At 37.1% G+C, this 212,500-nt stretch overlaps 426 non-coding genes across 426 annotated transcripts; all 426 read left to right on the forward strand.

Annotated features, from left to right (window-relative positions):
* The first annotated feature begins 18,506 nt into the window (after positions 1–18,506).
* On the forward strand, positions 18,507–18,601 carry Trnam-cau (transfer RNA methionine (anticodon CAU)). Its single transcript has 2 exons — positions 18,507–18,543; positions 18,566–18,601. It is a non-coding gene; the product is annotated as a tRNA-Met (tRNA).
* Positions 18,602–18,789: 188 nt separating this feature from the next.
* Positions 18,790–18,884, forward strand: Trnam-cau (transfer RNA methionine (anticodon CAU)). Its single transcript has 2 exons — positions 18,790–18,826; positions 18,849–18,884. It is a non-coding gene; the product is annotated as a tRNA-Met (tRNA).
* Positions 18,885–19,073: 189 nt separating this feature from the next.
* Positions 19,074–19,168, forward strand: Trnam-cau (transfer RNA methionine (anticodon CAU)). Its single transcript has 2 exons — positions 19,074–19,110; positions 19,133–19,168. It is a non-coding gene; the product is annotated as a tRNA-Met (tRNA).
* Positions 19,169–19,356: 188 nt separating this feature from the next.
* Trnam-cau (transfer RNA methionine (anticodon CAU)) lies at positions 19,357–19,451 on the forward strand. Its single transcript has 2 exons — positions 19,357–19,393; positions 19,416–19,451. It is a non-coding gene; the product is annotated as a tRNA-Met (tRNA).
* Positions 19,452–19,640: 189 nt separating this feature from the next.
* Positions 19,641–19,735, forward strand: Trnam-cau (transfer RNA methionine (anticodon CAU)). The gene is made up of 2 exons: positions 19,641–19,677; positions 19,700–19,735. It is a non-coding gene; the product is annotated as a tRNA-Met (tRNA).
* A 188-nt stretch (positions 19,736–19,923) lies between these two features.
* On the forward strand, positions 19,924–20,018 carry Trnam-cau (transfer RNA methionine (anticodon CAU)). Its single transcript has 2 exons — positions 19,924–19,960; positions 19,983–20,018. It is a non-coding gene; the product is annotated as a tRNA-Met (tRNA).
* A 189-nt stretch (positions 20,019–20,207) lies between these two features.
* Trnam-cau (transfer RNA methionine (anticodon CAU)) lies at positions 20,208–20,302 on the forward strand. The gene is made up of 2 exons: positions 20,208–20,244; positions 20,267–20,302. It is a non-coding gene; the product is annotated as a tRNA-Met (tRNA).
* Positions 20,303–20,490: 188 nt separating this feature from the next.
* Trnam-cau (transfer RNA methionine (anticodon CAU)) lies at positions 20,491–20,585 on the forward strand. The gene is made up of 2 exons: positions 20,491–20,527; positions 20,550–20,585. It is a non-coding gene; the product is annotated as a tRNA-Met (tRNA).
* A 187-nt stretch (positions 20,586–20,772) lies between these two features.
* Trnam-cau (transfer RNA methionine (anticodon CAU)) lies at positions 20,773–20,867 on the forward strand. The gene is made up of 2 exons: positions 20,773–20,809; positions 20,832–20,867. It is a non-coding gene; the product is annotated as a tRNA-Met (tRNA).
* Positions 20,868–21,055: 188 nt separating this feature from the next.
* Positions 21,056–21,150, forward strand: Trnam-cau (transfer RNA methionine (anticodon CAU)). The gene is made up of 2 exons: positions 21,056–21,092; positions 21,115–21,150. It is a non-coding gene; the product is annotated as a tRNA-Met (tRNA).
* Positions 21,151–21,339: 189 nt separating this feature from the next.
* On the forward strand, positions 21,340–21,434 carry Trnam-cau (transfer RNA methionine (anticodon CAU)). The gene is made up of 2 exons: positions 21,340–21,376; positions 21,399–21,434. It is a non-coding gene; the product is annotated as a tRNA-Met (tRNA).
* Positions 21,435–21,623: 189 nt separating this feature from the next.
* Positions 21,624–21,718, forward strand: Trnam-cau (transfer RNA methionine (anticodon CAU)). The gene is made up of 2 exons: positions 21,624–21,660; positions 21,683–21,718. It is a non-coding gene; the product is annotated as a tRNA-Met (tRNA).
* A 189-nt stretch (positions 21,719–21,907) lies between these two features.
* Trnam-cau (transfer RNA methionine (anticodon CAU)) lies at positions 21,908–22,002 on the forward strand. Its single transcript has 2 exons — positions 21,908–21,944; positions 21,967–22,002. It is a non-coding gene; the product is annotated as a tRNA-Met (tRNA).
* Positions 22,003–22,191: 189 nt separating this feature from the next.
* On the forward strand, positions 22,192–22,286 carry Trnam-cau (transfer RNA methionine (anticodon CAU)). Its single transcript has 2 exons — positions 22,192–22,228; positions 22,251–22,286. It is a non-coding gene; the product is annotated as a tRNA-Met (tRNA).
* Positions 22,287–22,475: 189 nt separating this feature from the next.
* Positions 22,476–22,570, forward strand: Trnam-cau (transfer RNA methionine (anticodon CAU)). Its single transcript has 2 exons — positions 22,476–22,512; positions 22,535–22,570. It is a non-coding gene; the product is annotated as a tRNA-Met (tRNA).
* Positions 22,571–22,759: 189 nt separating this feature from the next.
* Trnam-cau (transfer RNA methionine (anticodon CAU)) lies at positions 22,760–22,854 on the forward strand. The gene is made up of 2 exons: positions 22,760–22,796; positions 22,819–22,854. It is a non-coding gene; the product is annotated as a tRNA-Met (tRNA).
* A 188-nt stretch (positions 22,855–23,042) lies between these two features.
* Positions 23,043–23,137, forward strand: Trnam-cau (transfer RNA methionine (anticodon CAU)). The gene is made up of 2 exons: positions 23,043–23,079; positions 23,102–23,137. It is a non-coding gene; the product is annotated as a tRNA-Met (tRNA).
* A 187-nt stretch (positions 23,138–23,324) lies between these two features.
* On the forward strand, positions 23,325–23,419 carry Trnam-cau (transfer RNA methionine (anticodon CAU)). The gene is made up of 2 exons: positions 23,325–23,361; positions 23,384–23,419. It is a non-coding gene; the product is annotated as a tRNA-Met (tRNA).
* A 186-nt stretch (positions 23,420–23,605) lies between these two features.
* Trnam-cau (transfer RNA methionine (anticodon CAU)) lies at positions 23,606–23,700 on the forward strand. The gene is made up of 2 exons: positions 23,606–23,642; positions 23,665–23,700. It is a non-coding gene; the product is annotated as a tRNA-Met (tRNA).
* Positions 23,701–23,888: 188 nt separating this feature from the next.
* Trnam-cau (transfer RNA methionine (anticodon CAU)) lies at positions 23,889–23,983 on the forward strand. Its single transcript has 2 exons — positions 23,889–23,925; positions 23,948–23,983. It is a non-coding gene; the product is annotated as a tRNA-Met (tRNA).
* A 188-nt stretch (positions 23,984–24,171) lies between these two features.
* Trnam-cau (transfer RNA methionine (anticodon CAU)) lies at positions 24,172–24,266 on the forward strand. Its single transcript has 2 exons — positions 24,172–24,208; positions 24,231–24,266. It is a non-coding gene; the product is annotated as a tRNA-Met (tRNA).
* A 188-nt stretch (positions 24,267–24,454) lies between these two features.
* On the forward strand, positions 24,455–24,549 carry Trnam-cau (transfer RNA methionine (anticodon CAU)). The gene is made up of 2 exons: positions 24,455–24,491; positions 24,514–24,549. It is a non-coding gene; the product is annotated as a tRNA-Met (tRNA).
* A 186-nt stretch (positions 24,550–24,735) lies between these two features.
* Positions 24,736–24,830, forward strand: Trnar-ccu (transfer RNA arginine (anticodon CCU)). The gene is made up of 2 exons: positions 24,736–24,772; positions 24,795–24,830. It is a non-coding gene; the product is annotated as a tRNA-Arg (tRNA).
* A 471-nt stretch (positions 24,831–25,301) lies between these two features.
* Positions 25,302–25,396, forward strand: Trnam-cau (transfer RNA methionine (anticodon CAU)). Its single transcript has 2 exons — positions 25,302–25,338; positions 25,361–25,396. It is a non-coding gene; the product is annotated as a tRNA-Met (tRNA).
* A 188-nt stretch (positions 25,397–25,584) lies between these two features.
* On the forward strand, positions 25,585–25,679 carry Trnam-cau (transfer RNA methionine (anticodon CAU)). The gene is made up of 2 exons: positions 25,585–25,621; positions 25,644–25,679. It is a non-coding gene; the product is annotated as a tRNA-Met (tRNA).
* A 1,034-nt stretch (positions 25,680–26,713) lies between these two features.
* On the forward strand, positions 26,714–26,808 carry Trnam-cau (transfer RNA methionine (anticodon CAU)). The gene is made up of 2 exons: positions 26,714–26,750; positions 26,773–26,808. It is a non-coding gene; the product is annotated as a tRNA-Met (tRNA).
* Positions 26,809–27,278: 470 nt separating this feature from the next.
* On the forward strand, positions 27,279–27,373 carry Trnam-cau (transfer RNA methionine (anticodon CAU)). Its single transcript has 2 exons — positions 27,279–27,315; positions 27,338–27,373. It is a non-coding gene; the product is annotated as a tRNA-Met (tRNA).
* A 471-nt stretch (positions 27,374–27,844) lies between these two features.
* Trnam-cau (transfer RNA methionine (anticodon CAU)) lies at positions 27,845–27,939 on the forward strand. The gene is made up of 2 exons: positions 27,845–27,881; positions 27,904–27,939. It is a non-coding gene; the product is annotated as a tRNA-Met (tRNA).
* A 188-nt stretch (positions 27,940–28,127) lies between these two features.
* Trnam-cau (transfer RNA methionine (anticodon CAU)) lies at positions 28,128–28,222 on the forward strand. Its single transcript has 2 exons — positions 28,128–28,164; positions 28,187–28,222. It is a non-coding gene; the product is annotated as a tRNA-Met (tRNA).
* A 188-nt stretch (positions 28,223–28,410) lies between these two features.
* Trnam-cau (transfer RNA methionine (anticodon CAU)) lies at positions 28,411–28,505 on the forward strand. The gene is made up of 2 exons: positions 28,411–28,447; positions 28,470–28,505. It is a non-coding gene; the product is annotated as a tRNA-Met (tRNA).
* Positions 28,506–28,693: 188 nt separating this feature from the next.
* On the forward strand, positions 28,694–28,788 carry Trnam-cau (transfer RNA methionine (anticodon CAU)). Its single transcript has 2 exons — positions 28,694–28,730; positions 28,753–28,788. It is a non-coding gene; the product is annotated as a tRNA-Met (tRNA).
* Positions 28,789–28,976: 188 nt separating this feature from the next.
* Trnam-cau (transfer RNA methionine (anticodon CAU)) lies at positions 28,977–29,071 on the forward strand. Its single transcript has 2 exons — positions 28,977–29,013; positions 29,036–29,071. It is a non-coding gene; the product is annotated as a tRNA-Met (tRNA).
* A 188-nt stretch (positions 29,072–29,259) lies between these two features.
* Positions 29,260–29,354, forward strand: Trnam-cau (transfer RNA methionine (anticodon CAU)). The gene is made up of 2 exons: positions 29,260–29,296; positions 29,319–29,354. It is a non-coding gene; the product is annotated as a tRNA-Met (tRNA).
* Positions 29,355–29,542: 188 nt separating this feature from the next.
* Trnam-cau (transfer RNA methionine (anticodon CAU)) lies at positions 29,543–29,637 on the forward strand. Its single transcript has 2 exons — positions 29,543–29,579; positions 29,602–29,637. It is a non-coding gene; the product is annotated as a tRNA-Met (tRNA).
* Positions 29,638–29,825: 188 nt separating this feature from the next.
* Trnam-cau (transfer RNA methionine (anticodon CAU)) lies at positions 29,826–29,920 on the forward strand. The gene is made up of 2 exons: positions 29,826–29,862; positions 29,885–29,920. It is a non-coding gene; the product is annotated as a tRNA-Met (tRNA).
* A 188-nt stretch (positions 29,921–30,108) lies between these two features.
* Trnam-cau (transfer RNA methionine (anticodon CAU)) lies at positions 30,109–30,203 on the forward strand. The gene is made up of 2 exons: positions 30,109–30,145; positions 30,168–30,203. It is a non-coding gene; the product is annotated as a tRNA-Met (tRNA).
* Positions 30,204–30,391: 188 nt separating this feature from the next.
* Positions 30,392–30,486, forward strand: Trnam-cau (transfer RNA methionine (anticodon CAU)). The gene is made up of 2 exons: positions 30,392–30,428; positions 30,451–30,486. It is a non-coding gene; the product is annotated as a tRNA-Met (tRNA).
* Positions 30,487–30,674: 188 nt separating this feature from the next.
* On the forward strand, positions 30,675–30,769 carry Trnam-cau (transfer RNA methionine (anticodon CAU)). Its single transcript has 2 exons — positions 30,675–30,711; positions 30,734–30,769. It is a non-coding gene; the product is annotated as a tRNA-Met (tRNA).
* Positions 30,770–30,957: 188 nt separating this feature from the next.
* Trnam-cau (transfer RNA methionine (anticodon CAU)) lies at positions 30,958–31,052 on the forward strand. The gene is made up of 2 exons: positions 30,958–30,994; positions 31,017–31,052. It is a non-coding gene; the product is annotated as a tRNA-Met (tRNA).
* Positions 31,053–31,240: 188 nt separating this feature from the next.
* On the forward strand, positions 31,241–31,335 carry Trnam-cau (transfer RNA methionine (anticodon CAU)). The gene is made up of 2 exons: positions 31,241–31,277; positions 31,300–31,335. It is a non-coding gene; the product is annotated as a tRNA-Met (tRNA).
* Positions 31,336–31,523: 188 nt separating this feature from the next.
* Positions 31,524–31,618, forward strand: Trnam-cau (transfer RNA methionine (anticodon CAU)). The gene is made up of 2 exons: positions 31,524–31,560; positions 31,583–31,618. It is a non-coding gene; the product is annotated as a tRNA-Met (tRNA).
* A 188-nt stretch (positions 31,619–31,806) lies between these two features.
* Positions 31,807–31,901, forward strand: Trnam-cau (transfer RNA methionine (anticodon CAU)). The gene is made up of 2 exons: positions 31,807–31,843; positions 31,866–31,901. It is a non-coding gene; the product is annotated as a tRNA-Met (tRNA).
* A 188-nt stretch (positions 31,902–32,089) lies between these two features.
* On the forward strand, positions 32,090–32,184 carry Trnam-cau (transfer RNA methionine (anticodon CAU)). Its single transcript has 2 exons — positions 32,090–32,126; positions 32,149–32,184. It is a non-coding gene; the product is annotated as a tRNA-Met (tRNA).
* A 188-nt stretch (positions 32,185–32,372) lies between these two features.
* On the forward strand, positions 32,373–32,467 carry Trnam-cau (transfer RNA methionine (anticodon CAU)). The gene is made up of 2 exons: positions 32,373–32,409; positions 32,432–32,467. It is a non-coding gene; the product is annotated as a tRNA-Met (tRNA).
* A 188-nt stretch (positions 32,468–32,655) lies between these two features.
* Trnam-cau (transfer RNA methionine (anticodon CAU)) lies at positions 32,656–32,750 on the forward strand. The gene is made up of 2 exons: positions 32,656–32,692; positions 32,715–32,750. It is a non-coding gene; the product is annotated as a tRNA-Met (tRNA).
* Positions 32,751–32,938: 188 nt separating this feature from the next.
* Trnam-cau (transfer RNA methionine (anticodon CAU)) lies at positions 32,939–33,033 on the forward strand. The gene is made up of 2 exons: positions 32,939–32,975; positions 32,998–33,033. It is a non-coding gene; the product is annotated as a tRNA-Met (tRNA).
* A 188-nt stretch (positions 33,034–33,221) lies between these two features.
* On the forward strand, positions 33,222–33,316 carry Trnam-cau (transfer RNA methionine (anticodon CAU)). The gene is made up of 2 exons: positions 33,222–33,258; positions 33,281–33,316. It is a non-coding gene; the product is annotated as a tRNA-Met (tRNA).
* A 188-nt stretch (positions 33,317–33,504) lies between these two features.
* On the forward strand, positions 33,505–33,599 carry Trnam-cau (transfer RNA methionine (anticodon CAU)). Its single transcript has 2 exons — positions 33,505–33,541; positions 33,564–33,599. It is a non-coding gene; the product is annotated as a tRNA-Met (tRNA).
* Positions 33,600–33,787: 188 nt separating this feature from the next.
* Positions 33,788–33,882, forward strand: Trnam-cau (transfer RNA methionine (anticodon CAU)). Its single transcript has 2 exons — positions 33,788–33,824; positions 33,847–33,882. It is a non-coding gene; the product is annotated as a tRNA-Met (tRNA).
* A 188-nt stretch (positions 33,883–34,070) lies between these two features.
* Trnam-cau (transfer RNA methionine (anticodon CAU)) lies at positions 34,071–34,165 on the forward strand. The gene is made up of 2 exons: positions 34,071–34,107; positions 34,130–34,165. It is a non-coding gene; the product is annotated as a tRNA-Met (tRNA).
* Positions 34,166–34,353: 188 nt separating this feature from the next.
* Positions 34,354–34,448, forward strand: Trnam-cau (transfer RNA methionine (anticodon CAU)). Its single transcript has 2 exons — positions 34,354–34,390; positions 34,413–34,448. It is a non-coding gene; the product is annotated as a tRNA-Met (tRNA).
* A 188-nt stretch (positions 34,449–34,636) lies between these two features.
* Positions 34,637–34,731, forward strand: Trnam-cau (transfer RNA methionine (anticodon CAU)). The gene is made up of 2 exons: positions 34,637–34,673; positions 34,696–34,731. It is a non-coding gene; the product is annotated as a tRNA-Met (tRNA).
* A 188-nt stretch (positions 34,732–34,919) lies between these two features.
* On the forward strand, positions 34,920–35,014 carry Trnam-cau (transfer RNA methionine (anticodon CAU)). The gene is made up of 2 exons: positions 34,920–34,956; positions 34,979–35,014. It is a non-coding gene; the product is annotated as a tRNA-Met (tRNA).
* A 188-nt stretch (positions 35,015–35,202) lies between these two features.
* Trnam-cau (transfer RNA methionine (anticodon CAU)) lies at positions 35,203–35,297 on the forward strand. Its single transcript has 2 exons — positions 35,203–35,239; positions 35,262–35,297. It is a non-coding gene; the product is annotated as a tRNA-Met (tRNA).
* A 187-nt stretch (positions 35,298–35,484) lies between these two features.
* On the forward strand, positions 35,485–35,579 carry Trnam-cau (transfer RNA methionine (anticodon CAU)). Its single transcript has 2 exons — positions 35,485–35,521; positions 35,544–35,579. It is a non-coding gene; the product is annotated as a tRNA-Met (tRNA).
* Positions 35,580–35,767: 188 nt separating this feature from the next.
* Positions 35,768–35,863, forward strand: Trnam-cau (transfer RNA methionine (anticodon CAU)). The gene is made up of 2 exons: positions 35,768–35,804; positions 35,827–35,863. It is a non-coding gene; the product is annotated as a tRNA-Met (tRNA).
* A 470-nt stretch (positions 35,864–36,333) lies between these two features.
* Positions 36,334–36,428, forward strand: Trnar-ccu (transfer RNA arginine (anticodon CCU)). The gene is made up of 2 exons: positions 36,334–36,370; positions 36,393–36,428. It is a non-coding gene; the product is annotated as a tRNA-Arg (tRNA).
* A 188-nt stretch (positions 36,429–36,616) lies between these two features.
* On the forward strand, positions 36,617–36,711 carry Trnam-cau (transfer RNA methionine (anticodon CAU)). The gene is made up of 2 exons: positions 36,617–36,653; positions 36,676–36,711. It is a non-coding gene; the product is annotated as a tRNA-Met (tRNA).
* A 188-nt stretch (positions 36,712–36,899) lies between these two features.
* Trnam-cau (transfer RNA methionine (anticodon CAU)) lies at positions 36,900–36,994 on the forward strand. The gene is made up of 2 exons: positions 36,900–36,936; positions 36,959–36,994. It is a non-coding gene; the product is annotated as a tRNA-Met (tRNA).
* A 188-nt stretch (positions 36,995–37,182) lies between these two features.
* On the forward strand, positions 37,183–37,277 carry Trnam-cau (transfer RNA methionine (anticodon CAU)). The gene is made up of 2 exons: positions 37,183–37,219; positions 37,242–37,277. It is a non-coding gene; the product is annotated as a tRNA-Met (tRNA).
* Positions 37,278–37,465: 188 nt separating this feature from the next.
* Positions 37,466–37,560, forward strand: Trnam-cau (transfer RNA methionine (anticodon CAU)). Its single transcript has 2 exons — positions 37,466–37,502; positions 37,525–37,560. It is a non-coding gene; the product is annotated as a tRNA-Met (tRNA).
* A 472-nt stretch (positions 37,561–38,032) lies between these two features.
* On the forward strand, positions 38,033–38,127 carry Trnam-cau (transfer RNA methionine (anticodon CAU)). Its single transcript has 2 exons — positions 38,033–38,069; positions 38,092–38,127. It is a non-coding gene; the product is annotated as a tRNA-Met (tRNA).
* A 188-nt stretch (positions 38,128–38,315) lies between these two features.
* On the forward strand, positions 38,316–38,410 carry Trnam-cau (transfer RNA methionine (anticodon CAU)). Its single transcript has 2 exons — positions 38,316–38,352; positions 38,375–38,410. It is a non-coding gene; the product is annotated as a tRNA-Met (tRNA).
* Positions 38,411–38,598: 188 nt separating this feature from the next.
* On the forward strand, positions 38,599–38,693 carry Trnam-cau (transfer RNA methionine (anticodon CAU)). The gene is made up of 2 exons: positions 38,599–38,635; positions 38,658–38,693. It is a non-coding gene; the product is annotated as a tRNA-Met (tRNA).
* A 188-nt stretch (positions 38,694–38,881) lies between these two features.
* Trnam-cau (transfer RNA methionine (anticodon CAU)) lies at positions 38,882–38,976 on the forward strand. Its single transcript has 2 exons — positions 38,882–38,918; positions 38,941–38,976. It is a non-coding gene; the product is annotated as a tRNA-Met (tRNA).
* Positions 38,977–39,164: 188 nt separating this feature from the next.
* On the forward strand, positions 39,165–39,259 carry Trnam-cau (transfer RNA methionine (anticodon CAU)). The gene is made up of 2 exons: positions 39,165–39,201; positions 39,224–39,259. It is a non-coding gene; the product is annotated as a tRNA-Met (tRNA).
* Positions 39,260–39,447: 188 nt separating this feature from the next.
* Trnam-cau (transfer RNA methionine (anticodon CAU)) lies at positions 39,448–39,542 on the forward strand. The gene is made up of 2 exons: positions 39,448–39,484; positions 39,507–39,542. It is a non-coding gene; the product is annotated as a tRNA-Met (tRNA).
* A 188-nt stretch (positions 39,543–39,730) lies between these two features.
* On the forward strand, positions 39,731–39,825 carry Trnam-cau (transfer RNA methionine (anticodon CAU)). The gene is made up of 2 exons: positions 39,731–39,767; positions 39,790–39,825. It is a non-coding gene; the product is annotated as a tRNA-Met (tRNA).
* Positions 39,826–40,013: 188 nt separating this feature from the next.
* Positions 40,014–40,108, forward strand: Trnam-cau (transfer RNA methionine (anticodon CAU)). Its single transcript has 2 exons — positions 40,014–40,050; positions 40,073–40,108. It is a non-coding gene; the product is annotated as a tRNA-Met (tRNA).
* Positions 40,109–40,580: 472 nt separating this feature from the next.
* Trnam-cau (transfer RNA methionine (anticodon CAU)) lies at positions 40,581–40,675 on the forward strand. The gene is made up of 2 exons: positions 40,581–40,617; positions 40,640–40,675. It is a non-coding gene; the product is annotated as a tRNA-Met (tRNA).
* A 188-nt stretch (positions 40,676–40,863) lies between these two features.
* Positions 40,864–40,958, forward strand: Trnam-cau (transfer RNA methionine (anticodon CAU)). Its single transcript has 2 exons — positions 40,864–40,900; positions 40,923–40,958. It is a non-coding gene; the product is annotated as a tRNA-Met (tRNA).
* Positions 40,959–41,146: 188 nt separating this feature from the next.
* On the forward strand, positions 41,147–41,241 carry Trnam-cau (transfer RNA methionine (anticodon CAU)). The gene is made up of 2 exons: positions 41,147–41,183; positions 41,206–41,241. It is a non-coding gene; the product is annotated as a tRNA-Met (tRNA).
* Positions 41,242–41,429: 188 nt separating this feature from the next.
* On the forward strand, positions 41,430–41,524 carry Trnam-cau (transfer RNA methionine (anticodon CAU)). Its single transcript has 2 exons — positions 41,430–41,466; positions 41,489–41,524. It is a non-coding gene; the product is annotated as a tRNA-Met (tRNA).
* A 186-nt stretch (positions 41,525–41,710) lies between these two features.
* Positions 41,711–41,805, forward strand: Trnam-cau (transfer RNA methionine (anticodon CAU)). The gene is made up of 2 exons: positions 41,711–41,747; positions 41,770–41,805. It is a non-coding gene; the product is annotated as a tRNA-Met (tRNA).
* Positions 41,806–41,993: 188 nt separating this feature from the next.
* Positions 41,994–42,088, forward strand: Trnam-cau (transfer RNA methionine (anticodon CAU)). The gene is made up of 2 exons: positions 41,994–42,030; positions 42,053–42,088. It is a non-coding gene; the product is annotated as a tRNA-Met (tRNA).
* Positions 42,089–42,276: 188 nt separating this feature from the next.
* Positions 42,277–42,371, forward strand: Trnam-cau (transfer RNA methionine (anticodon CAU)). The gene is made up of 2 exons: positions 42,277–42,313; positions 42,336–42,371. It is a non-coding gene; the product is annotated as a tRNA-Met (tRNA).
* Positions 42,372–42,559: 188 nt separating this feature from the next.
* Positions 42,560–42,654, forward strand: Trnam-cau (transfer RNA methionine (anticodon CAU)). Its single transcript has 2 exons — positions 42,560–42,596; positions 42,619–42,654. It is a non-coding gene; the product is annotated as a tRNA-Met (tRNA).
* Positions 42,655–43,406: 752 nt separating this feature from the next.
* On the forward strand, positions 43,407–43,501 carry Trnar-ccu (transfer RNA arginine (anticodon CCU)). Its single transcript has 2 exons — positions 43,407–43,443; positions 43,466–43,501. It is a non-coding gene; the product is annotated as a tRNA-Arg (tRNA).
* A 1,037-nt stretch (positions 43,502–44,538) lies between these two features.
* On the forward strand, positions 44,539–44,633 carry Trnar-ccu (transfer RNA arginine (anticodon CCU)). Its single transcript has 2 exons — positions 44,539–44,575; positions 44,598–44,633. It is a non-coding gene; the product is annotated as a tRNA-Arg (tRNA).
* Positions 44,634–44,821: 188 nt separating this feature from the next.
* Trnam-cau (transfer RNA methionine (anticodon CAU)) lies at positions 44,822–44,916 on the forward strand. Its single transcript has 2 exons — positions 44,822–44,858; positions 44,881–44,916. It is a non-coding gene; the product is annotated as a tRNA-Met (tRNA).
* Positions 44,917–45,104: 188 nt separating this feature from the next.
* On the forward strand, positions 45,105–45,199 carry Trnam-cau (transfer RNA methionine (anticodon CAU)). The gene is made up of 2 exons: positions 45,105–45,141; positions 45,164–45,199. It is a non-coding gene; the product is annotated as a tRNA-Met (tRNA).
* A 188-nt stretch (positions 45,200–45,387) lies between these two features.
* On the forward strand, positions 45,388–45,482 carry Trnam-cau (transfer RNA methionine (anticodon CAU)). Its single transcript has 2 exons — positions 45,388–45,424; positions 45,447–45,482. It is a non-coding gene; the product is annotated as a tRNA-Met (tRNA).
* Positions 45,483–45,670: 188 nt separating this feature from the next.
* On the forward strand, positions 45,671–45,765 carry Trnam-cau (transfer RNA methionine (anticodon CAU)). Its single transcript has 2 exons — positions 45,671–45,707; positions 45,730–45,765. It is a non-coding gene; the product is annotated as a tRNA-Met (tRNA).
* A 472-nt stretch (positions 45,766–46,237) lies between these two features.
* Trnam-cau (transfer RNA methionine (anticodon CAU)) lies at positions 46,238–46,332 on the forward strand. Its single transcript has 2 exons — positions 46,238–46,274; positions 46,297–46,332. It is a non-coding gene; the product is annotated as a tRNA-Met (tRNA).
* Positions 46,333–46,520: 188 nt separating this feature from the next.
* Positions 46,521–46,615, forward strand: Trnam-cau (transfer RNA methionine (anticodon CAU)). The gene is made up of 2 exons: positions 46,521–46,557; positions 46,580–46,615. It is a non-coding gene; the product is annotated as a tRNA-Met (tRNA).
* A 472-nt stretch (positions 46,616–47,087) lies between these two features.
* Positions 47,088–47,182, forward strand: Trnam-cau (transfer RNA methionine (anticodon CAU)). Its single transcript has 2 exons — positions 47,088–47,124; positions 47,147–47,182. It is a non-coding gene; the product is annotated as a tRNA-Met (tRNA).
* Positions 47,183–47,370: 188 nt separating this feature from the next.
* On the forward strand, positions 47,371–47,465 carry Trnam-cau (transfer RNA methionine (anticodon CAU)). Its single transcript has 2 exons — positions 47,371–47,407; positions 47,430–47,465. It is a non-coding gene; the product is annotated as a tRNA-Met (tRNA).
* Positions 47,466–47,653: 188 nt separating this feature from the next.
* Positions 47,654–47,748, forward strand: Trnam-cau (transfer RNA methionine (anticodon CAU)). The gene is made up of 2 exons: positions 47,654–47,690; positions 47,713–47,748. It is a non-coding gene; the product is annotated as a tRNA-Met (tRNA).
* A 188-nt stretch (positions 47,749–47,936) lies between these two features.
* Positions 47,937–48,031, forward strand: Trnam-cau (transfer RNA methionine (anticodon CAU)). The gene is made up of 2 exons: positions 47,937–47,973; positions 47,996–48,031. It is a non-coding gene; the product is annotated as a tRNA-Met (tRNA).
* A 188-nt stretch (positions 48,032–48,219) lies between these two features.
* Trnam-cau (transfer RNA methionine (anticodon CAU)) lies at positions 48,220–48,314 on the forward strand. Its single transcript has 2 exons — positions 48,220–48,256; positions 48,279–48,314. It is a non-coding gene; the product is annotated as a tRNA-Met (tRNA).
* A 188-nt stretch (positions 48,315–48,502) lies between these two features.
* On the forward strand, positions 48,503–48,597 carry Trnam-cau (transfer RNA methionine (anticodon CAU)). Its single transcript has 2 exons — positions 48,503–48,539; positions 48,562–48,597. It is a non-coding gene; the product is annotated as a tRNA-Met (tRNA).
* Positions 48,598–48,783: 186 nt separating this feature from the next.
* Positions 48,784–48,878, forward strand: Trnam-cau (transfer RNA methionine (anticodon CAU)). The gene is made up of 2 exons: positions 48,784–48,820; positions 48,843–48,878. It is a non-coding gene; the product is annotated as a tRNA-Met (tRNA).
* A 188-nt stretch (positions 48,879–49,066) lies between these two features.
* Trnam-cau (transfer RNA methionine (anticodon CAU)) lies at positions 49,067–49,161 on the forward strand. Its single transcript has 2 exons — positions 49,067–49,103; positions 49,126–49,161. It is a non-coding gene; the product is annotated as a tRNA-Met (tRNA).
* Positions 49,162–49,349: 188 nt separating this feature from the next.
* Trnam-cau (transfer RNA methionine (anticodon CAU)) lies at positions 49,350–49,444 on the forward strand. The gene is made up of 2 exons: positions 49,350–49,386; positions 49,409–49,444. It is a non-coding gene; the product is annotated as a tRNA-Met (tRNA).
* Positions 49,445–49,630: 186 nt separating this feature from the next.
* Trnam-cau (transfer RNA methionine (anticodon CAU)) lies at positions 49,631–49,725 on the forward strand. The gene is made up of 2 exons: positions 49,631–49,667; positions 49,690–49,725. It is a non-coding gene; the product is annotated as a tRNA-Met (tRNA).
* A 188-nt stretch (positions 49,726–49,913) lies between these two features.
* Positions 49,914–50,008, forward strand: Trnam-cau (transfer RNA methionine (anticodon CAU)). Its single transcript has 2 exons — positions 49,914–49,950; positions 49,973–50,008. It is a non-coding gene; the product is annotated as a tRNA-Met (tRNA).
* Positions 50,009–50,196: 188 nt separating this feature from the next.
* On the forward strand, positions 50,197–50,291 carry Trnam-cau (transfer RNA methionine (anticodon CAU)). Its single transcript has 2 exons — positions 50,197–50,233; positions 50,256–50,291. It is a non-coding gene; the product is annotated as a tRNA-Met (tRNA).
* Positions 50,292–50,479: 188 nt separating this feature from the next.
* Trnam-cau (transfer RNA methionine (anticodon CAU)) lies at positions 50,480–50,574 on the forward strand. Its single transcript has 2 exons — positions 50,480–50,516; positions 50,539–50,574. It is a non-coding gene; the product is annotated as a tRNA-Met (tRNA).
* Positions 50,575–50,762: 188 nt separating this feature from the next.
* Trnam-cau (transfer RNA methionine (anticodon CAU)) lies at positions 50,763–50,857 on the forward strand. Its single transcript has 2 exons — positions 50,763–50,799; positions 50,822–50,857. It is a non-coding gene; the product is annotated as a tRNA-Met (tRNA).
* Positions 50,858–51,045: 188 nt separating this feature from the next.
* Positions 51,046–51,140, forward strand: Trnam-cau (transfer RNA methionine (anticodon CAU)). Its single transcript has 2 exons — positions 51,046–51,082; positions 51,105–51,140. It is a non-coding gene; the product is annotated as a tRNA-Met (tRNA).
* Positions 51,141–51,328: 188 nt separating this feature from the next.
* On the forward strand, positions 51,329–51,423 carry Trnam-cau (transfer RNA methionine (anticodon CAU)). The gene is made up of 2 exons: positions 51,329–51,365; positions 51,388–51,423. It is a non-coding gene; the product is annotated as a tRNA-Met (tRNA).
* Positions 51,424–51,611: 188 nt separating this feature from the next.
* On the forward strand, positions 51,612–51,706 carry Trnam-cau (transfer RNA methionine (anticodon CAU)). Its single transcript has 2 exons — positions 51,612–51,648; positions 51,671–51,706. It is a non-coding gene; the product is annotated as a tRNA-Met (tRNA).
* Positions 51,707–51,894: 188 nt separating this feature from the next.
* Trnam-cau (transfer RNA methionine (anticodon CAU)) lies at positions 51,895–51,989 on the forward strand. The gene is made up of 2 exons: positions 51,895–51,931; positions 51,954–51,989. It is a non-coding gene; the product is annotated as a tRNA-Met (tRNA).
* Positions 51,990–52,177: 188 nt separating this feature from the next.
* On the forward strand, positions 52,178–52,272 carry Trnam-cau (transfer RNA methionine (anticodon CAU)). The gene is made up of 2 exons: positions 52,178–52,214; positions 52,237–52,272. It is a non-coding gene; the product is annotated as a tRNA-Met (tRNA).
* Positions 52,273–52,460: 188 nt separating this feature from the next.
* Positions 52,461–52,555, forward strand: Trnam-cau (transfer RNA methionine (anticodon CAU)). Its single transcript has 2 exons — positions 52,461–52,497; positions 52,520–52,555. It is a non-coding gene; the product is annotated as a tRNA-Met (tRNA).
* Positions 52,556–52,743: 188 nt separating this feature from the next.
* Trnam-cau (transfer RNA methionine (anticodon CAU)) lies at positions 52,744–52,838 on the forward strand. Its single transcript has 2 exons — positions 52,744–52,780; positions 52,803–52,838. It is a non-coding gene; the product is annotated as a tRNA-Met (tRNA).
* Positions 52,839–53,027: 189 nt separating this feature from the next.
* Trnam-cau (transfer RNA methionine (anticodon CAU)) lies at positions 53,028–53,122 on the forward strand. Its single transcript has 2 exons — positions 53,028–53,064; positions 53,087–53,122. It is a non-coding gene; the product is annotated as a tRNA-Met (tRNA).
* A 188-nt stretch (positions 53,123–53,310) lies between these two features.
* On the forward strand, positions 53,311–53,405 carry Trnam-cau (transfer RNA methionine (anticodon CAU)). The gene is made up of 2 exons: positions 53,311–53,347; positions 53,370–53,405. It is a non-coding gene; the product is annotated as a tRNA-Met (tRNA).
* A 186-nt stretch (positions 53,406–53,591) lies between these two features.
* On the forward strand, positions 53,592–53,686 carry Trnam-cau (transfer RNA methionine (anticodon CAU)). Its single transcript has 2 exons — positions 53,592–53,628; positions 53,651–53,686. It is a non-coding gene; the product is annotated as a tRNA-Met (tRNA).
* A 188-nt stretch (positions 53,687–53,874) lies between these two features.
* On the forward strand, positions 53,875–53,969 carry Trnam-cau (transfer RNA methionine (anticodon CAU)). The gene is made up of 2 exons: positions 53,875–53,911; positions 53,934–53,969. It is a non-coding gene; the product is annotated as a tRNA-Met (tRNA).
* Positions 53,970–54,157: 188 nt separating this feature from the next.
* On the forward strand, positions 54,158–54,252 carry Trnam-cau (transfer RNA methionine (anticodon CAU)). The gene is made up of 2 exons: positions 54,158–54,194; positions 54,217–54,252. It is a non-coding gene; the product is annotated as a tRNA-Met (tRNA).
* Positions 54,253–54,440: 188 nt separating this feature from the next.
* Trnam-cau (transfer RNA methionine (anticodon CAU)) lies at positions 54,441–54,535 on the forward strand. Its single transcript has 2 exons — positions 54,441–54,477; positions 54,500–54,535. It is a non-coding gene; the product is annotated as a tRNA-Met (tRNA).
* Positions 54,536–54,721: 186 nt separating this feature from the next.
* On the forward strand, positions 54,722–54,816 carry Trnam-cau (transfer RNA methionine (anticodon CAU)). The gene is made up of 2 exons: positions 54,722–54,758; positions 54,781–54,816. It is a non-coding gene; the product is annotated as a tRNA-Met (tRNA).
* Positions 54,817–55,004: 188 nt separating this feature from the next.
* Trnam-cau (transfer RNA methionine (anticodon CAU)) lies at positions 55,005–55,099 on the forward strand. Its single transcript has 2 exons — positions 55,005–55,041; positions 55,064–55,099. It is a non-coding gene; the product is annotated as a tRNA-Met (tRNA).
* A 188-nt stretch (positions 55,100–55,287) lies between these two features.
* On the forward strand, positions 55,288–55,382 carry Trnam-cau (transfer RNA methionine (anticodon CAU)). The gene is made up of 2 exons: positions 55,288–55,324; positions 55,347–55,382. It is a non-coding gene; the product is annotated as a tRNA-Met (tRNA).
* Positions 55,383–55,571: 189 nt separating this feature from the next.
* Trnam-cau (transfer RNA methionine (anticodon CAU)) lies at positions 55,572–55,666 on the forward strand. Its single transcript has 2 exons — positions 55,572–55,608; positions 55,631–55,666. It is a non-coding gene; the product is annotated as a tRNA-Met (tRNA).
* A 188-nt stretch (positions 55,667–55,854) lies between these two features.
* On the forward strand, positions 55,855–55,949 carry Trnam-cau (transfer RNA methionine (anticodon CAU)). Its single transcript has 2 exons — positions 55,855–55,891; positions 55,914–55,949. It is a non-coding gene; the product is annotated as a tRNA-Met (tRNA).
* A 188-nt stretch (positions 55,950–56,137) lies between these two features.
* On the forward strand, positions 56,138–56,232 carry Trnam-cau (transfer RNA methionine (anticodon CAU)). The gene is made up of 2 exons: positions 56,138–56,174; positions 56,197–56,232. It is a non-coding gene; the product is annotated as a tRNA-Met (tRNA).
* A 188-nt stretch (positions 56,233–56,420) lies between these two features.
* Positions 56,421–56,515, forward strand: Trnam-cau (transfer RNA methionine (anticodon CAU)). The gene is made up of 2 exons: positions 56,421–56,457; positions 56,480–56,515. It is a non-coding gene; the product is annotated as a tRNA-Met (tRNA).
* Positions 56,516–56,704: 189 nt separating this feature from the next.
* Trnam-cau (transfer RNA methionine (anticodon CAU)) lies at positions 56,705–56,799 on the forward strand. The gene is made up of 2 exons: positions 56,705–56,741; positions 56,764–56,799. It is a non-coding gene; the product is annotated as a tRNA-Met (tRNA).
* Positions 56,800–56,988: 189 nt separating this feature from the next.
* On the forward strand, positions 56,989–57,083 carry Trnam-cau (transfer RNA methionine (anticodon CAU)). The gene is made up of 2 exons: positions 56,989–57,025; positions 57,048–57,083. It is a non-coding gene; the product is annotated as a tRNA-Met (tRNA).
* A 188-nt stretch (positions 57,084–57,271) lies between these two features.
* On the forward strand, positions 57,272–57,366 carry Trnam-cau (transfer RNA methionine (anticodon CAU)). Its single transcript has 2 exons — positions 57,272–57,308; positions 57,331–57,366. It is a non-coding gene; the product is annotated as a tRNA-Met (tRNA).
* Positions 57,367–57,552: 186 nt separating this feature from the next.
* Positions 57,553–57,647, forward strand: Trnam-cau (transfer RNA methionine (anticodon CAU)). The gene is made up of 2 exons: positions 57,553–57,589; positions 57,612–57,647. It is a non-coding gene; the product is annotated as a tRNA-Met (tRNA).
* A 188-nt stretch (positions 57,648–57,835) lies between these two features.
* Trnam-cau (transfer RNA methionine (anticodon CAU)) lies at positions 57,836–57,930 on the forward strand. Its single transcript has 2 exons — positions 57,836–57,872; positions 57,895–57,930. It is a non-coding gene; the product is annotated as a tRNA-Met (tRNA).
* A 188-nt stretch (positions 57,931–58,118) lies between these two features.
* On the forward strand, positions 58,119–58,213 carry Trnam-cau (transfer RNA methionine (anticodon CAU)). The gene is made up of 2 exons: positions 58,119–58,155; positions 58,178–58,213. It is a non-coding gene; the product is annotated as a tRNA-Met (tRNA).
* Positions 58,214–58,401: 188 nt separating this feature from the next.
* On the forward strand, positions 58,402–58,496 carry Trnam-cau (transfer RNA methionine (anticodon CAU)). Its single transcript has 2 exons — positions 58,402–58,438; positions 58,461–58,496. It is a non-coding gene; the product is annotated as a tRNA-Met (tRNA).
* A 186-nt stretch (positions 58,497–58,682) lies between these two features.
* Trnam-cau (transfer RNA methionine (anticodon CAU)) lies at positions 58,683–58,777 on the forward strand. The gene is made up of 2 exons: positions 58,683–58,719; positions 58,742–58,777. It is a non-coding gene; the product is annotated as a tRNA-Met (tRNA).
* A 469-nt stretch (positions 58,778–59,246) lies between these two features.
* On the forward strand, positions 59,247–59,341 carry Trnam-cau (transfer RNA methionine (anticodon CAU)). Its single transcript has 2 exons — positions 59,247–59,283; positions 59,306–59,341. It is a non-coding gene; the product is annotated as a tRNA-Met (tRNA).
* Positions 59,342–59,529: 188 nt separating this feature from the next.
* Trnam-cau (transfer RNA methionine (anticodon CAU)) lies at positions 59,530–59,624 on the forward strand. The gene is made up of 2 exons: positions 59,530–59,566; positions 59,589–59,624. It is a non-coding gene; the product is annotated as a tRNA-Met (tRNA).
* Positions 59,625–59,812: 188 nt separating this feature from the next.
* On the forward strand, positions 59,813–59,907 carry Trnam-cau (transfer RNA methionine (anticodon CAU)). The gene is made up of 2 exons: positions 59,813–59,849; positions 59,872–59,907. It is a non-coding gene; the product is annotated as a tRNA-Met (tRNA).
* Positions 59,908–60,095: 188 nt separating this feature from the next.
* On the forward strand, positions 60,096–60,190 carry Trnam-cau (transfer RNA methionine (anticodon CAU)). Its single transcript has 2 exons — positions 60,096–60,132; positions 60,155–60,190. It is a non-coding gene; the product is annotated as a tRNA-Met (tRNA).
* Positions 60,191–60,378: 188 nt separating this feature from the next.
* On the forward strand, positions 60,379–60,473 carry Trnam-cau (transfer RNA methionine (anticodon CAU)). Its single transcript has 2 exons — positions 60,379–60,415; positions 60,438–60,473. It is a non-coding gene; the product is annotated as a tRNA-Met (tRNA).
* A 186-nt stretch (positions 60,474–60,659) lies between these two features.
* On the forward strand, positions 60,660–60,754 carry Trnam-cau (transfer RNA methionine (anticodon CAU)). The gene is made up of 2 exons: positions 60,660–60,696; positions 60,719–60,754. It is a non-coding gene; the product is annotated as a tRNA-Met (tRNA).
* Positions 60,755–60,940: 186 nt separating this feature from the next.
* On the forward strand, positions 60,941–61,035 carry Trnam-cau (transfer RNA methionine (anticodon CAU)). Its single transcript has 2 exons — positions 60,941–60,977; positions 61,000–61,035. It is a non-coding gene; the product is annotated as a tRNA-Met (tRNA).
* Positions 61,036–61,223: 188 nt separating this feature from the next.
* On the forward strand, positions 61,224–61,318 carry Trnam-cau (transfer RNA methionine (anticodon CAU)). Its single transcript has 2 exons — positions 61,224–61,260; positions 61,283–61,318. It is a non-coding gene; the product is annotated as a tRNA-Met (tRNA).
* Positions 61,319–61,506: 188 nt separating this feature from the next.
* Trnam-cau (transfer RNA methionine (anticodon CAU)) lies at positions 61,507–61,601 on the forward strand. Its single transcript has 2 exons — positions 61,507–61,543; positions 61,566–61,601. It is a non-coding gene; the product is annotated as a tRNA-Met (tRNA).
* Positions 61,602–62,072: 471 nt separating this feature from the next.
* On the forward strand, positions 62,073–62,167 carry Trnam-cau (transfer RNA methionine (anticodon CAU)). Its single transcript has 2 exons — positions 62,073–62,109; positions 62,132–62,167. It is a non-coding gene; the product is annotated as a tRNA-Met (tRNA).
* Positions 62,168–62,919: 752 nt separating this feature from the next.
* Trnam-cau (transfer RNA methionine (anticodon CAU)) lies at positions 62,920–63,014 on the forward strand. The gene is made up of 2 exons: positions 62,920–62,956; positions 62,979–63,014. It is a non-coding gene; the product is annotated as a tRNA-Met (tRNA).
* A 472-nt stretch (positions 63,015–63,486) lies between these two features.
* Trnam-cau (transfer RNA methionine (anticodon CAU)) lies at positions 63,487–63,581 on the forward strand. Its single transcript has 2 exons — positions 63,487–63,523; positions 63,546–63,581. It is a non-coding gene; the product is annotated as a tRNA-Met (tRNA).
* Positions 63,582–63,769: 188 nt separating this feature from the next.
* Positions 63,770–63,864, forward strand: Trnam-cau (transfer RNA methionine (anticodon CAU)). The gene is made up of 2 exons: positions 63,770–63,806; positions 63,829–63,864. It is a non-coding gene; the product is annotated as a tRNA-Met (tRNA).
* A 188-nt stretch (positions 63,865–64,052) lies between these two features.
* On the forward strand, positions 64,053–64,147 carry Trnam-cau (transfer RNA methionine (anticodon CAU)). Its single transcript has 2 exons — positions 64,053–64,089; positions 64,112–64,147. It is a non-coding gene; the product is annotated as a tRNA-Met (tRNA).
* Positions 64,148–64,333: 186 nt separating this feature from the next.
* Positions 64,334–64,428, forward strand: Trnam-cau (transfer RNA methionine (anticodon CAU)). Its single transcript has 2 exons — positions 64,334–64,370; positions 64,393–64,428. It is a non-coding gene; the product is annotated as a tRNA-Met (tRNA).
* A 188-nt stretch (positions 64,429–64,616) lies between these two features.
* Positions 64,617–64,711, forward strand: Trnam-cau (transfer RNA methionine (anticodon CAU)). Its single transcript has 2 exons — positions 64,617–64,653; positions 64,676–64,711. It is a non-coding gene; the product is annotated as a tRNA-Met (tRNA).
* Positions 64,712–64,897: 186 nt separating this feature from the next.
* On the forward strand, positions 64,898–64,992 carry Trnam-cau (transfer RNA methionine (anticodon CAU)). The gene is made up of 2 exons: positions 64,898–64,934; positions 64,957–64,992. It is a non-coding gene; the product is annotated as a tRNA-Met (tRNA).
* A 186-nt stretch (positions 64,993–65,178) lies between these two features.
* Positions 65,179–65,273, forward strand: Trnam-cau (transfer RNA methionine (anticodon CAU)). The gene is made up of 2 exons: positions 65,179–65,215; positions 65,238–65,273. It is a non-coding gene; the product is annotated as a tRNA-Met (tRNA).
* A 188-nt stretch (positions 65,274–65,461) lies between these two features.
* Trnam-cau (transfer RNA methionine (anticodon CAU)) lies at positions 65,462–65,556 on the forward strand. The gene is made up of 2 exons: positions 65,462–65,498; positions 65,521–65,556. It is a non-coding gene; the product is annotated as a tRNA-Met (tRNA).
* A 188-nt stretch (positions 65,557–65,744) lies between these two features.
* Trnam-cau (transfer RNA methionine (anticodon CAU)) lies at positions 65,745–65,839 on the forward strand. Its single transcript has 2 exons — positions 65,745–65,781; positions 65,804–65,839. It is a non-coding gene; the product is annotated as a tRNA-Met (tRNA).
* A 188-nt stretch (positions 65,840–66,027) lies between these two features.
* Trnam-cau (transfer RNA methionine (anticodon CAU)) lies at positions 66,028–66,122 on the forward strand. The gene is made up of 2 exons: positions 66,028–66,064; positions 66,087–66,122. It is a non-coding gene; the product is annotated as a tRNA-Met (tRNA).
* A 188-nt stretch (positions 66,123–66,310) lies between these two features.
* On the forward strand, positions 66,311–66,405 carry Trnam-cau (transfer RNA methionine (anticodon CAU)). The gene is made up of 2 exons: positions 66,311–66,347; positions 66,370–66,405. It is a non-coding gene; the product is annotated as a tRNA-Met (tRNA).
* Positions 66,406–66,593: 188 nt separating this feature from the next.
* Positions 66,594–66,688, forward strand: Trnam-cau (transfer RNA methionine (anticodon CAU)). The gene is made up of 2 exons: positions 66,594–66,630; positions 66,653–66,688. It is a non-coding gene; the product is annotated as a tRNA-Met (tRNA).
* Positions 66,689–66,876: 188 nt separating this feature from the next.
* Trnam-cau (transfer RNA methionine (anticodon CAU)) lies at positions 66,877–66,971 on the forward strand. Its single transcript has 2 exons — positions 66,877–66,913; positions 66,936–66,971. It is a non-coding gene; the product is annotated as a tRNA-Met (tRNA).
* A 188-nt stretch (positions 66,972–67,159) lies between these two features.
* Trnam-cau (transfer RNA methionine (anticodon CAU)) lies at positions 67,160–67,254 on the forward strand. The gene is made up of 2 exons: positions 67,160–67,196; positions 67,219–67,254. It is a non-coding gene; the product is annotated as a tRNA-Met (tRNA).
* A 188-nt stretch (positions 67,255–67,442) lies between these two features.
* Trnam-cau (transfer RNA methionine (anticodon CAU)) lies at positions 67,443–67,537 on the forward strand. The gene is made up of 2 exons: positions 67,443–67,479; positions 67,502–67,537. It is a non-coding gene; the product is annotated as a tRNA-Met (tRNA).
* Positions 67,538–67,725: 188 nt separating this feature from the next.
* Positions 67,726–67,820, forward strand: Trnam-cau (transfer RNA methionine (anticodon CAU)). Its single transcript has 2 exons — positions 67,726–67,762; positions 67,785–67,820. It is a non-coding gene; the product is annotated as a tRNA-Met (tRNA).
* Positions 67,821–68,008: 188 nt separating this feature from the next.
* Positions 68,009–68,103, forward strand: Trnam-cau (transfer RNA methionine (anticodon CAU)). Its single transcript has 2 exons — positions 68,009–68,045; positions 68,068–68,103. It is a non-coding gene; the product is annotated as a tRNA-Met (tRNA).
* Positions 68,104–68,292: 189 nt separating this feature from the next.
* Positions 68,293–68,387, forward strand: Trnam-cau (transfer RNA methionine (anticodon CAU)). Its single transcript has 2 exons — positions 68,293–68,329; positions 68,352–68,387. It is a non-coding gene; the product is annotated as a tRNA-Met (tRNA).
* Positions 68,388–68,858: 471 nt separating this feature from the next.
* Trnam-cau (transfer RNA methionine (anticodon CAU)) lies at positions 68,859–68,953 on the forward strand. Its single transcript has 2 exons — positions 68,859–68,895; positions 68,918–68,953. It is a non-coding gene; the product is annotated as a tRNA-Met (tRNA).
* A 188-nt stretch (positions 68,954–69,141) lies between these two features.
* On the forward strand, positions 69,142–69,236 carry Trnam-cau (transfer RNA methionine (anticodon CAU)). The gene is made up of 2 exons: positions 69,142–69,178; positions 69,201–69,236. It is a non-coding gene; the product is annotated as a tRNA-Met (tRNA).
* Positions 69,237–69,424: 188 nt separating this feature from the next.
* On the forward strand, positions 69,425–69,519 carry Trnam-cau (transfer RNA methionine (anticodon CAU)). Its single transcript has 2 exons — positions 69,425–69,461; positions 69,484–69,519. It is a non-coding gene; the product is annotated as a tRNA-Met (tRNA).
* Positions 69,520–69,990: 471 nt separating this feature from the next.
* Trnam-cau (transfer RNA methionine (anticodon CAU)) lies at positions 69,991–70,085 on the forward strand. Its single transcript has 2 exons — positions 69,991–70,027; positions 70,050–70,085. It is a non-coding gene; the product is annotated as a tRNA-Met (tRNA).
* Positions 70,086–70,273: 188 nt separating this feature from the next.
* Positions 70,274–70,368, forward strand: Trnam-cau (transfer RNA methionine (anticodon CAU)). The gene is made up of 2 exons: positions 70,274–70,310; positions 70,333–70,368. It is a non-coding gene; the product is annotated as a tRNA-Met (tRNA).
* A 188-nt stretch (positions 70,369–70,556) lies between these two features.
* Positions 70,557–70,651, forward strand: Trnam-cau (transfer RNA methionine (anticodon CAU)). Its single transcript has 2 exons — positions 70,557–70,593; positions 70,616–70,651. It is a non-coding gene; the product is annotated as a tRNA-Met (tRNA).
* Positions 70,652–70,839: 188 nt separating this feature from the next.
* Positions 70,840–70,934, forward strand: Trnam-cau (transfer RNA methionine (anticodon CAU)). The gene is made up of 2 exons: positions 70,840–70,876; positions 70,899–70,934. It is a non-coding gene; the product is annotated as a tRNA-Met (tRNA).
* A 188-nt stretch (positions 70,935–71,122) lies between these two features.
* Positions 71,123–71,217, forward strand: Trnam-cau (transfer RNA methionine (anticodon CAU)). The gene is made up of 2 exons: positions 71,123–71,159; positions 71,182–71,217. It is a non-coding gene; the product is annotated as a tRNA-Met (tRNA).
* Positions 71,218–71,405: 188 nt separating this feature from the next.
* Positions 71,406–71,500, forward strand: Trnam-cau (transfer RNA methionine (anticodon CAU)). Its single transcript has 2 exons — positions 71,406–71,442; positions 71,465–71,500. It is a non-coding gene; the product is annotated as a tRNA-Met (tRNA).
* Positions 71,501–71,688: 188 nt separating this feature from the next.
* Positions 71,689–71,783, forward strand: Trnam-cau (transfer RNA methionine (anticodon CAU)). The gene is made up of 2 exons: positions 71,689–71,725; positions 71,748–71,783. It is a non-coding gene; the product is annotated as a tRNA-Met (tRNA).
* A 188-nt stretch (positions 71,784–71,971) lies between these two features.
* Trnam-cau (transfer RNA methionine (anticodon CAU)) lies at positions 71,972–72,066 on the forward strand. The gene is made up of 2 exons: positions 71,972–72,008; positions 72,031–72,066. It is a non-coding gene; the product is annotated as a tRNA-Met (tRNA).
* A 188-nt stretch (positions 72,067–72,254) lies between these two features.
* Positions 72,255–72,349, forward strand: Trnam-cau (transfer RNA methionine (anticodon CAU)). The gene is made up of 2 exons: positions 72,255–72,291; positions 72,314–72,349. It is a non-coding gene; the product is annotated as a tRNA-Met (tRNA).
* A 188-nt stretch (positions 72,350–72,537) lies between these two features.
* On the forward strand, positions 72,538–72,632 carry Trnam-cau (transfer RNA methionine (anticodon CAU)). The gene is made up of 2 exons: positions 72,538–72,574; positions 72,597–72,632. It is a non-coding gene; the product is annotated as a tRNA-Met (tRNA).
* A 188-nt stretch (positions 72,633–72,820) lies between these two features.
* On the forward strand, positions 72,821–72,915 carry Trnam-cau (transfer RNA methionine (anticodon CAU)). Its single transcript has 2 exons — positions 72,821–72,857; positions 72,880–72,915. It is a non-coding gene; the product is annotated as a tRNA-Met (tRNA).
* Positions 72,916–73,103: 188 nt separating this feature from the next.
* Trnam-cau (transfer RNA methionine (anticodon CAU)) lies at positions 73,104–73,198 on the forward strand. Its single transcript has 2 exons — positions 73,104–73,140; positions 73,163–73,198. It is a non-coding gene; the product is annotated as a tRNA-Met (tRNA).
* Positions 73,199–73,386: 188 nt separating this feature from the next.
* Trnam-cau (transfer RNA methionine (anticodon CAU)) lies at positions 73,387–73,481 on the forward strand. Its single transcript has 2 exons — positions 73,387–73,423; positions 73,446–73,481. It is a non-coding gene; the product is annotated as a tRNA-Met (tRNA).
* Positions 73,482–73,952: 471 nt separating this feature from the next.
* On the forward strand, positions 73,953–74,047 carry Trnam-cau (transfer RNA methionine (anticodon CAU)). The gene is made up of 2 exons: positions 73,953–73,989; positions 74,012–74,047. It is a non-coding gene; the product is annotated as a tRNA-Met (tRNA).
* Positions 74,048–74,235: 188 nt separating this feature from the next.
* On the forward strand, positions 74,236–74,330 carry Trnam-cau (transfer RNA methionine (anticodon CAU)). The gene is made up of 2 exons: positions 74,236–74,272; positions 74,295–74,330. It is a non-coding gene; the product is annotated as a tRNA-Met (tRNA).
* Positions 74,331–74,518: 188 nt separating this feature from the next.
* On the forward strand, positions 74,519–74,613 carry Trnam-cau (transfer RNA methionine (anticodon CAU)). Its single transcript has 2 exons — positions 74,519–74,555; positions 74,578–74,613. It is a non-coding gene; the product is annotated as a tRNA-Met (tRNA).
* Positions 74,614–75,084: 471 nt separating this feature from the next.
* Trnam-cau (transfer RNA methionine (anticodon CAU)) lies at positions 75,085–75,179 on the forward strand. The gene is made up of 2 exons: positions 75,085–75,121; positions 75,144–75,179. It is a non-coding gene; the product is annotated as a tRNA-Met (tRNA).
* Positions 75,180–75,367: 188 nt separating this feature from the next.
* On the forward strand, positions 75,368–75,462 carry Trnam-cau (transfer RNA methionine (anticodon CAU)). The gene is made up of 2 exons: positions 75,368–75,404; positions 75,427–75,462. It is a non-coding gene; the product is annotated as a tRNA-Met (tRNA).
* Positions 75,463–75,650: 188 nt separating this feature from the next.
* Trnam-cau (transfer RNA methionine (anticodon CAU)) lies at positions 75,651–75,745 on the forward strand. Its single transcript has 2 exons — positions 75,651–75,687; positions 75,710–75,745. It is a non-coding gene; the product is annotated as a tRNA-Met (tRNA).
* A 471-nt stretch (positions 75,746–76,216) lies between these two features.
* Positions 76,217–76,311, forward strand: Trnam-cau (transfer RNA methionine (anticodon CAU)). The gene is made up of 2 exons: positions 76,217–76,253; positions 76,276–76,311. It is a non-coding gene; the product is annotated as a tRNA-Met (tRNA).
* A 188-nt stretch (positions 76,312–76,499) lies between these two features.
* Positions 76,500–76,594, forward strand: Trnam-cau (transfer RNA methionine (anticodon CAU)). The gene is made up of 2 exons: positions 76,500–76,536; positions 76,559–76,594. It is a non-coding gene; the product is annotated as a tRNA-Met (tRNA).
* A 188-nt stretch (positions 76,595–76,782) lies between these two features.
* On the forward strand, positions 76,783–76,877 carry Trnam-cau (transfer RNA methionine (anticodon CAU)). Its single transcript has 2 exons — positions 76,783–76,819; positions 76,842–76,877. It is a non-coding gene; the product is annotated as a tRNA-Met (tRNA).
* A 188-nt stretch (positions 76,878–77,065) lies between these two features.
* Positions 77,066–77,160, forward strand: Trnam-cau (transfer RNA methionine (anticodon CAU)). The gene is made up of 2 exons: positions 77,066–77,102; positions 77,125–77,160. It is a non-coding gene; the product is annotated as a tRNA-Met (tRNA).
* Positions 77,161–77,631: 471 nt separating this feature from the next.
* On the forward strand, positions 77,632–77,726 carry Trnam-cau (transfer RNA methionine (anticodon CAU)). Its single transcript has 2 exons — positions 77,632–77,668; positions 77,691–77,726. It is a non-coding gene; the product is annotated as a tRNA-Met (tRNA).
* Positions 77,727–77,914: 188 nt separating this feature from the next.
* Positions 77,915–78,009, forward strand: Trnam-cau (transfer RNA methionine (anticodon CAU)). Its single transcript has 2 exons — positions 77,915–77,951; positions 77,974–78,009. It is a non-coding gene; the product is annotated as a tRNA-Met (tRNA).
* A 188-nt stretch (positions 78,010–78,197) lies between these two features.
* On the forward strand, positions 78,198–78,292 carry Trnam-cau (transfer RNA methionine (anticodon CAU)). Its single transcript has 2 exons — positions 78,198–78,234; positions 78,257–78,292. It is a non-coding gene; the product is annotated as a tRNA-Met (tRNA).
* A 471-nt stretch (positions 78,293–78,763) lies between these two features.
* Trnam-cau (transfer RNA methionine (anticodon CAU)) lies at positions 78,764–78,858 on the forward strand. The gene is made up of 2 exons: positions 78,764–78,800; positions 78,823–78,858. It is a non-coding gene; the product is annotated as a tRNA-Met (tRNA).
* Positions 78,859–79,046: 188 nt separating this feature from the next.
* Positions 79,047–79,141, forward strand: Trnam-cau (transfer RNA methionine (anticodon CAU)). Its single transcript has 2 exons — positions 79,047–79,083; positions 79,106–79,141. It is a non-coding gene; the product is annotated as a tRNA-Met (tRNA).
* A 188-nt stretch (positions 79,142–79,329) lies between these two features.
* Trnam-cau (transfer RNA methionine (anticodon CAU)) lies at positions 79,330–79,424 on the forward strand. Its single transcript has 2 exons — positions 79,330–79,366; positions 79,389–79,424. It is a non-coding gene; the product is annotated as a tRNA-Met (tRNA).
* Positions 79,425–79,612: 188 nt separating this feature from the next.
* On the forward strand, positions 79,613–79,707 carry Trnam-cau (transfer RNA methionine (anticodon CAU)). The gene is made up of 2 exons: positions 79,613–79,649; positions 79,672–79,707. It is a non-coding gene; the product is annotated as a tRNA-Met (tRNA).
* A 188-nt stretch (positions 79,708–79,895) lies between these two features.
* On the forward strand, positions 79,896–79,990 carry Trnam-cau (transfer RNA methionine (anticodon CAU)). The gene is made up of 2 exons: positions 79,896–79,932; positions 79,955–79,990. It is a non-coding gene; the product is annotated as a tRNA-Met (tRNA).
* Positions 79,991–80,178: 188 nt separating this feature from the next.
* Trnam-cau (transfer RNA methionine (anticodon CAU)) lies at positions 80,179–80,273 on the forward strand. Its single transcript has 2 exons — positions 80,179–80,215; positions 80,238–80,273. It is a non-coding gene; the product is annotated as a tRNA-Met (tRNA).
* Positions 80,274–80,744: 471 nt separating this feature from the next.
* Positions 80,745–80,839, forward strand: Trnam-cau (transfer RNA methionine (anticodon CAU)). The gene is made up of 2 exons: positions 80,745–80,781; positions 80,804–80,839. It is a non-coding gene; the product is annotated as a tRNA-Met (tRNA).
* A 471-nt stretch (positions 80,840–81,310) lies between these two features.
* Trnam-cau (transfer RNA methionine (anticodon CAU)) lies at positions 81,311–81,405 on the forward strand. Its single transcript has 2 exons — positions 81,311–81,347; positions 81,370–81,405. It is a non-coding gene; the product is annotated as a tRNA-Met (tRNA).
* A 188-nt stretch (positions 81,406–81,593) lies between these two features.
* Positions 81,594–81,688, forward strand: Trnam-cau (transfer RNA methionine (anticodon CAU)). The gene is made up of 2 exons: positions 81,594–81,630; positions 81,653–81,688. It is a non-coding gene; the product is annotated as a tRNA-Met (tRNA).
* A 188-nt stretch (positions 81,689–81,876) lies between these two features.
* On the forward strand, positions 81,877–81,971 carry Trnam-cau (transfer RNA methionine (anticodon CAU)). Its single transcript has 2 exons — positions 81,877–81,913; positions 81,936–81,971. It is a non-coding gene; the product is annotated as a tRNA-Met (tRNA).
* A 752-nt stretch (positions 81,972–82,723) lies between these two features.
* On the forward strand, positions 82,724–82,818 carry Trnam-cau (transfer RNA methionine (anticodon CAU)). The gene is made up of 2 exons: positions 82,724–82,760; positions 82,783–82,818. It is a non-coding gene; the product is annotated as a tRNA-Met (tRNA).
* Positions 82,819–83,007: 189 nt separating this feature from the next.
* On the forward strand, positions 83,008–83,102 carry Trnam-cau (transfer RNA methionine (anticodon CAU)). Its single transcript has 2 exons — positions 83,008–83,044; positions 83,067–83,102. It is a non-coding gene; the product is annotated as a tRNA-Met (tRNA).
* A 188-nt stretch (positions 83,103–83,290) lies between these two features.
* Trnam-cau (transfer RNA methionine (anticodon CAU)) lies at positions 83,291–83,385 on the forward strand. The gene is made up of 2 exons: positions 83,291–83,327; positions 83,350–83,385. It is a non-coding gene; the product is annotated as a tRNA-Met (tRNA).
* Positions 83,386–83,573: 188 nt separating this feature from the next.
* Positions 83,574–83,668, forward strand: Trnam-cau (transfer RNA methionine (anticodon CAU)). The gene is made up of 2 exons: positions 83,574–83,610; positions 83,633–83,668. It is a non-coding gene; the product is annotated as a tRNA-Met (tRNA).
* Positions 83,669–84,139: 471 nt separating this feature from the next.
* Trnam-cau (transfer RNA methionine (anticodon CAU)) lies at positions 84,140–84,234 on the forward strand. The gene is made up of 2 exons: positions 84,140–84,176; positions 84,199–84,234. It is a non-coding gene; the product is annotated as a tRNA-Met (tRNA).
* Positions 84,235–84,422: 188 nt separating this feature from the next.
* On the forward strand, positions 84,423–84,517 carry Trnam-cau (transfer RNA methionine (anticodon CAU)). The gene is made up of 2 exons: positions 84,423–84,459; positions 84,482–84,517. It is a non-coding gene; the product is annotated as a tRNA-Met (tRNA).
* Positions 84,518–84,705: 188 nt separating this feature from the next.
* On the forward strand, positions 84,706–84,800 carry Trnam-cau (transfer RNA methionine (anticodon CAU)). The gene is made up of 2 exons: positions 84,706–84,742; positions 84,765–84,800. It is a non-coding gene; the product is annotated as a tRNA-Met (tRNA).
* A 188-nt stretch (positions 84,801–84,988) lies between these two features.
* Positions 84,989–85,083, forward strand: Trnam-cau (transfer RNA methionine (anticodon CAU)). The gene is made up of 2 exons: positions 84,989–85,025; positions 85,048–85,083. It is a non-coding gene; the product is annotated as a tRNA-Met (tRNA).
* Positions 85,084–85,271: 188 nt separating this feature from the next.
* Positions 85,272–85,366, forward strand: Trnam-cau (transfer RNA methionine (anticodon CAU)). The gene is made up of 2 exons: positions 85,272–85,308; positions 85,331–85,366. It is a non-coding gene; the product is annotated as a tRNA-Met (tRNA).
* Positions 85,367–85,555: 189 nt separating this feature from the next.
* Trnat-cgu (transfer RNA threonine (anticodon CGU)) lies at positions 85,556–85,650 on the forward strand. The gene is made up of 2 exons: positions 85,556–85,592; positions 85,615–85,650. It is a non-coding gene; the product is annotated as a tRNA-Thr (tRNA).
* Positions 85,651–85,836: 186 nt separating this feature from the next.
* Trnam-cau (transfer RNA methionine (anticodon CAU)) lies at positions 85,837–85,931 on the forward strand. The gene is made up of 2 exons: positions 85,837–85,873; positions 85,896–85,931. It is a non-coding gene; the product is annotated as a tRNA-Met (tRNA).
* Positions 85,932–86,119: 188 nt separating this feature from the next.
* Positions 86,120–86,214, forward strand: Trnam-cau (transfer RNA methionine (anticodon CAU)). Its single transcript has 2 exons — positions 86,120–86,156; positions 86,179–86,214. It is a non-coding gene; the product is annotated as a tRNA-Met (tRNA).
* Positions 86,215–86,683: 469 nt separating this feature from the next.
* Positions 86,684–86,778, forward strand: Trnam-cau (transfer RNA methionine (anticodon CAU)). Its single transcript has 2 exons — positions 86,684–86,720; positions 86,743–86,778. It is a non-coding gene; the product is annotated as a tRNA-Met (tRNA).
* Positions 86,779–87,252: 474 nt separating this feature from the next.
* Trnam-cau (transfer RNA methionine (anticodon CAU)) lies at positions 87,253–87,347 on the forward strand. The gene is made up of 2 exons: positions 87,253–87,289; positions 87,312–87,347. It is a non-coding gene; the product is annotated as a tRNA-Met (tRNA).
* A 186-nt stretch (positions 87,348–87,533) lies between these two features.
* Trnam-cau (transfer RNA methionine (anticodon CAU)) lies at positions 87,534–87,628 on the forward strand. Its single transcript has 2 exons — positions 87,534–87,570; positions 87,593–87,628. It is a non-coding gene; the product is annotated as a tRNA-Met (tRNA).
* Positions 87,629–87,814: 186 nt separating this feature from the next.
* Positions 87,815–87,909, forward strand: Trnam-cau (transfer RNA methionine (anticodon CAU)). Its single transcript has 2 exons — positions 87,815–87,851; positions 87,874–87,909. It is a non-coding gene; the product is annotated as a tRNA-Met (tRNA).
* Positions 87,910–88,386: 477 nt separating this feature from the next.
* Positions 88,387–88,481, forward strand: Trnam-cau (transfer RNA methionine (anticodon CAU)). Its single transcript has 2 exons — positions 88,387–88,423; positions 88,446–88,481. It is a non-coding gene; the product is annotated as a tRNA-Met (tRNA).
* Positions 88,482–88,669: 188 nt separating this feature from the next.
* Positions 88,670–88,764, forward strand: Trnam-cau (transfer RNA methionine (anticodon CAU)). The gene is made up of 2 exons: positions 88,670–88,706; positions 88,729–88,764. It is a non-coding gene; the product is annotated as a tRNA-Met (tRNA).
* Positions 88,765–88,950: 186 nt separating this feature from the next.
* On the forward strand, positions 88,951–89,045 carry Trnam-cau (transfer RNA methionine (anticodon CAU)). The gene is made up of 2 exons: positions 88,951–88,987; positions 89,010–89,045. It is a non-coding gene; the product is annotated as a tRNA-Met (tRNA).
* A 188-nt stretch (positions 89,046–89,233) lies between these two features.
* On the forward strand, positions 89,234–89,328 carry Trnam-cau (transfer RNA methionine (anticodon CAU)). The gene is made up of 2 exons: positions 89,234–89,270; positions 89,293–89,328. It is a non-coding gene; the product is annotated as a tRNA-Met (tRNA).
* A 188-nt stretch (positions 89,329–89,516) lies between these two features.
* Positions 89,517–89,611, forward strand: Trnam-cau (transfer RNA methionine (anticodon CAU)). Its single transcript has 2 exons — positions 89,517–89,553; positions 89,576–89,611. It is a non-coding gene; the product is annotated as a tRNA-Met (tRNA).
* A 186-nt stretch (positions 89,612–89,797) lies between these two features.
* Positions 89,798–89,892, forward strand: Trnam-cau (transfer RNA methionine (anticodon CAU)). The gene is made up of 2 exons: positions 89,798–89,834; positions 89,857–89,892. It is a non-coding gene; the product is annotated as a tRNA-Met (tRNA).
* A 186-nt stretch (positions 89,893–90,078) lies between these two features.
* Positions 90,079–90,173, forward strand: Trnam-cau (transfer RNA methionine (anticodon CAU)). The gene is made up of 2 exons: positions 90,079–90,115; positions 90,138–90,173. It is a non-coding gene; the product is annotated as a tRNA-Met (tRNA).
* Positions 90,174–90,362: 189 nt separating this feature from the next.
* On the forward strand, positions 90,363–90,457 carry Trnam-cau (transfer RNA methionine (anticodon CAU)). Its single transcript has 2 exons — positions 90,363–90,399; positions 90,422–90,457. It is a non-coding gene; the product is annotated as a tRNA-Met (tRNA).
* Positions 90,458–90,645: 188 nt separating this feature from the next.
* Trnam-cau (transfer RNA methionine (anticodon CAU)) lies at positions 90,646–90,740 on the forward strand. The gene is made up of 2 exons: positions 90,646–90,682; positions 90,705–90,740. It is a non-coding gene; the product is annotated as a tRNA-Met (tRNA).
* A 188-nt stretch (positions 90,741–90,928) lies between these two features.
* On the forward strand, positions 90,929–91,023 carry Trnam-cau (transfer RNA methionine (anticodon CAU)). Its single transcript has 2 exons — positions 90,929–90,965; positions 90,988–91,023. It is a non-coding gene; the product is annotated as a tRNA-Met (tRNA).
* A 189-nt stretch (positions 91,024–91,212) lies between these two features.
* Positions 91,213–91,307, forward strand: Trnam-cau (transfer RNA methionine (anticodon CAU)). The gene is made up of 2 exons: positions 91,213–91,249; positions 91,272–91,307. It is a non-coding gene; the product is annotated as a tRNA-Met (tRNA).
* Positions 91,308–91,493: 186 nt separating this feature from the next.
* On the forward strand, positions 91,494–91,588 carry Trnam-cau (transfer RNA methionine (anticodon CAU)). The gene is made up of 2 exons: positions 91,494–91,530; positions 91,553–91,588. It is a non-coding gene; the product is annotated as a tRNA-Met (tRNA).
* Positions 91,589–91,776: 188 nt separating this feature from the next.
* On the forward strand, positions 91,777–91,871 carry Trnam-cau (transfer RNA methionine (anticodon CAU)). The gene is made up of 2 exons: positions 91,777–91,813; positions 91,836–91,871. It is a non-coding gene; the product is annotated as a tRNA-Met (tRNA).
* Positions 91,872–92,059: 188 nt separating this feature from the next.
* Positions 92,060–92,154, forward strand: Trnam-cau (transfer RNA methionine (anticodon CAU)). Its single transcript has 2 exons — positions 92,060–92,096; positions 92,119–92,154. It is a non-coding gene; the product is annotated as a tRNA-Met (tRNA).
* Positions 92,155–92,342: 188 nt separating this feature from the next.
* Trnam-cau (transfer RNA methionine (anticodon CAU)) lies at positions 92,343–92,437 on the forward strand. Its single transcript has 2 exons — positions 92,343–92,379; positions 92,402–92,437. It is a non-coding gene; the product is annotated as a tRNA-Met (tRNA).
* Positions 92,438–92,626: 189 nt separating this feature from the next.
* Trnam-cau (transfer RNA methionine (anticodon CAU)) lies at positions 92,627–92,721 on the forward strand. The gene is made up of 2 exons: positions 92,627–92,663; positions 92,686–92,721. It is a non-coding gene; the product is annotated as a tRNA-Met (tRNA).
* Positions 92,722–92,909: 188 nt separating this feature from the next.
* Positions 92,910–93,004, forward strand: Trnam-cau (transfer RNA methionine (anticodon CAU)). Its single transcript has 2 exons — positions 92,910–92,946; positions 92,969–93,004. It is a non-coding gene; the product is annotated as a tRNA-Met (tRNA).
* Positions 93,005–93,192: 188 nt separating this feature from the next.
* On the forward strand, positions 93,193–93,287 carry Trnam-cau (transfer RNA methionine (anticodon CAU)). The gene is made up of 2 exons: positions 93,193–93,229; positions 93,252–93,287. It is a non-coding gene; the product is annotated as a tRNA-Met (tRNA).
* Positions 93,288–93,475: 188 nt separating this feature from the next.
* Positions 93,476–93,570, forward strand: Trnam-cau (transfer RNA methionine (anticodon CAU)). Its single transcript has 2 exons — positions 93,476–93,512; positions 93,535–93,570. It is a non-coding gene; the product is annotated as a tRNA-Met (tRNA).
* A 188-nt stretch (positions 93,571–93,758) lies between these two features.
* On the forward strand, positions 93,759–93,853 carry Trnam-cau (transfer RNA methionine (anticodon CAU)). The gene is made up of 2 exons: positions 93,759–93,795; positions 93,818–93,853. It is a non-coding gene; the product is annotated as a tRNA-Met (tRNA).
* Positions 93,854–94,041: 188 nt separating this feature from the next.
* Positions 94,042–94,136, forward strand: Trnam-cau (transfer RNA methionine (anticodon CAU)). Its single transcript has 2 exons — positions 94,042–94,078; positions 94,101–94,136. It is a non-coding gene; the product is annotated as a tRNA-Met (tRNA).
* Positions 94,137–94,324: 188 nt separating this feature from the next.
* Trnam-cau (transfer RNA methionine (anticodon CAU)) lies at positions 94,325–94,419 on the forward strand. The gene is made up of 2 exons: positions 94,325–94,361; positions 94,384–94,419. It is a non-coding gene; the product is annotated as a tRNA-Met (tRNA).
* Positions 94,420–94,607: 188 nt separating this feature from the next.
* On the forward strand, positions 94,608–94,702 carry Trnam-cau (transfer RNA methionine (anticodon CAU)). The gene is made up of 2 exons: positions 94,608–94,644; positions 94,667–94,702. It is a non-coding gene; the product is annotated as a tRNA-Met (tRNA).
* Positions 94,703–94,890: 188 nt separating this feature from the next.
* On the forward strand, positions 94,891–94,985 carry Trnam-cau (transfer RNA methionine (anticodon CAU)). The gene is made up of 2 exons: positions 94,891–94,927; positions 94,950–94,985. It is a non-coding gene; the product is annotated as a tRNA-Met (tRNA).
* Positions 94,986–95,173: 188 nt separating this feature from the next.
* Positions 95,174–95,268, forward strand: Trnam-cau (transfer RNA methionine (anticodon CAU)). Its single transcript has 2 exons — positions 95,174–95,210; positions 95,233–95,268. It is a non-coding gene; the product is annotated as a tRNA-Met (tRNA).
* A 188-nt stretch (positions 95,269–95,456) lies between these two features.
* Positions 95,457–95,551, forward strand: Trnam-cau (transfer RNA methionine (anticodon CAU)). Its single transcript has 2 exons — positions 95,457–95,493; positions 95,516–95,551. It is a non-coding gene; the product is annotated as a tRNA-Met (tRNA).
* Positions 95,552–95,739: 188 nt separating this feature from the next.
* On the forward strand, positions 95,740–95,834 carry Trnam-cau (transfer RNA methionine (anticodon CAU)). Its single transcript has 2 exons — positions 95,740–95,776; positions 95,799–95,834. It is a non-coding gene; the product is annotated as a tRNA-Met (tRNA).
* Positions 95,835–96,022: 188 nt separating this feature from the next.
* Trnam-cau (transfer RNA methionine (anticodon CAU)) lies at positions 96,023–96,117 on the forward strand. The gene is made up of 2 exons: positions 96,023–96,059; positions 96,082–96,117. It is a non-coding gene; the product is annotated as a tRNA-Met (tRNA).
* A 188-nt stretch (positions 96,118–96,305) lies between these two features.
* Positions 96,306–96,400, forward strand: Trnam-cau (transfer RNA methionine (anticodon CAU)). Its single transcript has 2 exons — positions 96,306–96,342; positions 96,365–96,400. It is a non-coding gene; the product is annotated as a tRNA-Met (tRNA).
* A 188-nt stretch (positions 96,401–96,588) lies between these two features.
* Trnam-cau (transfer RNA methionine (anticodon CAU)) lies at positions 96,589–96,683 on the forward strand. The gene is made up of 2 exons: positions 96,589–96,625; positions 96,648–96,683. It is a non-coding gene; the product is annotated as a tRNA-Met (tRNA).
* Positions 96,684–96,871: 188 nt separating this feature from the next.
* Trnam-cau (transfer RNA methionine (anticodon CAU)) lies at positions 96,872–96,966 on the forward strand. Its single transcript has 2 exons — positions 96,872–96,908; positions 96,931–96,966. It is a non-coding gene; the product is annotated as a tRNA-Met (tRNA).
* Positions 96,967–97,154: 188 nt separating this feature from the next.
* Trnam-cau (transfer RNA methionine (anticodon CAU)) lies at positions 97,155–97,249 on the forward strand. Its single transcript has 2 exons — positions 97,155–97,191; positions 97,214–97,249. It is a non-coding gene; the product is annotated as a tRNA-Met (tRNA).
* A 188-nt stretch (positions 97,250–97,437) lies between these two features.
* On the forward strand, positions 97,438–97,532 carry Trnam-cau (transfer RNA methionine (anticodon CAU)). The gene is made up of 2 exons: positions 97,438–97,474; positions 97,497–97,532. It is a non-coding gene; the product is annotated as a tRNA-Met (tRNA).
* Positions 97,533–98,000: 468 nt separating this feature from the next.
* Trnam-cau (transfer RNA methionine (anticodon CAU)) lies at positions 98,001–98,095 on the forward strand. Its single transcript has 2 exons — positions 98,001–98,037; positions 98,060–98,095. It is a non-coding gene; the product is annotated as a tRNA-Met (tRNA).
* Positions 98,096–98,284: 189 nt separating this feature from the next.
* Trnam-cau (transfer RNA methionine (anticodon CAU)) lies at positions 98,285–98,379 on the forward strand. Its single transcript has 2 exons — positions 98,285–98,321; positions 98,344–98,379. It is a non-coding gene; the product is annotated as a tRNA-Met (tRNA).
* Positions 98,380–98,567: 188 nt separating this feature from the next.
* Trnam-cau (transfer RNA methionine (anticodon CAU)) lies at positions 98,568–98,662 on the forward strand. The gene is made up of 2 exons: positions 98,568–98,604; positions 98,627–98,662. It is a non-coding gene; the product is annotated as a tRNA-Met (tRNA).
* A 188-nt stretch (positions 98,663–98,850) lies between these two features.
* Positions 98,851–98,945, forward strand: Trnam-cau (transfer RNA methionine (anticodon CAU)). The gene is made up of 2 exons: positions 98,851–98,887; positions 98,910–98,945. It is a non-coding gene; the product is annotated as a tRNA-Met (tRNA).
* A 186-nt stretch (positions 98,946–99,131) lies between these two features.
* Trnam-cau (transfer RNA methionine (anticodon CAU)) lies at positions 99,132–99,226 on the forward strand. Its single transcript has 2 exons — positions 99,132–99,168; positions 99,191–99,226. It is a non-coding gene; the product is annotated as a tRNA-Met (tRNA).
* A 188-nt stretch (positions 99,227–99,414) lies between these two features.
* On the forward strand, positions 99,415–99,509 carry Trnam-cau (transfer RNA methionine (anticodon CAU)). Its single transcript has 2 exons — positions 99,415–99,451; positions 99,474–99,509. It is a non-coding gene; the product is annotated as a tRNA-Met (tRNA).
* Positions 99,510–99,697: 188 nt separating this feature from the next.
* On the forward strand, positions 99,698–99,792 carry Trnam-cau (transfer RNA methionine (anticodon CAU)). Its single transcript has 2 exons — positions 99,698–99,734; positions 99,757–99,792. It is a non-coding gene; the product is annotated as a tRNA-Met (tRNA).
* Positions 99,793–99,980: 188 nt separating this feature from the next.
* On the forward strand, positions 99,981–100,075 carry Trnam-cau (transfer RNA methionine (anticodon CAU)). The gene is made up of 2 exons: positions 99,981–100,017; positions 100,040–100,075. It is a non-coding gene; the product is annotated as a tRNA-Met (tRNA).
* Positions 100,076–100,263: 188 nt separating this feature from the next.
* Positions 100,264–100,358, forward strand: Trnam-cau (transfer RNA methionine (anticodon CAU)). The gene is made up of 2 exons: positions 100,264–100,300; positions 100,323–100,358. It is a non-coding gene; the product is annotated as a tRNA-Met (tRNA).
* A 188-nt stretch (positions 100,359–100,546) lies between these two features.
* On the forward strand, positions 100,547–100,641 carry Trnam-cau (transfer RNA methionine (anticodon CAU)). Its single transcript has 2 exons — positions 100,547–100,583; positions 100,606–100,641. It is a non-coding gene; the product is annotated as a tRNA-Met (tRNA).
* A 186-nt stretch (positions 100,642–100,827) lies between these two features.
* On the forward strand, positions 100,828–100,922 carry Trnam-cau (transfer RNA methionine (anticodon CAU)). Its single transcript has 2 exons — positions 100,828–100,864; positions 100,887–100,922. It is a non-coding gene; the product is annotated as a tRNA-Met (tRNA).
* A 188-nt stretch (positions 100,923–101,110) lies between these two features.
* Trnam-cau (transfer RNA methionine (anticodon CAU)) lies at positions 101,111–101,205 on the forward strand. The gene is made up of 2 exons: positions 101,111–101,147; positions 101,170–101,205. It is a non-coding gene; the product is annotated as a tRNA-Met (tRNA).
* A 188-nt stretch (positions 101,206–101,393) lies between these two features.
* Positions 101,394–101,488, forward strand: Trnam-cau (transfer RNA methionine (anticodon CAU)). Its single transcript has 2 exons — positions 101,394–101,430; positions 101,453–101,488. It is a non-coding gene; the product is annotated as a tRNA-Met (tRNA).
* Positions 101,489–102,241: 753 nt separating this feature from the next.
* Trnam-cau (transfer RNA methionine (anticodon CAU)) lies at positions 102,242–102,336 on the forward strand. Its single transcript has 2 exons — positions 102,242–102,278; positions 102,301–102,336. It is a non-coding gene; the product is annotated as a tRNA-Met (tRNA).
* Positions 102,337–103,091: 755 nt separating this feature from the next.
* Trnam-cau (transfer RNA methionine (anticodon CAU)) lies at positions 103,092–103,186 on the forward strand. The gene is made up of 2 exons: positions 103,092–103,128; positions 103,151–103,186. It is a non-coding gene; the product is annotated as a tRNA-Met (tRNA).
* Positions 103,187–103,374: 188 nt separating this feature from the next.
* On the forward strand, positions 103,375–103,469 carry Trnam-cau (transfer RNA methionine (anticodon CAU)). Its single transcript has 2 exons — positions 103,375–103,411; positions 103,434–103,469. It is a non-coding gene; the product is annotated as a tRNA-Met (tRNA).
* Positions 103,470–103,657: 188 nt separating this feature from the next.
* Trnam-cau (transfer RNA methionine (anticodon CAU)) lies at positions 103,658–103,752 on the forward strand. The gene is made up of 2 exons: positions 103,658–103,694; positions 103,717–103,752. It is a non-coding gene; the product is annotated as a tRNA-Met (tRNA).
* A 188-nt stretch (positions 103,753–103,940) lies between these two features.
* Trnam-cau (transfer RNA methionine (anticodon CAU)) lies at positions 103,941–104,035 on the forward strand. The gene is made up of 2 exons: positions 103,941–103,977; positions 104,000–104,035. It is a non-coding gene; the product is annotated as a tRNA-Met (tRNA).
* A 471-nt stretch (positions 104,036–104,506) lies between these two features.
* On the forward strand, positions 104,507–104,601 carry Trnam-cau (transfer RNA methionine (anticodon CAU)). Its single transcript has 2 exons — positions 104,507–104,543; positions 104,566–104,601. It is a non-coding gene; the product is annotated as a tRNA-Met (tRNA).
* A 754-nt stretch (positions 104,602–105,355) lies between these two features.
* Trnam-cau (transfer RNA methionine (anticodon CAU)) lies at positions 105,356–105,450 on the forward strand. Its single transcript has 2 exons — positions 105,356–105,392; positions 105,415–105,450. It is a non-coding gene; the product is annotated as a tRNA-Met (tRNA).
* A 474-nt stretch (positions 105,451–105,924) lies between these two features.
* Positions 105,925–106,019, forward strand: Trnam-cau (transfer RNA methionine (anticodon CAU)). Its single transcript has 2 exons — positions 105,925–105,961; positions 105,984–106,019. It is a non-coding gene; the product is annotated as a tRNA-Met (tRNA).
* Positions 106,020–106,207: 188 nt separating this feature from the next.
* On the forward strand, positions 106,208–106,302 carry Trnam-cau (transfer RNA methionine (anticodon CAU)). Its single transcript has 2 exons — positions 106,208–106,244; positions 106,267–106,302. It is a non-coding gene; the product is annotated as a tRNA-Met (tRNA).
* A 188-nt stretch (positions 106,303–106,490) lies between these two features.
* On the forward strand, positions 106,491–106,585 carry Trnam-cau (transfer RNA methionine (anticodon CAU)). The gene is made up of 2 exons: positions 106,491–106,527; positions 106,550–106,585. It is a non-coding gene; the product is annotated as a tRNA-Met (tRNA).
* A 471-nt stretch (positions 106,586–107,056) lies between these two features.
* Trnam-cau (transfer RNA methionine (anticodon CAU)) lies at positions 107,057–107,151 on the forward strand. The gene is made up of 2 exons: positions 107,057–107,093; positions 107,116–107,151. It is a non-coding gene; the product is annotated as a tRNA-Met (tRNA).
* A 474-nt stretch (positions 107,152–107,625) lies between these two features.
* Positions 107,626–107,720, forward strand: Trnam-cau (transfer RNA methionine (anticodon CAU)). Its single transcript has 2 exons — positions 107,626–107,662; positions 107,685–107,720. It is a non-coding gene; the product is annotated as a tRNA-Met (tRNA).
* A 188-nt stretch (positions 107,721–107,908) lies between these two features.
* Trnam-cau (transfer RNA methionine (anticodon CAU)) lies at positions 107,909–108,003 on the forward strand. The gene is made up of 2 exons: positions 107,909–107,945; positions 107,968–108,003. It is a non-coding gene; the product is annotated as a tRNA-Met (tRNA).
* Positions 108,004–108,191: 188 nt separating this feature from the next.
* On the forward strand, positions 108,192–108,286 carry Trnam-cau (transfer RNA methionine (anticodon CAU)). The gene is made up of 2 exons: positions 108,192–108,228; positions 108,251–108,286. It is a non-coding gene; the product is annotated as a tRNA-Met (tRNA).
* A 188-nt stretch (positions 108,287–108,474) lies between these two features.
* Positions 108,475–108,569, forward strand: Trnam-cau (transfer RNA methionine (anticodon CAU)). The gene is made up of 2 exons: positions 108,475–108,511; positions 108,534–108,569. It is a non-coding gene; the product is annotated as a tRNA-Met (tRNA).
* Positions 108,570–108,757: 188 nt separating this feature from the next.
* Positions 108,758–108,852, forward strand: Trnam-cau (transfer RNA methionine (anticodon CAU)). The gene is made up of 2 exons: positions 108,758–108,794; positions 108,817–108,852. It is a non-coding gene; the product is annotated as a tRNA-Met (tRNA).
* A 188-nt stretch (positions 108,853–109,040) lies between these two features.
* Positions 109,041–109,135, forward strand: Trnam-cau (transfer RNA methionine (anticodon CAU)). The gene is made up of 2 exons: positions 109,041–109,077; positions 109,100–109,135. It is a non-coding gene; the product is annotated as a tRNA-Met (tRNA).
* A 188-nt stretch (positions 109,136–109,323) lies between these two features.
* On the forward strand, positions 109,324–109,418 carry Trnam-cau (transfer RNA methionine (anticodon CAU)). The gene is made up of 2 exons: positions 109,324–109,360; positions 109,383–109,418. It is a non-coding gene; the product is annotated as a tRNA-Met (tRNA).
* A 188-nt stretch (positions 109,419–109,606) lies between these two features.
* Trnam-cau (transfer RNA methionine (anticodon CAU)) lies at positions 109,607–109,701 on the forward strand. Its single transcript has 2 exons — positions 109,607–109,643; positions 109,666–109,701. It is a non-coding gene; the product is annotated as a tRNA-Met (tRNA).
* A 188-nt stretch (positions 109,702–109,889) lies between these two features.
* On the forward strand, positions 109,890–109,984 carry Trnam-cau (transfer RNA methionine (anticodon CAU)). Its single transcript has 2 exons — positions 109,890–109,926; positions 109,949–109,984. It is a non-coding gene; the product is annotated as a tRNA-Met (tRNA).
* A 472-nt stretch (positions 109,985–110,456) lies between these two features.
* Trnam-cau (transfer RNA methionine (anticodon CAU)) lies at positions 110,457–110,551 on the forward strand. The gene is made up of 2 exons: positions 110,457–110,493; positions 110,516–110,551. It is a non-coding gene; the product is annotated as a tRNA-Met (tRNA).
* Positions 110,552–110,740: 189 nt separating this feature from the next.
* Trnam-cau (transfer RNA methionine (anticodon CAU)) lies at positions 110,741–110,835 on the forward strand. Its single transcript has 2 exons — positions 110,741–110,777; positions 110,800–110,835. It is a non-coding gene; the product is annotated as a tRNA-Met (tRNA).
* Positions 110,836–111,023: 188 nt separating this feature from the next.
* Positions 111,024–111,118, forward strand: Trnam-cau (transfer RNA methionine (anticodon CAU)). Its single transcript has 2 exons — positions 111,024–111,060; positions 111,083–111,118. It is a non-coding gene; the product is annotated as a tRNA-Met (tRNA).
* Positions 111,119–111,306: 188 nt separating this feature from the next.
* On the forward strand, positions 111,307–111,401 carry Trnam-cau (transfer RNA methionine (anticodon CAU)). Its single transcript has 2 exons — positions 111,307–111,343; positions 111,366–111,401. It is a non-coding gene; the product is annotated as a tRNA-Met (tRNA).
* Positions 111,402–111,589: 188 nt separating this feature from the next.
* Trnam-cau (transfer RNA methionine (anticodon CAU)) lies at positions 111,590–111,684 on the forward strand. Its single transcript has 2 exons — positions 111,590–111,626; positions 111,649–111,684. It is a non-coding gene; the product is annotated as a tRNA-Met (tRNA).
* Positions 111,685–111,872: 188 nt separating this feature from the next.
* Trnam-cau (transfer RNA methionine (anticodon CAU)) lies at positions 111,873–111,967 on the forward strand. The gene is made up of 2 exons: positions 111,873–111,909; positions 111,932–111,967. It is a non-coding gene; the product is annotated as a tRNA-Met (tRNA).
* A 188-nt stretch (positions 111,968–112,155) lies between these two features.
* Trnam-cau (transfer RNA methionine (anticodon CAU)) lies at positions 112,156–112,250 on the forward strand. Its single transcript has 2 exons — positions 112,156–112,192; positions 112,215–112,250. It is a non-coding gene; the product is annotated as a tRNA-Met (tRNA).
* Positions 112,251–113,002: 752 nt separating this feature from the next.
* On the forward strand, positions 113,003–113,097 carry Trnam-cau (transfer RNA methionine (anticodon CAU)). The gene is made up of 2 exons: positions 113,003–113,039; positions 113,062–113,097. It is a non-coding gene; the product is annotated as a tRNA-Met (tRNA).
* A 188-nt stretch (positions 113,098–113,285) lies between these two features.
* Positions 113,286–113,380, forward strand: Trnam-cau (transfer RNA methionine (anticodon CAU)). The gene is made up of 2 exons: positions 113,286–113,322; positions 113,345–113,380. It is a non-coding gene; the product is annotated as a tRNA-Met (tRNA).
* A 754-nt stretch (positions 113,381–114,134) lies between these two features.
* Trnam-cau (transfer RNA methionine (anticodon CAU)) lies at positions 114,135–114,229 on the forward strand. The gene is made up of 2 exons: positions 114,135–114,171; positions 114,194–114,229. It is a non-coding gene; the product is annotated as a tRNA-Met (tRNA).
* A 470-nt stretch (positions 114,230–114,699) lies between these two features.
* Positions 114,700–114,794, forward strand: Trnam-cau (transfer RNA methionine (anticodon CAU)). The gene is made up of 2 exons: positions 114,700–114,736; positions 114,759–114,794. It is a non-coding gene; the product is annotated as a tRNA-Met (tRNA).
* Positions 114,795–114,981: 187 nt separating this feature from the next.
* On the forward strand, positions 114,982–115,076 carry Trnam-cau (transfer RNA methionine (anticodon CAU)). The gene is made up of 2 exons: positions 114,982–115,018; positions 115,041–115,076. It is a non-coding gene; the product is annotated as a tRNA-Met (tRNA).
* A 186-nt stretch (positions 115,077–115,262) lies between these two features.
* Trnam-cau (transfer RNA methionine (anticodon CAU)) lies at positions 115,263–115,357 on the forward strand. The gene is made up of 2 exons: positions 115,263–115,299; positions 115,322–115,357. It is a non-coding gene; the product is annotated as a tRNA-Met (tRNA).
* A 187-nt stretch (positions 115,358–115,544) lies between these two features.
* On the forward strand, positions 115,545–115,639 carry Trnam-cau (transfer RNA methionine (anticodon CAU)). The gene is made up of 2 exons: positions 115,545–115,581; positions 115,604–115,639. It is a non-coding gene; the product is annotated as a tRNA-Met (tRNA).
* Positions 115,640–115,826: 187 nt separating this feature from the next.
* On the forward strand, positions 115,827–115,921 carry Trnam-cau (transfer RNA methionine (anticodon CAU)). Its single transcript has 2 exons — positions 115,827–115,863; positions 115,886–115,921. It is a non-coding gene; the product is annotated as a tRNA-Met (tRNA).
* Positions 115,922–116,390: 469 nt separating this feature from the next.
* On the forward strand, positions 116,391–116,485 carry Trnam-cau (transfer RNA methionine (anticodon CAU)). The gene is made up of 2 exons: positions 116,391–116,427; positions 116,450–116,485. It is a non-coding gene; the product is annotated as a tRNA-Met (tRNA).
* A 758-nt stretch (positions 116,486–117,243) lies between these two features.
* On the forward strand, positions 117,244–117,338 carry Trnam-cau (transfer RNA methionine (anticodon CAU)). Its single transcript has 2 exons — positions 117,244–117,280; positions 117,303–117,338. It is a non-coding gene; the product is annotated as a tRNA-Met (tRNA).
* A 188-nt stretch (positions 117,339–117,526) lies between these two features.
* On the forward strand, positions 117,527–117,621 carry Trnam-cau (transfer RNA methionine (anticodon CAU)). The gene is made up of 2 exons: positions 117,527–117,563; positions 117,586–117,621. It is a non-coding gene; the product is annotated as a tRNA-Met (tRNA).
* A 188-nt stretch (positions 117,622–117,809) lies between these two features.
* Trnam-cau (transfer RNA methionine (anticodon CAU)) lies at positions 117,810–117,904 on the forward strand. The gene is made up of 2 exons: positions 117,810–117,846; positions 117,869–117,904. It is a non-coding gene; the product is annotated as a tRNA-Met (tRNA).
* A 188-nt stretch (positions 117,905–118,092) lies between these two features.
* On the forward strand, positions 118,093–118,187 carry Trnam-cau (transfer RNA methionine (anticodon CAU)). The gene is made up of 2 exons: positions 118,093–118,129; positions 118,152–118,187. It is a non-coding gene; the product is annotated as a tRNA-Met (tRNA).
* A 188-nt stretch (positions 118,188–118,375) lies between these two features.
* On the forward strand, positions 118,376–118,470 carry Trnam-cau (transfer RNA methionine (anticodon CAU)). The gene is made up of 2 exons: positions 118,376–118,412; positions 118,435–118,470. It is a non-coding gene; the product is annotated as a tRNA-Met (tRNA).
* A 7,836-nt stretch (positions 118,471–126,306) lies between these two features.
* Positions 126,307–126,401, forward strand: Trnam-cau (transfer RNA methionine (anticodon CAU)). Its single transcript has 2 exons — positions 126,307–126,343; positions 126,366–126,401. It is a non-coding gene; the product is annotated as a tRNA-Met (tRNA).
* Positions 126,402–126,588: 187 nt separating this feature from the next.
* Positions 126,589–126,683, forward strand: Trnam-cau (transfer RNA methionine (anticodon CAU)). Its single transcript has 2 exons — positions 126,589–126,625; positions 126,648–126,683. It is a non-coding gene; the product is annotated as a tRNA-Met (tRNA).
* A 473-nt stretch (positions 126,684–127,156) lies between these two features.
* Trnam-cau (transfer RNA methionine (anticodon CAU)) lies at positions 127,157–127,251 on the forward strand. Its single transcript has 2 exons — positions 127,157–127,193; positions 127,216–127,251. It is a non-coding gene; the product is annotated as a tRNA-Met (tRNA).
* A 188-nt stretch (positions 127,252–127,439) lies between these two features.
* Positions 127,440–127,534, forward strand: Trnam-cau (transfer RNA methionine (anticodon CAU)). Its single transcript has 2 exons — positions 127,440–127,476; positions 127,499–127,534. It is a non-coding gene; the product is annotated as a tRNA-Met (tRNA).
* A 188-nt stretch (positions 127,535–127,722) lies between these two features.
* Positions 127,723–127,817, forward strand: Trnam-cau (transfer RNA methionine (anticodon CAU)). The gene is made up of 2 exons: positions 127,723–127,759; positions 127,782–127,817. It is a non-coding gene; the product is annotated as a tRNA-Met (tRNA).
* A 469-nt stretch (positions 127,818–128,286) lies between these two features.
* Trnam-cau (transfer RNA methionine (anticodon CAU)) lies at positions 128,287–128,381 on the forward strand. The gene is made up of 2 exons: positions 128,287–128,323; positions 128,346–128,381. It is a non-coding gene; the product is annotated as a tRNA-Met (tRNA).
* A 756-nt stretch (positions 128,382–129,137) lies between these two features.
* Positions 129,138–129,232, forward strand: Trnam-cau (transfer RNA methionine (anticodon CAU)). The gene is made up of 2 exons: positions 129,138–129,174; positions 129,197–129,232. It is a non-coding gene; the product is annotated as a tRNA-Met (tRNA).
* A 188-nt stretch (positions 129,233–129,420) lies between these two features.
* Trnam-cau (transfer RNA methionine (anticodon CAU)) lies at positions 129,421–129,515 on the forward strand. Its single transcript has 2 exons — positions 129,421–129,457; positions 129,480–129,515. It is a non-coding gene; the product is annotated as a tRNA-Met (tRNA).
* Positions 129,516–129,703: 188 nt separating this feature from the next.
* Trnam-cau (transfer RNA methionine (anticodon CAU)) lies at positions 129,704–129,798 on the forward strand. Its single transcript has 2 exons — positions 129,704–129,740; positions 129,763–129,798. It is a non-coding gene; the product is annotated as a tRNA-Met (tRNA).
* Positions 129,799–129,986: 188 nt separating this feature from the next.
* Trnam-cau (transfer RNA methionine (anticodon CAU)) lies at positions 129,987–130,081 on the forward strand. The gene is made up of 2 exons: positions 129,987–130,023; positions 130,046–130,081. It is a non-coding gene; the product is annotated as a tRNA-Met (tRNA).
* A 188-nt stretch (positions 130,082–130,269) lies between these two features.
* On the forward strand, positions 130,270–130,364 carry Trnam-cau (transfer RNA methionine (anticodon CAU)). Its single transcript has 2 exons — positions 130,270–130,306; positions 130,329–130,364. It is a non-coding gene; the product is annotated as a tRNA-Met (tRNA).
* A 188-nt stretch (positions 130,365–130,552) lies between these two features.
* Trnam-cau (transfer RNA methionine (anticodon CAU)) lies at positions 130,553–130,647 on the forward strand. Its single transcript has 2 exons — positions 130,553–130,589; positions 130,612–130,647. It is a non-coding gene; the product is annotated as a tRNA-Met (tRNA).
* A 471-nt stretch (positions 130,648–131,118) lies between these two features.
* Positions 131,119–131,213, forward strand: Trnam-cau (transfer RNA methionine (anticodon CAU)). The gene is made up of 2 exons: positions 131,119–131,155; positions 131,178–131,213. It is a non-coding gene; the product is annotated as a tRNA-Met (tRNA).
* Positions 131,214–131,684: 471 nt separating this feature from the next.
* Trnam-cau (transfer RNA methionine (anticodon CAU)) lies at positions 131,685–131,779 on the forward strand. Its single transcript has 2 exons — positions 131,685–131,721; positions 131,744–131,779. It is a non-coding gene; the product is annotated as a tRNA-Met (tRNA).
* A 187-nt stretch (positions 131,780–131,966) lies between these two features.
* Trnam-cau (transfer RNA methionine (anticodon CAU)) lies at positions 131,967–132,061 on the forward strand. The gene is made up of 2 exons: positions 131,967–132,003; positions 132,026–132,061. It is a non-coding gene; the product is annotated as a tRNA-Met (tRNA).
* Positions 132,062–132,249: 188 nt separating this feature from the next.
* On the forward strand, positions 132,250–132,344 carry Trnam-cau (transfer RNA methionine (anticodon CAU)). The gene is made up of 2 exons: positions 132,250–132,286; positions 132,309–132,344. It is a non-coding gene; the product is annotated as a tRNA-Met (tRNA).
* Positions 132,345–132,532: 188 nt separating this feature from the next.
* On the forward strand, positions 132,533–132,627 carry Trnam-cau (transfer RNA methionine (anticodon CAU)). The gene is made up of 2 exons: positions 132,533–132,569; positions 132,592–132,627. It is a non-coding gene; the product is annotated as a tRNA-Met (tRNA).
* A 188-nt stretch (positions 132,628–132,815) lies between these two features.
* Positions 132,816–132,910, forward strand: Trnam-cau (transfer RNA methionine (anticodon CAU)). Its single transcript has 2 exons — positions 132,816–132,852; positions 132,875–132,910. It is a non-coding gene; the product is annotated as a tRNA-Met (tRNA).
* Positions 132,911–133,096: 186 nt separating this feature from the next.
* Trnam-cau (transfer RNA methionine (anticodon CAU)) lies at positions 133,097–133,191 on the forward strand. The gene is made up of 2 exons: positions 133,097–133,133; positions 133,156–133,191. It is a non-coding gene; the product is annotated as a tRNA-Met (tRNA).
* A 188-nt stretch (positions 133,192–133,379) lies between these two features.
* On the forward strand, positions 133,380–133,474 carry Trnam-cau (transfer RNA methionine (anticodon CAU)). Its single transcript has 2 exons — positions 133,380–133,416; positions 133,439–133,474. It is a non-coding gene; the product is annotated as a tRNA-Met (tRNA).
* Positions 133,475–133,943: 469 nt separating this feature from the next.
* Positions 133,944–134,038, forward strand: Trnam-cau (transfer RNA methionine (anticodon CAU)). Its single transcript has 2 exons — positions 133,944–133,980; positions 134,003–134,038. It is a non-coding gene; the product is annotated as a tRNA-Met (tRNA).
* A 188-nt stretch (positions 134,039–134,226) lies between these two features.
* On the forward strand, positions 134,227–134,321 carry Trnam-cau (transfer RNA methionine (anticodon CAU)). The gene is made up of 2 exons: positions 134,227–134,263; positions 134,286–134,321. It is a non-coding gene; the product is annotated as a tRNA-Met (tRNA).
* Positions 134,322–134,509: 188 nt separating this feature from the next.
* Trnam-cau (transfer RNA methionine (anticodon CAU)) lies at positions 134,510–134,604 on the forward strand. Its single transcript has 2 exons — positions 134,510–134,546; positions 134,569–134,604. It is a non-coding gene; the product is annotated as a tRNA-Met (tRNA).
* A 188-nt stretch (positions 134,605–134,792) lies between these two features.
* Trnam-cau (transfer RNA methionine (anticodon CAU)) lies at positions 134,793–134,887 on the forward strand. Its single transcript has 2 exons — positions 134,793–134,829; positions 134,852–134,887. It is a non-coding gene; the product is annotated as a tRNA-Met (tRNA).
* Positions 134,888–135,358: 471 nt separating this feature from the next.
* On the forward strand, positions 135,359–135,453 carry Trnam-cau (transfer RNA methionine (anticodon CAU)). Its single transcript has 2 exons — positions 135,359–135,395; positions 135,418–135,453. It is a non-coding gene; the product is annotated as a tRNA-Met (tRNA).
* A 186-nt stretch (positions 135,454–135,639) lies between these two features.
* Positions 135,640–135,734, forward strand: Trnam-cau (transfer RNA methionine (anticodon CAU)). Its single transcript has 2 exons — positions 135,640–135,676; positions 135,699–135,734. It is a non-coding gene; the product is annotated as a tRNA-Met (tRNA).
* Positions 135,735–136,205: 471 nt separating this feature from the next.
* Positions 136,206–136,300, forward strand: Trnam-cau (transfer RNA methionine (anticodon CAU)). The gene is made up of 2 exons: positions 136,206–136,242; positions 136,265–136,300. It is a non-coding gene; the product is annotated as a tRNA-Met (tRNA).
* A 472-nt stretch (positions 136,301–136,772) lies between these two features.
* Positions 136,773–136,867, forward strand: Trnam-cau (transfer RNA methionine (anticodon CAU)). Its single transcript has 2 exons — positions 136,773–136,809; positions 136,832–136,867. It is a non-coding gene; the product is annotated as a tRNA-Met (tRNA).
* Positions 136,868–137,055: 188 nt separating this feature from the next.
* On the forward strand, positions 137,056–137,150 carry Trnam-cau (transfer RNA methionine (anticodon CAU)). The gene is made up of 2 exons: positions 137,056–137,092; positions 137,115–137,150. It is a non-coding gene; the product is annotated as a tRNA-Met (tRNA).
* A 471-nt stretch (positions 137,151–137,621) lies between these two features.
* Trnai-uau (transfer RNA isoleucine (anticodon UAU)) lies at positions 137,622–137,716 on the forward strand. Its single transcript has 2 exons — positions 137,622–137,658; positions 137,681–137,716. It is a non-coding gene; the product is annotated as a tRNA-Ile (tRNA).
* Positions 137,717–137,904: 188 nt separating this feature from the next.
* On the forward strand, positions 137,905–137,999 carry Trnam-cau (transfer RNA methionine (anticodon CAU)). The gene is made up of 2 exons: positions 137,905–137,941; positions 137,964–137,999. It is a non-coding gene; the product is annotated as a tRNA-Met (tRNA).
* Positions 138,000–138,187: 188 nt separating this feature from the next.
* Trnam-cau (transfer RNA methionine (anticodon CAU)) lies at positions 138,188–138,282 on the forward strand. Its single transcript has 2 exons — positions 138,188–138,224; positions 138,247–138,282. It is a non-coding gene; the product is annotated as a tRNA-Met (tRNA).
* A 188-nt stretch (positions 138,283–138,470) lies between these two features.
* Positions 138,471–138,565, forward strand: Trnam-cau (transfer RNA methionine (anticodon CAU)). The gene is made up of 2 exons: positions 138,471–138,507; positions 138,530–138,565. It is a non-coding gene; the product is annotated as a tRNA-Met (tRNA).
* A 189-nt stretch (positions 138,566–138,754) lies between these two features.
* Positions 138,755–138,849, forward strand: Trnam-cau (transfer RNA methionine (anticodon CAU)). Its single transcript has 2 exons — positions 138,755–138,791; positions 138,814–138,849. It is a non-coding gene; the product is annotated as a tRNA-Met (tRNA).
* A 471-nt stretch (positions 138,850–139,320) lies between these two features.
* Positions 139,321–139,415, forward strand: Trnam-cau (transfer RNA methionine (anticodon CAU)). The gene is made up of 2 exons: positions 139,321–139,357; positions 139,380–139,415. It is a non-coding gene; the product is annotated as a tRNA-Met (tRNA).
* A 753-nt stretch (positions 139,416–140,168) lies between these two features.
* Trnam-cau (transfer RNA methionine (anticodon CAU)) lies at positions 140,169–140,263 on the forward strand. Its single transcript has 2 exons — positions 140,169–140,205; positions 140,228–140,263. It is a non-coding gene; the product is annotated as a tRNA-Met (tRNA).
* Positions 140,264–140,737: 474 nt separating this feature from the next.
* Positions 140,738–140,832, forward strand: Trnam-cau (transfer RNA methionine (anticodon CAU)). Its single transcript has 2 exons — positions 140,738–140,774; positions 140,797–140,832. It is a non-coding gene; the product is annotated as a tRNA-Met (tRNA).
* A 188-nt stretch (positions 140,833–141,020) lies between these two features.
* Trnam-cau (transfer RNA methionine (anticodon CAU)) lies at positions 141,021–141,115 on the forward strand. Its single transcript has 2 exons — positions 141,021–141,057; positions 141,080–141,115. It is a non-coding gene; the product is annotated as a tRNA-Met (tRNA).
* Positions 141,116–141,584: 469 nt separating this feature from the next.
* Trnam-cau (transfer RNA methionine (anticodon CAU)) lies at positions 141,585–141,679 on the forward strand. The gene is made up of 2 exons: positions 141,585–141,621; positions 141,644–141,679. It is a non-coding gene; the product is annotated as a tRNA-Met (tRNA).
* Positions 141,680–141,865: 186 nt separating this feature from the next.
* On the forward strand, positions 141,866–141,960 carry Trnam-cau (transfer RNA methionine (anticodon CAU)). The gene is made up of 2 exons: positions 141,866–141,902; positions 141,925–141,960. It is a non-coding gene; the product is annotated as a tRNA-Met (tRNA).
* Positions 141,961–142,437: 477 nt separating this feature from the next.
* Positions 142,438–142,532, forward strand: Trnam-cau (transfer RNA methionine (anticodon CAU)). Its single transcript has 2 exons — positions 142,438–142,474; positions 142,497–142,532. It is a non-coding gene; the product is annotated as a tRNA-Met (tRNA).
* A 188-nt stretch (positions 142,533–142,720) lies between these two features.
* Positions 142,721–142,815, forward strand: Trnam-cau (transfer RNA methionine (anticodon CAU)). The gene is made up of 2 exons: positions 142,721–142,757; positions 142,780–142,815. It is a non-coding gene; the product is annotated as a tRNA-Met (tRNA).
* Positions 142,816–143,003: 188 nt separating this feature from the next.
* Positions 143,004–143,098, forward strand: Trnam-cau (transfer RNA methionine (anticodon CAU)). The gene is made up of 2 exons: positions 143,004–143,040; positions 143,063–143,098. It is a non-coding gene; the product is annotated as a tRNA-Met (tRNA).
* Positions 143,099–143,286: 188 nt separating this feature from the next.
* Positions 143,287–143,381, forward strand: Trnam-cau (transfer RNA methionine (anticodon CAU)). Its single transcript has 2 exons — positions 143,287–143,323; positions 143,346–143,381. It is a non-coding gene; the product is annotated as a tRNA-Met (tRNA).
* A 189-nt stretch (positions 143,382–143,570) lies between these two features.
* On the forward strand, positions 143,571–143,665 carry Trnam-cau (transfer RNA methionine (anticodon CAU)). Its single transcript has 2 exons — positions 143,571–143,607; positions 143,630–143,665. It is a non-coding gene; the product is annotated as a tRNA-Met (tRNA).
* Positions 143,666–144,137: 472 nt separating this feature from the next.
* Positions 144,138–144,232, forward strand: Trnam-cau (transfer RNA methionine (anticodon CAU)). The gene is made up of 2 exons: positions 144,138–144,174; positions 144,197–144,232. It is a non-coding gene; the product is annotated as a tRNA-Met (tRNA).
* Positions 144,233–144,420: 188 nt separating this feature from the next.
* On the forward strand, positions 144,421–144,515 carry Trnam-cau (transfer RNA methionine (anticodon CAU)). The gene is made up of 2 exons: positions 144,421–144,457; positions 144,480–144,515. It is a non-coding gene; the product is annotated as a tRNA-Met (tRNA).
* Positions 144,516–144,703: 188 nt separating this feature from the next.
* Positions 144,704–144,798, forward strand: Trnam-cau (transfer RNA methionine (anticodon CAU)). The gene is made up of 2 exons: positions 144,704–144,740; positions 144,763–144,798. It is a non-coding gene; the product is annotated as a tRNA-Met (tRNA).
* Positions 144,799–144,986: 188 nt separating this feature from the next.
* Positions 144,987–145,081, forward strand: Trnam-cau (transfer RNA methionine (anticodon CAU)). Its single transcript has 2 exons — positions 144,987–145,023; positions 145,046–145,081. It is a non-coding gene; the product is annotated as a tRNA-Met (tRNA).
* A 188-nt stretch (positions 145,082–145,269) lies between these two features.
* Trnam-cau (transfer RNA methionine (anticodon CAU)) lies at positions 145,270–145,364 on the forward strand. The gene is made up of 2 exons: positions 145,270–145,306; positions 145,329–145,364. It is a non-coding gene; the product is annotated as a tRNA-Met (tRNA).
* A 189-nt stretch (positions 145,365–145,553) lies between these two features.
* Trnam-cau (transfer RNA methionine (anticodon CAU)) lies at positions 145,554–145,648 on the forward strand. The gene is made up of 2 exons: positions 145,554–145,590; positions 145,613–145,648. It is a non-coding gene; the product is annotated as a tRNA-Met (tRNA).
* Positions 145,649–145,836: 188 nt separating this feature from the next.
* Trnam-cau (transfer RNA methionine (anticodon CAU)) lies at positions 145,837–145,931 on the forward strand. Its single transcript has 2 exons — positions 145,837–145,873; positions 145,896–145,931. It is a non-coding gene; the product is annotated as a tRNA-Met (tRNA).
* A 469-nt stretch (positions 145,932–146,400) lies between these two features.
* On the forward strand, positions 146,401–146,495 carry Trnam-cau (transfer RNA methionine (anticodon CAU)). The gene is made up of 2 exons: positions 146,401–146,437; positions 146,460–146,495. It is a non-coding gene; the product is annotated as a tRNA-Met (tRNA).
* Positions 146,496–146,684: 189 nt separating this feature from the next.
* Positions 146,685–146,779, forward strand: Trnam-cau (transfer RNA methionine (anticodon CAU)). Its single transcript has 2 exons — positions 146,685–146,721; positions 146,744–146,779. It is a non-coding gene; the product is annotated as a tRNA-Met (tRNA).
* A 188-nt stretch (positions 146,780–146,967) lies between these two features.
* Trnam-cau (transfer RNA methionine (anticodon CAU)) lies at positions 146,968–147,062 on the forward strand. Its single transcript has 2 exons — positions 146,968–147,004; positions 147,027–147,062. It is a non-coding gene; the product is annotated as a tRNA-Met (tRNA).
* A 188-nt stretch (positions 147,063–147,250) lies between these two features.
* Positions 147,251–147,345, forward strand: Trnam-cau (transfer RNA methionine (anticodon CAU)). The gene is made up of 2 exons: positions 147,251–147,287; positions 147,310–147,345. It is a non-coding gene; the product is annotated as a tRNA-Met (tRNA).
* Positions 147,346–147,533: 188 nt separating this feature from the next.
* Positions 147,534–147,628, forward strand: Trnam-cau (transfer RNA methionine (anticodon CAU)). The gene is made up of 2 exons: positions 147,534–147,570; positions 147,593–147,628. It is a non-coding gene; the product is annotated as a tRNA-Met (tRNA).
* A 187-nt stretch (positions 147,629–147,815) lies between these two features.
* Trnam-cau (transfer RNA methionine (anticodon CAU)) lies at positions 147,816–147,910 on the forward strand. Its single transcript has 2 exons — positions 147,816–147,852; positions 147,875–147,910. It is a non-coding gene; the product is annotated as a tRNA-Met (tRNA).
* A 460-nt stretch (positions 147,911–148,370) lies between these two features.
* On the forward strand, positions 148,371–148,465 carry Trnam-cau (transfer RNA methionine (anticodon CAU)). The gene is made up of 2 exons: positions 148,371–148,407; positions 148,430–148,465. It is a non-coding gene; the product is annotated as a tRNA-Met (tRNA).
* Positions 148,466–148,936: 471 nt separating this feature from the next.
* On the forward strand, positions 148,937–149,031 carry Trnam-cau (transfer RNA methionine (anticodon CAU)). Its single transcript has 2 exons — positions 148,937–148,973; positions 148,996–149,031. It is a non-coding gene; the product is annotated as a tRNA-Met (tRNA).
* A 188-nt stretch (positions 149,032–149,219) lies between these two features.
* Positions 149,220–149,314, forward strand: Trnam-cau (transfer RNA methionine (anticodon CAU)). The gene is made up of 2 exons: positions 149,220–149,256; positions 149,279–149,314. It is a non-coding gene; the product is annotated as a tRNA-Met (tRNA).
* Positions 149,315–149,788: 474 nt separating this feature from the next.
* On the forward strand, positions 149,789–149,883 carry Trnam-cau (transfer RNA methionine (anticodon CAU)). The gene is made up of 2 exons: positions 149,789–149,825; positions 149,848–149,883. It is a non-coding gene; the product is annotated as a tRNA-Met (tRNA).
* Positions 149,884–150,071: 188 nt separating this feature from the next.
* Positions 150,072–150,166, forward strand: Trnam-cau (transfer RNA methionine (anticodon CAU)). The gene is made up of 2 exons: positions 150,072–150,108; positions 150,131–150,166. It is a non-coding gene; the product is annotated as a tRNA-Met (tRNA).
* Positions 150,167–150,354: 188 nt separating this feature from the next.
* On the forward strand, positions 150,355–150,449 carry Trnam-cau (transfer RNA methionine (anticodon CAU)). The gene is made up of 2 exons: positions 150,355–150,391; positions 150,414–150,449. It is a non-coding gene; the product is annotated as a tRNA-Met (tRNA).
* Positions 150,450–150,637: 188 nt separating this feature from the next.
* Positions 150,638–150,732, forward strand: Trnam-cau (transfer RNA methionine (anticodon CAU)). Its single transcript has 2 exons — positions 150,638–150,674; positions 150,697–150,732. It is a non-coding gene; the product is annotated as a tRNA-Met (tRNA).
* A 188-nt stretch (positions 150,733–150,920) lies between these two features.
* On the forward strand, positions 150,921–151,015 carry Trnam-cau (transfer RNA methionine (anticodon CAU)). Its single transcript has 2 exons — positions 150,921–150,957; positions 150,980–151,015. It is a non-coding gene; the product is annotated as a tRNA-Met (tRNA).
* A 188-nt stretch (positions 151,016–151,203) lies between these two features.
* Positions 151,204–151,298, forward strand: Trnam-cau (transfer RNA methionine (anticodon CAU)). The gene is made up of 2 exons: positions 151,204–151,240; positions 151,263–151,298. It is a non-coding gene; the product is annotated as a tRNA-Met (tRNA).
* Positions 151,299–151,486: 188 nt separating this feature from the next.
* Trnam-cau (transfer RNA methionine (anticodon CAU)) lies at positions 151,487–151,581 on the forward strand. The gene is made up of 2 exons: positions 151,487–151,523; positions 151,546–151,581. It is a non-coding gene; the product is annotated as a tRNA-Met (tRNA).
* Positions 151,582–151,769: 188 nt separating this feature from the next.
* Positions 151,770–151,864, forward strand: Trnam-cau (transfer RNA methionine (anticodon CAU)). Its single transcript has 2 exons — positions 151,770–151,806; positions 151,829–151,864. It is a non-coding gene; the product is annotated as a tRNA-Met (tRNA).
* Positions 151,865–152,053: 189 nt separating this feature from the next.
* On the forward strand, positions 152,054–152,148 carry Trnam-cau (transfer RNA methionine (anticodon CAU)). Its single transcript has 2 exons — positions 152,054–152,090; positions 152,113–152,148. It is a non-coding gene; the product is annotated as a tRNA-Met (tRNA).
* A 754-nt stretch (positions 152,149–152,902) lies between these two features.
* On the forward strand, positions 152,903–152,997 carry Trnam-cau (transfer RNA methionine (anticodon CAU)). The gene is made up of 2 exons: positions 152,903–152,939; positions 152,962–152,997. It is a non-coding gene; the product is annotated as a tRNA-Met (tRNA).
* Positions 152,998–153,468: 471 nt separating this feature from the next.
* Trnam-cau (transfer RNA methionine (anticodon CAU)) lies at positions 153,469–153,563 on the forward strand. The gene is made up of 2 exons: positions 153,469–153,505; positions 153,528–153,563. It is a non-coding gene; the product is annotated as a tRNA-Met (tRNA).
* Positions 153,564–154,033: 470 nt separating this feature from the next.
* Positions 154,034–154,128, forward strand: Trnam-cau (transfer RNA methionine (anticodon CAU)). Its single transcript has 2 exons — positions 154,034–154,070; positions 154,093–154,128. It is a non-coding gene; the product is annotated as a tRNA-Met (tRNA).
* Positions 154,129–154,317: 189 nt separating this feature from the next.
* On the forward strand, positions 154,318–154,412 carry Trnam-cau (transfer RNA methionine (anticodon CAU)). The gene is made up of 2 exons: positions 154,318–154,354; positions 154,377–154,412. It is a non-coding gene; the product is annotated as a tRNA-Met (tRNA).
* A 188-nt stretch (positions 154,413–154,600) lies between these two features.
* Positions 154,601–154,695, forward strand: Trnam-cau (transfer RNA methionine (anticodon CAU)). The gene is made up of 2 exons: positions 154,601–154,637; positions 154,660–154,695. It is a non-coding gene; the product is annotated as a tRNA-Met (tRNA).
* A 759-nt stretch (positions 154,696–155,454) lies between these two features.
* Positions 155,455–155,549, forward strand: Trnam-cau (transfer RNA methionine (anticodon CAU)). The gene is made up of 2 exons: positions 155,455–155,491; positions 155,514–155,549. It is a non-coding gene; the product is annotated as a tRNA-Met (tRNA).
* Positions 155,550–155,737: 188 nt separating this feature from the next.
* Trnam-cau (transfer RNA methionine (anticodon CAU)) lies at positions 155,738–155,832 on the forward strand. Its single transcript has 2 exons — positions 155,738–155,774; positions 155,797–155,832. It is a non-coding gene; the product is annotated as a tRNA-Met (tRNA).
* Positions 155,833–156,020: 188 nt separating this feature from the next.
* Trnam-cau (transfer RNA methionine (anticodon CAU)) lies at positions 156,021–156,115 on the forward strand. Its single transcript has 2 exons — positions 156,021–156,057; positions 156,080–156,115. It is a non-coding gene; the product is annotated as a tRNA-Met (tRNA).
* A 1,324-nt stretch (positions 156,116–157,439) lies between these two features.
* On the forward strand, positions 157,440–157,534 carry Trnam-cau (transfer RNA methionine (anticodon CAU)). Its single transcript has 2 exons — positions 157,440–157,476; positions 157,499–157,534. It is a non-coding gene; the product is annotated as a tRNA-Met (tRNA).
* A 472-nt stretch (positions 157,535–158,006) lies between these two features.
* Trnam-cau (transfer RNA methionine (anticodon CAU)) lies at positions 158,007–158,101 on the forward strand. The gene is made up of 2 exons: positions 158,007–158,043; positions 158,066–158,101. It is a non-coding gene; the product is annotated as a tRNA-Met (tRNA).
* Positions 158,102–158,289: 188 nt separating this feature from the next.
* Trnam-cau (transfer RNA methionine (anticodon CAU)) lies at positions 158,290–158,384 on the forward strand. Its single transcript has 2 exons — positions 158,290–158,326; positions 158,349–158,384. It is a non-coding gene; the product is annotated as a tRNA-Met (tRNA).
* A 189-nt stretch (positions 158,385–158,573) lies between these two features.
* Trnam-cau (transfer RNA methionine (anticodon CAU)) lies at positions 158,574–158,668 on the forward strand. The gene is made up of 2 exons: positions 158,574–158,610; positions 158,633–158,668. It is a non-coding gene; the product is annotated as a tRNA-Met (tRNA).
* A 188-nt stretch (positions 158,669–158,856) lies between these two features.
* Positions 158,857–158,951, forward strand: Trnam-cau (transfer RNA methionine (anticodon CAU)). Its single transcript has 2 exons — positions 158,857–158,893; positions 158,916–158,951. It is a non-coding gene; the product is annotated as a tRNA-Met (tRNA).
* Positions 158,952–159,707: 756 nt separating this feature from the next.
* Trnam-cau (transfer RNA methionine (anticodon CAU)) lies at positions 159,708–159,802 on the forward strand. The gene is made up of 2 exons: positions 159,708–159,744; positions 159,767–159,802. It is a non-coding gene; the product is annotated as a tRNA-Met (tRNA).
* A 757-nt stretch (positions 159,803–160,559) lies between these two features.
* Positions 160,560–160,654, forward strand: Trnam-cau (transfer RNA methionine (anticodon CAU)). The gene is made up of 2 exons: positions 160,560–160,596; positions 160,619–160,654. It is a non-coding gene; the product is annotated as a tRNA-Met (tRNA).
* A 189-nt stretch (positions 160,655–160,843) lies between these two features.
* Trnam-cau (transfer RNA methionine (anticodon CAU)) lies at positions 160,844–160,938 on the forward strand. The gene is made up of 2 exons: positions 160,844–160,880; positions 160,903–160,938. It is a non-coding gene; the product is annotated as a tRNA-Met (tRNA).
* A 188-nt stretch (positions 160,939–161,126) lies between these two features.
* Positions 161,127–161,221, forward strand: Trnam-cau (transfer RNA methionine (anticodon CAU)). Its single transcript has 2 exons — positions 161,127–161,163; positions 161,186–161,221. It is a non-coding gene; the product is annotated as a tRNA-Met (tRNA).
* A 185-nt stretch (positions 161,222–161,406) lies between these two features.
* Trnam-cau (transfer RNA methionine (anticodon CAU)) lies at positions 161,407–161,501 on the forward strand. The gene is made up of 2 exons: positions 161,407–161,443; positions 161,466–161,501. It is a non-coding gene; the product is annotated as a tRNA-Met (tRNA).
* A 189-nt stretch (positions 161,502–161,690) lies between these two features.
* On the forward strand, positions 161,691–161,785 carry Trnam-cau (transfer RNA methionine (anticodon CAU)). The gene is made up of 2 exons: positions 161,691–161,727; positions 161,750–161,785. It is a non-coding gene; the product is annotated as a tRNA-Met (tRNA).
* Positions 161,786–161,973: 188 nt separating this feature from the next.
* On the forward strand, positions 161,974–162,068 carry Trnam-cau (transfer RNA methionine (anticodon CAU)). Its single transcript has 2 exons — positions 161,974–162,010; positions 162,033–162,068. It is a non-coding gene; the product is annotated as a tRNA-Met (tRNA).
* A 186-nt stretch (positions 162,069–162,254) lies between these two features.
* On the forward strand, positions 162,255–162,349 carry Trnam-cau (transfer RNA methionine (anticodon CAU)). The gene is made up of 2 exons: positions 162,255–162,291; positions 162,314–162,349. It is a non-coding gene; the product is annotated as a tRNA-Met (tRNA).
* A 188-nt stretch (positions 162,350–162,537) lies between these two features.
* On the forward strand, positions 162,538–162,632 carry Trnam-cau (transfer RNA methionine (anticodon CAU)). Its single transcript has 2 exons — positions 162,538–162,574; positions 162,597–162,632. It is a non-coding gene; the product is annotated as a tRNA-Met (tRNA).
* Positions 162,633–163,103: 471 nt separating this feature from the next.
* On the forward strand, positions 163,104–163,198 carry Trnam-cau (transfer RNA methionine (anticodon CAU)). The gene is made up of 2 exons: positions 163,104–163,140; positions 163,163–163,198. It is a non-coding gene; the product is annotated as a tRNA-Met (tRNA).
* A 471-nt stretch (positions 163,199–163,669) lies between these two features.
* On the forward strand, positions 163,670–163,764 carry Trnam-cau (transfer RNA methionine (anticodon CAU)). Its single transcript has 2 exons — positions 163,670–163,706; positions 163,729–163,764. It is a non-coding gene; the product is annotated as a tRNA-Met (tRNA).
* A 471-nt stretch (positions 163,765–164,235) lies between these two features.
* On the forward strand, positions 164,236–164,330 carry Trnat-cgu (transfer RNA threonine (anticodon CGU)). The gene is made up of 2 exons: positions 164,236–164,272; positions 164,295–164,330. It is a non-coding gene; the product is annotated as a tRNA-Thr (tRNA).
* A 188-nt stretch (positions 164,331–164,518) lies between these two features.
* Trnam-cau (transfer RNA methionine (anticodon CAU)) lies at positions 164,519–164,613 on the forward strand. Its single transcript has 2 exons — positions 164,519–164,555; positions 164,578–164,613. It is a non-coding gene; the product is annotated as a tRNA-Met (tRNA).
* Positions 164,614–165,085: 472 nt separating this feature from the next.
* On the forward strand, positions 165,086–165,180 carry Trnam-cau (transfer RNA methionine (anticodon CAU)). Its single transcript has 2 exons — positions 165,086–165,122; positions 165,145–165,180. It is a non-coding gene; the product is annotated as a tRNA-Met (tRNA).
* Positions 165,181–165,650: 470 nt separating this feature from the next.
* On the forward strand, positions 165,651–165,745 carry Trnam-cau (transfer RNA methionine (anticodon CAU)). Its single transcript has 2 exons — positions 165,651–165,687; positions 165,710–165,745. It is a non-coding gene; the product is annotated as a tRNA-Met (tRNA).
* Positions 165,746–165,933: 188 nt separating this feature from the next.
* On the forward strand, positions 165,934–166,028 carry Trnam-cau (transfer RNA methionine (anticodon CAU)). Its single transcript has 2 exons — positions 165,934–165,970; positions 165,993–166,028. It is a non-coding gene; the product is annotated as a tRNA-Met (tRNA).
* Positions 166,029–166,216: 188 nt separating this feature from the next.
* On the forward strand, positions 166,217–166,311 carry Trnam-cau (transfer RNA methionine (anticodon CAU)). The gene is made up of 2 exons: positions 166,217–166,253; positions 166,276–166,311. It is a non-coding gene; the product is annotated as a tRNA-Met (tRNA).
* A 189-nt stretch (positions 166,312–166,500) lies between these two features.
* On the forward strand, positions 166,501–166,595 carry Trnam-cau (transfer RNA methionine (anticodon CAU)). Its single transcript has 2 exons — positions 166,501–166,537; positions 166,560–166,595. It is a non-coding gene; the product is annotated as a tRNA-Met (tRNA).
* A 469-nt stretch (positions 166,596–167,064) lies between these two features.
* On the forward strand, positions 167,065–167,159 carry Trnam-cau (transfer RNA methionine (anticodon CAU)). The gene is made up of 2 exons: positions 167,065–167,101; positions 167,124–167,159. It is a non-coding gene; the product is annotated as a tRNA-Met (tRNA).
* Positions 167,160–167,628: 469 nt separating this feature from the next.
* Positions 167,629–167,723, forward strand: Trnam-cau (transfer RNA methionine (anticodon CAU)). Its single transcript has 2 exons — positions 167,629–167,665; positions 167,688–167,723. It is a non-coding gene; the product is annotated as a tRNA-Met (tRNA).
* Positions 167,724–167,909: 186 nt separating this feature from the next.
* On the forward strand, positions 167,910–168,004 carry Trnam-cau (transfer RNA methionine (anticodon CAU)). The gene is made up of 2 exons: positions 167,910–167,946; positions 167,969–168,004. It is a non-coding gene; the product is annotated as a tRNA-Met (tRNA).
* A 188-nt stretch (positions 168,005–168,192) lies between these two features.
* Trnam-cau (transfer RNA methionine (anticodon CAU)) lies at positions 168,193–168,287 on the forward strand. Its single transcript has 2 exons — positions 168,193–168,229; positions 168,252–168,287. It is a non-coding gene; the product is annotated as a tRNA-Met (tRNA).
* A 188-nt stretch (positions 168,288–168,475) lies between these two features.
* On the forward strand, positions 168,476–168,570 carry Trnam-cau (transfer RNA methionine (anticodon CAU)). The gene is made up of 2 exons: positions 168,476–168,512; positions 168,535–168,570. It is a non-coding gene; the product is annotated as a tRNA-Met (tRNA).
* A 186-nt stretch (positions 168,571–168,756) lies between these two features.
* Positions 168,757–168,851, forward strand: Trnam-cau (transfer RNA methionine (anticodon CAU)). The gene is made up of 2 exons: positions 168,757–168,793; positions 168,816–168,851. It is a non-coding gene; the product is annotated as a tRNA-Met (tRNA).
* Positions 168,852–169,039: 188 nt separating this feature from the next.
* On the forward strand, positions 169,040–169,134 carry Trnam-cau (transfer RNA methionine (anticodon CAU)). The gene is made up of 2 exons: positions 169,040–169,076; positions 169,099–169,134. It is a non-coding gene; the product is annotated as a tRNA-Met (tRNA).
* Positions 169,135–169,322: 188 nt separating this feature from the next.
* On the forward strand, positions 169,323–169,417 carry Trnam-cau (transfer RNA methionine (anticodon CAU)). The gene is made up of 2 exons: positions 169,323–169,359; positions 169,382–169,417. It is a non-coding gene; the product is annotated as a tRNA-Met (tRNA).
* A 471-nt stretch (positions 169,418–169,888) lies between these two features.
* On the forward strand, positions 169,889–169,983 carry Trnam-cau (transfer RNA methionine (anticodon CAU)). Its single transcript has 2 exons — positions 169,889–169,925; positions 169,948–169,983. It is a non-coding gene; the product is annotated as a tRNA-Met (tRNA).
* A 471-nt stretch (positions 169,984–170,454) lies between these two features.
* Trnam-cau (transfer RNA methionine (anticodon CAU)) lies at positions 170,455–170,549 on the forward strand. Its single transcript has 2 exons — positions 170,455–170,491; positions 170,514–170,549. It is a non-coding gene; the product is annotated as a tRNA-Met (tRNA).
* Positions 170,550–171,020: 471 nt separating this feature from the next.
* On the forward strand, positions 171,021–171,115 carry Trnat-cgu (transfer RNA threonine (anticodon CGU)). Its single transcript has 2 exons — positions 171,021–171,057; positions 171,080–171,115. It is a non-coding gene; the product is annotated as a tRNA-Thr (tRNA).
* Positions 171,116–171,303: 188 nt separating this feature from the next.
* Positions 171,304–171,398, forward strand: Trnam-cau (transfer RNA methionine (anticodon CAU)). The gene is made up of 2 exons: positions 171,304–171,340; positions 171,363–171,398. It is a non-coding gene; the product is annotated as a tRNA-Met (tRNA).
* Positions 171,399–171,586: 188 nt separating this feature from the next.
* On the forward strand, positions 171,587–171,681 carry Trnam-cau (transfer RNA methionine (anticodon CAU)). The gene is made up of 2 exons: positions 171,587–171,623; positions 171,646–171,681. It is a non-coding gene; the product is annotated as a tRNA-Met (tRNA).
* Positions 171,682–171,870: 189 nt separating this feature from the next.
* Trnam-cau (transfer RNA methionine (anticodon CAU)) lies at positions 171,871–171,965 on the forward strand. The gene is made up of 2 exons: positions 171,871–171,907; positions 171,930–171,965. It is a non-coding gene; the product is annotated as a tRNA-Met (tRNA).
* A 470-nt stretch (positions 171,966–172,435) lies between these two features.
* Trnam-cau (transfer RNA methionine (anticodon CAU)) lies at positions 172,436–172,530 on the forward strand. The gene is made up of 2 exons: positions 172,436–172,472; positions 172,495–172,530. It is a non-coding gene; the product is annotated as a tRNA-Met (tRNA).
* Positions 172,531–172,718: 188 nt separating this feature from the next.
* Trnam-cau (transfer RNA methionine (anticodon CAU)) lies at positions 172,719–172,813 on the forward strand. Its single transcript has 2 exons — positions 172,719–172,755; positions 172,778–172,813. It is a non-coding gene; the product is annotated as a tRNA-Met (tRNA).
* A 188-nt stretch (positions 172,814–173,001) lies between these two features.
* Positions 173,002–173,096, forward strand: Trnam-cau (transfer RNA methionine (anticodon CAU)). Its single transcript has 2 exons — positions 173,002–173,038; positions 173,061–173,096. It is a non-coding gene; the product is annotated as a tRNA-Met (tRNA).
* A 188-nt stretch (positions 173,097–173,284) lies between these two features.
* On the forward strand, positions 173,285–173,379 carry Trnam-cau (transfer RNA methionine (anticodon CAU)). The gene is made up of 2 exons: positions 173,285–173,321; positions 173,344–173,379. It is a non-coding gene; the product is annotated as a tRNA-Met (tRNA).
* A 188-nt stretch (positions 173,380–173,567) lies between these two features.
* Positions 173,568–173,662, forward strand: Trnam-cau (transfer RNA methionine (anticodon CAU)). The gene is made up of 2 exons: positions 173,568–173,604; positions 173,627–173,662. It is a non-coding gene; the product is annotated as a tRNA-Met (tRNA).
* A 188-nt stretch (positions 173,663–173,850) lies between these two features.
* Trnam-cau (transfer RNA methionine (anticodon CAU)) lies at positions 173,851–173,945 on the forward strand. Its single transcript has 2 exons — positions 173,851–173,887; positions 173,910–173,945. It is a non-coding gene; the product is annotated as a tRNA-Met (tRNA).
* Positions 173,946–174,415: 470 nt separating this feature from the next.
* Trnam-cau (transfer RNA methionine (anticodon CAU)) lies at positions 174,416–174,510 on the forward strand. The gene is made up of 2 exons: positions 174,416–174,452; positions 174,475–174,510. It is a non-coding gene; the product is annotated as a tRNA-Met (tRNA).
* A 188-nt stretch (positions 174,511–174,698) lies between these two features.
* On the forward strand, positions 174,699–174,793 carry Trnam-cau (transfer RNA methionine (anticodon CAU)). Its single transcript has 2 exons — positions 174,699–174,735; positions 174,758–174,793. It is a non-coding gene; the product is annotated as a tRNA-Met (tRNA).
* A 762-nt stretch (positions 174,794–175,555) lies between these two features.
* On the forward strand, positions 175,556–175,650 carry Trnam-cau (transfer RNA methionine (anticodon CAU)). The gene is made up of 2 exons: positions 175,556–175,592; positions 175,615–175,650. It is a non-coding gene; the product is annotated as a tRNA-Met (tRNA).
* Positions 175,651–175,838: 188 nt separating this feature from the next.
* Trnam-cau (transfer RNA methionine (anticodon CAU)) lies at positions 175,839–175,933 on the forward strand. Its single transcript has 2 exons — positions 175,839–175,875; positions 175,898–175,933. It is a non-coding gene; the product is annotated as a tRNA-Met (tRNA).
* Positions 175,934–176,119: 186 nt separating this feature from the next.
* Positions 176,120–176,214, forward strand: Trnam-cau (transfer RNA methionine (anticodon CAU)). The gene is made up of 2 exons: positions 176,120–176,156; positions 176,179–176,214. It is a non-coding gene; the product is annotated as a tRNA-Met (tRNA).
* Positions 176,215–176,402: 188 nt separating this feature from the next.
* On the forward strand, positions 176,403–176,497 carry Trnam-cau (transfer RNA methionine (anticodon CAU)). The gene is made up of 2 exons: positions 176,403–176,439; positions 176,462–176,497. It is a non-coding gene; the product is annotated as a tRNA-Met (tRNA).
* Positions 176,498–176,685: 188 nt separating this feature from the next.
* On the forward strand, positions 176,686–176,780 carry Trnam-cau (transfer RNA methionine (anticodon CAU)). Its single transcript has 2 exons — positions 176,686–176,722; positions 176,745–176,780. It is a non-coding gene; the product is annotated as a tRNA-Met (tRNA).
* The last annotated feature ends 35,720 nt before the right edge of the window (positions 176,781–212,500 follow it).

Here is a 212,500-nt window from a genome sequence, read left to right on the forward strand (position 1 = left end):
CGTTCCATATAAGTTATTAAATTTACCAAATTTTCATTACTAATGATTACTATATTGTCCAATTTCTACTGTACACTCTTTAACTCTTATCCTTGAGTGGCCTCTTGGCCTTGATAATGTGGTGATGCCTATGTAAAAAAAAAAAAAAAATGTACAAAAATAAAAAAATTGTTTCAGTTGTGAAGGACTGATCCTCCACCGAAAGAGAACAAGAAATGGAAGTGCAGCAGCATCTGAAAAACAGATACTACACTTTGATCTTGACCAAAAATGGTCACTGGTGTCTTTTGCTTTTCCCTCTCTTTTCTTGTGTTTCTACTTCTTTTCTTTCTTTTTTCTTTCTTTTTTTTTATCTTACTTGAGTGGAAGTGAGGGGCAGTAGGGGCACGTTGGTACTTGGTCAAATGAGTGCGTAGGGGAGGGTGTGTGTATGTGTGTGTGTTTCCTTGTATTGGTCTGTAGAATGTGTGTTCTATGTCTTCATATTTATAACATAAATTTATTTGCTTCCTATGAAAGCAAATGTGATACAAGGTCGTTTCTAATTTGTGTGTGTGTGGGGGCAGTTCCCCTGAAACAAGGGTAATTGGTAGGCATGTTTGCATTCAATTTTGATTTCTATTTTTTGGATTTTTAGATTTTAGTTAGTTTTTTTTTTATTGTGATTTTCGTTTTAGTCTTAGTCGGTTAGGACATTCATAATATTATGTTTGTTTAAATAAAGAGGCGTATTTATAAATAGACCTAAGGGATTTTCTAATGTTTCTATTTATTTGTCTCCCCATGTGGGTAGGGCCAGACCCAGGATCGGTTTTTAGTGTGGGGAAGATCTCGCTCCCCAGAGGGGAGGAGGCACCTAAAGGGGTACAAGTATAAGAGTAAGGATGAGAATTATCTCAGTCATGAAGGATTTCTCCTCCACTGACTGAGAGTAGGAGGGGGTGGGCGAAGTGTTGGAACAGATACTACACTGTGGTTCTAGGTATTTCTTAGGTTTGTTGGTTACGAGGTAAAGTAAGGTTGGTATTGTTCAATGTGTTATATTAGAGATAGGGGTGTTGTGTCTGTGTGTGGCTGTATATGTGTGTGTGTTTCCTGTAGAATGTGTGTTCTATGTCTTATAGTTTTATAACATTATAAATTTATTTGCTTCCCTATGAAGGCAAATGTGATACACGTATTGTATTAATATATCGTATTGTTAAAAGTCATAAAAATCACGCTCCTTTCCTACTACGGTGGTAATACGAAAAATATAGCAATTACATGTGATTTTATGTTTTTTCTGATCGGCCTTAAAATTAGTCATAAAAATTATTTAATGTACCGAAATGGGATACGTTTACATTACATTTATATGCACAAATGAACCCACATTCTAAATTCTAAAATAACGTTTAAGTGTGCTCACACATAATCGCCTAAAAAAGTAGAATCTAATATGTTTTGAGTATTTTAAATGTAAATGAAAGCTTTTTTAAAAAGTTAACAAACTTCTCAATGTTTGCTCTTCCAAAGTTTTGATAAACTTGTGAGATTTTCATCTATTTTTTCACTTGTGCCAAAATCAAACAAAATATAAAAAAACATGAAATATTTCAAAGGATGTGGTGAGCAGACAAAACCAGCACAAGAAAAAAATTCCAAGCATGTTAAATCTTTGATATTAAAGTGTGAAATCTCTAATAGACGCCATATTGCCATTTATCAAATAGGTGCGAAAAGCTTTTTAAAATCTGTGATATGAATAGGCAAGTGAACTCTAGGATATATTTACTTTGCTGCAATACAAACTAATAAAAGCAAATAAAATTAGGTTTGGAGAGTCTGAGGATTTTCTTGCATCTAAAAAGGTGTCATAAAACCTTAATTATTTCAGAAGAAGCCGATGACAAACGCTCCAATGTACAGCTGGCACCAACGAAATTTAACCCCCCCCTCGCCCAGAGCATTTAAAACGTATTAATAATCATATGAACTGGACAAGGGCTCGTAGACCTTTTAGTGAATAGATGCGAAACAATTACAAAGGCAATAGGTAAGTTATAAATGAGCAATAAATAAAATAAATCAAACTCTGCTAATTAATGTTAAATCTGTAAATGAGATTTATAACTCATTCTCAGTTTTATGTTGTATAAAAGAAACAATTCGTGCTTGTTTCATTTTTTATTTAAAAATTTTAAAGAATCGGTTTGGAATCGGAAATTAGACTATAATTTTTCCGATCCCGATATCCCAAAAAGTTCCGATTTTTCCGATTCCCAATTCCGATTAATCGTCACAGCACTAGTATATATATATTCATATTTACATAAACTACATTTAACATCCCAATGATGCACTCACGATGATACGAGCTTTTTTTTTTTTTTCTTAGATAAGAGAAAAATCCAGGTTGTCCTCGACGGTCGTACATCTAAACAATATGATATAAATGCAGGCGTGCTCCAGGGATCTATCCTTGGACCTCTGCTGTTCCTGATATTCATAAATGACCTCCCCGACAAAATTGCCTCTGAGATGGGTATATATGCTGATGACACCATACTCTATAGCAGGCACGACAGGAAAACAAATGAACATATATCTAAAGTAATGGCAGAAACACTAGAGGATGACCTCCAATCAGTAGTGGAATGGGGACAAAAATGGATGGTCACGTTCAATGCCGCCAAGACAAAACTGGTTTCATTCAATAATTACAAGAAACCTTCTCTACCACCTATAGCAATGGCCAACGACTCTTTATCTGAGAGTACGTCTCTCAAGCTCCTTGGCCTAACGTTCACAGGAAACATGAGTTGGAACAATTACATCGAGGGCATTGCCAGGGCCGCTGCGAGGAAGGTGGGCTCTCTCTACCATGCTAGAAAACTTCTAACACCCGAAAGTATCCTGTATCTCTATAAGGCCACTATTCGCCCATGTATGGAGTATTGCTGTCATATTTGGGCTGGTGCATCGGCTACTAGTCTCTCGCTCCTTGACAGGGTTCAAAAGAGAGTCGCAAATCTGATAGGCCCTAAACTGGCATCTAAGCTTCAGCCTCTGTTCCATCGTCGAAACGTTGCATCCCTCTACCTGTTATAATGGTGAATGCTCTGATGAACTGCAAGCACTTGTGCCCCCACGACGTGAACACCCTCGACAGACCCGACAAGCTGCAAAATCCCACCCCCACACTGTAGAGATCCCTAGATGTAAAAGATCTTTCTACTCCAGTAGTTTCTTCCCCAGAACCGCTAAACTTTGGAATTCCATTCCAGGTCACTGCTTTCCCAACTGTACTGACATGCAGAAGTTCAAGTGCAACGTGAACCAACATCTCGCTGCCCTAATCCCTACACAGTACCCCAGTAGATGTTCCCCTGATAGTAGCCCCCTACACCAAAGTGGCAATGTGCCTTGTTTGGGGTGAAAATATAATTAAAATATATATATATATATATATATATATATATATATTCATATATATATATATTCATATATATATATATTAATATATATATATATTCATATATATATATATTCATATATATATATATTCATATATATATATATATTCATATATATATATATTCATATATATATATATATATATATATTCATATATGTATATATATTCATATATATATATATATATTCATATATATATATATTCATATATATATATATATATTCATATATATATATATATATATTCATATATATATATATATTCATATATATATATATTCATATATATATATATATTCACATATATATATATATTCATATATATATATATTCATATATATATATATATATTCATATATATATATATATATTCATATATATATATATATTCATATATATATATATATTCATATATATATATATATTCATATATATTCATATATATATATTCATATATATATTCATATATATTCATATATATATATATATATATTCATATATATATATATTCATATATATATATATATTCATATATATATATATATTCATATATATATATATATATATTCATGTATATTCATATATATATATTCATATATATATTCATGTATATTCATATATATATATTCATATATATATTCATATATATTCATATATATATTCATATATATTCATATATATATTCATATATATATGAATATATATATATGAATATATATATATGAATATATATATATGAATATATATATATTCATATATATATATTCATATATATATATTCATATATATATATTCATATATATATTCATATATATATATTCATATATATATATATTCATATATATATATTCATATATATATATTCATATATATATATATTCATATATATATATTCATATATATATATTCATATATATATATATTCATATATATATATATATTCATATATATATATTCATATATATATATATATTCATATATATATATATTCATATATATATATATATTCATATATATATATTCATATATATATATATATTCACATATATATATATTCATATATATATATTCATATATATATATATATTCACATATATATATATTCATATATATATTCATATATATATATATTCATATATATATATTCATATATATATATATTCACATATATATATATATATTCATATATATATTCATATATATATATATTCATATATATATATTCATATATATATATTCATATATATATATATTCATATATATATATTCATATATATATATATTCATATATATATATATATATTCATATATATATATTCATATATATATATTCATATATGTATATATTCATATATATATATTCATATATATATTCATATATATATATTCATATATATATATATATTCATATATGTATATATTCATATATGTATATATTCATGTATATATATATTCATATATATATATATATTCATATATATATATATTCATATATATATATATATATTCATATATGTATATATATATTCATATATATATATTCATATATATATATATCCATATATATATATATTCATATATATATATTCATATATATATATATATTCATATATATATATATATTCATATATATATATATATATTCATATATATATATATATTCATATATATATATATTCATATATATATATTCATATATATATATATATTCATATATATATATTCATATATATATATTCATATATATATATTCATATATATATTCATATATATATATATATTCATATATATATATATTCATATATATATATATATTCATATATATATATATATATATTCATATATATATATATATATATTCATATATATATATATATATATTCATATATATATATTCATATATATATATTCATATATATATATATTCATATATGTATATATATATATATATATATATATATATATATATATATATATATATATATTCATATATATACACTCATGAACAAAAAAAAATGGGCCAGGAAAGAAATTTACAATTTATTGCACAAAAAGCTGCATTACACAAAATGCAATTAAATAATAAACGAAAATGAGTAAACAATATAAAGAGCAAGATATTTACTTTAATAAAAACTTAGTATGGAATGGAATTGCCCTTAGATCTTTTTAAAAGATCAATTCTTTTTATCATGCTCTCAACCAACTTGGAGCACTGTGAAGAGGAGATGTTATTCCATTCTCTTTGTACTGCTTCCCATAGTTTTTCTTTGTTGGAAAAAGTATTTCTAACTAATGCACGAGATATTATAGCCCAAATATTTTCCATTGGGTTTAAATCTGGGCTTTGGCCAGGCCAAAACAATCACATCAATTGAATTATCAGTAAGCCACTTCTTTGTGACTTTTGCTGTGTGTGCAGGGGCATTATCATGTTGAAAAATAATGTCATTGTTCATTTCTAATTTCTGGATGCTTGGTAATAGACCTCTTTCTAATATTTGAATGTATTCTTTGGCATTAATTGACGCATGACATCTGATAATTTCCCCAACTCCTGCAGCAGAAAAGGTCCCCCATACCATTATTCCTCCGTTTCCATGTTTTACTGTGGTTTTTATGCAATTCGGTGAAAATCTTTCTCTGGATCTTCGGATTCAACGTTCAGGGGCATCACTGGCAAGGGAAAATCTTGATTCGTCCGACCAGAAAACATTTCTAAACCAATCTGCATCTTTCGTACCATAACATGATGCAAATGTCTTTCTGTCGCTGATGTTCTTCTTAGTTAACAAAGGTTTTTTTGCACATCGTTTTGATGAAAATCCCATTTCCTTCATCCTTCTGGATATTGTCACTCTAGAAAGAGAATTTCCTTTTGCTGTTTCGAATTGTTTGCTATGGTCAACATAAGTTTTTTTGCGAGCCTTCAAAACGGTCATTTTAAGCCTGTGATCGTCCTACATTGTGGATGCTCTGGGGCGACCAGAACCAACTTTCCTGCTCACTGTGCCTTCAATTTCGAACCTTTGCCCAATTCTCTTCACAGCTGAAAGAGATGTTGCCACCTTTTCTTCTTTCAAAATGTCGAAAATCTGCTTGTAAGTCAAATTTGCCTGTCGTAATCCTGCAATTCGGTTTTTAATTTTTTCGTCAAGATGTCGTCTTACTTTTCTTGGACTCATCTTTAATACTAATAACCTGAAAAATACTAAATAACAGCTAATTATTAGCAAACAAGCGAGAAAAATTTTAAAAATTGTTTTCTTTCCAATTTCAATCATGCCCCATTTTTTTTGTTCCAATTTTAATCATGGCCGATTTTTTTTGTTCACGAGTGTATATATTCATATATATATTCATATATATATATATATATATATATATATATATATATATATATATATATATATATATATATTCATATATATATATATATATATATATTCATATATATATATATATATTCATATATATATATATATATATATATTCATATATATATATATATTCATATATATATATATATATATATATTCATATATATATATATATTCATATATATATATTCATATATATATATTCATATATATATATTCATATATATATTCATATATATATATTCATATATATATTCATATATATTCATATATATATATTCATATATATTCATATATATATATATTCATATATATATATATTCATATATATTCATATATATATATATTCATATATATATATTCATATATATATATATATTCATATATATATATTCATATATATATATTCATATATATATATATTCATATATATATATTCATATATATATATATTCATATATATATATTCATATATATATATTCATATATATATATTCATATATATATATTCATATATATATATTCATATATATATATATTCATATATATATATATTCATATATATATATATTCATATATATATATATATTCATATATATATATATTCATAAATATATATTCATATATATATTCACATATATATATATATATTCACATATATATATATTCACATATATATATTCATATATATATATTCATATATATATATTCATATATATATATATATATTCATATATATATTCATATATATATATGAATATATATATTTATGTATTCATGTATATATATATTCATGTATATATATATATTCATGTATATATATATATATATTCATATATATATTCATATATATATATATTCATGTATATATATATATATTCATGTATATATATATTCATGTATATATATATTCATATATATATATATATTCATATATATATATTCATATATATATATTCATATATATATTCATATATATATATATATATATTCATATATATATTCATATATATATATTCATATATATATATATTCATATATATATATTCATATATATATATTCATATATATATATTCATATATATATATATATATTCATATATATATATATTCATATATATATATTCATATATATATATATTCATATATATATATTCATATATATATATATTCATATATATATATATTCATATATATATATATTCATATATATATATATTCATATATATATATATTCATATATTCATATATATATATTCATATATATATATTCATATATATATATATATATATATTCATATATATATATATATATATATTCATATATATATATATATATTCATATATATATATATATATATATATTTTTTACATAGGCATCACCACATTATCAAGGCCAAGAGGCCACTGAAGGATAAGGGTTAAAGAGTGTACAGTAGAAATTGGACAATATAGTAATCATTAGTAATGAAAATTTGGTAAATTTGATAACTTATATGGAACGGCTCATCAAGAACTTATTTACGTTAGACTTGAAGACAACCATATTGTAGTCAGCCGGAAAGCAGGAAAACGGAAGACAATTCCACAGGCGTGCAGTTCTAAGAAAGAAGCTTTGTTCATAGAATCTACGTCTAGGTTTAGACACAGATAAAGAGTGGGGGGAATTATTGATAGTGTTTACAGCTAGACGAGTGTTTCTTGTGAAAGTTTTGCGAGGGGGGACCATAGATTGAAGCTCAGTCGAACACTTTCCATGAAAATAACGATACATCAGAGACAAACTCGCAACATCTCTTCTGTGAGATAGAGGTTGCAAGGAAGAGAAAAGGACATCTCCTACGAGGCTACAAAGTCTATTTTGAACTCTATCAAGGCAGGCCAAGTCCTTTCTAGCAGCTCCTGCCCAGATGTGGCAACAGTATTCCATCCTTGGACGTACCTGGATCTTATATAGATAGAAAATAGCATCAGCAGTGAGATATCTACCGGATCGATAGAAAGATCCCACCATTTTTCCAGCGGCCTTGGCAACAGATTTGATGTACGTGTTCCATTTAAGATCAGGAGTAATGGTCAAGCCAAGAAGCTTGTCAAAACTTGAGGCCTCCTGAAGACGAGAGCCATTCATTTCAGATGTGGATCAGAATGTTGATGATGTAAAGAGAGAAGCTTGGTTTTAGATGCATTAAAAGTAACCAGCCACTCCTTACCCCATTGTACTACGTGCTCAAGATCAGAGGAGAGAGAATTGGAGAGAACTTGGTCGTTTACTGTCTTAGATGTGCTACCATAAATAGTAGTGTCGTCAGCATAAATGTCTACAAATGATGTAAGGATGTAATTTGGAAGATCATTAATGTAGATCAGGAAAAGAGTTGGGCCCAGGATGGACCTCTGAGGGACACCGGCATTAATACTGTGAGCTTCTGATTTTTGCCCCTCAACTACTACTCTTATGAACCTATCAGAAAGAAATGATTTAATAATTGAGAAGACATTTCCAGCAATACCATAGCTAGAGATCTTATGAAGTAAACCTTTATGCCATACCCTATCAAAGGCTTTAGATATGTCAAGAGCAATTGCCCTAGAAAGGTTGCCTCCGTCGAGAGATTTGCTAATCCTATGAGATATAACTGTAAGCACATCTGCTGTAGATCTAGCAGAACGGAAACCGTATTGAGTGTCACTAAGAAGGTTATTTTTGTTGAGATGGTTGATTACTTCTGTATTTAACACAGATTCCAGCAACTTACTCATGACGCACAGGAGACTTATTGGCCTGTACTGAGAGGGGGATGAGCGATCACCTGAATTCTTAAATACATGGCATACTGATGAAATTTTCCAGGGAGATGGGAAACTATTCTCCTTAAGACAACGTTTAAACAGTTTTGTAAGTATGGGCGCTAGTTCAGGTTGAAGTTTTTTGAGTACTATAATTGGAATACCGTCAGGGCCAGTTGCTTTACTGGAATCAAGGTTTTTGATTAGCTTGGCAACATCATGTACAGATATACGTATATCATAGCGTGTTTTCTGATACAGAAGGAAATATTGGGGGTTGGCGGCCTTGATCGCAAAGAGTAGAGTTCTTGACAATGAGTTTGGCTTTGTCTGATGCTGACGAGATTACCTCAGGTCCATTGATAACAGTTGGGATGGAGCACACGCTTCTGTTCAGGATTCTGTTTGCTATTTGCCAAAACTGGTGGGAACCAAGCCGCTGCTCAGCTACTTTGGACTTAACAGATTGAGCCTACAACCATCTTGCGCTCTTTATTACTTTCTTACAATGGTTGCTGGCAGTCCTGAAAGCGGCTTTAGTTTCCATATATCTATTACGTTGGAAACAGTGGAAAAAGTGATTTCTGTGCGCAATGGCAGCAGTACATTCTGGAGAGAACCATGGCTGGCTGTTAGGTTTTTGCTGAAACTTTTCGAGGGTATGAAACGGTCAATACCTACAATTAACCATTCCGTCAGGTCTAATACTATAGAGGACACATCCTTTTTAAACATGGAATGCAGAGGTAGATCAGATATAAATGTACGGAAGCTATCCCAGTCAGCCTTAGTGTATCGATATAATGTACATATTCATATATATATATATTCATATATATATATATATATATATATTATTATATTCATATATATATATATATTCATATATTCATATATATATATATATATTCATATATTCATATATATATATTCATATATTCATATATATATATATATATCCATATATTCATATATATATATTCATATATATATATATATATATTCATATATATATATATATATTCATATATTCATATATATATATATATATATATATTCATATATATATGATATTCATATATATATATATATATTCATATATTCATATATATACATATATATTCATATACATATATATTCATATATATATATATTCATATATATATATATATATATTCATATATATATATATATATTCATATATATATATATATTCATATATTCATATATATATATATTCATACATATATATATATATATTCATATATATATATATATATACACACACATATATATATATATATATATATATATATATATATATATATATATATATACTAGCTGTACCCTGCCATGCGTTGCTGTGGCTCAAATTGGCACAATGGAAAAAGTTCCAAAATGAGAAAAAGCATGTTTCTTATAGGTTTAATTTTCCATTTTGCATGGGTACACAGTTTTTATTGTTCCCTTTTCTTAGCTGATATAGAGATTTTCCGGTTTGGTGATTCTGGAATACGTAACATAAATTGTTCATGTGAAAAAACAGTCAGTGTGTAACTGTAAGGCCCACAATTGTAAAGATTGTTCCCTGTGCTTTGTTGATGGTTATTGCAAATGACAATAAAATTGGAAAGTGCAATTTGCTAAAGTGTAATGATGTATCCGGTGGAATCATAGGAATGCATGGAATGAAGATATATTCATCTGTGAAAGGTCCTGTTAAGATTGTTGTTTCTATGATATTGTTTGTTAATTTTTTTTTACTGCAAGCTATGTGCCATTGCAAAGCTTGGATTGGTTTATATTTCACAACATGATAATTAGTACACCAAATTTCAGTTGCAATACATACGGTGGCATCCCTGGCAAATATAGCTGTTGGATAATTAACCACTTTATCTGCTTTCACAACAGTGTCGATGGATTTGTATTTGACTACCTCACTTGGAATTTTACATTGAATAATAGCATTAAGTTCATGGGCATCTTTGTATTGACCTACAGGGACTGAGGTACACCGCCTGGGTAATACCTAGGAGGTCCACCTTCCCAGGCCTTGCCACCGGGCTTTCCGGTGGGGTAAGTTTATTGCTTGCTGCCTTAGGCGCCCCGACCGGGTAATGCCGACGGGGTTACTCAGGCAATTTTTAAAATTGCAGGAGTGCCCCTCCTTTAGGGGAGCCTGCGGGGTTCCCACTTTCCAGGCCTTGTGCCAAATATTGCCGATGTAGGCGGCAATTAAATAACTACCCCCATTAGAAGTCCAAAACATTTTACACAGCCTCACAAGTGTTGACAACCTTCAACTCCTGTTTTGGAAGATTTTGTTTCCAACTCATGCCTTTTGGTCTGGTGATGTCTCAGAAGATGAACATGGTCCAGGAAAAGTGTCCTGGAACTCTAGGGCTGATCAATGATGTCATTGTCTTTGGAGAAACCCAAGAAGAGCATGAAAAAAACCTTCATAACTTAATGAGAATTGCACAGAAGGAAAGACTTTGTTTCAACCGTGGAAAGTGTGCCATTAATGAGAAACAAATTTATTTTTTTGGTGCAATCTACGACCTGAATGGTATGCACCCTGATCCCAGCAAGATAACAGAAATAAAAATGTTACCTAGTCCATTGAACACTACTGACCTGCAGAGGATGCTGGGAATCAACACATACATGCCACCTTTCATTCCACACCTGTCAGATCTCACAGAACCTTTAAGAAATCTAAAAAAAGAAGTGGCGTACCAGTGACAGAAAATCACCAGAGATCTCTCCAGAAAGTCAAGGATCTCGTTTGCAAAGGTATGCTTCTGTCATACTTTGACCCTTCAAAGCAAACGGTTGTCCGGGTCGATGCATCAAGTAGAGGACTTGGTGCCGCTCTCCTTTAAGAAGGTAAACCCATAGCATTTGCATCCAAATCTTTAACAAAGACTGAGCAACGCTATACCAACATAGAGCAGGAGCTCCTTGCAGTTGTTTTTGGCTGTGAGCGATTCCAAACTTATATCTATGGAAGTGCACTCCAGGTGGAAAGCCTCTCGAAATGATCAACTTAAAAATTTTTGTTGCAGCTCTATCTTGCCTCCAACGCATGCTGTTAAGTTTGCAGGGATATGACATGACAATCGTGTATCGCCCTGGGAAAGATATGACACTGGTGGATGGATTCTCAAGGCTACCAAACAAAAAAGCTAAAGAAGCTATTGGGTTGGACCTGAGGGTAGATTTTGTTCAATTTTCAACCCAAAAACCAAGCAACAAATGAGGATACCCCACTATATGAATTGAGGGAGATTATTTTAAGAGGTTGGCCCAACACACTCAGAGAAGTGGACAAAAAAATCAGACCTTATTGGCCCTATCGGGATGAACTGTCCATCAAAAATGGCATATTATTAAAATCAAAGTGAATAATAATACCCAAATCAATGCAACAAGAGGTATTACAGAAAATACATTATGGACACCAGGGGATGGAGAAATGTAAACTCTGAGCAAAAAGTTGTGTTTTTTTTGGCACAACATTAACAAAGACATAGATAACATGGTACAACAATGTCAGCAGCACCAAAAAGCGCAGAGTGCTGAATCCCTGATGCCCACGAGATTCCGGTGAGGCCATGACAGATAGTGGCCACTGCCTTATTTCCCATTGACGGGCTCAACTTTATGCACATTGTGGACTATTATTCCCAGTTCCCATTTGTGAGATTGCTAAAGGAGTTCTCCAGTCATGAAGTCATCAAACATACAAAGCAAATATTTGGAGAACAAGGAATTCCAGAGAGAGTGATAAGTGACAATGGTCCACACTTCAGCTCTATTTATTTCAAGCAATTCGTAAAAGAATGGGGCTTCACCCAGGTTTTCGCAGTCAAATGGCTTAGCAGAGCGCTGTGTCCAGGCAGTGAAATCGGCATTCAAAAAGGCTGCTTCAAGTGGTCGCTACTTGGACATGGTATTACTATGCGTTCGACTCCTCTAGATCATGCCATTCCATCATCAGTGAAACTCCTATACCAAAGGAAGCTAGCTGGGAACTAGCTACTAAATAACCGATTAACATTCACTACCCATGCGGGAGCGCAAAAATACCTGGTTTAGGACCCAGGCACGGGGGCAAACGCTCTCGGTACTGATGGACCCATAGATCTTCCCAGGTCATCCGTCTAGGAGAAGAAAAAATCTGAAGCTTAACCTAGGGAAGGGAGGTCTATTCAGTCCTGGAAGACAACCTTCCTAGAGCTGATGACTCAAATAAACTGCTTAAGGAGGAGATAGGCTCTGTCTATCGCCCGGCTTTCATACTCCTTCTTTGCCTATTGGCCAGGTGTAGAGGTGCTATCACAGGGACTCGACAGAATGACCTAGTGGTCGACCTTGTTTCCTGACTAGAGCACCGAAGGCCGTTTTCCCCACTTTTCATACGTAATATTATGTTTACTGGCTAGATAAACGTATAAATGTTCTCGTAAAAATAAACTTTATTCATTTTTATTCTATTAGAAAAATATTTTCCCGGTACGACACAAAGAGATTTATCAAAAAAAGTTAGTTTTTTTTTTAGAAGCAAAACATCGACTTGCTGTTGGATTTAAAAAAATTTAAAAAACATGTTTTTTTTCATCTGTAATTTTATGTGTATTCGCTAGATAAAAATGTAATTTTTTTTTTGTAGAAATTAATTTATATGACGCAATGAAATTTGGCGCACTGGCGTACTTTTTGGCTAAGCAAAATGGCGGATTGAAATCTGTCGTGCTGGCGAGCTGGCGTCCCAAAAAAGGATTACCGATTATTTTACGTTAAATTTATATTCGAATATAAACTATATACTAAAATGATTACTTTTCTTTCCGTCAAGATTTTTTTTTAAGTAATATCTCATTTTGGGATGGAGATTTAGCTGAGAGTGTAAATATACAAATTTGTTGTTGTTGTTGCTGTTGTTGTTGTTGTTGTTCTTCTTCTTCTTCTTCTTCTTATTATTATTATTAATATTCTTCTTCTTCTTGTTCTTGTTCTTGTTCTTGTTCTTCTTCTTCTTCTTCTTCTTCTTATTATTATTATCTGTATCTCGGTTTTGTTTTTGTATTTTTTACAGCAAAGCAAATACATTTAATAAACTATCAAATGTTTATAATTGAAATGAAATTAAAACTTCATCCATAGAAGAAATGTACATAATAGTTAACAAAGTCCACGCCCTTCCCATGTTAAAAATGGTATTCTAAATAGTAAAATTATTATTTAGAAATTCGTTCGTAACAATGGAAGGGCGCGTTGTCAATATTTTGTTCTTATATCGTTTTCTCATTTTGCCTACGAATCGTCGACTATTTTCAACTGTTTATGAAAACTTTCAAGTAGCATGTTGCACACTAACGACGAACTGATACAGTCTGACTTTGTTTTAAAATCAAAATGAATCTTTTCTTGTCTTACCATTTTTAATCAATCAAAAGGAAAAAATTTGAGAAAAAAATATAGGCAGAAATTTTCCACCCCCCCCAACAAATCTCTAATTAAATATTAATAAAATATAAAAGAATCGAAATACAGAATCATATCGGAATCGGAAATTTAGAACAGAATCAGTAATTGGATCGGTATCGGGAAATTTTTTTGAATATATATATATATGTATATATATATATATATATATATATATATATATGTATATATATATATATATACCTTTCAAATTCTTTTGAATATATATATATATATATATATATATATATATATATATATATATATATAAGTGAAAGTGTCTGTGTGTATGTACATTTCCCTACGAAATAACTCTGTCAATTTTAAGCTTACAGATTCAAAATTTCATGTACAGAGTACTGAGATTTGGAACAATCGATGTGATTGGTGTTGGGACAGAAATTTATAGATTAAGGGGTTAAGTTCAACGATTTTACCTTTGAGAATTCTACGAAACTCCTCCTACAATTTTGGGTCTAAACACGTGAAATTTTAGATATAGATTCCTTGGACATGGATCTAACTTAATAACTTCATTTGAGCCCTAAACAATAAATTTTAAGGGGTCATAATAGGGGTCAAAGTTAAAAAAATTGACCGTTTATTTTATTTTTTTTTGTTCAGCATACATCTCAAAACACCCGGGCAACGCCGGGCACCCATTGCTAGTATATCTATAAAAGTGAACGTGTCTGTGTGTGTATCTGTGTACATTTCCCTACGCAATAACTCTGTCAATTTTTAGTCTACAGACTCGAAATTTGATATACAGGTTACTGAGATTAGGGACAATCGATGTGATCGGTTTTTGGCCAGAAATTTGGCGATTAAGGGGTCAAAGTTCAACGATTTGACATTTCAGAACTCTACCAAACTTCTCCGACAATTTTGTGTCTACGCACTTGAAATTTTAGATATAGGTTCAGTGGCCATGGATCTAACTTAATAACTTCATTTGAGCCCAAAACAATAAATTTCAAGGGGTCATAATAGGGGTCAAAGTTAAAAAAAAAATTGACCTCTGCGGTCTCTTCCAAATTGCTCAGACAATTTCTGGTCTAAATATTTGAAATTTTACATAAAGGGTATTCAGAGATAGGGCAAGCTTTTACATCAGTTTGGGTCGAAAATTTTTAGTTACCAATATATAAATGTATGTATGTATGTCTATTTGCATGTCTGCCTTAAACTTTTAATAGAGGCGACGGATATTACCAAGATCAGTATTGTTTTAAAGTTCGACCTTTCATACGACAAATATCGAAAAATTGGCTAAAAACGTTAATATCTTCCCCTTTAACTAGGCACTTTTCTACGGGGAGGGGGTACTTTTTTCGCCGATATTTTTGAAAGTTATCCTCTCCTTTAGATTGTCTAACCTTAATTAAAAAAAAAAAAATGTCGCTTCCGGTTTAACGATGGTCGTAACAGCATAAACGTTAGGTTTTACCCCGTCCTTTTCCTCCTTTGCGGTACGGGTTCGAGCCTGCCTTCCTACAACCACTTTTTTTTTTTTGCTTAACATACACATCCAAACACCCGGGCAACGCCGGGCTGAAATGCTAGTATATATATATATATATATATATATATATATATATATATATATATATATATATATATATATATATGATCGGTTGAGAATTATGTGCTTTTGAAAGAAACATTTTCGTTTTTTTTCGAAAGACTTTGTATTCCTACACGTCAACACATAGAAAATAAATACAGAAAAGATATAAACATTTACACATTTTTCGTATTGACTTTTTATTCATACTTATTTATGTAATACACACAGCCACATATATAATTGATATACATATTATATATATATATATATATATATATATATATATATATATTTGTATATACAAATACATATATATATATTTAAATAAGGGAGTAGTCATATACATCTTTCTTTCGTTGGAATTTATTAACCCATTTTATATATATATATATATATATATATATATATATATATATATATATATATATATATATATATATATACACACACACTCACACACACATGTGTTTTCTAAATAATGTTTTAGTTATGTTAACAGCTTAAGTGTGAGGATATACCATTAAAAATGAAAAAGAGGGTGAAGCTGGACGCATTATGTGAAGCGACCGCATCCAAGTCAACATCCTTTTCCCCAAATGACGTCACTTTGACGTCAATGCCAGACGATATCTTTTGAACTCTCACGTCGCTGTTAAGCACGTTACGTCCCTCCACTTTATCTTTCGTATGTAGCATTATTGTATTTTCTCAATTACATTCATTAATTCTTTTCTGGTTTTAGTGCGCGTATTTGACGACTTGTATGACACGCCCACAGGTCAGTCAGTCAGTCGGTTGGTGAGGAGGATGCGCTCATTCATTCAGGAAACAACTTTGTGGTTCTTTGATATAGCATTTTTTTTATTTTTTATTAATGCTTGGGAGTAAAATGGCGAAAAGAAAGTGGACCTTGGCTTTATTATTATTATTATTATTATTATTATTATTATTATTATTGTTGTTGGTGTTGTTGTTGTTGTTGTTGGTGGTGGTGGTGGTGTTGTTGTTGTAACTCGCTTTCTTTATTTTGTCCGTGAGTTCACATATTCAATGAATCTATCCATCAAACATTAATCGTTCGCTAGTTTTTATTTGAAGTAGCATATTTTTACAGCTCTTTGTGCGACGTGGCTACAGGCCTTGGTTAGAGCGATTTCCATGAAAGAAAAAAAAAAAAAAAAAAAAAGAAATACACAAATGAAGTAAAGTGGTCAAACATAATCAATGGCGACTCGAAGATTCCCTTTTCTTTTAACCGACAGGGTAGAAAACGATAAAATAGTCGCCCTAGAAAATAGTTTCCACTTCCGATTGATGAAAATCATTTGTTGTTGTGTTGTGACTACCATCTACGAGTTGGCAAGTTGGGTACAAATCCGACGAGTGATAGGAGCCTTCTATTATGAATGAAAGTGAGGCAATAATGTTCAATGATCGTAGATGAACAACAATGTAAATAAGCCTCTTTACTGATCCCAGTTATGACAATATCCGATTTATTGAGCTGTGCCTCCAAGCCTAAAACAATCAATCAACTGGTCAGCGAGTGCCTCGGTAGGATGGAAGGCAAAGCGACTTAAAAAAAAAAATGTGTCTTAAGCTAACCTATCTGAAGTTCGTGAGTTCGATCCTCACCTGGGGCATCAACTTTCACTTTAAAGCGAAAAGACGATTAGGCAAAAATCCACATCCAACTGAAATTTTATACGTATTTTTTGCATGAGTATACCTTTATATATGTGTGTAGATGAAAAGCGAAGAAACAATTAAGTTTAAAGTGCTTGGCAAAAGAATGCCTTTTCTGGCCGTTGAATGCCTCGGTAGCGCAGTAGGCAGCGCGTCAGTCTCATAATCATGTATCTTAGCCTGAGCTATCTGAAGGTCGTGAGTTCGATCCTCACCTGGGGCATCTACTTTTGCTTTTAAGCGAAAAGACGATTAGGCAAAAATCCACATCCAACTGAAATTTTATACATATTTTTTGCATGAGTGTACCTTTATATATGTGTGTAGATGAAAAGCGAAGAAACAATTAATTGTAAAAGTGCTTGGCAAAAGAATGCCTATGTTTCGTTTTGTGTTTTCTGGCCGTTGAATGCCTCGGTAGCGCAGTAGGCAGCGCGTCAGTCTCATAATCATGTATCTTAGCCTGAGCTATCTGAAGGTCGTGAGTTCGATCCTCACCTGGGGCATCAACTTTTGCTTTTAAGTGAAAAAGCGATTAGGCAAAAATCCACATCCAACTGAAATTTTATACATATTTTTTTGCATGAGTATACCTTTATATATGTGTGTAGATGAAAAGCGAAGAGACAACTAAGTTTAAAAGTGCTTGGCAAAAGAATGCCTATGTATTGTTTTGTGTGTGCTGGCCGTTGAATGCCTCGGTAGCGCAGTAGGCAGCGCGTCAGTCTCATAATCATGTATCTTAGCCTGAGCTATCTGAAGGTCGTGAGTTCGATCCTCACCTGGGGCATCTACTTTTGCTTTTTAGTGAAAAGACGATTAGGCAAAAATCCACATCCAACTGAAATTTTATACATATTTTTTGCATGAGTGTACCTTTATATATGTGTGTAGATGAACAGCGAAGAAACAATTAAGTTTAAAAGTGCTTGGCAAAAGAATGCCTACGTATTGTTTTGTGTGTGCTGGCCGTTGAATGCCTCGGTAGCACAGTAGGCAGCGCGTCAGTTTCATAGTCATGTATCTTAGTCTGAGCTATCTGAAGGTCGTGAGTTCGATCCTCACCTGGGGCATCAACTTTTGCTTTTAAGTGAAAAAGCGATTAGGCAAAAATCCACATCCAACTGAAATTTTATACATATTTTTTTGCATGAGTATACCTTTATATATGTGTGTAGATGAAAAGCGAAGAGACAACTAAGTTTAAAAGTGCTTGGCAAAAGAATGCCTATGTATTGTTTTGTGTGTGCTGGCCGTTGAATGCCTCGGTAGCGCAGTAGGCAGCGCGTCAGTCTCATAATCATGTATCTTAGCCTGAGCTATCTGAAGGTCGTGAGTTCGATCCTCACCTGGGGCATCTACTTTTGCTTTTTAGTGAAAAGACGATTAGGCAAAAATCCACATCCAACTGAAATTTTATACATATTTTTTGCATGAGTGTACCTTTATATATGTGTGTAGATGAACAGCGAAGAAACAATTAAGTTTAAAAGTGCTTGGCAAAAGAATGCCTACGTATTGTTTTGTGTGTGCTGGCCGTTGAATGCCTCGGTAGCACAGTAGGCAGCGCGTCAGTTTCATAGTCATGTATCTTAGCCTGAGCTATCTGAAGGTCGTGAGTTCGATCCTCACCTGGGGCATCAACTTTTGCTTTTAAGTGAAAAAGCGATTAGGCAAAAATCCACATCCAACTGAAATTTTATACATATTTTTTTGCATGAGTATACCTTTATATATGTGTGTAGATGAAAAGCGAAGAGACAACTAAGTTTAAAAGTGCTTGGCAAAAGAATGCCTATGTATTGTTTTGTGTGTGCTGGCCGTTGAATGCCTCGGTAGCGCAGTAGGCAGCGCGTCAGTCTCATAATCATGTATCTTAACCTGAGCTATCTGAAGGTCGTGAGTTCGATCCTCACCTGGGGCATCTACTTTTGCTTTTTAGTGAAAAGACGATTAGGCAAAAATCCACATCCAACTGAAATTTTATACATATTTTTTGCATGAGTGTACCTTTATATATGTGTGTAGATGAACAGCGAAGAAACAATTAAGTTTAAAAGTGCTTGGCAAAAGAATGCCTACGTATTGTTTTGTGTGTGCTGGCCGTTGAATGCCTCGGTAGCACAGTAGGCAGCGCGTCAGTTTCATAGTCATGTATCTTAGTCTGAGCTATCTGAAGGTCGTGAGTTCGATCCTCACCTGGGGCATCTGCTTTTGCTTTTAAGTGAAAAGACGATAAGGCAAAAATCCACATCCAACTGAAATTTTATACATATTTTTTGCATGAGTATACCTTTATATATGTGTGTAGATGAACAGCGAAGAAACAATTAAGTTTAAAGTGCTTGGCAAAAGAATTCCTATGTATTGTTTTGTGTGTGTTGGCCGTTGAATTCCTCGGTAGCGCAGTAGGCAGCGCGTCAGTCTCATAATCATGTATCTTAGCCTGAGCTATCTGAAGGTCGTGAGTTCGATCCTCACCTGGGGCATCTACATTTGGTTTTTATTGAAAAGACGATTAGGCAAAAATCCACATCCAACTGAAATTTTATACATATTTTTTGCATGAGTATACCTTTATATATGTGTGTAGATTAAAAGCGAAGAAACAATTAAGTTTAAAAGTGCTTGGCAAAAGAATGCCTATGTATTGTTTTGTGTGTGCTGGACGTTGAATGCCTCGGTAGCGCAGTAGGCAGCGCGTCAGTCTCATAATAATGTATCTTAGCCTGAGCTATCTGAAGGTCGTGAGTTCGATCCTCACCTGGGGCATCTACTTTTGCTTTTAAGTGAAAAGACGATTAGGCAAAAATCCACATCCAACTGAAATTTTATACATATTTTTTTGCATGAGTATACCTTTATATATGTGTGTAGATGAAAAGCGAAGAAACAATTAAGTTAAAAAGTGCTTGGCAAAAGAATGCCTATGTATTGTTTTGTGTGTGCTGGACGTTGAATGCCTCGGTAGCGCAGTAGGCAGCGCGTCAGTCTCATAATAATGTATCTTAGCCTGAGCTATCTGAAGGTCGTGAGTTCGATCCTCACCTGGGGCATCTACTTTTGCTTTTAAGTGAAAAGACGATTAGGCAAAAATCCACATCCAACTGAAATTTTATACATATTTTTTTGCATGAGTATACCTTTATATATGTGTGTAGATGAAAAGCGAAGAAACAATTAAGTTAAAAAGTGCTTGGCAAAAGAATGCCTATGTATTGTTTTGTGTGTGCTGGACGTTGAATGCCTCGGTAGCGCAGTAGGCAGCGCGTCAGTCTCATAATAATGTATCTTAGCCTGAGCTATCTGAAGGTCGTGAGTTCGATCCTCACCTGGGGCATCTACTTTTGCTTTTAAGTGAAAAGACGATTAGGCAAAAATCCACATCCAACTGAAATTTTATACATATTTTTTTGCATGAGTATACCTTTATATATGTGTGTAGATGAAAAGCGAAGAAACAATTAAGTTAAAAAGTGCTTGGCAAAAGAATGCCTATGTATTGTTTTGTGTGTGCTGGACGTTGAATGCCTCGGTAGCGCAGTAGGCAGCGCGTCAGTCTCATAATAATGTATCTTAGCCTGAGCTATCTGAAGGTCGTGAGTTCGATCCTCACCTGGGGCATCTACTTTTGCTTTTAAGTGAAAAGACGATTAGGCAAAAATCCACATCCAACTGAAATTTTATACATATTTTTTTGCATGAGTATACCTTTATATATGTGTGTAGATGAAAAGCGAAGAAACAATTAAGTTAAAAAGTGCTTGGCAAAAGAATGCCTATGTATTGTTTTGTGTGTGCTGGACGTTGAATGCCTCGGTAGCGCAGTAGGCAGCGCGTCAGTCTCATAATAATGTATCTTAGCCTGAGCTATCTGAAGGTCGTGAGTTCGATCCTCACCTGGGGCATCTACTTTTGCTTTTAAGTGAAAAGACGATTAGGCAAAAATCCACATCCAACTGAAATTTTATACATATTTTTTTGCATGAGTATACCTTTATATATGTGTGTAGATGAAAAGCGAAGAAACAATTAAGTTAAAAAGTGCTTGGCAAAAGAATGCCTATGTATTGTTTTGTGTGTGCTGGACGTTGAATGCCTCGGTAGCGCAGTAGGCAGCGCGTCAGTCTCATAATAATGTATCTTAGCCTGAGCTATCTGAAGGTCGTGAGTTCGATCCTCACCTGGGGCATCTACTTTTGCTTTTAAGTGAAAAGACGATTAGGCAAAAATCCACATCCAACTGAAATTTTATACATATTTTTTTGCATGAGTATACCTTTATATATGTGTGTAGATGAAAAGCGAAGAAACAATTAAGTTAAAAAGTGCTTGGCAAAAGAATGCCTATGTATTGTTTTGTGTGTGCTGGACGTTGAATGCCTCGGTAGCGCAGTAGGCAGCGCGTCAGTCTCATAATAATGTATCTTAGCCTGAGCTATCTGAAGGTCGTGAGTTCGATCCTCACCTGGGGCATCTGCGATTGCTTTTAAGTGAAAAGACGATTAGGCAAAAATCCACATCCAACTGAAATTTTATACATATTTTTTGCATGAGTATACCTTTATATATGTGTGTAGATGAACAGCGAAGAAACAATTAAGTTTAAAAGTGCTTGGCAAAAGAATGCCTATGTATTGTTTTGTGTGTGCTGGCCGTTGAATGCCTCGGTAGCGCAGTAGGCAGCGCGTCAGTCTCATATTCATGTATCTTAGCCTGAGCTATCTGAAGGTCGTGAGTTCGATCCTCACCTGGGGCATCTACTTTTGCATTTAAGCGAACAGACGATTAGGACAAATCCACATCCAACTGAAATTTTATACATATTTTTTGCATGTGTATACCTTTATATATGTGTGTAGATGAACAGCGAAGAAACAATTAAGTTTAAAAGTGCTTGGCAAAAGAATGCCTATGTATTGTTTTGTGTGTGCTGGCCGTTGAATGCCTCGGTAGCGCAGTAGGCAGCGCGTCAGTCTCATAATCATGTATCTTAGCCTGAGCCATCTGAAGGTCGTGAGTTCGATCCTCACCTGGGGCATCTACTTTTGGTTTTTAGTTAAAAGACGGTTAGGCAAAAATCCACATCCAACTGAAATTTTATACATATTTTTTGCATGAGTATACCTTTATATGTGCGTAGATTAAAAGCGAAGAAACAATTAAGTTAAAAAGTTCTTGGCAAAAGAATGCCTATGTATTGTTTTGTGTGTGCTGGCCGTTGAATGCCTCGGTAGCGCAGTAGGCAGCGCGTCAGTCTCATAATCATGTATCTTAGCCTGAGCTATCTGAAGGTCGTGAGTTCGATCCTCACCTGGGGCATCTACTTTTGCTTTTAAGTGAAAAGACGATTAGGCAAAAATCCACATCCAACTGAAATTTTATACATATTTTTTGCATGAGTATACCTTTATATGTGTGTGTAGATGAAAAGCGAAGAAACAATTAAGTTTAAAAGTGCTTGGCAAAAGAATACCTGTGTATTGTTTTGTGTGTGCTGGACGTTGAATGCCTCGGTAGCGCAGTAGGCAGCGCGTCAGTCTCATAATCATGTATCTTAGCCTGAGCTATCTGAAGGTCGTGAGTTCGATCCTCACCTGGAGCATCTACATTTGGTTTTTATTGAAAAGACGATTAGGCAAAAATCCACATCCAACTGAAATTTTATACATATTTTTTGCATGAGTATACCTTTATATATGTGTGTAGATTAAAAGCGAAGAAACAATTAAGTTAAAAAGTGCTTGGCAAAAGAATGCCTATGTATTGTTTTGTGTGTGCTGGCCGTTGAATGCCTCGGTAGCGCAGTAGGTAGCGCGTCAGTCTCATAATCATGTATCTTAGCCTGAGCTATCTTAAGGTCGTGAGTTCGATCCTCACCTGGGGCATCTACATTTGGTTTTTATTGAAAAGACGATTAGGCAAAAATCCACATCCAACTGAAATTTTATACATATTTTTTGCATGAGTATACCTTTATATATGTGTGTAGATTAAAAGCGAAGAAACAATTAAGTTAAAAAGTGCTTGGCAAAAGAATACCTGTGTATTGTTTTGTGTGTGCTGGCCGTTGAATGCCTCGGTAGCGCAGTAGGTAGCGCGTCAGTCTCATAATCATGTATCTTAGCCTGAGCTATCTGAAGGTCGTGAGTTCGATCCTCACCTGGAGCATCTACTTTTGGTTTTTAGTTACAAGACGATTAGGTAAAAATCCACATCCAACTGAAATTTTATACATATTTTTTGCATGAGTATACCTTTATATGTGTGTAGATTAAAAGCGAAGAAACAATTAAGTTAAAAAGTTCTTGGCAAAAGAATGCCTATGTATTGTTTTGTGTGTGCTGGCCGTTGAATGCCTCGGTAGCGCAGTAGGCAGCGCGTCAGTCTCCTAATCATGTATCTTAGCCTGAGCTATCTTAAGGTCGTGAGTTCGATCCTCACCTGGGGCATCTACATTTGGTTTTTATTGAAAAGACGATTAGGCAAAAATCCACATCCAACTGAAATTTTATACATATTTTTTGCATGAGTATACCTTTATATATGTGTGTAGATGAAAAGCGAAGAAACAATTAAGTTTAAAAGTGCTTGGCAAAAGAATGCCTATGTATTGTTTTGTGTGTGCTGGCCGTTGAATGCCTCGGGAGCGCAGTAGGCAGCGCGTCAGTCTCATAATCATGTATCTTAGCCTGAGCTGTCTGAAGGTCGTGAGTTCGATCCTCACCTGGGGCATCTACTTTTGATTTTAAGTTAAAAGATGATAAGGCAAAAATCCACATCCAACTGAAATTTTATACATATTTTTTGAATGAGTATACCTTTATATATGTGTGTAGATGAAAAGCGAAGAAACAATTAAGTTTAAAAGTGCTTGGCAAAAGAATGCCTATGTATTGTTTTGTGTGTGCTGGCCGTTGAATGCCTCGGGAGCGCAGTAGGCAGCGCGTCAGTCTCATAATCATGTATCTTAGCCTGAGCTATCTGAAGGTCGTGAGTTCGATCCTCACCTGGGGCATCTACTTTTGCATTTAAGCGAAAAGACGATTAGGCAAAAATCCACATCCAACTGAAATTTTATACATATTTTTTGCATGTGTATACCTTTATATATGTGTGTAGATGAAAAGCGAAGAAACAATTAAGTTTAAAAGTGCTTGGCAAAAGAATGCCTGTGTATTGTTTTGTGTGTGCTGGCCGTTGAATGCCTCGGTAGCGCAGTAGGCAGCGCGTCAGTCTCATAATCATGTATCTTAGCCTGAGCTATCTGAAGGTCGTGAGTTCGATCCTCACCTGGGGCATCTACTTTTGGTTTTAAGTTACAAGACGATTAGGCAAAAATCCACATCCAACTGAAATTTTATACATATTTTTTGCATGTGTATACCTTTATATATGTGTGTAGATGAAAAGCGAAGAAACAATTAAGTTTAAAAGTGCTTGGCAAAAGAATGCCTATGTATTGTTTTGTGTGTGCTGGCCGTTGAATGCCTCGGTAGCGCAGTAGGCAGCGCGTCAGTTTCATAGTCATGTATCTTAGCCTGAGCTATCTGAAGGTCGTGAGTTCGATCCTCACCTGGGCATCTACTTTTGCATTTAAGCGAAAAGACGATTAGGCAAAAATCCACACCCAACTGAAATGTTATACATATTTTTTGCATGAGTATACCTTTATATATGTGTGTAGATGAAAAGCGAAGAAACAATTAAGTTTAAAAGTGCTTGGCAAAAGAATGCCTATGTATTGTTTTGTGTGTGCCGGCCGTTGAATGCCTCGGTAGCGCAGTAGGCAGCGCGTCAGTCTCATAATCATGTATCTTAGCCTGAGCTATCTGAAGGTCGTGAGTTCGATCCTCACCTGGGCATCTACTTTTGCATTTAAGCGAAAAGACGATTAGGCAAAAATCCACATCCAACTGAAATTTTATACATATTTTTTGCATGAGTATACCTTTATATATGTGTGTAGATGAAAAGCGAAGAAACAATTAAGTTTAAAAGTGCTTGGCAAAAGAATGCCTATGTATTGTTTTGTGTGTGCTGGCCGTTGAATGCCTCGGTAGCGCAGTAGGCAGCGCGTCAGTCTCATAATCATGTATCTTAGCCTGAGCTATCTGAAGGTCGTGAGTTCGATCCTCACCTGGGCATCTACTTTTGCATTTAAGCGAAAAGACGATTAGGCAAAAATCCACATCCAACTGAAATTTTATACATATTTTTTGCATGAGTATACCTTTATATATGTGTGTAGATGAAAAGCGAAGAAACAATTAAGTTTAAAAGTGCTTGGCAAAAGAATGCCTATGTATTGTTTTGTGTGTGCTGGCCGTTGAATGCCTCGGTAGCGCAGTAGGCAGCGCGTCAGTCTCATAATCATGTATCTTAGCCTGAGCTATCTGAAGGTCGTGAGTTCGATCCTCACCTGGGGCATCTACATTTGGTTTTTATTGAAAAGACGATTAGGCAAAAATCCACATCTAACTTAAATTTTATACATATTTTTTGCATGAGTATACCTTTATATATGTGTGTAGATTAAAAGCGAAGAAACAATTAAGTTTAAAAGTCCTTGGCAAAAGAATACCTGTGTATTGTTTTGTGTGTGCTGGCCGTTGAATGCCTGGGTAGCGCAGTAGGCAGCGCGTCAGTCTCATAATCATGTATCTTAGCCTGAGCTATCTGAAGGTCGTGAGTTCGATCCTCACCTGGGCATCTACTTTTGCATTTAAGCGAAAAGACGATTAGGCAAAAATCCACATCCAACTGAAATTTTATACATATTTTTTGCATGAGTATACCTTTATATATGTGTGTAGATTAAAAGCGAAGAAACAATTAAGTTTAAAAGTGCTTGGCAAAAGAATACCTGTGTATTGTTTTGTGTGTGCTGGCCGTTGAATGCCTCGGTAGCGCAGTAGGCAGCGCGTCAGTCTCATAATCATGTATCTTAGCCTGAGCTATCTGAAGGTCGTGAGTTCGATCCTCACCTGGGGCATCTACTTTTGCATTTAAGCGAAAAGACGATTAGGCAAAAATCCACATCCAACTGAAATTTTATACATATTTTTTGCATGTGTATACCTTTATATATGTGTGTAGATGAAAAGCGAAGAAACAATTAAGTTTAAAAGTGCTTGGCAAAAGAATGCCTATGTATTGTTTTGTGTGTGCTGGCCGTTGAATGCCTCGGGAGCGCAGTAGGCAGCGCGTCATTCTCATAATCATGTATCTTAGCCTGAGCTATCTGAAGGTCGTGAGTTCGATCCTCACCTGGGGCATCTACATTTGGTTTTTATTGAAAAGACGATTAGGCAAAAATCCACATCCAACTGAAATTTTATACATATTTTTTGCATGAGTATACCTTTATATATGTGTGTAGATTAAAAGCGAAGAAACAATTAAGTTTAAAAGTGCTTGGCAAAAGAATACCTGTGTATTGTTTTGTGTGTGCTGGCCGTTGAATGCCTCGGTAGCGCAGTAGGCAGCGCGTCAGTCTCATAATCATGTATCTTAGCCTGAGCTATCTGAAGGTCGTGAGTTCGATCCTCACCTGGGGTATCTACTTTTGCATTTAAGCGAAAAGACGATTAGGCAAAAATCCACATCCAACTGAAATTTTATACATATTTTTTGCATGTGTATACCTTTATATATGTGTGTAGATGAAAAGCGAAGAAACAATTAAGTTTAAAAGTGCTTGGCAAAAGAATGCCTATGTATTGTTTTGTGTGTGCTGGCCGTTGAATGCCTCGGTAGCGCAGTAGGCAGCGCGTCAGTCTCATAATCATGTATCTTAGCCTGAGCTATCTGAAGGTCGTGAGTTCGATCCTCACCTGGGGCATCTACTTTTGGTTTTAAGTTACAAGACGATTAGGCAAAAATCCACATCCAACTGAAATTTTATACATATTTTTTGCATGTGTATACCTTTATATATGTGTGTAGATGAAAAGCGAAGAAACAATTAAGTTTAAAAGTGCTTGGCAAAAGAATGCCTATGTATTGTTTTGTGTGTGCTGGCCGTTGAATGCCTCGGTAGCGCAGTAGGCAGCGCGTCAGTCTCATAATCATGTATCTTAGCCTGAGCTATCTGAAGGTCGTGAGTTCGATCCTCACCTGGGGCATCTACTTTTGCTTTTAAGTGAAAAGACGATTAGGCAAAAATCCACATCCAACTGAAATTTTATACATATTTTTTGCATGTGTATACCTTTATATATGTGTGTAGATGAAAAGCGAAGAAACAATTAAGTTTAAAAGTGCTTGGCAAAAGAATGCCTATGTATTGTTTTGTGTGTGCTGACCGTTGAATGCCTCGGTAGCGCAGTAGGCAGCGCGTCAGTCTCATAATCATGTATCTTAGCCTGAGCTATCTGAAGGTCGTGAGTTCGATCCTCACCTGGGGCATCTACTTTTGGTTTTAAGTTACAAGACGATTAGGCAAAAATCCACATCCAACTGAAATTTTATACATATTTTTTGCATGTGTATACCTTTATATATGTGTGTAGATGAAAAGCGAAGAAACAATTAAGTTTAAAAGTGCTTGGCAAAAGAATGCCTATGTATTGTTTTGTGTGTGCTGGCCGTTGAATGCCTCGGTAGCGCAGTAGGCAGCGCGTCAGTCTCATAATCATGTATCTTAGCCTGAGCTATCTGAAGGTCGTGAGTTCGATCCTCACCTGGGGCATCTACTTTTGCTTTTAAGTGAAAAGACGATTAGGCAAAAATCCACATCCAACTGAAATTTTATACATATTTTTTGCATGTGTATACCTTTATATATGTGTGTAGATGAAAAGCGAAGAAACAATTAAGTTTAAAAGTGCTTGGCAAAAGAATGCCTATGTATTGTTTTGTGTGTGCTGGCCGTTGAATGCCTCGGTAGCGCAGTAGGCAGCGCGTCAGTCTCATAATCATGTATCTTAGCCTGAGCTATCTGAAGGTCGTGAGTTCGATCCTCACCTGGGGCATCTACTTTTGCTTTTAAGTGAAAAGACGATTAGGCAAAAATCCACATCCAACTGAAATTTTATACATATTTTTTGCATGTGTATACCTTTATATATGTGTGTAGATGAAAAGCGAAGAAACAATTAAGTTTAAAAGTGCTTGGCAAAAGAATGCCTATGTATTGTTTTGTGTGTGCTGGCCGTTGAATGCCTCGGTAGCGCAGTAGGCAGCGCGTCAGTCTCATAATCATGTATCTTAGCCTGAGCTATCTGAAGGTCGTGAGTTCGATCCTCACCTGGGGCATCTACTTTTGGTTTTAAGTTACAAGACGATTAGGCAAAAATCCACATCCAACTGAAATTTTATACATATTTTTTGCATGTGTATACCTTTATATATGTGTGTAGATGAAAAGCGAAGAAACAATTAAGTTTAAAAGTGCTTGGCAAAAGAATGCCTATGTATTGTTTTGTGTGTGCTGGCCGTTGAATGCCTCGGTAGCGCAGTAGGCAGCGCGTCAGTCTCATAATCATGTATCTTAGCCTGAGCTATCTGAAGGTCGTGAGTTCGATCCTCACCTGGGGCATCTACTTTTGCTTTTAAGTGAAAAGACGATTAGGCAAAAATCCACATCCAACTGAAATTTTATACATATTTTTTGCATGTGTATACCTTTATATATGTGTGTAGATGAAAAGCGAAGAAACAATTAAGTTTAAAAGTGCTTGGCAAAAGAATGCCTATGTATTGTTTTGTGTGTGCTGACCGTTGAATGCCTCGGTAGCGCAGTAGGCAGCGCGTCAGTCTCATAATCATGTATCTTAGCCTGAGCTATCTGAAGGTCGTGAGTTCGATCCTCACCTGGGGCATCTACTTTTGGTTTTAAGTTACAAGACGATTAGGCAAAAATCCACATCCAACTGAAATTTTATACATATTTTTTGCATGTGTATACCTTTATATATGTGTGTAGATGAAAAGCGAAGAAACAATTAAGTTTAAAAGTGCTTGGCAAAAGAATACCTGTGTATTGTTTTGTGTGTGCTGGCCGTTGAATGCCTCGGTAGCGCAGTAGGCAGCGCGTCAGTCTCATAATCATGTATCTTAGCCTGAGCTATCTGAAGGTCGTGAGTTCGATCCTCACCTGGGGCATCTACTTTTGCATTTAAGCGAAAAGACGATTAGGCAAAAATCCACATCCAACTGAAATTTTATACATATTTTTTGCATGTGTATACCTTTATATATGTGTGTAGATGAAAAGCGAAGAAACAATTAAGTTAAAAAGTGCTTGGCAAAAGAATGCCTATGTATTGTTTTGTGTGTGCTGGCCGTTGAATGCCTCGGTAGCGCAGTAGGCAGCGCGTCAGTCTCATAATCATGTATCTTAGCCTGAGCTATCTGAAGGTCGTGAGTTCGATCCTCACCTGGGGCATCTACTTTTGGTTTTAAGTTACAAGACGATTAGGCAAAAATCCACATCCAACTGAAATTTTATACATATTTTTTGCATGTGTATACCTTTATATATGTGTGTAGATGAAAAGCGAAGAAACAATTAAGTTTAAAAGTGCTTGGCAAAAGAATGCCTATGTATTGTTTTGTGTGTGCTGTCCGTTGAATGCCTCGGTAGCGCAGTAGGCAGCGCGTCAGTCTCATAATCATGTATCTTAGCCTGAGCTATCTGAAGGTCGTGAGTTCGATCCTCACCTGGGGCATCTACTTTTGCATTTAAGCGAAAAGACGATTAGGCAAAAATCCACATCCAACTGAAATTTTATACATATTTTTTGCATGTGTATACCTTTATATATGTGTGTAGATGAAAAGCGAAGAAACAATTAAGTTTAAAAGTGCTTGGCAAAAGAATGCCTATGTATTGTTTTGTGTGTGCTGGCCGTTGAATGCCTCGGTAGCGCAGTAGGCAGCGCGTCAGTCTCATAATCATGTATCTTAGCCTGAGCTATCTGAAGGTCGTGAGTTCGATCCTCACCTGGGGCATCTACTTTTGGTTTTAAGTTACAAGACGATTAGGCAAAAATCCACATCCAACTGAAATTTTATACATATTTTTTGCATGTGTATACCTTTATATATGTGTGTAGATGAAAAGCGAAGAAACAATTAAGTTTAAAAGTGCTTGGCAAAAGAATGCCTATGTATTGTTTTGTGTGTGCTGGCCGTTGAATGCCTCGGTAGCGCAGTAGGCAGCGCGTCAGTCTCATAATCATGTATCTTAGCCTGAGCTATCTGAAGGTCGTGAGTTCGATCCTCACCTGGGGCATCTACTTTTGGTTTTAAGTTACAAGACGATTAGGCAAAAATCCACATCCAACTGAAATTTTATACATATTTTTTGCATGTGTATACCTTTATATATGTGTGTAGATGAAAAGCGAAGAAACAATTAAGTTTAAAAGTGCTTGGCAAAAGAATGCCTATGTATTGTTTTGTGTGTGCTGGCCGTTGAATGCCTCGGTAGCGCAGTAGGCAGCGCGTCAGTCTCATAATCATGTATCTTAGCCTGAGCTATCTGAAGGTCGTGAGTTCGATCCTCACCTGGGGCATCTACTTTTGGTTTTAAGTTACAAGACGATTAGGCAAAAATCCACATCCAACTGAAATTTTATACATATTTTTTGCATGTGTATACCTTTATATATGTGTGTAGATGAAAAGCGAAGAAACAATTAAGTTTAAAAGTGCTTGGCAAAAGAATGCCTATGTATTGTTTTGTGTGTGCTGGCCGTTGAATGCCTCGGTAGCGCAGTAGGCAGCGCGTCAGTCTCATAATCATGTATCTTAGCCTGAGCTATCTGAAGGTCGTGAGTTCGATCCTCACCTGGGGCATCTACTTTTGGTTTTAAGTTACAAGACGATTAGGCAAAAATCCACATCCAACTGAAATTTTATACATATTTTTTGCATGTGTATACCTTTATATATGTGTGTAGATGAAAAGCGAAGAAACAATTAAGTTTAAAAGTGCTTGGCAAAAGAATGCCTATGTATTGTTTTGTGTGTGCTGGCCGTTGAATGCCTCGGTAGCGCAGTAGGCAGCGCGTCAGTCTCATAATCATGTATCTTAGCCTGAGCTATCTGAAGGTCGTGAGTTCGATCCTCACCTGGGGCATCTACTTTTGGTTTTAAGTTACAAGACGATTAGGCAAAAATCCACATCCAACTGAAATTTTATACATATTTTTTGCATGTGTATACCTTTATATATGTGTGTAGATGAAAAGCGAAGAAACAATTAAGTTTAAAAGTGCTTGGCAAAAGAATGCCTATGTATTGTTTTGTGTGTGCTGGCCGTTGAATGCCTCGGTAGCGCAGTAGGCAGCGCGTCAGTCTCATAATCATGTATCTTAGCCTGAGCTATCTGAAGGTCGTGAGTTCGATCCTCACCTGGGGCATCTACTTTTGGTTTTAAGTTACAAGACGATTAGGCAAAAATCCACATCCAACTGAAATTTTATACATATTTTTTGCATGTGTATACCTTTATATATGTGTGTAGATGAAAAGCGAAGAAACAATTAAGTTTAAAAGTGCTTGGCAAAAGAATGCCTATGTATTGTTTTGTGTGTGCTGGCCGTTGAATGCCTCGGTAGCGCAGTAGGCAGCGCGTCAGTCTCATAATCATGTATCTTAGCCTGAGCTATCTGAAGGTCGTGAGTTCGATCCTCACCTGGGGCATCTACTTTTGGTTTTAAGTTACAAGACGATTAGGCAAAAATCCACATCCAACTGAAATTTTATACATATTTTTTGCATGTGTATACCTTTATATATGTGTGTAGATGAAAAGCGAAGAAACAATTAAGTTTAAAAGTGCTTGGCAAAAGAATGCCTATGTATTGTTTTGTGTGTGCTGGCCGTTGAATGCCTCGGTAGCGCAGTAGGCAGCGCGTCAGTCTCATAATCATGTATCTTAGCCTGAGCTATCTGAAGGTCGTGAGTTCGATCCTCACCTGGGGCATCTACTTTTGGTTTTAAGTTACAAGACGATTAGGCAAAAATCCACATCCAACTGAAATTTTATACATATTTTTTGCATGTGTATACCTTTATATATGTGTGTAGATGAAAAGCGAAGAAACAATTAAGTTTAAAAGTGCTTGGCAAAAGAATGCCTATGTATTGTTTTGTGTGTGCTGGCCGTTGAATGCCTCGGTAGCGCAGTAGGCAGCGCGTCAGTCTCATAATCATGTATCTTAGCCTGAGCTATCTGAAGGTCGTGAGTTCGATCCTCACCTGGGGCATCTACTTTTGGTTTTAAGTTACAAGACGATTAGGCAAAAATCCACATCCAACTGAAATTTTATACATATTTTTTGCATGTGTATACCTTTATATATGTGTGTAGATGAAAAGCGAAGAAACAATTAAGTTTAAAAGTGCTTGGCAAAAGAATGCCTATGTATTGTTTTGTGTGTGCTGGCCGTTGAATGCCTCGGTAGCGCAGTAGGCAGCGCGTCAGTCTCATAATCATGTATCTTAGCCTGAGCTATCTGAAGGTCGTGAGTTCGATCCTCACCTGGGGCATCTACTTTTGGTTTTAAGTTACAAGACGATTAGGCAAAAATCCACATCCAACTGAAATTTTATACATATTTTTTGCATGTGTATACCTTTATATATGTGTGTAGATGAAAAGCGAAGAAACAATTAAGTTTAAAAGTGCTTGGCAAAAGAATGCCTATGTATTGTTTTGTGTTTTCTGGCCAATGAATGCCTGGGTAGCGCAGTAGGCAGCGCGTCAGTCTCATAATCATGTATCTTAGCATGAGCTATCTGAAGGTCGTGAGTTCGATCCTCACCTGGGGCATCTACATTTGGTTTTTATTGAAAAGACGATTAGGCAAAAATCCACATCCAACTGAAATTTTATACATATTTTTTGCATGAGTATACCTTTATATATGTGTGTAGATTAAAAGCGAAGAAACAATTAAGTTTAAAAGTGCTTGGCAAAAGAATACCTGTGTATTGTTTTGTGTGTGCTGGCCGTTGAATGCCTCGGTAGCGCAGTAGGCAGCGCGTCAGTCTCATAATCATGTATCTTAGCCTGAGCTATCTGAAGGTCGTGAGTTCGATCCTCACCTGGGGCATCTACCTTTGCTTTTAAGTGAAAAGACGATAAGGCAAAAATCCACATCCAACTGAAATTTTATACATATTTTTTGCATGAGTATACCTTTATATATGTGTGTAGATGAAAAGCGAAGAAACAATTAAGTTTAAAAGTGCTTGGCAAAAGAATGCCTATGTATTGTTTTGTGTGTGCTGGCCGTTGAATGCCTCGGTAGCGCAGTAGGCAGCGCGTCAGTCTCATAATCATGTATCTTAGCCTGAGCTATCTGAAGGTCGTGAGTTCGATCCTCACCTGGGGCATCTACTTTTGCTTTTAAGTGAAAAGACGATAAGGCAAAAATCCACATCCAACTGAAATTTTATACATATTTTTTGCATGAGTATACCTTTATATATGTGTGTAGATGAAAAGCGAAGAAACAATTAAGTTTAAAAGTGCTTGGCAAAAGAATGCCTATGTATTGTTTTGTGTGTGCTGGCCGTTGAATGCCTCGGTAGCGCAGTAGGCAGCGCGTCAGTCTCATAATCATGTATCTTAGCCTGAGCTATCTGAAGGTCGTGAGTTCGATCCTCACCTGGGGCATCTACTTTTGCATTTAAGCGAAAAGACGATTAGGCAAAAATCCACATCCAACTGAAATTTTATACATATTTTTTGCATGTGTATACCTTTATATATGTGTGTAGATGAAAAGCGAAGAAACAATTAAGTTTAAAAGTGCTTGGCAAAAGAATGCCTATGTATTGTTTTGTGTGTGCTGGCCGTTGAATGCCTCGGGAGCGCAGTAGGCAGCGCGTCAGTCTCATGATCATGTATCTTAGCCTGAGCTATCTGAAGGTCGTGAGTTCGATCCTCACCTGGGGCATCTACATTTGGTTTTATTGAAAAGACGATTAGGCAAAAATCCACATCCAACTGAAATTTTATACATATTTTTTGCATGAGTATACCTTTATATATGTGTGTAGATTAAAAGCGAAGAAACAATTAAGTTTAAAAGTGCTTGGCAAAAGAATACCTGTGTATTGTTTTGTGTGTGCTGGCCGTTGAATGCCTCGGTAGCGCAGTAGGCAGCGCGTCAGTCTCATAATCATGTATCTTAGCCTGAGCTATCTGAAGGTCGTGAGTTCGATCCTCACCTGGGGCATCTACCTTTGCTTTTAAGTGAAAAGACGATAAGGCAAAAATCCACATCCAACTGAAATTTTATACATATTTTTTGCATGAGTATACCTTTATATATGTGTGTAGATCAAAAGCGAAGAAACAATTAAGTTTAAAAGTGCTTGGCAAAAGAATACCTGTGTATTGTTTTGTGTGTGCTGGCCGTTGAATGCCTCGGTAGCGCAGTAGGTAGCGCGTCAGTCTCATAATCATGTATCTTAGCCTGAGCTATCTGACGGTCGTGAGTTCGATCCTCACCTGGGGACTCTACTTTTGCATTTAAGCGAAAAGACGATTAGGCAAAAATCCACATCCAACTGAAATTTTATACATATTTTTTGCATGAGTATACCTTTATATATGTGTGTAGATCAAAAGCGAAGAAACAATTAAGTTTAAAAGTGCTTGGCAAAAGAATGCCTATGTATTGTTTTGTGTGTGCTGGCCGTTGAATGCCTCGGTAGCGCAGTAGGCATCGCGTCAGTCTCATAATCATGTATCTTAGCCTGAGCTATCTGACGGTCGTGAGTTCGATCCTCACCTGGGGACTCTACTTTTGCATTTAAGCGAAAAGACGATTAGGCAAAAATCCACATCCAACTGAAATTTTATACATATTTTTTGCATGTGTATACCTTTATATATGTGTGTAGATGAAAAGCGAAGAAACAATTAAGTTTAAAAGTGCTTGGCAAAAGAATGCCTATGTATTGTTTTGTGTGTGCTGGCCGTTGAATGCCTCGGTAGCGCAGTAGGCAGCGCGTCAGTCTCCTAATCATGTATCTTAGCCTGAGCTATCTGAAGGTCGTGAGTTCGATCCTCACCTGGGGCATCTACTTTTGGTTTTAAGTTACAAGACGATTAGGCAAAAATCCACATCCAACTGAAATTTTATACATATTTTTTGCATGAGTATACCTTTATATATGTGTGTAGATCAAAAGCGAAGAAACAATTAAGTTTAAAAGTGCTTGGCAAAAGAATACCTGTGTATTGTTTTGTGTGTGCTGGCCGTTGAATGCCTCGGTAGCGCAGTAGGCAGCGCGTCAGTCTCATAATCATGTATCTTAGCCTGAGCTATCTGAAGGTCGTGAGTTCGATCCTCACCTGGGGCATCTACTTTTGCTTTTAAGTGAAAAGACGATAAGGCAAAAATCCACATCCAACTGAAATTTTATACATATTTTTTGCATGAGTATACCTTTATATATGTGTGTAGATGAAAAGCGAAGAAACAATTAAGTTTAAAAGTGCTTGGCAAAAGAATGCCTATGTATTGTTTTGTGTGTGCTGGCCGTTGAATGCCTCGGTAGCGCAGTAGGAAGCGCGTCAGTCTCATAATCATGTATCTTAGCCTGAGCTATCTGAAGGTCGTGAGTTCGATCCTCACCTGGGGCATCTACTTTTGCTTTTAAGTGAAAAGACGATAAGGCAAAAATCCACATCCAACTGAAATTTTATACATATTTTTTGCATGAGTATACCTTTATATATGTGTGTAGATGAAAAGCGAAGAAACAATTAAGTTTAAAAGTGCTTGGCAAAAGAATGCCTATGTATTGTTTTGTGTGTGCTGGCCGTTGAATGCCTCGGTAGCGCAGTAGGAAGCGCGTCAGTCTCATAATCATGTATCTTAGCCTGAGCTATCTGAAGGTCGTGAGTTCGATCCTCACCTGGGGCATCTACTTTTGCTTTTAAGTGAAAAGACGATAAGGCAAAAATCCACATCCAACTGAAATTTTATACATATTTTTTGCATGAGTATACCTTTATATATGTGTGTAGATGAAAAGCGAAGAAACAATTAAGTTTAAAAGTGCTTGGCAAAAGAATGCCTATGTATTGTTTTGTGTGTGCTGGCCGTTGAATGCCTCGGTAGCGCAGTAGGCAGCGCGTCAGTCTCATAATCATGTATCTTAGCCTGAGCTATCTGAAGGTCGTGAGTTCGATCCTCACCTGGGGCATCTACTTTTGCTTTTAAGTGAAAAGACGATAAGGCAAAAATCCACATCCAACTGAAATTTTATACATATTTTTTGCATGAGTATACCTTTATATATGTGTGTAGATGAAAAGCGAAGAAACAATTAAGTTTAAAAGTGCTTGGCAAAAGAATGCCTATGTATTGTTTTGTGTGTGCTGGCCGTTGAATGCCTCGGTAGCGCAGTAGGCAGCGCGTCAGTCTCATAATCATGTATCTTAGCCTGAGCTATCTGAAGGTCGTGAGTTCGATCCTCACCTGCCGCATCTACTTTTGGTTTTAAGTCAAAAGACGTTTACGCAAAAATCCACATCCAACTGAAATTTTATACATATTTTTTTGCATGAGTATACCTTTATATATGTGTGTAGATGAAAAGCGAAGAAACAATTAAGTTTAAAAGTGCTTGGCAAAAGAATGCCTATGTATTGTTTTGTGTGTGCTGGCCGTTGAATGCCTCGGTAGCGCAGTAGGCAGCGCGTCAGTCTCATAATCATGTATCTTAGCCTGAGCTATCTGAAGGTCGTGAGTTCGATCCTCACCTGGGGCATCTACTTTTGCTTTTAAGTGAAAAGACGATAAGGCAAAAATCCACATCCAACTGAAATTTTATACATATTTTTTGCATGAGTATACCTTTATATATGTGTGTAGATGAAAAGCGAAGAAACAATTAAGTTTAAAAGTGCTTGGCAAAAGAATGCCTATGTATTGTTTTGTGTGTGCTGGCCGTTGAATGCCTCGGTAGCGCAGTAGGCAGCGCGTCAGTCTCATAATCATGTATCTTAGCCTGAGCTATCTGAAGGTCGTGAGTTCGATCCTCACCTGGGGCATCTACTTTTGCTTTTAAGTGAAAAGACGATAAGGCAAAAATCCACATCCAACTGAAATTTTATACATATTTTTTGCATGAGTATACCTTTATATATGTGTGTAGATGAAAAGCGAAGAAACAATTAAGTTTAAAAGTGCTTGGCAAAAGAATGCCTATGTATTGTTTTGTGTGTGCTGGCCGTTGAATGCCTCGGTAGCGCAGTAGGCAGCGCGTCAGTCTCATAATCATGTATCTTAGCCTGAGCTATCTGAAGGTCGTGAGTTCGATCCTCACCTGGGGCATCTACTTTTGCTTTTAAGTGAAAAGACGATAAGGCAAAAATCCACATCCAACTGAAATTTTATACATATTTTTTGCATGAGTATACCTTTATATATGTGTGTAGATGAAAAGCGAAGAAACAATTAAGTTTAAAAGTGCTTGGCAAAAGAATGCCTATGTATTGTTTTGTGTGTGCTGGCCGTTGAATGCCTCGGTAGCGCAGTAGGCAGCGCGTCAGTCTCATAATCATGTATCTTAGCCTGAGCTATCTGAAGGTCGTGAGTTCGATCCTCACCTGGGGCATCTACTTTTGCTTTTAAGTGAAAAGACGATAAGGCAAAAATCCACATCCAACTGAAATTTTATACATATTTTTTGCATGAGTATACCTTTATATATGTGTGTAGATGAAAAGCGAAGAAACAATTAAGTTTAAAAGTGCTTGGCAAAAGAATGCCTATGTATTGTTTTGTGTGTGCTGGCCGTTGAATGCCTCGGTAGCGCAGTAGGCAGCGCGTCAGTCTCATAATCATGTATCTTAGCCTGAGCTATCTGAAGGTCGTGAGTTCGATCCTCACCTGGGGCATCTACTTTTGCTTTTAAGTGAAAAGACGATAAGGCAAAAATCCACATCCAACTGAAATTTTATACATATTTTTTGCATGAGTATACCTTTATATATGTGTGTAGATGAAAAGCGAAGAAACAATTAAGTTTAAAAGTGCTTGGCAAAAGAATGCCTATGTATTGTTTTGTGTGTGCTGGCCGTTGAATGCCTCGGTAGCGCAGTAGGCAGCGCGTCAGTCTCATAATCATGTATCTTAGCCTGAGCTATCTGAAGGTCGTGAGTTCGATCCTCACTTGGGGCATCTAATTTTGCTTTTAAGTGAAAATACGATTAGACAAAAATCCACATCCAACTGAAATTTTATACATATTTTTTGCATGAGTATACCTTTATATATGTGTGTAGATGAAAAGCGAAGGAACAATTAAGTTTAAAAGTTCTTGGCAAAAGAATGCCTATGTATTGTTTTGTGTGTGCTGGCCGTTGAATGCCTCGGTAGCGCAGTAGGCAGCGCGTCAGTCTCATAATCATGTATCTTAGCCTGAGCTATCTGAAGGTCGTGAGTTCGATCCTCACCTGGGGCATCTACTTTTGCTTTTAAGTGAAAAGACGATTAGGCAAAAATCCACATCCAACTGAAATTTTATACATATTTTTTGCATGAGTATACCTTTATATATGTGTGTAGATGAAAAGCGAAGAAACAATTAAGTTTAAAAGTGCTTGGCAACAGAATGCCTATGTATTGTTTTGTGTGTGCTGGCCGTTGAATGCCTCGGTAGCGCAGTAGGCAGCGCGTCAGTTTCATAATCATGTATCTTAGTCTGAGCTATCTGACGGTCGTGAGTTCGATCCTCACCTGGGGCATCTACGATTGCTTTTAAGTGATAAGACGATTAGGCAAAAATCCACATCCAACTGAAATTTTATACATATTTTTTGCATGAGTATACCTTTATATATGTGTGTAGATGAAAAGCGAAGAGACAACTAAGTTTAAAAGTGCTTGGCAAAAGAATGCCTATGTATTGTTTTGTGTGTGCTAGCCGTTGAATGCCTCGGTAGTGCAGTAGGCAGCGCGTCAGTCTCATAATCATGTATCTTAGCCTGAGCTATCTGAAGGTCGTGAGTTCGATCCTCACCTGGAGCATCTACTTTTGGTTTTTAGTGAAAAGACGTTTAGGCAAAAATCCACATCGAACTGAAATTTTATACATATTTTTTTGCATGAGTATACCTTTATATATGTGTGTAGATGAAAAGCGTAGAGACAACTAAGTTTAAAAGTGCTTGGCAAAAGAATGCCTATGTATTGTTTTGTGTGTGCTGGCCGTTGAATGCCTCGGTAGCGCAGTAGGCAGCGCGTCAGTCTCATAATCATGTATCTTAGCCTGAGCTATCTGAAGGTCGTGAGTTCGATCCTCACCTGGGGCATCTACTTTTGCATTAAAGCGAAAAGACGATTAGGCAAAAATCCACATCCAACTGAAATTTTATACATATTTTTTGCATGAGTATACCTTTATATATGTGTGTAGATGAAAAGCGAAGAAACAATTAAGTTAAAAAGTGCTTGGCAAAAGAATGCCTATGTATTGTTTTGTGTGGGCTGGACGTTGAATGCCTCGGTAGCGCAGTAGGCAGCGCGTCAGTCTCATAATAATGTATCTTAGCCTGAGCTATCTGAAGGTCGTGAGTGCGATCCTCACCTGGGGCATCTACGATTGCTTTTAAGTGAAGAGACGATAAGGCAAAAATCCACATCCAACTGAAATTGTATACATATTTTTTGCATGAGTATACCTTTATATATGTGTGTAGATGAAAAGCGAAGAAACAATTAAGTTTAAAAGTGCTTGGTAAAAGAATGCCTATGTATTGTTTTGTGTGTGCTGGCCGTTGAATGCCTCGGTAGCGCAGTAGGCAGCGCGTCAGTCTCATAATCATGTATCTTAGCCTGAGCTATCTGAAGGTCGTGAGTTCGATCCTCACCTGGGGCATCTACTTTTGCATTTAAGCGAAAAGACGATTAGGCAAAAATCCACATCCAACTGAAATTTTATACATATTTTTTGCATGTGTATACCTTTATATATGTGTGTAGATGAAAAGCGAAGAAACAATTAAGTTTAAAAGTGCTTGGCAAAAGTATACCTGTGTATTGTTTTGTGTGTGCTGGCCGTTGAATGCCTCGGTAGCGCAGTAGGCAGCGCGTCAGTCTCATAATCATGTATCTTAGCCTGAGCTATCTGAAGGTCGTGAGTTCGATCCTCACCTGGGGCATCTACTTTTGGTTTTTAGTTACAAGACGATTAGGCAAAAATTCACATCCAACTGAAATTTTATACATATTTTTTGCATGAGTATACCTTTATATGTGTGTAGATTAAAAGCGAAGAAACAATTAAGTTTAAAAGTTCTTGGCAAAAGAATGCCTATGTATTGTTTTGTGTGTGCTGGCCGTTGAATGCCTCGGTAGCGCAGTAGGCAGCGCGTCAGTCTCATAATCATGTATCTTAGCCTGAGCTATCTGAAGGTCGTGAGTTCGATCCTCACCTGGGGCATCTACATTTGGTTTTTATTGAAAAGACGATTAGGCAAAAATCCACATCCAACTGAAATTTTATACATATTTTTTGCATGAGTATACCTTTATATATGTGTGTAGATTAAAAGCGAAGAAACAATTAAGTTTAAAAGTGCTTGGCAAAAGAATGCCTATGTATTGTTTTGTGTGTGCTGGCCGTTGAATGCCTCGGTAGCGCAGTAGGCAGCGCGTCAGTCTCATAATCATGTATCTTAGCCTGAGCTATCTGAAGGTCGTGAGTTCGATCCTCACCTGGGGCATCTACTTTTGCATTTAAGCGAAAAGACGATTAGGCAAAAATCCACATCCAACTGAAATTTTATACATATTTTTTGCATGTGTATACCTTTATATATGTGTGTAGATGAAAAGCGAAGAAACAATTAAGTTAAAAAGTGCTTTGCAAAAGAATGCCTATGTATTGTTTTGTGTGTGCTGGACGTTGAATGCCTCGGTAGCGCAGTAGGCAGCGCGTCAGTCTCATAATCATGTATCTTAGCCTGAGCTATCTGAAGGTCGTGAGTTCGATCCTCACCTGGGGCATCTACGATTGCTTTTAAGTGAAAAGACGATTAGGCAAAAATCCACATCCAACTGCAATTTTATACATATTTTTTGCATGAGTATACCTTTATATATGTGTGTAGATTAAAAGCGAAGAAACAATTAAGTTTAAAAGTGCTTGGCAAAAGAATACCTGTGTATTGTTTTGTGTGTGCTGGCCGTTGAATGCCTCGGTAGCGCAGTAGGCAGCGCGTCAGTCTCATAATCATGTATCTTAGCCTGAGCTATCTGAAGGTCGTGAGTTCGATCCTCACCTGGGGCATCTACCTTTGCTTTTAAGTGAAAAGACGATTAGGCAAAAATCCACATCCAACTGAAATTTTATACATATTTTTTGCATGAGTATACCTTTATATGTGTGTAGATTAAAAGCGAAGAAACAATTAAGTTTAAAAGTTCTTGGCAAAAGAATGCCTATGTATTGTTTTGTGTGTGCTGGCCGTTGAATGCCTCGGTAGCGCAGTAGGCAGCACGTCAGTCTCATAATCATGTATCTTAGCCTGAGCTATCTGAAGGTCGTGAGTTCGGTCCTCACCTGGGGCATCTACATTTGGTTTTTATTGAAAAGACGATTAGGCAAAAATCCACATCCAACTGAAATTTTATACATATTTTTTGCATGAGTATACCTTTATATATGTGTGTAGATCAAAAGCGAAGAAACAATTAAGTTTAAAAGTGCTTGGCAAAAGAATACCTGTGTATTGTTTTGTGTGTGCTGGCCGTTGAATGCCTCGGTAGCGCAGTAGGCAGCGCGTCAGTCTCATAATCATGTATCTTAGCCTGAGCTATCTGACGGTCGTGAGTTCGATCCTCACCTGGGGACTCTACTTTTGCATTTAAGCGAAAAGACGATTAGGCAAAAATCCACATCCAACTGAAATTTTATACATATTTTTTGCATGTGTATACCTTTATATATGTGTGTAGATGAAAAGCGAAGAAACAATTGAGTTTAAAAGTGCTTGGCAAAAGAATGCCTATGTATTGTTTTGTGTGTGCTGGCCGTTGAATGCCTCGGTAGCGCAGTAGGCAGCGCGTCAGTCTCCTAATCATGTATCTTAGCCTGAGCTATCTGAAGGTCGTGAGTTCGATCCTCACCTGGGGCATCTACTTTTGGTTTTAAGTTACAAGACGATTAGGCAAAAATCCACATCCAACTGAAATTTTATACATATTTTTTGCATGTGTATACCTTTATATATGTGTGTAGATTAAAAGCGAAGAAACAATCAAGTTTAAAAGTTCTTGGCAAAAGAATGCCTATGTATTGTTTTGTGTGTGCTGGCCGTTGAATGCCTCGGTAGCGCAGTAGGCAGCGCGTCAGTCTCATAATCATGTATCTTAGCCTGAGCTATCTGACGGTCGTGAGTTCGATCCTCACCTGGGGACTCTACTTTTGCATTTAAGCGAAAAGACGATTAGGCAAAAATCCACATCCAACTGAAATTTTATACATATTTTTTGCATGAGTATACCTTTATATATGTGTGTAGATCAAAAGCGAAGAAACAATTAAGTTTAAAAGTGCTTGGCAAAAGAATACCTGTGTATTGTTTTGTGTGTGCTGGCCGTTGAATGCCTCGGTAGCGCAGTAGGCAGCGCGTCAGTCTCATAATCATGTATCTTAGCCTGAGCTATCTGACGGTCGTGAGTTCGATCCTCACCTGGGGACTCTACTTTTGCATTTAAGCGAAAAGACGATTAGGCAAAAATCCACATCCAACTGAAATTTTATACATATTTTTTGCATGAGTATACCTTTATATATGTGTGTAGATCAAAAGCGAAGAAACAATTAAGTTTAAAAGTGCTTGGCAAAAGAATACCTGTGTATTGTTTTGTGTGTGCTGGCCGTTGAATGCCTCGGTAGCGCAGTAGGCAGCGCGTCAGTCTCATAATCATGTATCTTAGCCTGAGCTATCTGACGGTCGTGAGTTCGATCCTCACCTGGGGACTCTACTTTTGCATTTAAGCGAAAAGACGATTAGGCAAAAATCCACATCCAACTGAAATTTTATACATATTTTTTGCATGTGTATACCTTTATATATGTGTGTAGATGAAAAGCGAAGAAACAATTGAGTTTAAAAGTGCTTGGCAAAAGAATGCCTATGTATTGTTTTGTGTGTGCTGGCCGTTGAATGCCTCGGTAGCGCAGTAGGCAGCGCGTCAGTCTCCTAATCATGTATCTTAGCCTGAGCTATCTGAAGGTCGTGAGTTCGATCCTCACCTGGGGCATCTACTTTTGGTTTTAAGTTACAAGACGATTAGGCAAAAATCCACATCCAACTGAAATTTTATACATATTTTTTGCATGTGTATACCTTTATATATGTGTGTAGATTAAAAGCGAAGAAACAATCAAGTTTAAAAGTTCTTGGCAAAAGAATGCCTATGTATTGTTTTGTGTGTGCTGGCCGTTGAATGCCTCGGTAGCGCAGTAGGCAGCGCGTCAGTCTCATAATCATGTATCTTAGCCTGAGCTACCTGAAGGTCGTGAGTTCGATCCTCACCTGGGGCATCTACATTTGGTTTTTATTGAAAAGACGATTAGGCAAAAATCCACATCCAACTGAAATTTTATACATATTTTTTGCATGAGTATACCTTTATATATGTGTGTAGATCAAAAGCGAAGAAACAATTAAGTTTAAAAGTGCTTGGCAAAAGAATACCTGTGTATTGTTTTGTGTGTGCTGGCCGTTGAATGCCTCGGTAGCGCAGTAGGCAGCGCGTCAGTCTCATAATCATGTATCTTAGCCTGAGCTATCTGAAGGTCGTGAGTTCGATCCTCACCTGGGGCATCTACTTTTGCTTTTAAGTTAAAAGACGATAAGGCAAAAATCCACATCCAACTGAAATTTTATACATATTTTTTGCATGAGTATACCTTTATATATGTGTGTAGATGAAAAGCGAAGAAACAATTAAGTTTAAAAGTGCTTGGCAAAAGAATGCCTATGTATTGTTTTGTGTGTGCTGGCCGTTGAATGCCTCGGTAGCGCAGTAGGAAGCGCGTCAGTCTCATAATCATGTATCTTAGCCTGAGCTATCTGAAGGTCGTGAGTTCGATCCTCACCTGGGGCATCTACTTTTGCTTTTAAGTGAAAAGACGATAAGGCAAAAATCCACATCCAACTGAAATTTTATACATATTTTTTGCATGAGTATACCTTTATATATGTGTGTAGATGAAAAGCGAAGAAACAATTAAGTTTAAAAGTGCTTGGCAAAAGAATGCCTATGTATTGTTTTGTGTGTGCTGGCCGTTGAATGCCTCGGTAGCGCAGTAGGCAGCGCGTCAGTCTCATAATCATGTATCTTAGCCTGAGCTATCTGAAGGTCGTGAGTTCGATCCTCACCTGGGGCATCTACTTTTGCTTTTAAGTGAAAAGACGATAAGGCAAAAATCCACATCCAACTGAAATTTTATACATATTTTTTGCATGAGTATACCTTTATATATGTGTGTAGATGAAAAGCGAAGAAACAATTAAGTTTAAAAGTGCTTGGCAAAAGAATGCCTATGTATTGTTTTGTGTGTGCTGGCCGTTGAATGCCTCGGTAGCGCAGTAGGCAGCGCGTCAGTCTCATAATCATGTATCTTAGCCTGAGCTATCTGAAGGTCGTGAGTTCGATCCTCACCTGCCGCATCTACTTTTGGTTTTTAGTCAAAAGACGTTTACGCAAAAATCCACATCCAACTGAAATTTTATACATATTTTTTTGCATGAGTATACCTTTATATATGTGTGTAGATGAAAAGCGTAGAGACAACTAAGTTTAAAAGTGCTTGGCAAAAGAATGCCTATGTATTGTTTTGTGTGTGCTAGCCGTTGAATGCCTCGGTAGCGCAGTAGGCAGCGCGTCAGTCTCATAATCATGTATCTTAGCCTGAGCTATCTGAAGGTCGTGAGTTCGATCCTCACTTGGGGCATCTAATTTTGCTTTTAAGTGAAAATACGATTAGACAAAAATCCACATCCAACTGAAATTTTATACATATTTTTTGCATGAGTATACCTTTATATATGTGTGTAGATGAAAAGCGAAGGAACAATTAAGTTTAAAAGTTCTTGGCAAAAGAATGCCTATGTATTGTTTTGTGTGTGCTGGCCGTTGAATGCCTCGGTAGCGCAGTAGGCAGCGCGTCAGTCTCATAATCATGTATCTTAGCCTGAGCTATCTGAAGGTCGTGAGTTCGATCCTCACCTGGGGCATCTACTTTTGGTTTTAAGTGAAAAGACGATAAGGCAAAAATCCACATCCAACTGAAATTTTATACATATTTTTTGCATGAGTATACCTTTATATATGTGTGTAGATGAAAAGCGAAGAAACAATTAAGTTTAAAAGTGCTTGGCAAAAGAATGCCTATGTATTGTTTTGTGTGTGCTGGCCGTTGAATGCCTCGGTAGCGTAGTAGGCAGCGCGTCAGTCTCATAATCATGTATCTTAGCCTGAGCTATCTGAAGGTCGTGAGTTCGATCCTCACCTGCCGCATCTACTTTTGGTTTTTAGTCAAAAGACGTTTACGCAAAAATCCACATCCAACTGAAATTTTATACATATTTTTTTGCATGAGTATACCTTTATATATGTGTGTAGATGAAAAGCGTAGAGACAACTAAGTTTAAAAGTGCTTGGCAAAAGAATGCCTATGTATTGTTTTGTGTGTGCTGGCCGTTGAATGCCTCGGTAGCGCAGTAGGCAGCGCGTCAGTCTCATAATCATGTATCTTAGCCTGAGCTATCTGAAGGTCGTGAGTTCGATCCTCACTTGGGGCATCTAATTTTGCTTTTAAGTGAAAATACGATTAGACAAAAATCCACATCCAACTGAAATTTTATACATATTTTTTGCATGAGTATACCTTTATATATGTGTGTAGATGAAAAGCGAAGGAACAATTAAGTTTAAAAGTTCTTGGCAAAAGAATGCCTATGTATTGTTTTGTGTGTGCTGGCCGTTGAATGCCTCGGTAGCGCAGTAGGCAGCGCGTCAGTCTCATAATCATGTATCTTAGCCTGAGCTATCTGAAGGTCGTGAGTTCGATCCTCACCTGGGGCATCTACTTTTGCTTTTAAGTGAAAAGACGATTAGGCAAAAATCCACATCCAACTGAAATTTTATACATATTTTTTGCATGAGTATACCTTTATATATGTGTGTAGATGAAAAGCGAAGAAACAATTAAGTTTAAAAGTGCTTGGCAACAGAATGCCTATGTATTGTTTTGTGTGTGCTGGCCGTTGAATGCCTCGGTAGCGCAGTAGGCAGCGCGTCAGTTTCATAATCATGTATCTTAGTCTGAGCTATCTGACGGTCGTGAGTTCGATCCTCACCTGGGGCATCTACGATTGCTTTTAAGTGATAAGACGATTAGGCAAAAATCCACATCCAACTGAAATTTTATACATATTTTTTGCATGAGTATACCTTTATATATGTGTGTAGATGAAAAGCGAAGAGACAACTAAGTTTAAAAGTGCTTGGCAAAAGAATGCCTATGTATTGTTTTGTGTGTGCTGGCCGTTGAATGCCTCGGTAGCGCAGTAGGCAGCGCGTCAGTCTCATAATCATGTATCTTAGCCTGAGCTATCTGAAGGTCGTGAGTTCGATCCTCACCTGGGGCATCTACTTTTGCATTTAAGCGAAAAGACGATTAGGCAAAAATCCACATCCAACTGAAATTTTATACATATTTTTTGCATGTGTATACCTTTATATATGTGTGTAGATGAAAAGCGAAGAAACAATTAAGTTTAAAAGTGCTTGGCAAAAGAATGCCTATGTATTGTTTTGTGTGTGCTGGCCGTTGAATGCCTCGGTAGCGCAGTAGGCAGCGCGTCAGTCTCATAATCATGTATCTTAGCCTGAGCTATCTGAAGGTCGTGAGTTCGATCCTCACCTGGGGCATCTACTTTTGCATTTAAGCGAAAAGACGATTAGGCAAAAATCCACATCCAACTGAAATTTTATACATATTTTTTGCATGTGTATACCTTTATATATGTGTGTAGATGAAAAGCGAAGAAACAATTAAGTTTAAAAGTGCTTGGCAAAAGTATACCTGTGTATTGTTTTGTGTGTGCTGGCCGTTGAATGCCTCGGTAGCGCAGTAGGCAGCGCGTCAGTCTCATAATCATGTATCTTAGCCTGAGCTATCTGAAGGTCGTGAGTTCGATCCTCACCTGGGGCATCTACTTTTGGTTTTTAGTTACAAGACGATTAGGCAAAAATTCACATCCAACTGAAATTTTATACATATTTTTTGCATGAGTATACCTTTATATGTGTGTAGATTAAAAGCGAAGAAACAATTAAGTTAAAATGTTCTTGGCAAAAGAATGCCTATGTATTGTTTTGTGTGTGCTGGCCGTTGAATGCCTCGGTAGCGCAGTAGGCAGCGCGTCAGTCTCATAATCATGTATCTTAGCCTGAGCTATCTGAAGGTCGTGAGTTCGATCCTCACCTGGGGCATCTACATTTGGTTTTTATTGAAAAGACGATTAGGCAAAAATCCACATCCAACTGAAATTTTATACATATTTTTTGCATGAGTATACCTTTATATATGTGTGTAGATTAAAAGCGAAGAAACAATTAAGTTTAAAAGTGCTTGGCAAAAGAATGCCTATGTATTGTTTTGTGTGTGCTGGCCGTTGAATGCCTCGGTAGCGCAGTAGGCAGCGCGTCAGTCTCATAATCATGTATCTTAGCCTGAGCTATCTGAAGGTCGTGAGTTCGATCCTCACCTGGGGCATCTACTTTTGCATTTAAGCGAAAAGACGATTAGGCAAAAATCCACATCCAACTGAAATTTTATACATATTTTTTGCATGTGTATACCTTTATATATGTGTGTAGATGAAAAGCGAAGAAACAATTAAGTTTAAAAGTGCTTGGCAAAAGAATGCCTATGTATTGTTTTGTGTGTGCTGGCCGTTGAATGCCTCGGTAGCGCAGTAGGCAGCGCGTCAGTCTCATAATCATGTATCTTAGCCTGAGCTATCTGAAGGTCGTGAGTTCGATCCTCACCTGGGGCATCTACTTTTGGTTTTTAGTTACAAGACGATTAGGCAAAAATTCACATCCAACTGAAATTTTATACATATTTTTTGCATGAGTATACCTTTATATGTGTGTAGATTAAAAGCGAAGAAACAATTAAGTTAAAATGTTCTTGGCAAAAGAATGCCTATGTATTGTTTTGTGTGTGCTGGCCGTTGAATGCCTCGGTAGCGCAGTAGGCAGCGCGTCAGTCTCATAATCATGTATCTTAGCCTGAGCTATCTGAAGGTCGTGAGTTCGATCCTCACCTGGGGCATCTACATTTGGTTTTTATTGAAAAGACGATTAGGCAAAAATCCACATCCAACTGAAATTTTATACATATTTTTTGCATGAGTATACCTTTATATATGTGTGTAGATTAAAAGCGAAGAAACAATTAAGTTTAAAAGTGCTTGGCAAAAGAATGCCTATGTATTGTTTTGTGTGTGCTGGCCGTTGAATGCCTCGGTAGCGCAGTAGGCAGCGCGTCAGTCTCATAATCATGTATCTTAGCCTGAGCTATCTGAAGGTCGTGAGTTCGATCCTCACCTGGGGCATCTACTTTTGCATTTAAGCGAAAAGACGATTAGGCAAAAATCCACATCCAACTGAAATTTTATACATATTTTTTGCATGTGTATACCTTTATATATGTGTGTAGATGAAAAGCGAAGAAACAATTAAGTTAAAAAGTGCTTTGCAAAAGCATGCCTATGTATTGTTTTGTGTGTGCTGGACGTTGAATGCCTCGGTAGCGCAGTAGGCAGCGCGTCAGTCTCATAATCATGTATCTTAGCCTGAGCTATCTGAAGGTCGTGAGTTCGATCCTCACCTGGGGCATCTACGATTGCTTTTAAGTGAAAAGACGATTAGGCAAAAATCCACATCCAACTGCAATTTTATACATATTTTTTGCATGAGTATACCTTTATATATGTGTGTAGATTAAAAGCGAAGAAACAATTAAGTTTAAAAGTGCTTGGCAAAAGAATACCTGTGTATTGTTTTGTGTGTGCTGGCCGTTGAATGCCTCGGTAGCGCAGTAGGCAGCGCGTCAGTCTCATAATCATGTATCTTAGCCTGAGCTATCTGAAGTTCGTGAGTTCGATCCTCACCTGGGGCATCTACTTTTGGTTTTTAGTTAAAAGACGATTAGGCAAAAATCCACATCCAACTGAAATTTTATACATATTTTTTGCATGAGTATACCTTTATATATGTGTGTAGATTAAAAGCGAAGAAACAATTAAGTTTAAAAGTGCTTGGCAAAAGAATACCTGTGTATTGTTTTGTGTGTGCTGGCCGTTGAATGCCTCGGTAGCGCAGTAGGCAGCGCGTCAGTCTCATAATCATGTATCTTAGCCTGAGCTATCTGAAGGTCGTGAGTTCGATCCTCACCTGGGGCATCTACTTTTGCATTTAAGCGAAAAGACGATTAGGCAAAAATCCACATCCAACTGAAATTTTATACATATTTTTTGCATAGGTATACCTTTATATATGTGTGTAGATTAAAAGCGTAGAAACAATTAAGTTTAAAAGTGCTTGGCAAAAGAATGCCTATGTATTGTTTTGTGTGTGCTGGCCGTTGAATGCCTCGGTAGCGCAGTAGGCAGCGCGTCAGTCTCATAATCATGTATCTTAGCCTGAGCTATCTGAAGGTCGTGAGTTCGATCCTCACCTGGGGCATCAACTTTTGCTTTTAAGTGAAAAGACGATTAGGCAAAAATCCACATCCAACTGAAATTTTATACATATTTTTTGCATGTGTATACCTTTATATATGTGTGTAGATTAAAAGCGAAGAAACAATTAAGTTTAAAAGTGCTTGGCAAAAGATTTCCTATGTATTGTTTTGTGTGTGCTGGCCGTTGAATGCCTCGGTAGCGCAGTAGGCAGCGCGTCAGTCTCATAATCATGTATCTTAGCCTGAGCTATCTGAAGTTCGTGAGTTCGATCCTCACCTGGGGCATCTACTTTTGGTTTTTAGTTAAAAGACGATTAGGCAAAAATCCACATCCAACTGAAATTTTATACATATTTTTTGCATGAGTATACCTTTATATATGTGTGTAGATTAAAAGCGAAGAAACAATTAAGTTTAAAAGTGCTTTGCAAAAGAATACCTGTGTATTGTTTTGTGTGTGCTGGCCGTTGAATGCCTCGGTAGCGCAGTAGGCAGCGCGTCAGTCTCATAATCATGTATCTTAGCCTGAGCTATCTGAAGTTCGTGAGTTCGATCCTCACCTGGGGCATCTACTTTTGGTTTTTAGTTAAAAGACGATTAGGCAAAAATCCACATCCAACTGAAATTTTATACATATTTTTTGCATGAGTATACCTTTATATATGTGTGTAGATTAAAAGCGAAGAAACAATTAAGTTTAAAAGTGCTTTGCAAAAGAATACCTGTGTATTGTTTTGTGTGTGCTGGCCGTTGAATGCCTCGGTAGCGCAGTAGGCAGCGCGTCAGTCTCATAATCATGTATCTTAGCCTGAGCTATCTGAAGTTCGTGAGTTCGATCCTCACCTGGGGCATCTACTTTTGGTTTTTAGTTAAAAGACGATTAGGCAAAAATCCACATCCAACTGAAATTTTATACATATTTTTTGCATGAGTATACCTTTATATATGTGTGTAGATTAAAAGCGAAGAAACAATTAAGTTTAAAAGTGCTTTGCAAAAGAATACCTGTGTATTGTTTTGTGTGTGCTGGCCGTTGAATGCCTCGGTAGCGCAGTAGGCAGCGCGTCAGTCTCATAATCATGTATCTTAGCCTGAGCTATCTGAAGTTCGTGAGTTCGATCCTCACCTGGGGCATCTACTTTTGGTTTTTAGTTAAAAGACGATTAGGCAAAAATCCACATCCAACTGAAATTTTATACATATTTTTTGCATGAGTATACCTTTATATATGTGTGTAGATGAAAAGCGAAGAAACAATTAAGTTTAAAAGTGCTTTGCAAAAGAATACCTGTGTATTGTTTTGTGTGTGCTGGCCGTTGAATGCCTCGGTAGCGCAGTAGGCAGCGCGTCAGTCTCATAATCATGTATCTTAGCCTGAGCTATCTGAAGTTCGTGAGTTCGATCCTCACCTGGGGCATCTACTTTTGGTTTTTAGTTAAAAGACGATTAGGCAAAAATCCACATCCAACTGAAATTTTATACATATTTTTTGCATGAGTATACCTTTATATATGTGTGTAGATTAAAAGCGAAGAAACAATTAAGTTTAAAAGTGCTTTGCAAAAGAATACCTGTGTATTGTTTTGTGTGTGCTGGCCGTTGAATGCCTCGGTAGCGCAGTAGGCAGCGCGTCAGTCTCATAATCATGTATCTTAGCCTGAGCTATCTGAAGGTCGTGAGTTCGATCCTCACCTGGGGCATCTACTTTTGCATTTAAGCGAAAAGACGATTAGGCAAAAATCCACATCCAACTGAAATTTTATACATATTTTTTTGCATGAATATACCTTTATATATGTGTGTAGATGAAAAGCGAAGAAACAATTGAGTTTAAAAGTGCTTGGCAAAAGAATGCCTATGTATTGTTTTGTGTGTGCTGGCCGTTGAATGCCTCGGTAGCGCAGTAGGCAGCGCGTCAGTCTCATAATCATGTATCTTAGCCTGAGCTATCTGAAGGTCGTGAGTTCGATCCTCACCTGGGGCATCTACTTTTGCATTTAAGCGAAAAGACGATTAGGCAAAAATCCACATCCAACTGAAATTTTATACATATTTTTTGCATGTGTATACCTTTATATATGTGTGTAGATGAAAAGCGAAGAAACAATTAAGTTTAAAAGTGCTTGGCAAAAGTATACCTGTGTATTGTTTTGTGTGTGCTGGCCGTTGAATGCCTCGGTAGCGCAGTAGGCAGCGCGTCAGTCTCATAATCATGTATCTTAGCCTGAGCTATCTGAAGGTCGTGAGTTCGATCCTCACCTGGGGCATCTACTTTTGGTTTTTAGTTACAAGACGATTAGGCAAAAATTCACATCCAACTGAAATTTTATACATATTTTTTGCATGAGTATACCTTTATATGTGTGTAGATTAAAAGCGAAGAAACAATTAAGTTAAAATGTTCTTGGCAAAAGAATGCCTATGTATTGTTTTGTGTGTGCTGGCCGTTGAATGCCTCGGTAGCGCAGTAGGCAGCGCGTCAGTCTCATAATCATGTATCTTAGCCTGAGCTATCTGAAGGTCGTGAGTTCGATCCTCACCTGGGGCATCTACATTTGGTTTTTATTGAAAAGACGATTAGGCAAAAATCCACATCCAACTGAAATTTTATACATATTTTTTGCATGAGTATACCTTTATATATGTGTGTAGATTAAAAGCGAAGAAACAATTAAGTTAAAAAGTGCTTGGCAAAAGAATGCCTATGTATTGTTTTGTGTGTGCTGGCCGTTGAATGCCTCGGTAGTGCAGTAGGCAGCGCGTCAGTCTCATAATCATGTATCTTAGCCTGAGCTATCTGAAGGTCGTGAGTTCGATCCTCACCTGGGGCATCTACTTTTGCATTTAAGCGAAAAGACGATTAGGCAAAAATCCACATCCAACTGAAATTTTATACATATTTTTTGCATGTGTATACCTTTATATATGTGTGTAGATGAAAAGCGAAGAAACAATTAAGTTTAAAAGTGCTTGGCAAAAGAATGCCTATGTATTGTTTTGTGTGTGCTGGCCGTTGAATGCCTCGGTAGCGCAGTAGGCAGCGCGTCAGTCTCATAATCATGTATCTTAGCCTGAGCTATCTGAAGGTCGTGAGTTCGATCCTCACCTGGGGCATCTACTTTTGCATTTAAGCGAAAAGACGATTAGGCAAAAATCCACATCCAACTGAAATTTTATACATATTTTTTGCATGTGTATACCTTTATATATGTGTGTAGATGAAAAGCGAAGAAACAATTAAGTTTAAAAGTGCTTGGCAAAAGTATACCTGTGTATTGTTTTGTGTGTGCTGGCCGTTGAATGCCTCGGTAGCGCAGTAGGCAGCGCGTCAGTCTCATAATCATGTATCTTAGCCTGAGCTATCTGAAGGTCGTGAGTTCGATCCTCACCTGGGGCATCTACTTTTGGTTTTTAGTTACAAGACGATTAGGCAAAAATTCACATCCAACTGAAATTTTATACATATTTTTTGCATGAGTATACCTTTATATGTGTGTAGATTAAAAGCGAAGAAACAATTAAGTTAAAATGTTCTTGGCAAAAGAATGCCTATGTATTGTTTTGTGCGTGCTGGCCGTTGAATGCCTCGGTAGCGCAGTAGGCAGCGCGTCAGTCTCATAATCATGTATCTTAGCCTGAGCTATCTGAAGGTCGTGAGTTCGATCCTCACCTGGGGCATCTACATTTGGTTTTTATTGAAAAGACGATTAGGCAAAAATCCACATCCAACTGAAATTTTATACATATTTTTTGCATGAGTATACCTTTATATATGTGTGTAGATTAAAAGCGAAGAAACAATTAAGTTAAAAATTGCTTTGCAAAAGAATGCCTATGTATTGTTTTGTGTGTGCTGGACGTTGAATGCCTCGGTAGCGCAGTAGGCAGCGCGTCAGTCTCATAATCATGTATCTTAGCCTGAGCTATCTGAAGGTCGTGAGTTCGATCCTCACCTGGGGCATCTACGATTGCTTTTAAGTGAAAAGACGATTAGGCAAAAATCCACATCCAACTGCAATTTTATACATATTTTTTGCATGAGTATACCTTTATATATGTGTGTAGATCAAAAGCGAAGAAACAATTAAGTTTAAAAGTGCTTGGCAAAAGAATACCTGTGTATTGTTTTGTGTGTGCTGGCCGTTGAATGCCTCGGTAGCGCAGTAGGCAGCGCGTCAGTCTCATAATCATGTATCTTAGCCTGAGCTATCTGAAGGTCGTGAGTTCGATCCTCACCTGGGGCATCTACTTTTGCATTTAAGCGAAAAGACGATTAGGCAAAAATCCACATCCAACTGAAATTTTATACATATTTTTTTGCATGAGTATACCTTTATATATGTGTGTAGATGAAAAGCGAAGAAACAATTGAGTTTAAAAGTGCTTGGCAAAAGAATGCCTATGTATTGTTTTGTGTGTGCTGGCCGTTGAATGCCTCGGTAGCGCAGTAGGCAGCGCGTCAGTCTCATAATCATGTATCTTAGCCTGAGCTATCTGAAGGTCGTGAGTTCGATCCTCACCTGGGGCATCAACTTTTGCTTTTAAGTGAAAAGACGATTAGGCAAAAATCCACATCCAACTGAAATTTTATACATATTTTTTGCATGTGTATACCTTTATATATGTGTGTAGATTAAAAGCGAAGAAACAATTAAGTTTAAAAGTGCTTGGCAAAAGATTTCCTATGTATTGTTTTGTGTGTGCTGGCCGTTGAATGCCTCGGTAGCGCAGTAGGCAGCGCGTCAGTCTCATAATCATGTATCTTAGCCTGAGCTATCTGAAGGTCGTGAGTTCGATCCTCACCTGGGGCATCTACTTTTGCATTTAAGCGAAAAGACGATTAGGCAAAAATCCACATCCAACTGAAATTTTATACATATTTTTTGCATGAGTATACCTTTATATATGTGTGTAGATGAAAAGCGAAGAAACAATTGAGTTTAAAAGTGCTTGGCAAAAGAATGCCTATGTATTGTTTTGTGTGTGCTGGCCGTTGAATGCCTCGGTAGCGCAGTAGGCAGCGCGTCAGTCTCATAATCATGTATCTTAGCCTGAGCTATCTGAAGGTCGTGAGTTCGATCCTCACCTGGGGCATCAACTTTTGCTTTTAAGTGAAAAGACGATTAGGCAAAAATCCACATCCAACTGAAATTTTATACATATTTTTTGCATGTGTATACCTTTATATATGTGTGTAGATTAAAAGCGAAGAAACAATTAAGTTTAAAAGTGCTTGGCAAAAGATTTCCTATGTATTGTTTTGTGTGTGCTGGCCGTTGAATGCCTCGGTAGCGCAGTAGGCAGCGCGTCAGTCTCATAATCATGTATCTTAGCCTGAGCTATCTGAAGGTCGTGAGTTCGATCCTCACCTGGGGCATCTACTTTTGCATTTAAGCGAAAAGACGATTAGGCAAAAATCCACATCCAACTGAAATTTTATACATATTTTTTTGCATGAGTATACCTTTATATATGTGTGTAGATGAAAAGCGAAGAAACAATTGAGTTTAAAAGTGCTTGGCAAAAGAATGCCTATGTATTGTTTTGTGTGTGCTGGCCGTTGAATGCCTCGGTAGCGCAGTAGGCAGCGCGTCAGTCTCATAATCATGTATCTTAGCCTGAGCTATCTGAAGGTCGTGAGTTCGATCCTCACCTGGGGCATCTACTTTTGCATTTAAGCGAAAAGACGATTAGGCAAAAATCCACATCCAACTGAAATTTTATACATATTTTTTTGCATGAATATACCTTTATATATGTGTGTAGATGAAAAGCGAAGAAACAATTGAGTTTAAAAGTGCTTGGCAAAAGAATGCCTATGTATTGTTTTGTGTGTGCTGGCCGTTGAATGCCTCGGTAGCGCAGTAGGCAGCGCGTCAGTCTCATAATCATGTATCTTAGCCTGAGCTATCTGAAGGTCGTGAGTTCGATCCTCACCTGGGGCATCTACTTTTGCATTTAAGCGAAAAGACGATTAGGCAAAAATCCACATCCAACTGAAATTTTATACATATTTTTTGCATGTGTATACCTTTATATATGTGTGTAGATGAAAAGCGAAGAAACAATTAAGTTTAAAAGTGCTTGGCAAAAGTATACCTGTGTATTGTTTTGTGTGTGCTGGCCGTTGAATGCCTCGGTAGCGCAGTAGGCAGCGCGTCAGTCTCATAATCATGTATCTTAGCCTGAGCTATCTGAAGGTCGTGAGTTCGATCCTCACCTGGGGCATCTACTTTTGGTTTTTAGTTACAAGACGATTAGGCAAAAATTCACATCCAACTGAAATTTTATACATATTTTTTGCATGAGTATACCTTTATATGTGTGTAGATTAAAAGCGAAGAAACAATTAAGTAAAAATGTTCTTGGCAAAAGAATGCCTATGTATTGTTTTGTGTGTGCTGGCCGTTGAATGCCTCGGTAGCGCAGTAGGCAGCGCGTCAGTCTCATAATCATGTATCTTAGCCTGAGCTATCTGAAGGTCGTGAGTTCGATCCTCACCTGGGGCATCTACATTTGGTTTTTATTGAAAAGACGATTAGGCAAAAATCCACATCCAACTGAAATTTTATACATATTTTTTGCATGTGTATACCTTTATATATGTGTGTAGATGAAAAGCGAAGAAACAATTAAGTTTTAAAGTGCTTGGCAAAAGAATGCCTATGTATTGTTTTGTGTGTGCTGGCCGTTGAATGCCTCGGTAGCGCAGTAGGCAGCGCGTCAGTCTCATAATAATGTATCTTAGCCTGAGCTATCTGAAGGTCGTGAGTTCGATCCTCACCTGGGGCATCTACTTTTGCATTTAAGCGAAAAGACGATTAGGCAAAAATCCACATCCAACTGAAATTTTATACATATTTTTTGCATGTGTATACCTTTATATATGTGTGTAGATGAAAAGCGAAGAAACAATTAAGTTTAAAAGTGCTTGGCAAAAGAATGCCTATGTATTGTTTTGTGTGTGCTGGCCGTTGAATGCCTCGGTAGCGCAGTAGGCAGCGCGTCAGTCTCATAATAATGTATCTTAGCCTGAGCTATCTGAAGGTCGTGAGTTCGATCCTCACCTGGGGCATCTACTTTTGCATTTAAGCGAAAAGACGATTAGGCAAAAATCCACATCCAACTGAAATTTTATACATATTTTTTGCATGTGTATACCTTTATATATGTGTGTAGATGAAAAGCGAAGAAACAATTAAGTTTAAAAGTGCTTGGCAAAAGAATACCTGTGTATTGTTTTGTGTGTGCTGGCCGTTGAATGCCTCGGTAGCGCAGTAGGCAGCGCGTCAGTCTCATAATCATGTATCTTAGCCTGAGCTATCTGAAGGTCGTGAGTTCGATCCTCACCTGGGGCATCTACTTTTAGTTTTTAGTTACATGACGATTAGGCAAAAATCCACATCCAACTGAAATTCTATACATTTTTTTTGCATGAGTATACCTTTATATGTGTGTAGATTAAAAGCGAAGAAACAATTAAGTTAAAATGTTCTTGGCAAAAGAATGCCTATGTATTGTTTTGTGTGTGCTGGCCGTTGAATGCCTCGGTAGCGCAGTAGGCAGCGCGTCAGTCTCATAATCATGTATCTTAGCCTGAGCTATCTGAAGGTCGTGAGTTCGATCCTCACCTGGGGCATCTACTTTTGCATTTAAGCGAAAAGACGATTAGGCAAAAATCCACATCCAACTGAAATTTTATACATATTTTTTGCATGTGTATACCTTTATATATGTGTGTAGATGAAAAGCGAAGAAACAATTAAGTTTAAAAGTGCTTGGCAAAAGAATGCCTATGTATTGTTTTGTGTGTGTTAGCCGTTGAATGCCTCGGTAGCGCAGAAGGCAGAGCGTCAGTCTCATAATAATGTATCTTAGCCTGAGCTATCTGAAGGTCGTGAGTTCGATCCTCACCTGGGGCATCTACTTTTGGTTTTTAGTTACAAGACGATTAGGCAAAAATCCACATCCAACTGAAATTTTATACATATTTTTTGCATGAGTATACCTTTATATGTGTGTAGATTAAAAGCGAAGAAACAATTAAGTTAAAATGTTCTTGGCAAAAGAATGGCTATGTATTGTTTTGTGTGTGCTGGCCGTTGAATGCCTCGGTAGCGCAGTAGGCAGCGCGTCAGTCTCATAATCATGTATCTTAGCCTGAGCTATCTGAAGGTCGTGAGTTCGATCCTCACCTGGGGCATCTACATTTGGTTTTTATTGAAAAGACGATTAGGCAAAAATCCACATCCAACTGAAATTTTATACATATTTTTTGCATGAGTATACCTTTATATATGTGTGTAGATGAAAAGCGAAGAAACAATTAAGTTTAAAAGTGCTTGGCAAAAGAATGCCTATGTATTGTTTTGTGTGTGCTGGCCATTGAATGCCTCGGTAGCGCAGTAGGCAGCGCGTCAGTCTCATAATCATGTATCTTAGCCTGAGCTATCTGAGGGTCGTGAGTTCGATCCTCACCTGGGGCATCTACTTTTGCATTTAAGCGAAAAGACGATTAGGCAAAAATCCACATCCAACTGAAATTTTATACATATTTTTTGCATGAGTATACCTTTATATATGTGTGTAGATGAAAAGCGAAGAAACAATTAAGTTTAAAAGTGCTTGGCAAAAGAATGGCTATGTATTGTTTTGTGTGTGCTGGCCGTTGAATGCCTCGGTAGCGCAGTAGGCAGCGCGTCAGTCTCATAATCATGTATCTTAGCCTGAGCTATCTGAGGGTCGTGAGTTCGATCCTCACCTGGGGCATCTACTTTTGCATTTAAGCGAAAAGACGATTAGGCAAAAATCCACATCCAACTGAAATTTTATACATATTTTTTGCATGAGTATACCTTTATATATGTGTGTAGATGAAAAGCGAAGAAACAATTAAGTTTAAAAGTGCTTGGCAAAAGAATGCCTATGTATTGTTTTGTGTGTGCTGGCCGTTGAATGCCTCGGTAGCGCAGTAGGCAGCGCGTCAGTCTCATAATCATGTATCTTAGCCTGAGCTATCTGAAGGTCGTGAGTTCGATCCTCACCTGGGGCATCTACTTTTGCATTTAAGCGAAAAGACGATTAGGCAAAAATCCACATCCAACTGAAATTTTATACATATTTTTTGCATGTGTATACCTTTATATATGTGTGTAGATGAAAAGCGAAGAAACAATTAAGTTTAAAAGTGCTTGCCAAAAGAATGCCTATGTATTGTTTTGTGTGTGCTGGCCGTTGAATGCCTCGGTAGCGCAGTAGGCAGCGCGTCAGTCTCATAATCATGTATCTTAGCCTGAGCTATCTGAAGGTCGTGAGTTCGATCCTCACCTGGGGCATCTACATTTGGTTTTTATTGAAAAGACGATTAGGCAAAAATCCACATCCAACTGAAATTTTATACATATTTTTTGCATGAGTATACCTTTATATATGTGTAGATGAAAAGCGAAGAAACAATTAAGTTTAAAAGTGCTTGGCAAAAGAATGCCTATGTATTGTTTTGTGTGTGCTGGCCATTGAATGCCTCGGTAGCGCAGTAGGCAGCGCGTCAGTCTCATAATCATGTATCTTAGCCTGAGCTATCTGAAGGTCGTGAGTTCGATCCTCACCTGGGGCATCTACTTTTGCATTTAAGCGAAAAGACGATTAGGCAAAAATCCACATCCAACTGAAATTTTATACATATTTTTTGCATGAGTATACCTTTATATATGTGTAGATGAAAAGCGAAGAAACAATTAAGTTTAAAAGTGCTTGGCAAAAGAATGCCTATGTATTGTTTTGTGTGTGCTGGCCATTGAATGCCTCGGTAGCGCAGTAGGCAGCGCGTCAGTCTCATAATCATGTATCTTAGCCTGAGCTATCTGAAGGTCGTGAGTTCGATCCTCACCTGGGGCATCTACTTTTGCATTTAAGCGAAAAGACGATTAGGCAAAAATCCACATCCAACTGAAATTTTATACATATTTTTTGCATGAGTATACCTTTATATATGTGTGTAGATGAAAAGCGAAGAAACAATTAAGTTTAAAAGTGCTTGGCAAAAGAATGCCTATGTATTGTTTTGTGTGTGCTGGCCGTTGAATGCCTCGGTAGCGCAGTAGGCAGCGCGTCAGTCTCATAATCATGTATCTTAGCCTGAGCTATCTGAAGGTCGTGAGTTCGATCCTCACCTGGGGCATCTACTTTTGCATTTAAGCGAAAAGACGATTAGGCAAAAATCCACATCCAACTGAAATTTTATACATATTTTTTGCATGTGTATACCTTTATATATGTGTGTAGATGAAAAGCGAAGAAACAATTAAGTTTAAAAGTGCTTGCCAAAAGAATGCCTATGTATTGTTTTGTGTGTTCTGGCCGTTGAATGCCTCGGTAGCGAAGTAGGCAGCGCGTCAGTCTCATAATCATGTATCTTAGCCTGTGCTATCTGAAGGTCGTGAGTTCGATCCTCACCTGGGGCATCTACTTTTGCTTTTAAGTGAAACGACGATTAGGCAAAAATCCACATCCAACTGAAATTTTATACATATTTTTTGCATGAGTATACCTTTATATGTGTGTGTAGATGAAACGCGAAGAAACAATTAAGTTAAAAAGTGCTTGGCAAAAGAATGCCTATGTATTGTTTTGTGTGTGCTGGACTTTGACTTCCTCGGTAGCGAAGTAGGCAGCGCGTCAGTCTCATAATCATGTATCTTAACCTGAGCTATCTGAAGGTCGTGAGTTCGATCCTCACCTGGGGCATCTACTTTTGCTTTTAAGTGAAAAGACGATTAGGCAAAAATCCACATCCAACTGAAATTTTATACATATTTTTTGCATGTGTATACCTTTATATATGTGTGTAGATTAAAAGCGAAGAAACAATTAAGTTTAAAAGTGCTTGCCAAAAGAATGCCTATGTATTGTTTTGTGTGTGCTGGCCGTTGAATGCCTCGGTAGCGAAGTAGGCAGCGCGTCAGTCTCATAATCATGTATCTTAGCCTGTGCTATCTGAAGGTCGTGAGTTCGATCCTCACCTGGGGCATCTACTTTTGCTTTTAAGTGAAACGACGATTAGGCAAAAATCCACATCCAACTGAAATTTTATACATATTTTTTGCATGAGTATACCTTTATATATGTGTGTAGATGAAAAGCGAAGAAACAATTAAGTTAAAAAGTGCTTGGCAAAAGAATGCCTATGTATTGTTTTGTGTGTGCTGGACTTTGACTTCCTCGGTAGCGAAGTAGGCAGCGCGTCAGTCTCATAATCATGTATCTTAACCTGAGCTATCTGAAGGTCGTGAGTTCGATCCTCACCTGGGGCATCTACTTTTGCTTTTAAGTGAAAAGACGATTAGGCAAAAATCCACATCCAACTGAAATTTTATACATATTTTTTGCATGAGTATACCTTTATATGTGTGTAGATTAAAAGCGAAGAAACAATTAAGTTAAAAAGTTCTTGGCTAAAGAATGCCTATGTATTGTTTTGTGTGTGCTGGCCGTTGAATGTCTCGGGAGCGCAGTAGGCAGCGCGTCAGTCTCATAATCATGTATCTTAGCCTGAGCTATCTGAAGGTCGTGAGTTCGATCCTCACCTTGGGCATCTACATTTGGTTTTTATTGAAAAGACGATTAGGCAAAAATCCACATCCAACTGAAATTTTATACATATTTTTTGCATGAGTATACCTTTATATATGTGTGTAGATTAAAAGCGAAGAAACAATTAAGTTTAAAAGTGCTTGGCAAAAGAATACCTGTGTATTGTTTTGTGTGTGCTGGCCGTTGAATGCCTCGGTAGCGCAGTAGGCAGCGCGTCAGTCTCATAATCATGTATCTTAGCCTGAGCTATCTGAAGGTCGTGAGTTCGATCCTCACCTGGGGCATCTACTTTTGCTTTTAAGTGAAAAGACGATTAGGCAAAAATCCGCATCCAACTGAAATTTTATACATATTTTTTGCATGAGTATACCTTTATATATGTGTGTAGATGAAAAGCGAAGAAACAATTAAGTTAAAAAGTGCTTGGCAAAAGAATGCCTATGTATTGTTTTGTGTGTGCTGGACGTTGAATGCCTCGGTAGCGAAGTAGGCAGCGCGTCAGTCTCATAATCATGTATCTTAGCCTGAGCTATCTGAAGGTCGTTAGTTCGATCCTCACCTGGGGCATCTACTTTTGGTTTTTAGTTAAAAGACGATTAGGCAAAAATCCACATCCAACTGAAATTTTATACATATTTTTTTGCATGAGTATACCTTTATATATGTGTGTAGATGAAAAGCGAAGAGACAACTAAGTTTAAAAGTGCTTGGCAAAAGAATGCCTATGTATTGTTTTGTGTGTGCTAGCCGTTGAAGGCCTCGGTAGCGCAGTAGGCAGCGCGTCAGTCTCATAATCATGTATCTTGACCTGAGCTATCTGAAGGTCGTGAGTTCGATCCTCACCTGGGGCATCTACTTTTGCTTTTAAGTGAAAAGACGATTAGGCAAAAATCCACATCCAACTGAAATTTTATACATATTTTTTGCATGAGTATACCTTTATATATGTGTGTAGATGAAAGGCGAAGAAACAATTAAGTTTAAAAGTGCTTGGCAAAAGAATGCCTATGTATTGTTTTGTGTGTGCTGGCCGTTGAATGCCTCGGTAGCGCAGTAGGAAGCGCGTCAGTCTCATAATCATGTATCTTAGCCTGAGCTATCTGAAGGTCGTGAGTTCGATCCTCACCTGGGGCATCTACTTTTGGTTTTTAGTTAAAAGACGATTAGGCAAAAATCCACATCCAACTGAAATTTTATACATTTTTTTTGCATGAGTATACCTTTATATATGTGTGTAGATGAAAAGCGAAGAAACAATTAAGTTTAAAAGTGCTTGGCAAAAGAATCCCTGTGTATTGTTTTGTGTGTGCTGGCCGTTGAATGCCTCGGTAGCGCAGTAGGCAGCGCGTCAGTCTCATAATCATGTATCTTAGCCTGAGCTATCTGAAGGTCGTGAGTTCGATCCTCACCTGGGGCATCTACTTTTGCATTTAAGCGAAAAGACGATTAGGCAAAAATCCACATCCAACTGAAATTTTATACATATTTTTTGCATGAGTATACCTTTATATGTGTGTAGATTAAAAGCGAAGAAACAATTAAGTTAAAAAGTTCTTGGCAAAAGAATGCCTATGTATTGTTTTGTGTGTGCTGGCCGTTGAATGCCTCGGTAGCGCAGTAGGCAGCGCGTCAGTCTCATAATCATGTATCTTAGCCTGAGCTATCTGAAGGTCGTGAGTTCGATCCTCACCTGGGGCATCTACATTTGGTTTTTATTGAAAAAACGATTAGGCAAAAATCCACATACAACTGAAATTTTATACATATTTTTTGCATGAGTATACCTTTATATATGTGTGTAGATTAAAAGCGAAGAAACAATTAAGTTTAAAAGTGCTTGGCAAAAGAATACCTGTGTATTGTTTTGTGTGTGCTGGCCGTTGAATGCCTCGGTAGCGAAGTAGGCAGCGCGTCAGTCTCATAATCATGTATCTTAGCCTGAGCTATCTGAAGGTCGTGAGTTCGATCCTCACCTGGGGCATCTACGATTGCTTTTAAGCGAAAAGACGATTAGGCAAAAATCCACATCCAACTGAAATTTTATACATATTTTTTGCATGAGTATACCTTTATATGTGTGTAGATTAAAAGCGAAGAAACAATTAAGTTTAAAAGTGCTTGGCAAAAGAATGCCTATGTATTGTTTTGTGTGTGCTGGACGTTGAATGCCTCGGTAGCGAAGTAGGCAGCGCGTCAGTCTCATAATCATGTATCTTAGCCTGAGCTATCTGAAGGTCGTGAGTTCGATCCTCACCTGGGGCATCTACTTTTGGTTTTTAGTGAAAAGACGATTAGGCAAAAATCCACATCCAACTGAAATTTTATACATATTTTTTGCATGAGTATACCTTTATATGTGTGTAGATTAAAAGCGAAGAAACAATTAAGTTTAAAAGTGCTTGGCAAAAGAATGCCTATGTATTGTTTTGTGTGTGCTGGCCGTTGAATGCCTCGGTAGCGCAGTAGGCAGCGCGTCAGTCTCATAATCATGTATCTTAGCCTGAGCTATCTGAAGGTCGTGAGTTCGATCCTCACCTGGGGCATCTACGATTGCTTTTAAGTGAAAAGACGATTAGGCAAAAATCCACATCCAACTGAAATTTTATACATATTTTTTGCATGAGTATACCTTTATATATGTGTGTAGATTAAAAGCGAAGAAAAAATTAAGTTTAAAAGTGCTTGGCAAAAGAATGCCTATGTATTGTTTTGTGTTTTCTGGCTAGCGAATGCCTCGGTAGCGCAGTAGGCAGCGCGTCAGTCTCATAATCATGTATCTTAGCCTGAGCTATCTGAAGGTCGTGAGTTCGATCCTCACCTGGGGCATCTACTTTTGCTTTTAAGTGAAAAGACGATTAGGCAAAAATCCACATCCAACTGAAATTTTATACATATTTTTTGCATGAGTATACCTTTATATATGTGTGTAGATGAAAAGCGAAGAAACAATTAAGTTTAAAAGTGCTTGGCAAAAGAATGCCTATGTATTGTTTTGTGTGTGCTGGCCGTTGAATGCCTCGGTAGCGCAGTAGGCAGCGCGTCAGTCTCATAATCATGTATCTTAGCCTGAGCTATCTGAAGGTCGTGAGTTCGATCCTCACCTGGGGCATCTACTTTTGCATTTAAGCTAAAAGACGATTAGGCAAAAATCCACATCCAACTGAAATTTTATACATATTTTTTGCATGTGTATACCTTTATATATGTGTGTAGATTAAAAGCGAAGAAACAATTAAGTTTAAAAGTGCTTGGCAAAAGAATGCCTATGTATTGTTTTGTGTGTGCTGGCCGTTGAATGCCTCTGTAGCGCAGTAGGCAGCGCGTCAGTCTCATAATCATGTATCTTAGCCTGAGCTATCTGAAGGTCGTGAGTTCGATCCTCACCTGGGGCATCTACATTTGGTTTTTATTGAAAAGACGATTAGGCAAAAATCCACATCCAACTGACATTTTATACATATTTTTTGCATGAGTATACCTTTATATATATGTGTAGATTAAAAGCGAAGAAACAATTAAGTTTAAAAGTGCTTGGCAAAAGAATGCCTATGTATTTTTTTGTGTGTGCTGGCCGTTGAATGCCTCGGTAGCGCAGTAGGCAGCGCGTCAGTCTCATAATCATGTATCTTAGCCTGAGCTATCTGAAGGTCGTGAGTTCGATCCTCACCTGGGGCATCTACATTTGGTTTTTATTGAAAAGACGATTAGGCAAAAATCCACATCCAACTGAAATTTTATACATATTTTTTGCATGAGTATACCTTTATATATATGTGTAGATTAAAAGCGAAGAAACAATTAAGTTTAAAAGTGCTTGGCAAAAGAATGCCTATGTATTTTTTTGTGTGTGCTGGCCGTTGAATGCCTCGGTAGCGCAGTAGGCAGCGCGTCAGTCTCATAATCATGTATCTTAGCCTGAGCTGTCTGAAGGTCGTGAGTTCGATCCTCACCTGGGGCATCTACTTTTGCTTTTAAGTGAAAAGACGATAAGGCAAAAATCCACATCCAACTGAAATTTTATACATATTTTTTGCATGAGTATACCTTTATATATGTGTGTAGATGAAAAGCGAAGAAACAATTAAGTTTAAAAGTGCTTGGCAAAAGAATGCCTATGTATTTTTTTGTGTGTGCTGGCCGTTGAATGCCTCGGTAGCGCAGTAGGCAGCGCGTCAGTCTCATAATCATGTATCTTAGCCTAAGCTATCTGAAGGTCGTGAGTTCGATCCTCACCTGGGGCATCTACTTTTGGTTTTTAGTTAAAAGACGATTGGGCAAAAATCCACATCCAACTGAAATTTTATACATATTTTTTGCATGAGTATACCTTTATATATGTGTGTAGATGAAAAGCGAAGAAACAATTAAGTTAAAAAGTTCTTGGCAAAAGAATGCCTATGTATTGTTTTGTGTGTGCTGGCCGTTGTATGCCTCGGTAGCGCAGTAGGCAGCGCGTCAGTCTCATAATCATGTATCTTAGCCTGAGCTATCTGAAGGTCGTGAGTTCGATCCTCACCTGGGGCATCTACTTTTGCTTTTAAGTGAAAAGACGATAAGGCAAAAATCCACATCCAACTGAAATTTTATACATATTTTTTGCATGAGTATACCTTTATATATGTGTGTAGATGAAAAGCGAAGAAACAATTAAGTTTAAAAGTGCTTGGCAAAAGAATGCCTATGTATTTTTTTGTGTGTGCTGGCCGTTGAATGCCTCGGTAGCGCAGTAGGCAGCGCGTTAGTCTCATAATCATGTATCTTAGCCTGAGCTATCTGAAGGTCGTGAGTTCGATCCTCACCTGGGGCATCTACTTTTGGTTTTTAGTTAAAAGACGATTGGGCAAAAATCCACATCCAACTGAAATTTTATACATATTTTTTGCATGAGTATACCTTTATATATGTGTGTAGATGAAAAGCGAAGAAACAATTAAGTTTAAAAGTGCTTGGCAAAAGAATGCCTATGTATTTTTTTGTGTGTGCTGGCCGTTGAATGCCTCGGTAGCGCAGTAGGCAGCGCGTCAGTCTCATAATCATGTATCTTAGCCTGAGCTATCTGAAGGTCGTGAGTTCGATCCTCACCTGGGGCATCTACTTTTGCTTTTAAGTGAAAAGACGATAAGGCAAAAATCCACATCCAACTGAAATTTTATACATATTTTTTGCATGAGTATACCTTTATATATGTGTGTAGATGAAAAGCGAAGAAACAATTAAGTTTAAAAGTGCTTGGCAAAAGAATGCCTATGTATTTTTTTGTGTGTGCTGGCCGTTGAATGCCTCGGTAGCGCAGTAGGCAGCGCGTTAGTCTCATAATCATGTATCTTAGCCTGAGCTATCTGAAGGTCGTGAGTTCGATCCTCACCTGGGGCATCTACTTTTGCTTTTAAGTGAAAAGACGATAAGGCAAAAATCCACATCCAACTGAAATTTTATACATATTTTTTGCATGAGTATACCTTTATATATGTGTGTAGATGAAAAGCGAAGAAACAATTAAGTTTAAAAGTGCTTGGCAAAAGAATGCCTATGTTTTTTTTTTGTGTGTGCTGGCCGTTGAATGCCTCGGTAGCGCAGTAGGCAGCGCGTCAGTCTCATAATCATGTATCTTAGCCTGAGCTATCTGAAGGTCGTGAGTTCGATCCTCACCTGAAGCATCTACTTTTGGTTTTTAGTTAAAAGACGATTGGGCAAAAATCCACATCCAACTGAAATTTTATACATATTTTTTGCATGAGTATACCTTTATATATGTGTGTAGATGAAAAGCGAAGAAACAATTAAGTTAAAAAGTTCTTGGCAAAAGAACGCCTATGTATTGTTTTGTGTGTGCTGGCCGTTGTATGCCTCGGTAGCGCAGTAGGCAGCGCGTCAGTCTCATAATCATGTATCTTAGCCTGAGCTGTCTGAAGGTCGTGAGTTCGATCCTCACCTGGGACATCTACTTTTGCTTTTAAGTGAAAAGACGATAAGGCAAAAATCCACATCCAACTGAAATTTTATACATATTTTTTGCATGTGTATACCTTTATATATGTGTGTAGATTAAAAGCGAAGAAACAATTAAGTTTAAAAGTGCTTGGCAAAAGAATGCCTATGTATTGTTTTGTGTGTGCTGTCCGTTGAATGCCTCGGTAGCGCAGTAGGCAGCGCGTCAGTCTCATAATCATGTATCTTAGCCTGAGCTATCTGAAAGTCGTGAGTTCGATCCTCACCTGGGGCATCTACATTTGGTTTTTATTGAAAAGACGATTAGGCAAAAATCCACATCCAACTGAAATTTTATACATATTTTTTGCATGAGTATACCTTTATATATGTGTGTAGATGAAAAGCGAAGAAACAATTAAGTTTAAAAGTGCTTGGCAAAAGAATGCCTATGTATTGTTTTGTGTGTGCTGGCCGTTGAATGCCTCGGTAGCGCAGTAGGCAGCGCGTCAGTCTCATAATCATGTATCTTAGCCTGAGCTATCTGAAGGTCGTGAGTTCGATCCTCACCTGGGGCATCTACTTTTGCTTTTAAGTGAAAAGACGATAAGGCAAAAATCTACATCCAACTGAAATTTTATACATATTTTTTGCATGAGTATACCTTTATATATGTGTGTAGATGAAAAGCGAAGAAACAATTAAGTTTAAAAGTGCTTGGCAAAAGAATGCCTATGTTTTTTTTTGTGTGTGCTGACCGTTGAATGCCTCGGTAGCGCAGTAGGCAGCGCGTCAGTCTCATAATCATGTATCTTAGCCTGAGCTATCTGAAGGTCGTGAGTTCGATCCTCACCTGGGGCATCTACTTTTGCTTTTAAGTGAAAAGACGATAAGGCAAAAATCTACATCCAACTGAAATTTTATACATATTTTTTGCATGTGTATACCTTTATATATGTGTGTAGACGAAAAGCGAAGAAACAATTAAGTTTAAAAGTGCTTGGCAAAAGAATGCCTATGTATTGTTTTGTGTTTTCTGGCCGTTGAGTGCCTGGGTAGCGCAGTAGGCAGCGCGTCAGTCTCATAATCATGTATCTTAGCCTGAGCTATCTTAAGGTCCTGAGTTCGATCCTCACCTGGGGCATCTACTTTTGCATTTAAGCGAAAAGACGATTAGGCAAAAATCCACATCCAACTGAAATTTTATACATATTTTTTGCATGAGTATACCTTTATATATGTGTGTAGATGAAAAGCGAAGAAACAATTAAGTTTAAAAGTGCTTGGCAAAAGAATGCCTATGTATTGTTTTGTGTGTGCTGGCTCTCGAATGCCTCGGTAGCGCAGTAGGCAGCGCGTCAGTCTCATAATCATGTATCTTAGCCTGAGCTATCTGAAGGTCGTGAGTTCGATCCTCACCTGGGGCATCTACTTTTGGTTTTTATTGAAAAAACGATTAGGCAAAAATCCACATCCAACTGAAATTTTATACATATTTTTTGCATGTGTATACCTTTATATATGTGTGTAGATGAAAAGCGAAGAAACAATTAAGTTTAAAAGTGCTTGGCAAAAGAATGCCTATGTATTGTTTTGTGTGTGCTGGCCGTTGAATGCCTCGGTAGCGCAGTAGGATGCGCGTCAGTCTCATAATCATGTATCTTAGCCTGAGCTATCTGAAGGTCCTGAGTTCGATCCTCACCTGGGGCATCTACTTTTGCATTTAAGCGAAAAGACGATTAGGCAAAAATCCACATCCAACTGAAATTTTATACATATTTTTTGCATGAGTATACCTTTATATATGTGTGTAGATGAAAAGCGAAGAAACAATTAAGTTTAAAAGTGCTTGGCAAAAGAATGCCTATGTATTGTTTTGTGTGTGCTGTCCGTTGAATGCCTCGGTAGCGCAGTAGGCAGCGCGTCAGTCTCATAATCATGTATCTTAGCCTGAGCTATCTGAAGGTCGTGAGTTCGATCCTCACCTGGGGCATCTACTTTTGGTTTTTATTGAAAAAACGATTAGGCAAAAATCCACATCCAACTGAAATTTTATACATATTTTTTGCATGTGTATACCTTTATATATGTGTGTAGATGAAAAGCGAAGAAACAATTAAGTTTAAAAGTGCTTGGCAAAAGAATGCCTATGTATTGTTTTGTGTGTGCTGGCCGTTGAATGCCTCGGTAGCGCAGTAGGATGCGCGTCAGTCTCATAATCATGTATCTTAGCCTGAGCTATCTGAAGGTCCTGAGTTCGATCCTCACCTGGGGCATCTACTTTTGCATTTAAGCGAAAAGACGATTAGGCAAAAATCCACATCCAACTGAAATTTTATACATATTTTTTGCATGAGTATACCTTTATATATGTGTGTAGATGAAAAGCGAAGAAACAATTAAGTTTAAAAGTGCTTGGCAAAAGAATGCCTATGTATTGTTTTGTGTGTGCTGTCCGTTGAATGCCTCGGTAGCGCAGTAGGCAGCGCGTCAGTCTCATAATCATGTATCTTAGCCTGAGCTATCTGAAGGTCGTGAGTTCGATCCTCACCTGGGGCATCTACTTTTGGTTTTTATTGAAAAGACGATTAGGCAAAAATCCACATCCAACTGAAATTTTATACATATTTTTTGCATGAGTATACCTTTATATATATGTGTAGATTAAAAGCGAAGAAACAATTAAGTTTAAAAGTGCTTGGCAAAAGAATGCCTATGTATTTTTTTGTGTGTGCTGGCCGTTGAATGCCTCGGTAGCGCAGTAGGCAGCGCGTCAGTCTCATAATCATGTATCTTAGCCTGAGCTGTCTGAAGGTCGTGAGTTCGATCCTCACCTGGGGCATCTACTTTTGCTTTTAAGTGAAAAGACGATAAGGCAAAAATCCACATCCAACTGAAATTTTATACATATTTTTTGCATGAGTATACCTTTATATATGTGTGTAGATGAAAAGCGAAGAAACAATTAAGTTTAAAAGTGCTTGGCAAAAGAATGCCTATGTATTTTTTTGTGTGTGCTGGCCGTTGAATGCCTCGGTAGCGCAGTAGGCAGCGCGTCAGTCTCATAATCATGTATCTTAGCCTAAGCTATCTGAAGGTCGTGAGTTCGATCCTCACCTGGGGCATCTACTTTTGGTTTTTAGTTAAAAGACGATTGGGCAAAAATCCACATCCAACTGAAATTTTATACATATTTTTTGCATGAGTATACCTTTATATATGTGTGTAGATGAAAAGCGAAGAAACAATTAAGTTAAAAAGTTCTTGGCAAAAGAATGCCTATGTATTGTTTTGTGTGTGCTGGCCGTTGTATGCCTCGGTAGCGCAGTAGGCAGCGCGTCAGTCTCATAATCATGTATCTTAGCCTAAGCTATCTGAAGGTCGTGAGTTCGATCCTCACCTGGGGCATCTACTTTTGCTTTTAAGTGAAAAGACGATAAGGCAAAAATCCACATCCAACTGAAATTTTATACATATTTTTTGCATGAGTATACCTTTATATATGTGTGTAGATGAAAAGCGAAGAAACAATTAAGTTAAAAAGTTCTTGGCAAAAGAATGCCTATGTATTGTTTTGTGTGTGCTGGCCGTTGTATGCCTCGGTAGCGCAGTAGGCAGCGCGTCAGTCTCATAATCATGTATCTTAGCCTGAGCTGTCTGAAGGTCGTGAGTTCGATCCTCACCTGGGGCATCTACTTTTGCTTTTAAGTGAAAAGACGATAAGGCAAAAATCCACATCCAACTGAAATTTTATACATATTTTTTGCATGAGTATACCTTTATATATGTGTGTAGATGAAAAGCGAAGAAACAATTAAGTTTAAAAGTGCTTGGCAAAAGAATGCCTATGTATTTTTTTGTGTGTGCTGGCCGTTGAATGCCTCGGTAGCGCAGTAGGCAGCGCGTCAGTCTCATAATCATGTATCTTAGCCTGAGCTATCTGAAGGTCGTGAGTTCGATCCTCACCTGGGGCATCTACTTTTGGTTTTTAGTTAAAAGACGATTGGGCAAAAATCCACATCCAACTGAAATTTTATACATATTTTTTGCATGAGTATACCTTTATATATGTGTGTAGATGAAAAGCGAAGAAACAATTAAGTTAAAAAGTTCTTGGCAAAAGAATGCCTATGTATTGTTTTGTGTGTGCTGGCCGTTGTATGCCTCGGTAGCGCAGTAGGCAGCGCGTCAGTCTCATAATCATGTATCTTAGCCTGAGCTGTCTGAAGGTCGTGAGTTCGATCCTCACCTGGGGCATCTACTTTTGCTTTTAAGTGAAAAGACGATAAGGCAAAAATCCACATCCAACTGAAATTTTATACATATTTTTTGCATGAGTATACCTTTATATATGTGTGTAGATGAAAAGCGAAGAAACAATTAAGTTTAAAAGTGCTTGGCAAAAGAATGCCTATGTATTTTTTTGTGTGTGCTGGCCGTTGAATGCCTCGGTAGCGCAGTAGGCAGCGCGTCAGTCTCATAATCATGTATCTTAGCCTGAGCTATCTGAAGGTCGTGAGTTCGATCCTCACCTGGGGCATCTACTTTTGCTTTTAAGTGAAAAGACGATAAGGCAAAAATCCACATCCAACTGAAATTTTATACATATTTTTTGCATGAGTATACCTTTATATATGTGTGTAGATGAAAAGCGAAGAAACAATTAAGTTTAAAAGTGCTTGGCAAAAGAATGCCTATGTTTTTTTTTGTGTGTGCTGGCCGTTGAATGCCTCGGTAGCGCAGTAGGCAGCGCGTCAGTCTCATAATCATGTATCTTAGCCTGAGCTATCTGAAGGTCGTGAGTTCGATCCTCACCTGAAGCATCTACTTTTGGTTTTTAGTTAAAAGACGATTGGGCAAAAATCCACATCCAACTGAAATTTTATACATATTTTTTGCATGAGTATACCTTTATATATGTGTGTAGATGAAAAGCGAAGAAACAATTAAGTTAAAAAGTTCTTGGCAAAAGAACGCCTATGTATTGTTTTGTGTGTGCTGGCCGTTGTATGCCTCGGTAGCGCAGTAGGCAGCGCGTCAGTCTCATAATCATGTATCTTAGCCTGAGCTGTCTGAAGGTCGTGAGTTCGATCCTCACCTGGGACATCTACTTTTGCTTTTAAGTGAAAAGACGATAAGGCAAAAATCCACATCCAACTGAAATTTTATACATATTTTTTGCATGTGTATACCTTTATATATGTGTGTAGATTAAAAGCGAAGAAACAATTAAGTTTAAAAGTGCTTGGCAAAAGAATGCCTATGTATTGTTTTGTGTGTGCTGTCCGTTGAATGCCTCGGTAGCGCAGTAGGCAGCGCGTCAGTCTCATAATCATGTATCTTAGCCTGAGCTATCTGAAAGTCGTGAGTTCGATCCTCACCTGGGGCATCTACATTTGGTTTTTATTGAAAAGACGATTAGGCAAAAATCCACATCCAACTGAAATTTTATACATATTTTTTGCATGAGTATACCTTTATATATGTGTGTAGATGAAAAGCGAAGAAACAATTAAGTTTAAAAGTGCTTGGCAAAAGAATGCCTATGTATTGTTTTGTGTGTGCTGGCCGTTGAATGCCTCGGTAGCGCAGTAGGCAGCGCGTCAGTCTCATAATCATGTATCTTAGCCTGAGCTATCTGAAGGTCGTGAGTTCGATCCTCACCTGGGGCATCTACTTTTGCTTTTAAGTGAAAAGACGATAAGGCAAAAATCTACATCCAACTGAAATTTTATACATATTTTTTGCATGAGTATACCTTTATATATGTGTGTAGATGAAAAGCGAAGAAACAATTAAGTTTAAAAGTGCTTGGCAAAAGAATGCCTATGTTTTTTTTTGTGTGTGCTGACCGTTGAATGCCTCGGTAGCGCAGTAGGCAGCGCGTCAGTCTCATAATCATGTATCTTAGCCTGAGCTATCTGAAGGTCGTGAGTTCGATCCTCACCTGGGGCATCTACTTTTGCTTTTAAGTGAAAAGACGATAAGGCAAAAATCTACATCCAACTGAAATTTTATACATATTTTTTGCATGAGTATACCTTTATATATGTGTGTAGATGAAAAGCGAAGAAACAATTAAGTTTAAAAGTGCTTGGCAAAAGAATGCCTATGTATTGTTTTGTGTTTTCTGGCCGTTGAGTGCCTGGGTAGCGCAGTAGGCAGCGCGTCAGTCTCATAATCATGTATCTTAGCCTGAGCTATCTTAAGGTCCTGAGTTCGATCCTCACCTGGGGCATCTACTTTTGCATTTAAGCGAAAAGACGATTAGGCAAAAATCCACATCCAACTGAAATTTTATACATATTTTTTGCATGAGTATACCTTTATATATGTGTGTAGATGAAAAGCGAAGAAACAATTAAGTTTAAAAGTGCTTGGCAAAAGAATGCCTATGTATTGTTTTGTGTGTGCTGGCTCTCGAATGCCTCGGTAGCGCAGTAGGCAGCGCGTCAGTCTCATAATCATGTATCTTAGCCTGAGCTATCTGAAGGTCGTGAGTTCGATCCTCACCTGGGGCATCTACTTTTGGTTTTTATTGAAAAAACGATTAGGCAAAAATCCACATCCAACTGAAATTTTATACATATTTTTTGCATGTGTATACCTTTATATATGTGTGTAGATGAAAAGCGAAGAAACAATTAAGTTAAAAAGTTCTTGGCAAAAGAATGCCTATGTATTGTTTTGTGTGTGCTGGCGGTTGAATGCCTCGGTAGCGCAGTAGGCAGCGCGTCAGTCTCATAATCATGTATCTTAGCCTGAGCTATCTGAAGGTCGTTAGTTCGATCCTCACCTGGGGCATCTACTTTTGGTTTTTAGTTAAAAGACGATTAGGCAAAAATCCACATCCAACTGAAATTTTATACATATTTTTTGCATGAGTATACCTTTATATATGTGTGTAGATGAAAAGCGAAGAAACAATTAAGTTAAAAAGTTCTTGGCAAAAGAATGCCTATGTATTGTTTTGTGTGTGCTGGCGGTTGAATGCCTCGGTAGCGCAGTAGGCAGCGCGTCAGTCTCATAATCATGTATCTTAGCCTGAGCTATCTGAAGGTCGTGAGTTCGATCCTCACCTGGGGCATCTACTTTTGCAGTTAAGCGAAAAGACGATTAGGCAAAAATCCACATCCAACTGAAATTTTATACATATTTTTTGCATGAGTATACCTTTATATATGTGTGTAGATTAAAAGCGAAGAAACAATTAAGTTTAAAAGTGCTTGGCAAAAGAATGCCTATGTATTGTTTTGTGTGTGCTGGCCGTTGAATGCCTCGGTAGCGAAGTAAGCAGCGCGTCAGTCTCATAATCATGTATCTTAGCCTGAGCTATCTGAAGGTCGTGAGTTCGATCCTCACCTGGGGCATCTACTTTTGGTTTTTATTGAAAAGACGATTAGGCAAAAATCCACATCCAACTGAAATTTTATACATATTTTTTGCATGTGTATACCTTTATATATGTGTGCAGATGAAAAGCGAAGAAACAATTAAGTGTAAAAGTGCTTGGCAAAAGAATGCCTATGTATTGTTTTGTGTGTGCTGGCCGTTGAATGCCTCGGTAGCGCAGTAGGCAGCGCGTCAGTCTCATAATCATGTATCTTAGCCTGAGCTATCTGAAGGTCCTGAGTTCGATCCTCACCTGGGGCATCTACTTTTGCATTTAAGTGAAAAGACGATAAGGCAAAAATCCACATCCAACTGAAATTTTATACATATTTTTTGCATGAGTATACCTTTATATATGTGTGTAGATGAAAAGCGAAGAAACAATTAAGTGTAAAAGTGCTTGGCAAAAGAATGCCTATGTATTGTTTTGTGTGTGCTGGCCGTTGTATGCCTCGGTAGCGCAGTAGGCAGCGCGTCAGTCTCATAATCATGTATCTTAGCCTGAGCTGTCTGAAGGTCGTGAGTTCGATCCTCACCTGGGGCATCTACTTTTGCTTTTAAGTGAAAAGACGATAAGGCAAAAATCCACATCCAACTGAAATTTTATACATATTTTTTGCATGAGTATACCTTTATATATGTGTGTAGATGAAAAGCGAAGAAACAATTAAGTTTAAAAGTGCTTGGCAAAAGAATGCCTATGTATTTTTTTGTGTGTGCTGGCCGTTGAATGCCTCGGTAGCGCAGTAGGCAGCGCGTCAGTCTCATAATCATGTATCTTAGCCTGAGCTATCTGAAGGTCGTGAGTTCGATCCTCACCTGGGGCATCTACTTTTGCTTTTAAGTGAAAAGACGATAAGGCAAAAATCCACATCCAACTGAAATTTTATACATATTTTTTGCATGAGTATACCTTTATATATGTGTGTAGATGAAAAGCGAAGAAACAATTAAGTTTAAAAGTGCTTGGCAAAAGAATGCCTATGTTTTTTTTTGTGTGTGCTGGCCGTTGAATGCCTCGGTAGCGCAGTAGGCAGCGCGTCAGTCTCATAATCATGTATCTTAGCCTGAGCTATCTGAAGGTCGTGAGTTCGATCCTCACCTGAAGCATCTACTTTTGGTTTTTAGTTAAAAGACGATTGGGCAAAAATCCACATCCAACTGAAATTTTATACATATTTTTTGCATGAGTATACCTTTATATATGTGTGTAGATGAAAAGCGAAGAAACAATTAAGTTAAAAAGTTCTTGGCAAAAGAACGCCTATGTATTGTTTTGTGTGTGCTGGCCGTTGTATGCCTCGGTAGCGCAGTAGGCAGCGCGTCAGTCTCATAATCATGTATCTTAGCCTGAGCTGTCTGAAGGTCGTGAGTTCGATCCTCACCTGGGACATCTACTTTTGCTTTTAAGTGAAAAGACGATAAGGCAAAAATCCACATCCAACTGAAATTTTATACATATTTTTTGCATGTGTATACCTTTATATATGTGTGTAGATTAAAAGCGAAGAAACAATTAAGTTTAAAAGTGCTTGGCAAAAGAATGCCTATGTATTGTTTTGTGTGTGCTGTCCGTTGAATGCCTCGGTAGCGCAGTAGGCAGCGCGTCAGTCTCATAATCATGTATCTTAGCCTGAGCTATCTGAAAGTCGTGAGTTCGATCCTCACCTGGGGCATCTACATTTGGTTTTTATTGAAAAGACGATTAGGCAAAAATCCACATCCAACTGAAATTTTATACATATTTTTTGCATGAGTATACCTTTATATATGTGTGTAGATGAAAAGCGAAGAAACAATTAAGTTTAAAAGTGCTTGGCAAAAGAATGCCTATGTATTGTTTTGTGTGTGCTGGCCGTTGAATGCCTCGGTAGCGCAGTAGGCAGCGCGTCAGTCTCATAATCATGTATCTTAGCCTGAGCTATCTGAAGGTCGTGAGTTCGATCCTCACCTGGGGCATCTACTTTTGCTTTTAAGTGAAAAGACGATAAGGCAAAAATCTACATCCAACTGAAATTTTATACATATTTTTTGCATGAGTATACCTTTATATATGTGTGTAGATGAAAAGCGAAGAAACAATTAAGTTTAAAAGTGCTTGGCAAAAGAATGCCTATGTTTTTTTTTGTGTGTGCTGACCGTTGAATGCCTCGGTAGCGCAGTAGGCAGCGCGTCAGTCTCATAATCATGTATCTTAGCCTGAGCTATCTGAAGGTCGTGAGTTCGATCCTCACCTGGGGCATCTACTTTTGCTTTTAAGTGAAAAGACGATAAGGCAAAAATCTACATCCAACTGAAATTTTATACATATTTTTTGCATGAGTATACCTTTATATATGTGTGTAGATGAAAAGCGAAGAAACAATTAAGTTTAAAAGTGCTTGGCAAAAGAATGCCTATGTATTGTTTTGTGTTTTCTGGCCGTTGAGTGCCTGGGTAGCGCAGTAGGCAGCGCGTCAGTCTCATAATCATGTATCTTAGCCTGAGCTATCTTAAGGTCCTGAGTTCGATCCTCACCTGGGGCATCTACTTTTGCATTTAAGCGAAAAGACGATTAGGCAAAAATCCACATCCAACTGAAATTTTATACATATTTTTTGCATGAGTATACCTTTATATATGTGTGTAGATGAAAAGCGAAGAAACAATTAAGTTTAAAAGTGCTTGGCAAAAGAATGCCTATGTATTGTTTTGTGTGTGCTGGCTCTCGAATGCCTCGGTAGCGCAGTAGGCAGCGCGTCAGTCTCATAATCATGTATCTTAGCCTGAGCTATCTGAAGGTCGTGAGTTCGATCCTCACCTGGGGCATCTACTTTTGGTTTTTATTGAAAAAACGATTAGGCAAAAATCCACATCCAACTGAAATTTTATACATATTTTTTGCATGTGTATACCTTTATATATGTGTGTAGATGAAAAGCGAAGAAACAATTAAGTTTAAAAGTGCTTGGCAAAAGAATGCCTATGTATTGTTTTGTGTGTGCTGGCCGTTGAATGCCTCGGTAGCGCAGTAGGCAGCGCGTCAGTCTCATAATCATGTATCTTAGCCTGAGCTATCTGAAGGTCGTGAGTTCGATCCTCACCTGGGGCATCTACTTTTGCATTTAAGCGAAAAGACGATTAGGCAAAAATCCACATCCAACTGAAATTTTATACATATTTTTTGCATGAGTATACCTTTATATATGTGTGTAGATGAAAAGCGAAGAAACAATTAAGTTTAAAAGTGCTTGGCAAAAGAATGCCTATGTATTGTTTTGTGTGTGCTGTCCGTTGAATGCCTCGGTAGCGCAGTAGGCAGCGCGTCAGTCTCATAATCATGTATCTTAGCCTGAGCTATCTGAAGGTCGTGAGTTCGATCCTCACCTGGGGCATCTACTTTTGGTTTTTATTGAAAAAACGATTAGGCAAAAATCCACATCCAACTGAAATTTTATACATATTTTTTGCATGTGTATACCTTTATATATGTGTGTAGATGAAAAGCGAAGAAACAATTAAGTTTAAAAGTGCTTGGCAAAAGAATGCCTATGTATTGTTTTGTGTGTGCTGGCCGTTGAATGCCTCGGTAGCGCAGTAGGCAGCGCGTCAGTCTCATAATCATGTATCTTAGCCTGAGCTATCTGAAGGTCGTGAGTTCGATCCTCACCTGGGGCATCTACTTTTGCATTTAAGCGAAAAGACGATTAGGCAAAAATCCACATCCAACTGAAATTTTATACATATTTTTTGCATGAGTATACCTTTATATATGTGTGTAGATGAAAAGCGAAGAAACAATTAAGTTTAAAAGTGCTTGGCAAAAGAATGCCTATGTATTGTTTTGTGTGTGCTGTCCGTTGAATGCCTCGGTAGCGCAGTAGGCAGCGCGTCAGTCTCATAATCATGTATCTTAGCCTGAGCTATCTGAAGGTCGTGAGTTCGATCCTCACCTGGGGCATCTACTTTTGGTTTTTATTGAAAAAACGATTAGGCAAAAATCCACATCCAACTGAAATTTTATACATATTTTTTGCATGTGTATACCTTTATATATGTGTGTAGATGAAAAGCGAAGAAACAATTAAGTTTAAAAGTGCTTGGCAAAAGAATGCCTATGTATTGTTTTGTGTGTGCTGGCCGTTGAATGCCTCGGTAGCGCAGTAGGATGCGCGTCAGTCTCATAATCATGTATCTTAGCCTGAGCTATCTGAAGGTCGTGAGTTCGATCCTCACCTGGGGCATCTACTTTTGGTTTTTATTGAAAAGACGATTAGGCAAAAATCCACATCCAACTGAAATTTTATACATATTTTTTGCATGTGTATACCTTTATATATGTGTGTAGATGAAAAGCGAAGAAACAATTAAGTTTAAAAGTGCTTGGCAAAAGAATGCCTATGTATTGTTTTGTGGGTGCTGGCCGTTGAATGCCTCGGTAGCGCAGTAGGATGCGCGTCAGTCTCATAATCATGTATCTTAGCCTGAGCTATCTGAAGGTCGTTAGTTCGATCCTCACCTGGGGCATCTACTTTTGGTTTTTAGTTAAAAGACGATTAGGCAAAAATCCACATCCAACTGAAATTTTATACATATTTTTTGCATGAGTATACCTTTATATATGTGTGTAGATGAAAAGCGAAGAAACAATTAAGTTAAAAAGTTCTTGGCAAAAGAATGCCTATGTATTGTTTTGTGTGTGCTGGCGGTTGAATGCCTCGGTAGCGCAGTAGGCAGCGCGTCAGTCTCATAATCATGTATCTTAGCCTGAGCTATCTGAAGGTCGTGAGTTCGATCCTCACCTGGGGCATCTACTTTTGCAGTTAAGCGAAAAGACGATTAGGCAAAAATCCACATCCAACTGAAATTTTATACATATTTTTTGCATGAGTATACCTTTATATATGTGTGTAGATTAAAAGCGAAGAAACAATTAAGTTTAAAAGTGCTTGGCAAAAGAATGCCTATGTATTGTTTTGTGTGTGCTGGCCGTTGAATGCCTCGGTAGCGAAGTAAGCAGCGCGTCAGTCTCATAATCATGTATCTTAGCCTGAGCTATCTGAAGGTCGTGAGTTCGATCCTCACCTGGGGCATCTACTTTTGGTTTTTATTGAAAAGACGATTAGGCAAAAATCCACATCCAACTGAAATTTTATACATATTTTTTGCATGTGTATACCTTTATATATGTGTGCAGATGAAAAGCGAAGAAACAATTAAGTGTAAAAGTGCTTGGCAAAAGAATGCCTATGTATTGTTTTGTGTGTGCTGGCCGTTGAATGCCTCGGTAGCGCAGTAGGCAGCGCGTCAGTCTCATAATCATGTATCTTAGCCTGAGCTATCTGAAGGTCCTGAGTTCGATCCTCACCTGGGGCATCTACTTTTGCATTTAAGTGAAAAGACGATAAGGCAAAAATCCACATCCAACTGAAATTTTATACATATTTTTTGCATGAGTATACCTTTATATATGTGTGTAGATGAAAAGCGAAGAAACAATTAAGTGTAAAAGTGCTTGGCAAAAGAATGCCTATGTATTGTTTTGTGTGTGCTGGCCGTTGAATGCCTCGGTAGCGCAGTAGGCAGCGCGTCAGTCTCATAATCATGTATCTTAGCCTGAGCTATCTGAAGGTCGTGAGTTCGATCCTCACCTGGGGCATCTACGTTTGCTATTAAGTGAAAAGACGATAAGGCAAAAATCCACATCCAACTGAAATTTTATACATATTTTTTGCATGAGTATACCTTTATATATGTGTGTAGATGAAAAGCGAAGAAACAATTAAGTTTAAAAGTGCTTGGCAAAAGAATGCCTATGTATTGTTTTGTGTGTGCTGGCCGTTGAATGCCTCGGTAGCGCAGTAGGCAGCGCGTCAGTCTCATAATCATGTATCTTAGCCTGAGCTATCTGAAGGTCGTGAGTTCGATCCTCACCTGGGGTATCTACTTTTGGTTTTTAGTTAAAAGACGATTAGGCAAAAATCCACATCCAACTGAAATTTTATACATATTTTTTGCATGAGTATACCTTTATATGTGTGTAGATTAAAAGCGAAGAAACAATTAAGTTTAAAAGTGCTTGGCAAAAGAATGCCTATGTATTGTTTTGTGTGTGTTGGCCGTTGAATGCCACGGGAGCGCAGTAGGCAGCGCGTCAGTCTCATAATCATGTATCTTAGCCTGAGCTATCTGAAGGTCGTGAGTTCGATCCTGACCTGGGGCATCTACATTTGGTTTTTATTGAAAAGACGATTAGGCAAAAATCCACATCCAACTGAAATTTTATACATATTTTTTGCATGAGTATACCTTTATATATGTGTGTAGATGAAAAGCGAAGAAACAATTAAGTTTAAAAGTGCTTGGCAAAAGAATAACTGTATATTGTTTTGTGTGTGCTGGCCGTTGAATACCTCGGTAGCGCAGTAGGCAGCGCGTCAGTCTCATAATAATGTATCTTAGCCTGAGCTATCTGAAGGTCGTGAGGTCGATCCTCACCTGGGGCATCTACTTTTGCTTTTAAGTGAAAAGACGATAAGGCAAAAATCCACATCCAACTGAAATTTTATACATATTTTTTGCATGAGTATACCTTTATATATGTGTGTAGATGAAAAGCGAAGAAACAATTAAGTTTAAAAGTGCTTGGCAAAAGAATGCCTATGTATTGTTTTGTGTGTGCTGGCCTTTGAATGCCTCGGTAGCGCAGTAGGCAGCGCGTCAGTCTCATAATCATGTATCTTAGCCTGAGCTATCTGAAGGTCGTGAGTTCGATCCTCACCTGGGGAATCTACTTTTGGTTTTTAGTGAAAAGACGTTTAGGCAAAAATCCAAATCCAACTGAAATTTTATACATATTTTTTTGCATGAGTATACCTTTATATATGTGTGTAGATTAAAAGCGAAGAAACAATTAAGTTTAAAAGTGCTTTGCAAAAGAATTCCTATGTATTGTTTTGTGTTTTCTGGCCGTTGAATGCCTCGGTAGCGCAGTAGGCAGCGCGTCAGTCTCATAATCATGTATCTTAACCTGAGCTATCTGAAGGTCGTGAGTTCGATCCTCACCTGGGGCATCTACATTTGGTGTTTATTGAAAAGACGATTAGGCAAAAATCCACATCCAACTGAAATGTTATACATATTTTTTGCATGAGTATACCTTTATATATGTGTGTAGATTAAAAGCGAAGAAACAATTAAGTTAAAAAGTTCTTGGCAAAAGAATGCCTATGTATTGTTTTGTGTGTGCTGGCCGTTGAATGCCTCGGTAGCGCCGTAGGCAGCGCGTCAGTCTCATAATCATGTATCTAAGCCTGAGCTATCTGAAGGTCGTGAGTTCGATCCTCACCTGGGGCATCTACATTTGGTTTTTATTGAAAAGACGATTAGGCAAAAATCCACATCCAACTGAAATTTTATACATATTTTTTGCATGAGTGTACCTTTATATATGTGTGTAGATGAAAAGCGAAGAAACAATTAAGTTTAAAAGTGCTTGGCAAAAGAATGCCTATGTATTGTTTTGTGTGTGCTGGCCGTTGAATGCCTCGGTAGCGCAGTAGGCAGCGCGTCAGTCTCATAATCATGTATCTTAGCCTGAGCTATCTGAAGGTCGTGAGTTCGATCCTCACCTGGGGCATCTACATTTGTTTTTTATTGAAAAGACGATTAGGAAAAAATCCACATCCAACTGAAATTTTATACATATTTTTTGCATGAGTATACCTTTATATATGTGTGTAGATTAAAAGCGAAGAAACAATTAAGTTTAAAAGTGCTTGGCAAAAGAATGCCTATGTATTGTTTTGTGTTTTCTGGCCGTTGAATGCCTCGGTAGCGCAGTAGGCAGAGCGTCAGTTTCATAATCATGTATCTTAGTCTGAGCTATCTGAAGGTCGTGAGTTCGATCCTCACCTGGGGCATATGCTTTAGCTTTTAAGTGAACAGACGATTAGGCAAAAATCCACATCCAACTGAAATTTTATACATATTTTTTGCAAGTGTATACCTTTATATATGTGTGTAGATGAAAAGCGAAGAAACAAATTAGTTTAAAAGTGCTTGGCAAAAGAATGCCTATGTATTGTTTTGTGTGCGCTGGCCGTTGAATGCCTCGGTAGCGCAGTAGGCAGCGCGTCAGTCTCATAATCATGTATCTTAGCCTGATCTATCTGAAGGTCGTGAGTTCGATCCTTACCTGGGGCATCTACTTTTGGTTTTTATTGAAAAGACGATTAGGCAAAAATCCACATCCAACTGAAATTTTATACATATTTTTTGCATGAGTATACCTTTATATATGTGTGTAGATTAAAAGCGAAGAAACAATTAAGTTTAAAAGTGCTTGGCAAAAGAATGCCTATGTATTGTTTTGTGTGCGCTGGCCGTTGAATGCCTCGGTAGCGCAGTAGGCAGCGCGTCAGTCTCATAATCATGTATCTTAGCCTGAGCTATCTGAAGGTCGTGAGTTCGATCCTCACCTGGGGCATCTACTTTTGGTTTTTATTGAAAAGACGATTAGGCAAAAATCCACACCCAACTGAAATTTTATACATATTTTTTGCATGTGTATACCTTTATATATGTGTGTAGATGAAAAGCGAAGAAACAATTAAGTTTAAAAGTGCTTGGCAAAAGAATGCCTATGTATTGTTTTGTGTGTGCTGGCCGTTGAATGCCTCGGTAGCGCAGTAAGCAGCGCGTCAGTCTCATAATCATGTATCTTAGCCTGAGCTATCTGAAGGTCGTGAGTTCGATCCTCACCTGGGGCATCTACTTTTGCATTTATGCGAAAAGACGATTAGGCAAAAATCCACATCCAACTGAAATTTTATACATATTTTTTGCATGTGTATACCTTTATATATGTGTGTAGATGAAAAGCGAAGAAACAATTAAGTTTAAAAGTGCTTGGCAAAATAATGCCTATGTATTGTTTTGTGTGTGCTGGCCGTTGAATGCCTCGGTAGCGCAGTAGGCAGCGCGTCAGTCTCATAATCATGTATCTTGGCCTGAGCAATCTGAAGGTCGTGAGTTCGATCCTCACCTGGGGCATCTACTTTTGCAGTTAAGCGAAAAGACGATTAGGCAAAAATCCACACCCAACTGAAATTTTATACATATTTTTTGCATGTGTATACCTTTATATATGTGTGTAGATGAAAAGCGAAGAAACAATTAAGTTTAAAAGTGCTTGGCAAAAGAATGCCTATGTATTGTTTTGTGTGTGCTGGCCGTTGAATGCCTCGGTAGCGCAGTAGGCAGCGCGTCAGTCTCATAATCATGTATCTTGGCCTGAGCAATCTGAAGGTCGTGAGTTCGATCCTCACCTGGGGCATCTACTTTTGCTTTTAAGTGAAAAGACGATTAGGCAAAAATCCACATCCAACTGAAATTTTATACATATTTTTTTGCATGAGTATACCTTTATATATGTGTGTAGATGAAAAGCGAAGAGACAACTAAGTGTAAAAGTGCTTGGCAAAAGAATGCCTATTTATTATTTTGTGTGTGCTGGCCGTTGAATGCCTCGGTAGCGCAGTAGGCAGCGCGTCAGTCTCGTAATCATGTATCTTAACCTGAGCTATCTGAAGGTCGTGAGATCGATCCTCACCTGGGGCATCTACTTTTGCTTTTAAGTGAAAAGACGATTAGGCAAAAATTCACATCCAACTGAAATTTTATACATATTTTTTGCATGAGTATACCTTTATATGTGTGTAGATGAAAAGCGAAGAAACAATTAAGTTTAAAAGTGCTTGGCAAAAGAATGCCGATGTATTGTTTTGTGTGTGCTAGCCGTTGAATGCTTCGGTAGCGCAGTAGGCAGCGCGTCAGTCTCATAACCATGTATTTTAGCCTGAGCTATCTGAAGGTCGTGAGATCGATCCTCACCTGGGGCATCTACTTTTGCTTTTAAGTGAAAAGACGATTAGGCAAAAATTCACATCCAACTGAAATTTTATACATATTTTTTGCATGAGTATACCTTTATATATGTGTGTAGATTAAAAGCGAAGAAACAATTAAGTTTAAAAGTGCTTGGCAAAAGAATGCCTATGTATTGTTTTGTGTGTGCTGGCCGTTGAATGCCTCGGTAGCGCAGTAGGCAGCGCGTCAGTCTCATAATCATGTATCTTAGCCTGAGCTATCTGAAGGTCGTGAGTTCGATCCTCACCTGGGGCATATACTTTTGCTTTCAAGCGAAAAGCGATTAGGCAAAAATCCACATCCAACTGAAATTTTATACATATTTTTTGCATGAGTATACCTTTATATATGTGTGTAGATTAAAAGCGAAGAAACAATTAAGTTTAAAAGTGCTTGGCAAAAGCAGGCTATGTATTGTTTTGTGTGTGCAAGCCGTTGAATGCCTCGGTAGCGCAGTAGGCAGCGCGTCAGTCTCATAATCATGTATCTTAGCCTGAGCTATCTGAAGGTCGTGAGTTCGATCCTCACCTGGATCATCTACTTTTGCTTTTAAGCGAAAAGACGATTAGGCAAATATCCACATCCAACTGAAATTTTATACATATTTTTTGCATGAGTATACCTTTATATATGTGTGTAGATGAAAAGCGAAGAAACAATTAAGTTTAAAAGTGCTTGGCAAAAGAATGCCTATGTATTGTTTTGTGTGTGCTGGCCGTTGAATGCCTCGGTAGCGCAGTAGGCAGAGCGTCAGTCTCATAATCATGTATCTTAGCCTGAGCTATCTGAAGGTCGTGAGTTCGATCCTCACCTGGGGCATCTACTTTTGCATTTAAGCGAAAAGACGATTAGGCAAAAATCCACATCCAACTGAAATTTTATACATATTTTTTGCATGAGTATACCTTTATATGTGTGTAGATTAAAAGCGAAGAAACAATTAAGTTAAAAAGTTCTTGGCAAAAGAATGCCTATGTATTGTTTTGTGTGTGCTGGCCGTTGAATGCCTCGGTAGCGCAGTAGGCAGCGCGTCGCGTCAGTCTGATAATCATGTATCTTAGCCTGAGCTATCTGAAGGTCGTGAGTTCGATCCTGACCTGGGGCATCTACATTTGGTTTTTATTGAAAAGACGATTAGGCAAAAATCCACATCCAACTGAAATTTTATACATATTTTTTGCATGAGTATACCTTTATATATGTGTGTAGATTAAAAGCGAAGAAACAATTAAATTTAAAAGTGCTTGGCAAAAGAATGCCTATGTATTGTTTTGTGTGTGCTAGCCGTTGAATGCCTCGGTAGCGCAGTAGGCAGCGCGTCAGTCTCATAATCATGTATCTTAGCCTGAGCTATCTGAAGGTCGTGAGTTCGATCCTCACCTGGGGCATCAACTTTTGCTTTTAAGCGAAAAGACGATTAGGCAAAAATCCACATCCAACTGAAATTTTATACATATTTTTTGCATGAGTATACCTTTATATGTGTGTAGATTAAAAGCGAAGAAACAATTAAGTTAAAAAGTTCTTGGCAAAAGAATGCCTATGTATTGTTTTGTGTGTGCTGGCCGTTGAATGCCTCGGTAGCGCAGTAGGCAGCGCGTCAGTCTCATAATCATGTATCTTAGCCTGAGATATCTGAAGGTCGTGAGTTCGATCCTCACCTGGGTCATTTACCTTTGCTTTTAAGCGAAAAGACGATTAGGCAAAAATCCACATCCAACTGAAATTTTATACATATTTTTTGCATGAGTATACCTTTATATGTGTGTAGATTAAAAGCGAAGAAACAATTAAGTTAAAAAGTTCTTGGCAAACGAATGCCTATGTATTGTTTTGTGTGTGCTGGCCGTTGAATGCCTCGGTAGCGCAGTAGGCAGCGCGTCAGTCTCATAATCATGTATCTTAACCTGAGCTATCTGAAGGTCGTGAGTTCGATCCTCACCTGGGGCATCTACGATTGCTTTTAAGTGAAAAGACGATTAGGCAAAAATCCACATACAACTGAAATTTTATACATATTTTTTTGCATGAGTATACCTTTATATATGTGTGTAGATGAAAAGCGAAGAGACAACTAAGTTTAAAAGTGCTTGGCAAAAGAATGCCTATGTATTGTTTTGTGTGTGCTGGCCGTTGAATGCCTCGGTAGCGCAGTAGGCAGCGCGTCGCGTCAGTCTGATAATCATGTATCTTAGCCTGAGCTATCTGAAGGTCGTGAGTTCGATCCTGACCTGGGGCATCAACTTTTGCTTTTAAGCGAAAAGACGATTAGGCAAAAATCCACATCCAACTGAAATTTTATACATATTTTTTGCATGAGTATACCTTTATATATGTGTGTAGATGAAAAGCGAAGAAACAATTAAGTGTAAAAGTGCGTGGCAAAAGAATGCCTATGTATTGTTTTGTGTGTGCTGGCCGTTGAATGCCTCGGTAGCGCAGTAGGCAGCGCGTCAGTCTCATATCCATGTATCTTAGCCTGAGCTATCTGAAGGTCGTGAGTTCGATCCTCACCTGGGGCATGAAATTTTGCTTTCAAGCAAAAAGACGATTAGGCAAAAATCTAAATCCAACTGAAATTTTATACATATTTTTTGCATGAGTATACCTTTATATATGTGTGTAGATGAAAAGCGAAGAAACAATTAAGTTTAAAAGTGCTTGGCAAAAGAATGCGTATGTATTGTTTTGTGTGTGCTGGCCGTTGAATGCCTCGGTAGCGCAGTAGGCAGCGCGTCAGTCTCATAATCATGTATCTTAGCCTGAGCTATCTGAAAGTCGTGAGTTCGATCCTCACCTGGGGCATCTACTTTTGCTTTTAAGTGAAAAGACGATTAGGCAAAAATCCACATACAACTGAAATTTTATACATATTTTTTGCATGAGTATACCTTTATATGTGTGTAGATTAAAAGCGAAGAAACAATTAAGTTTAAAAGTGCTTGGCAAAAGAATGCCTATGTATTGTTTTGTGTGTGCTGGCCGTTGAATGCCTCGGTAGCGCAGTAGGCAGCGCGTCAGTCTCATAATCATGTATCTTAGCCTGAGCTATCTGAAGGTCGTGAGTTCGATCCTCACCTGGGGCATCTACTTTTGCTTTTAAGTGAAAAGACGATTAGGCAAAAATCCACATCCAACTGAAATTTTATACATATTTTTTGCATGAGTATACCTTTATATATGTGTGTAGATGAAAAGCGAAGAAACAATTAAGTGTAAAAGTGCGTGGCAAAAGAATGCCTATGTATTGTTTTGTGTGTGCTGGCCGTTGAATGCCTCGGTAGCGCAGTAGGCAGCGCGTCAGTCTCATATCCATGTATCTTAGCCTGAGCTATCTGAAGGTCGTGAGTTCGATCCTCACCTGGGGCATTAACTTTTGCTTTCAAGCAAAAAGACGATTAGGCAAAAATCCAAATCCAACTGAAATTTTATACATATTTTTTGCATGAGTATACCTTTATATATGTGTGTAGATGAAAAGCGAAGAAACAATTAAGTTTAAAAGTGCTTGGCAAAAGAATGCGTATGTATTGTTTTGTGTGTGCTGGCCGTTGAATGCCTCGGTAGCGCAGTAGGTAGCGCGTCAGTCTCATAATCATGTATCTTAGCCTGAGCTATCTGAAAGTCGTGAGTTCGATCCTCACCTGGGGCATCTACTTTTGCTTTTAAGTGAAAAGACGATTAGGCAAAAATCCACATCCAACTGAAATTTTATACATATTTTTTGCATGAGTATACCTTTATATGTGTGTAGATGAAAAGCGAAGAAACAATTAAGTTTAAAAGTGCTTGGCAAAAGAATGCCTATGTATTGTTTTGTGTGTGCTGTCCGTTGAATGCCTCGGTAGCGCAGTAGGCAGCGCGTCAGTCTCATAATCATGTATCTTAGCCTGAGCTATCTGAAGGTCGTGAGTTCGATCCTCACCTGGGGCATCTACTTTTGCTTTTAAGTGAAAAGACGATTAGGCAAAAATCCACATCCAACTGAAATTTTATACATATTTTTTGCATGAGTATACCTTTATATGTGTGTAGATTAAAAGCGAAGAAACAATTAAGTTAAAAAGTTCTTGGCAAACGAATGCCTATGTATTGTTTTGTGTGTGCTGGCCGTTGAATGCCTCGGTAGCGCAGTAGGCAGCGCGTCAGTCTCATAATCATGTATCTTAACCTGAGCTATCTGAAGGTCGTGAGTTCGATCCTCACCTGGGGCATCTACGATTGCTTTTAAGTGAAAAGACGATTAGGCAAAAATCCACATACAACTGAAATTTTATACATATTTTTTTGCATGAGTATACCTTTATATATGTGTGTAGATGAAAAGCGAAGAGACAACTAAGTTTAAAAGTGCTTGGCAAAAGAATGCCTATGTATTGTTTTGTGTGTGCTGGCCGTTGAATGCCTCGGTAGCGCAGTAGGCAGCGCGTCAGTCTCATAATCATGTATCTTAGCCTGAGCTATCTGAAGGTCGTGAGTTCGATCCTCACCTGGGGCATCTACTTTTGGTTTTTAGTGAAAAGACGATTAGGCAAAAATCCACATCCAACTGAAATTTTATACATATTTTTTGCATGAGTATACCTTTATATATGTGTGTAGATGAAAAGCGAAGGGACAACTAAGTTTAAAAGTGCTTGGCAAAAGAAATCCTATGTATTGTTTTGTGTGTGCAAGCCGTTGAATGCCTCGGTAGCGCAGTAGGCAGCGCGTCAGTCTCATAATCATGTATCTTAGCCTGAGCTATCTGAAGGTCGTGAGTTCGATCCTCACCTGGGGCATCTACTTTTGGTTTTTAGTGATCAGACGATTAGGCAAAAATTCAATTCCAACTGACATGTTATACATATTTTTTGCATGAGTATACCTTTATATATGTGTGTAGATGAAAAGCGAAGAAACAATTAAGTTTAAAAGTGCTTGGCAAAAGAATGCCTATGTATTGTTTTGTGTGTGCTAGCCGTTGAATGCCTCGGTAGCGCAGTAGGCAGCGCGTCAGTCTCATATTCATGTATCTTAGCCTGAGCTGTCTGAAGGTCGTGAGTTCGATCCTCACCTGGGGCATCTACTTTTGGTTTTTAGTGAAAAGACGTTTAGGCAAAAATCCACATCCAACTGAAATTTTATACATATTTTTTTGCATGAGTATACCTTTATATATGTGTGTAGATTAAAAGCGAAGAGACAACTAAGTGTAAAAGTGCTTGGCAAAAGAATGCCTATTTATTGTTTTGTGTGTGCTGGCCGTTGAATGCCTCGGTAGCGCAGTAGGCAGCGCGTCAGTCTCATAATCATGTATCTTAACCTGAGCTATCTGAAGGTCGTGAGTTCGATCCTCACCTGGGGCATCTACTTTTGCTTTTAAGTGAAAAGACGATTAGGCAAAAATTCACATCCAACTGAAATTTTATACATATTTTTTGCATGAGTATACCTTTATATGTGTGTAGATGAAAAGCGAAGAAACAATTAAGTTTAAAAGTGCTTGGCAAAAGAATGCCGATGTATTGTTTTGTGTGTGCTAGCCGTTGAATGCCTCGGTAGCGCAGTAGGCAGCGCGTCAGTCTCATAATCATGTATCTTAGCCTGAGCTATCTGAAGGTCGTGAGTTCGATCCTTACCTGGGGCATCTACTTTTGCATGTAAGCGAAAAGATGATTAGGCAAAAATCCACATCCAACTGAAATTTTATACATATTTTTTGCATGTGTATACCTTTATATATGTGTGTAGATGAAAAGCGAAGAAACAATTAAATTTAAAAGTGCTTGGCAAAAGAATGCCTATGTATTGTTTTGTGTGTGCTAGCCGTTGAATGCCTCGGTAGCGCAGTAGGCAGCGCGTCAGTCTCATAATCATGTATCTTAGCCTGAGCTATCTGAAGGTCGTGAGTTCGATCCTCACCTGGGGCATCTACTTTTGGTTTTTAGTGAAAAGACGATTAGGCAAAAATCCACATCCAACTGAAATTTTATACATATTTTTTGCATGTGTATACCTTTATATATGTGTGTAGATTAAAAGCGAAGAAACAATTAAGTTTAAAAGTGCTTGGCAAAAGAATGCCTATGTATTGTTTTGTGTGTGCTGGCCGTTGAATGCCTCGGTAGCGCAGTAGGCAGCGCGTCAGTCTCATAATCATGTATCTTAGCCTGAGCTATCTGAAGGTCGTGAGTTCGATCCTCACCTGGGGCATCTACTTTTGGTTTTTATTGAAAAGACGATTAGGCAAAAATCCACATCCAACTGAAATTTTATACATATTTTTTGCATGAGTATACCTTTATATATGTGTGTAGATTAAAAGCGAAGAAACAATTAAGTTTAAAAGTGCTTGGCAAAAGAATGCCTATGTATTGTTTTGTGTGTGCTGGCCGTTGAATGCCTCGGTAGCGCAGTAGGCAGCGCGTCAGTCTCATAATCATGTATCTTAGCCTGAGCTATCTGAAGGTCGTGAGTTCGATCCTCACCTGGGGCATCTACTTTTGGTTTTTATTGAAAAGACGTTTAGGCAAAAATCCACATGCAACTGAAATTTTATACTTATTTTTTTGCATGAGTATACCTTTATATATGTGTGTAGATTAAAAGCGAAGAGACAACTAAGTTTAAAAGTGCTTGGCAAAAGAATGCCTATGTATTGTTTTGTGTGTGCTGGCCGTTGAATGCCTCGGTAGCGCAGTAGGCAGCGCGTCAGTCTCATAATCATGTATCTTAGCCTGAGCTATCTGAAGGTCGTGAGTTCGATCCTCACCTGGGGCATCTACTTTTGCTTGTAAGTGAAAAGACGATTAGGCAAAAATCCACATCCAACTGAAATTTTATACATATTTTTTGCATGAGTATACCTTTATATATGTGTGTAGATTAAAAGCGAAGAAACAATTAAGTTTAAAAGTTCTTGGCAAACGAATGCCTATGTATTGTTTTGTGTGTGCTGGCCGTTGAATGCCTCGGTAGCGCAGTAGGCAGCGCGTCAGTCTCATAATCATGTATCTTAGCCTGAGCTATCTGAAGGTCGTGAGTTCGATCCTCACCTGGGGCATCTACTTTTGCTTGTAAGTGAAAAGACGATTAGGCAAAAATCCACATCCAACTGAAATTTTATACATATTTTTTGCATGAGTATACCTTTATATATGTGTGTAGATTAAAAGCGAAGAAACAATTAAGTTTAAAAGTTCTTGGCAAACGAATGCCTATGTATTGTTTTGTGTGTGCTGGCCGTTGAATGCCTCGGTAGCGCAGTAGGCAGCGCGTCAGTCTCATAATCATGTATCTTAGCCTGAGCTATCTGAAGGTCGTGAGTTCGATCCTCACCTGGGGCATCTACTTTTGCTTGTAAGTGAAAAGACGATTAGGCAAAAATCCACATCCAACTGAAATTTTATACATATTTTTTGCATGAGTATACCTTTATATATGTGTGTAGATTAAAAGCGAAGAAACAATTAAGTTTAAAAGTTCTTGGCAAACGAATGCCTATGTATTGTTTTGTGTGTGCTGGCCGTTGAATGCCTCGGTAGCGCAGTAGGCAGCGCGTCAGTCTCATAATCATGTATCTTAGCCTGAGCTATCTGAAGGTCGTGAGTTCGATCCTCACCTGGGGCATCTACTTTTGCTTGTAAGTGAAAAGACGATAAGGCAAAAATCCACATCCAACTGAAATTTTATACATATTTTTTGCATGAGTATACCTTTATATATGTGTGTAGATTAAAAGCGAAGAAACAATTAAGTTTAAAAGTTCTTGGCAAACGAATGCCTATGTATTGTTTTGTGTGTGCTGGCCGTTGAATGCCTCGGTAGCGCAGTAGGCAGCGCGTCAGTCTCATAATCATGTATCTTAGCCTGAGCTATCTGAAGGTCGTGAGTTCGATCCTCACCTGGGGCATCTACTTTTGCTTGTAAGTGAAAAGACGATAAGGCAAAAATCCACATCCAACTGAAATTTTATACATATTTTTTGCATGAGTATACCTTTATATATGTGTGTAGATTAAAAGCGAAGAAACAATTAAGTTTAAAAGTTCTTGGCAAACGAATGCCTATGTATTGTTTTGTGTGTGCTGGCCGTTGAATGCCTCGGTAGCGCAGTAGGCAGCGCGTCAGTCTCATAATCATGTATCTTAGCCTGAGCTATCTGAAGGTCGTGAGTTCGATCCTCACCTGGGGCATCTACTTTTGCTTGTAAGTGAAAAGACGATTAGGCAAAAATCCACATCCAACTGAAATTTTATACATATTTTTTGCATGAGTATACCTTTATATATGTGTGTAGATTAAAAGCGAAGAAACAATTAAGTTTAAAAGTTCTTGGCAAACGAATGCCTATGTATTGTTTTGTGTGTGCTGGCCGTTGAATGCCTCGGTAGCGCAGTAGGCAGCGCGTCAGTCTCATAATCATGTATCTTAGCCTGAGCTATCTGAAGGTCGTGAGTTCGATCCTCACCTGGGGCATCTACTTTTGCTTGTAAGTGAAAAGACGATAAGGCAAAAATCCACATCCAACTGAAATTTTATACATATTTTTTGCATGAGTATACCTTTATATATGTGTGTAGATGAAAAGCGAAGAAACAATTAAGTTTAAAAGTTCTTGGCAAACGAATGCCTATGTATTGTTTTGTGTGTGCTGGCCGTTGAATGCCTCGGTAGCGCAGTAGGCAGCGCGTCAGTCTCATAATCATGTATCTTAGCCTGAGCTATCTGAAGGTCGTGAGTTCGATCCTCACCTGGGGCATCTACTTTTGCTTGTAAGTGAAAAGACGATAAGGCAAAAATCCACATCCAACTGAAATTTTATACATATTTTTTGCATGAGTATACCTTTATATATGTGTGTAGATGAAAAGCGAAGAAACAATTAAGTTTAAAAGTTCTTGGCAAACGAATGCCTATGTATTGTTTTGTGTGTGCTGGCCGTTGAATGCCTCGGTAGCGCAGTAGGCAGCGCGTCAGTCTCATAATCATGTATCTTAGCCTGAGCTATCTGAAGGTCGTGAGTTCGATCCTCACCTGGGGCATCTACTTTTGCTTGTAAGTGAAAAGACGATAAGGCAAAAATCCACATCCAACTGAAATTTTATACATATTTTTTGCATGAGTATACCTTTATATATGTGTGTAGATGAAAAGCGAAGAAACAATTAAGTTTAAAAGTTCTTGGCAAACGAATGCCTATGTATTGTTTTGTGTGTGCTGGCCGTTGAATGCCTCGGTAGCGCAGTAGGCAGCGCGTCAGTCTCATAATCATGTATCTTAGCCTGAGCTATCTGAAGGTCGTGAGTTCGATCCTCACCTGGGGCATCTACTTTTGCTTGTAAGTGAAAAGACGATAAGGCAAAAATCCACATCCAACTGAAATTTTATACATATTTTTTGCATGAGTATACCTTTATATATGTGTGTAGATGAAAAGCGAAGAAACAATTAAGTTTAAAAGTTCTTGGCAAACGAATGCCTATGTATTGTTTTGTGTGTGCTGGCCGTTGAATGCCTCGGTAGCGCAGTAGGCAGCGCGTCAGTCTCATAATCATGTATCTTAGCCTGAGCTATCTGAAGGTCGTGAGTTCGATCCTCACCTGGGGCATCTACTTTTGCTTGTAAGTGAAAAGACGATAAGGCAAAAATCCACATCCAACTGAAATTTTATACATATTTTTTGCATGAGTATACCTTTATATATGTGTGTAGATGAAAAGCGAAGAAACAATTAAGTTTAAAAGTTCTTGGCAAACGAATGCCTATGTATTGTTTTGTGTGTGCTGGCCGTTGAATGCCTCGGTAGCGCAGTAGGCAGCGCGTCAGTCTCATAATCATGTATCTTAGCCTGAGCTATCTGAAGGTCGTGAGTTCGATCCTCACCTGGGGCATCTACTTTTGCTTGTAAGTGAAAAGACGATAAGGCAAAAATCCACATCCAACTGAAATTTTATACATATTTTTTGCATGAGTATACCTTTATATATGTGTGTAGATGAAAAGCGAAGAAACAATTAAGTTTAAAAGTTCTTGGCAAACGAATGCCTATGTATTGTTTTGTGTGTGCTGGCCGTTGAATGCCTCGGTAGCGCAGTAGGCAGCGCGTCAGTCTCATAATCATGTATCTTAGCCTGAGCTATCTGAAGGTCGTGAGTTCGATCCTCACCTGGGGCATCTACTTTTGCTTGTAAGTGAAAAGACGATAAGGCAAAAATCCACATCCAACTGAAATTTTATACATATTTTTTGCATGAGTATACCTTTATATATGTGTGTAGATGAAAAGCGAAGAAACAATTAAGTTTAAAAGTTCTTGGCAAACGAATGCCTATGTATTGTTTTGTGTGTGCTGGCCGTTGAATGCCTCGGTAGCGCAGTAGGCAGCGCGTCAGTCTCATAATCATGTATCTTAGCCTGAGCTATCTGAAGGTCGTGAGTTCGATCCTCACCTGGGGCATCTACTTTTGCTTGTAAGTGAAAAGACGATAAGGCAAAAATCCACATCCAACTGAAATTTTATACATATTTTTTGCATGAGTATACCTTTATATATGTGTGTAGATGAAAAGCGAAGAAACAATTAAGTTTAAAAGTTCTTGGCAAACGAATGCCTATGTATTGTTTTGTGTGTGCTGGCCGTTGAATGCCTCGGTAGCGCAGTAGGCAGCGCGTCAGTCTCATAATCATGTATCTTAGCCTGAGCTATCTGAAGGTCGTGAGTTCGATCCTCACCTGGGGCATCTACTTTTGCTTGTAAGTGAAAAGACGATTAGGCAAAAATCCACATACAACTGAAATTTTATACATATTTTTTGCATGAGTATACCTTTATATATGTGTGTAGATTAAAAGCGAAGAAACAATTAAGTTTAAAAGTGCTTGGCAAAAGAATGCCTATGTATTGTTTTGTGTATGCTGGCCGTTGAATGCCTCGGTAGCGCAGTAGGCAGCGCGTCAGTCTCATAATCATGTATCTTAGCCTGAGCTATCTGAAGGTCGTGAGTTCGATCCTCACCTGGGGCATCTACTTTTGCTTGTAAGTGAAAAGACGATTAGGCAAAAATCCACATACAACTGAAATTTTATACATATTTTTTGCATGAGTATACCTTTATATATGTGTGTAGATTAAAAGCGAAGAAACAATTAAGTTTAAAAGTGCTTGGCAAAAGAATGCCTATGTATTGTTTTGTGTGTGCTGGCCGTTGAATGCCTCGGTAGCGCAGTAGGCAGCGCGTCAGTCTCATAATCATGTATCTTAGCCTGAGCTATCTGAAGGTCGTGAGTTCGATCCTCACCTGGGGCATCTACTTTTGCTTGTAAGTGAAAAGACGATTAGGCAAAAATCCACATCCAACTGAAATTTTATACATATTTTTTGCATGAGTATACCTTTATATATGTGTGTAGATTAAAAGCGAAGAAACAATTAAGTTTAAAAGTGCTTGGCAAAAGAATGCCTATGTATTGTTTTGTGTGTGCTGGCCGTTGAATGCCGCGGTAGCGCAGTAGGCAGCGCGTCAGTCTCATAATCATGTATCTTAGCCTGAGCTATCTGAAGGTCGTGAGTTCGATCCTCACCTGGGGCATCTACTTTTGCTTGTAAGTGAAAAGACGATTAGGCAAAAATCCACATACAACTGAAATTTTATACATATTTTTTGCATGAGTATACCTTTATATATGTGTGTAGATGAAAAGCGAAGAAACAATTAAGTTTAAAAGTGCTTGGAAAAAGAATTCCTATGTATTGTTTTGTGTGTGCTGGCCGTTGAATGCCTCGATAGCGCAGTAGGCAGCGCGTCAGTCTCATAATCATGTATCTTAGCCTGAGCTATCTGAAGGTCGTGAGTTCGATCGTCACCTGGGGCATCTACTTTTGCTTTTAAGTGAAAAGACGATAAGGCAAAAATCCACATCCAACTGAAATTTTATACATATTTTTTGCATGAGTATACCTTTATATGTGTGTAGATGAAAAGCGAAGAAACAATTAAGTTAAAAAGTTCTTGGCAAACGAATGCCTATGTATTTTTTGTGTGTGCTGGCCGTTGAATGCCTCGGTAGCGCAGTAGGCAGCGCGTCAGTCTCATAATCATGTATCTTAACCTGAGCTATCTGAAGGTCGTGAGTTCGATCCTCACCTGGGGCATCTACGATTGCTTTTAAGTGAAAAGACGTTTAGGCAAAAATCCACATACAACTGAACTTTTATACATATTTTTTTGCATGAGTATACCTTTATATATGTGTGTAGATGAAAAGCGAAGAGACAACTAAGTTTAAAAGTGCTTGGCAAAAGAATGCCTATGTATTGTTTTGTGTGTGCTGGCCGTTGAATGCCTCGGTAGCGCAGTAGGCAGCGCGTCTGTCTCATAATCATGTATCTTAGCCTGAGCTATCTGAAGGTCGTGAGTTCGATCCTCACCTGGGGCATCTACTTTTGCTTTCAAGCGAAAAGACGATTAGGCAAAAATCCACATCCAACTGAAATTTTATACATATTTTTTGCATGAGTATACCTTTATATATGTGTGTAGATGAAAAGCGAAGAAACAATTAAGTTTAAAAGTGCTTGGCAAAAGAATGCCTATGTATTGTTTTGTGTGTGCTGGCCGTTGAATGCCTCGGTAGCGCAGTAGGCAGCGCGTCAGTCTCATAATCATGTATCTTAGCCTGAGCTATCTGAAGGTCGTGAGTTCGATCCTCACCTGGGGCATCTACTTTTGCTTTTAAGTGAAAAGACGATTAGGCAAAAATCCACATACAACTGAAATTTTATACATATTTTTTGCATGAGTATACCTTTATATATGTGTGTAGATGAAAAGCGAAGGGACAACTAAGTTTAAAAGTGCTTGGCAAAAGAATGCCTATGTATTGTTTTGTGTGTGCAAGCCGTTGAATGCCTCGGTAGCGCAGTAGGCAGCGCGTCAGTCTCATAATCATGTATCTTAGCCTGAGCTATCTGAAGGTCGTGAGTTCGATCCTCACCTGGGGCATCTACTTTTGCTTTTAAGTGAAAAGACGATTAGGCAAAAATTCACATCCAACTGACATGTTATACATATTTTTAGCATGAGTATACCTTTATATATGTGTGTAGATGAAAAGCGAAGAAACAATTAAGTAAAAGTGCTTGGCAAAAGAATGCCGATGTATTGTTTTGTGTGTGCTGGCCGTTGAATGCCTCGGTAGCGCAGTAGGCAGCGCGTCAGTCTCATAATCATGTATCTTAGCCTGAGCTATCTGAAGGTCGTGAGTTCGATCCTTACCTGGGGCATCAACTTTTGCTTTTAAGCGAAAAGACGATTAGGCAAAAATCCACATCCAACTGAAATTTTATACATATTTTTTGCATGAGTATACCTTTATATATGTGTGTAGATGAAAAGCGAAGAAACAATTAAGTTTAAAAGTGCTTGGCAAAAGAATGCCTATGTATTGTTTTGTGTGTGCTGGCCGTTGAATGCCTCGGTAGCGCAGTAGGCAGCGCGTCAGTCTCATAATCATGTATCTTAACCTGAGCTATCTGAAGGTCGTGAGTTCGATCGTCACCTGGGGCATCAACTTTTGCTTTTAAGTGAAAAGACGATTAGGAAAAAATCCACATCCAACTGAAATTTTATACATATTTTTTGCATGAGTATACCTTTATATATGTGTGTAGATGAAAAGCGAAGAAACAATTAAGTTTAAAAGTGCTTGGCAAAAGAATGCCTATGTATTGTTTTGTGTGTGCTGGCCGTTGAATGCCTCGGTAGCGCAGTAGGCAGCGCGTCAGTCTCATAATCATGTATCTTAACCTGAGCTATCTGAAGGTCGTGAGTTCGATCGTCACCTGGGGCATCAACTTTTGCTTTTAAGTGAAAAGACGATTAGGAAAAAATCCACATCCAACTGAAATTTTATACATATTTTTTGCATGAGTATACCTTTATATATGTGTGTAGATGAAAAGCGAAGAAACAATTAAGTTTAAAAGTGCTTGGCAAAAGAATGCCTATGTATTGTTTTGTGTGTGCTGGCCGTTGAATGCCTCGGTAGCGCAGTAGGCAGCGCGTCAGTCTCATAATCATGTATCTTAACCTGAGCTATCTGAAGGTCGTGAGTTCGATCCTCACCTGGGGCATCAACTTTTGCTTTTAAGTGAAAAGACGATTAGGAAAAAATCCACATCCAACTGAAATTTTATACATATTTTTTGCATGAGTATACCTTTATATATGTGTGTAGATGAAAAGCGAAGAAACAATTAAGTTTAAAAGTGCTTGGCAAAAGAATGCCTATGTATTGTTTTGTGTGTATTGGCCGTTGAATGCCTCGGTAGCGCAGTAGGCAGCGCGTCAGTCTCATAATCATGTATCTTAACCTGAGCTATCTGAAGGTCGTGAGTTCGATCGTCACCTGGGGCATCAACTTTTGCTTTTAAGTGAAAAGACGATTAGGAAAAAATCCACATCCAACTGAAATTTTATACATATTTTTTGCATGAGTATACCTTTATATATGTGTGTAGATGAAAAGCGAAGAAACAATTAAGTTTAAAAGTGCTTGGCAAAAGAATGCCTATGTATTGTTTTGTGTGTGCTGGCCGTTGAATGCCTCGGTAGCGCAGTAGGCAGCGCGTCAGTCTCATAATCATGTATCTTAGCCTGAGCTATCTGAAGGTCGTGAGTTCGATCCTCACCTGGGGCATCTACTTTTGCATTTAAGCGAAAAGACGATTAGGCAAAAATCCACATCCAACTGAAATTTTATACATATTTTTTGCATGAGTATACCTTTATATGTGTGATGATTAAAAGCGAAGGAACAATTAAGTTAAAAAGTGCTTGGCAAAAGAATGCCTATGTATTGTTTTGTGTGTGCTGGCCGTTGAATGCCTCGGTAGCGCAGTAGGCAGGGCGTCAGTCTCATAATCATGTATCTTAGCCTGAGCTATCTGAAGGTCGTGAGTTCGATCCTCACCTGGGGCATCTACATATGGTTTTTATTGAAAAGACGATTAGGCAATAATCCACATCCAACTGAAATTTTATACATATTTTTTGCATGAGTATACCTTTATATATGTGTGTAGATTAAAAGCGAAGAAACAATTAAGTTTAAAAGTTCTTGGCAAAAGAATGCCTATGTATTGGTTTGTGTGTGCTGGCCGTTGAATGCCTCGGTAGCGCAGTAGGCAGCGCGTCAGTCTCATAATCATGTATCTTAGCCTGAGCTATCTGAAGGTCGTGAGTTCGATCCTCACCTGGGGCATCTACTTTTGCATTTAAGCGAAAAGACGATTAGGTAAAAATCCACATCCAACTGAAATTTTATACATATTTTTTGCATGTGTATACCTTTATATATGTGTGTAGATGAAAAGCGAAGAAACAATTAAGTTTAAAGGTTCTTAGCAAAAGAATGCCTATGTATTGTTTTGTGTGTGCTAGCCGTTGAATGCCTCGGTAGCGCAGTAGGCAGCGCGTCAGTCTCATAATCATGTATCTTAGCCTGAGCTATCTGAAGGTCGTGAGTTCGATCCTCACCTGGGGCATCTACTTTTGCTTTTAAGCGAAAAGACGATTAGGCAAAAATCAACATCCAACTGAAATTTTATACATATTTTTTGCATGAGTATACCTTTATACATGTGTGTAGATTAAAAGCGAAGAAACAATTAAGTTTAAAAGTGCTTGGCAAAAGAATGCCTATGTATTGTTTTGTGTGTGCTGGCCGTTGAATGCCTCGGCAGCGCAGTAGGCAGCGGCTCAGTGTCATAATCATGTATCTTAGCCTGAGCTATCTCAAGGTCGTGAGTTCGATCCTCACCTGGGGCATTTACATATGGTTTTTATTGAAAAGACGATTAGGCAATAATCCACATCCAACTGAAATTTTATACATATTTTTTGCATGAGTATACCTTTATATATGTGTGTAGATTAAAAGCGAAGAAACAATTAAGTTTAAAATGCTTGGCAAAAGAATGCCTATGTATTGTTTTGTGTGTGCTAGCCGTTGAATGCCTCGGTAGCGCAGTAGGCAGCGCGTCAGTCTCATAATCATGTATCTTAGCCTGAGCTATCTGAAGGTCGTGAGTTCGATCCTCACCTTGGCCACAAAATTTTGCTTTTAAGCGAAAAGACGATTAGGCAAAAATCCACATCCAACTGACATTTTATACATATTTTTTGCATGAGTATACCTTTATATATGTGTGTAGATTAAAAGCGAAGAAACAATTAAGTTTAAAAGTGCTTGGCAAAAGGATGGCTATGTATTGTTTTGTGTGTGCTGGCCGTTGAATGCCTCGGTAGCGCAGTAGGCAGCGCGTCAGTCTCATAGTCATGTATCTTAGCCTGAGCTATCTGAAGGTCGTGAGTTCGATCCTCACCTGGGGCATCTACTTTTGGTTTTTAGTGAAAAGACGTTTAGGCAAAAATCCACATACAACTGAAATTTTATACATATTTTTTTGCATGAGTATACCTTTATATATGTGTGTAGATGAAAAGCGAAGAGACAACTAAGTTTAAAAGTGCTTGGCAAAAGAATGCCTATGTATTGTTTTGTGTGTGCAAGCCGTTGAATGCCTCGGTAGCGCAGTAGGCAGCGCGTCAGTCTCATAATCATGTATCTTAGCCTGAGCTATCTGAAGGTCGTGAGTTCGATCGTCACCTGGGTCATTTACCTTTGCTTTTAAGCGAAAATACGATTAGGCAAAAATCCACATCCAACTGAAATTTTATACATATTTTTTGCATGAGTATACCTTTATATATGTGTGTAGATGAAAAGCGAAGAAACAATTAAGTTTAAAAGTGCTTGGCAAAAGAATGCCTATGTATTGTTTTGTGTGTGCTGGCCGTTGAATGCCTCGATAGCGCAGTAGGCAGCGCGTCAGTCTCATAATCATGTATCTTAGCCTGAGCTTTCTGAAGGTCGTGAGTTCGATCGTTACCTGGGGCATAAACTTTTGCTTTCAAGCGAAAAGACGATTAGGCAAAAATCCACATCCAACTGAAATTTTATACATATTTTTTGCATGAGTATACCTTTATATATGTGTGTAGATGAAAAGCGAAGAAACAATTAAGTTTAAAAGTGCTTGGCAAAAGAATGCCTATGTATTGTTTTGTGTGTGCTGGCCGTTGAATGCCTCGGTAGCGCAGTAGGCAGCGCGTCAGTCTCATAATCATGTATCTTAGCCTGAGCTATCTGAAGGTCGTGAGTTCGATCCTCACCTGGGGCATGTACTTTTGCTTTCAAGCGAAAAGAGGATTAGGCAAAAATCCACATCCAACTGAAATTTTATACATATTTTTTGCATGAGTATACCTTTATATATGTGTGTAGATGAAAAGCGAAGAAACAATTAAGTTTAAAAGTGCTTGGCAAAAGAATGCCTATGTATTGTTTTGTGTGTGCTAGACGTTGAATGCCTCGGTAGCGCAGTAGGCAGCGCGTCAGTCTCATAATCATGTATCTTAGCCTGAGCTATCTGAAGGTCGTGAGTTCGATCCTCACCTGGGGCATATACTTTTGCTTTCAAGCGAAAAGACGATTAGGCAAAAATCCACATCCAACTGAAATTTTATACATATTTTTTGCATGAGTATACCTTTATATATGTGTGTAGATGAAAAGCGAAGAAACAATTAAGTTTAAAAGTGCTTGGCAAAAGAATGCCTATGTATTGTTTTGTGTGTGCTGGCCGTTGAATGCCTCGATAGCGCAGTAGGCAGCGCGTCAGTCTCATAATCATGTATCTTAGCCTGAGCTATCTGAAGGTCGTGAGTTCGATCCTCACCTGGGGCATAAACTTTTGCTTTCAAGCGAAAAGACGATTAGGCAAAAATCCACATCCAACTGAAATTTTATACATATTTTTTGCATGAGTATACCTTTATATATGTGTGTAGATGAAAAGCGAAGAAACAATTAAGTTTAAAAGTGCTTGGCAAAAGAATGCCTATGTATTGTTTTGTGTGTGCTGGCCGTTGAATGCCTCGGTAGCGCAGTAGGCAGCGCGTCAGTCTCATAATCATGTATCTAAGCCTGAGCTATCTGAAGGTCGTGAGTTCGATCCTCACCTGGGGCATGTACTTTTGCTTTCAAGCGAAAAGACGATTAGGCAAAAATCCACATCCAACTGAAATTTTATACATATTTTTTGCATGAGTATACCTTTATATATGTGTGTAGATGAAAAGCGAAGAAACAATTAAGTTTAAAAGTGCTTGGCAAAAGAATGCCTATGTATTGTTTTGTGTGTGCTGGCCGTTGAATGCCTCGGTAGCGCAGTAGGCAGCGCGTCAGTCTCATAATCATGTATCTTAGCCTGAGCTATCTGAAGGTGCTGAGTTCGATCGTCACCTGGGTCATCTACTTTTGCTTTTAAGCGAAAAGACGATTAGGCAAAAATCCACATCCAACTGAAATTTTATACATATTTTTTGCATGAGTATACTTTTATATATGTGTGTAGATGAAAAGCGAAGAAACAATTAAGTTTAAAAGTGCGTGGCAAAAGAATGCCTATGTATTGTTTTGTGTGTGCTGGCCGTTGAATGCCTCGGTAGCGCAGTAGGCAGCGCGTCAGTCTCATAATCATGTATCTAAGCCTGAGCTATCTGAAGGTCGTGAGTTCGATCCTCACCTGGGGCATGTACTTTTGCTTTCAAGCGAAAAGACGATTAGGCAAAAATCCACATCCAACTGAAATTTTATACATATTTTTTGCATGAGTATACCTTTATATATGTGTGTAGATGAAAAGCGAAGAGACAACTAAGTTTAAAAGTGCTTGGCAAAAGAATGCCTATGTATTGTTTTGTGTGTGCTGGCCGTTGAATGCCTCGGTTGCGCAGTAGGCAGTGCGTCAGTCTCATAATCATGTATCTTAACCTGAGCTATCTGAAGGTCGTGAGTTCGATCCTCACCTGGGGGATATACTTTTGCTTTCAAGCGAAAAGACGATTAGGCAAAAATCCACATCCAACTGAAATTTTATACATATTTTTTGCATGAGTATACCTTTATATATGTGTGTAGATGAAAAGCGAAGAAACAATTAAGTTTAAAAGTGCTTGGCAAAAGAATGCCTATGTATTGTTTTGTGTGTGCTGGCCGTTGAATGCCTCGGTAGCGCAGTAGGCAGCGCGTCAGTCTCATAATCATGTATCTTAGCCTGAGCTATCTGAAGGTCGTGAGTTCGATCCTCACCTGGATCATCTACTTTTGCTTTTAAGCGAAAAGACGATTAGGCAAGAATCCACATCCAACTGAAATTTTATACATATTTTTTGCATGAGTATACCTTTATATATGTGTGTAGATGAAAAGCGAAGAAAAAATTAAGTTGAAAAGTGCTTGGCAAAAGAATGCCTATGTATTGTTTTGTGTGTGCTGGCCGTTGAATGCCTCGGTAGCGCAGTAGGCAGAGCGTCAGTCTCATAATCATGTATCTTAGCCTGAGCTATCTGAAGGTCGTGAGTTCGATCCTCACCTGGGGCATCTACTTTTGCATTTAAGCGAAAAGACGATTAGGCAAAAATCCACATCCAACTGAAATTTTATACATATTTTTTGCATGAGTATACCTTTATATGTGTGTAGATTAAAAGCGAAGAAACAATTAAGTTAAAAAGTTCTTGGCAAAAGAATGCCTATGTATTGTTTTGTGTGTGCTGGCCGTTGAATGCCTCGGTAGCGCAGTAGGCAGCGCGTCGCGTCAGTCTCATAATCATGTATCTTAGCCTGAGCTATCTGAAGGTGGTGAGTTCGATCCTGACCTGGGGCATCTACATTTGGTTTTTATTGAAAAGACGATTAGGCAAAAATCCACATCCAACTGAAATTTTATACATATTTTTTGCATGAGTATACCTTTATATATGTGTGTAGATTAAAAGCGAAGAAACAATTAAGTTTAAAAGTGCTTGGCAAAAGAATGCCTATGTATTGTTTTGTGTGTGCTGGCCGTTGGATGCCTCGGTAGCGCAGTAGGCAGCGCGTCAGTCTCATAATCATGTATCTTAGCCTGAGCTATCTGAAGGTCGTGAGTTCGATCCTCACCTGGGGCATCTACTTTTGCTTTTAAGCGAAAAGACGATTAGGCAAAAATCCACATCCAACTGAAATTTTATACATATTTTTTGCATGAGTATACCTTTATATATGTGTGTAGATGAAAAGCGAAGAAACAATTAAGTGTAAAAGTGCGTGGCAAAAGAATGCCTATGTATTGTTTTGTGTGTGGTGGCCGTTGAATGCCTCGGTAGCGCAGTAGGCAGCGCGTCAGTCTCATAATCATGTATCTTAGCCTGAGCTATCTGAAGGTCGTGAGTTCGATCCTCACCTGGGGCATCAACTTTTGCTTTTAAGCGAAAAGACGATTAGGCAAAAATCCACATCCAACTGAAATTTTATACATATTTTTTGCATGAGTATACCTTTATATATGTGTGTAGATGAAAAGCGAAGAAACAATTAAGTGTAAAAGTGCGTGGCAAAAGAATGCCTATGTATTGTTTTGTGTGTGGTGGTCGTTGAATGCCTCGGTAGCGCAGTAGGCAGCGCGTCAGTCTCATAATCATGTATCTTAGCCTGAGCTATTTGAAGGTCGTGAGTTCGATCCTCACCTGGGGCATCAACTTTTGCTTTTAAGCGAAAAGACGATTAGGCAAAAATCCACATCCAACTGAAATTTTATACATATTTTTTGCATGAGTATACCTTTATATATGTGTGTAGATGAAAAGCGAAGAAACAATTAAGTGTAAAAGTGCGTGGCAAAAGAATGCCTATGTATTGTTTTGTGTGTGGTGGCCGTTGAATGCCTCGGTAGCGCAGTAGGCAGCGCGTCAGTCTCATAATCATGTATCTTAGCCTGAGCTATCTGAAGGTCGTGAGTTCGATCCTCACCTGGATCATCTACTTTTGCTTTTAAGCGAAAAGACGATTAGGCAAGAATCCACATCCAACTGAAATTTTATACATATTTTTTGCATGAGTATACCTTTATATATGTGTGTAGATGAAAAGCGAAGAAACAATTAAGTGTAAAAGTGCGTGGCAAAAGAATGCCTATGTATTGTTTTGTGTGTGGTGGCCGTTGAATGCCTCGGTAGCGCAGTAGGCAGCGCGTCAGTCTCATAATCATGTATCTTAGCCTGAGCTATCTGAAGGTCGTGAGTTCGATCCTCACCTGGGGCATCTACTTTTGCATTTAAGCGAAAAGACAATTAGGCAAAAATCCACATCCAACTGAAATTTTATACATATTTTTTGCATGAGTATACCTTTATATGTGTGTAGATTAAAAGCGAAGAAACAATTAAGTTAAAAAGTTCTTGGCAAAAGAATGCCTATGTATTGTTTTGTGTGTGCTGGCCGTTGAATGCCTCGGTAGCGCAGTAGGCAGCGCGTCGCGTCAGTCTCATAATCATGTATCTTAGCCTGAGCTATCTGAAGGTGGTGAGTTCGATCCTGACCTGGGGCATCTACATTTGGTTTTTATTGAAAAGACGATTAGGCAAAAATCCACATCCAACTGAAATTTTATACATATTTTTTGCATGAGTATACCTTTATATATGTGTGTAGATTAAAAGCGAAGAAACAATTAAGTTTAAAAGTGCTTGGCAAAAGAATGCCTATGTATTGTTTTGTGTGTGCTGGCCGTTGAATGCCTCGGTAGCGCAGTAGGCAGCGCGTCAGTCTCATAATCATGTATCTTAGCCTGAGCTATCTGAAGGTCGTGAGTTCGATCCTCACCTGGGGCATCTACTTTTGCTTTTAAGCGAAAAGACGATTAGGCAAAAATCCACATCCAACTGAAATTTTATACATATTTTTTGCATGAGTATACCTTTATATATGTGTGTAGATGAAAAGCGAAGAAACAATTAAGTGTAAAAGTGCGTGGCAAAAGAATGCCTATGTATTGTTTTGTGTGTGGTGGCCGTTGAATGCCTCGGTAGCGCAGTAGGCAGCGCGTCAGTCTCATAATCATGTATCTTAGCCTGAGCTATCTGAAGGTCGTGAGTTCGATCCTCACCTGGGGCATCAACTTTTGCTTTTAAGCGAAAAGACGATTAGGCAAAAATCCACATCCAACTGAAATTTTATACATATTTTTTGCATGAGTATACCTTTATATATGTGTGTAGATGAAAAGCGAAGAAACAATTAAGTGTAAAAGTGCGTGGCAAAAGAATGCCTATGTATTGTTTTGTGTGTGGTGGTCGTTGAATGCCTCGGTAGCGCAGTAGGCAGCGCGTCAGTCTCATAATCATGTATCTTAGCCTGAGCTATCTGAAGGTCGTGAGTTCGATCCTCACCTGGGGCATCAACTTTTGCTTTTAAGCGAAAAGACGATTAGGCAAAAATCCACATCCAACTGAAATTTTATACATATTTTTTGCATGAGTATACCTTTATATATGTGTGTAGATGAAAAGCGAAGAAACAATTAAGTGTAAAAGTGCGTGGCAAAAGAATGCCTATGTATTGTTTTGTGTGTGGTGGCCGTTGAATGCCTCGGTAGCGCAGTAGGCAGCGCGTCAGTCTCATAATCATGTATCTTAGCCTGAGCTATCTGAAGGTCGTGAGTTCGATCCTCACCTGGGGCATCAACTTTTGCTTTTAAGCGAAAAGACGATTAGGCAAAAATCCACATCCAACTGAAATTTTATACATATTTTTTGCATGAGTATACCTTTATATATGTGTGTAGATGAAAAGCGAAGAAACAATTAAGTGTAAAAGTGCGTGGCAAAAGAATGCCTATGTATTGTTTTGTGTGTGGTGGTCGTTGAATGCCTCGGTAGCGCAGTAGGCAGCGCGTCAGTCTCATAATCATGTATCTTAGCCTGAGCTATCTGAAGGTCGTGAGTTCGATCCTCACCTGGGGCATCAACTTTTGCTTTTAAGCGAAAAGACGATTAGGCAAAAATCCACATCCAACTGAAATTTTATACATATTTTTTGCATGAGTATACCTTTATATATGTGTGTAGATGAAAAGCGAAGAAACAATTAAGTGTAAAAGTGCGTGGCAAAAGAATGCCTATGTATTGTTTTGTGTGTGGTGGCCGTTGAATGCCTCGGTAGCGCAGTAGGCAGCGCGTCAGTCTCATAATCATGTATCTTAGCCTGAGCTATCTGAAGGTCGTGAGTTCGATCCTCACCTGGGGCATCAACTTTTGCTTTTAAGCGAAAAGACGATTAGGCAAAAATCCACATCCAACTGAAATTTTATACATATTTTTTGCATGAGTATACCTTTATATATGTGTGTAGATGAAAAGCGAAGAAACAATTAAGTGTAAAAGTGCGTGGCAAAAGAATGCCTATGTATTGTTTTGTGTGTGGTGGCCGTTGAATGCCTCGGTAGCGCAGTAGGCAGCGCGTCAGTCTCATAATCATGTATCTTAGCCTGAGCTATCTGAAGGTCGTGAGTTCGATCCTCACCTGGGGCATCAACTTTTGCTTTTAAGCGAAAAGACGATTAGGCAAAAATCCACATCCAACTGAAATTTTATACATATTTTTTGCATGAGTATACCTTTATATATGTGTGTAGATGAAAAGCGAAGAAACAATTAAGTGTAAAAGTGCGTGGCAAAAGAATGCCTATGTATTGTTTTGTGTGTGGTGGCCGTTGAATGCCTCGGTAGCGCAGTAGGCAGCGCGTCAGTCTCATAATCATGTATCTTAGCCTGAGCTATCTGAAGGTCGTGAGTTCGATCCTCACCTGGGGCATCAACTTTTGCTTTTAAGCGAAAAGACGATTAGGCAAAAATCCACATCCAACTGAAATTTTATACATATTTTTTGCATGAGTATACCTTTATATATGTGTGTAGATGAAAAGCGAAGAAACAATTAAGTGTAAAAGTGCGTGGCAAAAGAATGCCTATGTATTGTTTTGTGTGTGGTGGCCGTTGAATGCCTCGGTAGCGTAGTAGGCAGCGCGTCAGTCTCATAATCATGTATCTTAGCCTGAGCTATCTGAAGGTCGTGAGTTCGATCCTCACCTGGGGCATCTACTTTTTGTTTTTAGTGAAAAGACGTTTAGGCAAAAATCCACATACAACTGAAATTTTATACATATTTTTTTGCATGAGTATACCTTTATATATGTGTGTAGATGAAAAGCGAAGAGACAACTAAGTTTAAAAGTGCTTGGACAAAGAATGCCTATGTATTGTTTTGTGTTTTCTGGCCGGCGAATGCCTCGGTAGCGCAGTAGGCAGCGCGTCAGTCTCATAATCATGTATCTTAGCCTGAGCTATCTGAAGGTCGTGAGTTCGATCGTCACCTGGGTCATTTACCTTTGCTTTTAAGCGAAAAGACGATTAGGCAAAAATCCACATCCAACTGAAATTTTATACATATTTTTTGCATGAGTATACCTTTATATATGTGTGTAGATTAAAAGCGAAGAAACAATTAAGTTAAAAAGTTCTTGGCAAACGAATGCCTATGTATTGTTTTGTGTGTGCTGGCCGTTGAATGCCTCGGTAGCGCAGTAGGCAGCGCGTCAGTCTCATAATCATGTATCTTAACCGTAGCTATCTGAAGGTCGTGAGTTCGATCCTCACCTGGGGCATCTACGATTGCTTTTAAGTGAAAAGACGATTAGGCAAAAATCCACATACAACTGAAATTTTATACATATTTTTTTGCATGAGTATACCTTTATATATGTGTGTAGATTAAAAGCGAAGAGACAATTAAGTGTAAAAGTGCTTGGCAAAAGAATGCCTATGTATTGTTTTGTGTGTGCTGGCCGTTGAATGCCTCGGTAGCGCAGTAGGCAGCGCGTCAGTCTCATAATCATGTATCTTAGCCTGAACTATCTGAAGGTCGTGAGTTCGATCCTCACCTGGGGCATCTACTTTTGGTTTTTAGTGAAAAGACGATTAGGCAAAAATTCAATTCCAACTGACATGTTATACATATTTTTTGCATGAGTATACCTTTATATATGTGTGTAGATGAAAAGCGAAGAAACAATTAAGTTTAAAAGTGCTTGGCAAAAGAATGCCGATGTATTGTTTTGTGTGTGCTATCCGTTGAATGCCTCGGTAGCGCAGTAGGCAGCGCGTCAGTCTCATAATCATGTATCTTAGCCTGAGCTATCTGAAGGTCGTGAGTTCGATCCTCACCTGGGGCATTTACCTTTGCTTTTAAGCGAAAATACGATTAGGCAAAAATCCACATACAACTGAAATTTTATACATATTTTTTGCATGTGTATACCTTTATATATGTGTGTAGATGAAAAGCGAAGAAACAATTAAATTTAAAAGTGCTTGGCAAAAGAATGCCTATGTATTGTTTTGTGTGTGCTGGCTCTCGAATGCCTCGGTAGCGCAGTAGGCAGCGCGTCAGTCTCATAATCATGTATCTTAGCCTGAGCTATCTGAAGGTCGTGAGTTCGATCCTCACCTGGGGCATCTACTTTTGGTTTTTAGTGAAAAGACGATTAGGCAAAAATTCAATTCCAACTGACATGTTATACATATTTTTTGCATGAGTATACCTTTATATATGTGTGTAGATGAAAAGCGAAGAAACAATTAAGTTTAAAAGTGCTTGGCAAAAGAATGCCGATGTATTGTTTTGTGTGTGCTATCCGTTGAATGCCTCGGTAGCGCAGTAGGCAGCGCGTCAGTCTCATAATCATGTATCTTAGCCTGAGCTATCTGAAGGTCGTGAGTTCGATCCTCACCTGGGGCATTTACCTTTGCTTTTAAGCGAAAATACGATTAGGCAAAAATCCACATCCAACTGAAATTTTATACATATTTTTTGCATGAGTATACCTTTATATATGTGTGTAGATTAAAAGCGAAGAAACAATTAAATTTAAAAGTGCTTGGCAAAAGAATGCCTATGTATTGTTTTGTGTGTGCTGGCTCTCGAATGCCTCGGTAGCGCAGTAGGCAGCGCGTCAGTCTCATAATCATGTATCTTAGCCTGAGCTATCTGAAGGTCGTGAGTTCGATCCTCACCTGGGGCATCTACTTTTGGTTTTTAGTGAAAAGACGATAAGGCAAAAATTCACATCCAACTGAAATTTTATACATATTTTTTGCATGAGTATACCTTTATATATGTGTGTAGATGAAAAGCGAAGAAACAATTAAATTTAAAAGTGCTTGGCAAAAGAATGCCTATGTATTGTTTTGTGTGTGCTGGCTCTCGAATGCCTCGGTAGCGCAGTAGGCAGCGCGTCAGTCTCATAATCATGTATCTTAGCCTGAGCTATCTGAAGGTCGTGAGTTCGATCCTCACCTGGGGCATCTACTTTTGGTTTTTAGTGAAAAGACGATAAGGCAAAAATTCACATCCAACTGAAATTTTATACATATTTTTTGCATGAGTATACCTTTATATATGTGTGTAGATTAAAAGCGAAGAAACAATTAAGTTAAAAAGTTCTTGGCAAACGAATGCCTATGTATTGTTTTGTGTGTGCTGGCCGTTGAATGCCTCGGTAGCGAAGTAGGCAGCGCGTCAGTCTAATAATCATGTATCTTACCCTGAGCTATCTGAAGGTCGTGAGTTCGATCCTCACCTGGGCCATCTACTTTTGCTTTCAAGCGAAAAGACGATTAGGAAAAAATCCACATCCAACTGAAATTTTATACATATTTTTTGCATGTGTATACCTTTATATATGTGTGTAGATGAAAAGCGAAGAAACAATTAAGTTTAAAAGTGCTTGGCAAAAGAATGCCTATGTATTGTTTTGTGTGTGCTGGCCGTTGAATGCCTCGGTAGCGCAGTAGGCAGCGCGTCAGTCTAATAATCATGTATCTTAGCCTGAGCTATCTGAAGGTCGTGAGTTCGATCCTCACCTGGGGCATCTACTTCTGCTTTTTAGTGAAAAGACGATTAGGCAAAAATTCACATCCAACTGACATGTTATACATATTTTTAGCATGAGTATACCTTTATATATGTGTGTAGATGAAAAGCGAAGAAACAATTAAGTAAAAGTGCTTTGCAAAAGAATGCCGATGTATTGTTTTGTGTGTGCTAGCCGTTGAATGCCTCGGTAGCGCAGTAGGCAGCGCGTCAGTCTCATAATCATGTATCTTAGCCTGAGCTATCTGAAGGTCGTGAGTTCGATCCTCACCTGGGGCATCTACTTTTGGTTTTTAGTGAAAAGACGATTAGGCAAAAATCCACATCCAACTGAAATTTTATACATATTTTTTGCATGTGTATACCTTTATATATGTGTGTAGATTAAAAGCGAAGAAACAATTAAGTTTAAAAGTGCTTGGCAAAAGAATGCCTATGTATTGTTTTGTGTGTGCTGGCCGTTGAATGCCTCGGTAGCGCAGTAGGCAGCGCGTCAGTCTCATAATCATGTATCTTAGCCTGAGCTATCTGAAGGTCGTGAGTTCGATCCTCACCTGGGGCATCTACTTTTGTTTTTTATTGAAAAGACGATTAGGCAAAAATCCACATCCAACTGAAATTTTATACATATTTTTTGCATGAGTATACCTTTATATATGTGTGTAGATTAAAAGCGAAGAAACAATTAAGTTTAAAAGTGCTTGGCAAAAGAATGCCTATGTATTGTTTTGTGTGTGCTGGCCGTTGAATTCCTCGGTAGCGCAGTAGGCAGCGCGTCAGTCTCATAATCATGTATCTTAGCCTGAGCTATCTGAAGGTCGTGAGTTCGATCCTCACCGGGGGCATAAACTTTTGCTTTCAAGCGAAAAGACGATTAGGCAAAAATCCACATCCAACTGAAATTTTATACATATTTTTTGCATGAGTATACCTTTATATATGTGTGTAGATGAAAAGCGAAGAAACAATTAAGTTAAAAAGTGCTTGGCAAAAGAATGCCTATGTATTGTTTTGTGTGTGCTGGCCGTTGAATTCCTCGGTAGCGCAGTAGGCAGCGCGTCAGTCTCATAATCATGTATCTTAGCCTGAGCTATCTGAAGGTCGTGAGTTCGATCCTCACCGGGGGCATAAACTTTTGCTTTCAAGCGAAAAGACGATTAGGCAAAAATCCACATCCAACTGAAATTTTATACATATTTTTTGCATGAGTATACCTTTATATATGTGTGTAGATGAAAAGCGAAGAAACAATTAAGTTAAAAAGTGCTTGGCAAAAGAATGCCTATGTATTGTTTTGTGTTTTCTGGCCGTTGAATGCCTCGGTAGCGCAGTAGGCAGCGCGTCAGTCTCATAATCATGTATCTTAGCCTGAGCTATCTGAAGGTCGTGAGTTCGATCCTCACCGGGGGCATAAACTTTTGCTTTCAAGCGAAAAGACGATTAGGCAAAAATCCACATCCAACTGAAATTTTATACATATTTTTTGCATGAGTATACCTTTATATATGTGTGTAGATGAAAAGCGAAGAAACAATTAAGTTTAAAAGTGCTTGGCAAAAGAATGCCTATGTATTGTTTTGTGTGTGCTGGCCGTTGAATGCCTCGGTAGCGCAGTAGGCAGCCCGTCAGTCTCATAATCATGTATCTTAGCCTGAGCTATCTGAAGGTCGTGAGTTCGATCCACACCTGGGGCATTTACCTTTGCTTTTAAGCGAAAAGACGATTAGGCAAAAATCCACATCCAACTGAGATTTTATACATATTTTTTGCATCAGTATACTTTTATATATGTGTGTAGATTAAAAGCGAAGAAACAATTAAGTGTAAAAATGCTTGGCAAAAGCAGGCTATGTATTGTTTTGTGTGTGCTGGCCGTTGAATGCCTCGGTAGCGCAGTAGGCAGCGCGTCAGTCTCATAATCATGTATCTTAGCCTGAGCTATCTGAAGGTCGTGAGTTCGATCCTCACCTGGGGCATCTACTTTTGGTTTTAAGTGAAAAGACGATTAGGCAAAAATCCACATCCAACTGAGATTTTATACATATTTTTTGCATCAGTATACTTTTATATATGTGTGTAGATTAAAAGCGAAGAAACAATTAAGTGTAAAAATGCTTGGCAAAAGCAGGCTATGTATTGTTTTGTGTGTGCTGGCCGTTGAATGCCTCGGTAGCGCAGTAGGCAGCGCGTCAGTCTCATAATCATGTATCTTAGCCTGAGCTATCTGAAAGTCGTGAGTTCGATCCTCACCTGGGGCATCTACTTTTGGTTTTAAGTGAAAAGACGATTAGGCAAAAATCCACATCCAACTGAGATTTTATACATATTTTTTGCATCAGTATACTTTTATATATGTGTGTAGATTAAAAGCGAAGAAACAATTAAGTGTAAAAATGCTTGGCAAAAGCAGGCTATGTATTGTTTGTGTGTGCTGGCCGTTGAATGCCTCGGTAGCGCAGTAGGCAGCGCGTCAGTCTCATAATCATGTATCTTAGCCTGAGCTATCTGAAGGTCGTGAGTTCGATCCTCACCTGGGGCATCTACTTTTGGTTTTAAGTGAAAAGACGATTAGGCAAAAATCCACATCCAACTGAGATTTTATACATATTTTTTGCATCAGTATACTTTTATATATGTGTGTAGATTAAAAGCGAAGAAACAATTAAGTGTAAAAATGCTTGGCAAAAGCAGGCTATGTATTGTTTTGTGTGTGCTGGCCGTTGAATGCCTCGGTAGCGCAGTAGGCAGCGCGTCAGTCTCATAATCATGTATCTTAGCCTGAGCTATCTGAAGGTCGTGAGTTCGATCCTCACCTGGGGCATCTACTTTTGGTTTTAAGTGAAAAGACGATTAGGCAAAAATCCACATCCAACTGAGATTTTATACATATTTTTTGCATCAGTATACTTTTATATATGTGTGTAGATGAAAAGCGAAGAAACAATTAAGTGTAAAAATGCTTGGCAAAAGCAGGCTATGTATTGTTTTGTGTGTGCTGGCCGTTGAATGCCTCGGTAGCGCAGTAGGCAGCGCGTCAGTCTCATAATCATGTATCTTAGCCTGAGCTATCTGAAGGTCGTGAGTTCGATCCTCACCTGGGGCATCTACTTTTGGTTTTAAGTGAAAAGACGATTAGGCAAAAATCCACATCCAACTGAGATTTTATACATATTTTTTGCATCAGTATACTTTTATATATGTGTGTAGATTAAAAGCGAAGAAACAATTAAGTGTAAAAATGCTTGGCAAAAGCAGGCTATGTATTGTTTTGTGTGTGCTGGCCGTTGAATGCCTCGGTAGCGCAGTAGGCAGCGCGTCAGTCTCATAATCATGTATCTTAGCCTGAGCTATCTGAAGGTGCTGAGTTCGATCGTCACCTGGGTCATCTACTTTTGCTTTTAAGCGAAAAGACGATTAGGCAAAAATCCACATCCAACTGAGATTTTATACATATTTTTTGCATCAGTATACTTTTATATATGTGTGTAGAGTAAAAGCGAAGAAACAATTAAGTTTAAAAATGCTTGGCAAAAGCAGGCTATGTATTGTTTTGTGTGTGCTGGCCGTTGAATGCCTCGGTAGCGCAGTAGGCAGCGCGTCAGTCTCATAATCATGTATCTTAGCCTGAGCTATCTGAAGGTCGTGAGTTCGATCCTCACCTGGGGCATCTACTTTTGCTTTTAAGCGAAAAGACGATTAGGCAAAAATCCATATCCAACTGAGATTTTATACATATTTTTTGCATCAGTATACTTTTATATATGTGTGTAGAGTAAAAGCGAAGAAACAATTAAGTTTAAAAATGCTTGGCAAAAGCAGGCTATGTATTGTTTTGTGTGTGCTGGCCGTTGAATGCCTCGGTAGCGCAGTAGGCAGCGCGTCAGTCTCATAATCATGTATCTTAGCCTGAGCTATCTGAAAGTCGTGAGTTCGATCCTCACCTGGATCATCTACTTTTGCTTTTAAGCGAAAAGACGATTAGGCAAGAATCCACATCCAACTGAAATTTTATACATATTTTTTGCATGAGTATACCTTTATATATGTGTGTAGATGAAAAGCGAAGAAACAATTAAGTTGAAAAGTGCTTGGCAAAAGAATGCCTATGTATTGTTTTGTGTGTGCTGGCCGTTGAATGCCTCGGTAGCGCAGTAGGCAGCGCGTCGCGTCAGTCTCATAATCATGTATCTTAACCTGAGCTATCTGAAGGTGGTGAGTTCGATCCTGACCTGGGGCATCTACATTTGGTTTTTATTGAAAAGACGATTAGGCAAAAATCCACATCCAACTGAAATTTTATACATATTTTTTGCATGAGTATACCTTTATATATGTGTGTAGATTAAAAGCGAAGAAACAATTAAGTTGAAAAGTGCTTGGCAAAAGAATGCCTATGTATTGTTTTGTGTGTGCTGGCCGTTGAATGCCTCGGTAGCGCAGTAGGCAGCGCGTCAGTCTCATAATCATGTATCTTAGCCTGAGCTATCTGAAGGTCGTGAGTTCGATCCTCACCTGGGGCATCAACTTTTGCTTTTAAGCGAAAAGACGATTAGGCAAAAATCCACATCCAACTGAAATTTTATACATATTTTTTGCATGAGTATACCTTTATATATGTGTGTAGATGAAAAGCGAAGAAACAATTAAATTTAAAAGTGCTTGGCAAAAGAATGCCGATGTATTGTTTTGTGTGTGCTAGCCGTTGAATGCCTCGGTAGCGCAGTAGGCAGCGCGTCAGTCTCATAATCATGTATCTTAGCCTGAGCTATCTGAAGGTCGTGAGTTCGATCCTCACCTGGGTCATCTACTTTTGCTTTTAAGCGAAAAGACGATTAGGCAAAAATCCACATCCAACTGAAATTTTATACATATTTTTTGCATGAGTATACCTTTATATATGTGTGTAGATGAAAAGCGAAGAAACAATTAAGTTTAAAAGTGCTTGGCAAAAGAATGCCTACGTATTGTTTTGTGTGTGCTGGCCGTTGAATGCCTCGGTAGCGCAGTAGGCAGCGCGTCAGTCTCATAATCATGTATCTTAGCTTGAGCTATCTGAAGGTCGTGAGTTCGATCCTCACCTGGGGCATCTACTTTTGCTTTTAAGTGAAAAGACGATTAGGCAAAAATCCACATCCAACTGAAATTTTATACATATTTTTTGCATGAGTATACCTTTATATATGTGTGTAGATTAAAAGCGAAGAAACAATTAAGTTTAAAAGTGCTTGGCAAAAGAATGCCTATGTATTGTTTTGTGTGTGCTGGCCGTTGAATGCCTCGGTAGCGCAGTAGGCAGCGCGTCAGTCTCATAATCATGTATCTTAGCCTGAGCTATCTGAAGGTCGTGAGTTCGATCCTCACCTGGGGCATAAAATTTTGCTTTCAAGCGAAAAGACGATTAGGCAAAAATCCACATCCAACTGAAATTTTATACATATTTTTTGCATGAGTATTCCTTTATATATGTGTGTAGATGAAAAGCGAAGAAACAATTAAGTTTAAAAGTGCTTGGCAAAAGAATGCCTATGTATTGTTTTGTGTGTGCTGGCCGTTGAATGCCTCGGTAGCGCAGTAGGCAGCGCGTCAGTCTCATAATCATGTATCTTAGCCTGAGCTATCTGAAGGTCGTGAGTTCGATCCTCACCTGGGTCATCTACTTTTGCTTTTAAGCGAAAAGACGATTAGGCAAAAATCCACATCCAACTGAAATTTTATACATATTTTTTGCATGAGTATACCTTTATATATGTGTGTAGATTAAAAGCGAAGAAACAATTGTTATGATGTTATGATTTAGATCTCGTTTTGACTTAGGGACGCCGTCATACTGTCTGCCACGTGTCACCGTGACGACCACCACTCAAGTTTCATGATTCCTGACCGCTTTGGGGAGAAATTGACTACGTAGGGATTCACGCTACGATCGCTACCATGGCACCAAAGTCGAGGCACATGATCATGGTTACCTCCACAAAATTACGGGCAAAACGCTTAGATGCCTTACACACCGTAGCGAAAACAACAACCCAAAAGAAACACAGTTTTCTCGACATGGAGGCAATTTCTTCATCACTAACCGTTTGTCTACAACTACGTCCGCGTGCTTGCTATATTTAGCGAAGCCAAGGAAAAGACAGCGGAAGGACCACCAGCCTCGCCATCACCACAACGCTACGGCTGTCGCGACCAATGCTACTACTACTACAACGAAGGTTTCGGCGCGCCTTCTAACAACAACAACTATCGCTATTGACACACGATTATAACCAGCACTGCTGCTACTACCATTACCAACGAAGGCTTCGTCGCGCCTTCTAACAACAACAACTATCGCTATTGACACACGATTATAACCAGCACTGCTGCTACTACCATTACCAACGAAGGCTACGTCGCGCCTTCTATCAACAACAACTATCGCTATTGACACACGATTATAACCAGCACTGCTGCTACTACTATTACAAACGAAGGTTTCGTCGTGCCTTATAACCACAATAACAACAACTAACAACAATCTGCCATCTTCACCCCAAGGACAGCTCGTTATTATTCTGTGTTATTTATTAGAAAATAAATTGTTGAGTTCGTTCAAATCTTAATCCTGTGTTGTCTATTCTTTTTGCTTGTCACCATACGCTTCGTAACATAACAACTGGTGTCAGAAGCGTGCGACAGGTAGAATGGACTACTCAGGGTGCACCCGTAACGAACTTCTCAGTTTTATCAGAGACCAGAAATCGGCACTCCTCCAGCTAAAATCGAGTACATCACGACCAGACGAGGCCCTTATCCTCGAAATAAAAGCGGACCTAGAGATTATGCTCTCCACCCTCAAATCTACCACCTTAAACGACACGCCCAAAGCCGATAATAACGACTACAATCTGATGATCAGATTACAGGCCATACACGATTCGGTAAAGGACATAAAAAAGTTCAACCCCGGGAACGATGTTAACCGCTTCATCACGGATGTAAACAAAACATACATGATACATGTCAAGCCGGAAATCGGTACACACCCTAGTATCGAAAAAGAGTTTGTCAGAATCTGCAAACAGCTTCTGAACGAAGGGATATTCCAGCAAATGACGGACTCCCAACACGACACATCTACCTTCGAGCAACTCAAAGCATACCTCATAACGACCCACGGCAGCCAAATGACAAACTTCCAGCACCTCAGCCGGGCTTGGGATTTGCAGCGTCGAGATGGGGAGAGATTGACAGATTTCGCCGGCCGACTGGAAAACACGATTAGAGAGGCTGCAGTACACATAAAGGCAAAATTTAAGTCGGACCACTCACGGGAAATACCTGCAGATACTGTCTTCTCTCTCATGGGTGCAATGCTAATGAGTGAGAAGGTGAAAGCCTGGACACCGAGCTTATACCCACACATCGTCAAAACAATGGATAAGCATTATACGGCGGGTGGGATAGCTAGTGATGTACAGCGGTACATCGACTGTGGTGTCAAAACGGACGATGAAATCAATGATAGTCCCATCGCGTACTACGCAAACAGGCCACAACGATCTGATCAAAGGACCAGGCGAACTGAACACAATGTGAACAGGCAAACTCTCCGCCCACAGGCAAGGAAAGATACCACAACACTGCGCAACACCAAACCCACTGGCACTCGCGGCCATTTTCAGATGCGCAGGGATGATGAACACAATCAGGATGCTGAGATCTGCCAAAACTACATGAAAGGCTATGCATGCTTCCATGGACGCAACTGTCGGTACCGGCACCCACCTCGTGCCCAGGCATATATCGCAACAGACGACAAGGATATGCCACCGGAAGATACTCTCCCCACTACCATGGCCGAGGATTTTCAATACGGACCAGGCGAGATGTGATGGCTCACCCCGTGGTCCAACAGACTCACCATCACATATTTAACTTTCATCAACACTCGGCGCAGAAGTCACCTTTCGTCAACACACATTTCATGATCGAGGGAGCTACGTTCTCGGACATATCTATGTTGGACTCAGGCTGCTCCACTTGCATTATGCCAGTGTCTCGAATACCTGAAGAGGTCAGACGTCGAATAACGCCATCCAACGTGCATGTGAGAGGCATAAACGGCAGCATCCATATCCTTGGCGAACTTAATTGTGGCATCGCCATCGGCAACCACGATTCACCCAGGTTCGACGGGATCAACATGCTGATAACATCCGCTATATCTCCAATCCTGATCGGCCAAAGCATCCTTGGTCACAGCACACTAGACTCCTACACAATCGACCACCAAAAATCAACGATCGAATTCAGACGCACGCTCGCGTCCACTCCGATAACTCACACGGCAGCAATACTACCAGCTCTTACACAGAAGATACCAGCTGATGATACCACATTTGGAGCCCACACCATCGATCATTCCACTAGACTCACACAGCCCAGCCCCAAGACACTAAATGAAAAACTACACTGGCTACAGAGTAATGTGGGTGTGGCATTGCCCAACCATCCAAACCGCGACGAACTGGAGGCCACAGCAGACTTAATCATCCGCTTCGCCGACATCATGGGTACCGAAAAGGGAGAAAAGGGTACCTTCATCAGACCAGTTCGAATACCAACCAATGGCCAATCCCGCTGTCAGAAGCAACACCCAATCGCCCAGGCTCTCGAGGCTGACGTCGATGCTGAAATCATGCACATGGCCGCCAGAGAGATCATCGAACCATGCAAGGACCCCAAGGGTTTTAATAGCCCTGTATTTGCCGTTCGCAAGAAGAACGGGGCAATCCGGGTAGTTGCCAACTTCAAAGCAACACTCAACAAGGTCCTAGTCGATCTCGACCCCTACCCCATACCTACGATTGACCACCTGTTCCACAGAATCGGCGAAGGAAATAAATATTTTGCATCCCTTGATCTTCGCAGTGGCTATTGGCAGATCGCTATCGACGAGCGTGATCGACACAAAACTGCATTCACATGGAAGGGCAAATGCTACCAATACACACGACTCGCCTTTGGTCTCACATCTGCCGGACAAATCTTCTCCCGCTGCATAGCTGAAGCCTTGGCCACTGTTACATCTCGCACCAACATATCCTCGTACATTGACGACAACCTAGTCCACGCCAAAACATTTGAAGGATACATACTGGCACTGGAGCAACTATTCACCGCCCTACGTAAATTTGGACTAAAATTGAATCCGGATAAATGTACCTTCCTCGCGAACGAAGCAAAATTCCTCGGTCGCATCGTAAATAGCAAGGGTTTCAAGGCCGACCCCGAATACGTCCGCGCCATCATGGAAATGAAGCCTCCAACAACAAAAAAGGAACTGCAAGGCCTCATAGGTCGTTTAGTGTGGATACGGCAATTCCTGGAGACACGGGTACAGGAACAAATCAGGTCGGACACATTTTCCAGCATCATGACCCCCATCCATGAACTGAATAGGGCTGGCAAACCATTTGCATGGACTGAGCAGGCGGACAAGGCCTTTAATAAGATAAAGAAACGACTGTCCTCGCCTCCTGTCATTTCATTCCCTGATTTTGATCAACTCTTCACGCTCACCACTGATGCGAGTGACACCGCATGTGGGGCCATCCTAATGCAAGAAGATGACAGGGGAAAGAAGAAGATCATAGCAGTCGCTTCACACATATTTAACACCACGGAACAAAACTGGTCCACAACTGAACGCGAGGCATACGCAATAAAGTGGGCCATAGCAAAATTCGACTACTTCCTACACAGCCGCCCCTTCGTCATCTTCACCGACCACAGATCACTAACCTATCTGGATCAGCGGGTATTCAACAATGCCAAAATCCGCAGATGGCAGGAAGAGATCGCATGCTATAAATTCGTCCTGGAATTTGTGGAGGGCGAATCCAATGTCTGGGCCGACATGCTCAGCAGAAGTCATGGCCAAAGAAAAAATAACACACCAGCTGACGCCAACCCTGCAGGCAAAACATTCCGAATCCAGGGTTCGGACCTACGTATTTACATCCCATCCTGGTGTATGGACGAAATTGATGGATCAATGCTCATCCCCGAAGCACACACACCTCAGAACACCCGCCACCACAAGAATATTGTGGATGCGTTCTTTGCCTATCACTCTTCATCGACCATCCCCACAAAATACAATTGTGACCATATCAATATCGCTGCTGAGCAATGCACAGACAACACACTGTCGAGAATCATCAAAACCCTCCAGACGAATAACTCCAGCAAAAACTGTAACATCGACCCCGATGACCATCGGGCCCCCATACTCAACAAATACATCCACCAGTTCTACCTGGAGCCCGGCACATCTGTCTTGATGATTAGGGACAACAATCATTCCCCAAAACTGGTCGTACCATACAAACTCCGTCCCAAGTACCTGCATCAGGCCCATGACTGCATCAATCATTCAGGTATCGCCCGCATGCGCGAACATCTATCCGGCTACTGGTGGGAATGCAAGGACCATGACATCAGGACGTATGTCAACTCCTGCGAAACATGTGCCAAGCGGAAGGGTAACTATGGCAAACGTAAGGTCTGGCCCACCGGGCACTGCAAACGTGGAGAAAGACCGTTCGAAATCATCTACATTGATTTCGTCACGATGCCAATTTCAAAGGGGAAACGCTACATCCTAACCATGCTGGACAGTTTCAGTAGACACCTTACGGCTGTGCCGTGTTCCAGAGATCGTGCGATCGATGCTGCCCGTGGAATTTACAGTTTCTTCCTTCGACACCGGGAAATACCACGCATTGTTTCATCCGATCGCGGAACCCACTTCACGGGGGAGGTATACAGGATCTTTTGCCAACTCACATCAATCACGCAGGAATTACATTGTGCCTGGCGACCACAAAGCTCAGGTAACATTGAACGACAGCATCGCACGATGAAAAACGCCATATACATGCTGTGCGAAGATAGAGACTGTGAGTGGACCGACGTCCTCGAATCCGTCATCTCATCAATGAATGCTACCATCAACAGTGCCACTGGAGCGTCACCACACTATATAATCACTGGTCGGCAGCCCAACATTGGTTTGCCAAGATTACCCGACAACAGTATCACAAACCCCAGCCCCACGGCTTACGGCATGCAGGTCAATGCCCTGTTAAGACAAGTTCATCGACACGTCGCGCTGGCCAACAATGAAGCTGACCACGCCCAAGACCCAAATTTAGACAAGGACATGAATAAGGAACCAATACAAGTCGGTGACAAGGTACTAATCCACCGGCCTCAATCAGCTATTGCTCACGCATCTCACCTACCCTGGATCGGTACCTTCGAAGTGGCCAAGACCAACAGCATGGTGATCCAGATAAAAAATGATGATGGCCAGAGTGAATGTCCGCCGATTAATACCACGTCCAAAACATTTGTCCCCCAATCTACCTCCTCTACCCTACCCAACTCGTCAATCTACCGAAGAGACAACGCTTCCACCCAAGGCAGGGGCACACAGAGCGTTGCAGGACCCCATATACGGAGAAACCCCTCGACTACCGTCCGGATACAGATCGGACCTGATTCGGAATCGGTCAACACGAGGCCAGCTTCCTAAACGGTTTAAGGATTTCATCATGGGTTGATTATTCACACATGCAACTATGACCGCACTGGACAATTCAAGCCAAAATGAGATCTGGGGGAGCTGTTCTGATGTTATGATTTAGATCTCGTTTTGACTTGGGGACGCCGTCATACTGTCTGCCACGTGTCACCGTGACGACCACCACTCAAGTTTCATGATTCCTGACCGCTTTGGGGAGAAATTGACTACGTAGGGATTCACGCTACGATCGCTACCATGGCACCAAAGTCGAGGCACATAATCATGGTTACCTCCACAAAATTACGGGCAAAACGCTTAGATGCCTTACACACCGTAGCGAAAACAACAACCCAAAAGAAACACAGTTTTCTCGACATGGAGGCAATTTCTTCATCACTAACCGTTTGTCTACAACTACGTCCGCGTGCTTGCTATATTTAGCGAAGTCAAGGAAAAGACAGCGGAAGGACCACCAGCCTCGCCATCACCACAACGCTACGGCTGTCGCGACCAATGCTACTACTACTACAACGAAGGTTTCGGCGCGCCTTCTAACAACAACAACTATCGCTATTGACACACGATTATAACCAGCACTGCTGCTACTACCATTACCAACGAAGGCTTCGTCGCGCCTTCTAACAACAACAACTATCGCTATTGACACACGATTATAACCAGCACTGCTGCTACTACCATTACCAACGAAGGCTACGTAACGCCTTCTAACAACAACAACTATCGCTATTGACACACGATTATAACCAGCACTGCTGCTACTACCATTACCAACGAAGGCTTCGTCGCGCCTTCTAACAACAACAACTATCGCTATTGACACACGATTATAACCAGCACTGCTGCTACTACCATTACCAACGAAGGCTTCGTCGCGCCTTCTAACAACAACAACTATCGCTATTGACACACGATTATAACCAGCACTGCTGCTACTACCATTACCAACGAAGGCTTCGTCGCGCCTTCTAACAACAACAACTATCGCTATTGACACACGATTATAACCAGCACTGCTTCTACTACCATTACCAACGAAGGCTACGTCGCGCCTTCTAACAACAACAACTATCGCTATTAACACACGATTCACTGCTGCTACTACCATTACCAACGAAGGCTTCGTCGCGCCTTCTAACAACAACAACTATCGCTATTAACACACGATTATAACCAGCACTGCTGCTACTACCATTACCAACGAAGGCTTCGTCGCGCCTTCTAACAACAACAACTGTCGCTATTGACACACAATTATAACCAGCACTGCTGCTACTACCATTACCAACGAAGGCTTCGTCGCGCCTTCTAACAATAACAACTATCGCTATTGACACACGATTATAACCAGCACTGCTGCTACTACCATTACCAACGAAGGCTACGTCGCGCCTTCTAACAACAACAACTATCGCTATTGACACACGATTATAACCAGCACTGCTGCTACTACCATTACCAACGAAGGCTACGTCGCGCCTTCTATCAACAACAACTATCGCTACTGACACACGATTATAACCAGCACTGCTGCTACTACCATTACCAACGAAGGCTTCGTCGCGCCTTCTAACAACAACAACTATCGCTATTGACACACGATTATAACCAGACCAGCACTGCTGCTACTACTATTACAAACGCAGGTTTCGTCGTGCCTTATAACCACAATAACAACAACTAACAACAATCTGCCATCTTCACCCCAAGGACAGCTCGTTATTATTCTGTGTTATTTATTAGAAAATAAATTGTTGAGTTCGTTCAAATCTTAATCCTGTGTTGTCTATTCTTTTTGCTTGTCACCATACGCTTCGTAACATAATACAATTAAGTTTAAAAGTGCTTGGCAAAAGAATGGCTATGTATTGTTTTGTGTGTGCTGGCCGTTGAATGCCTCGGTAGCGCAGTAGGCAGCGCGTCAGTCTCATAATCATGTATCTTAGCCTGATCTATCTGAAGGTCGTGAGTTCGATCCTCACCTGGGGCATCTATTTTGGTTTTTAGTGAAAAGACGATTAGGCAAAAATCCACATCCAACTGACATTTTATACATATTTTTTGCATGAGTATACCTTTATATATGTGTGTAGATGAAAAGCGAAGAAACAATTAAGTTTAAAAGTGCTTGGCAAAAGAATGCCTATGTATTGTTTTGTGTGTGCTGGCCGTTGAATGCCTCGGTAGCGCAGTAGGCAGCGCGTCAGTCTCATAATCATGTATCTTAGCCTGAGCTATCTGAAGGTCGTGAGTTCGATCCTCACCTGGGGCATCTACTTTTGCGTTTAAGTGAAAAGACGATTAGGCGAAAATCCACATCCAACTGAAATTTTATACATATTTTTTTGCATGAGTATACCTTTATAAATGTGTGTAGATGAAAAGCGAAGAAACAATTAAGTTTAAAAAGTGATTGGCAAAAGAATGCCTATGTATTGTTTTGTGTGTGCTGGCCGGCGAATACCTCCGTAGCGCAGTAGGCAGCGCGTCAGTCTCATAATCATGTATCTTAGCCTGAGCAATCTGAAGGTCGTGAGTTCGGTCCTCACCTGGGGCATCTACTTTTGGTTTTTAGTGAAAAGACGATTAGGCAAAAATCCACATCCAACTGACATTTTATACATATTTTTTGCATGAGTATACCTTTATATATGTGTGTAGATGAAAAGCGAAGAAACAATTAAGTTTAAAAGTGCTTGGCAAAAGAATGCCTATGTATTGTTTTGTGTTTTCTGGCCGTTGAATGCCTCGGTAGCGCAGTAGGCAGCGCGTCAGTCTCATAATTATGAATCTTAGCCTGAGCTATCTGAAGGTCGTGAGTTCGATCCTCACCTGGGGCATCTACATTTGGTTTTTATTGAAAAGACGATTAGGCAAAAATCCACATCCAACTGAAATTTTATACATATTTTTTGCATGAGTATACCTTTATATATGTGTGTAGATTAAAAGCGAAGAAACAATTAAGTTTAAAAGTGCTTGGCAAAAGAATGCCTATGTATTGTTTTGTGTTTTCTGGCTAGCGTATGCCTCGGTAGCGCAGTAGGCAGCGCGTCAGTCTCATAATCATGTATCTTAGCCTGAGCTATCTGAAGGTCGTGAGTTCGATCCTCACCTGGGGTATCTACTTTTGCATTTAAGCGAAAAGACGATTAGGCAAAAATCCACATTCAACTGAAATTTTATACATATTTTTTGCATGTGTATACCTTTATATATGTGTGTAGATGAAAAGCTTAGAAACAATTAAGTTTAAAAGTGCTTGGCAAAAGAATTCCTATGTATTGTTTTGTGTGTGCTGGCCGTTGAATGCCTCGGTAGCGCAGTAGGCAGCGCGTCAGTCTCATAATCATGTATCTTAGCCTGAGCTATCTGAAGGTCGTGAGTTCGATCCTCACCTGGGGCATCTGCATTTGGTTTTTATTGAAAAGACGATTAGGCAAAAATCCACATCCAACTGAAATTTTATACATATTTTTTGCATGAGTATACCTTTATATATGTGTGTAGATTAAAAGCGAAGAAACAATTAAGTTTAAAAGTGCTTGGCAAAAGAATGCCTATGTATTGTTTTGTGTGTGCTAGACGTTGAATGCCTCGGTAGCGCAGTAGGCAGCACGTCAGTGTCATAATCATGTTTCTTAGCCTGAGCTATCTGAAGGTCGTGAGTTCGATCCTCACCTGGGGCATAAAATTTTGCTTTACAGGGAAAAGACGATTAGGCAAAAATCCACATCCAACTGAAATTTTATACATATTTTTTGCATGAGTATACCTTTATATGTGTGTAGATTAAAAGCGAAGAAACAATTAAGTTAAAAAGTTCTTGGCAAAAGAATGCCTATGTATTGTTTTGTGTGTGCTGGCCGTTGAATGCCTCGGTAGCGCAGTAGGCAGCGCGTCAGTCTCATAATCATGTATCTTAGCCTGAGCTATCTGAAGGTCGTGAGTTCGATCCTCACCTGGGGCATCTGCATTTGGTTTTTATTGAAAAGACGATTAGGCAAAAATCCACATCCAACTGAAATTTTATACATATTTTTTGCATGAGTATACCTTTATATATGTGTGTAGATTAAAAGCGAAGAAACAATTAAGTTTAAAAGTGCTTGGCAAAAGAATGCCTATGTATTGTTTTGTGTGTGCTAGACGTTGAATGCCTCGGTAGCGCAGTAGGCAGCACGTCAGTGTCATAATCATGTTTCTTAGCCTGAGCTATCTGAAGGTCGTGAGTTCGATCCTCACCTGGGGCATAAAATTTTGCTTTACAGGGAAAAGACGATTAGGCAAAAATCCACATCCAACTGAAATTTTATACATATTTTTTGCATGAGTATACCTTTATATATGTGTGTAGATGAAAAGCGAAGAAACAATTAAGTTTAAAAAGTGATTGGCAAAAGAATGCCTATGTATTGTTTTGTGTGTGCTGGCCGGCGAATACCTCCGTAGCGCAGTAGGCAGCGCGTCAGTCTCATAATCATGTATCTTAGCCTGAGTAATCTGAAGGTCGTGAGTTCGGTCCTCACCTGGGGCATCTACTTTTGGTTTTTAGTGAAAAGACGATTAGGCAAAAATCCACATCCAACTGACATTTTATACATATTTTTTTGCATGAGTATACCTTTATATATGTGTGTAGATGAAAAGCGAAGAAACAATTAAGTTTAAAAGTGCTTGGCAAAAGAATGCCTATGTATTGTTTTGTGTTTTCTGGCCGTTGAATGCCTCGGTAGCGCAGTAGGCAGCGCGTCAGTCTCATAATTATGAATCTTAGCCTGAGCTATCTGAAGGTCGTGAGTTCGATCCTCACCTGGGGCATCTACATTTGGTTTTTATTGAAAAGACGATTAGGCAAAAATCCACATCCAACTGAAATTTTATACATATTTTTTGCATGAGTATACCTTTATATATGTGTGTAGATTAAAAGCGAAGAAAAAATTAAGTTTAAAAGTGCTTGGCAAAAGAATGCCTATGTATTGTTTTGTGTTTTCTGGCTAGCGAATGCCTCGGTAGCGCAGTAGGCAGCGCGTCAGTCTCATAATCATGTATCTTAGCCTGAGCTATCTGAAGGTCGTGAGTTCGATCCTCACCTGGGGCATCTACTTTTGCTTTTAAGTGAAAAGACGATTAGGCAAAAATCCACATCCAACTGAAATTTGATACATATTTTTTGCATGAGTATACCTTTATATATGTGTGTAGATGAAAAGCGAAGAAACAATTAAGTTTAAAAGTGCTTGGCAAAAGAATGCCTATGTATTGTTTTGTGTGTGCTGTCCGTTGAATGCCTCGGTAGCGCAGTAGGCAGCGCGTCAGTCTCATAATCATGTATCTTAGCCTGAGCTATCTGAAGGTCGTGAGTTCGATCCTCACCTGGGGCATCTACTTTTGCATTTAAGCTAAAAGACGATTAGGCAAAAATCCACATCCAACTGAAATTTTATACATATTTTTTGCATGTGTATACCTTTATATATGTGTGTAGATTAAAAGCGAAGAAACAATTAAGTTTAAAAGTGCTTGGCAAAAGAATGCCTATGTATTGTTTTGTGTGTGCTGGCCGTTGAATGCCTCGGTAGCGCAGTAGGCAGCGCGTCAGTCTCATAATCATGTATCTTAGCCTGAGCTATCTGAAGGTCGTGAGTTCGATCCTCACCTGGGGCATCTACTTTTGCATTTAAGCTAAAAGACGATTAGGCAAAAATCCACATCCAACTGAAATTTTATACATATTTTTTGCATGTGTATACCTTTATATATGTGTGTAGATTAAAAGCGAAGAAACAATTAAGTTTAAAAGTGCTTGGCAAAAGAATGCCTATGTATTGTTTTGTGTGTGCTGGCCGTTGAATGCCTCGGTAGCGCAGTAGGCAGCGCGTCAGTCTCATAATCATGTATCTTAGCCTGAGCTATCTGAAGGTCGTGAGTTCGATCCTCACCTGGGGCATCTACTTTTGCATTTAAGCTAAAAGACGATTAGGCAAAAATCCACATCCAACTGAAATTTTATACATATTTTTTGCATGTGTATACCTTTATATATGTGTGTAGATTAAAAGCGAAGAAACAATTAAGTTTAAAAGTGCTTGGCAAAAGAATGCCTATGTATTGTTTTGTGTGTGCTGGCCGTTGAATGCCTCGGTAGCGCAGTAGGCAGCGCGTCAGTCTCATAATCATGTATCTTAGCCTGAGCTATCTGAAGGTCGTGAGTTCGATCCTCACCTGGGGCATCTACTTTTGCATTTAAGCTAAAAGACGATTAGGCAAAAATCCACATCCAACTGAAATTTTATACATATTTTTTGCATGTGTATACCTTTATATATGTGTGTAGATTAAAAGCGAAGAAACAATTAAGTTTAAAAGTGCTTGGCAAAAGAATGCCTATGTATTGTTTTGTGTGTGCTGGCCGTTGAATGCCTCGGTAGCGCAGTAGGCAGCGCGTCAGTCTCATAATCATGTATCTTAGCCTGAGCTGTCTGAAGGTCGTGAGTTCGATCCTCACCAAGGGCATCTACTTTTGCTTTTAAGTGAAAAGACGATAAGGCAAAAATCCACATCCAACTGAAATTTTATACATATTTTTTGCATGAGTATACCTTTATATATGTGTGTAGATGAAAAGCGAAGAAACAATTAAGTTTAAAAGTGCTTGGCAAAAGAATGCCTATGTATTTTTTTGTGTGTGCTGGCCGTTGAATGCCTCGGTAGCGCAGTAGGCAGCGCGTCAGTCTCATAATCATGTATCTTAGCCTGAGCTATCTGAAGGTCGTGAGTTCGATCCTCACCTGGGGCATCTACATTTGGTTTTTATTGAAAAGACGATTAGGCAAAAATCCACATCCAACTGAAATTTTATACATATTTTTTGCATGAGTATACCTTTATATATATGTGTAGATTAAAAGCGAAGAAACCATTAAGTTTAAAAGTGCTTGGCAAAAGAATGCCTATGTATTTTTTTGTGTGTGCTGGCCGTTGAATGCCTCGGTAGCGCAGTAGGCAGCGCGTCAGTCTCATAATCATGTATCTTAGCCTGAGCTGTCTGAAGGTCGTGAGTTCGATCCTCACCAGGGGCATCTACTTTTGCTTTTAAGTAAAAAGACGATAAGGCAAAAATCCACATCCAACTGAAATTTTATACATATTTTTTGCATGAGTATACCTTTATATATGTGTGTAGATGAAAAGCGAAGAAACAATTAAGTTTAAAAGTGCTTGGCAAAAGAATGCCTATGTATTTTTTTGTGTGTGCTGGCCGTTGAATGCCTCGGTAGCGCAGTAGGCAGCGCGTCAGTCTCATAATCATGTATCTTAGCCTGAGCTATCTGAAGGTCGTGAGTTCGATCCTCACCTGGGGCATCTACTTTTGCTTTTAAGTGAAAAGACGATAAGGCAAAAATCCACATCCAACTGAAATTTTATACATATTTTTTGCATGAGTATACCTTTATATATGTGTGTAGATGAAAAGCGAAGAAACAATTAAGTTTAAAAGTGCTTGGCAAAAGAATGCCTATGGTTTTTTTGTGTGCGCTGGCCGTTGAATGCCTCGGTAGCGCAGTAGGCAGCGCGTCAGTCTCATAATCATGTATCTTAGCCTGAGCTATCTGAAGGTCGTGAGTTCGATCCTCACCTGAGGCATCTACTTTTGGTTTTTAGTTAAAAGACGATTGGGCAAAAATCCACATCCAACTGAAATTTTATACATATTTTTTGCATGAGTATACCTTTATATATGTGTGTAGATGAAAAGCGAAGAAACAATTAAGTTAAAAAGTTCTTGGCAAAAGAATGCCTATGTATCGTTTTGTGTGTGCTGGCCGTTGAATGCTTCGGTAGCGCAGTAGGCAGCGCGTCAGTCTCATAATCATGTATCTTAGCCTGAGCTATCTGAAGGTCGTGAGTTCGATCCTCACCTGGGGCATCTACATTTGGTTTTTATTGAAAAGACGATTAGGCAAAAATCCACATCCAACTGAAATTTTATACATATTTTTTGCATGAGTATACCTTTATATATGTGTGTAGATGAAAAGCGAAGAAACAATTAAGTTAAAAAGTTCTTGGCAAAAGAATGCCTATGTATCGTTTTGTGTGTGCTGGCCGTTGTATGCCTCGGTAGCGCAGTAGGCAGCGCGTCAGTCTCATAATCATGTATCTTAGCCTGAGCTATCTGAAGGTCGTGAGTTCGATCCTCACCTGGGGCATCTACATTTGGTTTTTATTGAAAAGACGATTAGGCAAAAATCCACATCCAACTGAAATTTTATACATATTTTTTGCATGAGTATACCTTTATATATGTGTGTAGATTAAAAGCGAAGAAACAATTAAGTTTAAAAGTGCTTGGCAAAAGAATACCTGTGTATTGTTTTGTGTGTGCTGGCCGTTGAATGCCTCGGTAGCGCAGTAGGCAGCGCGTCAGTCTCATAATCATGTATCTTAGCCTGAGCTGTCTGAAGGTCGTGAGTTCGATCCTCACCTGGGGCATCTACATTTGGTTTTTATTGAAAAGACGATTAGGCAAAAATCCACATCCAACCGAAATTTTATACATATTTTTTGCATGAGTACACCTTTATGTGTGTGTAGATTAAAAGCGTAGAAACAATTAAGTTTAAAAGTGCTTGGCAAAAGAATGCCTATGTATTGTTTTGTGTGTGCTGGCCGTTGAATGCCTCGGTAGCGCAGTAGGCAGCGCGTCAGTCTCATAATCATGTATCTTAGCCTGAGCTATCTGAAGGTCGTGAGTTCGATCCTCACCTGGGACATCTACTTTTGCTTTTAAGTGAAAAGACGATAAGGCAAAAATCCACATCCAACTGAAATTTTATACATATTTTTTGCATGAGTATACCTTTATATATGTGTGTAGATTAAAAGCGAAGAAACAATTAAGTTTAAAAGTGCTTGGCAAAAGAATGCCTATGTATTGTTTTGTGTGTGCTGGCCGTTGAATGCCTCGGTAGCGCAGTAGGCAGCGCGTCAGTCTCATAATCATGTATCTTAGCCTGAGCTATCTGAAGGTCGTGAGTTCGATCCTCACCTGGGACATCTACTTTTGCTTTTAAGTGAAAAGACGATAAGGCAAAAATCCACATCCAACTGAAATTTTATACATATTTTTTGCATGAGTATACCTTTATATATGTGTGTAGATTAAAAGCGAAGAAACAATTAAGTTTAAAAGTGCTTGGCAAAAGAATGCCTATGTATTGTTTTGTGTGTGCTGTCCGTTGAATGCCTCGGTAGCGCAGTAGGCAGCGCGTCAGTCTCATAATCATGTATCTTAGCCTGAGCTATCTGAAAGTCGTGAGTTCGATCCTCACCTGGGGAATCTACATTTGGTTTTTATTGAAAAGACGATTAGGCAAAAATCCACATCCAACTGAAATTTTATACATATTTTTTGCATGAGTACACCTTTATATGTGTGTAGATTAAAAGCGTAGAAACAATTAAGTTTAAAAGTGCTTGGCAAAAGAATGCCTATGTATTGTTTTGTGTGTGCTGGCCGTTGAATGCCTCGGTAGCGCAGTAGGCAGCGCGTCAGTCTCATAATCATGTATCTTAGCCTGAGCTATCTGAAGGTCGTGAGTTCGATCCTCACCTGGGGCATCTACTTTTGCTTTTAAGTGAAAAGACGATAAGGCAAAAATCCACATCCAACTGAAATTTTATACATATTTTTTGCATGAGTATACCTTTATATATGTGTGTAGATTAAAAGCGAAGAAACAATTAAGTATAAAAGTGCTTGGCAAAAGAATACCTGTGTATTGTTTTGTGTGTGCTGGCCGTTGAATGCCTCGGTAGCGCAGTAGGCAGCGCGTCAGTCTCATAATCATGTATCTTAGCCTGAGCTATCTGAAGGTCGTGAGTTCGATCCTCACCTGGGGCATCTACTTTTGCTTTTAAGTGAAAAGACGATAAGGCAAAAATCCACATCCAACTGAAATTTTATACATATTTTTTGCATGAGTATACCTTTATATATGTGTGTAGATGAAAAGCGAAGAAACAATTAAGTTTAAAAGTGCTTGGCAAAAGAATGCCTATGTTTTTTTTTGTGTGTGCTGACCGTTGAATGCCTCGGTAGCGCAGTAGGCAGCGCGTCAGTCTCATAATCATGTATCTTAGCCTGAGCTATCTGAAGGTCGTGAGTTCGATCCTCACCTGGGGCATCTACATTTGATTTTTATTGAAAAGACGATTAGGCAAAAATCCACATCCAACTGAAATTTTATACATATTTTTTGCATGAGTATACCTTTATATATGTGTGTAGATGAAAAGCGAAGAGACAATTAAGTTTAAAAGTGCTTGGCAAAAGAATGCCTATGTATTGTTTTGTGTTTTCTGGCCGTTGAGTGCCTGGGTAGCGCAGTAGGCAGCGCGTCAGTCTCATAATCATGTATCTTAGCCTGAGCTATCTGAAGGTCGTGAGTTCGATCCTCACCTGGGGCATCTACTTTTGGTTTTTATTGAAAAGACGATTAGGCAAAAATCCACATCCAACTGAAATTTTATACATATTTTTTGCATGTGTATACCTTTATATATGTGTGTAGATGAAAAGCGAAGAAACAATTAAGTTTAAAAGTGCTTGGCAAAAGAATGCCTATGTATTGTTTTGTGTGTGCTGGCCGTTGAATGCCTCGGTAGCGCAGTAGGATGCGCGTCAGTCTCATAATCATGTATCTTAGCCTGAGCTATCTGAAGGTCGTTAGTTCGATCCTCACCTGGGGCATCTACTTTTGGTTTTTAGTTAAAAGACGATTAGGCAAAAATCCACATCCAACTGAAATTTTATACATATTTTTTGCATGTGTATACCTCTATATATGTGTGTAGATTAAAAGCGAAGAAACAATTAAGTTTAAAAGTGCTTGGCAAAAGAATGCCTATGTATTGTTTTGTGTGTGCTGTCCGTTGAATGCCTCGGTAGCGCAGTAGGCAGCGCGTCAGTCTCATAATCATGTATCTTAGCCTGAGCTATCTGAAGGTCGTGAGTTCGATCCTCACCTGGGGTATCTACTTTTGGTTTTTAGTTAAAAGACGATTAGGCAAAAATCCACATCCAACTGAAATTTTATACATATTTTTTGCATGAGTATACCTTTATATGTGTGTAGATTAAAAGCGAAGAAACAATTAAGTTTAAAAGTGCTTGGCAAAAGAATGCCTATGTATTGTTTTGTGTGTGCTGGCCGTTGAATGCCTCGGGAGCGCAGTAGGCAGCGCGTCAGTCTCATAATCATGTATCTTAGCCTGAGCTATCTGAAGGTCGTGAGTTCGATCCTCACCTGGGGCATCTACATTTGGTTTTTATTGAAAAGACGATTAGGCAAAAATCCACATCCAACTGAAATTTTATACATATTTTTTGCATGAGTATACCTTTATATATGTGTGTAGATGAAAAGCGAAGAAACAATTAAGTTTAAAAGTGCTTGGCAAAAGAATAACTGTATATTGTTTTGTGTGTGCTGGCCGTTGAATACCTCGGTAGCGCAGTAGGCAGCGCGTCAGTCTCATAATAATGTATCTTAGCCTGAGCTATCTGAAGGTCGTGAGGTCGATCCTCACCTGGGGCATCTACTTTTGCTTTTAAGTGAAAAGACGATAAGGCAAAAATCCACATCCAACTGAAATTTTATACATATTTTTTGCATGAGTATACCTTTATATATGTGTGTAGATGAAAAGCGAAGAAACAATTAAGTTTAAAAGTGCTTGGCAAAAGAATGCCTATGTATTGTTTTGTGTGTGCTGGCCTTTGAATGCCTCGGTAGCGCAGTAGGCAGCGCGTCAGTCTCATAATCATGTATCTTAGCCTGAGCTATCTGAAGGTCGTGAGTTCGATCCTCACCTGGGGCATCTACTTTTGGTTTTTAGTGAAAAGACGTTTAGGCAAAAATCCAAATCCAACTGAAATTTTATACATATTTTTTTGCATGAGTATACCTTTATATATGTGTGTAGACGAAAAGCGAAGAAACAATTAAGTTTAAAAGTGCTTTGCAAAAGAATTCCTATGTATTGTTTTGTGTTTTCTGGCCGTTGAATGCCTCGGTAGCGCAGTAGGCAGAACGTCAGTCTCATAATCATGTATCTTAGCCTGAGCTATCTGAAGGTCGTGAGTTCGATCCTCACCTGGGGCATCTACCTTTGCTTTTAAGTGAAAAGACGATTAGGCAAAAATCCACATCCAACTGAAATTTTATACATATTTTTTGCATGTGTATACCTTTATATATGTGTGTAGATGAAAAGCGAAGAAACAATTAAGTTTAAAAGTGCTTGGCAAAAGAATGCCTATGTATTGTTTTGTGTGTGCTGGCCGTTGAATGCCTCGGGAGCGCAGTAGGCAGCGCGTCAGTCTCATAATCATGTATCTTAACCTGAGCTATCTGAAGGTCGTGAGTTCGATCCTCACCTGGGGCATCTACATTTGGTGTTTATTGAAAAGACGATTAGGCAAAAATCCACATCCAACTGAAATGTTATACATATTTTTTGCATGAGTATACCTTTATATATGTGTGTAGATTAAAAGCGAAGAAACAATTAAGTTAAAAAGTTCTTGGCAAAAGAATGCCTATGTATTGTTTTGTGTGTGCTGGCCGTTGAATGCCTCGGTAGCGCCGTAGGCAGCGCGTCAGTCTCATAATCATGTATCTAAGCCTGAGCTATCTGAAGGTCGTGAGTTCGATCCTCACCTGGGGCATCTACATTTGGTTTTTATTGAAAAGACGATTAGGCAAAAATCCACATCCAACTGAAATTTTATACATATTTTTTGCATGAGTATACCTTTATATATGTGTGTAGATTAAAAGCGAAGAAACAATTAAGTTTAAAAGTGCTTGGCAAAAGAATGCCTATGTATTGTTTTGTGTTTTCTGGCCGTTGAATGCCTCGGTAGCGCAGTAGGCAGAGCGTCAGTTTCATAATCATGTATCTTAGTCTGAGCTATCTGAAGGTCGTGAGTTCGATCCTCACCTGGGGCATATGCTTTTGCTTTTAAGTGAACAGACGATTAGGCAAAAATCCACATCCAACTGAAATTTTATACATATTTTTTGCATGTGTATACCTTTATATATGTGTGTAGATGAAAAGCGAAGAAACAAATTAGTTTAAAAGTGCTTGGCAAAAGAATGCCTATGTATTGTTTTGTGTGCGCTGGCCGTTGAATGCCTCGGTAGCGCAGTAGGCAGCGCGTCAGTCTTATAATCATGTATCTTAGCCTGATCTATCTGAAGGTCGTGAGTTCGATCCTTACCTGGGGCATCTACTTTTGGTTTTTATTGAAAAGACGATTAGGCAAAAATCCACATCCAACTGAAATTTTATACATATTTTTTGCATGAGTATACCTTTATATATGTGTGTAGATGAAAAGCGAAGAAACAATTAAGTTTAAAAGTGCTTGGCAAAAGAATGCCTATGTATTGTTTTGTGTGCGCTGGCCGTTGAATGCCTCGGTAGCGCAGTAGGCAGCGCGTCAGTCTCATAATCATGTATCTTAGCCTGATCTATCTGAAGGTCGTGAGTTCGATCCTCACCTGGGGCATCTACTTTTGGTTTTTATTGAAAAGACGATTAGGCAAAAATCCACACCCAACTGAAATTTTATACATATTTTTTGCATGTGTATACCTTTATATATGTGTGTAGATGAAAAGCGAAGAAACAATTAAGTTTAAAAGTGCTTGGCAAAAGAATGCCTATGTATTGTTTTGTGTGTGCTGGCCGTTGAATGCCTCGGTAGCGCAGTAAGCAGCGCGTCAGTCTCATAATCATGTATCTTAGCCTGAGCTATCTGAAGGTCGTGAGTTCGATCCTCACCTGGGGCATCTACTTTTGCATTTATGCGAAAAGACGATTAGGCAAAAATCCACATCCAACTGAAATTTTATACATATTTTTTGCATGTGTATACCTTTATATATGTGTGTAGATGAAAAGCGAAGAAACAATTAAGTTTAAAAGTGCTTGGCAAAATAATGCCTATGTATTGTTTTGTGTGTGCTGGCCGTTGAATGCCTCGGTAGCGCAGTAGGCAGCGCGTCAGTCTCATAATCATGTATCTTGGCCTGAGCAATCTGAAGGTCGTGAGTTCGATCCTCACCTGGGGCATCTACTTTTGCTTTTAAGTGAAAAGACGATTAGGCAAAAATCCACATCCAACTGAAATTTTATACATATTTTTTTGCATGAGTATACCTTTATATATGTGTGTAGATGAAAAGCGAAGAGACAACTAAGTGTAAAAGTGCTTGGCAAAAGAATGCCTATTTATTGTTTTGTGTGTGCTGGCCGTTGAATGCCTCGGTAGCGCAGTAGGCAGCGCGTCAGTCTCATAACCATGTATTTTAGCCTGAGCTATCTGAAGGTCGTGAGTTCGATCCTTACCTGGGGCATCTACTTTTGCATGTAAGCGAAAAGATGATTAGGCAAAAATCCACATCCAACTGAAATTTTATACATATTTTTTGCATGTGTATACCTTTATATATGTGTGTAGATGAAAAGCGAAGAAACAATTAAGTATAAAAGTGCTTGGCAAAAGAATACCTGTGTATTGTTTTGTGTGTGCTGGCCGTTGAATGCCTCGGTAGCGCAGTAGGCAGCGCGTCAGTCTCATAATCATGTTTCTTAGCCTGAGCTATCTGAAGGTCGTGAGTTCGATCCTCACCAGGGGTATCTACTTTTGGTTTTTAGTGAAAAGACGATTAGGCAAAAATCCACATCCAACTGAAATTTTATACATATTTTTTGCATGAGTATACCTTTATATATGTGTGTAGATTAAAAGCGAAGAAACAATTAAGTATAAAAGTGCTTGGCAAAAGAATACCTGTGTATTGTTTTGTGTGTGCTGGCCGTTGAATGCCTCGGTAGCGCAGTAGGCAGCGCGTCAGTCTCATAATCATGTATCTTAGCCTGAGCTATCTGAAGGTCGTGAGTTCGATCCTCACCTGGGGCATATACTTTTGCTTTCAAGCGAAAAGACGATTAGGCAAAAATCCACATCCAACTGAAATTTTATACATATTTTTTGCATGAGTATACCTTTATATATGTGTGTAGATGAAAAGCGAAGAAACAATTAAGTTTAAAAGTGCTTGGCAAAAGAATGCCTATGTATTGTTTTGTGTGTGCTGGCCGTTGAATGCCTCGGTAGCGCAGTAGGCAGCGCGTCAGTCTCATAATCATGTATCTTAGCCTGAGCTATCTGAAGGTCGTGAGTTCGATCGTCACCTGGGTCATCTACTTTTGCTTTTAAGCGAAAAGACGATTAGGCAAAAATCCACATCCAACTGAAATTTTATACATATTTTTTGCATGAGTATACTTGTATATATGTGTGTAGATTAAAAGCGAAGAAACAATTAAGTTTAAAAGTGCTTGGCAAAAGCAGGCTATGTATTGTTTTGTGTGTGCAAGCCGTTGAATGCCTCGGTAGCGCAGTAGGCAGCGCGTCAGTCTCATAATCATGTATCTTAGCCTGAGCTATCTGAAGGTCGTGAGTTCGATCCTCACCTGGATCATCTACTTTTGCTTTTAAGCGAAAAGACGATTAGGCAAATATCCACATCCAACTGAAATTTTATACATATTTTTTGCATGAGTATACCTTTATATATGTGTGTAGATGAAAAGCGAAGAAACAATTAAGTTTAAAAGTGCTTGGCAAAAGAATGCCTATGTATTGTTTTGTGTGTGCTGGCCGTTGAATGCCTCGGTAGCGCAGTAGGCAGAGCGTCAGTCTCATAATCATGTATCTTAGCCTGAGCTATCTGAAGGTCGTGAGTTCGATCCTCACCTGGGGCATCTACTTTTGCATTTAAGCGAAAAGACGATTAGGCAAAAATCCACATCCAACTGAAATTTTATACATATTTTTTGCATGAGTGTACCTTTATATGTGTGTAGATTAAAAGCGAAGAAACAATTAAGTTAAAAAGTTCTTGGCAAAAGAATGCCTATGTATTGTTTTGTGTGTGCTGGCCGTTGAATGCCTCGGTAGCGCAGTAGGCAGCGCGTCGCGTCAGTCTGATAATCATGTATCTTAGCCTGAGCTATCTGAAGGTCGTGAGTTCGATCCTGACCTGGGGCATCTACATTTGGTTTTTATTGAAAAGACGATTAGGCAAAAATCCACATCCAACTGAAATTTTATACATATTTTTTGCATGAGTATACCTTTATATATGTGTGTAGATTAAAAGCGAAGAAACAATTAAGTTTAAAAGTGCTTGGCAAAAGAATGCCTATGTATTTTTTTGTGTGTGCTGGCCGTTGAATGCCTCGGTAGCGCAGTAGGCAGCGCGTCAGTCTCATAATCATGTATCTTAGCCTGAGCTATCTGAAGGTCGTGAGTTCGATCCTCACCTGGGGCATCAACTTTTGCTTTTAAGCGAAAAGACGATTAGGCAAAAATCCACATCCAACTGAAATTTTATACATATTTTTTGCATGAGTATACCTTTATATATGTGTGTAGATGAAAAGCGAAGAAACAATTAAGTTTAAAAGTGCTTGGCAAAAGAATGCGTATGTATTGTTTTGTGTGTGCTGGCCGTTGAATGCCTCGGTAGCGCAGTAGGCAGCGCGTCAGTCTCATAATCATGTATCTTAGCCTGAGCTATCTGAAAGTCGTGAGTTCGATCCTCACCTGGGGCATCTACTTTTGCTTTTAAGTGAAAAGACGATTAGGCAAAAATCCACATCCAACTGAAATTTTATACATATTTTTTGCATGAGTATACCTTTATATATGTGTGTAGATGAAAAGCGAAGGGACAACTAAGTTTAAAAGTGCTTGGCAAAAGAATGCCTATGTATTGTTTTGTGTGTGCTGGCCGTTGAATGCCTCGGTAGCGCAGTAGGCAGCGCGTCAGTCTCATAATCATGTATCTTAGCCTGAGCTATCTGAAGGTCGTGAGTTCGATCGTCACCTGGGTCATTTACCTTTGCTTTTAAGCGAAAAGACGATTAGGCAAAAATCCACATCCAACTGAAATTTTATACATATTTTTTGCATGAGTATACCTTTATATGTGTGTAGATTAAAAGCGAAGAAACAATTAAGTTTAAAAGTGCTTGGCAAAAGAATGCCTATGTATTGTTTTGTGTGTGCTGGCCGTTGAATGCCTCGGTAGCGCAGTAGGCAGCGCGTCAGTCTCATAATCATGTATCTTAGCCTGAGATATCTGAAGGTCGTGAGTTCGATTCTCACCTGGGTCATTTACCTTTGCTTTTAAGCGAAAAGACGATTAGGCAAAAATCCACATCCAACTGAAATTTTATACATATTTTTTGCATGAGTATACCTTTATATGTGTGTAGATTAAAAGCGAAGAAACAATTAAGTTAAAAAGTTCTTGGCAAAAGAATGCCTATGTATTGTTTTGTGTGTGCTGGCCGTTGAATGCCTCGGTAGCGCAGTAGGCAGCGCGTCAGTCTCATAATCATGTATCTTAACCTGAGCTATCTGAAGGTCGTGAGTTCGATCCTCACCTGGGGCATCTACGATTGCTTTTAAGTGAAAAGACGATTAGGCAAAAATCCACATACAACTGAAATTTTATACATATTTTTTTGCATGAGTATACCTTTATATATGTGTGTAGATGAAAAGCGAAGAGACAACTAAGTTTAAAAGTGCTTGGCAAAAGAATGCCTATGTATTGTTTTGTGTGTGCTGGCCGTTGAATGCCTCGGTAGCGCAGTAGGCAGCGCGTCGCGTCAGTCTGATAATCATGTATCTTAGCCTGAGCTATCTGAAGGTCGTGAGTTCGATCCTGACCTGGGGCATCTACATTTGGTTTTTATTGAAAAGACGATTAGGCAAAAATCCACATCCAACTGAAATTTTATACATATTTTTTGCATGAGTATAATTTTATATATGTGTGTAGATTAAAAGCGAAGAAACAATTAAATTTAAAAGTGCTTGGCAAAAGAATGCCTATGTATTGTTTTGTGTGTGCTAGCTGTTGAATGCCTCGGTAGCGCAGTAGGCAGCGCGACAGTCTCATAATCATGTATCTTAGCCTGAGCTATCTGAAGGTCGTGAGTTCGATCCTCACCTGGGGCATCAACTTTTGCTTTTAAGCGAAAAGACGATTAGGCAAAAATCCACATCCAACTGAAATTTTATACATATTTTTTGCATGAGTATACCTTTATATATGTGTGTAGATGAAAAGCGAAGAAACAATTAAGTGTAAAAGTGCGTGGCAAAAGAATGCCTATGTATTGTTTTGTGTGTGCTGGCCGTTGAATGCCTCGGTAGCGCAGTAGGCAGCGCGTCAGTCTCATATCCATGTATCTTAGCCTGAGCTATCTGAAGGTCGTGAGTTCGATCCTCACCTGGGGCATGAAATTTTGCTTTCAAGCAAAAAGACGATTAGGCAAAAATCCAAATCCAACTGAAATTTTATACATATTTTTTGCATGAGTATACCTTTATATATGTGTGTAGATGAAAAGCGAAGAAACAATTAAGTTTAAAAGTGCTTGGCAAAAGAATGCGTATGTATTGTTTTGTGTGTGCTGGCCGTTGAATGCCTCGGTAGCGCAGTAGGCAGCGCGTCAGTCTCATAATCATGTATCTTAGCCTGAGCTATCTGAAAGTCGTGAGTTCGATCCTCACCTGGGGCATCTACTTTTGCTTTTAAGTGAAAAGACGATTAGGCAAAAATCCACATCCAACTGAAATTTTATACATATTTTTTGCATGAGTATACCTTTATATATGTGTGTAGATGAAAAGCGAAGAAACAATTAAGTTTAAAAGTGCTTGGCAAAAGAATGCCTATGTATTGTTTTGTGTGTGCTGGCCGTTGAATGCCTCGGTAGCGCAGTAGGCAGCCCGTCAGTCTCATAATCATGTATCTTAACCTGAGCTATCTGAAGGTCGTGAGTTCGATCCTCACCTGGGGCATCTACGATTGCTTTTAAGTGAAAAGACGATTAGGCAAAAATCCACATACAACTGAAATTTTATACATATTTTTTTGCATGAGTATACCTTTATATATGTGTGTAGATGAAAAGCGAAGAGACAACTAAGTTTAAAAGTGCTTGGCAAAAGAATGCCTATGTATTGTTTTGTGTGTGCTGGCCGTTGAATGCCTCGGTAGCGCAGTAGGCAGCGCGTCAGTCTCATAATCATGTATCTTAGCCTGAGCTATCTGAAGGTCGTGAGTTCGATCCTCACCTGGGGCATCTACTTTTGGTTTTTAGTGAAAAGACGATTAGGCAAAAATCCACATCCAACTGAAATTTTATACATATTTTTTGCATGAGTATACCTTTATATATGTGTGTAGATGAAAAGCGAAGGGACAATTAAGTTTAAAAGTGCTTGGCAAAAGAAATCCTATGTATTGTTTTGTGTGTGCAAGCCGTTGAATGCCTCGATAGCGCAGTAGGCAGCGCGTCAGTCTCATAATCATGTATCTTAGCCTGAGCTGTCTGAAGGTCGTGAGTTCGATCCTCACCTGGGGCATCTACTTTTGGTTTTTAGTGAAAAGACGATTAGGCAAAAATCCACATCCAACTGAAATTTTATACATATTTTTTTGCATGAGTATACCTTTATATATGTGTGTAGATTAAAAGCGAAGAGACAACTAAGTGTAAAAGTGCTTGGCAAAAGAATGCCTATTTATTGTTTTGTGTGTGCTGGCCGTTGAATGCCTCGGTAGCGCAGTAGGCAGCGCGTCAGTCTCATAATCATGTATCTTAACCTGAGCTATCTGAAGGTCGTGAGTTCGGTCCTCACCTGGGGCATCTACTTTTGCTTTTAAGTGAAAAGACGATTAGGCAAAAATTCACATCCAACTGAAATTTTATACATATTTTTTGCATGAGTATACCTTTATATGTGTGTGTAGATGAAAAGCGAAGAAACAATTAAATTTAAAAGTGCTTGGCAAAAGAATGCCTATGTATTGTTTTGTGTGTGCTGGCCGTTGAATGCCTCGGTAGCGCAGTAGGCAGCGCGTCAGTCTCATAATCATGTATCTTTGCCTGAGCTATCTGAAGGTCGTGAGTTCGATCCTTACCTGGGGCATCTACTTTTGCATGTAAGCGAAAAGATGATTAGGCAAAAATCCACATCCAACTGAAATTTTATACATATTTTTTGCATGTGTATACCTTTATATATGTGTGTAGATGAAAAGCGAAGAAACAATTAAATTTAAAAGTGCTTGGCAAAAGAATGCCTATGTATTGTTTTGTGTGTGCTGGCCGTTGAATGCCTCGGTAGCGCAGTAGGCAGCGCGTCAGTCTCATAATCATGTATCTTTGCCTGAGCTATCTGAAGGTCGTGAGTTCGATCCTCACCTGGGGCATCTACTTTTGGTTTTTAGTGAAAAGACGATTAGGCAAAAATCCACATCCAACTGAAATTTTATACATATTTTTTGCATGTGTATACCTTTATATATGTGTGTAGATTAAAAGCGAAGAAACAATTAAGTTTAAAAGTGCTTGGCAAAAGAATGCCTATGTATTGTTTTGTGTGTGCTGGCCGTTGAATACCTCGGTAGCGCAGTAGGCAGCGCGTCAGTCTCATAATCATGTATCTTAGCCTGAGCTATCTGAAGGTCGTGAGTTCGATCCTCACCTGGGGCATCTACTTTTGGTTTTTATTGAAAAGACGATTAGGCAAAAATCCACATCCAACTGAAATTTTATACATATTTTTTGCATGAGTATACCTTTATATATGTGTGTAGATTAAAAGCGAAGAAACAATTAAGTTTAAAAGTGCTTGGCAAAAGAATGCCTATGTATTGTTTTGTGTGTGCTGGCCGTTGAATTCCTCGGTAGCGCAGTAGGCAGCGCGTCAGTCTCATAATCATGTATCTTAGCCTGAGCTATCTGAAGGTCGTGAGTTCGATCCTCACCTGGGGCATAAACTTTTGGTTTTTAGTGAAAAGACGTTTAGGCAAAAATCCACATACAACTGAAATTTTATACTTATTTTTTTGCATGAGTATACCTTTATATATGTGTGTAGATTAAAAGCGAAGAGACAACTAAGTTTAAAAGTGCTTGGCAAAAGAATGCCTATGTATTGTTTTGTGTGTGCTGGCCGTTGAATGCCTCGGTAGCGCAGTAGGCAGCGCGTCAGTCTCATAATCATGTATCTTAGCCTGAGCTATCTGAAGGTCGTGAGTTCGATCCTCACCTGGGGCATCTACTTTTGCTTGTAAGTGAAAAGACGATTAGGCAAAAATCCACATCCAACTGAAATTTTATACATATTTTTTGCATGAGTATACCTTTATATATGTGTGTAGATTAAAAGCGAAGAAACAATTAAGTTTAAAAGTGCTTGGCAAAAGAATGCCTATGTATTGTTTTGTGTGTGCTGGCCGTTGAATTCCTCGGTAGCGCAGTAGGCAGCGCGTCAGTCTCATAATCATGTATCTTAGCCTGAGCTATCTGAAGGTCGTGAGTTCGATCCTCACCTGGGGCATAAACTTTTGGTTTTTAGTGAAAAGACGTTTAGGCAAAAATCCACATACAACTGAAATTTTATACTTATTTTTTTGCATGAGTATACCTTTATATATGTGTGTAGATTAAAAGCGAAGAGACAACTAAGTTTAAAAGTGCTTGGCAAAAGAATGCCTATGTATTGTTTTGTGTGTGCTGGCCGTTGAATGCCTCGGTAGCGCAGTAGGCAGCGCGTCAGTCTCATAATCATGTATCTTAGCCTGAGCTATCTGAAGGTCGTGAGTTCGATCGTCACCTGGGTCATTTACCTTTGCTTTTAAGCGAAAAGACGATTAGGCAAAAATCCACATCCAACTGAAATTTTATACATATTTTTTGCATGAGTATACCTTTATATGTGTGTAGATGAAAAGCGAAGAAACAATTAAGTTAAAAAGTTCTTGGCAAACGAATGCCTATGTATTTTTTGTGTGTGCTGGCCGTTGAATGCCTCGGTAGCGCAGTAGGCAGCGCGTCAGTCTCATAATCATGTATCTTAACCTGAGCTATCTGAAGGTCGTGAGTTCGATCCTCACCTGGGGCATCTACGATTGCTTTTAAGTGAAAAGACGTTTAGGCAAAAATCCACATACAACTGAACTTTTATACATATTTTTTTGCATGAGTATACCTTTATATATGTGTGTAGATGAAAAGCGAAGAGACAACTAAGTTTAAAAGTGCTTGGCAAAAGAATGCCTATGTATTGTTTTGTGTGTGCTGGCCGTTGAATGCCTCGGTAGCGCAGTAGGCAGCGCGTCTGTCTCATAATCATGTATCTTAGCCTGAGCTATCTGAAGGTCGTGAGTTCGATCCTCACCTGGGGCATCTACTTTTGCTTTCAAGCGAAAAGACGATTAGGCAAAAATCCACATCCAACTGAAATTTTATACATATTTTTTGCATGAGTATACCTTTATATATGTGTGTAGATGAAAAGCAAAGAAACAATTAAGATTAAAAGTGCTTGACAAAAGAATGCCTATGTATTGTTTTGTGTGTGGTGGCCGTTGAATGCCTCGGTAGCGCAGTAGGCAGCGCGTCAGTCTCATAATCATGTATCTTAGCCTGAGCTATCTGAAGGTCGTGAGTTCGATCCTCACCTGGGGCATCTACTTTTGGTTTTTAGTGAAAAGACGATTAGGCAAAAATTCAATTCCAACTGACATGTTATACATATTTTTTGCATGAGTATACCTTTATATATGTGTGGAGATGAAAAGCGAAGAAACAATTAAGTTTAAAAGTGCTTGGCAAAAGAATGCCTATGTATTGTTTTGTGTGTGCTGGCCGTTGAATGCCTCGGTAGCGCAGTAGGCAGCGCGTCAGTCTCATAATCATGTATCTTAGCCTGAGCTATCTGAAGGTCGTGAGTTCGATCCTCACCTGGGGCATCTACTTTTGGTTTTTAGTGAAAAGACGATTAGGCAAAAATTCACATCCAACTGACATGTTATACATATTTTTTGCATGTGTATACCTTTATATATGTGTGTAGATGAAAAGCGAAGAAACAATTAAGTTTAAAGGTTCTTAGCAAAAGAATGCCTATGTATTGTTTTGTGTGTGCTAGCCGTTGAATGCCTCGGTAGCGCAGTAGGATGCGCGTCAGTCTCATAATCATGTATCTTAGCCTGAGCTATCTGAAGGTCGTGAGTTCGATCCTCACCTGGGGCATCTACTTTTGCATTTAAGCGAAAAGACGATTAGGCAAAAATTCACATCCAACTGACATGTTATACATATTTTTTGCATGTGTATACCTTTATATATGTGTGTAGATGAAAAGCGAAGAAACAATTAAGTTTAAAAATGCTTGGCAAAAGCAGGCTATGTATTGTTTTGTGTGTGCTGGCCGTTGAATGCCTCGGTAGCGCAGTAGGCAGCGCGTCAGTCTCATAATCATGTATCTTAGCCTGAGCTATCTGAAGGTCGTGAGTTCGATCCTCACCTGGGGCATCTACTTTTGCATTTAAGCGAAAAGACGATTAGGTAAAAATCCACATCCAACTGAAATTTTATACATATTTTTTGCATGTGTATACCTTTATATATGTGTGTAGATGAAAAGCGAAGAAACAATTAAGTTTAAAAGTGCTTGGCAAAAGAATGCCTATGTATTGTTTTGTGTGTGCTGGCCGTTGAATGCCTTCGCAGCGCAGTAGGCAGCGGCTCAGTGTCATAATCATGTATCTTAGCCTGAGCTATCTCAAGGTCGTGAGTTCGATCCTCACCTGGGGCATTTACATATGGTTTTTATTGAAAAGACGATTAGGCAATAATCCACATCCAACTGAAATTTTATACATATTTTTTGCATGAGTATACCTTTATATATGTGTGTAGATTAAAAGCGAAGAAACAATTAAGTTTAAAATGCTTGGCAAAAGAATTGTTTTGTGTGTGCTAGCCGTTGAATGCCTCGGTAGCGCAGTAGGCAGCGCGTCAGTCTCATAATCATGTATCTTAGCCTGAGCTATCTGAAGGTCGTGAGTTCGATCGTCACCTGGGGCATAAACTTTTGCTTTCAAGCGAAAAGACGATTAGGCAAAAATCCACATCCAACTGAAATTTTATACATATTTTTTGCATGAGTATACCTTTATATATGTGTGTAGATGAAAAGCGAAGAAACAATTAAGTTTAAAAGTGCTTGGCAAAAGAATGCCTATGTATTGTTTTGTGTGTGCTGGCCGTTGAATGCCTCGGTAGCGCAGTAGGCAGCGCGTCAGTCTCATAATCATGTATCTTAGCCTGAGCTATCTGAAGGTCGTGAGTTCGATCCTCACCTGGATCATCTACTTTTGCTTTTAAGCGAAAAGACGATTAGGCAAGAATCCACATCCAACTGAAATTTTATACATATTTTTTGCATGAGTATACTTTTATATATGTGTGTAGATGAAAAGCGAAGAAACAATTAAGTTTAAAAGTGCTTGGCAAAAGAATGCCTATGTATTGTTTTGTGTGTGCTGGCCGTTGAATGCCTCGGTAGCGCAGTAGGCAGCGCGTCAGTCTCATAATCATGTATCTTAGCCTGAGCTATCTGAAGGTCGTGAGTTCGATCCTCACCTGGGGCATATACTTTTGCTTTCAAGCGAAAAGACGATTAGGCAAAAATCCACATCCAACTGAAATTTTATACATATTTTTTGCATGAGTATACCTTTATATATGTGTGTAGATGAAAAGCGAAGAAACAATTAAGTTGAAAAGTGCTTGGCAAAAGAATGCCTATGTATTGTTTTGTGTGTGCTGGCCGTTGAATGCCTCGGTAGCGCAGTAGGCAGCGCGTCAGTCTCATAATCATGTATCTTAGCCTGAGCTATCTGAAGGTCGTGAGTTCGATCCTCACCTGGGGCATCTACTTTTGCATTTAAGCGAAAAGACGATTAGGCAAAAATCCACATCCAACTGAAATTTTATACATATTTTTTGCATGAGTGTACCTTTATATGTGTGTAGATTAAAAGCGAAGAAACAATTAAGTTAAAAAGTTCTTGGCAAAAGAATGCCTATGTATTGTTTTGTGTGTGCTGGCCGTTGAATGCCTCGGTAGCGCAGTAGGCAGCGCGTCGCGTCAGTCTCATAATCATGTATCTTAGCCTGAGCTATCTGAAGGTCGTGAGTTCGATCCTTACCTGGGGCATCAACTTTTGCTTTTAAGCGAAAAGACGATTAGGCAAAAATCCACATCCAACTGAAATTTTATACATATTTTTTGCATGAGTATACCTTTATATATGTGTGTAGATTAAAAGCGAAGAAACAATTAAGTTTAAAAGTGCTTGGCAAAAGAATGCCTATGTATTGTTTTGTGTGTGCTGGCCGTTGAATGCCTCGGTAGCGCAGTAGGCAGCGCGTCAGTCTCATAATCATGTATCTTAGCCTGAGCTATCTGAAGGTCGTGAGTTCGATCCTCACCTGGGGCATCAACTTTTGCTTTTAAGCGAAAAGACGATTAGGCAAAAATCCACATCCAACTGAAATTTTATACATATTTTTTGCATGAGTATACCTTTATATATGTGTGTAGATGAAAAGCGAAGAAACAATTAAGTGTAAAAGTGCGTGGCAAAAGAATGCCTATGTATTGTTTTGTGTGTGGTGGCCGTTGAATGCCTCGGTAGCGCAGTAGGCAGCGCGTCAGTCTCATAATCATGTATCTTAGCCTGAGCTATCTGAAGGTCGTGAGTTCGATCCTCACCTGGGGCATCAACTTTTGCTTTTAAGCGAAAAGACGATTAGGAAAAAATCCACATCCAACTGAAATTTTATACATATTTTTTGCATGAGTATACCTTTATATATGTGTGTAGATGAAAAGCGAAGAAACAATTAAGTTTAAAAGTGCTTGGCAAAAGAATGCCTATGTATTGTTTTGTGTGTGCTGGCCGTTGAATGCCTCGGTAGCGCAGTAGGCAGCGCGTCAGTCTCATAATCATGTATCTTAGCCTGAGCTATCTGAAGGTCGTGAGTTCGATCCTCACCTGGGGCATCAACTTTTGCTTTTAAGCGAAAAGACGATTAGGCAAAAATCCACATCCAACTGAAATTTTATACATATTTTTTGCATGAGTATACCTTTATATATGTGTGTAGATGAAAAGCGAAGAAACAATTAAGTGTAAAAGTGCGTGGCAAAAGAATGCCGATGTATTGTTTTGTGTGTGCTAGCCGTTGAATGCCTCGGTAGCGCAGTAGGCAGCGCGTCAGTCTCATAATCATGTATCTTAGCCTGAGCTATCTGAAGGTCGTGAGTTCGATCCTCACCTGGGGCATCAACTTTTGCTTTTAAGCGAAAAGACGATTAGGCAAAAATCCACATCCAACTGAAATTTTATACATATTTTTTGCATGAGTATACCTTTATATATGTGTGTAGATGAAAAGCGAAGAAACAATTAAGTGTAAAAGTGCGTGGCAAAAGAATGCCTATGTATTGTTTTGTGTGTGGTGGCCGTTGAATGCCTCGGTAGCGCAGTAGGCAGCGCGTCAGTCTCATAATCATGTATCTTAGCCTGAGCTATCTGAAGGTCGTGAGTTCGATCCTCACCTGGGGCATCAACTTTTGCTTTTAAGCGAAAAGACGATTAGGAAAAAATCCACATCCAACTGAAATTTTATACATATTTTTTGCATGAGTATACCTTTATATATGTGTGTAGATGAAAAGCGAAGAAACAATTAAGTTTAAAAGTGCTTGGCAAAAGAATGCCTATGTATTGTTTTGTGTGTGCTGGCCGTTGAATGCCTCGGTAGCGCAGTAGGCAGCGCGTCAGTCTCATAATCATGTATCTTAGCCTGAGCTATCTGAAGGTCGTGAGTTCGATCCTCACCTGGGGCATCAACTTTTGCTTTTAAGCGAAAAGACGATTAGGAAAAAATCCACATCCAACTGAAATTTTATACATATTTTTTGCATGAGTATACCTTTATATATGTGTGTAGATGAAAAGCGAAGAAACAATTAAGTTTAAAAGTGCTTGGCAAAAGAATGCCTATGTATTGTTTTGTGTGTGGTGGCCGTTGAATGCCTCGGTAGCGCAGTAGGCAGCGCGTCAGTCTCATAATCATGTATCTTAGCCTGAGCTATCTGAAGGTCGTGAGTTCGATCCTCACCTGGGGCATCAACTTTTGCTTTTAAGCGAAAAGACGATTAGGCAAAAATCCACATCCAACTGAAATTTTATACATATTTTTTGCATGAGTATACCTTTATATATGTGTGTAGATGAAAAGCGAAGAAACAATTAAGTGTAAAAGTGCGTGGCAAAAGAATGCCTATGTATTGTTTTGTGTGTGGTGGCCGTTGAATGCCTCGGTAGCGCAGTAGGCAGCGCGTCAGTCTCATAATCATGTATCTTAGCCTGAGCTATCTGAAGGTCGTGAGTTCGATCCTCACCTGGGGCATCTACTTTTTGTTTTTAGTGAAAAGACGTTTAGGCAAAAATCCACATACAACTGAAATTTTATACATATTTTTTTGCATGAGTATACCTTTATATATGTGTGTAGATGAAAAGCGAAGAGACAACTAAGTTTAAAAGTGCTTGGCAAAAGAATGCCTATGTATTGTTTTGTGTGTGCAAGCCGTTGAATGCCTCGGTAGCGCAGTAGGCAGCGCGTCAGTCTCATAATCATGTATCTTAGCCTGAGCTATCTGAAGGTCGTGAGTTCGATCCTCACCTGGGGCATCTACTTTTGCATTTAAGCGAAAAGACGATTAGGCAAAAATCCACATCCAACTGAAATTTTATACATATTTTTTGCATGAGTATACCTTTATATATGTGTGTAGATTAAAAGCGAAGAAACAATTAAGTTAAAAAGTGCTTGGCAAAAGAATGCCTATGTATTGTTTTGTGTGTGCTGGCCGTTGAATGCCTCGGTAGCGCAGTAGGCAGGGCGTCAGTCCCATAATCATGTATCTTAGCCTGAGCTATCTGAAGGTCGTGAGTTCGATTCTCACCTGGGGCATCTACATATGGTTTTTATTGAAAAGACGATTAGGCAATAATCCACATCCAACTGAAATTTTATACATATTTTTTGCATGAGTATACCTTTATATATGTGTGTAGATTAAAAGCGAAGAAACAATTAAGTTTAAAAGTTCTTGGCAAAAGAATGCCTATGTATTGGTTTGTGTGTGCTGGCCGTTGAATACCTCGGTAGCGCAGTAGGCAGCGCGTCAGTCTCATAATCATGTATCTTAGCCTGAGCTATCTGAAGGTATTGAGTTCGATCCTCACCTGGGGCATCTACTTTTGCATTTAAGCGAAAAGACGATTAGGTAAAAATCCACATCCAACTGAAATTTTATACATATTTTTTGCATGTGTATACCTTTATATATGTGTGTAGATTAAAAGCGAAGAAACAATTAAGTTTAAAAGTTCTTGGCAAAAGAATGCCTATGTATTGGTTTTTGTGTGCTGGCCGTTGAATGCCTCGGTAGCGCAGTAGGCAGCGCGTCAGTCTCATAATCATGTATCTTAGCCTGAGCTATCTGAAGGTCGTGAGTTCGATCCTCACCTGGGGCATCTACTTTTGCTTTTAAGCGAAAAGACGATTAGGCAAAAATCAACATCCAACTGAAATTTTATACATATTTTTTGCATGAGTATACCTTTATACATGTGTGTAGATTAAAAGCGAAGAAACAATTAAGTTTAAAAGTGCTTGGCAAAAGAATGCCTATGTATTGTTTTGTGTGTGCTGGCCGTTGAATGCCTCGGCAGCGCAGTAGGCAGCGGCTCAGTGTCATAATCATGTATCTTAGCCTGAGCTATCTCAAGGTCGTGAGTTCGATCCTCACCTGGGGCACTTACATATGGTTTTTATTGAAAAGACGATTAGGCAATAATCCACATCCAACTGAAATTTTATACATATTTTTTGCATGAGTATACCTTTATATATGTGTGTAGATTAAAAGCGAAGAAACAATTAAGTTTAAAAGTTCTTGGCAAAAGAATGCCTATGTATTGTTTTGTGTGTGCTGGCCGTTGAATGCCTCGGTAGCGCAGTAGGCAGCGCGTCAGTCTCATAATCATGTATCTTAGCCTGAGCTATCTGAAGGTCGTGAGTTCGATCCTCACCTGGGGCATCTACTTTTGCTTTTAAGCGAAAAGACGATTAGGCAAAAATCAACATCCAACTGAAATTTTATACATATTTTTTGCATGAGTATACCTTTATACATGTGTGTAGATTAAAAGCGAAGAAACAATTAAGTTTAAAATGCTTGGCAAAAGAATGCCTATGTATTGTTTTGTGTGTGCTAGCCGTTGAATGCCTCGGTAGCGCAGTAGGCAGCGCGTCAGTCTCATAATCATGTATCTTAGCCTGAGCTATCTGAAGGTCGTGAGTTCGATCCTCACCTTGGCCACAAAATTTTGCTTTTAAGCGAGAAGACGATTAGGCAAAAATCCACATCCAACTGACATTTTATACATATTTTTTGCATGAGTATACCTTTATATATGTGTGTAGATAAAAAGCGAAGAAACAATTAAGTTTAAAAGTGCTTGGCAAAAGGATGCCTATGTATTGTTTTGTGTGTGCTGGCCGTTGAATGCCTCGGTAGCGCAGTAGGCAGCGCGTCAGTCTCATAGTCATGTATCTTAGCCTGAGCTATCTGAAGGTCGTGAGTTCGATCCTCACCTGGGGCATCTACTTTTGGTTTTTAGTGAAAAGACGTTTAGGCAAAAATCCACATACAACTGAAATTTTATACATATTTTTTTGCATGAGTATACCTTTATATATGTGTGTAGATGAAAAGCGAAGAGACAACTAAGTTTAAAAGTGCTTGGCAAAAGAATGCCTATGTATTGTTTTGTGTGTGCTGGCCGTTGAATGCCTCGGTAGCGCAGTAGGCAGCGCGTCAGTCTCATAATCATGTATCTTAGCCTGAGCTATCTGAAGGTCGTGAGTTCGATCGTCACCTGGGGCATAAACTTTTGCTTTCAAGCGAAAAGACGATTAGGCAAAAATCCACATCCAACTGAAATTTTATACATATTTTTTGCATGAGTATACCTTTATATATGTGTGTAGATGAAAAGCGAAGAAACAATTAAGTTTAAAAGTGCTTGGCAAAAGAATGCCTATGTATTGTTTTGTGTGTGCTGGCCGTTGAATGCCTCGGTAGCGCAGTAGGCAGCGCGTCAGTCTCATAATCATGTATCTTAGCCTGAGCTATCTGAAGGTCGTGAGTTCGATCCTCACCTGGGGCATCTACTTTTGGTTTTTAGTGAAAAGACGTTTAGGCAAAAATCCACATACAACTGAAATTTTATACTTATTTTTTTGCATGAGTATACCTTTATATATGTGTGTAGATTAAAAGCGAAGAAACAATTAAGTTTAAAAGTGCTTGGCAAAAGCAGGCTATGTATTGTTTTGTGTGTGCTGGCCGTTGAATGCCTCGGTAGCGCAGTAGGCAGCGCGTCAGTCTCATAATCATGTATCTTAGCCTGAGCTATCTGAAGGTCGTGAGTTCGATCCTCACCTGGATCATCTACTTTTGCTTTTAAGCGAAAAGACGATTAGGCAAGAATCCACATCCAACTGAAATTTTATACATATTTTTTGCATGAGTATACCTTTATATATGTGTGTAGATGAAAAGCGAAGAAACAATTAAGTTGAAAAGTGCTTGGCAAAAGAATGCCTATGTATTGTTTTGTGTGTGCTGGCCGTTGAATGCCTCGGTAGCGCAGTAGGCAGCGCGTCGCGTCAGTCTCATAATCATGTATCTTAGCCTGAGCTATCTGAAGGTGGTGAGTTCGATCCTGACCTGGGGCATCTACATTTGGTTTTTATTGAAAAGACGATTAGGCAAAAATCCACATCCAACCTAAATTTTATACATATTTTTTGCATGAGTATACCTTTATATATGTGTGTAGATTAAAAGCGAAGAAACAATTAAGTTTAAAAGTGCTTGGCAAAAGAATGCCTATGTATTGTTTTGTGTGTGCTAGCCGTTGAATGCCTCGGTAGCGCAGTAGGCAGCGCGTCAGTCTCATAATCATGTATCTTAGCCTGAGCTATCTGAAGGTCGTGAGTTCGATCCTCACCTGGGGCATCAACTTTTGCTTTTAAGCGAAAAGACGATTAGGCAAAAATCCACATCCAACTGAAATTTTATACATATTTTTTGCATGAGTATACCTTTATATATGTGTGTAGATGAAAAGCGAAGAAACAATTAAGTGTAAAAGTGCGTGGCAAAAGAATGCCTATGTATTGTTTTGTGTGTGGTGGCCGTTGAATGCCTCGGTAGCGCAGTAGGCAGCGCGTCAGTCTCATAATCATGTATCTTAGCCTGAGCTATCTGAAGGTCGTGAGTTCGATCCTCACCTGGGGCATGAAATTTTGCTTTCAAGCGAAAAGACGATTAGGCAAAAATCCACATCCAACTGAAATTTTATACATATTTTTTGCATGAGTATACCTTTATATGTGTGTGTAGATTAAAAGCGAAGAAACAATTAAGTTTAAAAGTGCTTGGCACAAGAATGCGTATGTATTGTTTTGTGTGTGCTGGCCGTTGAATGCCTCGGTAGCGTAGTAGGCAGCGCGTCAGTCTCATAATCATGTATCTTAGCCTGAGCTATCTGAAGGTCGTGAGTTCGATCCTCACCTGGGGCATCTACTTTTTGTTTTTAGTGAAAAGACGTTTAGGCAAAAATCCACATACAACTGAAATTTTATACATATTTTTTTGCATGAGTATACCTTTATATATGTGTGTAGATGAAAAGCGAAGAGACAACTAAGTTTAAAAGTGCTTGGCAAAAGAATGCCTATGTATTGTTTTGTGTGTGCTGGCCGTTGAATGCCTCGGTAGCGTAGTAGGCAGCGCGTCAGTCTCATAATCATGTATCTTAGCCTGAGCTATCTGAAGGTCGTGAGTTCGATCCTCACCTGGGTCATTTACCTTTGCTTTTAAGCGAAAATACGATTAGGCAAAAATCCACATCCAACTGAAATTTTATACATATTTTTTGCATGAGTATACCTTTATATATGTGTGTAGATGAAAAGCGAAGAAACAATTAAGTTTAAAAGTGCTTGGCAAAAGAATGCGTATGTATTGTTTTGTGTGTGCTGGCCGTTGAATGCCTCGATAGCGCAGTAGGCAGCGCGTCAGTCTCATAATCATGTATCTTAGCCTGAGCTATCTGAAGGTCGTGAGTTCGATCGTCACCTGGGGCATCTACGATTGCTTTTAAGTGAAAAGACGATTAGGAAAAAATCCACATACAACTGAAATTTTATACATATTTTTTTGCATGAGTATACCTTTATATATGTGTGTAGATTAAAAGCGAAGAGACAACTAAGTTTAAAAGTGCTTGGCAAAAGAATGCCTATGTATTGTTTTGTGTGTGCTGGCCGTTGAATGCCTCGATAGCGCAGTAGGCAGCGCGTCAGTCTCATAATCATGTATCTTAGCCTGAGCTATCTGAAGGTCGTGAGTTCGATCGTCACCTGGGGCATCTACGATTGCTTTTAAGTGAAAAGACGATTAGGAAAAAATCCACATACAACTGAAATTTTATACATATTTTTTTGCATGAGTATACCTTTATATATGTGTGTAGATTAAAAGCGAAGAGACAACTAAGTTTAAAAGTGCTTGGCAAAAGAATGCCTATGTATTGTTTTGTGTGTGCTGGCCGTTGAATGCCTCGATAGCGCAGTAGGCAGCGCGTCAATCTCATAATCATGTATCTTAGCCTGAGCTATCTGAAGGTCGTGAGTTCGATCGTCACCTGGGGCATCTACGATTGCTTTTAAGTGAAAAGACGATTAGGCAAAAATCCACATACAACTGAAATTTTATACATATTTTTTTGCATGAGTATACCTTTATATATGTGTGTAGATGAAAAGCGAAGAAACAATTAAGTTTAAAAGTTCTTGGCAAACGAATGCCTATGTATTGTTTTGTGTGTGCTGGCCGTTGAATGCCTCGGTAGCGCAGTAGGCAGCGCGTCAGTCTCATAATCATGTATCTTAGCCTGAGCTATCTGAAGGTCGTGAGTTCGATCCTCACCTGGGGCATCTACGATTGCTTTTAAGTGAAAAGACGATTAGGCAAAAATCCACATACAACTGAAATTTTATACATATTTTTTTGCATGAGTATACCTTTATATATGTGTGTAGATGAAAAGCGGAGAGACAACTAAGTTTAAAAGTGCTTGGCAAAAGAATGCCTATGTATTGTTTTGTGTGTGCTGGCCGTTGAATGCCTCGGTAGCGCAGTAGGCAGCGCGTCAGTCTCATAATCATGTATCTTAGCCTGAGCTTCCTGAAGGTCGTGAGTTCGATCCTTACCTGGGGCATCTACTTTTGCATTTAAGCGAAAAGATGATTAGGCAAAAATCCACATCCAACTGAAATTTTATACATATTTTTTGCATGAGTATACCTTTATATATGTGTGTAGATTAAAAGCGAAGAAACAATTAAATTTAAAAGTGCTTGGCAAAAGAATGCCTATGTATTGTTTTGTGTGTGCTGGCTCTCGAATGCCTCGGTAGCGCAGTAGGCAGCGCGTCAGTCTCATAATCATGTATCTTAGCCTGAGCTATCTGAAGGTCGTGAGTTCGATCCTCACCTGGGGCATCTACTTTTGGTTTTTAGTGAAAAGACGTTTAGGCAAAAATCCACATCCAACTGAAATTTTATACTTATATTTTGCATGAGTATACCTTTATATATGTGTGTAGATTAAAAGCGAAGAGACAACTAAGTTTAAAAGTGCTTGGCAAAAGAATGCCTATGTATTGTTTTGTGTGTGCTGGCCGTTGAATGCCTCGGTAGCGCAGTAGGCAGCGCGTCAGTCTCATAATCATGTATCTTAGCCTGAGCTATCTGAAGGTCGTGAGTTCGATCCTCACCTGGGGCATATACTTTTGCTTTTAAGTGAAAATACGATTAGGCAAAAATCCACATCCAACTGAAATTTTATACATATTTTTTTGCATGAGTATACCTTTATATATGTGTGTAGATGAAAAGCGAAGAAACAATTAAGTTTAAAAGTGCTTGGCAAAAGAATGCCTATGTATTGTTTTGTGTGTGCTGGCCGTTGAATGCCTCGGTAGCGCAGTAGGCAGCGCGTCAGTCTCATAATCATGTATCTTAGCCTGAGCTATCTGAAGGTCGTGAGTTCGATCCTCACCTGGGGCATGAAATTTTGCTTTCAAGCGAAAAGACGATTAGGCAAAAATCCACATCCAACTGAAATTTTATACATATTTTTTGCATGAGTATACCTTTATATATGTGTGTAGATTAAAAGCGAAGAAACAATTAAGTTTAAAAGTGCTTGGCACAAGAATGCGTATGTATTGTTTTGTGTGTGCTGGCCGTTGAATGCCTCGGTAGCGTAGTAGGCAGCGCGTCAGTCTCATAATCATGTATCTTAGCCTGAGCTATCTGAAGGTCGTGAGTTCGATCCTCACCTGGGGCATCTACTTTTTGTTTTTAGTGAAAAGACGTTTAGGCAAAAATCCACATACAACTGAAATTTTATACATATTTTTTTGCATGAGTATACCTTTATATATGTGTGTAGATGAAAAGCGAAGAGACAACTAAGTTTAAAAGTGCTTGGCAAAAGAATGCCTATGTATTGTTTTGTGTGTGCAAGCCGTTGAATGCCTCGGTAGCGCAGTAGGCAGCGCGTCAGTCTCATAATCATGTATCTTAGCCTGAGCTATCTGAAGGTCGTGAGTTCGATCGTCACCTGGGTCATTTACCTTTGCTTTTATGCGAAAATACGATTAGGCAAAAATCCACATCCAACTGAAATTTTATACATATTTTTTGCATGAGTATACCTTTATATATGTGTGTAGATGAAAAGCGAAGAAACAATTAAGTTTAAAAGTGCTTGGCAAAAGAATGCGTATGTATTGTTTTGTGTGTGCTGGCCGTTGAATGCCTCGATAACGCAGTAGGCAGCGCGTCAGTCTCATAATCATGTATCTTAGCCTGAGCTATCTGAAGGTCGTGAGTTCGATCGTCACCTGGGGCATCTACGATTGCTTTTAAGTGAAAATACGATTAGGCAAAAATCCACATCCAACTGAAATTTTATACATATTTTTTTGCATGAGTATACCTTTATATATGTGTGTAGATGAAAAGCGAAGAAACAATTAAGTTTAAAAGTGCTTGGCAAAAGAATGCCTATGTATTGTTTTGTGTGTGCTGGCCGTTGAATGCCTCGGTAGCGCAGTAGGCAGCGCGTCAGTCTCATAATCATGTATCTTAGCATGAGCTATCTGAAGGTCGTGAGTTCGATCGTCACCTGGGGCATCTACGATTGCTTTTAAGTGAAAAGACGATTAGGCAAAAATCCACATACAACTGAAATTTTATACATATTTTTTTGCATGAGTATACCTTTATATATGTGTGTAGATTAAAAGCGAAGAGACAACTAAGTTTAAAAGTGCTTGGCAAAAGAATGCCTATGTATTGTTTTGTGTGTGCTGGCCGTTGAATGCCTCGATAGCGCAGTAGGCAGCGCGTCAGTCTCATAATCATGTATCTTAGCCTGAGCTATCTGAAGGTCGTGAGTTCGATCGTCACCTGGGGCATCTACGATTGCTTTTAAGTGAAAAGACGATTAGGAAAAAATCCACATACAACTGAAATTTTATACATATTTTTTTGCATGAGTATACCTTTATATATGTGTGTAGATTAAAAGCGAAGAGACAACTAAGTTTAAAAGTGCTTGGCAAAAGAATGCCTATGTATTGTTTTGTGTGTGCTGGCCGTTGAATGCCTAGATAGCGCAGTAGGCAGCGCGTCAATCTCATAATCATGTATCTTAGCCTGAGCTATCTGAAGGTCGTGAGTTCGATCGTCACCTGGGGCATCTACGATTGCTTTTAAGTGAAAAGACGATTAGGCAAAAATCCACATACAACTGAAATTTTATACATATTTTTTTGCATGAGTATACCTTTATATATGTGTGTAGATGAAAAGCGAAGAAACAATTAAGTTTAAAAGTTCTTGGCAAACGAATGCCTATGTATTGTTTTGTGTGTGCTGGCCGTTGAATGCCTCGGTAGCGCAGTAGGCAGCGCGTCAGTCTCATAATCATGTATCTTAGCCTGAGCTATCTGAAGGTCGTGAGTTCGATCCTCACCTGGGGCATCTACGATTGCTTTTAAGTGAAAAGACGATTAGGCAAAAATCCACATCCAACTGAAATTTTATACATATTTTTTTGCATGAGTATACCTTTATATATGTGTGTAGATGAAAAGCGGAGAGACAACTAAGTTTAAAAGTGCTTGGCAAAAGAATGCCTATGTATTGTTTTGTGTGTGCTGGCCGTTGAATGCCTCGGTAGCGCAGTAGGCAGCGCGTCAGTCTCATAATCATGTATCTTAGCCTGAGCTATCTGAAGGTCGTGAGTTCGATCCTCACCTGGGGCATCTACTTTTGCTTTTAAGTGAAAAGACGATTAGGCAAAAATCCACATACAACTGAAATTTTATACATATTTTTTGCATGAGTATACCTTTATATATGTGTGTAGATGAAAAGCGAAGAAACAATTAAGTTTAAAAGTGCTTGGCAAAAGAATGCCTATGTATTGTTTTGTGTGTGCTAGCCGTTGAATGCCTCGGTAGCGCAGTAGGCAGCGCGTCAGTCTCATAATCATGTATCTTAGCCTGAGCTATCTGAAGGTCGTGAGTTCGATCCTCACCTGGGGCATCTACTTTTGGTTTTTAGTGAAAAGACGATTAGGCAAAAATCCACATCCAACTGAAATTTTATACATATTTTTTGCATGAGTATACCTTTATATGTGTGTAGATTAAAAGCGAAGAAACAATTAAGTTAATAAGTTCTTGGCAAACGAATGCCTATGTATTTTTTGTGTGTGCTGGCCGTTGAATGCCTCGGTAGCGCAGTAGGCAGCGCGTCAGTCTCATAATCATGTATCTTAACCGTAGCTATCTGAAGGTCGTGAGTTCGATCCTCACCTGGGGCATCTACGATTGCTTTTAAGTGAAAAGACGATTAGGCAAAAATCCACATACAACTGAAATTTTATACATATTTTTTTGCATGAGTATACCTTTATATATGTGTGTAGATGAAAAGCGAAGAGACAACTAAGTTTAAAAGTGCTAAGCAAAAGAATGCCTATGTATTGTTTTGTGTGTGCTGGCCGTTGAATGCCTCGGTAGCGCAGTAGGCAGCGCGTCAGTCTCATAATCATGTATCTTAGCCTGAGCTATCTGAAGGTCGTGAGTTCGATCCTCACCTGGGGCATCTACTTTTGCATTTAAGTGAAAAGACGATTAGGCAAAAATCCACATCCAACTGAAATTTTATACATATTTTTTGCATGAGTATACCTTTATATATGTGTGTAGATGAAAAGCGAAGGGACAACTAAGTTTAAAAGTGCTTGGCAAAAGAATGCCTATGTATTGTTTTGTGTGTGCAAGCCGTTGAATGCCTCGGTAGCGCAGTAGGCAGCGCGTCAGTCTCATAATCATGTATCTTAGCCTGAGCTATCTGAAGGTCGTGAGTTCGATCCTCACCTGGGGCATCTACTTTTGGTTTTAAGTGAAAAGACGATTAGGCAAAAATCCACATACAACTGAAATTTTATACATATTTTTTGCATGAGTATACCTTTATATGTGTGCTAATTAAAAGCGAAGGAACAATTAAGTTCAAAAGTGCTTGGCAAAAGAATGCCTATGTATTGTTTTGTGTGTGCTGGCCGGTGAATGCCTCGGTAGCGCAGTAGGCAGCGCGTCAGTCTCATAATCATGTATCTTAGCCTGAGCTATCTGAAGGTCGTGAGTTCGATCCTCACCTGGGGCATCTACTTTTGCATTTAAGCGAAAAGACGATTAGGTAAAAATCCACATCCAACTGAAATTTTATACATATTTTTTGCATGTGTATACCTTTATATATGTGTGTAGATGAAAAGCGAAGAAACAATTAAGTTTAAAAGTTCTTAGCAAAAGAATGCCTATGTATTGTTTTGTGTGTGCTAGCCGTTGAATGCTTCGGTAGCGCAGTAGGCAGCGCGTCAGTCTCATAATCATGTATCTTAGCCTGAGCTATCTGAAGGTCGTGAGTTCGATCCTCACCTGGAGCATCTACTTTTGCTTTTAAGCGAAAAGACGATTAGGCAAAAATCAACATCCAACTGAAATTTTATACATGTTTTTTGCATGAGTATACCTTTATACATGTGTGTAGATTAAAAGCGAAGAAACAATTAAGTTTAAAAGTGCTTGGCAAAAGAATGCCTATGTATTGTTTTGTGTGTGCTGGCCGTTGAATGCCTCGGCAGCGCAGTAGGCAGCGGCTCAGTGTCATAATCATGTATCTTAGCCTGAGCTATCTGAAGGTCGTGAGTTCGATCCTCACCTGGGGCATCTACATATGGTTTTTATTGAAAAGACGATTAGGCAATAATCCACATCCAACTGAAATTTTATACATATTTTTTGCATGAGTATACCTTTATATATGTGTGTAGATGAAAAGCGAAGAAACAATTAAGTTTAAAAGTGCTTGGCAAAAGGATGCCTATGTATTGTTTTGTGTGCGCTGGCCGTTGAATGCCTCGGTAGCGCAGTAGGCAGCGCGTCAGTCTCATAGTCATGTATCTTAGCCTGAGCTATCTGAAGGTCGTGAGTTCGATCCTCACCTGGGGCATCTACTTTTGGTTTTTATTGAAAAGACGATTAGGCAAAAATCCACATCCAACTGAAATTTTATACATATTTTTTGCATGAGTATACCTTTATATATGTGTGTAGATTAAAAGCGAAGAAACAATTAAGTTTAAAAGTGCTTGGCAAAAGAATGCCTATGTATTGTTTTGTGTGTGCTAGCCGTTGAATGCCTCGGTAGCGCAGTAGGCAGCGCGTCAGTCTCATAATAATGTATCTTAGCCTGAGCTATCTGAAGGTCGTGAGTTCGATCCTCACCTTGGCCACAAAATTTTGCTTTTAAGCGAAAAGACGATTAGGCAAAAATCCACATCCAACTGACATTTTATACATATTTTTTGCATGAGTATACCTTTATATATGTGTGTAGATGAAAAGCGAAGAAACAATAAAGTTTAAAAGTGCTTGGCAAAAGGATGCCTATGTATTGTGTTGTGTGTGCTGGCCGTTGAATGCCTCGGTAGCGCAGTAGGCAGCGCGTCAGTCTCATAATCATGTATCTTAGCCTGAGCTATCTGAAGGTCGTGAGTTCGATCCTCACCTGGGGCATCAACTTTTGCTTTTAAGCGAAAAGACGATTAGGCAACAATCCACATCCAACTGAAATTTTATACATATTTTGTGCATGAGTATACCTTTATATATGTGTGTAGATTAAAGGCGAAGCAACAATTAAATTCAAAAGTGCTTGGCAAAAGAATTCCTATGTATTGTGTTGTGTGTGCTGGCCGGCGAATGCCTCGGTAGCGCAGTAGGCAGCTCGTCAGTCTCATAATCATGTATCTTAGCCTGAGCTATCTGAAGGTCGTGAGTTCGATCCTCACCTAGGGTATAAACTTTTGCTTTCAAGCGAAAAGACGATTAGGCAAAAATCCACATCCAACTGAAATTTTATACATATTTTTTGCATGAGTATACCTTTATATATGTGTGTAGATTAAAAGCGAAGAAACAATTAAGTTTAAAAGTGCTTGGCAAAAGAATGCCTATGTATTGTTTTGTGTTTTCTGGCAGGCGAATGCCTCGGTAGCGCAGTAGGCAGCGCGACAGTCTCGTAATCATGTATCTTAGCCTGAGCGATCTGAAGGTCGTGAGTTCGATCCTCACCTGGGGCATCTACTTTTGCTTTTTAGTGAAAAGACGATTAGGCAAAAATCAAGATCCAACTGAAATTTTATACATATTTTTTGCATGAATATACCTTTATATATGTGTGTAGAATAAAAGCGAAGAGACAATTAAGTTTAAAAGTGCTTGGCAAAAGAATGCCTATGTATTGTTTTGTGTTTTCTGGCCGGCGAATGCCTCGGTAGCGCAGTAGGCAGCTCGTCAGTCTCATAATCATGTATCTTAGCCTGAGCTATCTGAAGGTCGTGAGTTCGATCCTCACCTGGGGCATCTACTTTTGCTTTCAACCGAAAAGACGATTAGGCAAAAATTCACATCCAACTGAAATTTTATACATATTTTTTGCATGAGTATACCTTTATATATGTGTGTAGATGAAAAGCGAAGAGACAATTAAGTTTAAAAGTGCTTGGACAAAGAATGCCTATGTATTGTTTTGTGTTGTCTGGCCGGCGAATGCATCGGTAGCGCAGTAGGCAGCGCGTCAGTCTCATAATCATGTATCTTAGCCTGAGCTATCTTAAGGTCGTGAGTTCGATCCTCACCTGGGGCATCAACTTTTGCTTTTAAGCGAAAAGACGATTAGGCAAAAATCCACATCCAACTGAAATTTTATACATATTTTTTGCATGAGTATACCTTTATATATGTGTGTAGATGAAAAGCGAAGAAACAATTTAGTTTAAAAGTGCTTGGCAGAAGAATGCCTATGTATTGTTTTGTGTTTTCTGGACGGGCGAATGCCTCGGTAGCGCAGTAGGCAGCTCGTCAGTCTCATAATCATGTATCTTAGCCTGAGCTATCTGAAGGTCGTGAGTTCGATCCTCACCTGGGGCATAAACTTTTGCATTTAAGCGAAAAGACGATTAGGCAAAAATCCACATCCAACTGAAATTTTATACATATTTTTTGCATGAGTATACCTTTATATATATGTGTAGATTAAAAGCGAAGAAACAATTAAGTTTAAAAGTGCTTGGCAAAAGAATGCCTATGTATTGTGTTGTGTTTTCTGGCCGGCGAATGCCTCGGTAGTGCAGTAGGCAGCGCGTCATCTCATAATCATGTATCTTAGCCTGAGCTATCTGCAGGTCGTGAGTTCGATCCTCACCTGGGGCATCTACTTTTGGTTTTTAGTGAAAAGACGATTAGGCAAAAATCCACATCCAACTGAAATTTTATACATATTTTTTGCATGAGTATACCTTTATATATGTGTGTAGATGCAAAGCGACCTAACAATTAAGTTTAAAAGAGATTGGACAAAGAATGCCTATGTATTGTTTTGTGTGTGCTGGCCGTTGAATGCCTCGGTAGCGCAGTAGGCAGCGCGTCAGTCTCATAATCATGTATCTTAGCCTGAGCTATCTGAAGGTCGTGAGTTCGATCCTCACCTGGGGCATCTACTTTTGGTTTTTAGTGAAAAGACGTTTAGGCAAAAATCCACATCCAACTGAAATTTTATACATATTTTTTGCATGAGTATACCTTTATATATGTGTGTAGATTAAAAGCGAAGAGACAACTAAGTTTAAAAGTGCTTGGCAAAAGAATGCCTATGTATTGTTTTGTGTGTGCAAGCCGTTGAATGCCTCGGTAGCGCAGTAGGCAGCGCGTCAGTCTCATAATCATGTATCTTAGCCTGAGCTATCTGAAGGTCGTGAGTTCGATCCTCACCTGGGGCATCTACTTTTGCTTTTAAGTGAAAAGACGATTAGGCAAAAATCCACATACAACTGAAATTTTATACATATTTTTTTGCATGAGTATACCTTTATATATGTGTGTAGATTAAAAGCGAAGAAACAATTAAGTTAATAAGTTCTTGGCAAACGAATGCCTATGTATTTTTTGTGTGTGCTGGCCGTTGAATGCCTCGGTAGCGCAGTAGGCAGCGCGTCAGTCTCATAATCATGTATCTTAACCGTAGCTATCTGAAGGTCGTGAGTTCGATCCTCACCTGGGGCATCTACGATTGCTTTTAAGTGAAAAGACGATTAGGCAAAAATCCACATACAACTGAAATTTTATACATATTTTTTTGCATGAGTATACCTTTATATATGTGTGTAGATGAAAAGCGAAGAGACAACTAAGTTTAAAAGTGCTAAGCAAAAGAATGCCTATGTATTGTTTTGTGTGTGCTGGCCGTTGAATGCCTCGGTAGCGCAGTAGGCAGCGCGTCAGTCTCATAATCATGTATCTTAGCCTGAGCTATCTGAAGGTCGTGAGTTCGATCCTCACCTGGGGCATCTACTTTTGGTTTTTAGTGAAAAGACGATAAGGCAAAAATTCACATCCAACTGACATTTTATACATATTTTTTGCATGAGTATACCTTTATATATGTGTGTAGATGAAAAGCGAAGAAACAATTAAGTAAAAGTGCTTTGCAAAAGAATGCCGATGTATTGTTTTGTGTGTGCTGGCCGTTGAATTCCTCGGTAGCGCAGTAGGCAGCGCGTCAATCTCATAATCATGTATCTTAGCCTGAGCTATCTGAAGGTCGTGAGTTCGATCCTCACCTGGGGCATCTACTTTTGGTTTTAAGTGAAAAGACGATTAGGCAAAAATCCACATCCAACTGAAATTTTATACATATTTTTTGCATGAGTATACCTTTATATATGTGTGTAGATGAAAAGCGAAGGGACAACTAAGTTTAAAAGTGCTTGGCAAAAGAATGCCTATGTATTGTTTTGTGTGTGCAAGCCGTTGAATGCCTCGGTAGCGCAGTAGGCAGCGCGTCAGTCTCATAATCATGTATCTTAGCCTGAGCTATCTGAAGGTCGTGAGTTCGATCCTCACCTGGGGCATCTACTTTTGGTTTTTAGTGAAAAGACGATAAGGCAAAAATTCACATCCAACTGACATTTTATACATATTTTTTGCATGAGTATACCTTTATATATGTGTGTAGATGAAAAGCGAAGAAACAATTAAGTAAAAGTGCTTTGCAAAAGAATGCCGATGTATTGTTTTGTGTGTGCTGGCCGTTGAATTCCTCGGTAGCGCAGTAGGCAGCGCGTCAATCTCATAATCATGTATCTTAGCCTGAGCTATCTGAAGGTCGTGAGTTCGATCCTCACCTGGGGCATCTACTTTTGGTTTTAAGTGAAAAGACGATTAGGCAAAAATCCACATCCAACTGAAATTTTATACATATTTTTTGCATGAGTATACCTTTATATATGTGTGTAGATGAAAAGCGAAGGGACAACTAAGTTTAAAAGTGCTTGGCAAAAGAATGCCTATGTATTGTTTTGTGTGTGCAAGCCGTTGAATGCCTCGGTAGCGCAGTAGGCAGCGCGTCAGTCTCATAATCATGTATCTTAGCCTGAGCTATCTGAAGGTCGTGAGTTCGATCCTCACCTGGGGCATCTACTTTTGGTTTTTAGTGAAAAGACGATAAGGCAAAAATTCACATCCAACTGACATTTTATACATATTTTTTGCATGAGTATACCTTTATATATGTGTGTAGATGAAAAGCGAAGAAACAATTAAGTAAAAGTGCTTTGCAAAAGAATGCCGATGTATTGTTTTGTGTGTGCTAGCCGTTGAATGCCTCGGTAGCGCAGTAGGCAGCGCGTCAGTCTCATAATCATGTATCTTAGCCTGAGCTATCTGAAGGTCGTGAGTTCGATCCTAACCTGGGGCATCAACTTTTGCTTTTAAGCGAAAAGACGATTAGGCAAAAATCCACATCCAACTGAAATTTTATACATATTTTTTGCATGAGTATACCTTTATATATGTGTGTAGATGAAAAGCGAAGAAACAATTAAGTTTAAAAGTGCTTGGCAAAAGAATGCCTATGTATTGTTTTGTGTGTGCTGGCCGTTGAATGCCTCGGTAGCGCAGTAGGCAGCGCGTCAGTCTCATAATCATGTATCTTAGCCTGAGCTATCTGAAGGTCGTGAGTTCGATCCTAACCTGGGGCATCAACTTTTGCTTTTAAGCGAAAAGACGATTAGGCAAAAATCCACATCCAACTGAAATTTTATACATATTTTTTGCATGAGTATACCTTTATATATGTGTGTAGATGAAAAGCGAAGAAACAATTAAGTTTAAAAGTGCGTGGCAAAAGAATGCCTATGTATTGTTTTGTGTGTGCTGGCCGTTGAATGCCTCGGTAGCGCAGTAGGCAGCGCGTCAGTCTCATAATCATGTATCTTACCCTGAGCAATCTGAAGGTCGTGAGTTCGATGCTCACCTGGGGCATCTACTTTTGCATTTAAGCGAAAAGACGATTAGGCAAAAATCCACATACAACTGAAATTTTATACATATTTTTTGCATGAGTATACCTTTATATGTGTGATAATTAAAAGCGAAGGAACAATTAAGTTCAAAAGTGCTTGGCAAAAGAATGCCTATGTATTGTTTTGTGTGTGCTGGCCGGTGAATGCCTCGGTAGCGCAGTAGGCAGCGCGTCAGTCTCATAATCATGTATCTTAGCCTGAGCTATCTGAAGGTCGTGAGTTCGATCCTCACCTGGGGCATCTACATATGGTTTTTATTGAAAAGACGATTAGGCAATAATCCACATCCAACTGAAATTTTATACATATTTTTTGCATGAGTATACCTTTATATATGTGTGTAGATTAAAAGCGAAGAAACAATTAAGTTTAAAAGTTCTTGGCAAAAGAATGCCTATGTATTGTTTTGTGTGTGCTGGCCGGTGAATGCCTCGGTAGCGCAGTAGGCAGCGCGTCAGTCTCATAATCATGTATCTTAGCCTGAGCTATCTGAAGGTCGTGAGTTCGATCCTCACCTGGGGCATCTACTTTTGCATTTAAGCGAAAAGACGATTAGGTAAAAATCCACATCCAACTGAAATTTTATACATATTTTTTGCATGTGTATACCTTTATATATGTGTGTAGATGAAAAGCGAAGAAACAATTAAGTTTAAAAGTTCTTAGCAAAAGAATGCCTATGTATTGTTTTGTGTGTGCTAGCCGTTGAATGCTTCGGTAGCGCAGTAGGCAGCGCGTCAGTCTCATAATCATGTATCTTAGCCTGAGCTATCTGAAGGTCGTGAGTTCGATCCTCACCTGGAGCATCTACTTTTGCTTTTAAGCGAAAAGACGATTAGGCAAAAATCAACATCCAACTGAAATTTTATACATATTTTTTGCATGAGTATACCTTTATACATGTGTGTAGATTAAAAGCGAAGAAACAATTAAGTTTAAAAGTGCTTGGCAAAAGAATGCCTATGTATTGTTTTGTGTGTGCTGGCCGTTGAATGCCTCGGCAGCGCAGTAGGCAGCGGCTCAGTGTCATAATCATGTATCTTAGCCTGAGCGATCTGAAGGTCGTGAGTTCGATCCTCACCTGGGGCATCTACATATGGTTTTTATTGAAAAGACGATTAGGCAATAATCCACATCCAACTGAAATTTTATACATATTTTTTGCATGAGTATACCTTTATATATGTGTGTAGATGAAAAGCGAAGAAACAATTAAGTTTAAAAGTGCTTGGCAAAAGGATGCCTATGTATTGTTTTGTGTGCGCTGGCCGTTGAATGCCTCGGTAGCGCAGTAGGCAGCGCGTCAGTCTCATAGTCATGTATCTTAGCCTGAGCTATCTGAAGGTCGTGAGTTCGATCCTCACCTGGGGCATCTACTTTTGGTTTTTATTGAAAAGACGATTAGGCAAAAATCCACATCCAACTGAAATTTTATACATATTTTTTGCATGAGTATACCTTTATATATGTGTGTAGATTAAAAGCGAAGAAACAATTAAGTTTAAAAGTGCTTGGCAAAAGAATGCCTATGTATTGTTTTGTGTGTGCTAGCCGTTGAATGCCTCGGTAGCGCAGTAGGCAGCGCGTCAGTCTCATAATAATGTATCTTAGCCTGAGCTATCTGAAGGTCGTGAGTTCGATCCTCACCTTGGCCACAAAATTTTGCTTTTAAGCGAAAAGACGATTAGGCAAAAATCCACATCCAACTGACATTTTATACATATTTTTTGCATGAGTATACCTTTATATATGTGTGTAGATGAAAAGCGAAGAAACAATAAAGTTTAAAAGTGCTTGGCAAAAGGATGCCTATGTATTGTGTTGTGTGTGCTGGCCGTTGAATGCCTCGGTAGCGCAGTAGGCAGCGCGTCAGTCTCATAATCATGTATCTTAGCCTGAGCTATCTGAAGGTCGTGAGTTCGATCCTCACCTGGGGCATCAACTTTTGCTTTTAAGCGAAAAGACGATTAGGCAACAATCCACATCCAACTGAAATTTTATACATATTTTGTGCATGAGTATACCTTTATATATGTGTGTAGATTAAAGGCGAAGCAACAATTAAATTCAAAAGTGCTTGGCAAAAGAATTCCTATGTATTGTGTTGTGTGTGCTGGCCGGCGAATGCCTCGGTAGCGCAGTAGGCAGCTCGTCAGTCTCATAATCATGTATCTTAGCCTGAGCTATCTGAAGGTCGTGAGTTCGATCCTCACCTAGGGTATAAACTTTTGCTTTCAAGCGAAAAGACGATTAGGCAAAAATCCACATCCAACTGAAATTTTATACATATTTTTTGCATGAGTATACCTTTATATATGTGTGTAGATTAAAAGCGAAGAAACAATTAAGTTTAAAAGTGCTTGGCAAAAGAATGCCTATGTATTGTTTTGTGTTTTCTGGCAGGCGAATGCCTCGGTAGCGCAGTAGGCAGCGCGTCAGTCTCGTAATCATGTATCTTAGCCTGAGCGATCTGAAGGTCGTGAGTTCGATCCTCACCTTGGGCATCTACTTTTGCTTTTTAGTGAAAAGACGATTAGGCAAAAATCCACATCCAACTGAAATTTTATACATATTTTTTGCATGAGTATACCTTTATATATGTGTGTAGATGAAAAGCGAAGAAACAATTAAGTTTAAAAGTGCTTGGCAAAAGAATGCCTATGTATTGTTTTGTGTGTGCTGGCCGTTGAATGCCTCGGTAGCGCAGTAGGCAGCTCGTCAGTCTCATAATCATGTATCTTAGCCTGAGCTATCTGAAGGTCGTGAGTTCGATCCTCACCTGGGGCATCTACTTTTGCTTTCAACCGAAAAGACGATTAGGCAAAAATTCACATCCAACTGAAATTTTATACATATTTTTTGCATGAGTATACCTTTATATATGTGTGTAGATGAAAAGCGAAGAGACAATTAAGTTTAAAAGTGCTTGGACAAAGAATGCCTATGTATTGTTTTGTGTGTGCTGGCCGTTGAATGCCTCGGTAGCGCAGTAGGCAGCTCGTCAGTCTCATAATCATGTATCTTAGCCTGAGCTATCTGAAGGTCGTGAGTTCGATCCTCACCTGGGGCATCAACTTTTGCTTTTAAGCGAAAAGACGATTAGGCAAAAATCCACATCCAACTGAAATTTTATACATATTTTTTGCATGTGTATACCTTTATATATGTGTGTAGATGAAAAGCGAAGAAACAATTTAGTTTAAAAGTGCTTGGCAGAAGAATGCCTATGTATTGTTTTGTGTTTTCTGGACGGGCGAATGCCTCGGTAGCGCAGTAGGCAGCTCGTCAGTCTCATAATCATGTATCTTAGCCTGAGCTATCTGAAGGTCGTGAGTTCGATCCTCACCTGGGGCATAAACTTTTGCTTTCAAGCGAAAAGACGATTAGGCAAAAATCCACATCCAACTGAAATTTTATACATATTTTTTGCATGAGTATACCTTTATATATATGTGTAGATTAAAAGCGAAGAAACAATTAAGTTTAAAAGTGCTTGGCAAAAGAATGCCTATGTATTGTGTTGTGTTTCCTGGCCGGCGAATGCCTCGGTAGTGCAGTAGGCAGCGCGTCATCTCATAATCATGTATCTTAGCCTGAGCTATCTGCAGGTCGTGAGTTCGATCCTCACCTGGGGCATCTACTTTTGGTTTTTAGTGAAAAGACGATTAGGCAAAAATCCACATCCAACTGAAATTTTATACATATTTTTTGCATGAGTATACCTTTATATATGTGTGTAGATGCAAAGCGACCTAACAATTAAGTTTAAAAGAGATTGGACAAAGAATGCCTATGTATTGTTTTGTGTGTGCTGGCCGTTGAATGCCTCGGTAGCGCAGTAGGCAGCGCGTCAGTCTCATAATCATGTATCTTAGCCTGAGCTATCTGAAGGTCGTGAGTTCGATCCTCACCTGGGGCATCAACTTTTGCTTTTAAGCGAAAAGACGATTAGGCAAAAATCCACATCCAACTGAAATTTTATACATATTTTTTGCATGAGTATACCTTTATATATGTGTGTAGATTAAAAACGAAGAAACAATTAAGTTTAAAAGTGCTTGGCAAAAGAATGCCTATGTATTGTTTTGTGTGTTCTGGCCGTTGAATGCCTCGGTAGCGCAGTAGGCAGCGCGTCAGTCTCATAATCATGTATCTTAGCCTGAGCTATCTCAAGGTCGTGAGTTCGATCCTCACCTGGGGCATAAAATTTTGCTTTCAAGCGAAAAGACGATTAGGCAAAAATCCACATCCAACTGAAATTTTATACATATTTTTTGCATGAGTATACCTTTATATATGTGTGTAGATGAAAAGCGAAGAGACAATTAAGTTTAAAAGTGCTTGGCAAAAGAATGCCTATGTATTGTTTTGTGTTTTCTGGCCGACGAATGCCTCGGTAGCGCAGTAGGCAGCGCGTCAGTCTCATAATCATGTATATTACCCTGAGCGATCTGAAGGTCGTGAGTTCGATCCTCACCTGGGGCATCTACTTTTGGTTTTTAGTGAAAAGACGATTAGGCAAAAATCCACATCCAACTGAAATTTTATACATATTTTTTGCATGAGTATACCTTTATATATGTGTGTAGATGAAAAGCGAAGAAACAATTAAGTTTAAAAGTGCTTGGCAAAAGAATGCCTATGTATTGTTTTATGTTTTCTGGCCGGCGAATGCCTCGGTAGCGCAGTAGGCAGCGCGTCAGTCTCATAATCATGTATCTTAGCCTGAGCGATCTGAAGGTCGTGAGTTCGATCCTCACCTGGGGCATCTACTTTTGCTTTGTACTGAACAGACGATTGGGCAAAAATCCACATCCAATTGAAATTTTATACATATTTTTTGCATGAGTATACCTTTATATATGTGTGTAGATGAAAAGCGAAGAAACAATTAAGTTTAAAAGTGCTTGGCAAAAGAATTCCTATGAATTTTTTTGTGTTTTCTGGCAGGCGAATGCCTCGGTAGCGCAGTAGGCAGCGCGTCAGTCTCATAATCATGTATCTTAGCCTGAGCGATCTGAAGGTCGTGAGTTCGATCCTCACCTGGGGCATCTACTTTTGCTTTTTAGTGAAAAAAGGATTAGGCAAAAATCCACATCCAACTGAAATTTTATACATATTTTTTGCATGAGTATACCTTTGTATATGTGTGTAGATGAAAAGCGAAGAGACAATTACGTTTAAAAGTGCTTGGCAAAAGAATGCCTATGTATTGTTTTGTGTTTTCTTGCAGGCGAATGCCTCGGTAGCGCAGTAGACAGCGCGTCAGTCTCATAATGATGTATCTTAGCCTGAGCGATCTGAAGGTCGTGAGTTCGATCCTCACCTGGGGTATCTACTTTTGCTTTTTAGTGAAAAGACGATTAGGCAAAAATCCACATCCAACTGAAATTTTATACATATTTTTTGCATGAGTATACCTTTATATATTTGTGTAGATGAAAAGCGAAGAAACAATTAAATTCAAAAGTGCTTGGCAAAAGAATGCCTATGTATTGTGTTGTGTTTTCTGGCCGGCGAATGCCTCCGTAGTGCAGTAGGCAGCGCGTCATCTCATAATCATGTATCTTAGCCTGAGCTATCTGAAGGTCGTGAGTTCGATCCTCACCTGGGGCATCTACTTTTGCTTTTTAGTGAAAAGACGATTAGGCAAAAATCCACATCCAACTGAAATTTTATACATATTTTTTGCATGAGTATACCTTTATATATGTGTGTAGATGAAAAGCGAAGAGACAATTAAATTTAAAAGTGCTTGGACAAAGAATGCCTATGTATTGTTTTGTGTTTTCTGGCCGGCGAATGCCTCGGTAGCGCAGTAGGCAGCGCGTCAGTCTCATAATGATGTATCTTAGCCTGAGCGATCTGAAGGTCGTGAGTTCGATCCTCACCTGGGGTATCTACTTTTGCTTTTTAGTGAAAAGACGATTAGGCAAAAATCCACATCCAACTGAAATTTTATACATATTTTTTGCATGAGTATACCTTTATATATGTGTGTAGATTAAAAGCGAAGAAACAATTTAGTTTAAAAGTGCTTGGCAAAAGAATGCCTATGTATTGTTTTGTGTGTCCTTGCCGTTGAATGCCTCGGTAGCGCAGTAGGCAGCGCGTCAGTCTCATAGTCATGTATCTTAGCCTGAGCTATCTGAAGGTCGTGAGTTCGATCCTCACCTGGGGCATCTGCTTTTGGTTTTTAGTGAATAGACGATTAGGCAAAAATCCACATCCAACTGAAATTTTATATATATTTTTTGCATGAGTATACCTTTATATATGTGTGTAGATTAAAAGCGAGAAACAATTTAGTTTAAAAGTGCTTGGCAAAAGAATGCCTATGTATTGTTTTGTGTGTGCTAGCCGTTGAATGCCTCGGTAGCGCAGTAGGCAGCGCGTCTGTCTCATAATTATTTATCTTAGCCTGAGCTATCTGAAGGTCATGAGTTCGATTCTCACCTGGGGCATCAACTTTTGCTTTTAAGCGAAAAGACGATAAGGCAAAAATCCACATCCAACTGAAATTTTATACATATTTTTAGCAATAGTATACCTTTATATATGTGTGTAGATTAAAAGCGAAGAGACAATTAAGTTTAAAAGTGCTTGGCAAAAGAATGCCTATGTATTGTTTTGTGTGTCCTTGCCGTTGAATGCCTCGGTAGCGCAGTAGGCAGGGCGTCAGTCTCATAATCATGTATCTTAGCCTGAGCTATCTGAAGGTCGTGAGTTCGATCCTCACCTTGGGCATAAACTTTTGCTTTCAAGCGAAAAGACGATTAGGCAAAAATCCACATCCAACTGAAATTTTATACATATTTTTTGCATGAGTATACCTTTATATATGTGTGTAGATGAAAAGCGACCTCACAATTAAGTTTAAAAGTGCTTGGACTGCTTGGCAAAAGAATGCCTATGTATTGTTTTGTGTGTGCTGGCCGTTGAATGCCTCGGTAGCGCAGTAGGCAGCGCGTCAGTCTCATAATCATGTATCTTAGTCTGTGCTATCTGAAGGTCGTGAGTTCGATCCTCACCTGGGGCATCTACTTTTGCTTTTTAGTGAAAAGACGATTAGGCAAAAATCCACATCCAACTGAAATTTTATACGTATTTTTTGCACGAGTATACCTTTATATATGTGTGTAGATGAAAAGCGAAGAAACAATTAAGTTTAAAAGTGCTTGGCAAAAAAATGCCTATGTATTTTTTTGTGTGTGCTTGCCGTTGAATGCCTCGGTAGCGCAGTAGGCAGCGCGTCAGTCTCATAATCATGTATCTTAGCCTGAGCTATCTGAAGGTCGTGAGTTCGATCCTCACCTGGGGCATTTACTTTCGCTTTTTAGTGAAAAGACGATTAGGCAAATATCCACATCCAACTGAAATTTTATACATATTTTTTGCATGAGTATACCTTTATATGTGTGTAGATTAAAAGCGAAGAAACAATTAAGTGTTAAAGTGCTTGGCAAAAGAATGCCTATGTATTGTTTTGTGTGTGCTGGCCGTTGAATTCCTCGGTAGCGCAGTAGGCAGCGCGTCAGTCTCATAATCATGTATCTTAGCCTGAGCTATCTGAAGGTCGTGAGTTCGATCCTCACCTGGGGCATCAACTTTTGCTTTTAAGCGAAAAGACGATTAGGCAAAAATCCACATCCAACTGAAATTTTATACATATTTTTTGCATGAGTCTACCTTTATATATGTGTGTAGATGAAAAGCGAAGAAACAATTCAGTGTAAAAGTGCTTGGCAAAAGAATGCCTATGTATTGTTTTGTGTGTGCTGGCCGTTGAATGCCTCGGTAGCGCAGTAGGCAGCGCGTCAGTCTCATAATCATGTATCTTAGCCTGAGCTATCTGAAGGTCGTGAGTTCGATCCTCACCTGGGGCATCTACTTTTGCTTTTAAGTGAAAAGACGATTAGGCAAAAATCCACATCCAACTGAAATTTTATACATATTTTTTGCATGAGTATACCTTTATATATGTGTGTAGATGAAAAGCGGAGAAACAAATAAGTTTAAAAGTGCTTGGCAAAAGACTGCCTATGTATTGTTTTGTGTGTTATGGCCGTTGAATGCCTCGGTAGCGCAGTAGGCAGCGCGTCAGTCTCATAATCATGTATCTTAGCCTGAGCTATCTGAAGGTCGTGAGTTCGATCCTCACCTGGGGCATACACCTTCGCTTTTTATTCAAAAGACGATTAGGCAAAAATCTACATTCAACTCTGATTAAATGATGAAAATCCAAAATATAAAGTATGACTTACATATCCCCATTAAGTAAATATAGGGTTCCGTTAGAAATTTGTTCCAAATTACCGAGTGCGACAGAAACATTCCCCGAGTTCACCAAATACACTCGACGAAGATAAGATGTTACAATCGAAATATCATGAAAATCACACTCAAGATGAAAACAGTAGTCCGATGAATCCAAATAATATGAATTCCCAATCCTCATTTAAAAGTTTTGAGCGGAACACTTTGTGTATTTAATTTGGTAGCGTGCTTTTTTTTTGTCAGCCATGACTGGATTGAAATCCTAAGTAATTCGCAATTGTATTTTGCGATTGCCCACACTGAGAATTGAACCTTCAACCTTTAGGAGAATATCACTGTTACAATTGATTTTTCCAAGTACTCTAACTACTGTGCCACAGGTCCTTGCGGATACCTCTGAAGAACGTCGGAGGTTACATCGGCCGAAACGTTGTGAAAATCACACTCAACATGAGAAACGTAGTCCAATGAATCGAAATACGAATAACCAAAAATTCAGAACGTCATTTCTCATTTACTGTGTAAATTGTCTCCAAGATGAGTATCTTTGCTGATGACACCATGCTCTAGAACAGGCACAACGAGAAAACGATTGAACACATATCTAATGCAATGGCTGAAACTTTAAAGAATGACCGCCAGTCTGTAATGGAACGGTAACAGAAATGGATGGTAACATTTAATGATGCCAAGATAAAATTTTCTTTTTTTTTTTTTACAATTACAAGAAACCTTCAACCATTGATTGTCATTGTTACATGAAAGTTTCTTGTTCAACCTTCTTGGTTTAACATTAACAGGCTACATGAATTGGAACAAATACATTGAAGACATTGCCAAGGCTGTTACAAAGAAAGTTGGCTCCCTCTACCATGCTAGAAAATTACTCATACCTGACAGTATTTTATATCTCTACAAAGTCACAATTTCCCCACGCATGGATTAGCGTTGCCACATGTGGACTGGTGCATCTACCACTAGTCTCTCCCACTTTTGCAGCCTTGTGTTCTACAAGTACTTAACTGGAATGTGCTCTGATGATTGCTTTGCACTTGTGCGTTCTCAACGTACCTACTTCCGGCTAACCCATCAAGCAGCAAAATCCCATCCCTTTACTGTTTGCATCTACAGATGCTGGAAAACCTTCTACTCAGGTGCATTTGCCACTAGTCTCTCGTTCTTAACATTCAAAAAAGAGTCTCCAACCTAATAGGTTCCGCACTATCAGCCAAGTTCAAACCTCTGTCCCATCACCACAATGTTGCATCCCTGTGTCTGTTCTACAAGCATTTTAATGGAATGTGCTTTTATGAACTTATAACACTTGTGACCCCTCGACGTAAATACCCCTGACTAACCCAACAAGCAACAAAATCCCACCTCTTCACTGTTAAGGTCCCTAGATGCCGGAAAGCTTTCTACTCTAACAATTTTTTCCCAAACTGCTAGAATTTGGAATTCCTTCCTTCTTTCCTGCTTCCCTGACTGTATTGGCATGCAGAAGTTCAAGTACTCTTGCTCATCTCGCTGCATAACTTCCTACATAGTGTTTCCTTAGAAATAATCCCAAATAGTCCAAGTCCAAACATCCAAGTGGCCTTGTACCTTGTTTTGGGTGCATAAGAGTAAAAACAAAAAGAAAAACAAAAAACTTTTAATAAATGTCCCTTTTGTTGATATTGGATTGGAAAAAATCCAAGATGGCGTAATTGAAAAATGCAAAGGATAACTGCAGCTTCTCTTCCAAATTTTCGGATTCTCACCATGTATCACATTTTAATTCCTGTTGGTGGATTGATTGTTGCTATTTCTTCTGATGAGTTAAGGGCATAATAGATTCAGTAATTGATATAATTATTAAGTGATTGATTTTGCGCTACGAAACAGGTACTGTCAGGAACTTTAAGGATCAATTGATGTAAAGGAATAAAATATAAAAATTTTCAACATCATGTATATAAATATAAATTTTTGTCACCTATTCTCTCTCTCTCTCTCTCTCTCTCTCTCTCTCTATATATATATATATATATATATATATATATATATATACAGCGTGACCCCCCAAAACAGAGGACATTCAATTGTTTTTCTGAGCATTTTACAGTCAACGAAGAAAAAACCCAAAGATCCTAGTGTTTTGATGTGATGTTTTGAATATAATAAGCTAGTTATGACCAAAGTTTCATTTCATTCAGACAAAACACCAAGAAACGGGGCCTAATTATTGTTGGGGCCCTTTTTTTTTTGGGTCACCCTGTATATAATAAGGAAAGAAATTTTTTTTTATCTGCTTTACCTGCTTTTGAAGCGTTGTGTTAATTGAAAATTGAAAATAATAACGCATATAAATGAATACGTTTTGAAAGCTAAAAACAACGCATTTTTTTTTTAAATATAAAAAAATTTATTTGCTTATATTTCGATGCTAAACACCCTTATCAATGAAGAATCTGTTTTTTCTTTTTTCGTTTTCTTGACCGTATGGTGGAATTATGCGTGTGAGGGTGTTGGTCGTAGTCCGATTTTCTTTTATTTTAAAATATCGAGCCTTAAAAAGAACATCGAACTAATACCAACACACTCACACGCAGAATTCAACCATGCGGTCAAGAAGACGAAAAAAGAAAAAACAGATTCTTCATTGATAAAATTTTCTTTCTTTTAGCTTTCAAAACGTATTCACACACACACACACACACACACACACACACACACACACATATATATACTATTATTATTTCATATATATATATAACTAACGAAACATTTGGTGCACAAACCACAAAAAAAAGTCGTACATATTCTCTTGTAATCATGGTCGTGCAAAAAATGTGTTTATGAATCTGAACCATCATATCTTTAAAAAGTAAAAGTAAATCCCCCGAATGAGGATCGAACTCACAACCTTCGGATAGCTCAGATTAAGACGCATGATTGTGAGCCTACTACGCTACCGAGGCATGCGCTGTACTAAGCCCTAAAATTTTAAATACGTATTCTTCAGCAATCAGGTTTAAACTTAAATGATTCTTTCGCAAAAACCCTGAAGTTGCCTCGGTTCGTTCCAGGCTCTACACCAAATGCCTTAACGGTTCTTGCTTTCCCGACTGCTCGAAAATTGTTTCAGTTGTACCAGTTTACAAGAATTTTGGTGAAAGAACTGACCCACTTAATTATCGCCTCATTATCCTCCTCTCTCTCTTTGCCAAAATCTTTGAGTTCTTAATCAATCAAGCACCACTCCGCCACCTAACAGATAGTAAACTTTTATATGACAGACAGTATGAATTTAGACAAGCTCATTCTACTGCAGATATCCTAACTGTTATCTCCGAAAGTATATAGCAAACACTGGATAAGGCAGGAGATGCTATCTCAGTATCGTTAGATATATCTAAGACATTTAACAGATGGTCTTCCCATGAAAATCAACTATATTATTGCTGAACGTATACTTAACGCAATCAAATCCCTCTTAGATACGAGAAAAAAATCCAACGTGATAGAAAGGTGCGTGTGGCACATGGGTCTATCCTTGGACCTTTATTATTCCTGATATTCATAAATGACATTTTCTCTGAGGTATATTTGCTCTATAACAGACAGGAGGGTAAAATTAATGAACGCATGTCTAAGAAAATTGCTAAAATTCTAGAGGAAGACATCCAGTCTGTAGTGGAATGGGACCGTAAATGGTTGGTAACATGCAATGCTACTAAGACTAAGCTTCTTTCCTTTAATAATTACAAGAAACCTTCTCAACCACTGATTGCCATGGCTAATGATACACTGTCTGAAAGTACTTCCTTCAAGCTCCTAGCGTTAACATGTTATAAACACCATGAATTGGAACAAATACATCGAAGCAATTGCCAAGGCTGCTGCGATGAAGTGGGTTCTCTCTACCGTGCTAAAATTCCACTTACCCCTGAGAGTATCATGCATCTCTATAAGGCCACGGTTCGCCCATGCATGGAGTATTGTTGCCACATCTGCCATTATCTATCTATCTATCTATCTATCTATCTATCTATCTATTATTATTATTATTATTATTATTAATATTATTATTATTATTATTATTATTATTATTATTATTATTATTATTATTATTACTATTATTATTATTATTATTACAATACCTATAGACACTAGTGGCTCATCCTTTCGGGAAACATCAGTGCACTGCAGGGTGACATGATTACTACTGCTCGGGAGATTCGAACCCGTCTCTGACTCCATTAGCAAGGAACAAACCTCACGGCCAATCTCAACCCCGAGAAATATCGTCGAATGTCGTAACATCCGGCCATAGCGATCTAATGATTATAACATCATGATCTATGCATGCGAGCTTAGGTGACTGAACACGTCCCTAAAAGTAGAGGCGCATAATGTATGTAAGGGAGTTAACTCTCTCCCTTTCAATTACTTGCTGTAATCATTTGCTTCAAGACAGCACGTATTAGTAATTTTCTTGCTGAATAGAACCAAAATTCTTAGCTTTCTTCTCGTTCTTGTTCTGTAAGTATGTAACAAGAGATTGTTTCACGATTTCTTGGCTACAATGAGAGAGAGAGAGAGAGAAAGAGAGAGAGAGAGAGAGAGAGATTTATAGATAGATCGATAAGGAGAGAGAGGGAGTATAAAAAAGAGAGAAGGAGTGGTAAATAGAGGAAAAGTGTGATAGAGAAAAGTAGATTCATTTTGGATTGAGCATATTGGGAAGTCATACTGCCATAAGCGTAATAAGCGATGCTTTTTTGTGTAAACGAATTGAGCTTAGGTGTTTGGACAATGTCAATTCACTACCCGGCATAGTAGCAGCCGAATAGCGTAACGGTAAAAAGCGCCGACTGTTGTTCTGGCAGTCGAGTTTCGAACCAGGTTTCAGCTAGTTACTTGTCTAGCTGCACTGATGAGCTGTGATACAGTACTGTATGTGGATCACATAAAGAGAAAGAGAGACCGATTTCACACAACTTGTTTTTACGCTTTCGCTGCATGTAAGTGTCTTAATATTTACGAAATGTCGTCTGCCAGCGCCATTATGACCTCATCATTTGTTTGTTGTTTTTTGCAAATATTCGAGGCTACAGCTTTACGCTGCAGGAGGGAGAAGGCATGCATAGGGTGCAGATACTGCGGGTTATTTCTTTGATGGCAAGAAATGTCGGGAATTAGAAGCGATGAGTAGTCGAACCTGATTTGTTTGAGGCAATACGATATTGCAAGAGAGGATAGGGTTTCCATCCTGCAGGATTCTTTCAAAACCGAGCGACGAGGTGGGTGTATATTTTTTCAGACATGTTCGACTTGGGTGATCTTCTGCATTTTAAAAAAACAAACAAACTCTCTGATTAAATTACAACTGTAGAAGCGAGGTTAGTATGATAAATTGAGTATGTGGATTATTTTTTTTATTAAATAAAATGATTCATTTTAAATGCTGACCATTTCAACAAAATTTCATTTTTAAAGCAAAACTTTTTCATTCTACTGCTATTAATCCATTTTGTGGAGAGAGATAATGTTTTCTAAGACGTGACCAACTCCTTTGATTCAAAAAAGCATCAACCATTCTTAATATAAATCGATATTGGACTTTAAAATTTTTCATCACAAAGATCGGGCGTTTATTTTGCTGTCTCCAGGAGAGGGGAAACTCTCCTTGGGTTAACCCAAGTAGAATGAATAAGAAAATGATATTTTTATTAGTCAAAAATTTCAAATTTTGAACTAAAAGATTTTATTTATTTTAAAAAATGTAATTACTTCGTTTCCAAATTTAATTTTTTTTAATTTAACACTGCGTTAGACATCTGGGTGCTCCAAACATAGTTGGACCCTTCAAAGTTGCTTTAATTCGAAAAATGCTTCATTTAAATTATTCATTTGCTCGGAAAAAAATGTACTTAAAAATATCCAATGTTATTTTCATTACAAATTTTTTTAATTAAAATTATATTTTTTACGCAGACTTTTAAATAAATGTGTTTACAATTTTATATTGATACACTTTTTTATACAATAAATGTTTTTACAATTTTATATTGATACATTTTTATACAATAAATGTTTTTACAATTATATATTTTATACATATACATTAAAATGTTTTTACAATTTTATATTGATACATTTTTATATAATAAATGTTTTTACAATTTTATATTGATACATTTTTATACAATAAATGTTTTTACAATTTTATATTGATACATTTTTATACAATAAATGTTTTTACAATTTTATATTGATACATTTTTATACAATAAATGTTTTTACAATTTTATATTGATACATTTTTATATAATAAATGTTTTTACAATTTTATATTGATACATTTTTATATAAAAAATGTTTTTACAATTTTATATTGATACATTTTTACGCAATAAATGTTTTTACAATTTTATATTGATACATTTTTATACAATAAATGTTTTTACAATTTTATATTGATACATTTTTATATAATAAATGTTTTTACAATTTTATATTGATACATTTTTATATAATAAATGTTTTAAAAATTTTTATATTGATACATTTTTATATAATAAATGTTTTTACAATTTTATATTGATACATTTTTATGCAATAAATGTTTTTAAAATTTTATATTGATACATTTTTATACAATAAATGTTTTTACAATTTTATATTGATACATTTTTATACAATAAATGTTTTTAAAATTTTATATTGATACATTTTTCTATAATAAATGTTTTTACAATTTTATATTGATACATTTTTATGCAATAAATGTTTTTACAATTTTATATTGATACATTTTTATACAATAAATGTTTTTACAATTATATATTGATACATTTTTATACAATAAATGTTTTTACAATTATATATTGATAGATTTTTATACAATAAATGTTTTTACAATTTTATATTGATACATTTTAATACAATAAATGTTTTTACAATTTTATATTGATACATTTTTATATAATAAATGTTTTTACAATTTTATATTGATACATTTTTATGCAATAAATGTTTTTACAATTTTATATTGATATATTTTTTTACAATAAATGTTTTTACAATTATATATTGATACATTTTTATACAATAAATGTTTTTACAATTTTATATTGATACATTTTTATACAATAAATGTTTTTACAATTTTATATTGATACATTTTTATACAATAAATGTTTTTACAATTTTATATTGATACATTTTTATATAATAAATGTTTTTACAATTTTATATTGATACATTGTTATGCAATAAATGTTTTACAATTATATATTGATACATTTTTATGCAATAAATGTTTTTACAATTTTATATTGATACATTTTTATGCAATAAATGTTTTTACAATTTTATATTGATACATTTTAATGCAATAAATGTTTTTACAATTATATATTGATACATTTTTATACAATAAATGTTTTTACAATTATATATTGATACATTTTTATACAATAAATGTTTTTACAATTATATATTGATACATTTTTATACAATAAATGTTTTTACAATTTTATATTGATACATTTTTATACAATAAATGTTTTTACAATTTTATATTGATACATTTTTATACAATAAATGTTTTTACAATTATATATTGATACATTTTTATATAATAAATGTTTTTACAATTTTATATTGATACATTTTTATGCAATAAATGTTTTTACAATTTTATATTGATACATTTTTATACAATAAATGTTTTTACAATTTTATATTGATACATTTTTATATAATAAATGTTTTTACAATTTTATATTGATACATTTTTATGCAATAAATGTTTTTACAATTATATATTGATACATTTTTATGCAATAAATGTTTTTACAATTTTATATTGATACATTTTTATGCAATAAATGTTTTTACAATTTTATATTGATACATTTTAATGCAATAAATGTTTTTACAATTATATATTGATACATTTTTATACAATAAATGTTTTTACAATTTTATATTGATACATTTTTATGCAATAAATGTGTTTACAATTTTATATTGATACATTTTTATGCAATAAATGTTTTTACAATTTTATATTGATACATTTTTATGCAATAAATGTTTTTACAATTTTATATTGATACATTTTTATGCAATAAATGTTTTTACAATTTTATATTGATACATTTTTATGCAATAAATGTTTTTACAATTTTATATTGATACATTTTAATGCAATAAATGTTTTTACAATTATATATTGATACATTTTTATACAATAAATGTTTTTACAATTTTATATTGATACATTTTTATGCAATAAATGTTTTTACAATTTTATATTGATACATTTTTATGCAATAAATGTTTTTACAATTTTATATTGATACATTTTTATGCAATAAATGTTTTTACAATTTTATATTGATACATTTTTATGCAATAAATGTTTTGGTTTTTCAATATTTTGTGTTCGGAAAAAAATTTCTTAATTACTTATTTGTCATGTTATTTGACCAGAAGAAATTAGAGTTTTTTTTTCGTCATTTATTTCATTTCCAGTGAAAAAGAATTAATAAAATAATTAATAATTATATTTTATTTTAGTAAGAAAGATAACGAAATAGTAATTCGATTTTACTAAAAAAATAATAAGTACGCATGAAAAAAAAACATAATTAGCAGGTACGCATGGAAAAAATAAAAGAAAGTTCGTAACATTGTTTGAAGGCATTATTCCATAAGTTTAGATTTGAAAAATTTTTTTAAATCGAGTAATGTAATACAGTAAAACACCGGGATACGGTGGTGCTAGGATACGGGTTTTCAGGTTACGATGTGAAATAATATAATACTATGTTTTCCGACCGCTAGATACAGCATTTGCCTCCCCCCCGCCTTACGACGTTATTTATAATGTCATTTGATTATACACATCTGTACTGTACTGTATTTTGTTACTAATTTTTGATGCCGTATCCCGGGGTTCTACTATACAAATACAATACAGTATACGATGAGAAGGAACACAGACCTATACACTCGAGATTACAGTATCTCAATGCATACCATCTCTAGATTTGTAGTCAAAGTGAAGCGGGTGATTCATCCAATGTTTTTCTAGTTTGGCTTTGAAGGTATTGGGTGACTCTGCAGATACCGCTTCTTCCGGCAGCTTGAGACTGTCCATATTGTATTCCCCATGCAAATATTTGAAGACTTATTCAACATTTTTTTATTTCAATATTGAGTGACTCTGCGGATACCGCTTCTTCCGTCAGCTGGTTTCACACGTTCACCACACGTTGGTAGAAGTGTGCTTGAATAGACCCAGCTTCCCCATTCCGATATCGCTACTTATCCAAACACAAGGAATGCGCACGGGTCCTACAATTTTGTTTCCAAGAAAGCATCGAGACACGTTGTATCCCCCGTGAAGATATTTAAAGATATAAATGGCACGCCCTCTCATTCGACGGAACACCAGAGTTGGAAGACCCAGTTGCTATAGTCGCTCATCATAGGACAGATTACGCAGATCTGGAACTAATCTCGTAGCCCTCCTCTGCGCCGTTTCTATGGTTCCGATGTCACGCATATATCGCGGTGACCATACTGATGTGGAATATTTTAGTTTTGGAAGGATCAGCCTCTTATAGAGAGACACAAATATAACATGGACCATGTATATAAACGAACACCGATATATGCCAAACATCTTGTTGGCCACAGCTGCTGTCTTAAGACCATGAGTCTGGAAACACAGGCCTGAATTAATGTGTTCCGTATAGAAATAAGCCAACGAAATGGAGTTTCATTCTATATTAATAAACAAACTTTATTTGTTATCTTAGTTAATAGGGTGTACAAGAGAGAAACGGGTTAGTAGGTTGAAGTGTTCTTGAGTAAAGAAAGAATTTATATCATGCTGACTGATTGAAGTAGAGAATAGTTTAGTTCCGTTTACACGTGTTTATAGCTAGTAGTCGTCGGTACGAAGGAACCCGGTTAAAGGGAGAAAGAAAGGGCAAATTCTTCAGTGTGTTTGCGTGTTGTCGTTGGTGAGTGGGTACAGCACGTGGAAATAAAGGTGAGTTTGAAGAGAGCCATAGCTAGCTTGTTGTACACACGTTCTGGCGGGGGCCAAAGCCCCAGGTGAAGTCTGTTCCCAGGCAGGGTAAGGATCAAAAAGGGTTGAGAGTTTCAGATTTCGCCTTTCACGTGATAGAGAGCTGGCTTGTGATTGGACAAGCCAGGAAAAAAATGGATTTCAAATCTCGTCGTGAGAAGTAGCTTCTGCCTGTTTGTAGCGAGTGTCGGCTGTTACAACAGCTATATCTTTTTCTACCTCGTAGTTGCTAAAGATTTTTTTTTTAATAAAATGAAAAATCAATAAAAAAAAAGCAAAACAACAAAAAAAAAAACTGAGACCTTGGGTGGCATCTAGTCGAATCATAGAAAAATACTTAAATTTTTATTTTTTTTATTTCCTTTTTGTTTTCTTTATTTTGTTAGTCATGTTAAGTCCAGGGGTAGTGGCCCTTTGAAAAGAGAAAATTGTACGTTCGATCTTGTTGATAAAGTCAAATCTGATTGAAGTCTGTCATCTGGTTTGCGCGAACATTAAACAGGAGTTGGTCAAATCTTTTGAAAGCATTAATTCGTAAGGTTCCCGGGACTTAATTTCACCAACAAAATGAGAAGAATAAAAACAAAAAAAAAAGAAGAAAATTACAAAGTTTTTTTTTCTTTGATTAGGGTTGGGGTAGGGTTAGGGTGGAGTCCACTAAAAGTCTCAGACATTTTTTTTTTTCAAATTATTTTTTTCTAAAGTTTTTATATTTAAATTGTGATGATCGGATAATTCAATTATTGTATGCTACTGTAAAACATACTTCGTTTACCTATTAAACTAAATAATACAGTTATTTTTTATTATTGATTTTCATTCAATAAATCATTCCGTCTCATTAACGCTTATCCTCAGTTGGCTCTTAGTCTTGATAAACGATGATTAAATAGCATAAAAAGAGGACGTTAGATGGATTTTCATCTTCATCTGACTCACATTAATTGCCTGTTAATTATTAAAAAAATAATTCTTGCCCAATCAAAAGGGCCTATTATAGAAGACAAGGGAGGTAATCTATTAAAAAGGGGAGATAATCAATTTATTTTATACCCCTTTGTATACAATTCGAACTCATTTGAACTTATCAAAAAGTCACGTATTCGTTTGGCTACTTCAGCTATTACAAGTGTGAACTGCAAAGCCCAGGATACAAACTTATTTAAAAGGAAAGCAATTGCCTTTGTTTGATAAAAAAAAAAAAAAAAAAACTGTGCGGAACTGATAAGCCTTTTTTTTGTTGGTATTTCCTGGCGGAAAACAAACGTTAGTCTGCGGCACGAGAAAGTGAGGACGCAAACGTAAATGACAATTTCCGAAACAGTTCATTTCCACGTTAGTTTTGAAAGGATAAAACAAAAAACAAAAACAAAAAAGAACAAAAAAAAAATGCGAAATCGCCATTAATAATATATATTAGGTTTGCTTCACGAACTTTATTTCCGGTTAAATGGATAACTTTGTAGCAGTCACGAATAAAATAAAAACTTATTTTCTCTTGCGAATCAATGTCCCCTGCTGGCGATTTGGCCACACGCTGACCATGGATTCCATCTATCCCTGATAAACCTTCATCATCACTTTTGGAAATCATGGTCGGTCAGCAAAGAGAACCTTGGAAGCATGGAAGACAGACCCTCTCTCTCATCTGTTTTTATTTTTATGAATTACTAAAGTAAAGTTTTATTTTTATGAATTATTAAAGTAAAGTTTTATTTTTATGAATTACTAAAGTAAAGTTTTATTTTTATGAATTATTAAAGTAAAATTTTATTTTTATGAATTACTAAAGTAAAATTTTATTTTATGAATTACTAAAGTAAAGTTTTATTTTTATGAATTACTTAAATAAAATTTTATTTTTATGAATTACTAAAGTAAAGTTTTACTTTTTATGAATCACTAAAGTAAAGTTATATTTTTATGAATTACTAAAGTAAAGTTTTATTTTTATGAATCACTAAAGTAAAGTTTTATTTTTATGAACTATTAAAGTAAAGTTTTATTTTTATGAATTACTAAAGTAAAGTTTATTCTTATGAATTAAATAAAGTTTTATTTTTATGAATTACTAAAGTAAAATTTTATTTTTATGAATTACTTAAATAAAATTTTATTTTTATGAATTACTTAAATAAAATTTTATTTTTATGAATTACTTAAATAAAATTTTATTTTTATGAATTACTAAAGTAAAGTTTTATTTTTATGAATTACTAAAGTAAAGTTTAATTTTATGAATTACTAAAGTAAAATTTTATTTTTATGAATTACTAAAGTAAAATTTTATTTTTATGAATTACTAAAGTAACGTTTTATTTTTATGAATTACTAAAGTAAAGTTTTATTTTTATGAATTACTAAAGTAAAATTTTATTTTTATGAATTACTAAAGTAAAGTTTTATTCTTATGAATTACTAAAGTAAAGTTTTATTTTTATGAATTACTAAAATAAAATTTTATTTTTATGAATTACTAAAGTAAAATTTTATTTTTATGAATTACTAAAGTAACGTTTTATTTTTATGAATTACTAAAGTAAAGTTTTATTTTAATGAATTACTAAAGTAAAATTTTATTTTTATGAATTTCTAAAGTAAAGTTTTATTTTATGAATCACTAAAGTAAAGTTTTATTTTTATGAATTACTAAAGTAAAGTTTTATTCTTATGAATTACTAAAGTAAAGTTTTATTTTTATGAATTACTAAAGTAAAGTTTTATTCTTATGAATTACTAAAGTAAAGTTTTATTTTTATGAATTACTAAAGTAAAGTTTTATTTTTATGAATTACTAAAGTAAAGTTTTATTTTTATGAATTACTAAAGTAAAGTTTTATTTTTATGAATTATTAAAGTAAATTTTATTTTTATGAATTACTAAAGTAAAGTTTAATTTTTATGAATTACTAAAGTAAAGTTTTATTTTTATGAATTACTAAAGTAAAGTTTTATTTTTATGAATTACTAAAGTAAAGTTTTATTTTTATGAATTACTAAAGTAAAATTTTATTTTTATGAATTACTAAAGTAAAATTTTATTTTTATGAATTACTAAAGTAAAATTTTATTTTTATGAATTACTAAAGTAACGTTTTATTTTTATGAATTACTAAAGTAAAGTTTTATTTTTATGAATTACTAAAGTAAAATTTTATTTTTATGAATTTCTAAAGTAAAGTTTAATTTTTATGAATCACTAAAGTAAAGTTTTATTCTTATGAATTACTAAAGTAAAGTTTTATTTTATGAATTACTAAAGTAAAGTTTTATTCTTATGAATTACTAAAGTAAAGTTTTATTTTTATGAATTACTAAAGTAAAGTTTTATTTTTATGAATTACTAAAGTAAAGTTTTATTTTTATGAATTACTAAAGTAAATTTTATTTTTATGAATTACTAAAGTAAAGTTTTATTTTTATGAATTACTAAAGTAAAATTTTATTTTTATGAATTACTAAAGTAAAATTTTATTTTTATGAATTACTAAAGTAAAGTTTTATTTTTATGAATTACTAAAGTAAAGTTTTACTTTTTATGAATTACTAAAGTAAAGTTTTATTTTTATGAATTACTAAAGTAAAGTTTTATTTTTATGAATTACTAAAGTAAAGTTTTATTTTTATGAATTACTAAAGTAAAGTTATATTTTTATGAATTACTAAAGTAAAGTTTTATTTTTATGAATCACTAAAGTAAAGTTTTATTTTTATGAATTACTAAAGTAAAGTTATATTTTTATGAATTACTAAAGTAAAGTTATATTTTTATGAATTACTAAAGTAAAGTTTTATTTTTATGAATTATTAAAGTAAAGTTATATTTTTATGAATTACTAAAGTAAAGTTTTATTTTTATGAATCACTAAAGTAAAGTTTTATTTTTATGAACTATTAAAGTAAAGTTTTATTTTTATGAATTATTAAAGTAAATTTTATTTTTATGAATTACTAAAGTAAAGTTTTATTTTTATGAATTACTAAAGTAAAATTTTATTTTTATGAATTACTAAAGTAAAGTTTTATTTTTATGAATTACTAAAGTAAAGTTATATTTTTATGAATTACTAAAGTAAAGTTTTATTTTTATGAATTACTAAAGTAAAGTTATATTTTTATGAATTACTAAAGTAAAGTTTTATTTTTATGAATCACTAAAGTAAAGTTTTATTTTTATGAACTATTAAAGTAAAGTTTTATTTTTATGAATTACTAAAGTAAAGTGTATTCTTATGAATTAAATAAAGTTTTATTTTTATGAATTACTAAAGTAAAGTTTTATTTTTATGAATTACTTAATAAAGTTTTATTTTTATGAATTACTAAAGTAAAATTTTATTTTATGAATTACTAAAGTAAAATTTTATTTTATAAATTACTAAAGTAAAGTTTTATTTTTATGAATTACTAAAGTAAAGTTTTATTTTTATGAATTACTAAAGTTATATTTTTATGAATTACTAAAGTAAAGTTTTATTTTTATGAATCACTAAAGTAAAGTTTTACTTTTTATGAACTATTAAAGTTAAGTTTTATTTTTATGAATTACTAAAGTAAAGTTATATTTTTATGAATTACTTAAATAAAGTTTTATTTTTATGAATTACTAAAGTAAAGTTATATTTTTATGAATTACTAAAGTAAAGTTTTATTTTTATGAATTACTAAAGTAAAGTTATATTTTTATGAATTACTAAAGTAAAATTTTATTTTTATGAATTACTAAAGTAAAGTCTTATTTTTATGAATTACTAAAGTAAAGTTATATTTTTATGGATTACTAAAGTAAAATTTTATTTTTATGGATTACTAAAGTAAAATTTTATTTTTATGAATTACTAAAGTAAAGTTTTATTTTCATGAATTACTAAAGTAAAGTTATATTTTTATGAATTACTAAAGTAAAGTTTTATTTTTATGAATTACTAAAGTAAAGTTATATTTTTATTAATTACTAAAGTAAAGTTTTAATTTTATGAATTACTAAAGTAAAATTTTATTTTTATGAATTACTAAAGTAAAGTTTTATTTTTATGAATTACTAAAGTAAAATTTTATTTTTATGAATTACTAAAGTAAAGTTTTATTTTTATGAATTATTAAAGTAAAGTTATATTTTTATGAATTACTAAAGTAAAGTTTTATTTTTATGAATTACTAAAGTAAAGTTATATTTTTATGAATTACTAAAGTAAAGTTATATTTTTATGAATTACTTAAATAAAGTTTTATTTTTATGAATTACTAAAGTAAAGTTTTATTTTTATGGATTACTAAAGTAAAATTTTATTTTTATGAATTACTAAAGTAAAGGTTTATTTTCATGAATTACTAAAGTAAAGTTATATTTTTATGAATTACTAAAGTAAAGTTTTATTTTTATGAATTACTAAAGTAAAGTTTTATTCTTATGAATTACTAAAGTAAAGTTTTATTCTTATGAATTACTAAAGTAAAGTTTTATTTTTATGAATTACTAAAGTAAAGTTTTATTTTATGAATTACTTAAATAAAGTTTTATTTTTATGAATTACTAAAGTAAAATTTTATTTTTATGAATTACTAAAGTAAAGTTTGATTTTTATTAATTACTAAAGTAAAGTTTTATTTTTATGAATTATTAAAGTAAATTTTATTTTTATGAATTACTAAAGTAAAGTTTGATTTTTATGAATTACTAAAGTAAAGTTATATTTTTATGAATTACTAAAGTAAAATTTTATTTTTATGATTTACTAGAGTAAAGTTTTATTTTTATGAATTACTAAAGTAAAATTTTATTTTTATGAATTACTAGAGTAAAGTTTTATTTTTATGAATTACTAAAGTAAAGTTTTATTTTTATGGATTACTAAAGTAAAATTTTATTTTTATGAATTACTAAAGTAAAATTTTATTTTTATGAATTACTAAAGTAAAGTTATATTTTTATGAATTACTAAAGTAAAATTTTATTTTTATGAATTACTAAAGTAAAGTTATATTTTTATGAATTACTAAAGTAAAGTTATATTTTTATTAATTACTAAAGTAAAGTTTTATTTTTATGAATTACTAAAGTAAAATTTTATTTTTATGAATTACTAAAGTAAAGTTTTATTTTTATGAATTACTAAAGTAAAGCTTTATTCTTATGAATTACTAAAGTAAAGTTTTATTCTTATGAATTAGTAAAGTAAAGTTTTATTTTTATGAATTACTAAAGTAAAGTTTTATTTTATGAATTACTAAAGTAAAGTTTTATTCTTATGAATTACTAAAGTAAAGTTTTATTCTTATGAATTACTAAAGTAAAGTTTTATTTTATGAATTACTAAAGTAAAGTTTTATTTTATGAATACTAAAGTAAAGTTTTATTTTTATGAATTACTAAAGTAAAGTTTTATTCTTATGAATTACTAAAGTAAAGTTTTATTTTTATGAATTACTAAAGTAAAGTTTTATTTTTATGAATTACTAAAGTAAAGTTTTATTTTTATGAATTACTAAAGTAAAGTTTTATTTTTATGAATTATTAAAGTAAATTTTATTTTTATGAATTACTAAAGTAAAGTTTTATTTTTATGAATTACTAAAGTAAAGTTTTATTCTTATGAATTATTAAAGTAAATTTTATTTTTATGAATTACTAAAGTAAAGTTTTATTCTTATGAATTACTAAAGTAAAGTTTTATTTTTATGAATTACTAAAGTAAAGTTTTATTTTTATGAATTACTAAAGTAAAGTTTTATTTTTATGAATTACTAAAGTAAAGTTTTATTTTTATGAATTACTAAAGTAAAGTTTTATTTTTATGAATTATTAAAGTAAATTTTATTTTTATGAATTACTAAAGTAAAGTTTTATTTTTATGAATTACTAAAGTAAAATTTTATTTTTATGAATTACTAAAGTAAAGTTTTATTTTTATGAATTACTAAAGTAAAGTTTTATTTTTATGAATTACTAAAGTAAAGTTTTATTTTTATGAATTACTAAAGTAAAGTTTTATTTTTATGAATTACTAAAGTAAAATTTTATTTTTATGAATTACTAAAGTAAAGTTATATTTTTATGAATTACTAAAGTAAAATTTTATTTTTATGAATTACTAAAGTAAAGTTATATTTTTATGAATTACTAAAGTAAAGTTATATTTTTATTAATTACTAAAGTAAAGTTTTATTTTTATGAATTACTAAAGTAAAATTTTATTTTTATGAATTACTAAAGTAAAGTTTTATTTTTATGAATTACTAAAGTAAAGCTTTATTCTTATGAATTACTAAAGTAAAGTTTTATTCTTATGAATTACTAAAGTAAAGTTTTATTTTTATGAATTACTAAAGTAAAGTTTTATTTTATGAATTACTAAAGTAAAGTTTTATTCTTATGAATTACTAAAGTAAAGTTTTATTCTTATGAATTACTAAAGTAAAGTTTTATTTTATGAATTACTAAAGTAAAGTTTTATTTTATGAATACTAAAGTAAAGTTTTATTTTTATGAATTACTAAAGTAAAGTTTTATTCTTATGAATTACTAAAGTAAAGTTTTATTTTTATGAATTACTAAAGTAAAGTTTTATTTTTATGAATTACTAAAGTAAAGTTTTATTTTTATGAATTACTAAAGTAAAGTTTTATTTTTATGATTTATTAAAGTAAATTTTATTTTTATGAATTACTAAAGTAAAGTTTTATTTTTATGAATTACTAAAGTAAAGTTTTATTCTTATGAATTATTAAAGTAAATTTTATTTTTATGAATTACTAAAGTAAAGTTTTATTCTTATGAATTACTAAAGTAAAGTTTTATTTTTATGAATTACTAAAGTAAAGTTATATTTTTATGAATTACTAAAGTAAAGTTTTATTTTTATGAATTACTAAAGTAAAATTTTATTTTTATGAATTACTAAAGTAAAATTTTATTTTTATGAATTACTAAAGTAAAGTTTTATTTTTATGAATTATTAAAGTAAATTTTATTTTTATGAATTACTAAAGTAAAGTTTTATTTTTATGAATTACTAAAGTAAAATTTTATTTTTATGAATTACTAAAGTAAAGTTTAATTTTTATGAATTACTAAAGTATAGTTTTATTTTTATGAATTACTAAAGTAAAGTTTTATTTTTATGAATTACTAAAGTAAAGTTTTATTTTTATGAATTACTAAAGTAAAGTTTTATTTTTATGAATTACTAAAGAAAAGTGTAACGGCCACGTTACACGTGCACCTTTTTCGTTTGCAATTAATACATAGAAGTAAATCTCGCATACATAAAAATCACTTTAAATTGTAAATTCGCTTTCACGTTAATAATCTACTACTACTACTACTACTACTATATTTATGAATAATAGGGATTTGGTATTTGTCCATCCGAAGCGGAAACTATACTATTTAAGGTTGTTTACTACTGTAAACTTATCGCCTCCGTCCAGTCTCGAAAGACAATTATACCCCCTGTAAGGGTAGTTGCATGTGCAATTGTGAGGCAAGAATTGCGCAATCTCTAACCACACTTCCCTTGAATTGGCTCTGCTTTCGTTTAGGACGACTAAAAACAATGCCAAGGTAATTTGAGAATGCATACAGCACCTGGAATTCCCAACTGGTCACCCATTTTAGTACTGGCCAGGCTCAACATTGCTTGACTTCGGTGATCTAAGGTTGAACCCGTATGTCAACGTGATTATGCCGAATGTTATATATTGTAAACTATTTTTCCTTGATAATGTTCTGTCTTTAAATGATCAGTTCAGTTTATGGGACAATTTTAAAAACATTAATACTACTAATCCTCCTCCTCGTACTACTACTACTAATAATAATACTAATAGTAGTAGTAATAATAATAATAATAATAATACTAATAGTAGTAGTAATAATAATCTATATAATTATAAACTGTGGATCACGCTTGCATTTTATCTTCGACAATCGGGCGATTCCATCTTTTAAAAAGGAATGACAAACGAATTTATTTATATATATATATATATATATATATATATATATATATATATATATATATATATATATATATATATATATATATATATATATACACACACATCATATGGATATATTTTTTTATTTTATTTTTGAAATCACAACTTTATAATATGAAAGAATCCATAGAAAATTAATAATATATAGGAAATCTGCATAAATTAAAATATCATATTTAAGCGTATTTCAAACATATATGGTTAAGTGCAAGTTTTAGTCATTTAGACCTACTTTAAAGCTTCCCCGTTCACTCATTTTTCGACCAAATTTCAAACGATTATTACAGTTTATAGATCGTCTTCTCAGTTATATTGTGATTTTTTTTTCAATTTTCGTTCAGTAAAACTAAAGTTATGATGAATTCACTGGTGTTCTAAATCGTAAAAAATATAAGGAGGTGAGCGACGGTTTTTATAACTGGTTTCCATAGCAACCACGTCGCTTCAGTAACTACACTTGCTACTTATTCACCAATGAAAGCATGAAAGGGGGATAATTGGGGGATTATATTGAAAGCAGACGAATGCCGTACATTGTTATTACATATGTGTATATGGGACAAAAAAAATAAGACTGAAATTAAACAGAAAACAAGTGAATTTATTGGAAGCCTGGAAAAATCATGGATTACAATAGAAAAATGCGAACATATAGATATTCTAGTAAAAAATATAATAATTTTATAACTTAAAATATTGCAGCATTAAGAATTTTTTTAAAAAATTCAATTTATAACATTATATAATCAATTCTTAATGCTGCAATATTTTAAGGTAAAAAATTATTTTTTTACTAGAATATCATGTCCTTTTCTTCTTTTTCAGTTTTAATAACTAATTATTTAGTTTTCCATGTTTAAGTTTAACCACATTACTTTTCATGCTCGCATTTGTAATATATATATATATATATATATATATATATATATATATATATATATATATATATATATATATATATAGGCGTGGCTCAGAGGCCAAGGAATGAGTGTGGATAGTTGTATGTTTTGGTTTCGATTGTAACGGATGCCACTTACATCATATTGTATTTTGTTAGTTTTGATCTCGCTACTATATATTAGGTTCGATATAATAATCGATAGAAAATTGTCTCTATAATAATAAATGCGTAATCTGCATGAATTAAAATATATCATTTAAGTGTATCTTACGACCGGGCAACACGTGACGGTCAGCTAGTAATAGCATATAAGTGGAAGGACTCATTTTCATTTTAAAAAAAAACTAAAAAAAAATCACAGCCTGACAATGGAGGAACAAATTTTTATCCATTGATTGTTGATAGAAACGTACGTACAAGTGAAAGTCCTGAATAAAAATGTCAATTTACAACTTCCCTGCTCCACAATAGCTGGAAATGCCTGAACTTAACAAAGAAAGACAATGAAGATTACTTAACGTTAGCATCAGTCGTAAGTAAGCACTGTGATGGTTTCAAACTTTCTGAACTTTGAGCCGATAAGATTAAATGTTAAATATTCGTGCAAAGATTGGTATCTGCAAGAGACGAAGAAATTAGACGTAAAATACTAACCAAGTTAGAATGAGAATCAAAATTAACGTTACAAAAATTAGCTGAAGACTGCCAAAGACTTAAATGTACCAAATAACACTCTAAAGTATTATATAGTCGTGAATTGCTTACACAAAGAAAATACGGCAGAAAGCACATTAAAACTCTCCTTCAAAAAACAGGTCAAACCAAAAAGACAGATTTATATCATTCTTTTACAAAGTCATCCCAATAAAAATCAAGAAAAATTGCCACCTGTTGCGGTTATGAAATCTTTCATTGATTTGGAGATTGCTCATACCGTTTTAAAACCTGTTTTGCTTGTAATAAATTTCGGCATTGACGTTGCAAAACGAATAAAGGAAACAACCCCCGCGTTAAATCCACAAGAACAGATGAAATGGATGGGACAACTATACGAATAAAAATTACAACTACAATCTGGATCTGATTTGTCCATATCACAACCTGCGTACATTACAATGTTGAATAAACCAATCATGCGAAAAACAAACAAACAAACAAACAAAAACAAAAAAACAAACAAACAAAAAAACAAACAAACAAAAAACAAACAAACAAAAAACAAACAAAAAACAAACAAAAACAAACACAAAAAACCCCAAAAAATAAACAAAAAACAAACAAACAAAACAAACAAACAAAAAACAAACAAAAAAACAAACAAAAAGCAAACAAAAAAAAACAACAAAAAAAACAAGTGAACCATGCACAGTAAACAAGGCATAAAAATGACTAAGTTCAACATCGCCCCCTTCCATTTAGCCCCCAAATCTCCAGAGGTCGTCAAATCCTGGTGAAAATGACCAAACGAAATGACTAAATCATTATTTTCCCTCCACCCCATTTAGCTCCAAAGTTCCCAAGGCTTTAACATATTTAAATTTGAGCTCAGCACCATGCAAAACTGCTATACAGACATACACAAATTGTTTTTAGACAAATATGATAAAATAGTCCCAAAAATGGAGTGTTTTTATTAACCCCAAAAGAGCCCTGGGGCACACCAAAGAGTTATCACAAAGTATAGACAAACCAAATTATACAGAAATCAGTTAGTTACAACTTTTCAGAAAGTTTTATAAAATCCAAGGAATCAATTTTTTTTTAATAAGCACAAAAGTGTCGATTTTAGCCATTTTAACCCGAAAGGCATCCCTAAGGAGGACAACCAGGAAAATCCGTTCTGTTACTTTTTTACTCATATCAAGTTCAATGTTTGTGCAAAATTTCAAAAAATTCGACGGCATACTTATTGAGTAAAGTGCGGGCAGACGAACGGACAAGTTTGAATTTACAGGTCTACCCTCTTTTTGTCGGGTGACTAATATACCAATCATTCGAAATAAAAAAAAAAAGGAGGAAAATGGCTGAATCGGTTACAAAAATTAAATTCAAGGATGATATTACGTTAAAAAAAAACTATTAAAATAATCGAAAATGTTCGTATTACGAAACGCCATTAAATTATTTTTGCACAGTTCAATTTTGGGGGTTTATTAGCCAACACGTTTTACCAGAAAATAGGTAATTGAAAATAAAATGTTCAGAAGTGAAAACGTACTACACGAAATCCCTTCGAAATCAATATATCTACGAAAAATAATCGAAGACTTATCAAATGACGTGCAAATCAAGAACAAAGCGACACCGAGAAAAACAAAAAAACAAAACAAAAACAAAACAGACAAAAACGCAGCCGCGACGAAAACAATTATTTATCTGTGCCAAAACCAAAACGTAGATTTCATGAACAAAGCTTCTTTCTTAGAAGTGCACGCATGTATAACTCTGTTCCGTTTGCCTGTTTACCACCTGACTACAACTTGGATGTCTTCAAGTCCAACATAAACAAATTCTTGATGAACCGCCCCCTTAAGTAAGACACTTTATCAAATCTCAACACTAACGTACTGTACACGCAATTACCCTTATCCGCGAGTGGCTTCCGGGCCTTGATAAGTGGTGACCACCTTGTAAAAAAAAAAAAAATTAAAAAGCAGAAAATAAAAACGTCAAAATCATAGAAGCCTCAAAACGGAAGTTATTTTGAAACGCAAACAAGCTTTAATGAAAAGGCAAAAACCAATTTCAAACCCAAACGCAAGTAGAATAGATAAATACGAATTTAGTTCAACCGTACCACCTTCTAACAGGCACACGACTGCAACAATTTGGCGATGGGACAGAGGTTAGATCTCGGCAGTGCGAGACGTATTACATTGGAGATTTTTTTTTAGATCCTGTCATCAGCCCAGATGTTACAACAATACTCCATGCGTGAACGAATGATGGCTTTGTAGGGATATAGGATACTCACTGATGTAAGTAATTTTCTAGCACGGTAGACGGAGCCCACCTTCATTACCTTGGCAGTGTCTTCAATGTATTTGTTTCCATTCATCTTTTAATGCTCAATTTAGTTTGCAATAATACATTGTAAATAATTGCGTTACCGGATATGGCTGCGTATATGCGACTTGTTAGAATTAAATTTTCTAAATTTGTATCTAATATATAAAGTAAAGTCGGTATTGTTATTGTTCGTTTGTCATCGATAGCTTTCTTCCTACAAAATCAGGTCCTACATATGACTTTAAACTATATCCGATGGTGAGGCCTCAGCTTGCGGGTTTTGGGGAGTGTGGAAACCACCCATTAATTGCCAGTGTTCCCAGGTTCACTCTGACCCGGAATAGTAGTACCTGTTAGGGTCCCAGCTATGGGTTAAATAGAAACCGACTTTAAAAAAAAACAAAAACATATATACTCTATTAAAAGATTGTTCTTCAAAATCACTGGATTCGGCATTAAATAACCTGAAAAGGGTTGATATGCCGTAAAACAACCAACCAACCAACCAACCTAAATAATCAATAATTGATTCGTTAGTGTTTCTTATTTTTCATTCTTACTCTTTCCGATGAGCTTCGCCAAGGAGCTTAACGTGTTAAAACCCTTATCCCTGAGTGGCTTCCGGGCCTTGATAAGTGGTGACCATCGTGTAAAAAAAAAAAGTAATTGAGACTAGAATTTCAATCCAGGATACGATTGCTTAATTGTGTCAACATATGTGTGCATAATCTGGAAAGCATATTCAATGCTGGTTATTTTTTTGGTATGGAGTTTTGCTGTCCTCTCACATGCAATGCCTTGTATTCCCGAATAATCACCCATCTAATACTGGCCAGGCTCTACGTTGCTTACCTTTGATAATCTAACGATAATTAGTGTGTCAACGTGATTACAATATATTTAATTCCCTCCCAAGGTAAATACTTGTCAGATTGGAATTGTTTTCAAATAGTCGCTATTTTTAAAAAGGAACTAACTCTGTATTCGTCTATACATAATTACTTTCCTATTAGTCGAAAAAATTGAGGGACGGTATAACTTAGAAATATAAATAGAAAATCAAACAAATTGCAAGTAAGTATGTCAGATTATCAATAAATAATTCAAACATAAAGGTTTTAGCTTTTAGCAATTTTGCTTTCTATGTGACTCCAAATATTAATTATGCACATGCGCGCATGTGACGTACCTTTGTCGCATGTTGAGACAGTGCACATACACACACACACACACACATACGCGCGAGCGCACTCACACGCTGGGCGTCTGAAGCTAAAGGTTTTTAAAAGGTTTTTTTAAGGATTGATGGGATAAATCCGTCAAAACTAACGTCGCCGGAGGTGAATAGGTCAAATAGTTGGCCTCAAAGCTGTTGTGGTTAAAACGCCAACGAGAGAACAGGTCGATATAAACAAGCAAGGCAGAAGAGAATCGAGTCAGTCAAAAAAGCAACAGCAGCCACAAGTCGCAGCTGAATCTGCCACTTCCTGCTCCCCCTCCGTCTACCACTTGAAGGAAGAAATAAAATAATAATTTTATATTTTCCTAACAAACGAATTTTTCTTGCGAGTTTGTTTTCTTTGTTCAACCCGACTGCATTATACCTTGCTTTGTTGTCTTTCCTCTTCTCTTTCAATGTTGACTAACGGCGCCGCTTCCCTTCACTACATTCCATGGGTGTCCGTCTTTAGTTTTATCCGTATAACTAAATCAATTTTATTTTCATGCAGAAATGACACAAGGATACGTTCGCTGAGTGTTTTTAAAGGTTTTATTTTTAGCGATAATTGACTCACACATGAGAGAGAGAGAGAGAGAGAGAGAGAGAGAGAGAGAGAGAGAGAGAGAAAGGGAGATTTTTTCTTAAATCTTTGGGTGGCAATGTAACATAGTTGCGTCAGCATTTCTATTGCGTTATTTTCATGGCAAATACTCGATTAAACTCCAATCTATAGTTCCCCTTGCTAAACTTTCACGAAATATACTCGACTAGCTACAGCCACTATTAACGATTTCCTCCACTCTCTATCTGTACCTAAATCAAAACGCAGATTCCATGAACAAAGGTTCTTTCTCAGAACTGCCCGCATGTAGAACACTATTCCGCTGGTCTGCTTCTCGGTTGAATACAACATAGTAGTCTTCAAATCCAATGTAAACAAGTTCTCGTTGAGCCGTTCCCTAAATAATCTAATTCTACCCAATTCACACAATTAACGATTACTACACTACCACCTTACATTCATTAATCCTTATCCTCGAGTGGACTTCGGGCCTTGATAAGTAGTGACTCCCAAGTAAAAAAGAATTGGGAGGCGTTGCGTGAATGTGGCATCATGGACTCATATAATATAGGTATTAAGATCGGAAGCAAAGGAGAAGATAGAGAAAAAAGAAACGACCGTAGCGATTGACAAGTTACGTTTAACGAGCGCGTGTCTGATCTCTCCTGCTACTCCTTTCAAAAGTCGAACTTTGTGAAAATTGTCGCCGTGCCAGTGAGATTTACAGCATGATTTTTTTTTTGGTGCAGTGTACGGACAGACAACCCGCTGTGCTCGGTGCGTAAAATGAATAAGATAAAATACCCTTTTGTTTGTCTTGAAGTTCTTATTTTCCTTTGCGATTGTTTGGATCCGTTAGTGGTCCCGTTGAGCAACAAATCACGCCATTCCACTGTTGAGGTCTCTAAACACCAGAAAGCTTTTTTACTCTAATAGTTTCTTCCCTCAAACAGCTAAACTTTTGTATTCCATTCCTGCTGCCAGTTTTCCTGGCTCTACTGATATGAAGAAGTTTAAATGTAACCCAAACCAACATCTTCTTCATCTTCCCTAAGCATGATACCAAATTAGTAGCCCCTTACATCCAATACCTTGTTTTATGCCTTATTTGGTATGAACGTGAGTAATAAAAACAAACAAACAAACAAACAAACAAACAAACAAACAAACAACAACAACAACAACAACAACAACAACAACAACAACAACAAGCAAAAAACAAAAAACAAAAAACAAACAAAAAAAATCATTATTGGCGGGGTGTCTCATGCCCACTCCCATAGAAACTCGCATTACTGACGATATCCACTGTTCGGCCCCCAAGTACTGACTAATTTGACAACTCCGTTTTCTCTCAGCTTGAAAGACGTGACGTCACGATCTTACTTCCCCCCCCTCCATCTTCTGCCACTTGCCTCAATTTTACATTATTTTTGATTCATCCCTGGGAATTATTCTGTTTTGTATATTTGGATCATCATGACACGTACTTAGTGTGACCCTTGTCAAAATCCACAGTGGCTCACTTACTCACTATTTACAAGGGTCCGCTAATATGTTACAATACACTACCGAGCAATAGTTATAAATTAATTTTGCCAATTTTGTAAAGATTTTTTTCGATTTTTTTGTGTGTGGTCTATAGTGTCTGTGTGAATATAGCAAGTAGATTTGATTCGTATTGTGAAATTCTATCGTGGATGTCAGCACAAATCTCCTGTTTTTGGCTTTTTTTTGGCTTTTTTTTTGGCTGCACATAGTTTGGTTCCTTGTGTCACATATCGCGATCAACAAACCCAAATAAAACAAAGGGCGCGTCCGCGTCACCAATGAACATAGAAAACTAAATAAATAAAATACGCGTAAAAACAGATCGTCTTCTCACAGTTAAATACTTTCCCAGCATTGGTGGTGGTGACATAACAATATAAGACTAGAGAGAGAGAGAGAGAGAGAGAGAGAGAGAGAGAGAGAGAGAGAGGTGTACGTACGCGCGCGTGTAAGATAGATAGGTAGATATATAGAGAGAATCTGTGATATATATATATATATATATATATATATATATATATATATATATAAGTGAACGTGCCTGTGTGTCTGTGTCTGTGTGTACATTTCCCTACGCAATAACTCTGTCAATTTTCAGTCTACAGACTCGAAATTTGATATACAGGGTACTGAGATTTGGGAAAATCTTTGTGATCCGTTTTCGGCCAGAAATTTGTCTGTTAAGGGGTCAAAGTTCAACGATTTGATCTATCAAAGCTCTACCACACTCCTCCAACAATTTGGAGTCTAAAGACTTGAAATTTTAGATATAGGTTCCTTGGACATGGATCTAATTTAATAACTTTATTTGAGCCCAAAACAATAAATGTTTAGGGGTCATAATAGAGGTCAAAGTTTAAAACAATTGACTTTTGCGGTCTCTACAAAATTACTCAGTCAATTTCTGGTCTAAACATTTGAAATTTTACATAAAGTGTATTCAGAGATAGGGCAAGCTTTTTAATCGGTTTAGGTCGAAAATTTTTAGTTGCCAATATATAAATGTATGTATGTATGTATGTATGTATGTATGTATGTATGTATGTATGTTTGCATGTCTGCCTAAAACTTTCGACAGAGGCGACGGATTTTACCAAAATCAGTATCGTTTTGAAGTTCGACCTTTCAGACGACAAATATCGAAAAATTGGTTAAAAACATTATCTCCACCTTCAACAGGACACTTTTCTTCAGGGGGTCGCTTTTTTCGCCGGTATTTTTGAAAATCACCCTCTCCTTTCAATTATCTAGCCTTAATTTAAACATAAGTAACTTCCGGTTTGTTGGTGGTCGTAACAGCAAAGACGTCAGGTATTTTCCTGTTCTTTTCCTCCTTCTCGGTACGGGTTCGAGCCTGCCTTCATATTACCACTTTTTTCGCTCAACATACACATCCAAACACCCGGGCAACGCCGGGATGAAATGCTAGCATATATATATATACTAGCGGGGTACCCGACATTGCCCGGTTGTTTGGAGGTGTGTGTGTGTAAGGTGAGGGTGGGTAAAGTAAAGAATAAGCGAAGTAATAACCTGTTTAAATATTAAAATAAAAATAAAAACGGTAATACAAAAAAACAAAAAACAAAAAAAACAGCAAACTTCTTTTTAAAAAAAATCGGAAAAACAAAAGGCATAAATCAGAGAAAAAAATGATGGACGTGTTCGAAAAAAACAAAAACAAAAAAACACAGCGAAAAGCGAAAAAAAAAATGGCATAAATAACCCTTCGATTTGGTTAACTTCATGGTGCGTTTCACCCAGTAGAATTAAAATTCTATTACAGTTTTTTAAGCAACTGCGAAGTAAAAAAAAAACAAACCAAACCAGTGTTCCTTCGTAACTGTCTCTTGTGAACGATTCCGCAACGGTGTTAAGTGCTGGCGGGAGAAGGGGGAATTTATTAGAGAGAAAATATTTTACCACTTCCATTGATCTTAAACGGCAGTGAACTCTCAGCAGATAGAATATAGGAATCTACAATTATCGAGGAAGTGGATAGGTAATAGGCCTATAACACACCTCAGATATTGTGCTGCACTTTGTGATTATTACATTTGCATGAAATGTCTTGATTTTTAATCCTATTAAGGTCAAAATCAGAAGGGGAAAATGAGTTGATTATATATATATATATATATATATATATATATATATATATATAGGGATACATGCGTAGAATCCGGTCAAGAAACGGGTTGTTCTTGTTGTGTAAAAGAAGGGAAGATGACACTTAACAACGGCGTTTCTTTTTGTTGTTCAATTCGTGATGCACCCGTTTATCAAGTTTTTTTTTTTGTCTTTCCAATGTCTCTCAAGTGGTTGGAAATTGCCGTATATGTTACGTCTAATTCAGAAACAAGTTCTCGAACAATTGTGCATGGATTGACTTTGTCAACATCCGATGGCCGACCACTAAGCTCTTCATCTTTGAGACTCTCGTCACTGCCACGAAATTTCTTAAACCACCATTGTGCTGTGTGTTCAGTAGTGGTTACTGAGCCAAACTCTTTGTTGATATCGCGAGCTGTTTCAGCAGCTTTTCGGCCTAGCTTGAACTGAAATAAGAACATTGTGCGAATTTGTGAAAAAAGAAATAATTTTAAAACAATTGTGATTTAAGCGAAAAACGCTCTTTAAAATAATATATAAAGTAAAGGTATTATAACGAAAACTTATTTGAAAATACATCATTTGAAATCAAAATTAAAAATTCTGCAAGGACTTTCTTTTTCAATCTAATATATATCGCCAGCAATCGAGAGGAAAATATTGTGTCGTATTCGTAATGTTGATAGTATTGCATCAATTCAAAGTGTGTAGTTACTTTCATGTCTAAGTTTAGTTTGTTTTCGTATTCCAATGCCTTCTTCGAGCGATTGGCGAGTATTCAGCCATGACCGAACACAACTAACCTCAGCAGCACATCTGTGGAATGTCCATTTCCCCTCGAGGAGAAAAATCGTCAAAAAACAAAAAAACAAAAACAAACAAAAACAAAAACAAAAATAAACATAAAAAACGTGAAATCTATAATCCGAACCCCGACACAGAGCGATATAATACACCTGATACAAATGTGAGATAATATTCTTGATTCCCGGTTGAACATATTCTCTTTGTTTCCTTCTTGAAATAGAAGTTCACAAAATTTATACACTTTTTTGATAAAAGTTTGATTTTTGACAAGGTCGGTTAGAAAAGTCTAAAACTATATCTATATATATATTCCTATATATTTGTTTGTCTTTTTTGTGTGTATTGATATTCATACTAAAAACCTTATTTTCTATTTATTAAAAAAGGAAATACAACTTTGTTATATATGGGTCGTAGAACTGCATTCACTAGCAAAAGATCTAGCTAATTTGCATATTCTTTTAAACATTCATTTTAATTAAGTTCCTATGATTTACCGGATTATCATCTTTAGTTAACTATTACGTGTAATTATATTCATGCAGATATTCTACATGATTTATACTTGCGTAATATTTGCGTAAGAAGTTTATAGTAAACGCAAACCTCTTTCTATATATATATATTTATTTATGTATTCATATATATATATTTGCTTAAACAATTTCGCCTACCAAACTCCTCTGTCAGTTTTTGGTCTATATACATCAAACTTCATATATAAGGTATTCGAATCCACGCGAAACTTTATATTGGGGTTTAGCCAGGAAAAATTGGTGCAAAAGTGTGAAGATTTAAAAAATGGAATTTGCCAAGTGAAGGTCAAACGACAGCATTACGAATATGCATGCATAATGTAATAGCTATTGGTTTGTTTTAATTTTTAGCCTTGCAGCAAATGTAACCCAGTAGGGGCCAGGGCGAACGCCCGGGCAACAAAATGCTAAGTCCCGGTTGGTACAATTTCAACTTTGTCTAGTGGTGGACCCTACAAGGTTGACCACACCCTCACTGGTCACTAGAAAATATCTCTCGGATGCTCGGAACACACGAAACGTGCACGAAGTCGGTGTTGCCACACTTTTATCTTCGGCCGGTTGTATATTGCTTTGACTTCGGGCTGAGTTTATCTTTTCACAATAACTTGGTCTGTGTCATCACCGTGTGGGCGTCAGAGTAGAGCTGAAATCAACTGCACCTTCAATAAAACAGGCAATCAATAAATAAAGAAAAAAAACAATGGTCATTTTTTTCCCTATAAACCCCCCCCCCAAAAAAAAAAAAAATTATTTTCATTGAAAGTTACAAAACTCTGATCGTTCATAAATTGTGACTTTAAATACAAATGCTCTGGGAACTTGCGGCTTCCATTAGTTATGGCAAATGACCTTAAGTCTGGGAGCTTGTCTCTGCACAGTGTAGATTCAGGGGTTTAGAATAGGGTGAAGCTAAAGTCAGGTGGTTCTCTCTGGCTGCTGTGAAAGCCCCAACGCAGTTTTCAGAGTGCGTATTCAGCCAGGGGTTATTTTTGCCTTTCGTTATATTGAGAATCAAATGGGCTTAACCCCACCTCTGATTCCCATAATCCCATTTCACAATTCTCAGAAAACCAATCTCAGGCAGTTTTTTTTTTATTTCTCAACCTCCCAATCTCCTTCTTCTTCTTCTTCTTCTTCTTCTTCTTCTTCTTCTTCTTCTTCTTCTTCTTCTTCTTCTTCTTCTTCTTTAATCTGCCACTCGCAACAAGAGATTTTGTTGCCTTCACCCTCCATCCGTAGGAGGGTCACTACCTTTCATCATCATTCATGTGGGAAGATCCATCCTTCATTTGCATAACCAAGGGGGGTTTCTTCTAATTGCCATTTCGTATGAATAAAAACAAATAATTTGGTTATGCTTTCGAGGTGATCAAATTTCGCTGGACAATGATTAACAGACATTTGACTTTGTCCACCATCTTGTTTTCCTTATCCAAAGAAACTCATAACCTCCGACCTATATTTCAGGTGTCCCAATAATAATTTTTTGGACTACCCAGAATTTGGTTAACGACTTTTTTTCACAAGGGGGGGGGGGATCTAACCAGATGCACTTTTCAAATCACCAAAAGGCGCCATTTCTGATATTTTATTTTTTAGATATCTTTATTTTTTCAGCTAGTGTCCTTTTTTAATGGTTGTTATCATGAAATAACACAGTTCTTCTTTTGTGACCTTCTCATGTAGCAAGACCTTGTCGAATCGTTCCTCAGCTCACTAATCTTGGGTGTTTCTCAGTTCTCTATCAAAGGTTAATGTGCCATTCGATCGTACGCCGAAAAAAAATAAAAAAATAAAAAACACAGTAACTCAGCAGATCGCAATCCGGCAGTAAAAGACATTCATGTCACAAACACACACAAAAAAAATTTGTTTTTCTTTCTATACAACTTATTAAGTAAAAAAATATATATATACAAGTTTTCTGTACAGTGATTAAGCAAGTCCGTGCAATTCACGACTTCTCGTAAGTCCGTGATTAAATCTTACATTCTCTTTTCATTTTAGCGGTGGGGTCGTGGCGAAATGGGGAGTCAAGAAGAGAAGGGGTTATTAATTTGACCGACTCTTAATCTCGAAAATTATACACACAATCTGCTATTTTGCGGATCCGCTCTCGTTTATATATATCGGGATGGGGTAGACTGTGTAATTTCTGCAACCAATCACCCACGAAAGTGTCAACTTATATATATATTTATATGCATAAAAAATATATATATATACATGCATATGTATATATATATATTTTTGTATACTTAGGTATATATGTATATATGTGGATGTGTATATATATATATATATATACATGTAAATATAAATATTTATATATATATATAAATGTATATGGATATATATGCATATATATATATATATCTTTATAGATATTTATACGTATGAATATATATGTATCTGTGTATATATATGCATATATGCATATACATATGTATATATATGTGTGTATATATATGCATACATATATATACAAGTATGTATATATATGTATATATGTGTAAGCATAAGTATATATTATGTGTATATATATATGTATATATATAGGTATATATATATGTATATATATGTATATATACGTATATATGTATATATATGTATTTATATGTGTGTATATATATGCATACATATATATATGTATATATTGTATGTATAATACATATATCTATATATATATATATAAATGTAACTCTTGGTTCGTTCGCAATTAATAGTCTAAAAAATCACTGGACGGATGGCTTCCACGTTTTGGTATAATATGCTTACTATATCCATGTGTGTTTTTATGTATTTCTTTTTAATTATAACATTATACTTAATTTTTCTATGATAAATAGGTGGTTTTCTTTGTACCGATAGGCCATTTTTTTTATTTAGGTACAATTATTTATTACCGCTTTCTGTCACGTGACCAGTGTTTCCAATTTAGCGGTTTTCCTGCTAGATCTGGAAATTTCGTTTGCAATCTAGCGAGGAATTCTAGAAAATCTGGAGATATTTCGCACCCACACACCCACAATTTTAGATTAAAAAATAAAGAAAAGCGCTTGAAAATACTTTAAAATATAAAATAAACTCATTCATGCAAGTAAAAAAAAGTAGCATTTATTGCCTTTGGTAACAATTATTTATTGATTATTTGTTTTGTTTTTCACCTTTTTTTCGGCTAACCATTCTTAAATCTCGCTATAAAATCGATTTTTCCAAGTACATTTTCGGTGGGGAGGGTATTCCAACCTCCGAAGTTTAGTTTAAAATACGATCTAAGCAATCTCGCTTAATTTAGAAGTATTTAATCGAAAATTGTAAAAAGCAAGAAACAACAGCAAAAAAAAAACAAAAACAAACTTATACCAATACAGTAGAATTTAATTATCCACCAACCTAAATACTTTTAACATGCTAAAACAAAGTTTTTTTGTCTTTTTTATTTTTCTAATTTCAAAATATGTTGCACCATTATTGTGATGTTTAATTTGCAGTATATTTCAATTTAACTTTTATTATAAAAAGTTTGAGTTTATGATTTGTTTCTTGCAAAAAAAAAAAAAAATACCCTCTCTGAAAAAAAACAGGTAAAACTAGCTGATAAAATATATAAGCCTTCTGGGGAGCTAACCGCTTCAATATAATTCCAGAAACATATAGTAAGAAAACACGGAACATTTTATATATTGAATATACTATATTTATAATTTTTTTAATGTAGGAAGTTAAAATATGGAGTTTTTATTGGGGGGGTGGGTGAATTAGCGATTTTTGAAAATTTCAGATGATAAAAGTTAAAAAATCTAGCGATTTTCTGGTCATTTTTTTTCTCTTGACCTCACGGTTTTTTTTTTTAATGTCAGGAAAGGATATTTTGGTCTCACAGGCTTAATGTAAACAGAATGTGTTTACAATATCGGTTAATTTTCAATGGGTTTAATCACATGATTATTGATAATGTAACCATGTGATTGAAATTTGATTTAAATTAACCGCACGTGGTCGCTTTGCTATCAAATATTCATCGAAAAATGGTAGGGACAGACAATGAATGCCGACGCTCAAAGTGTATAAACATTTTGACCCTTCCCTTTACTTAAAAATTCACTAAAAATCAGGAAATTAATCAATTTTAATGAAAATTTCAGTATTTATCAAATAATGATCGCAGAATATAATGAACTAATTATATTTACTTAACTCTTAGTGAAAATGTTTTATTTTGTTTAAACAAAAAATATCTTTACTAACGTTATGGTTTTCAGTAGTAAATAAAAAACGCAAGAATTTATTTTTGCTTTTTTATATAAATAAAGCATCGTAATTTGTAACAATAAAAAATAATTTTTACAGGAAAATTCCGAAAAAAGCCCCTAAAGTCCGTATTAATGAATTCGAAGAAAAATAAATTTCTCACATACTATCAGGAAATAAAAGATTCAATTAAATTCCTATTTCAGTCACCTAAATTATTTAGGGTGAAATGAGTTTAGGAATTTATAGCCAAACATAAATATATATTTTTTGCTTAAAAAAATAGCATTAATACAGTAAGTTATGTAAAATTTGCATAGAATGCTCTGCTTTACGGTTGTAAAAATGAAACGGAAATTTGAATTTCGTTCCCTTTTAAATTCGGTACATTTTTACATTACGTCCAACTCATCGTTCACATTCAACACGTGAACTTTTATAGCTTTTCGGGTATGCTGGCAAGGTTAGGGGTGTCTATTCCGAAAGCCGTTCTAACATGGGTAGATTGGTAGGTGTATCAGAAATTTCGTGAAAAATAGTGAATAATTCTACCCCGTCTTTCCGAGATTATAACTCCTCGAAAAATATAACTCAAGCTCTAATTTTTTTTTTAATTAAAGGAGCAAGGACCAAGGTTTCATTAAAAAAAAAAAACAAAAAAAAAAACAAAAAAAAACAACAACAACAAAAAAAAAAAAAAAAAAAAAAAACAAACAACGTGGTTTTATTTTGTAAAAAAAAGGTTTTAAACTTCGGACTTTACAGATAAATTTCTAAAAACACTACTTTTTTGTTTTAAATTTGAATATATTATTTATTGACCTTTTCTCTTCAATTTGTGATGTATAACACTTTGGTGAGTAAATTAATTATTTACTTTTTAATAAACATTTCAAAATGGGAGGCGTGAATTATTCGACCCCTTGTCTTTCCAAGCTTATAACTACTCGAAAAATGTATTCAAGCCCTAATTTGTTTTCAATTAAAGGAGCAAGGACCAACGTTTCATTAAAAAAAAAACAAAAGAAAAAACAACGTGGTTAAAAAAAAACTTCGAACTTTACAGGTAAATTTCTAAAAAACACTACTTTTTTGTTTTAAATTTGAATATATTATTTATTGACCTTTTCTCTTCAATTTGTGATATATAAAACTTTGGTGTGTAAATTAATTATTTACTTTTTAATAGACACTTGAAAATGGGGGGCGGGCGTGAATGTAAAAAAAAAACGTTTGTCTAAAATATTATATTCGGTTTATTGGAAAGAGTATAAAATTTCACATTGATCCTGAAAATATCGTAAAAATAGAATCAATAGAAAAAATTTGATAGATTTATAAAGTTTAAAAATTGAAAAATATTGAGTTCGTAAAATTCATTAATGTTTTTTAAAAAATAAAAAAAATATTTCTATTACTTTTAAAACAACTTTAATAGTTTATTTTGGAAGTATAATCAATAAAGAAAATAAACAACCCACATTTAAAAGAGAAATTACGAGTTTTTTATATTTTATTCGCAGTTTCGTGATAGGGGTGTCAAAAATTCCTACAAAAAT

Source organism: Euprymna scolopes, chromosome 32, assembly GCF_053919585.1.
Source record: "Euprymna scolopes isolate OS-2025 chromosome 32, ASM5391958v1, whole genome shotgun sequence".
Taxonomy (NCBI): domain Eukaryota; kingdom Metazoa; phylum Mollusca; class Cephalopoda; order Sepiida; family Sepiolidae; genus Euprymna; species Euprymna scolopes.